Source organism: Hyperolius riggenbachi, chromosome 1 (genome assembly GCF_040937935.1).
Source record: "Hyperolius riggenbachi isolate aHypRig1 chromosome 1, aHypRig1.pri, whole genome shotgun sequence".
Lineage (NCBI taxonomy): Eukaryota > Metazoa > Chordata > Amphibia > Anura > Hyperoliidae > Hyperolius > Hyperolius riggenbachi.
Window position 1 is genome coordinate 218,350,929 of NC_090646.1, and position 288,358 is coordinate 218,639,286.

The following is a 288,358-nucleotide window of genomic DNA, read 5'->3' on the forward strand; positions in this document are numbered from 1 at the left end:
TTCCTGCAGGCTGCATATCATTGTCTGCCTTTTCCTACTGTCAGCCTGTGATTAATTACCATTCACTTGTGTGGGAATCTGCAGGTCTGCTCCCATTGGATGACCTCAGTATAAAGAACTGCTTCCTGCAATGCCTCATGGGCTACCATAGTCTCAGATTCTGTCTGTTACTCTGCTCGTGCCCCACCTCGTTCCTAGTCCGTGTGGACTGCGCTGACTCCTGTGAAGGGGTCAGCGAGTCCTCCTAGTTCTGCTCTTGTTCTAGAAGTTGTTACTCTGCTTGTCTTGTGTCATATATTGGTTCATCGCCAATATATACGCATACTTGCGCATTTTGTTATTTTCCTTGTATTCGTGTTACGTTGATACATCAGTGTCGCTGATATATACGTACACGAACTGTTTATTTCCTGTGTTCAGTTAGTCAGCCTTCCAGCACGTTTTGGTAGTTTGCGCGTATCGTGAGCACCCGTGCTGAGCTAGTATCCTGCTCCTGGTCCTGTTTGTGGATTGCGTTCATCTCTGCGAGGAGATAACGAATCCTTCTGAATCCTGTCCTGTTACCGTTTGTGGATTGCGTTCATCTCTGCGAAGAGATAGCGAATCCTTCTGAGTCCTGTTCCCTGTATTGCTCCAGTGCTAGTCAGTGTTCCTGCTTATGTCATATATCGGTTCATTGCCGATATATACATATGTTAGTCAGACGTTACAAATAGTTTCATTGATAGCTGTAATTGTAATACGCTAGGAAAACATACTTATTGTATATTTGTCTGTGTTACGTTCATCTATCTTGATCCTGCTATTTCCTGACTATCATGTCCTGTCTTTGTGAGGCACGCCATCGCTGCAAACGCATTGGCTGCCTCATTCCAGTCTGTCTTATTGTGGACGCTTGCTGTCACTAAGTAGTGGCTAGTTAAGCAAGCGTTCATTCTGTCTACCTGTCCTGATCTCCTCAGTCCTGGTTTATGCGCTCAGCGCTACTTTGCGCTGAGACGTTATTACGAAAGTGTTGTTTGTGGCTGTTCGGATCTGCACCGGCTCTGTGCACCACAATCTCCTATTGGAGTCAGTCCTCTCCTCCACTAAACTGGGGATATCCTGATTCCTTGTGCTGGTGTGTGTACCTCCTTCACGTCAGCTTATGTGTTGCATGCTGACTGTGGAGATTACACCTCCAAGCTTAACATTATGGTAGCCCCATTACCAATCCCCATTGTGGGGGGGGGGTTTCCAGCAAAAATGACACTGTTTGTTATGGTTCCTGTTCCTTTAAGAAATTTGAGAAACTTAATTCTGAAACAGAAAATGAGTTTTTTTCTGAATGTACCAGGTTTTTGGCCAATCCCGAGCTCCAGGCTACTCCCGTTTCAACGTGGGCCCCCCAGTTAATTTATGTTTTGTTTAAGGGAAATTTGTTCCAGTGGGCGTACGATGTCTTGGATCATACAAATTTGAAAGAAAGACCGCTGGAATTTCTAGCGTTTGTGATCCATAACTGGCTGCGCAAAACCGATTTGCCTAGCCCTTTTGATAAGCTTCTGGCAGCTTGTCAATCAGCTGCTCCTTCTACTGCTTACAAAGATAATCAGCAAGCAGATAATTGTTCTGAGAACTTTTCTTCTGCTTTGAATAAATCACCTAAGGCAGCAGGGTCTAAAGCCAAACGTAAACGCTCCAAAAGAAAAGCGTTACAATCAGCGGAGTCGTTGCCCTTAGCGACTGCGCATCAGATCTGTAATGAGACTCCGCCATTAGCCGATAATGAAATTCAGTCACCATTCAGGGGAGTCAAATGGACCTATGAAACTACTGATGAACTTTCATTGCTAGCCAGGGAAAATAAAAGTTCTTGTTTAAATAAATTATCTGAATATGATTATGAAGATATATTACAGAGTATTGAACAGATCAATTTATTCGTGCAGCAAGGGAAATTTGCATACACTACAGTTCAACACTTGCTACAGGTATTGGAGATCCTTAGGAATAAGAAATCGGCCAATCACCTGCTAAATAACCCAATGTATGTTTCTGCCACTAACACATTTGCAAACTATGATCAGCTTGAATGCTCAGCTGTTAAATATGCATGGAATCCTCCATTTGAGAAGGGAGAGATGGAAGCCCTGGTCTATGAATGGAAGAAAGATGCAAGTTCATTTTGTCAGTTTTACAGTGCAAAAAGTGAATTAGTATTGAATGCATGCATTAAGTCTGCCTATAACCTAATAAAAACTGGTGTGTGTGGGTATGACTTTGTGGCTCCATTGATCGATGTGTGGAAAATGATTTTGGACGATTTTTATGCGATTCAATCAGTTGATACCAGGGAAGACACACTGTCAATTGGAGACTGTCCCACTTCTCCAGTTACTGAGTCCCTGCCATGTCTTGTGAATGTTCCTGTAACTCCACCCTGTACCATGGATAACTCAGTGTTACTTCCCAGTAAAACAGAAGCCACTGATACTTTCTTAACTTTGCCCTGCACAAATTTCTCAGCAGAGAATCCAGAGGTCCTGTTGACTTCTGAGTCCAGCCTAGCCAGTACTCATGAGTCTTTGTTCAGTGAAACAGACACCAGAAAAATCTTGCCTGTCTCTGCAAACACTTCTGCAGAAATTACCTGTGTTAATAAAGTTCAACTCCTGTCTGATCCAGCAGATGCCAATAGATGCACTACATTCGTTTCTGAGTCCCAGCAATCCTGTCTAGAAACCTTAGAACCCCAGTATCTGAATTTCCCAATTTTACAATTGAATAGTGCTTCAGATGCACAAACTTTGTGTCTTGATCTTCCTGTCTCTACACCTCGCTCTAGTTTCGTGAATAGCTCAGAGCATCTGCTATGTGAACCTGAAATCGTAGAATTATTACCTTGTTTAGAAAATGTTCCAGTAAATTTGCCCTGTACCATGAATTGTGCAGTAGATCTTCCCAATGAAGCTCAGGTCACAGAATCATTATGCTGTCCAGCAGGTGCTCCCATGGTTTTGCCCTGCGATAATGGCCTGTTCAGTGATCCTGTCCAGTGAAGCTGTGATCGCACAGTCTTATGCTTCACCCAGTACTTTGGATACTTCAGATCCTCTAGTAGAGGAGTCTGAGGCACTGCTTACTTCAGTGGGTGTTGCAGTAGTATTCACTTGTTTAGCAGCTGTTTTGGAATTACAGTCTGCTCTAATAAAACTTGATGAATCTCTGCCCAGTGAAGCAGAAGCTATTGAAACATTGTCTTTGTCAGCAAGCGTTTTTGATACCTTGCCCTGTACACAGTCTGATTTAGCTAAAGATGTTGAGTCCCTCTCTGATCTCACAGTAGTCAGGGAACTTCAGCCCTGTCCTCTGAATGTTTCAGAAGTATTGCCCTGTAAAATGGATAATTCTGACTCGCTGGAAAAAATAATAGAAATCTCAGAATTTCAGTCCGGGTTAATGAGTGTTTCTGAAACCCAGCCCTGTATCCTGGAAAATTCTGGTTTTCTGGCCGGTGTGGCAGTAGTTCCAGAGTCCCCTTCCTGTCCAGTGAGTTTCTCAGTTTTGCCTAGTTCAGTGGGGATTGCTGCAATGCTGACTTGTTTTGCAGCCCTTCATGAGCTCCAATCCAGTGTATTTGATGAGTCTCTGTCTAGTCCAGAAGAAGCTATGGGAACCCTGTCTAGTTCAGTGCATACATCAGAAGATTTGCCCTGTCTTGTAAATGCCCCTGAACATGATTTGTTAATAACCTTGCTGGAATCAGCGACATCTAAGTCTGATCCTGCAGTTTTTAGTGAGAATCCAGTAACTGTGAAGTCTAGTCATGATGAAATTTTTTTGCCCAGTTCTGGTTTCGTTCCTGTCTTGACTGACTTTGAGGTTCGCAGTTCCTTGACGTGCCTAGAGGTTTCTCTTGTGCCGGTGTGCCCAGATGTGCTTCGTATGCCAGAGTGCCCAAGTGTGTCTGTGTTAGCGTGCTCACGTGCTTCCCTAGTGGAGACATGTTCTGATGTTGCCGGTTGGCCTGCATGCCCGGAGATGGTTCTGGTCCCTAAAAGCCCTGATCTTGATCCAGTAGTTTGGTCAGACCACCACACTGTCCACTTCTCCTTTACAGCACCGGCTACAAAACACCAAGTGAAAGAACTAATAAAATATCGTTCCTTGAAAGGTTTGACACCCCAACACCTTCAGAACAGCCTCAATCTAGGTGGACTGACAGATCACAACTTAGGCCTTGAATCCATGGTCCTTAAATATAACCACGATGTCTCAGCCGCTTTTGACGCCATAGCTCCCTTAAAGATTAAACGTTCCGCACCATTACATCACGCTCGCTGGTTTGACAACTCTATAAAGGAACTAAAGAAACAGGGACGCAGACTGGAACGAAGGTGGCGCAAACATCAGTCTCCTGATGACAAACTTTCCCTAATTGCTCACCTGAAAAAATATCAAACGATGATTAACAAAAAGAAGTCCTTATTCCTGTCTCACGAAATTGCAAATGCAGCCAACAGACCTGCCCAACTCTTCCGCACGGTTGACAGTCTCTGCAATCCATCTTGCAGGAAATCCAGCATCAGACCTTCACAGGAACTGTGCGAGAAATTTGCCCACTTCTTCTCAGACAAAGTCTCCTCCATACGATCTGCCATTCAATTCACAGCCCCAGAAACTCATGCAGAGCCATATAACAGGTGCAAAAATAGCCTACCACCATGGTCTGATTTTAAGGTAATCACTGAAGAAGACATCTTGGATATCCTCTCAAACCTTCGCCAGACTACCTGCGATCTGGACCCTGGCCCCACTAAGTTCATGTTGAAATGCCCTGAACTATTTACACCGGCATTCCACAAAATAGTCAACGGCTCCTTACAAGAAGGGTGGTTTCCCTCTACTCTGAAAGAAGCAATCGTCAGGCCTCTACTCAAGAAACCATCCTTAGACCCAGATGCTCTAAACAGCTACAGACCTGTCTCAAACCTCCCCTTTCTGGGAAAAGTTATTGAAAAGGCTGTCTACCTCCAACTTGAAGCCAGGCTCTCCAGAAACAACATCCTTGACCCTCTTCAATCTGGTTTCAGGAAATATCACAGCTGTGAAACAGCCCTCACCCAGATTTGCAATGATCTGCTCATTGCAAGAGACAAGGGTCAATGTTCCATCCTGATTTTGCTCGACCTCTCAGCGGCTTTTGACACAGTCGATCATGAAATCTTACTCAACAGGCTACAAGAGTACTGTGGCATAGATGGCATTGTTCTCCGGTGGTTCAACTCCTTCCTGGCTGGCAGAACACAAAGGGTAGCCTTAGGGCCCTTCCTCTCCAACCCTGTACCACTAAAATACGGTGTACCTCAGGGCGCAATATTATCCCCTTTACTGTTCACCATATACATGCTGCCACTTGGAGAAATCATACAAAAACATGGCCTGACATATCATTGCTATGCTGATGACACCCAGCTATATTTGTCATTCAAACCTGATGTCACAGACCCTACTCCACAAATAAACGCATGCTTAGCTGAACTTCAGGAGTGGATGAATAATAATTGGCTAAAACTTAATGCTGACAAAACTGAGGTTCTTGTTATCGAGGGCCAGGGCTCAACAGCAAAGCAGCTCCAGTCTCAACCAACACCGCTAAGGATAGGGAGCTCAGACCTGAACAACTCAGACTGTGTGCGCAGCCTGGGAGTACTGATTGATGGGAAATTAAGCTTCAGGAATCAAATCTCAGCTGTTGTGAAACATTCCTTCTTTCACCTAAGGAATATTGCAAGGATTAAACACCTAATTCCTTCAGAGGATCTTCCAACCCTAGTTCATGCCTTCGTCACATCAAGGTTAGACTACTGCAACGTCCTCTACACAGGCCTGCATAAGAAAGACTTACGCCGCCTGCAATTAGTACAGAATGCCGCCGCAAGGCTGTTAACGAGCCAACCCCGCCATTGCCACATAACACCAACCCTGAGCTCACTCCACTGGCTACCGATAAAATGGAGAATTCTGTTTAAGATTGGCTTACTGACATTCAAATCCTTGCACAATCTGGGCCCTGGATACCTGAAGGACTTGTTGCAACTACATCACACCCCCCACAATCTTAGATCAAAAGGACGTAACACCTTGGTCACACCCAGAGTCCACCTCAAAACCTTTGGAGACAGAGCCTTTTGTCATGCTGCCCCTACACTTTGGAACTCCCTGCCACACCCAATCAGGACAGCCCCATCCCTGGAAGCATTTAAGTCTAAACTGAAAACCTACCTTTTCAGTCTGGCATTCATGAACATCTGACTATCTCCTCTGTAACACAACCCAGCCTGAAACCCTGTATTAATCTGAGACACAGCTATGCGCTTTGAGTCCTATGGGAGAAAAGCGCTTTACAAATGTTATTGTATTGTATTGTATTATTGTATTGTATCTTGATGTTTGTCCTTGTGACCCTGACTCTGGAGTTGCCCTGGGTTCCATAGGGGTTCTTGATAGTTCTCCATGTGAGCCTAAGGGGCGTTCTGACCTGTGGGGATCTCTTTGGAGCTTCCAAGTGTTCTGGGAGATCTCTGAGGAAACTTGTCCTGGTACCTTGGACTGGTTCAACAGTGGGTTTTGTGTTGGTAAGGACAGTTCCGGTGGGCATTGCAAAGGCTTTGGCGTTTTTGGACGGTCCCTGGAAGGCGGTGGGTATCGCTCAGAGAGTTTCTTGGGGTTTTTTTCTGGAAGTTGTGGTTCTGATGGGTATCACACTGAGGCTTGTAGTGCTGACGGGCATGGTTCGGTATGTTCTGGTTCCAATTGGTCTAGTTTTGGTGAGACTGATTCGGGAATTTGGTTTTGTCGGGCTGATCCGACCTTCATGAATTTGCAGTCAGATCAGTTTGCTGGATTTCCCACTTCTGATTTTTTGGTTCGGGTGGTTCAGGAGAAATATGTCAGTTTTTATAGGCGTCCAGAGGCCGCGTTTAAGGGGGGGGGGGTACTGTTATGATCGCTTCTGCAGCGTTTGCTGCTGGCTGCAGTGGTATGGCAAACCAAGCAGTTCTAATGTCATTACATGCATTTGCTTGCATAGTTTGGTTTGCACTTAAGCTAGTTGCTGATTCCATCTGCAGTCGCTCTGAAGTTAATGACAGTTTAATATGCTTTTGTGTAAACAAACATTGTCTGCTGCAATGGAGGGGCAATACCTTTCCTGCAGGCTGCATATCATTGTCTGCCTTTTCCTGCTGTCAGCCTGTGATTAATTACCATTCACTTGTGTGGGAATCTGCAGGTCTGCTCCCATTGGATGACCTCAGTATAAAGAACTGCTTCCTGCAATGCCTCATGGGCTACCATAGTCTCAGATTCTGTCTGTTACTCTGCTCGTGCCCCACCTCGTTCCTAGTCCGTGTGGACTGCGCTGACTCCTGCGAAGGGGTCAGCGAGTCCTCCTAGTTCTGCTCTTGTTCTAGAAGTTGTTACTCTGCTTGTCTTGTGTCATATATTGGTTCATCGCCAATATATACGCATACTTGCGCATTTTGTTATTTTCCTTGTATTCGTGTTACATTGATACATCAGTGTCGCTGATATATACGTACACGAACTGTTTATTTCCTGTGTTCAGTTAGTCAGCCTTCCAGCACGTTTTGGTAGTTTGCGCGTATCGTGAGCACCCGTGCTGAGCTAGTATCCTGCTCCTGGTCCTGTTTGTGGATTGCGTTCATCTCTGCGAGGAGATAACGAATCCTTCTGAATCCTGTCCTGTTACCGTTTGTGGATTGCGTTCATCTCTGCGAAGAGATAGCGAATCCTTCTGAGTCCTGTTCCCTGTATTGCTCCAGTGCTAGTCAGTGTTCCTGCTTATGTCATATATCGGTTCATTGCTGATATATACATATGTTAGTCAGACGTTACAAACAGTTTCATTGATAGCTGTAATTGTAATACGCTAGGAAAACATACTTATTGTATATTTGTCTGTGTTACGTTCATCTATCTTGATCCTGCTATTTCCTGACTATCTTGTCCTGTCTTTGTGAGGCACGCCATCGCTGCAAACGCATTGGCTGCCTCATTCCAGTCTGTCTTATTGTGGACGCTTGCTGTCACTAAGTAGTGGCTAGTTAAGCAAGCGTTCATTCTGTCTACCTGTCCTGATCTCCTCAGTCCTGGTTTATGCGCTCAGCGCTACTTTGCGCTGAGACGTTATTACGAAAATGTTGTTTGTGGCTGTTCGGATCTGCACCGGCTCTGTGCACTACAATCTCCTATTGGAGTCAGTCCTCTCCTCCACTAAACTGGGGATATCCTGATTCCTTGTGCTGGTGTGTGTACCTCCTTCACGTCAGCTTATGTGTTGCATGCTGACTGTGGAGATTACACTTCCAAGCTTAACACTATTAAAGTTATTGTACGCTATTTCACAGTCAGTGTACTGATAGTACCTTACCAGCCCCTCTGGTGAGGTCCCGTCAAACTATTAAGTTACGGTTGCACCAAGCACTACACACTCAGATCCTTGTGCTGCTTTACTGGTATTATTGGTGATTCTGCAGATCACACATAATCAGGTATAGCGTCTGCATTATTGGTGATTCTGCAGATCACCAAATAATCAGACATCTGACCTGCGACACCCAACCGTTACACCATCACTGACTGTGGGTACTTGGCACTGGACTTCAGGCATTTTGGCATTTCCCTCTCCCCAGTCTTCCTCCAGACTCTGGCACCTTGATTTCCAAATGACATGCAAAAGTTGCTTTCATCCGAAAAAAGTACTTTTGAACACTGAGCAACAGTCCAGTGCTGCTTCTCTGTAGCGCAGGTCAGGCGCTTCTGCTGCTGTTTCAAAAGTGGCTTGACTTGGGGAATGCGGCACCTGTAGCCCATTTCCTGCACACGCCTGTACACGGTGGCTCTGGATGTTTCTACTCCAGACTTAGTCCACTGCTTCCGCAGGTCCCCCAAGGTCTGGAATCGGTCCTTCTCCACAATCTTCCTCAGGGTATGCTCACCTCTTCTCGTTGTGCAGCATTTTCTGCCACACTTTTTCCTTCCCACAGACTTCCCACTGAGGTGCCTGGATACAGCACCCTGGGAACAGCCTATTCGTTCAGAAATTTCTTTCTGTGTCTTACTCTCTTGCTTGAGGGTGTCAATGATGGCCTTCAGGACAGCAGTCAGGTCGGCAGTCTTACCCATGATTGCGGTTTTGAGTAATGAACCAGGCTGGGAGTTTTTAAAAGCCTCAGGAATCTTTTGCAGGTGTTTAGAGTTAATTAGTTGACTCAGATGATTAGGTTAATACCTCGTTTAGAGAACCTTTTCATGATATGCTAATTTTTTGAGATAGGAATTTGGGGATTTTATGAGCTATATGCCAAAATCATCAATATTAAAACAATAAAAGGCTTGAACTACTTCAGTTGTGTGTAATGAATCTAAAATATATGAAAGTCTAATGTTTATCAGTACATTACAGAAAATAATGAACTTTATCACAATATGCTAATTTTTGAGAAGATCCTGTATACTCCAGTTAGTCCAGTATTCTGATTTATTGTGTATGATCTTTGCTTGTCTTTTGACCCTGATTCTGTCTCAAACCTTTGTACCTTAGCCATCTGATCACTAGTGTATGACCTCAGCTTGTTTAACGACTCCGCTTTTTGTCTCAACCTATTGTACAGTAGCCATCTGATATTCTGTGTATGACCTCAGCCTGTTAAACGACTTAGCCTTTGTCTCATTCTATTGTACTCTGATCTCACGTGTATGACCCTAGCTTACGTTTTCACTACGATTTATCTGAGCCTCATTATATACGCCTCATACCTAGCGTGATATTATCACGGGCCAGAACACTATACTTATGGAGGAGTTGCAATGTCAGGTTATGCTCCTCATAGGGGCTGTAAACCAACTCACTCAGACAGTAGCTGCTCAGCAGGAACAACTGAATCAGTTGGCTAATGCACCACCACGTGCTGAGGCTTCTGCAGCTCACAACGAGCAACCTGCTCCTCCTCCTTATATACCTATGGAGCCCAAAATGCCTCTTCCCGAGAAATTTTCAGGCTCTCAGTCAACCTTTAGCAATTTCATGAACAGTTGCTTGACGTACTTTGAGGTTCGACCCAGATCCTCAGGGTCAGAGTCCCAAAGAGTCTCTTTGATTAAATCCCTGTTGCAGGGTGATCCGCAGACTTGGGCGTATGGCCTACATCCTGGAGATGAAGCATTATCTTCTGTGGATAACTTTTTTAAGGCTATGGCCGTTATATACTCTGATCCTGATATAACCGCTACGGCAGTTCGTAAATTAAGATATTTACATCAGGGTTGTTGTACTGCTGAGGAGTACCCTGCCGAGTTTAGACAGTGGTCAGTGTCTACTAATTGGGGTCAGGCAGCATTATTGGACCATTTTTTATTCGGTCTCTCTGACACCATAAATTAAATTTTGGTTAGTCATCCTGACCATAAAACCCTTGAAGACGCCATAACATTGGCAATACGAGTTGACAGACGGGTCAGACAGTGACAACAGGGCAAAGTTCAGTCGACTCCAGGTATGACTCTCCCTGCTGGCAGTCATGTTTCTCCGTCAGGAGAGGAGCCAATGCAGATAGGCTTCTCCAAACTGTCTCCTTCGGAGAAACTTAGGAGACGCAATGAAGGCTTGTGTCTCTATTGTGGGGTTAAGGGGCACATAGCTAAAGATTGTCCTGCAAAGAGAAAGCCGGTAAACTCCAGTGCCTAAGTGAGGCTGGGGAACCTCACTCAGGCGATCGGATTCTTCCCCTTAAAGTTAAAAAAATACTGTTACCAGTTACTTTACATTACGATGATAAGATGTTTAATTGTCAGGCATTTATTGATTCAGGAGCTGCGGGTAACTTCCTTGATTCTTCCTTTGCCGCAGAACTTAGTATACCCGCCTTATCTACGCAGGACAAAATCTATGTTACCGCAATTGATGACTCACCATTGCAAGCGAATGTACCTATTTCTATCACGCCTGAAGTTTCTCTGCAGGTGGAAGTGCTGCATCTCGAAAAATTGCAGCTCTAACTACTGAGAATGCCTTCTAGCCCTTTAGTACTGGGTCTTCCTTGGCTTTAGCTACACAATCCACACATCGACTGGTGTACTGGGCAACTGACTAAGTGGTCTCCAATTTGTAAAGAGAACTGTCTTAAACTACTTCCTGTGCTAGCCACTGAATTAAAGCTTGAAAACCTACCCCCCTGTTATGAGGAATATTCAGATGTTTTCTCTCCTCAGGCTGCTGATAAACTTCCTCCCCACAGACCTTATGATTGCCCCATAGACCTGGTACCTGGTATGATGCCTCCACGAGAACACTTGTATAATCGTTCGGGTCCAGAGACTCTGGCCATGAAAGAATATGTCAAAGAAAATTTGAACAAGGGATTTATCCGTCCTTCTTCCCCTGCTGAAGCTGGGTTCTTTTTTGTACATAAGAAGGATGGAGGATTGCGTCCCTGTATAGATTACAGGGGTCTAAACAAGATTACGGTAAAAAAATAAATATCCATTACCGCTTATTGATGATTTGTTTGCTCAAGTAACAGGGGCTCAAGTCTTCTTCAAACTAGACTTGAGGGGGGCTTACAATTTGATTAGGATACGCCAGAGTGATGAATGGAAGACAGCCTTTAATACAAAGGATGGGCATTACGAATATCTAGGCATGCTCTTTGGACTTTGTAACGCTCCGTCTGTCTTCCAGGACTTTGTGAATTATATTTTTAGAGATTTCCTAGGACGGTTTGTGGTCATTTATTTAGATGACATCTTGATCTACTCTGTCTCCCTTACGGAACATCGAGAACATGTCAAAGCTGTATTGCAGAAACTGAGGGAAAACTCTCTTTACGCCAAGTTGGAGAAATGTGTTTTCGAAACTAATCAGATTTCATTTCTAGGGTACATAATTTCAGATTCTGTTCTTGCCATGGATCCTGTTAAACTCTCTGCTGTGTTTAATTGGCCCCAACCCACAGGGTTTAAAGCTCTCCAGCGATTCCTTGGATTCGCTAATTTTTATCGAAAATGTATCAAGAATTTCTCCACTCTAGTCGCGCCTTTGACTGATTTGACAAAAACAAAACTCAGACCCAGTTCACTGGCCTTCTCAGGCTTGCCAAGCCTTTGAGGCCTTAAAAAAGGCTTTTTGTTCCGCCCCTGTCCTAACTCATCCTGATGTTTTCCGACCTTTTGTCGTCGAAGTGGATGCTTTCGAAATTGGCGTAGGAGCAGTCCTTTCACAGTATGCAGGGTGCCCCGAGCATCTTCACCTTTGTGATTTTTTTTCCCGGAAGTTTTCCTCTGCAGAACTTAATTACGACATTGGCAATAAAGAACTTTTGACAATTAAAATGGCATTTGAGGAATGGAGACACTGACTGGAAGGTTCTATACATCCTGTTACGGTTTTTACTGACCACAAAAACCTAGAGTACATTGAGAGTGCTAAACAAGCTCGCTGGGCCTTGTTCTTTTCCGGATTCTATTTCACAATCACTTATAAACCAGGGTCTAAAAACATTAAGGCTGGTGCTCTGTCTCGATGCTTTGAACCAGAATCCAGTCAACCAGTGTCGCCAGAATTTATTGTACCTAAACACTGTGTAGTTGCTGCCCTGACAGAGACGCAATTATTACCTGATCTCTCAACTCATTGTCATGCCTTCATGGAAGAGTGGCAAGAAGAAAGCCATTTTTTACAGAAAAGCATAAGAAGTCCCGTTTGCAGTTTGCCACAAGCCATGTGGGGGACACAGCAAACATGTGGAAGAAGGTGTTCTGGTCAGATGAGATCAAAATGGAACTTTTTGGACAAAATGCAAAACGCTATGTGTTGCGGAAAACTAACACAGCACATCACTCTGAACACACCATCCCCACTGTCAAATATGGTGGTGGCAGCATCATGCTCTGGGGGTGCTTCTCTTCAGCAGGGACAGGGAAGCTGGTCAGAGTTGATAGGAAAATGGATGGAGCCAAATACAGGGCAATCTTGGAAGAAAACCTCTTGGAGAATGCAAAAGACTTGAGACTGTGTTAGAATGGCCCAGCCAAAGTCCAGATCTAAATCCAATCGAGAATCTGTGGCAAGATCTGAAAACTGCTGTTCTCAAACGTTGTCCATCTAATCTGACTGAGCTGGAGCTGTTTTGCAAAGAAGAATGGGCAAGGATTTCAGTCTCTAGATGTGCAAAGCTGGTAGAGACATACCCTAAAAGACTGGCAGCTGTAATTGCAGCAAAAGGTGGTTCTACAAAGTATTGACTCAGGTGGCTGAATAATTATGCACACCCCACTTTGCAGTTATTTTCTTTTAAATGTTTGGAATCATGTATGATTTTCATTCCACTTCTCACGTGTACACCACTTTGTATTGGTCTCTTTCATGTAGAATTCCAATAAAATTGATTCATGTTTGTGGCAGTAATATGACAAAATGTGGAAAACTTCAAGGGGGTCGAATACTTGTGCAAACCACTGTAAATACCCTTGGCTTTGCTTGCTGGCTAAACTTGTACCGAAATTGAAATCCCACTAGCCTCTGGCAGCCTATCTGTCCCTCGTCGCAGCTCCAGTGTCCAGGGATCTCCTACGTTGCAGATGCCAACCTTGCCAGGTCAGCATCTTCTGCGCCTGCACATGGCTGGACGCGATTGCGTTCACATGGCCTGGAGCATTCTGCACAGATTCAGAAGTACTGCGCCTGTACAGAACACTCCAGGCCATGTTAGCACAAACGCGAGCAGAGCGGCATCGTGCTCACGCAGGCACAGAAGATGCCGACCTGGTGAGGTCGGAATCTGGGACAAAGGAGATCCCGGGACACCGGAGCAGCAATGAGGGACAGATTTATTTTTTTTCAACTAGCACCTGTCCTTTATGCTGGGCATACATGGTGCGTTTATGCGCTGGAATCAGGCCACTGGCTCGATGCCGGCGCGTCCCTGCTCGTCCGCGCGGGCGCGTGGATAGATTCCCGCTCGTCCCCGCGGGCGCTTCTTATCTGCCGCTTGTTTTTTTTATTGTCTGCCCGCGGGGATCAAGCGCAGAATCGATCCGCCGTGGTGATTGGACACTTCGGATATTATCAATCAAGCCATCAGCGGCTCGATTGATAAGGAAGAAGCTGCCGTGTATGCCCAGCATTAAAGAAAACCTTAAAATGCCCATAGTGTAAACCAGCCCTTACTAACCGTATAGAAGGGCTATCTCTGCTCACATGTAGGAGTAGTGCAATCTCCCAGCACCAAGCAGCAGAGCAGAACAAGCTCGCAGACTTCTCTGATCCTCAGTGGTGACGTGGAGCGCGCTCCTGAGCTGATGGAGTGAAAGTACAGCGCACGTAGCGGGTACGCGCCTCGGATATAGCTGGGCTGTCTGACGTGGCAGAGCTCGCTCCCCTCCGCCTGCTGCCCGTGCTGCCGGCTGCGCTGCAAGTTCCCTACAAGTAGAATTGTGGAACGCTGGGACGTCACTGCTGGCCCGACAGGTAACGCTCTCACCGGCACAATCAGCCATGTGACAAACCCAGTGATTGGGGGGTAGCGGGAAGATGACTGCAAAGATGCTATAGGTGACACCTGGGAGAGCAGACGTGTCCTGTGTGCAGCAGGGTGACAGCAGGGTGACAGGCAGGCAGTGCTGGAGGATGCAGCGACAATATATTCAGCTGATACCGTTACTAAGTGTAGCATATCTAAACAGCCTTCATTATATGTATGGGCATTTCTGTCATTGTGAGCAGTGATGTGTCACATACAACTTGGGATGCTGGATGGATGTGTGTCATCCAAGATGTCAACTTAGTTCTTTAAAAATGGCATAGTTGTTGTTTTTCCTGTAATGCATCTATGGACAGTTTTGCACTTGTATGAAACTATATAGAAGTTATCAATGTTTGCTATTAGTTTTTAACTTTTTGAAGACTTTTTATGTTGTTTAGTTAGAGTTGTTTAGTTTTACTTAATTCACTTATTTAATTAATAATAAAGAATTGGGGGCCAAGAGGCAGTAGTTGTCAATTGCCAAATAAAGAAAAAGACAGACTAAGCTTCTCTTTATAGGTTGCTATGAGATACTTTGTGCTTAACTGTACACACTGCTTTACATATCTAGAATCCCCAATGTGGAATGACCAAAAGGCTTGGCTGATTTCACTAAATAAATGCAAAAAAACCCAAAATGAAACGGTTAAAGAGACACTGAAGCGGAAAAAAAATTATGATATAATGATTTGTATGTGTAGTATAGCTAAGAAATAAAACATTAGGAGCAGAGACATAAGTCTAATATTGTTTCCAGTACAGGAAGAATTAAGAAACTCCAGTTGTTATCTATGCAAAAGAGCCATTGAGCTCCACCACTTTCAAAGTTGCAGAGAGCTGTGTCTTCTGAAACTTGTTATATAAAGTGTCAGTCGCTTTTTCTCTACAGAGGACAGGTCAATAGTTCACTGGCCTGCTCTGTAAAATCATTGAGAATGCTGAGCAGTGTGTAAACTGCAAATATTAGAGAATGATGCAATGTTGTAAAAAACACTATATAACTGAAAATAAAAATATGAGAATATTTTGTTTGCTACTAATGTTCTAGCAATTATCCGTACTACACAACAAATTCATGATATCATAATTTTTTTTCCGTTTCAGTGTCTCTTTAAAGCTCCTGTTCAGGCCAATGTTTTATTCTTGTCTGCTTCTGCTCCAAAAATCCTTCCAATAGTAGATGTGAATGTTTAGAAAAGCCCCAAATACCAGTAATCTGATGTAACTACCCCACCTGTGCGGGCTGGAAAGGAGGGACATGAGGGGAAGTGTGGCCAAACTGCCACTTGGCATCCCTTCTAATGAGAATGTGGGAGGAGTCGGTGGCTGACACTCTTTCACCCTCAAGTAGGGGTATGATGGAGTGAGGGCATGTCCAGCGGAAGGTGAGGTGTGGTTTTGATGGCGTGGATCTACTAAGGCCATAATTGGCCTCTGTATGCCTAGCTTTAACATATGAACCACAGAGGATGGTGCACTTTGTTAATTATTCCTAGTTTAATTTTTGAAGTGATAAACGCAATATCAGTAGTATGTAGCTGCATTTCTGAGGTGGTTAGGGTGCAGTGACAACATTGTATTTGTTTTTGTTGCCATTTGTTATTTGTTTTTTTTATAACCCATGTTTTAACACATTTTAAATGAAAATATGGCAAGTACCACGTGAGGAAATTAAACATGGTGGCAGGAACGTTAAAGGGAACCTGAAGCGAGAGAAGTATATGGAGGCTGCCATATTTGTTTACTTTTAAACAATACCAGTTGCCTGGCAGCCCAGCTCTCTTTGGCTGCACTAGTGTCTAAATCATACCAGAAATAAGCATGCAGCTAATCCTGTCAGATCTGACAAAGATGTCAGAAACACCTGATCTGCCGCATGCTTGTTCAGGGTCTATGGCTAAAAGTAGGAGAGGCAGAGGATCAGCAGGACTGCCAGGCAACTGGTATTGCCTAACCTCCCTGTCGGTATACTCGAGTCAGGCTCAGGGTGAAAAAAAAGAAGCCAGGAGCGCTAAAATCCCTAGCCTGACTCAGGATAGCCATCGGAAGGCTTGTGCAGAGCCTTAAGTGCAGTGGGCGTTTTAACTCACCATCCTCCGGGATCCAGACGCTTGCAGACATTCCCCTTCCTGTCCTCGGAGGCTTTGGGTCCCTCTGGTGAGACTGTTGTCTGTCTGATAACAGACAGCAATCGCACTATAGGGTTACAGCGCCACACAGAGGTTGGAGGGAGATTTGCACTGGATCCCAGAGAGGTGAGTAAATGCTGGGCTGCCTCTCTGTGGTGGGATTTTATCCTGGTTTTAGGGTCTAAATGTATGTGAAAAAATGGCACCTCTTTAAACCCGAAAATCCGGAAATAATCAAACCACCAGGGAGGTTAAAAGGAAATCAAAATGGCAGCCTCCATATACCTCTTGCTTCAGGTTCCCTTTAACCCTAGAGGCAGGTGTGAGGACATAACCATACCTTCTGATTAGCGGTCCCTTATAATGAAAATGGTGGCCAAATAGAGGGTCTCCTCACATTCTAACACCCACCACTGGAAATCTGCCCATTTCCCCCAATGACTGCATGAGCCCTTAAACACTTTTTTCTCCAACAAAGCATATTGCGATGACAAGCCTTCCAGATTAAGCAATAATTTATTCCCAATTTTAAGATCAGTATTGGCAGTTTCAAGATCCACTTTTGTAGGTCTGTCACCAGAGAACAAGATGAAATTGAACCCTTTATAAATATGGAAACATATGTGTTGTGATAAATCTATGTAAAAGTGGAAATACAAAAGGTTGAAGATGCTTTAACAATCATGATTCTTGATAAGCAGCCCCTAAATCTTCCTCAATGCAAAAAAAAAAATGTTTTGTGTTGACTTCCACTTTCATTTTATCACAGATTTTCTGTGTTGTTAGTTTGAGGCAGGGGTTCCCTAATTCTACCAGGGATAGCATCATCTCATTATCCAGAGTTTATTTCTATTTGCAGCATATGTAGTTTTGCTTATTGTAAAGATTCCTACAGGTAGTCTATCACAAAACAAATTTGTTTGAGGACAGCAACAGATAGAAGTTGTCATTCTCTGTCACTCAGGCTTAGACAGTGAAGCTGAATGTTTTCCTTAGCGGTGTAAAGTATTGTATAGCTTGGAGAAGTGCCGATACTGTCTGCAGCATTTCATGCTAGTGTGTTGCATGCTTTATGATGGTCAAATATCATTGGCCACTAGGGATTACTTTTCACCTTTGTATGGGGGAGTGGCCAGAATTCCTAGACTAAAGCAGTTTATGTGACTTTAGTAAAGCCAAATGCTGGTGCATTCTCCATAACTAAAGTTAATGGTGCCTTTTAGACATATGAGAGATCAGGAAGTGACTCAGCCGTCAGTCTAAGCCAGGGGTGTCAAACTCAAATACAAAGTGGGCCGAAATTGTACACTGGGACCTAGTCGCAGGACATCCTCAATGTCTATTGGCCACCTTCTTCCCTTATAAAATTCTCTGGTGTCTAGTGGTCTTCCCTCCCCTATACAGTTCCTTGGTGTCTAGAGATCCCACTCTCCCCTATACAGTTCCCTAGTGTTTATTGCTTTTCCCCTACCTCCCCATATGGCATTCCTGGTGTTCTAGGGCTTCACCTCCAATAAAGCTTCCATGGTGGTCTAGAGTGGGCCAAGCATAATGCACTTGAGGGCCAAATTTAATGGTTCTGAGGGCCATATTTGGCCCGCGGGACGGAGTTTGACGTGTATGGTTTAAACTGTCACTGAGTTTAAAGAGAGGGTGTCCTTTAGATTCATGTTAATTTTGGCTTCACATTAATGTCCAGCTCTGCCAAGTCCCATTATCTGGGATGATAGGTGATAATAGAAAAGGCTGTATCTCCAGAGGTAGTGGATTCATTACTGCCTTGCTGCATCTTCAGGACTACATTGTTCATTCCTTTGAACAATTGGTTAGATAATATGATTAACATGTCCATTAAACCAAGTACTTCAACATTGAACAATCTTTTCATTGATTCTTTCTCTATGGAAAATTGGCTGGATCAAAAACGTTACTTGATTCCTTTTTTGTTTGACCACACATTTAATGCCATGGCAGAGCTGTTAAGTTGTAAACACGGGATGTTAGCAATATGTCTGCTATGAAAGCAGGAAGTAGACAAACTGCAGATTTATTGCAGGATTTGTATCAGCTGTAACAAAGAAATATTTTCCTTTAAAAGTTATTATGCTGTTGTATATCTTTTAGAGCAGAGAGGAAGTTCTGAGTTCAGGTCCGCTTTAACAAAACAAGCACATGACATATAGACATGTTAAACAGAAACTTTTTTGTTTAAAAATTAGCAATCTCTTCGGTTCAGATCTCCAGATTGCAAGAATTAATGCCAGGTTATTTCAAAATACATGCCTGCTTTTGAGCTTAGAAACGCGCAGCCCTTCCAGCATGACTCAGTTTGTCAACTTGGGGAAGTCCATGTTGCTGCCATTTACTCAGTTAGTGCAGTTGGGGAAAATAAGTGACGAGTCATGCTTTTTACTCCTTACTCATGCGGGAGCAAGGCATAGCTCGGTTGTGTGTACAGAAAGACAAAGTACAGATTCCAAGTTAGAAAACAAGTGTTCTTACAGTTGGTTTTGGAAATTCACAGCAAAATCATTCTCCCCATTCCTATTCCTCATATCTATCTTTACAAGATGCAAGATTCCTGCATTTTGCTGACTTTCTGTTAAAAAAGTTGGGTCTTTAAATTCTACTTTCTGTAAACTACAAGTCCTGGCTTAGTGACTGGGACTAGTCCTTGGTTTCTGTATAAAACTGATGGTTGATGAGGTGAGCAGTGAACCTTTCAGCTAAAGAAACAAATGTTAAAACTATTCCCAGATTCCCTCCTCACTGCCTTTGTCACATCCCTCAGTTACATTTTCTTCCGTAATGCGGGTAAATATAGTCTTTCCATTCATATGGTCTCTCTTGATTGACCCACCCCTCAGATAGTATGGGATGTTTGGTCTGACAAGATCAAGATGGAACTCCAGGGAAAAAGCAGAACAAGAGCACCATTAGTGTAGTATTTTCACAAATAAGGGAAATTATCGCACAAAAAATACTACTTACAATTACAAACACTGGTTGCTACAGAGGGAAAGATGTCTTCTGGACTAGGGTCGCACTGCAAATGAAAAATGTCCACTGGAACCACTGATTATTGGCTGCAGGGATGACCTCTACGAGGGTAGTTAGACTGGGTGGGAGGAGAGGCTCCAATGTGAGTGTCAGAACTCAGAAGACGATGATGGTGTTAGTAAGGAACAATCTTACCACAATGAGGAGATTAAAGAGTAAATTTACTGGACTCCAATAGAAACAATGCTTTTCTCAGGATTCACCTGCTTCTTCAGGTTAACAGGTTAATAACACAGTGTCTTATCTTCCTGCAGCATGAGTGAGGAGCACCTACAGGAACATAAGACACTGTCTGTGGGCCATATGCAATTCACTTTTTCACCCGACTTTACACCTAGGAGATAATTTTTCATCTTCAATTTAAAGTACCGTATTTCGCGGCGTATAAGACGCTCCGGCATATAAGACGCACCTAGGTTTAGAGGGCGAAAATCAGGGAAAAAAATAATCGAAACCTGGTCTGGAGCGTCTATATGTCAGGAGCATCTTGTACATGTCCTCCCCCAAATGGTGTCCTCCTATGTTCCTCATGTGTCCTCCTGTATGCCCCATGTCTCCCCCTGTATGCCCCATGTCTCCTCCCTGTGTCCTCTGGTGTGACCCCCTTGTCCTTCCATGTCCTGGACTCCCCCCTGTGTCCCCATGTTAGACCCCTGTGTCCTCCTGTCAGCCCCCTGTGTCCTCCTGTCAGCCCCCTGTGTCCTCCTGTCAGCCCCCTGTGTCCTCCTGTCAGCCCCCTGTGTCCTCCTGTCTGCCCCCTGTGTCCTCCTGTCTGCCCCCTGTGTCTTCCTGTCTGCCCCCTGTGTCTTCCTGTCTGCCTCCTGTCCGTTTGCCAGCCCCCTGTGTCCGTTTGCCAGCCCCCTGTGTCCGTTTGCCAGCCCCCTGTGTCCGTTTGCCAGCCCCCTGTGTCCGCTTGCCAGCCCCCTGTGTCCGCTTGGCAGCCCCCTGTGTCCGTTTGGCAGCCCCCTGTGTCCGTTTGGCAGCCCCCTGTGTCCGTTTGGCAGCCCCCTGTGTCCGTTTGGCAGCCCCCTGTGTCCGTTTGGCAGCCCCCTGTGTCCGTTTGGCAGCCCCCTGTGTCCGCTTGCCAGCCCCCTGTGTCCGCTTGCCAGCCCCCTGTGTCCGCTTGGCAGCCCCCTGTGTCCGCTTGGCAGCCCCCTGTGTCCATTTGGCAGCCCCCTGTGTCCCTTTGGCAGCCCCCTGTGTCTGCTTGCCAGCCCCCTTTGTCCGTGCGCTAGCCCCCGTGTCCCCGCTGTGCCTGGCTCGTGTCCCTGCCTGCGCGTCTCCTCCCTCCCCCTTGTGTCTCTGAGCCCCCCCGTGCAAACAGCGGCAGCAGCAGCTTACCTCCTCCATCTTGCCCGCGGCGAATGAAGACATCCGGCTTCTCCGTGCGGCTTCCTCTAGTGTCGGGCTTCTAATGACGCGTCATTGATGACGCGTCATTAGAAGCCCGGCACTAGAGGAAGCCGCACGGAGAAGCCGGATCTCTTCAATCGGCGCGGGCAAGATGGAGGAGGTAAGCTGTTGCCACTGCTCGCACGGGGGGGGGGGGGGGGGGGATGGGCACAGAGACACAAGGGGGAGGGAGGAGCCGCATCAGGGGGAAGCCAGGCACAGCGGGGACAAAGGCAGGGAATCGCCGATGGCGGCGGGTCGGCGGTTCGTATCGGCGGGCGTTCGTAAGTCAGGGATTCCCTGCCTTTGCCGTATAAGACGCAGGGACTTTTTCTCCCCACTTTTTGGGGAGAAAAAGTGCATCTTATACGGCGCCAAATACGGTAACTTTCCAGTACTTTTCAACTAAAAAAGTACCAAAAAGTGGGTGAAAATTATTTTGAGTATTTTCTTACTTTCTGGTGGCTTAAAAGGCATTTTATTGACAAGTTTAAAATGATCACCTAGGAGAAAACTCAGGTGAAAAAGTGAATTGCATATAGGCCTGTGTTATTAACCTGAAGAAGTAGGTGAATCCTGAGAAACGAGTTGTTTCGATTGGTGTCCAATACATTCACTCTTTAACCTCCACATTGAGGTAAGATTGTTTCTTACTAGCACCAACATTGTCTTCCGACACTCACATTGGGGTGCCTCCTCCCACGCAGTATATACCCTTCAGATAAATCTGCAGAGGGCTGAAAGCTAGCTATAGTGCACTGGCAAACTTATTTGATTCATGATAAAGTCATTTTGTCCAGCACTTTGCGTCTCTGCAGTATTTACATTCACTTATCAACCTTATTGCTGTTGGTATTTACCATGTTCAGTTTGAGGTCTAGTTGGGATTTAAAGTGAACCTGATGTGAGAGTGATCTAGAGGCTGCCATATTTATTTCCTTTTTTAAAGAGAAACTCAGACCAAGAATTGAACTTTATCCCAATCAGTAGCTGATACCCCCTTTTACATGAGAAATCTATTCCTTTTCACAAACAGACCATCAGGGGGCGCTGTATGGCTGATATTGTGGTGAAACCCCTCCCACAAGAAACAAGAAAAGTACGTACTCTTGGCAGTTTCCTATCTGTGAACCTTGCTGCATTGTGGGAAATAGCTGTTTACAGCTGTTTCCAGCTGCCAAAAAAACATGCAGCAGCTACATCACCTGCCCACAGTAAAAATGTTACCATGCAATAAATGTCAGAATGTAAATCAGGGATTTAAAAGATTTTACAATGGGCAAACACTGACTAAATAATTTATACATAATTATTGTAAAAATGAAGCACTTTTTTATTACATTATTTTCACTGGAGTTCCTCTTTAAGTAATACCAGTTGCCTGGCTGTCTCTGACTCTAATACTTTCAGTCATAGACCCTGAACAAGCATGCAGCAGATCAGATGTTTCTGACATTATTGTCAGGACTGACAAGATTAGCTGCTTGCTTGTTTCTGTAGTGATCCAGACACTAATGCAGCCAAATAGATCAACAGGGCTGCCAGGAAACTGGTATTGTTTAAAAGGAAATAAATATGGCAGCCTCCATATCACTCTCACCTCGGGTTCACTAAGCAAACAGCAAATCTCCTGCACTCAGAGATGAAAGGTCAAGATCCTGTCAGCAGAGAAAAGCTGAGTGCAGCACAGCTTCTTATCAGCTCACTGGAAAGTAAAAGTAAGCCTATTAAAGCGGACCTGAAATCAGAACTTCCTCTCTGCTCTAAAAGATACGCAACAGTGTTATAACCTTGAAAGAAAAACATTTCTTTGTTACAGCTGATACAAATCCTGCAATAAATCTGCAGTGTGTCTACTTCCTGCTTTCATGGTTAACATCCTGTGTTTACAAATTAGCTGCAATCGCAGAGGCAGCCAACTGACACAGCTGAGAGATCAAATTACACTTGTGATTAGTCACATATGAGGGAGGAATTAGACAGGCTAAACTCTCTAAATACATACAGGGTACATTTCTGTTATGTTTTCCTTTTGTCCTATGCAAGAGTTCAGGTCCACTTTAAGGCCTCTTGCACACTGCAAGTGATTCCGATTCAGATTCCGCTTTTTAATCAGTTTTTACATCTGATTCAGATTACGATTTGCAGTGTGCAGGGAGCAAACTGCAAATCTGAATCTGAATCGGATGTAAAAACTGATTAAAAAGCGGAATCGGAATCGGAATCAGTTGCAGTGTGCAAGAGGCCTAAGGTCTGCTCACACAAAGAAGCTGTACACATTGCATGGGCACGTCACCTGTGGCACCCACAATTGTATTTTGATCCTCCCTAATCCAAAACAGATCGTGTAAAATGTCCGTTTCGCACTGAAAAGGATAAGTGTACTTACACAAATAGGTACAGCTGTTCCCCTAGAATGCATAAAAAACTACAATGGATCTCTTTCTAGGATATTCAGTTACAGTGATATTTGTGGCCTAGTGCCTCTTTACTGCACTACTAATGTCAGTGTTTTCTTCCTAGTGAAGCTAGGTGATAGATTTATTTATTTATTGTATTTATAAAGCGCCAGCATATTACGCAGCGCTGAACAGATGAGGCAGGGCTTCTGGGTACAGAGCTTTTCCAAATCAGGAAAGAGATTCTAACTTTACAGCCATAAACTGCAATTGGCACTCTCCCTGCCATTGCAAGCTTTTTCACTTACCTGCAATGTGAATTGGAGGGGCACTGAGCTGCATCGTGGAGATCTCTGTACCAGGACTTCTTAAGTAGGAAGTTCAGTGTAGTTTTTCTGATGCACTTTGAGAGGCAAGCAGATATCTTTTCTTATGTGCATAGCTACAGTTGTATGGCAAGAGGGAATCTGCAGTAACAGGAACATGGCGACGGCCATCTTTATTCCCATTTAAAAGTGGAACTTGTCTGATATATTCCCTTTACCTCTGATATTTTCTGAATTACTGACTCTTAGCAAGTATGCAAATCATGTGTTCTGACTCCAGTCTGATTCCATTGGCTGCATGGTGGTTCCGAAAGAAAACCAAAAAATCAACATGGGATGGGATCCACACATCTTGCATTAGATGGAGACCTCCATACCTCTCTTACACTTAGTTTCCTCTAAATACATTCAGCTTCTCAGGTGTGTGGCCACATTCCTTTGCTTTTTTTTTTTTTGTAACTCTGGTTTTTATTAAAGAATTATATTAATACATGAAGACCGTATGAGTTAAGTGCAAAATATGAAAAAGGTCATGACAAATAAGAACATGAATGGGTAAACAAGATCTTCTGCCAGTCTTCATGTGGCTTATACAGTAATCTACCTTGCTGTAACAGTGTTGTTTAATAGGGTAACATCTAATAGAGGGTAGAGAGAGCTATATAGTGGGGGGGAAGGCTAAGGGAAGGGGAGGAGAGGGGGGGGTAGGGAGTAGAGGTAGGGGAAGGTAACTATACCTACTACATAAAGTCAATCAGAAATCTTATAACCTATGACATTATGTGAATCACGATTGCCCAGTATCCCACATCGCAGAATCTAGATTTCCATTTCAGGGGTTAGAGCAGGATGGAGAAAGTCAGAAGGGCCTAAAAAAAAAAAAAAAAGAAAAAAAAAAAAAAAAAAGAAAAAGACCGTGTGGAGGCTAGGGAGGTATGTGGCCTGAAGGGTTGAAGGTCCAAGGGTCCCATATTTTGTGAAATCGATCTTCAGAGTCTCTCAGGGAGGCTGTCATTTGTTCCATTGTTTTGTACCAGGTAACTTTAGATTTTACCTCCAAGATTGTGGGTGGGGCTATCTGTTTCCATGCAGCTGCTATGGAGAGTCTGACAGCAGTCAGTATATGGTTAATTAAGCGCATTGAGTGTGTGGGAACAGCAGGCAGGGTTTTGCCTAATAACATATTGAGGGGGTCGAGTGGGACCGGGACCCCAGTAACCGATTTAATCAGTGACTGCGTGTCTTTCCATAGTTTGTTAATTAGGGGGCAGAACCAGAAGATGTGCGCAAGGGTACCCTTTTCTCCACAGCCCCTCCAGCATAGATCCGAAGCTCCATTGTATATTCTGGAAAGTCTGTCTGGGGTTAAATACCAATGATAGAGGATCTTATAAATGTTTTCTTTTATTTGTACACACATAGAGCTGTGTTTAGCATTTTCCCATATGTCAATCCAATCTTCTAGGGAGATAGCGGTGGAAAGACTGGACTCCCATTTGGTCATGTAAGGATGGGAAGGGGTGAGGGAGTTTGATTTGGTTTGTAAGAGGGAATAAATTTGGGTGATCAATCCTTTTTGGTATCCTCTACGTTCACATATACGTTCAAATTGTGTATAGGGAGGGATATTGGGGGTCCCACTAATGATTTTATGTATGAAGTGTTGGACCTGGTAGTATTCCAGGAATAATTGGGGGGTGAAAGGAATTTTTCCTTCCAATGTAGGTCTGTCCCAAATTTTGCCTGTCCGTGGATCCAACCAGTCTTTAAGATTGAAGTAGCCCAGGTTGAACCAGCGGGTCATGAAATCTTTGGAGGTTCCAGGTTGAAAAGACGAGTTCCCAAGTATTGGTAATAGTGGTGAGAGGGTGGATTGAAGGTGAGCAGTAGGTGCTGCGGTCCTCCATATGCGGATGGTAAAGGAGATAGTGGGTAAAATATTAGTCAGAGAGGGTTTTGGTTGGGGTGGTGCCCAAATAAGGGAAGCCAAAGAGATTGGGAGGATATTTGTGGCTTCTATTAGGCCCCACTTAGTGTAGACTCTAGGAGTAGTCCACTCGGTCAGCTGTCTGAGGTGGGCAGCTTGATAATATAATTTGAGATGGGGAACTCCAAGGCCTCCCAATTCTCGTGGAGAGAGGAGAATCGTCTTATGTACCCTTGGGCGTTTATGGTTCCATATAAATTTGGAAAATTCAGATTGCAACCTAGACAGCTGAGCCGAGGGGACCTGTATTGGAAGGGTTTCGAATAGATATAGGAGACGTGGGAGAATATTCATTTTTAGAGAATATATTCTCCCTATCCAGGATATTTTATAGGCGGTCCATTTATGGAGGTCTTGATGGATAGTTTGTATCAGTGAAGGGTAGTTTTGTTTATATAAGGAGTATGTAGGTGTGAGGTAGCTCCCTAGATATTTTAGGGCGTGAGTTTTCCATCTATAAGGGTAGTGGGCTTTTAGGGAGGCCATGAGGATTGGGGGTATTTTGATGGGCAGTGCTTCTGTTTTGTCTTGATTCAGTTTAAAGCCTGAGAGGGATTCGTATTCTTGTATAGTAGAGTGTAGTGCCGGTAGAGAGATGAGGGGTTGTGTGAGTGTAAGTAGGACGTCGTCAGCAAATAGAGATATCTTATGTTCATGCCTTCCTTGACGGACACCGTGTATATTCGGGTTTAGTCTAATTGCTGATGCTAAGGGTTCAATGCTGATGGCAAATAATAAGGGGGAGAGGGGGCACCCTTGTCGGGTGCCATTTCGTATCAGTAGGGGTCGTGTGGGTGCAAGGGGGAGTTTAATTAAAGTGGATGGGGTTGAATATAAGAATTTAAGCAGGGAAAGGAAGGGTCCCTTGAAACCTTGATGCTCTAGTACCCGGAATAAATAAGGCCAAGAAAGTCTATCGAAGGCCTTCTCTGCATCCAAACTTAGGAGCAGAGAAGGCCTGCCACTTTGACTCATAAGCGAAATAAGGTTTATGGCCTTCCTGGTGTTGTCTCCGGCTTGTCGTCCTAGAATAAAGCCTACTTGGTCATTATTGATCAATGTGGTTAAGATGGGGTTTAGGCGGTTGGCCATAGCCTTTGTTATGATTTTCAGGTCTGAATTGAGGAGGGAGATAGGTCGGTAGCTTTGGGGTAATTGGGGATCCTTCCCTTCCTTAGGAATCACTGTTAATAAGGAGGCTAACATGGTAGGGGGCGGTTGTTCGCCCTGGAGTATCTTATTTGCTATTTTGACTAGTTGTGGGACTAGTACGGACTTGAAAGTTTTATAATAGGAATAGGGAAGGCCAGCAGGACCAGGGCTCTTGGAGGAGGGGAGAGATTTTAGTATTTCTATGATTTCGTTTTCCGAAATGGGGGCATTAAGCTGTGCAATTTGGGTCTCTGAGAGGGTTGGAAGATTTAGTTGGGAGAGGAATGTGTCTAGTCTTTGGGAAAAGAGGGGATTATTGGATAGGTCTGGTAAGTTATATAACTGAGAGTAATAGTCTACAAAAATGTGGGCGATTTTTTGTGGGTCATAGTGGGTTGTGCCCTCAACGTCTTTCATGGAATAAACCATTTGTTGGGATGATTTGGGGTTTAACTTTCGAGCTAATATAGTGTGTGGTTTGTTCCCCCTCTCAAAGAAAAGTTGCCTGGACCATTTTAAGCTTTTTTCAAGTTGGAGAATTTGTAGTGCCCGAATTTCTTGTTTTAAATTCTGCATTGTGATGTAGTGTTCCTGTGTGGGGGCCATTTTGTAAGATGATTGTGCCTTAGTCAGGGCAGAGTGAAGGGTAAGGAGTTTTTGGGAGGAAAGTCTTTTCCGCCTGGAGCCCTCAGCAATAAATAGTCCCCGTATGAATGCCTTATGGGATTCCCATAGAATTCCAGAGGACGATACCGTACCAGTATTTGTGTTAAAAAATGAGCGCAATTCCTCACTTAGTCCCTCAGCAAAAGATTTGTCTCTTAGGGATTCATTGAGTCTCCAATGTAGAGGTTTGTGGGGTCTGTGTAGCCAGTTCAATTGCAAGGTAACGCTTTGGTGGTCTGACCAGGCCATTGGTAGTATTTCTGATTTGTCTAGTAGGGGCAATAGTGATGAGTTGGCAAAAAAGTAGTCGAGCCGAGAGTGGGAAGCGTGGGGTGGTGAGAAAAAGGTATATTCAATGGATTTAGGATTGGCAATTCTCCATAAGTCTAATAGAGTGTGTTTTCTCATGAGTGCTCTGAACCTGCGGGAATTGCGTTCATGTGTATTTCTGGAGGTGGTATTTTTAGAGTAACTTCTGTCGTTAACAGCAGAGAAAGCTAGATTGAAGTCCCCCCCTAGAATGAGGGTACCGCTCTTTATTTTTTGAAGCTTATCTAGGAAAGAGGATAAATAGGCAGTTTGGTTCTGGTTAGGGACATATATATTAGCCAGGGTAATGGGTTTGCCAGCTAAGGAACCAATGAGCAGGAGATAGTGGCCATTTGGGTCAGATATTGATTTGGTGATCTGAAGGGGGAGGTTTGACCTGCAGATAATAGCTACTCCTGCCCGTTTAGTTGAGGTAGAGGCCAAATATACCTTAGAGTAGAGTTTGTTTCCTAGTCTGATAGAATCTTGTTGCCGAAGATGGGTTTCCTGAAGCATAGCAATGTCTATGTCCAGTCTCTTTAGGTCTTTTAGCAGAGAGCGTCTTTTCTGAGGTATATTTAGGCCCTTCACATTCAAAGTTATTAATTTAACCATGATCAATGATATTATGTGGTTTGCTGAGAGCATGTGCGATAGGGTTTGGCCAATCTGATTCACAAAGGGTAAGATTCACAAGAAGAGAAAAGAACCATAACAAAACAAACATCCATATCAACAAATGAGATATAACAGGATAAACAGTATGAACAAGCATTGGTTGATAGGTAGGTAAGTATCTGACGCCACTGTAAAGTAAGTGGCCACATGTAGTGACAACAAAAAAAAGTTGTCTAATTGAGGAAGCCTTAAAGGTCGCCAGGCTCCGTAGGAGCCAGGTCAGCTCGCGGGCAAACCTCCTGAGGTGCATGTGGAAGTCCCGGAAGGGTCAGCCCAGGGACCGGAGTCCCAGCATCTAAAGGAGTAAGGACCAAGAACAGGTGTGTAGTTGTGAAATAGATAATATCAAGTTCCATCTATGTTGGGGCTTCATAGGTAAGTATGGGGAGCATAGGGAATGGTTTGTTTAGTATATGCTGGGGAATGGTTTGTTTAGTATAGAGTTCAGCTGGGCAGTGTTTCCATATCATCTTGAGGTTGTGGGAAAGTGAGGTTTCGTACAGGAACACGAGTCCAGTCCGAGATATGTCGTGCTTTTCTGGGTGGTGAGGAGGTGGTAGGAGATCTAGGATTTTGAGTTAGGTGTAGGGACGGGAGTTTGAGCCCCATTTGCTTGAGGAAAAGGGGGGCGTCATCTATGTCAGTGAGAGTGAAGGTCATTCCCTGTCGGTTGACGATGAGACGAAAGGGGAAGCCCCATTTATAGGGGATGGCAGCATCTCGAAGTAGTTGTGTAACTGGTTTCAAGGCCCTGCGTTTTGCCAGGGTGATGAGAGATAGATCATTATAAATATGAATCTCGTCCCCTTTAAAAGAGAGAGAGGGTACCTTGCGCAGTGCTTGCAACAGGGCCTCTTTAGCTTCGTAATAATGCATCCGGACTATGATGTCTTTAGGCCTTTGATTGTGAGGCTGGCGTTCTCCTAGAGATCTGTGGGCTCTGTCCATGCGCCATAGTTCGTCTGAAAAGTCTGTTACTATCGTTTTAAATAACTCCAACAAGTGTGATTTGATCTGATCTGGTTTAACTGACATAGAGACCCCTTTCACCCTTAGATTCTGTCTCCTTTCCCTATTTTCAAAGTCTTCCTGTGATATACGAATGGCTTTCAAATCTGACTGTATGATAGTTTGTTCATCTTCTATGGCAGCCTGTTTTTGGGAGAAAGTGATTGCTTTATCCTCTAGGGCGCTGGTGCGCTCTCCTAGACTTGTGATGTCGGCCTTAATGTCTTTTATGGCAGCGAGAAAAAGATTTTGTAAAGAGTCATGCATAGCTTTGCAGTGCTTGTCCAAAGTGGACTCTAGAAATGCAGCAGTGATCGGAGCGGAGTCCGAGATTATACAGGCCTGCGTGGAGTTGATGTCAGCATGCTCCGTCTGGTCGGCGCCATCTTGGGTGCCCGCCGGGCGGACGAAACGATCCATCGCGCCCGGTGACTGTAGCGGTTTGGAGTGCCCTTTTGCAGCCATGGAGTGGAGGGGGCTGCCGGGTGCCTGTTCTGGTCTGAGCCGTGCGGATCTGGAGCGTAGGGGAGCGGAGAACGGCTCTTCTGTAGCAGCGGTGGGCTGGAGCTCAGGGCTTAGGCAGCCATTCCAGAGACCTCGCGCATGCGCCTCCACATTCCTTTGCTTTGCATACAGAGATTAGGAAATCAGAAACAAGACTGGCTCTTTTACATGTTACTTCTTATTCTGGCAGAATCTTCCATGTACATGCCAGTGAGCATTATCAAATGCCATTTCTAAGTACACCAACATATATAGACTGTGTTGGCATAATATCAGGCTTATGTTAGTAGAGATGGCCCAAACCTCCAATTAACTTCCGCAAAAGTTCAGTTTGCGCGAACGTCCGCGAACTGCAATAGACTTCAATGGGGAGGCGAACTTTGAAAACTATAAACACTTATGCTGGCCACAAAAGTGATGGAAAAGATGTTTCAAGGGGTCTAATGCTGAATACACACGGTTCGTTCCCGCATCGAATGCACCGCTCGATTCCCGAAAAATCGATTATTCCCGAACATTTTCGAGCGCATTTCGATGATTTTTAGGTCAATTGCCATGTAAAGTATGGCAAATCGACCTAACGATCCATCGAACCGCGAATCGGACATGTCGGAAATAAACAAATCAACGGGAATCGAGCGGCACATCGACGGGAATCGAGCGCGGGAACGAACCGTGTGTATCCAGCATTACATGTGAGTTTTTGCATGGATGAGTGAAATAGACGCCAAAAGTCCCAGGGAAAAATCTGGATTTGATGCAAAGCAGCGTTTTAAGGGCAGAAATCACATTGCATTCTAAATTGCAGGCCTAAAGTGCTTTAAAACATCTTCCATGTGTATACATCAATCAGGGAGTGTAATTAGTGTACTGCTTCACACTGACACACAAAACTCACTGTGTAACACACCGCAAACAGCTGTTTGTGTAGTGACGGCCGTGCTGGACTAGTGCACACCATGGCGAGAGTGCAGGCCGTGGCGGTTTTCAAGCCCATATGGTCGCCGGGCTGTGGTAGCTCAATGATAGAACAACAGTGACTGTCCAGCTGATCAAATTTGGTCTGTCCACAATGAAGCAACGACCTTATTATCTTGGGTGTGCCCCCCCTCCCCGAGACACTCATAGCCGTTGGTCATTGTTTCATTGTGATACGCAAGCCCCTTCACTGCGGCAAGGTAATGATCACGAAGGGGAATTGGCACATGTACATGCCTTTTGTTTTGTTGTTGCAGCTGCAGCCAGAAAAATTAGGCAGGCATATGTACACGCACCAGAAAAATTATTATAGCGGCCGCTGCTGGCAGTCCTGGACCCTGTTGGTGGTGGTGGAGAAGGCAGTCAACTGGCTTGCGGGCAGAGATGCTGTGTGGGAAACGACTTAGTCATGGGGCAGGCAGTCACACGGCATGCAGGCAGAGATGCTGTGTGTGGGGACTGACTTAGTCTTCGGGCAGGCCTGAGCGTACTTTGCAGACCACGCCTCCATGGTCAGATGGACCCTTGACCCAGCGCTGTGTGCCAGAGATGTCACCACTTGCCTTTCAACATCACGGTACAGTTTAGGTATCGCCTTTTTTGAGAAAAAATTGCGGCCTGGTATCTTCCACTGTGGTGTGTGGCTTTGCTTTTGTGTGCTGCTTTTCTCAGGTGGTCATCCCATTGCCGTTTGTGCTTTGTAATGATGTGCCTTCGTATGGTAGTTGTCTCTATGCAGGTCTTGGTCTTTCCATGGCTCAATTTTCGGTGGCAGAGAGTACAGATGGCATTGCTTTCATCTGAGGCAGACACGCAAAAAAATTTCCACACCGCTGAGCCCTGGGGTGATGGCACTTTGGTGGTGGCGGCCGACTGAGTGTTAAGTGGGGTGCCAGAATCAGAGCAGGAGGAGGAAGATATGTCACGCTTCCATACGGAAGCTGAGAAAGATGAGGTTTTCTGTGTTAAATAGTCAAGTACTTCCTAACAATATTGGGGGTTGATGGCACGTGCCTTCTTCTGAACACTGTACTTTGGTCGAGGGCCACACAAAATCACGACAGCGCGACCTCGAACAGACCTGCCAGGTAGCCTACCTCTGCCTTTTGGTTTGTCCATATTGGGGGGGATGAAGTGAAAGCTATGTACTGACTTGACTAATACAATGTGCAGTCACGCAGGTGCAGTTAATAGGTGTGCACGGAGTGGCATATCACACTGTGTGCACTCACGTAGGTGGGTGGGTGCACTGTAAACAACAGGTAGGTATATGCAGTGATGGGTATTACAATGTGCACCTGTCACACACAGTACAGGTACCGGATAGGCACAGTGACACTGCGTGCGCTCACGTAGGTAGGTGGGTGCACTGTGAACAACAGGTAGGTATATGCAGTGATGGGTATTACAATGTGCACCTGTCACACACAGACATGTACCGAACAGGCACAGTGACACTGTGTGCGCTCAAGTAGGTAGGTGGGTGCACTGAAGTGAACAACAGGTAGGTATATGCAGTGATTGGTATTACAATGTGCACCTGTCACACACAGACAGGTAGTCATTGAATGTGCTGGGCCTGGCAGTGGCACACACAGTAGGAATTACCAACGCTGTCTATGCAACACAAATGTCTGTGGGACACACACACACACACACAGAAAAAATAGATCACAAGAACAAGGTTAGCTCTCAAAAGAGCTGTTGAGGGGGTGCTTTTTTAGCAATAAGAATCAGCAAGGAGCAAGTTAACAAGCCTACAAGAGCCTAACTAAGCTTTCCCTATGAGAGTCTGCAGCAGCTCTCCCTTCTCTAATTACTGCAGGCACACGAGTGAGTCCAATGCCTGACGCTGCCTGCCTTTTAGAAGGGGGGGAGTGGCTCCAGGAGGGAGTGTAGCCTGATTGGCTACAATGTGCCTGCTGACTGTGATGTAGAGGGTCAAAGTTGACCCTAATGATGCACTATGGGGGCGAACCGAACTTCTGCAAAAGTTACCGGTTGTCCGCTAACATGAACCACCGAAGTTCGCCGGGAACCGTTCGCCGGCGAACCGTTCGGGCCATCTCTAGTTATAAGCCCACAGTGTTCAGACAATGTTTTTTTTCCCTTTTTTTTTACTTCCAGACTAGGTTAGTAGTAGTCCTCTTTCTTTTATTTTTCTTTTCTTCCTTACCCTGGTTTGATTTTTGTATATACTGTATATATTATTTTCATTTTTTGAGACCCATGCCAGGGTGTTGCTGGTCTTTACCGGCTGAGTCTGTGGGACTTGCATGTTAGATATGTTAATCACTAAAATGAGCTCAGGTGTGCTTTTATGTAAGGCTTTTCTGTATTGCTTAATCTTAGCTTTAAAATATTAAAAAATAGTTCTGGGAAGTTTGTCCATTCCTTGTCATTTTTCTACAATATGTGATCCAGTATTGTAATTCATACATACCAACTGGATTATTCTTTTCTTATTGAGATTGCATGTTTCACTTGCAGCGTTCATATGTATGTTTCTCTTTTTTCAATATGCTTTATTCTTCCTTAATAAAAATATATTGAAACAGATTTTTTTCAAAAAATTGAAATACATTTTAAAAAGCTGTGTCTTCCCCATTCCCTGAGCAGTGTCAGCCTTTTTGGTGTACAACATTGAGGTACAATATTTGTAAAGGAGACAGAAAAGCCCCCTCCACCTCTAAATCCATAAATTACCCATGTCCACTGTGTTAAGGACCTTCAGATTTCTGCCCCTCCCAGGTTATAAGTAAATTGAGTAATTTGTTAAGCCCCCACCTACATTAGTTATCTAATAAAGAGTTAAATGTCAAACTTCACCTGAAATAAAAAGCCAGTCAAAGCAACCATAAAGCGGGGAGATAAAAAAAGAGTTAGATACTCACCTATGAAGACCTGCAGAGAGAATACATCTTCGGACCGCCTCTGGTAGCCTTTGGAAGTACTCATGCTCCTGGGTACTTCCAGGGATGAGTGGATTCATACTCTTCATGCATGAGTCCAGGCTTGCGTATGCACAGTATGGACACGCCCATCTTCAGAAGCACTCAGGGACACAAGCACTTTCGAAGCCCTCCGAAGACTCCCGGAGGCATGAAAAGGGTGACAGCCGTGGAACAGAGGGGCATAATAAGAACTGGGAAGGTTCTATGAGACCCAGAGCCTTCCCTCTCCATAGTTCAGTATCTAATGTTTTTTTTTACTGGCTTCATGGTTGCTTTAAGCATTTGATTAGAAATATTGAATTAAACTCTTTTCTTCTTTTTTAATCTGTCTACTTTTTGCATCTGTATGCCTCTTTAACCTTCTAACCTATTATATTCTATTTAGTATTTGAATATGCTGCCAGGAATGCCTGTTTGTCCATACAGTGGGTATAGGAAAGAATCACCCCCTTCATATTACCATTGTGTTAATGCAGAATAGTAAAAATGTAGGAAATGAAAAACAAAACAAAACAAAAATAAATCACTGACTTGGATAAAGGATCAACCACTTGAAAAATGCATGTAACTCAACCATTGGCTTCAACCTATGATTATTTGTGAACATCTTCATAAGTTTAGTATAAAAACAGCAATTACAACTATTTTTGGAGCAGTCCAGTTTTTGGTAGTACAATTGAAATAAAATCAAACTGAGAGAGAACAATCAACTAGTAATAGGAAGGCACTTTCAGAATAGCTCAGGGATAGCATTGTGAATAGGCACAATTCAGAAGATGGATATGAAAGAAAATTCAAAGGCATTACCAAATCCTAGGAGCGCTGTAAACAGGGCTGAGTCGGTACAAAAATATCCGACTATTTAGTTTATGAAACCACCAAGTACAGGTACCCTAAATTTCTCCGACTCTCCGACTCCACAGCCCTGACTGCAAAGCCTATCTACAATTAAGGAGTGGAAATTACTGTATTTGGATTTACCAGGAACTTTCTGGATCAGGCCTCAAAACTGGATGTCAGAGAGAGGAGGAAACAGGGAGACGGGATGCCAGAGAGAGGAGGTCAGATAGGCTACTATGAGGCTTATGTCAACTTTTAACCAGTTACAGGAATTTATGGTGAAGACTGGTTATAGTGTGCATGTGACAACAATATCACAATGTTACAAGAAAAAAAACTATTCCTCAAGAAAGGCCGTATTAAAGACCGATATCACAAAAAATTTAACATACATATAAAATGTACATTTTGTGAGAAAACGCGGAAAAGCCGCCGCGTGTGCCCAGAACAAGGCGGCTGATTCTGAGATTTTAGACTCACGTATTGTACAGAACTCAGTACAGTATTTGGTTCACTGGAAGGGTTATGGCATTGAGAAAAGAACATGGGTACCTGATTGCCGCATGCATGCGGATGAATTAAAGAGGGAGTTCCACGCCCTACATCCTGAGAAACCGGGTAGGAGCTGTCCGGAGTCCACTCCTCAGGAGGCGGGGGGTACTGTGAGAAAACGCGGAAAAGCGTGTGCCCAGAACAAGGCGGCTGATTCCGCATCCAACGCGGCGGTTTGCGCGCGTAGGCCTACATCTGCCAGTATGGCTGAATGCGGAGAAACCGCCGCATGACCTGATAGCGGTGCGGCTGGTTCCGCGTCCAGCGCGGCGGGTGGTACGCAAGACATGTCTGGTGTGGCTGAGACTGATAGTCCACACAGGTTCAGAAGGACGCGCGCGCGCATTGAGAGGCAGAACTTTTATGACAGCCAGAAGGGAGTCAGCTGACCAAGCCGGTCAGCTGACGATTCAACCAGTTCCCATTGGTCCAGCACTTAGGGGAGGCGCTGTAAAGCGCTGGACTATATATACTGGGTGCTGATCATTCGCTGGTTGTCTGCCGTTGCGATCACTACGTGGAAGCACTCAGACCTTATTGTCAGAATCTGTGTTATTATTCTGTTATACTTCAGACTAGTTGCAGGGTGTTGATGATCAAGGACCTCACACCCAAGATTAGGGACTTGTGTTACCATTCTGTTGTACTTCAGACTAGTTCCAGGGTGTTGATGATCAAGGACCTCACACCCAAGATTTGGGAGTTGTGTTACCATTCTGTTATACTTCAGACTAGTTCCAGGGTGTTGATGATCACGGAGCTCACACCCAAGACTAGGCATTGTTTATTATCTGTTATGACTTTCTGCTTTCCTGACCACTATTCTGTTCACTGATTCGGTACTTCGCTATATCTGATACTCTGTTGCCAAACCCTGCTTGCCTTAGGATTACCGAATCAGCCTCCTGTCTTTGTACTTTGTATGTCCGTGTGTTGCCGACCTGGCTTGTCCGACCTTGAGAGCTATCTCCTCAGTTAAGAGATAGTTCACAGATCAGTCAGTGACATCCTCCTTTTGGTGTCACTCATGCTCTGGTCCTTTCCTCTCCCAGTCTGACTCCTCCCTGCGGGAGATTCTCAGGCTGCTGAAAGGTACTCATACTCTAGCAGTATTCCTTACTGCCTTTGTACCTGTCCTGATATTGTTCTCAAAGTATTACTGTTGCACCAAACACTCATAACTCTCAGGTGTCCAGAGGTTAGTAATATATCTGATTGTCGGTGATACTGCAGATCATCAATAATCAGGTATATATCTGTATTTTTGGTGATACTGCAGATCACCAATAATCAGATCCTCTCTGTGTTACACCGATCGTTACACATTTCTCCCAGGGTGATATAAGAATTCCCTATGAGGAGATGGACTAGTCAAACATCTGTCAGATCTGTCAGCTTTTTACTACCTTCTGTAAATGACAGAAACAAAACATTCAAAACATATCATTGCACATTGTAAATGTATAAGCAGGCTGGATCCGAGCCAATTCACTGTTTATTTTTAGTTTTCTCCCAGTAGATAATTTTTATTCTTCTGTTTAAAATAATTTTTGCATTCTACAATTAAAAAAAGTACCAAAATGTAGGTGAAAAAGCACTGTCAAGTGTCAACATTATTCTGAATATTTTCTCTCTTGCTGGTGGCTTAAAAGGCATTTTATTGATAATGGAAAAATATCACCTAGGAGACAAAGAAATTTGGATCAAGCCTATTGTGTCTTTTTTCATGGCCTGGATTCATATACAGTATTGAATTCTCATGCAGCCACCACTGGCCACACATTATTATTGTTAATATTATTGATTTATCAAACGTCAACATATTCCATGGTGCTTACACATACATGTAACTGTTTTTCACTAAATATGCTAAGATAATAATAATAATCCTATATAATAATCCCCGTGTCATTGCGTCGCCCCTGCATGTGTGTGTGCATATGTTTGCGCTGCTGCGCATGTGCTGCATGGACAGCCTTATAACAGGAGCAGGACGGGCCAGGGGGCCGGCCAGGCATGTGCACCTGCGGCAGACGTGGGTGTGTGCAACGGGCATGCGCGCTCACTATGCACCGGTGGCAGCAGTCACAGGGGAGGGAGGGGAGTTACGACACAGAACTAAAGCCGTTTTTAAACGGGCTTAGGTCTACTAGTAATAATAATACATGACATATTCTTTCACTTGAATGCCTTCTGGCATCCCATTTGCTCATGATGAACAAGCAGTTTGGCAGAGTATTTGTCAGATAATGATACAATAAAATGTTGGCTTCTTCCCCCAAATAAATGGCTGTGGACTTTGAAATTCACCAGCTGTTTTTTGCTTACTTTAAAAAAAAATTCTTATAAACATATATTATGCATCAGTTTGAATTTGTGCAATAATACTGTACAGAATGGAATATTTGTACTGGATTACATGATATAGCATGTACTGTATTCTACAACATGCTGTTATCATTTATTACGTCACACAAAGCACTATAAGTCAGATGCAGTTCAGGTTATAAAGCTACTGTTAAGTTGTAAAGCTACTATCGGATTTGCTTTTAAACCCAGCTCTGCCTTTTATTAATGGCACTTCAGCTTGCTTCTTCACAGTCAGGCTGTCCCCTCTTCACTGTCCCCACGCCATAGGTGTCATTGTATTTTTGCTGAATTGAACAAATTAAAGATGGCCATAATAATTTTATTTTTTGGTTTAACCATTAAAATGATTGATTGTACAGTGTAGGGAAATTGAACGGAACTTTTTACTTCATCAATGAATTTCAACTTGGTGACAAATTCTATTAGATCAATCTTTGCTTTGTACAGAGCGCAAAGTCGTTTGGATTTTACTCCAGTAGAGGAGAGAAGTTACTGTACTGTATTCGTTTTTAAAAGTTTTTTTTATTGTTTCTTTTTATGCAAACATATGCATAAAACTCAAAAAACAAAAACCTGTTGGTTAAAAGTGGAGAGAAAATGAACACAGGGTAAATTGCATATTCATAATGCAGAAAAACAACAAGAGCATTATAACTTACGGTAGATAGCATTAATAACAAACGCTCATACCTCACTAAACATTATCTTTACGATTGGTACTATCTAGCAAAAGGAGGAGAGGAGCCGGCACCATCCAATATATTTACGGTATGCTCTTTTATTGTTAAAATGTATACACAGCATTCAAGTAGCGACGTTTCAAAGCGGTGAGCTTCTTTCTCAAGCTGAGTGTCATGCACAGGCTCAGCTTGAGAAACGTCGCTACTTGAATGCTTACATTTTAACAATAAAAGAGCATAAATATATTGGATAGGTTTTCTCCTAAGTGATATTTTCAAATCTTATCAATAAAATGCCTTTTAAGCCACCAGCATGTAAGACAATTTTCAAAATAATTTTGATAGTGCAACAGTTCACGTCGTTATGGTATTCCAGAGTAACTGATCTCTACAGCAGTCATTCCCTGCAGCATACATGTAAAAAGGGTGCCACGGTAATTAAGGAACTGGGGAAAGCCATTAGTAGGACAGCAATTTTTTTTACTAACATCTAACCTAACCCTCTTCTCATACTAGTCCTCACTCTATCACTAAGCAATCCCCCCACCCACCCGACCGCTCTCTGCCACTAAGCACTCCGACAATACTTGGGCCGCCTACAATAACTATTTAATGGGCAACGCTAGCTCCCAAATTACCTGCTTCACTGCCTGCAGGATTGGTTCTCGATCCTGAAGTGGGAACCTAATGGTGCATGTATATACACCTTCAGTGTTATCAAATGGCAGATTTGGATCTGCACCAAGTTATAATCGTTAGCTGTAAAATGTTTATCCTGAAAAATAAGAAAATAACTTTTATGTTACGTATATAATTCCTGTATACATGCAGACTGAAAAATCATTATTATTATGAATGCCTCCCCCTATCAGGGCAGCAGTATTTCAAGATAAACCCTTTCTATGTGGACAGACATAAAATATCAAAGTTCATCATTGAATGCGAGTAATTTGCCAAGAATTTACAAAAACATAAAAACTAGCTTTCAGCCTTGACTCCTTTGATGTACCCTTTTCCCTTAAGGGGTGCGTAATATGTTGGCACTTTATAAATACAATAAATAAATAAGGGGAAAAAACACCTAAAAATAAATGGCCTTTTGTAGAGATAAAAAAAGATAAGACATGAAACGTGGAGTATAACGTTAGATTGTTCAGCAACGTACCCGGCTATAGACATACTGTACAGTAGAGCCACAAAGAGTAGGACAAGCAACATCTATAAATTAAGGCCAAACTATATATATATATATATATATATATATATATATATATATATATATATATATATATATATATATATATATATACAGTGGAGGAAATAATTATTTGACCCCTCACTGATTTTGTAAGTTTGTCCAATGACAAAGAAATGAAAAGTCTCAGAACAGTATCATTTCAATGGTAGGTTTATTTTAACAGTGGCAGATAGCACATCAAAAGGATAATCGAAAAAATAACCTTAAATAAAAGATAGCAACTGATTTGCATTTCATTGAGTGAAATAAGTTTTTGAACCCTCTAACAATAAAAGACTTAATACTTAGTGGAAAAACCCTTCTTTTGCAAGCACAGAGGTCAAACGTTTCTTGTAATTGATGACCAAGTTTGCACACATTTTAGGAGGAATGTTGGTCCACTCCTCTTTGCAGATCATCTCTAAATCCCTAAGGTTTCCAGGCTGTCTCTGTGCAACTCTGAGCTTGAGCTCCCTCCATAGGTTTTCTATTGGATTAAGGTCCGGAGACTGACTAGGCCACTCCATGACCTTAATGTGCTTCTTCTTGAGCCACTCCTTTGTTGCCTTTGCTGTATGTTTTGGGTCATTGTCGTGCTGGAACACCCATCCACGACCCATTTTCAGTTTCCTGGCAGAAGGAAGGAGGTTGTGTTTCCAATGGTTTTCTTGGTGACTGTGGTCCCTGCTAATTTGAGGTCATTCACTAACTCCTCCTGTGTAGTTCTAGGATGCTTTTTCACCTTTCTGAGAACCATTGACACCCCACGAGGTGAGATTTTGCGTGGAGCCCCAGAGCGAGGTCGATTGATGGTCATTTTGTGCTCCTTCCATTTTCGAACAATCGCACCAACAGTTGTCACCTTCTCTCCCAGCTTCTTGCTAATGGTTTTGTAGCCCATTCCAGCCTTGTGCAGGTCTACAATTTTGTCTCTGACATCCTTGGACAGCTCTTTGGTCTTTCCCATGTTGGAGAGTTTGGAGTCTGCTTGATTGATTGATTCTGTGGACAGGTGTCTTTTATACAGGTGACTAGTTAAGACAGGTGTCCTTAATGAGGGTGACTAATTGAGTAGAAGTGTCTAACCACTCTGTGGGAGCCAGAACTCTTAATGGTTGGTAGGGGTTCAAAAACTTATTTCACTCAATGAAATGCAAATCAGTTGCTATCTTTTATTTAAGGTTATTTTTTCGATTTTCCTTTTCATGTGCTATCTGCCACTGTTAAAATAAACCTACCATTGAAAAATGATACTGTTCTGAGACTTTTCATTTCTTTGTCATTGGACAAACTTACAAAATCAGTGAGGGGTCAAATAATTATTTCCTCCACTGCATATATATATATATACATATATATATATATATATATATATATATATATATATATATATATATATATATATATATATATATATATATATATATAAAGTATAACAATTGTTGTGTGCAGAAAGGGAGCCAAGAACCAGGTATATACAGCAGAACAGATTGGCCCAAAAGAACGCAACCAAAACAATAATTGTAATAAAAAATATGCCTTTATTGGCATAACATGATACAAAGTTATTGGTTTATACAATGTCTCTGGTTTTAAGTGTTTTACACTTTGTATCCTGTTATACCAATAAAGGCTTATTTTTTTTATTCCAATTATTGGTTGTGGTGCGGTCTTTTGGGTCAATCTTTTCTCTTGCTGTATATACTGTACAGTAGAGTACCGGTTATCCAGGACTGAGGACTCAACTAACCAGCAGTTTCAACCAACCAGCACAAATGGCCGGAACAAATGCACAAATGAAGGCCAACTTCTATAAGGCCGCTTGTGGGCTCTGCTGTGCTTAAAGCAGACCTGAACTCAGAGCTTCCGCTCTGTTGTAAAAGATACACAACAGCATAATAACCTTTACAATGGACCTGAACTCTTGCACAAGACAGAAGGAAAACATAGAGGCATGTACCCTGTATGCATTTAGAAAGTTAAGCCTGTTTAATTCTCCCTCATTTGTATCTAATCACAAGTTGTAATTTGATCACTCCCCTGTGTCACATGACTGCCACGGCAGAGATGGCAGATAAGCTCACTTGAAAGCACAGGATATGAACAATATTTCTGCTTCCATGAATCAGGAAGTAGAAACAGTGCAGATTTATTTTAGTATTTGTATCAGCTGTAACAAAGAAATGTTTTTTTTGGTTAAAGGTTATTATGCTGTTGCGTATCTTTTAGGGCAGAGAGGAAGTTCTGAGTTCAGATCCGCATTAAAGAAAGACATTTCTTTGTTACAGCTGATACAAATCCAGCAATAAATCTGCAGTGTGTCTACTTCCTGCTTTCATGAAAGCAGACACATTGTTAACAACCTGTGTTTACAAATTGGCTGCTCTGCCACAGCAGAGGAGATTCCTGAGCTGACATCTAGGAGATCAAATTACGTTGTGATTAGTCACAGATGAGGGGGGAATTTGACAGGTTATACTCTCTAAATACATACAAAGTGCATTTATATACGTTTTCCTTCTGTCCAGAACAAGAATTTTAGGTCCACTTTAAAGACGGAGTTCCAAGGCTCCCCCAATTTAATATACTTTCAATTACTGTATTCTAACATTTAATACAGAGTTCATGGTATGTACTGTATATAGAGTGGTGTATACTACTGTATTAGCTAGGCTTATTTTTAACTTTGAGTCTCAAGAATCCAGAAAGCACTCTTATCTGGCATCAACCAATGCCTATTTCTTCATCAAACAAATGACAGCGCTCATAGGCTGCAACTGAATTGTAGACCAACAGAGGCATGCAGAGCCCCACAGGGCTAAATACATGCCTTGAATGCAAATCAGATGTAAATCATGTACTAGTCCTAATCTATAATTTGGATGCAAATTGAAGCACATGGATGCAGCTAGCCATAGGTATACTTACATGAGTTTTGTACAGCAGGAGACATTGGCAGCACTTCCAAACAGAGGCTGCATGCAAATTGACTACCTGCAACTAATACCTGTCAGTGGCCAATAGCTGAGACTCTACTGTACTGTATAAAGAAACCATTACAATTAAAAAAAATGTGTGCTGTGAACTTTTTAAACAGAAACAGTGTTTTGAACTAGAGGTTTGACGATTACCTAAATTATTATACAGTAGAATGTCATAGTAGTAAACTCTGGTATAGTAAACCTCTGGACATAGTAAATTCAGTCCTCAGTTCCCAGCATATGCATCTGTATAAATATATAATGTATAACCAATTCTGACATAATAAACTTTTGATATAGCAAACTACTTTTCCTGGTCCCTTGGCATTTACTATAAAGGGAGTCTACTGTACTTTAATTTTGTCAAAATGTGGCCGTCTATGATTACAAATCAGACTGGGCACTGTAAAGGTTGCATTCAGTTTAATATTGACAGATTCCAGAAGCTAAATGTATTACAGAATAAGATTAATAGATTGAATGGACTTTTTACCATAAGAGCTAAATAATGTCAAATATATGCTGCTGCATGTTAGACATCAGTAATTACATATGCTGCGCTACATTGAGTCACATCAGACTGATGCCTCGTAACATTTAGTGAAGGACTGGCAAAGGTAACCGAGATACTTGTGATTCATCAGTACAAGGCCAGCTCCTCCCTCTATGTCACAGTCTGCATCATCCTCCTGTTTGAGGTTAGCGTGATAATAATGCTGACTCTGGCTTGGAAAACAAGCAGAACTGTTCCAGTGCCGTAGAATGTCCAAAGCTCATACTGCTGCCACGTCTCTCTACAGCAAACACTTCCCTCCCCTTCCTTCATGCTGGAATGACAACACAGCTCCATGCAGTCTGCTCAGCCATTGCTTCTGCCTTATGAGGGGATTTAAAAGGAAATCACTTCACTCTTTTCTAAACTGAACTCTTAAACGTATGTGTTCCCAATCTACATTTTTAATGGGATGATTATTATTTAAACTAAGTAGTAATAAAATACTGACTTTGTTTTAAAAATGGCAAGTGCTTTCAGATTGTTACTATCAGCCTGATTCACTAAGGGCCACCAAGGGGTGGACATCATGGCAGAACAAACTGCAAGTCATGCAAACTAGGCTTTTTATTTATAAAATGTTGTCTAATATCTGGTAACAAAGATATATCAGATCATAGAGAGGGTATGGAAGTTTAGAAGTTGCCAGTTGTTTTATAAAGCGTCGTACACACAGAGAATAAAAAATCATTCAAAATGGCTGATGAATGACTTCTCTTAAAGCGGATCCGAGATGAAAAACTAACTATAACAAGTAACTTGTCTATATATCTTATCTAAAGTTTAGATAGTTTAGATAGTTTATACAGAAAATCTAGCTGCAAACAGCTTTAATAGAATATGATTATTTCTTCTTGTGATACAATGAAAGCAGCCATGTTGTTTGTAAACATTACACAGAGGCAGGCTTATCTGCATCTTGAGCAAAAAAAAAACAAATCCCCCCTCCTCCTCCCTCCTCTCCTCTGCCTCTGAAATCTCTGGCTAGTAATACCTCCCGCTCCTCCTGCCCAGACTGAGCTCCCATGAGCCCTTGCTACTGTCTGAAAGTGCCTTGGCTCTCTGAAAACCTGTGGGTGTGGCTTTAGTTTATAGGGAATTAGAGTATGAAAACAAAAACAAAAAAGTATTTGGCTTGAGGAATGCCCTATAAACAATAGGAAAGGAACACAATTATGCAATGAGTAAAAGTTCATCTCGGATCACCTCATGGGTAGCGAGATGTTACATGACGGGTGCTAAGCGACATTCGCGTAATCGTGCACCTGAACCGCTCAGTGCTATAAAAAAATCGATGGTCGTCAGGAAAATCAGGTGGGTACGGGCCTTTACAGATGTCATTTGAAAATCTTTAGCTCAAGGGAACGAAAAAGGAACAATTGACAGTGGTGATCGGACATTTTGAATGATAGACATGACAATCACTTTAGCAGATAATCGTTCATCCTTGGCAGTGTGTACAGAGCTATGAATGTTCAAATGATCTGCCTGTGAAGCCTAAGTTTCCCAACATCCTTCATTGTTTAACTATCCTATCGGTTGGCAGTCGTTTCGCATTCTTCTTGCAGTCTTTTGCTGTTGTTCACATCATATTGCTTAACATCTTTTGTATGTAATTGTGGAACAGTCGCTCATCAGTTAATTCCAGCTATGTGTGTGTATGTAGCGTAAAGGCCCACTACAGCAACAAAAGTAAGCAGTTAAAATCTGACAGAGCCCACAGGTTTTGTTCTATACCAACTCCTCATGGGGGGATTATCAGGGTTTTCTTTGTTTTCAAAAGCATTTCCTCAACGGCAGTTACTAAGTCTAACTGCCAAAAGAGTTTTCAAATTAGTAGGGAGGCTGACTGGTATTTTACTACTTTGGCAGTTAGACTTAGTAAGTGGCATTCGGGAAATGCTTTTGAAAACAAAGAAAACCCTGAGAATCCCCCATGAGGAGATGGACTAGTCCAAAATCTTTCGGTACTGCTTACCTTTTTGCTATAGTGGTCCTTTAAGCCGTGTATACATGCTACATGAAACTTGACCAAGGAGACTGATAATGACTGCCTCTGCTGAGAATCGAGCATGTGTACAGCAGCCCATGATGCCCAGGATGCCCCTTGATGCCTGGGGCAGCAATCAGCCAGGCTGATCTACAGTATTCTGGATAGTATTGTTGTACATATTATATTGTTATTGTATTTGTGCACATTTTACATGGTGTGCTGCTGAAGTTTGTATTGTATTTTTCTTCACATACATGGAAACTTTGTGTATTTATTGGATGTATGATCTAACTCTACAGTGTCAAAGAAGATTTATAGCGCTATATAAATGAGTTATAATAACTTATATCTTAGTATTCCTCTAGCAAACACTTCTACAGTCAATAAAGGAAACGTAAATGTTTGCTGAAAAAATAATTTAATATATTATCAGCGCAACAAAGCCAATTTAAATTCCTACTCCAGGAAATATTATTTTGCTTTGGAATAGTGTGGTAAGGGGGGTTAAAAACTTTTAATTGTTCCTGTATGTCCACACCTGTAAAAATTTACCTTACTTCCTGTCTAGGCAGGAAGCTGTGAAATCTGTGAAAAAGAGTGACAGAAACAATAACATAATTTTTTTTTGTAGTATGTGGAAGAGTTACGGTAAGCCTTGTGCACATGCTAGATGAAACTTGGCCGAGGCAACTGATAATGACTGACCTGCTGAGAATCTAGCATGTGTACAGCGATCAGCATGGTGGACCAACTCGGCCGAGCGAAGGCCAAGAGCATTGTTTTCTTTACTTACCCCACCCACTGCATGACCACTGACTGTACCTCACATGCCGCTCTGTAGGGGGGAATAGCAACAGAACTGTACAGCCTCTTCCCTGCAGTGTCACCTAAGGGATCAATTTCCAATCCCTGCCAGGCAACTTGCCTTGCACATGTTTTTGAGGGTTTAGAGTCCTTGACACGTTTTTATTACTGTGTCTTGTCTTCTGTACCTGGGGCCACCAGTTTCCATATTGAAACTACAAACTGTAACGATTGTGGAACTTCCTCCGTGACCAGCGCACAACGCGTGCGCTGATACGGCGGAAATCCTCCACAAGCGTATAATTGCAGGAACCCAGCAAAAGGTGCTAAGCACCCGTAGAGGGAAATTCCTGTCAGCAGATGGCGCTGAGGTGTGCAGAGGAACCAATCCTCTGTACCTCCACAAATGCCAGACAGGAATTGTACGAAGCGCAGAACGCAATCGCAGGAGAAGCGATTGCGAATGAGAACGAGCAAAGGGACAGGTTGTATGTGTGTGCGCCAATCTAGTCGCCACCCCGCGACAGCGCACACACAACAGCAGATACGAAACAGAAACGCAACCGCAAGAAAGGCGATTGCCAAAAGTGACACAAGGCAGATCAGAACAGAATACGAGGATAGCAAAGGCACAGCAAATCATACAATGAGGAGATACGGAAAATAACAAACGCTAACTGAACGCGAACACCGCACTCATTTGCAACAGTGCACGCATTCATGCGCGGTCTCCACGTGATAAGCACAATAGAGACAAGCACGCCTAACTAACCATCGACAGACAAACATGTAACAGAGGACGCGAACGCTTGCTTAACGGTTACCTCACTGAGCCTCCAGCAAGTGTTCATAGCAGACAAGACAGACACACGAAAACAGGGACAAGCGAAAGATAGGCACTAGCGAAAGTGGCTAGCGCGATCCAGGAAGACAGAACAGAAGGATCCACAGCACTAGCGCAGGATGCCAGTGCGATCCAGGTAGACAGAACAGAAGGATCCAGAGCACTAGCGCGAAGCGAGTGCGATCCAGGCAGACAGAACAGAGTCACAGACCAGAAGGATCCACAGCACTAGCGCAAGGCGAGTGAGATCCAGGAAGGCAGAACAGAAGGATCCACAGCACTAGTGAAAGGGCCTAGCGCGATCCAAGGAGACAGAACAGAAGGATCCACAGCGCTAGCGCAAGATGCTAGTGCGACCCAAGTGAGACAGATCAGAAGAGATAGCTGGTAGCAACCGCTGCACCAGCTATACTCCAAGAACAGAGATCAGAACGATTTCCTGTCGACCACCGCTGGGACAGGACAATCGCAACAGAAGAAACAAAACAGATAAGCAATCCTAACTGCACTAGAGAAACCTGCCTAGCGCAGTTTCAGGAATTACTCTAAGCTGATCTTCAAACAAAGAGTAAGGCCCAGTGTACACCGAGCGGTTTTTGGAGCGATCCGCCGGCCTCATCCACCTCTAAAAACGCTTGTCTAATGTATTGCAATGGGATGGTGCACACCGGCGGTTTGCGGTTTTTGCCAAGCCGCAAACGCGCCTCCTGCTGCGCGTTTGCGGTATTCAGAAGCGTTTCGTCCTCAATGTAAAATATAGGAAAAACGCAAACCGCTCTGAAAAATGCTAGTTCAGAGCGGTTTGCCAGGCATTTTTGTTACAGTAGCTGTTCAGTAACAGCTTTTACTGTAACAATATGTGTAATCTGCTACACAAAAACGCACCCAAAACCGCTAGGTATGTTTAGAAAACCTCTCTAAACATACCTAGAATCGCTCTGAAATCAGCTCCCAAAACCGCTAGCGTATTGTGGATCTGCTAGCGGTTTTGGTGTGCACTGGGCCTAAGACTGACACTCCTCCAGGAGTGTTTCACAGGACGGAATCCTTATGACCAGCCAAGCATTGTGGGAAACACATAGTACTTATAGCACACGCCTCCAATGAATGTGGCCAGGCAATTTGCATGACAACGCATGCAAATTCCTCAGCAAGCACAAGCTGCAAAACTGACAGAAGCTCTCCTTTCCAGAGTCCTGCAGCATGCAAAACTAAACAATGGTCAAAAAGCTGCCTGCCTGCACAGGCAGCTGAGCAGATCATTACACAAACCTCCATGGAGGTCCATGGATCAGGAAGAGAGGGGAAAACTGCAGTGGGGACATTCACAACAGTAAAAATCCTCAGGTAATTCTAACCCCTTTTCCACCCTATCCAAAATATATAGTAAAAATATTCAAAATCATCTATGATTTTATAAAAACACAAGGAAATGTAAAATGTTCCTGCTTGCAACCATAACACAAGTACACTTCTAGTGAACGGTACATCCCAACTGCTGTATAACACAGTCTGAGTGGTTCATCCACATACACACCTAGCTACCACTTTCTATTCAGGTGTTCAATCAGCACAGCATAGGTAATATTTATTTTTCTTTTAAGTTTTGATTTTCTTTAAAACCTAAGCTTTGTTGGGTCACTTATGTTCTTAGGTGATCTCCAGATGTGAAAAAAACTTAGTAAATCAGGTCATATATTACATATGTATTTTTTTTTACACTATGTTCTGGTGGAATGATATTATTGTTACTTACTCATGAACAACTTAAATAACTGCACAGACATTTGATATGCAGCGCAGGGATACCATTTGAGTATTTTGTATCTTTTGAAACATGACATTGCAGTTAAGTAAATTGACATTGGGATAACAGGAGCCATTGGGATAACAGGAGCTGTGCTCTAACAGGGATACTTGTTCTGTTTACTTATAGACTGGCATGTAAACACCTTTGAGGCAGGGAACACACTTGTCTTTCAGTTTTCTGCATGCGTTTTCCTGCATACTTTTTCTGCACACCAAGTGTGTTTCTATGCAGGAAAACGCACGCGTTTTTTCACAGCAGCTAATGTAATTGATATAGAAAACTAATGTAATTGATATAGAGTCATCATGCAGAATGTCAGGTTTTTTTCTGCGAGCAAACAACAGTCAGGGCTGGAACCCACAAGAGCGGTTTTGTGAGCATTTCTGGAGCGATTCAAAACGCTATCGTTTTGCCAAAATGCTCAGCTAATGTTAATGGATGGGGCAACTTCCACTGGAGCGTTTGCGATTCCTCAAATCGCACACGCAGGACATGCAGCATTTTGGGAGCGTTAGCGCTTCAATGTAAAGTATATAAACTCTGGCTTAATCGCTCATTAAAACCTGCATGGAGCGATTTTGCTAGCGTTTTAACCTTACCACACACTGTAACAAAATTAAAATTAATTGAAAGGACCAATCAGACTTTAAAATGCTAATCGCTAATCGCTACACAATCACTGGCAAATTGTTACACTTTGTAAAATCACTTCCTAAAACGCTCATGAAACCACTGCCAAACTGCTCATACAAAATGCTAGTGCTTGCGATTAGCAATAGCGTTTTGCAGTGGGTTCCAGGCCTCCAGTGTGTTCCCTGCCTCAACCAAACTCTCTTTGCTTTGCTCCCAGATTGCCATACCATGTTATATATTGTGTGTGCTGTACTGCATATGGCAAATGTCTGCATAGCAAAAACTAGATTACAGATTCCATTTGTTCACTGAAACTAAGGTAAAACTTTAGTCAGTTGTTTTGACATTGCATGTCAGACAGTTTATGGAAAAGCATTGTTTTGTCAGTGAAAGCTTTCAAGCTTTGCATTGCAATGGAATAAGTATAGATCTAAGGTCTTAATGTTTTATATGCACCCTATACTCTCTTTCTTTTTGCTCATGCATGTAAAATGTAATGGATATTTTACCCATTGCTGTAAATAATGTAGCATGGTAGTCTTCGGCAATAAGTTGATAAATGAAATGCAGATTTATTGGTGCATTCTTATATATAATACTTCATATGGGAATTACAGAGAGATTGCGTAAATGACCAGCTGATGAGATGTAATCCTAGTCTGTATATTTTGTTCACCAAATAAATAATTCTGACTATTGCTTACAGGTTTCCTTGCCGACAGGATGCTAAACGACATAGGACCGTTTAAAAAAATAAACGTTCCCTTTGATCGCTGCGACTAGCCATTGCAGTGATCTCAGTGGGTCACATGATCAGAGGCCACATAGGTCTCTGCCCAGGCTGTGGGTTGCAGTGTAGCCCTGGATAAATCTACATGTATGCATGCAGCTGAAAATTAGATCAGTACATTATCATGCTTGCAACTGTGTGATGGAGAAGGGGTCAGTGACAGGTCGAATTCTCAGCTGCTAAATTGTATAAAGCTGGATCAGCCAGTTTGCCATTAGATATGGCCCAAACTGTGCGCCAGCGGACAGTTATCATGGAATTTCTGCTGTTTGCGTTCTTGGCGAACTGTGAACATTTGGCGTGTTTGACCTGCCCCCTATACATCATCATGGAGCCAAACTTTGACCCCTTACCTCACAGTCAGCAGACACATGGCAGCCAATCAGCTAGCACCCCCTCCTGGACCCCCCATCCCCTATTAAAAATCAGTTGCTATGGCCATATTGGATTAGTTCTCTGCTGGCTGCTGACTGTTAGTGAGAGCAGGGTCAGACTTGTGGCAGATAGGTAGGGAATGCATTAGCTAGGCCTGTGTTCTTGTTCCTCACTGGCTACTTGCTGAAAGCACCCCAAATAGCCCTTTTGAGGGCTAGTACATCATTCTCCTGTTTTTTTATTTTGTGTGTGACACTCCACAGCCCACTGACACCCATAGCTGTGCACACTACTGCTATTGTGGCCACATTAAGTTGCAGGCACAGAACCAATCCAGTGCTTTTTTTCACTGTATTGCAATAGTACTATTGCATTTCTCTGTGTGTGACACTCCACAGCCCACTGACATTCAGAGCTGTACACACTACTGCTATTGTTGCTACATTAAGTTGCAGGCACAGTACCACTCTAGTGCATTATTTGTAGGAATGTACTGTGATTTCTGCCCTTTAGGGATTAAAACCTGCCACTGCATCAACTGTGTAATTTTTGGTGGGACATTTGGCATGGATCCTCCTCCAGCATGCCACAGTCTAGGTGTTGAAACAACTTTTCCATCACTTTTGTGGCCAGAAACAGTCCCTGTAGGTTTTAAAATTCGCCTGCCCATTGAATACTATGGCGGTTCGCCGGGTTCGCATGTTCACGAACATTTGCGGAAGTTCACAATCGCTGTTTGTGAACCCAAAATTTGATGTTCACAAGATCTCTATTTGCCTTGCCATTTTCAGTTTTCAGAGGTCTAAGTGTGACCACTTTTGTTTGTCCTTAAATTCAAATGAGATGTTGGGTCCCCTCCCATATGAGGAGGACTTCTTCGCAGTGGGAGGGACGAGTACTTAACAAGTTGCATGCAAGCTATTACAGGAAACCAACATCCTCCAGTGGTAGACAGGTTATGTGTATGCTAGGTGTGTATTTTATCCCACAAGTGGGGCTTGCACTCTCTTGCAGGTAGGCACTTATCTGTTTTTATGTAGCGCTGTTCATTTCTTTGCCATGTACTAATTTAATTCATTTTTGGTGAGCTGCTCCCACTTAGCAGCCTTGCTTTTGGTGCATATGCAGAGCTTCTGTTTGGGTTCAAGGTGCGTTTGCAGTTTCTGGGGGGGCTCAGTGCACCTCTGATTGTAGGCCATTCGAAAGCGGCCTGGTGATGCGCTGATCCACCTTTTGCACAATTTTCAATTTTACTTGGTAGCGCACCCAGGCTATGCATATGCATAGGTTAGGATTTAGTTAGTGTTAGGTCCCCTCCCATATGAGGATGACTTCTTCGCAGTGGGAGGGACGAGTACTTAACAAGTTGCATGCAAGCTGTTACAGGAAACCAACATCCTCCAGTGGTAGACAGGTTATGTGTATGCTAGGTGTGTATTTTATCCCACAAGTGGGGCTTGCACTCTTTTGCAGGTAGGCACTTATCTGTTTTTAAGTAGCGCTGTTCATTTCTTTGCCATGTACTTAAATTCAATGCCGGAGGGTTTAAAGCCTCTACAGTGCACACTGCAGCTGTACCAATGGACAACTGCAGATTGTGTCCTTTCACATTACTAATTTCATGAAAAACTAAGAAAATGTTAAATTGAGAAAATAAGTTTTCCTAAGGGCCAGTGCACACCAAAAACCGCTAGCGTCTCCACAAACGCTAGTGTTTTGTGAAGCGTTTTGTCATAGCGATTCTAGGTGTGTGCCTAGCGTTTTTTGGAGCATTTTGGTGTAGCATAATTTATTTTTTGTTACTGTAGAGCTGTAAATGAACAGCTTCTGTAACAAAAATGCTTGGAAAATCGCTCTGATCTAGTGCTTTTCAGAGCGATTTTCCACTTTCCTATACATTGAGGCAGAATTGCCTCAGAAAACCGCAAAAATGCTACAGGACCCGAGTTTGCATATGGGGAAAAACAAATCGCTCTGGTGTGCCCCATCCCATTGAAATACATTAGCCAAGCGTTTTTAAAAATGCTCATAACCGCTCTTGGTGTGCACCAGCCCTAAGTCAAGAGGAGTCCTGGGCAAGCTGTACATTTCTAATGATAGCAAAACTATGCTCAATGGATAAGGTCAAGTCTTTAGTCATGGTGGACTTGAACTCATCAGGCCTGTCTATCAGCCACTACTATTTTGAAGCCTGGGGCTGGTGTCACACTGTATATTGGCGTTAGTGCTGCGGTGCTGCGCGCCTGCCGCTCTGCACCGCAACGCATCACCAAAAACGGGCCTTCAGGGAATACCGCGTTAGTACACGGTATTCCCTGTCTGGCATTTGGCCAAGCAGGAAGTGACGCACGCTTGTGGTCACTTCCTGCTTCGTGTATGCGGAAGTGCATGGAAGCGTGTTGTAAAAATACTCTTCCATGCATGCGTGCCGTGACGTCCCAACACCAACGTGGTTCACCCCCTTGGCAGTATGATTCTTTCCGGATTTTAGGGTTTAAAAGTGGTGACATTTTTTTGCATGCTTTTAGACCCCAAAACCGGGGAAAAATTTTGCTGCTAGGGAAATCTGCAGCAGCCCAGCACTTACTCAACTCCTGGGGATCCAGTGCTGCAGTTTTCCCTCTGTCCTCTGGATGGTGCTGTAACGCTTTCGTGAGATTGCCGTCTGTAGTCATGACGACAGATGCCAATCTCATCAGGCGGATGCATTGCCTCCGTGGAGAGAAAGAAGAATGGGATCCTCCGGTAGGTGAGTGAAAACGCCCCGCTGCACGCATTGTTCTGCATATACCTCCTGCGGTTACCACGAGTCACGTTCGGGGTTACTGCTCCTGGCTTTTTTTTCCACCCCGAGCTGGACTTGTGATTACCGTTATGGAGTTTAAAGAACCTTGCGTCGCCATAGAGTAACATGACTTCCAGGCTGCCGCAGATGCCACACAGTAACGTAGGTATGCGCTACCATTACATTGCGTACCTCCGGCGCAGCGTACCACAACATGGGAAGTATGAACTTCCCCATAGACTTTCATTAGGCTGTGGTAGCAGTACGACAATTTGATGCACCGCATCGCCCCAGTGTGAAAGGGCCCTAAAGGTGCGTATGCATGCTAGTCTAAACTGAACAGAGCTGGCCCAAACTAGCCAGCCAACTGGGAACATAGCATGTACAGAGTGCTAGATTATCTTGGCTGAGCACACTGTTCCCTTCCTTACCCTGCCTGCCATAAGAAAGTCTGTTGTGTGTTGTGCCGTTGTCCCTCCTCCCACCTCCATAGCAACAAAACATTCTGCACAAGTCTCCGTGGAGATGGTGCCCTGGCAAGGATTCGAGGGATCATCACCTGAACTGTTACTTGAGGGATCAGATCCTGATCCTTGTGGGCAATAGTAATAGTATGTATGTACGCTATCTCGCACGGACATTTTCTTACCTCCTGCCGCCTCCTACTCCCTTTTCCCTTTATTTTTCTCAGCATTAATGCCTTCTTCTGTGAATTTGGTCCTTACACTATGTTGTTGGCGCAGATGCTGGCCCACCCCCACCACTAGAGATTCAACTCCCCCCCCCCCCCAACCCGCCTCCCCCCCCCCCGCAATGAGATCACTCATGTCTACCCTGCATCCCACCCCATCCCCCCGTGGGTCATCTCAAAAATGGATTGAAAATGGTTAAATTCTATTGCTGCAGTCACCATTTGTATAGATCACTAAGCCTATGAAAATAAAATGTATTAGTACCTCCTCTTCTTCCTCGTGTATTTACAAAGGATTAACTGCAATTGTTGGCATAAGAGCTTTTTTATATTAAGATCCATACTCACCACCCGGCGGGGCCAGCGATGTCCCATTGACAACAGTTGTTCGGCAACGCCTCTTTCTGCTGGCGGGTATGCACAACGTCACGCGACGTTACACGTAAGGTGCAAATGAGACTTCAAGTGATCATGTTACTTTGCGTGGATGTCATCAGGGATCTTAAAGATCCGATCCGCCATGACGGTCATTTTCGCCCCACAACGCTATGCTCAAAAAAATTGCCGGTAGTCGGCAAAATCAGGATGCGGGTACATAACTTAAACAGACTTTGAAGCGAGTCTAAATTTACTTTTTTAACAGGCAGTCATGTTAATCAGTATAATCCTTGCTAAAATGCCGCTATCCTGCGGCAAAACGAGGGGTCTTTAAGGCAGCAAACCAGCTTTTGCGCTTTTCTTTTCTGAAATTCATCAACAGTCTATGTGAATTTCTACCGTCAGAGTTGTATCATCTGCAAATAAGAGGCTGTTAATATGTGCAACTTAAATTTTAACATCTGATTCTTGTAAACCAATGTTCTGCATTATGGGTTAAGCATATATATAAAGTTATGCCTAGTACACACCATGCAATTTCCTGCTAGATAGATGGATCGAATAGATGCAGTAATTTCCGACAGATCCATTCTGATTTCCGATCGTTTTTCTGGGCAGTTTCCCGATCACTTCTTTTACAAAATCAATCAGAAATCGATTGGACTTTTTTGGGATAATATCAGTTCATATTGATCTGTTGGGAAATTGCATGGTGTGTACCAGGCATAAGACATAAGTCCTTAAATGCTAGGAACACATGATGTAATTTTCTGACAGATTTACTGCCAGATTGATTTTTCGATCGATTTTCGGTTCACTTTTATGAAAAATCGTTTGCAAATCAGATCGGACATGTTGGAAATAATCAATCTGACAGTAAATTTGTCAGAAAATTGCATTGTGTGTATCTAGCATTACAGTCAGGTGTTCCATATTTAGTACTGTTGCCTCTTGGTCTGCATAGAGGTTCCTCAGGAAGCAAAAGTAGTGACCCAATATTAGTCAATAGAGCAAAAGTAGTCATTCTTCTGGAACTCCCTTGCTTTCTATGTTATCCAGTTAACATTGGCAGTTTGTTCTCTGGTGCCACTATACCTTCTAACAGGTGGTAGTTCAATCCATGGATGGTTTTGTTTTTATCTCCAGTCTTCCTGAAGAGATCTCTCTTTACTTTTCTATTGTTTTCTGCCCCTTCCGTTCCTTGCTTATTTAATTTTACCTGACTGTCACCCTGCAGGGATCTGGACATGATCCCTTGGGTGATAGTTTTGAGCTGAGGCTGAACAGCAGACAACCACTGTGCCATCATAATGTTCTTTCTCTTTGGAATATTGTTTTTGCCACTTTCTGGAGAATGTCTCAAATTTCTGTCCACAGTTCTTCAGGCATTTTGTCTGCTGGATCGAATCCCTTGATTCCCTTCTTTGGGGTGTCCATATGGGATACCCCTAAGACGATATCTAGTTAGTCTGGCAGCTTTTCCAGATTTCTTTCATTTGACCATACATGTTACAATGAGAATCACATCATCTGAGCCTTAGTTCCCTTCAGGTCTTGTTTTTGCTAATTGCATAGAGTTCTTCCATCTTTGCCTGCAAACCATATTGTAAAACTAGTTGTGTTACCGGCCACCAGGCAATTTCATATATAAAAATTTCTGTTATACTTTTCAAAGAGTTTGTGTTTGTTATTACCAGTGATTTGTAGTAATACTGCAATTTTGGTTTAGTTGCCTATTTCGGTCTTCTGCATAGGGCAGTCATTTCGACAGTTGTTGTAATTCCTGATTATGAATAAGTTCTGTAGGAAGGAATTTGTAGACAAGCACACAATTTACTGTTGACTTTGCATTCTAATTTGCAGATAATCTGAACTTCTGCAGCTGCTAATGAAAGCTTCATCAACATGAGTCAGCAAGGCTATGTGGCATCTCCTCCATATTCCCAGCCCCAGCCTGGATTGGGGGGCTATCCTCCTGGCTATGGACCACCTATGATGTCACCAATGTCACCCACCTATGGACACAGTCCCAGTCCCAATATGGCTTCTCCGCCACCTCAGATGGGTGAGTGTTGTAGCTTATAACCTCTGGCTTTGGGTTAACCTAGGAACACTTATACATATTGTTGGCATCAACTCTAGCCCAAATGTGTACAGTAAAGTACTGTATGGATATTAGTTTATAGAAATGGTTAAAAAGATGCTGAGAGTTCTGGATTGCATGTAAATTTCATACAAATGTATTGCATGTATGGCACTTGGAAATTATCAGTTAATTATTAGTCCAATTCCAAGCGGTATACAATCCGCACGGAATGTACATGTAAGCCAGAATTCTTTGTATTCAATTCACCATATCTATTAAGATAGCCACACATCATTCATTTTTTTTCAATTTCTTTTCAATTCAAGAATTACAATAAAATTTGATCAATGCATCACACACATGTTAAATTTTTCCCCAATTATAAAAAGTATATGAATTAAGGAATTGAAAATGTAAATTACACCATTCAATTTTTATAAAAATTTATCTGGAAAGTGATCTACCACTCCTGATCTTATTTTATAGAAAACAAATATGGAAATTCAGATTTTCATATGAGTAACAAAGCTTTCAGACCCCTTTTACACTTGCATTGTAATTGTGTGTTACTTTATCCTGTTTCACTGCAGTATAAGGCAACAGCAATGCAAGTGTATGGGGCCTTGCACACTTCCCGCATCGTGCTGCACCAGAAGCTTCTAAAACTTCCGGTGGTGGAAGTCACTGCAGTCAATGGGCATGCAGGAATTTAATTGACGGGAGCACGGTGCGTCGCGGCGAGCATGCGCGGGCTGACAGAAATTCACTGAGCAGGGGGTGGCGCTATGTATATGACGCTGTTGCCTCACTCTGCTGCAGGGTTATACGTTTGTCCTTTTTTGCCTTGTGGTGGGATGTGGCCTGCCGCGAAACAAAAAATAAGTGTAAAACTGGCCTCAATGTTTATGTACAATCATTTTTATTGAATTGCCGTAAAATTGGATCATTTTATTGTTTTGTTTGTGGCCACCTTTAGATTACAAGTTCCTTTGCACCGGAGATGTATATGAATTGTTGTGTATACTTACTTACTTACTTTGCAATATAACTATATAAACAGGGTTAAAATGAGCACAAAATGACACAAATATTGTGTTTTGTTATAGGTGGGCATAAATCTGCACCTTTTGGGGCTCCTGCTCCACTGAATTCACCTCCTGCTTCACAACATAATGTATATAATGGACCAAATTCACCTGCTAATCTTATGCAAAGGTATATTTTTGTAAAATGTATGATTGTTGACTTGTATTCTGTAGATCTTTATTTGACATGTTATTCCTCCAGGCCTCCAGGACCTCCCACTACCAGTAACACCTCACCTTCTTTCCCATCATTTGGCCAGTCCCCACCGCAGTTCAACAATGCACCACCCACAACAGTTCATCAGATGACCAACCAGCTGAACAACATGCAGATAGGTGGCTATGGTAAGTTTGTTATTACTGTACATGTGTTAACATTGTCATATGTGAGTTTGAAATGTAATCTTCATATCACTTCAAAGACAGCTCTATCCCTATAGTTGTCTTGATAGGAACACAGCTACGTGCTTTTGCAATTGATAGAACTCCCCTCCCCTCTAATATTTTGTGACCAGCTGTCTTAAAAGGAACCCGATGTGTGAGACCTATGGAAGCTGCCATGTGCATTTCCTTTTAAACAATACCTTGCAATTATGTTTCTTTATATTTCATGCAGCAGTACTTAAAAGTACTTAAAATAAACCCGAGGAGTGAAACATATGCAAGCTGCCATATTTATTTCCCTTTAAACAATACCAGGTGCTTGGCAGTCCTGCTGATCTTCCTGGTCAGTAGGGTCTAAATCCCAAACCTGAAACCAGCATACAGCTAATCTTTTCAGATTTGTCATAGACATCTGATCTGCATGCTTGTTCAGGATCTATGGCTTAAAGTATTAGAGTCAGAGGATCAGCATGACAGCCAGGCAACATGCATTATTTAAAAGGAAATAAACATGTCAGCCTCCATATGCCTCTTTCCTTGGGTTAATGCTATAGTTTACCATTTTGGAAGATCCACAGTTAGTAAAGGTGAATAGAGGACTATGGCATTCGTGAATAGAGTACTATGACAGCCATTCCAGAGAAATAACTGGTAGCTGCTGCCAGATGAATGAGCATTGCTTCCCCAGCTAGTGAACAGAACTAACCTGTCAGCATAAAGCAATTACCCAACACGCTGAAAAATTAACTCTTTGTGACCAGCACTGCAATTACAGCTCTGTAGAATTTTATAAGTTTCCAGTACAGTTCCTTATTCTCATTGGGGTCGATTCATAAAAGGCTGTATGGCGGAAAAAAAAAATCTGTCCAAGGAAATGTTAGACTTTTGTCTAAAGTTGCGGTAGAAGTTCAGTAGATTATCGAAGCCCATTGACAAAAACCTCTGCAGAGCAGTGTGGAGTGTGTCTGTGTTGTTACACGCTGTTCCGTGCAGTGGGGGCATCCCTTTAGATGTACATGTTTTATTATACTGCCTCTGCTTGCTCTGAATTTGCCTATTAGTCTTTCTTAACATTCTATTTAATTGCCACAGCTTAGAAGAACTTCAAGAGACGTGGCACATGCTGTGCTTACGTGATTTTCCCCACTAGTTCTCACACATTTTCAAACAGGAACCCAAGAGGTTAAACAGCCGAAGGTATTTAGGGGAAGCCTGTTTTGTTCCTATTGCTCTGCTACTTTTGTTTGAACCTGTTTAAAACCTTGTCCCGCCTGAGAAGCCTGAAGCTCCTATTAGATTCCATCGTTCGGACTTGCAGGAGAACAGGAGCTGTTTCTATTGGCTCCCTGCTCCTGTCAGTCACAATTCTCACTGCTTCTGCTTGTGAGTCATGGCTTCCAGCACAGGCTCCTCGCACAGACTCTGCACTCTCTTCACCACTTCAAAGCTGACTGTATTTTTTCGTGGCTTTACCGCAGGTTGTATGCTTATGAATTGACATTTACTGACATTTGTTGAGGTATTTACCGCACAAGTCGGTAATTTACCTCACTGCTCCGTAAATTCAGTTTTTCATGCGGTAACAGCATTTATGAATTGACATTTTCTTAAGTGCTCGGTAAAGTCGGCTGTTTTCTGCATTACCGAATGCAGTAATGTTTTATGAATCTAACCCATTGTGTAATATAGCATTTAAAGAGTGCGTGCATATGTTCCCTTGACTTTAGTAGCCTTCTTTATGGCATTCCTGTTGAACAGATTGCTCTTGCCCAACATTTGTTGTTCCGATATCACAATCGGGAACAAAAGTTTTGGGTTAGGAAAATCTAAAGTGTGTGCATGAATGCAAACAGGGTTTCGTAATTAGCAGTTATGAACATGGAGAGAACTTAGCTGGAAGCACAGAGCTTAGGCAGTACAGTAAACATCCTTATTTTCATCTCTTCTGACTGATGGAAGCTGAAGACATTCCAGGCAGTAGCATGGTTCTGCTCCCCTCTCAATACAGAAGAATAGGCCATGCAGTACTATGCTTAAAAGTCCTATCCTAATTGTTTTAAATTCAATGGGTGGCTGAGACCAACTATCCAGATGCAAATGAAACGCCTTTTAAGTGCCACTCAAGGGCCTATTCAAAGACAAATGAAATGCTATTTAAATGCAAATTAACTTCAAATAGAAATGTACACTTACCCTGAAATACCACTCAACATGGCACTCAGTGCAGACTGATATGACATTCTGCCTCAAGAAAAGGTACAAAAGTAAGAAAAACAGCTGTGTCTCAGTGATTACATTTAATTGTGACAGCACATTTAAAGTTGTGTGTCAATTCCTTCAAATGCCTGTTTATTAGCAAGGTCTTTTTTAAAGACTGTAGAATTGTTTTTAACAAAAAAGTGTGGATTTAGACTGGCATAATGTAAAATTTCCCAGCTCTTTATTAAATTATTAAGAAACGATCTTCTTGTAAAACTTATGCCAAATCTTTAATACTGTATATTGCAAGTATAACAAGTAGAATCCAGAGCTATGGTTTGTCCCAGTATCTGACCAACATCACCTGTCCAGTAAAAAAGAGAAAGACCACACAGGTGCCACTGGGACTCACATGGTTAGACTAAACAATATTTTGAGGAAAAAAGGGAATTCCTCTGACTAAGCGGAACCTGTCTGTGAAACGGCTGTCATGCCCCAAGCTGCAGCCCCACTGCTGTTCATTGTCTTCCTTGTGATGTGTTTATTTACTGATCCATGTGGGGATAATGGTTATATGGTTATTGTGTGTTCAGCTTTTTACTGCCATTGTGTTTGAACCTGATTCATCACGAGCACAGGTAATGGGACTTCAGTGCACACTACCGCTGCCTCTCTAGTGCCAGCAAACTTTTTCTACCTAATGGACAATTGTAACGATTGGTGTCAGCACGCAGAGAGAATCTGATTATCGGTGATCTGCAGTATCACCAAGAATGCAGATATATACTTGATTATTGATGATCTGCAGAATCACCGATAATACAGATATATTACTAACCTCTGGACACCTAAAGGTTTGTAAGTGTTTGGTGTAACAGTAGTACTTTGAGTAATGCACCTGCTGGGCAGGTGATATTAGGCAGTAAAGGAACACCGCTCGGAGAGCACAGGAACCTTCCAGCAGCCTAAAACTCTACAAGGGCTGGAGTCAGGCTGGAGACAGGAAGGGCCAGAGAGTGAGTTGCACCTGAAGGTGGATGTCACTCTCTGATCTGGAGACTATCTCTTAAGGGGAGAGATAGCTCTCGAGGTCGGACACGCCCGGTCGGTAACACACGGACAGATAAAGTACAAAGACAGAAGGCTGATTCGGTATCCAAGGCAAGCAGGGTCTGGCAACGGAGTAACAGATATGCGAGGTACCGAATCAGAGGACAGAAGAGTAGTCAGGAAAGCAATAAGTCATAACAGATATCAAACAATACAATAATACAATACAATAACATTTGTAAAGCGCTTTTCTCCCATAGGACTCAAAGCGCATCAATGCCTAGTCTGGGTGTGAGGTCCGTGGTCTCTCCACCCTGGAACTAGTCTGATGTATAACAAAATGATCGCACAAGTTCCCTAGTCTTGGGTGCGAGGTCCGTGGTCTCAGCACCCTGGAACTAGTCTGATGTATAACACAAATGAATACAGTTCCCTAGTCTGGGTGCGAGGTCCGTGGTCTCAGCACCCTGGATCTAGTCTGGAGTATAACACAAATGAATACAGTTCCCTAGTCTGGGTGCGAGGTCCGTGGTCTCAGCACCCTGGAACTATTCTGGAGTATAACACAAATGATAATACAGTTCCCTAATCTGGGTGTGAGGTCCTTGGTCTCTACACCCTGGAACTAGCTTAAGCATAAACAGAATAACAGTTCAAGTAATCTGGCTCAGTGTGAATTCCCAGGTCCACCTGGTTCAAACACACTGTTGGATCTGACTAAGGTCTGAGTGCTTCCACGTAGTGTTCGCAACGGCAGACAACTTGCAACTGGCCAGCAGTAACTATATATGGAGTAGTGCTCTCCAGCACCACCCCTAATTGATCAACCAATAGTATCCTGCTCTGGAGTCAGCTGATCGGCGTGATCAGCTGACTCTCTCTACCCAGTATAAGAATTCTGCATCTCAGCGCGCGCGCGCGCGTATTCCTATGCCTGTGTCCACTAACAGACTCAGCCACACCAGACACATGCTGCCGCGTGCAAACCGCTGCGTTGGACGCGGAACCAGCCTCCTTACTGTTGTTGCATGCGGCGGCTTTTCCGCGTTCTGCCCTGCTACCAGACACACGCTTCCGCGTGCAAACCACCGCATTGGACGCGGAATCAGCCGCCTCCTCAGTAGCACACGCGGCGGCTTTTCCACGTTCTCTCACAACAATATTTTGAGATTTGAAATATATTGTATTAAAAAAAGCAATATGATATAATAAATATGCTATGTTATTTTGCAAGATGATGGCCCAATTTTGGCATTTTTTATCTGATTTTACCCCTTCGTGACAAATTGGACATTAGCCCACATGTTATATCTTACTTGCATGAAATTGATCTGAGCATAGTGTTTTAATTTTTTTTAACCATTTTATATAGGTCCTCCTGTATCAAGTAACTCCCAGATGCCACCTAACCCAGGAATGCCTGGCAGCTTTTCATCTCAGCCTCATCCCATGGCACCTGGTCTCCACACATCTCCACCACCAGCTAATAATCTCAATGGTTTACCTCCAGAGCCTCGTTTACCTCATGGCAATATGCCAGATGGAATTAGTGGACTTCATCAGTTTCAGTCACAAGTTCCAGGCCAACCTCCGAGTCATGGATTTCCACCACAGAATTGTAAGAAATGTCATGTTTGATTTTTTTGTGCAGGATAATTGAACTCCTGGTTCAACCTCTCTAATTTTTTATAGTTAGTAAAGGTGATGAGGGGGACTTTGCCATGATGCCATTGCTTAGTCACATTACCCAGAGATCATTTTAGAATACAGCCAGAAGAATGGGAGTTGACTATCCAGCTAGTGATGTTTATTAGGTGGCACGTCTATCTGCCTGGTGGGTGGTGGCCTGGTAGGTATTTGCACTGTACTAACATTGCATGCATTGTGTACAAAACTTGAATTCTGCTATTTTCAAGATACTGCTGCAGTGAGAACTATTTCCAGGTGGCTTGCAGAGGTCTTACTACCATTCAGCAGCAGTGGGTTATGTTATGTTAAGAAAAGGTCAGAAAGGGCTCTTGCTGCAATGGTCTTCTGTGTTTTGGAAGATTGTGTGCAGTGCTGCTTACTCTGTATTGACATATTCAACGCCATAAACAGCAATATATAAAGCAGATGAGACCTGCTTTACTTTGCCGAGTTTTGCAGGGTTTAGCTGGCCATTAAAAAACCACATCACTTCTGTCAAGTTTTATTTGCTGTCCATGTCCTGGTAGTTTGAAATTACCCCTCACTTCCTGTGTATATAACAGTTGGTATTCCTACCGTTGGTATTCCTACCCACTCTATAAAAAGCAAAAAAACATTTTGGCGGGAATTCTACTATAGCAACATGTATAATTTTAACTACTGAAAACTATTTTATATATAAGATCATAGCAAGGCCTGATGAAAGGTTAGTGAATTAGGCTGTCACAGTTGTGTACTTGCACCAACCACAAGCACTTGATACTTTACAAAGATCACGTATGTCACTGCAGCTGCACAATTAATCATTTATTTCCTTTTCAGCAGCTTTCATATCTATCAAGAGTTGAGAACTCTGTACACCTAATAGCAAACGATTTTTATGAAACTTAAACCAGTTTGCAGGATTATTTATGATCTCTGACTTCTGCCCCTCCAGGTCCAATGTGTTGCTATTCCACCTCAAGGAGGGAAGAAAAGCATTTCCAGATGTTGGTTAGATTTTGCTTTACTGCTTTTTAATGTGGAACTCAGAAGGTTTTTGATCCACTGTTAGGCCTAGTGCACACCAGAGCGGTTTGGTTGCGTTTTTAGTAACGCTTCTGGCTGAGGAAACGCTTGGGTAATGTATTTCAATGGGCTGGTGCACACCAGAGCGTGTCGGTTTTTGCTGAAACGCAAACTCCCGGGCTGCAGCATTTTTTGGATTTCGGAGGCGTTCCTGCCTCCAATGTTAAGTATAGGAGAAACGCAAAACGCTTGATAAAACGCCAGATCAGAGCGATTTTCCAGGCGTTTTTGTTACAGTAGCTGTTCAGTATCAGCTTTACTGTAACAATATCTGTAATCTGCTACACAAAAACGCTACCAAAAATGCTTCACTTTAAGTAAAAAACGCTACACAAAACTGCAAAACGCTAGCAAAACGCTTCATAATAATAAGAAAAAATGCTTCAAAAACCGCTAGCGTTTTGTGGATCTGCTAGCGGTTTTTAGTGTTCACTAGGCCTTAGGGCCCTTTTCCTTGCGCTGGCTGAATCGCAAAACCGCAAACCGCTAGCGATTTTACAATCGCTACGGTTTGCTTTTTAACATAGGAATCGCGGTAGGTCATTTCCACTACCGCGATTTGCTTTTGTCGGGAACGCGAACGCGCGGCGGAGCGATAATTGCCGCGATTTTGCTATGCAGTGCATAGCATAGCAAAATCGCGGCCGCAAACGTCGGGGGGATCGCCGGTTTTGCGATTCAGCAATTGCTAGCGTTCAGCATGAACGCTAGCGATTGCAGGTGGAAAAGGGCCCTTAGGGTTTATTTTTGGCTGCACTTTCATTGAGGTACATCTGAAACCAGTGATTGGTTTTAAAATTCACACTGCATCACTTGTGTTGCAGAGTAATTCGGCATGGCAACTCGCTGCCAGTACGGTTCTATGGTCCTGTGCACATCTTTGTATTGTAATGGATGTTATTCTAACTCGCTGCATGCAGGCTTTGAATAGACGTGTGTGTTATAATGCATGTGGTATCCATTGCAGTTCACACACATTATAACACATGCGTTCTACAACACGCTCAATGTTATTCCACCCTAAGCCATATTTTCCTGCTTCGTATCTGTAGCATGCATTCTTCATATACTGAAAGCCATTAACAGTATTCCTAACCAATGTGGACTGAAACAAAAATACACAGAAAACTCCAGGGAGAGCAAACAGGAAGTTGAGCTCATATCAATGCCTTCAGGGTTATGGATCCATAAGTGAGGGAAACAGAAAGCATGAACATCCTGACAGAATATTTACTATTTTGTCCTATCCTATGAGCATCTAATTGTGATTATTTTTCACAAATCTCAACAAGAATTGTCACATTATAATAAAGTATTAAAATACTGCTAGAGCTTTGACATTAAAATAAATCAGAAGTCCTGGGAGGGATCGTGCATTGTAGCTAGGCAAGGGATGACTGAATACATTTTGGGCCCATGGCCTACTACCTCCAGCTTTCTATACAGAGATGTCACCTAGTGGCTGACAGATTAGCTCTCAGCTGGAAAGAAGCATTACCTATGCTGCCTTAATTTTCCACAGCTGAAAACGTTTGTGGATATTTTGCTTCATGTGTGATACAGAAAAAATATGCTTCATTTGTTAACATAAATGAGTCATGAGGAGATTGTTCTTATGGGCTTTCCAAGAACAGTATGTTGCATAGTTGCCAGAATTTCCAAGTCAAGCAAAACTGGGAAAAATGATAAATGACAATATCAATCTGTCTTCCTTATGTACATATTGGCTGTAACCTATTAACATTTCCTCATGAGTTTTCTCGGTACTTATCCGTTAGCCGGGCGCATCCTCTAGGTGGCGACAAAACTCCACCAGAGTTACATCTTTCTCTACTATCAATGTCGGCCTGGAGGGGGAATAGTAATTAGCGCCACCTGCCGGATGCGCCCGGCTAACGGATAAGTACCGTTTTCTCACATCAATATAAAACCTGGTCACTAAAGTCATAAAAGCAACACAAAACTTTAAACAGCTGTAATTTATCGTACAGTAAATACTTTTCACAGTTTTCAGGTGCTGAAAATGATATAAATAAAAGTCTTGGACATTCATGAAAAGGGTTATGAATAATGGAACCTGCACACAGGTCACTAGTTGCATGCTTATGTCAGGGTACTAAGCCAAGAGGTAGGAAAGTTATGGTCACATGAGTGACTAAGTTGGACAACCTATTCACCAGTCATAGCATTTAGTAACTATGATGACTTGGTGGCATTAGCGACTTCTTGCTGTAACTAGTTGATATTGCTGAGTACTCCATTAAAATGGTTTTAAATCTAGTGGAAGCTGCTTGTCTGGATGAATTACCTGTAATGGGACAGATGTGATAAGGAGCAGTTAAAAAAGTCTCTGGCAAAAATGGGCGCAATTATTTATCGATATATGTGAGCGCAAATTGTTATTTATCTATATATGTGGGCACAATTGTTATTTATCGTAATATAGAAAGCAGTTACGCTATTTAACGGGCAGCTACAATTAGATTGAAATTTATCGGATTATTGTTAGTGGGGATCAGGGGGTGTTAAGGTTAGGCAACACTAGGAGGGTCTTAGGGTTAGGCACCACCAGGGGGAACTTAGGGTTAGGCACCACCAGGGGGAACTTAGGGTTAGGCACCACCAGGGGGAACTTAGGGTTAGGCACCACCAAGGGGGTCTTAGGGTTATGCACCACCAGGGGAGTCTTAGGGTTAGGTACCACCAGGGGGGGTCTGAGGGTTAGGCACTACCAGGGGGGGTTTAGGGTTAGGCACCACCAGGGTGGTTTTAGGGTTAGCCTTAGGTACCACTTAGGAGGTCTTAGATTTAGGCACCACCAGGGGAGTCTTAAGGTTAGGCACAACCAGGGGGTTCTTAGTGTTAGGCACCACCAGGGTGGTTTTAAGGTTAGGCACCACAAAGGGAGTCTTAGGGTTAAAATCAATTAACCCTTCGCACACTCACATGCAAATGTTCAAACAAATGCATTCACAGATTTACTCATCCAGGCACAACTGTTATCCCTACAGCTAAATTAAAAGCCAGGGTTTTAGTTCACAGAAGAATGCATTCTTATGCTTAGTCACCTATACTGCGTAGAAGTACCCAGGTAAACATAGGTGTCCTAACTCTGGCCCTGTAACATGCATAGTGCAGACATGCAAACACATTCATTGCATCAAACCTATCAATGGATTAGGAGCACACATCCTAACTTCCTCTCCTGGGAAAGACAGTGCATCTTACCAATCGCACAAGGGAGCTAACGTTATGTGTCCATGTGCACCATGCGCACACACCAGCATAAGCTGTCTGCATGCTGACAAACATACAGGGGAGGGGGAGTGCACCGAATTGGACCCTAGCCACAGGGGTCAATGATAAGAATAAACATACATATATCCAGGCACATCGCCTCTAGTTAGGACATTAAATAAATTATTGGGGAAAGGGAGGTGCTGAAGGGGGTGTGGCTAGAAACAGCAAAAATCAATTAACCCTTCGCACACTCACATGCAAATGTTCAAACAAATGCATTCACAGATTTACTCATCCAGGCACAACTGTTATCCCTACAGCTAAATTAAAAGCCAGGGTTTTAGTTCACAGAAGAATGCATTCTTATGCTTAGTCACCTATACTGCGTAGAAGTACCCAGGTAAACATAGGTGTCCTAACTCTGGCCCTGTAACATGCATAGTGCAGACATGCAAACACATTCATTGCATCAAACCTATCAATGGATTAGGAGCACACATCCTAACTTCCTCTTGTGATGATTTGCTCAGCTGCCTGTGCAGACAGGCAGCCCTTTGACCATTGTGTAAGTTTGCATGCTGCAGGACTCTGGAAAGAAGAGTTTCTGTCAGTTTTGCAGCTTGTGCTTGCAGAGGAATTTGCATACGTTGTCATGCAAATTGCCTGGCCACATTCATTGGAGGCGTGTACTATAAGTACTATGTCTTTCCCACAATGCTTTGCTGGTCATTTCCCTTCCTTGCTCAGTTCCTGATGGACACTGCTGGAGTGTCAGCCATTGCTATCTAGTATAGTTAATTCCTGGGGGTTGCTTTAGGCTCCCCTTCTCCTTATTGTATTTGCTGTGCCTTTGCTACCCTCGTATTCTATTCTGTTCTGCCTTGTGTCACGTCTCGCGATCGCACCTCTCGCGATCGCGTTCCTATTTCGTATCTGCTGTTGTGTGTGCGCGGTCGCGGAGTGGCGACTGGATTGGCGCACACACATACAACCTATCCCTTTTGCTCAATCTCATTCACAATCGCCTCTCTTGCGATTGCGTTCTGCGCTTCGTACAATTCCTGTCTGGCACTTGTGGAGGTACAGAGGATTGGTTCCTCTGCACTCCCCAGCGCCATCTGCCGACAGGAATTTCCCTCTACAGGTGCGTAGCACCTTTGGCTGGGTTCCTGCAAATTATATGCTTGTGGAGGATCTCCGCCGTGTCAGCGCACGCGTTGTGCGCTGATCACGGGGAAAGTTCCACAATCGTTACAGAATGACCAGCCCAACCCAAAACCCCAGTGTAGACGGAATTTCCGATTTGTACGATTTTGTCGAATATGGCTCTTGTACCTTTAAGAGATTTAAAAAACTTGAACCTGAATCAGCAGACGAATTTTTGTCTGAGTGTACGAAACTGTTAGCGAACCCTGAATTCCAATGCACCCCAGTGTCTACCTGGGCCCCCCAAATGGTCTACATTCTGTTGGGGGGCGAAATGTCAATGTGGGGTTATGATGTGTTAGATCATACCACCCTGAGTCAAAGACCCCTGGAATTCTTGGCCTTTTTAATTCACAATTGGCTGAGACTACCTCAATTACCATACCCCCTTAATGAGTTGTTGTCAGCAGCTCAATCAGCTGTTCCATCTACTCTTTCATCCATAAAGCAGCCATCCAAAGCCTCTAAGTCTAAACGTAAAAGATCTAGGAAGGCTTCCCAGCGGAAAGATCCGTTGCCCATGGCAACCACAAATAAAGAGGTTATTTCTGTCAAGTCTGAAATGGGCAAAACCATGCAGTATGATAATGATGTTTATAATGCATCTGCTGATCAGTTTCCAGGTTTTCTGCCCCAATCCAAAGCTTATGTGGATCCTGCTATAGGTAGGATCGCACACTACATTAAAGCAGTTAAAAAATCTGTTCTTGTTCCTGAACTCCACCCCTATGGAGATTATTTGGATACTGGCCTGTTTGAACCCCCATTTGCTTCCTGGGATGTTGGGGCCTTGCTGGAGGAATTCGATTTTGATTGGAAAGCCTTTTGCGATTTTTACATCGCAAAAAGCGAAGATGTCTTGAATGCTTGTCTTGACTCTATGTACCTTCTGATTGATTCCGATGAATGTGACAAGGATGATGTGGATCTGGTGATCTATGTATGGCAAACGATTTTGGATGAGTTGCACACACACCAACCAATTGATTCCAATAAAGAGACATCGTTGTCGGATGATTGTTCCTGCCTTTCTGGGGTAAAGCATGTGAGTCTTGACTTTGTGCAATCTGAAATGAATGAGTGTGCCGCTGTGGTTGATTCCTGTGCGAATCCTGAAGGATTCGCTCCTGACAGTGTGCAGTTTGAATCTGTGCGATCTGATGCCTGTTTCTCGGATGTTCCTGCAGATTGTGATCGGCATGAGTCTGCCGGTTTCCTCAAGGATGTGTGGGATCCTTTGTCATTTAGAAACAGATCTTTGAGATCTTCCGTCTGTGACCTTGCTATGGGGAAAGTTTCTCGACTGTGCAGCGTCAAAAGTAAAATTAATATGCCTAATAAAGCTTGTCCTGTTGATGTCACTATTTCTTCTGCAGATGAGTCTCTGTCTCACCCTGTTCACACCTGTAAGGGCCCGTTGCCTGGGGACAGTTGCTCCAGCGTTTCGGTCCTAGATGCCTTGCAGTCTTCTCCGCAGATCGCGGAGGTTTGCGCTATAGAAGCGTCAGTTTCACAACCTAAAGTGAATTTTGATTCGCAGGTTTTGCGTTCTGATTCCTCGGATTCGACATTGTTAGCCGAATCTAAGAGTGAGACAGCGCTTCGGTTTTGCGAATCTGATGCTGAACCCTCTTTGCCTTATTCAGAGACGCTTTCTCTGAACCTGCCCTGTACCATGAATAACAATATGATGTCCAATCACACTGACATTTGTGAGTCCCTTTCTTGCTCTGAGGGAAGTTTTGACTCTCCACCCTGTACTCTGGATGAGTCAACATTGCCTTGTACAATATCTCCTGCCCTGCCCCTAGAGGCTCGTCTAGGTATTGCTGCTATTTTTACTTGTTTTTCTGCAGTTTTGGAGTTACAAGCTAGTTTGACTGCCACACAGAATTCTGGGTACAGTGAGAATGAAGTTAGGGAGTCAGTGTGTGTTCCAGTAAATATACCTGTACATTCCCCTCATGATGATGAGATCCAGTCTCAGGTTATGGTGGAACCATTCCTGGGACATCTGCCCTGTCCACAAAATAAAGTTCCAGTTTTGCCCTGTAACATGGATAGTTCAGAATCCTTTTTAGAAAACTTGAAAAATGATGCTCCTAAGGTCTTGTTGGATGTTCTGGAGGTCTCCGAGTTCCTCCCAAAGGGTGCAGAACTTGTAGGAGATGTCTCATGCCCCCTAAGTCCTTCTGAGGGGTTACCCTCTTCCGTAGGCATTGCTGCCTTGCTGGCTACCTTTTCAGCTCTGATGGAGCTTCACTCATATGTAGTCAAAGATGATATTATTGTCACAGAAATTTCTGAATTTGTATCCGAGTCTTCTTTTGAAAGTCCAGTGCCTGTGACCTCCACTCATGATGATTCTCTGTCCGGTACTGGTTTTGGTCTTGTCGTGCTGGACTCTGAGGTTGGCAGTTCCCCGACATGTCCTGAGGTTTCTCCTGTGCTGGTGTACCCCAGTGTGCTCTGTGACCCAGAAAGCCCAAGTGTGTCTCGGTTACCAGCGTACTCAGATGCTTCCTCGGTGGAGACATGCTCTGATATGGCCTGCCTGCTTGCATGCCCAGAAGTGGTCCCTGAAAGTCTTGATCTTGATGGGTGTCCTAGTAATTCTGAATCCGGAATTGTCATTGGTTCCATGGGGGTTCTTGGTAATTCTCCATGTGAGCCTGGTGATTGTTCTGCCATCTTGGGATCTCTGTGGAGCTTCAAAAGGTTCTGGGAGATTCCGGGAGAAATTTTGCTTGGTACACTGGATAGGATCAACGGTGGCTTTTGTGTTGTAAGGGACACTTCGAACAGGTATTGTGGCAGGTTTGGTATTTTCGGACGCTCCGTGGAAGGTGGTGGGTATTGTCTGGAGGGTGTCGATGGCTTCTTCTCTGGCGTTCACAGTCCTGATGGGTGTTATACTGAGACTGGTAGTACTGATGGGCATGTTTCGGTGGCTTCTGTTTCCGATGAGGTCGGTTTCGGGTGGACTGACTCTGGAATTGGACCTTGTCGGGCTGCCCCGACCTTCATGAGTCTTCAGTTTGAGTCTGTTGCTAATAGCAGTTTTGAGGGTCGTCTGGAATTCGACCCTGGAGGGGGGGGTACTGTGATGATTTGCTCAGCTGCCTGTGCAGACAGGCAGCCCTTTGACCATTGTGTAAGTTTGCATGCTGCAGGACTCTGGAAAGAAGAGTTTCTGTCAGTTTTGCAGCTTGTGCTTGCAGAGGAATTTGCATACGTTGTCATGCAAATTGCCTGGCCACATTCATTGGAGGCGTGTACTATAAGTACTATGTCTTTCCCACAATGCTTTGCTGGTCATTTCCCTTCCTTGCTCAGTTCCTGATGGACACTGCTGGAGTGTCAGCCATTGCTATCTAGTATAGTTAATTCCTGGGGGTTGCTTTAGGCTCCCCTTCTAGCCCAGTCAGGTTGTATTATCTGTATTGCCTGTTCTGTCTTGTCTTGCCTGTTTGCCATTGTCCTGTCCCTATGGTGGTTGACAGGAAATGGTTCTGATCTATGTTCTTGGAGTATAGCTGGTGCAGCGGTTGCTACCAGCTATCTCTTCTGTTCTGTTTCCTGGGATCGCGCTAGCTACTTTGTGCTAGCGCTGGGGATCCTTCTGTTCTGTTTCCTGGGATCGCGCTAGCTACTTTGTGCGAGCGCTGGGGATCCTTCTGTTCTGTCTTGTCGGTCGCGATTGCGCTGTCACCAACGGCGGTTGATAGCGAATCGTTCTGTCTTGCTGAGATCGCACTAGCCGCTAGCGTTAGCGGCTGTGGATCTTTCTGATCTATGTTCCTGCTTGGATCACACTTGCTCTGGCGGAAGAGCGGTGGATCCTTCCTGCCTAGTTCTTGTTTTTCGTGTGTCTGTCTTGTCCGCTGCGCTTGCTACAGGCTCGGTGAGGTAACCGTTAAGCAAGCGCTCGCGTCCCCTGTTTCATGTTTGTCTGTTTATGGTTAGTTAGGCGTGCTTGTCTCTATTGTGCTTATCACGTGGAGATCGCGCATAACCGCGTGCACTGTTGCGAATGAGTGCGGTGTTCGCGGTTAGCTAGCGGTTGTTATTTTCCGTATCTCCTTATTGTATTTGCTGTGCCTTTGCTACCCTCGTATTCTATTCTGTTCTGCCTTGTGTCACGTCTCGCGATCGCACCTCTCGCGATCGCGTTCCTATTTCGTATCTGCTGTTGTGTGTGCGCGGTCGCGGAGTGGCGACTGGATTGGCGCACACACATACAACCTATCCCTTTTGCTCAATCTCATTCACAATTGCCTCTCTTGCGATTGCGTTCTGCGCTTCGTACAATTCCTGTCTGGCACTTGTGGAGGTACAGAGGATTGGTTCCTCTGCACTTCCCAGCGCCATCTGCCGACAGGAATTTCCCTCTACAGGTGCGTAGCACCTTTGGCTGGGTTCCTGCAAATTATATGCTTGTGGAGGATCTCCGCCGTGTCAGCGCACGCGTTGTGCGCTGATCACGGGGAAAGTTCCACAATCGTTACACCTCTCCTGGGAAAGACAGTGCATCTTACCAATCGCACAAGGGAGCTAACGTTATGTGTCCATGTGCACCATGCGCACACACCAGCATAAGCTGTCTGCATGCTGACAAACATACAGGGGAGGGGGAGTGCACCGAATTGGACCCTAGCCACAGGGGTCAATGATAAGAATAAACATACATATATCCAGGCACATCGCCTCTAGTTAGGACATTAAATAAATTATTGGGGAAAGGGAGGTGCTGAAGGGGGTGTGGCTAGAAACAGCAAAAATCAATTAACCCTTCGCACACTCACATGCAAATGTTCAAACAAATGCATTCACAGATTTACTCATCCAGGCACAACTGTTATCCCTACAGCTAAATTAAAAGCCAGGGTTTTAGTTCACAGAAGAATGCATTCTTATGCTTAGTCACCTATACTGCGTAGAAGTACCCAGGTAAACATAGGTGTCCTAACTCTGGCCCTGTAACATGCATAGTGCAGACATGCAAACACATTCATTGCATCAAACCTATCAATGGATTAGGAGCACACATCCTAACTTCCTCTCCTGGGAAAGACAGTGCATCTTACCAATCGCACAAGGGAGCTAACGTTATGTGTCCATGTGCACCATGCGCACACACCAGCATAAGCTGTCTGCATGCTGACAAACATACAGGGGAGGGGGAGTGCACCGAATTGGACCCTAGCCACAGGGGTCAATGATAAGAATAAACATACATATATCCAGGCACATCGCCTCTAGTTAGGACATTAAGGGTTAGGCACCACCAGGGGGACATAGGGTTAGGCACCACCAGGGGGGGTCTTAGGGTTAGGCACAACCAGGGGGGACTTGGGTTAGGCACCACCAGGGTGGTTTAAGGGTTAGGCACCACCAAGGGGGTCTTAGGGTTAGGCACCACCAGGGGGTCTTAGGGTTAGGCACCACCAGGAGGGTCTTAGGGTTAGGCACCACCAGGAGGGTCTTAGGGTTAGGCACCACCGGGAGGGGTCTTAGGGTTAGGCACCACCAGGGGGGTCTTAGGGTTAGGCACCACCAGGGGGGTCTTAGGGTTAGGAACCACCAGGGGAGGGTTCTGTGTGAGAGTAGGGAGAGGTTAGGTTATACTTAGGTTCAACATTATCGGTAAATGTACCGATAATGTAATACCGCAATTAAATCATTATTTACAGTTTTTGTTATTGTTTTTATTATTTAATGTTGAGCTTAAAGAGACCCTGTAACAAAATTTTCAGCCTTATTTCTTCTATCCTATAAGTTCCTATGTTCTAATGTGGTCTGTCTTACTGCAGCCATTTCTAGTGGCACAGTGGCTGTATTATCTCTGTTATACACTCAGGCACTCAGGCTGGAATGTGCTGTTCTGCTTGTGATAGGATAGAAGCTATACACACCCTCTCCATGCCCCCTGCAGGATCTGTGTGAGTCGCAGACTGAGCTGTTCTCAGCCTATCACACTCTGGTTAGCAGCCATGTCTTTTGTTTGTAAACACTGCTTAAAACTGGCAATTACAAGCCAGGATTGCAGCAGGAAGTGTCAGAAACAGCCCCGGGAGGCCCAGGAGAACATAAGGAATAGAATGGTATGCTTTTTATTGTAAGAATTTTAGAGTATAGATTCTTTTTCAATTGTTAATTACTGATATTTCTAGTAATACAACAGTATTACTAGCAATATCAGTAATTAACAATTTAAGCGCAACATTAAATACGTTGCACCTAAATTAGCTTGCGACTCTTTCAAATGTATGCGATGTGATAACCAGGAAACTAGTAGCTTCAGAAACAAATGTCAAATTCTGTACTCCTATAATGATAGCTTTATTCCCTCTGAAGATGAATTTGGAAATGCTTCAGCATCACAGATGTTTTCTATAATTTTAACAGAATATATACCGGTGAAACTCGAAAAATTAGAACATTGTGCAAAAGTCCATTTATTTTAGTAATTCAGCTTAAAAGGTGAAACTAATATATAAAATTGGAACCCTTTGCAGGTGTTTTGCATTAATTAGCTGATTAGAGTCTGACTCTTTGAGCCTAGAATATTGAACATTTTCACAATATCCTAATGGTCTAAGATTTTCAATGTGGAGTTCTCATAAACTGTAATCCATAATAATCAAAATTATAACAAATACAGGCTTGAAATATCTCGCTTTGCATGTAATGAGTCTATTTCATATATCAGTTTCACCTTTTAAGATGAATTACCATGGACTTTTGCATGATATTCCAATTTTTTTATGTTTCACCTGTATAGACTTGTTGTGTAATAAGCATATACAGTACTGTATCACAGTTCCTAAAAATATACGTTATCTTGATTGCAAAGCAAGTTTCTAAAGTTCAGTTTGAGCCATACGTCTTTGCTTTATAATCTATACAGCAAAACATTTAATTTTTTTCAGTATTTAAATCTAATCTTTAGGCTGTAAGCAGTTGGCAGTGGCTTGGACTGCACCTGCAGCTCCCTTATACTCACCTGCTTTGTTTGTGGCAGTCTGCCATGCATTCCTGCTAGTGATACAGTCTATGTATTGGAGGGGTGTTAGCTACGCGCTGCGTTGAAAAATAGCCATGACATTGTATGGGCGGAGCGTAACCGTAACCCCAAAGCAGCAAATATAGCCAACTATGACCATTAAGTAATAAATGCAGCAACAGTTACCCCAGACACCAGAAAATAAACGCAATGTGGGCAACATTTCAGCAGAAAATAACGCAATGTTGGTAACATTTCAGCAGAAAATCACGCAATGTGGGCAACATTTCAGCAGAAAATAATGCAGTGTGCAACATTTTAGCAGAAAATAAGCACTGGGCAACATTTCAGAAGAAAATAAACGCAATGGACAGCATTTCAGCAGAATATAAACGCAATGTGGGCAGCATTTCAGCAGAAAATAACACAATGTGGGCAGCATTTCAGCAGAAAATAACACAATGTGGGCAACATTTCAGCAGAAAATAACACAATGTGGGCAACATTTCAGCAGAAAATAACACAATGTGGGCAACATTTCAGCAGAAAATAACACAATGTGGGCAACATTTCAGCAGAAAATAACACAATGTGGGCAACATTTCAGCAGAAAATAACACAATGTGGGCAACATTTCAGCAGAAAATAACGTAACGTGGGCAACATTTTAGCAGAAAAAAAGGCAGTGGGCAACATTTCTGCAGAAAATAACGCAGTGGGCAACATTTTAGCAGAAAATAACGCAGTGGGCAACATTTTAGAAGAAAATAACGCAGTGGGCAACATTTCAGCAGAAAATAACGCAGTGGGCAACATTTAAGCAGAAAATAACGGCATGTGGGCAACATTTCACCTGCAAAAAAAGGAATTTACTCACCTGACAGAAGTCCCCTCTCCCGGCCTCTGGCGCGCAGCTCCCCGGACGATCTTCCTCCTGCAGTCTCCCACGCTGAATTGAATAGCAGGGGTACGGGAAGATGGCGCCCGAAGCCCTGTACTGGAGAAACAAATAGTTTCCAGTACAGGGCTTTCGGACGCCATCTTCCCGTAGCCCTGCTCTGCCTGCCAGAAGACTATGCAGGCTGGAGCGGGGCTGCAGGCTATGTACTGGCCAGTTCATGCAATCGTACAGTGGCCAGAGTCCCGAGGCCGGGACGTCCAGCGGCTTAGAGCAGGACGTTTCCCGGGACCTCATGCAGTCTGGGACAGGGGACCCCGAATCCGGGACCTGTCCCGGGTAAAACGGGACGTATGGTCAGAGTACTTATAGCCAATGGTTACCACATGATAATGCTGAATAGTTCAACATTACATTGCCCTCAAATTATTGCCTGGACAACATTGCTTTTCTTTAAGCAGACAGGATGACATTTTCTCTTCAATGTAGTTGGGGCTGTCATTTCTGGATCCAGATTTGCGTCGTCTTGCTGATAATTGAAGTTTAGTCCACACACTTATGCCTGGGACCCACTTGCAATTGCAAAACGCTAGTGTTTTTGAGAGCAATTTTGCTAATCGATTTCAGGGAATGCCATTTTGGGCCCTATGTTCCCTGATTGAAATTGCTCTGGCGTGCACTTCGATTGCGACTTTGGCAAATGGCATTCGCACCTGTGGGATCACGGCCATAGGCTTTCAGTAGGGATGTGCTTTTGGAATTGAAGGCAATTTCTAGAAAGCATAAGCTGCTACTGACAGCGCTCTAGTGGGCCCCAGGCCTTTTTGGTGGGGGTTTCATTACTTGCAGTGAGCCATCCACCTGGCCATTTTTTAATCTATTTATTGATTATAATTTGTGAGTGTTTTTTGCAGATTTATTTTGCAGACTGTTTCATTTAATAAAAAGACCGCGATGGTCTAACAATGGACTTTTGGATTCTTCACCATTAATAAAACACTAAAGAACTCAATTGTACTTTCTGTGTTTTACCTGTTTGGGTTTTTGTCATCCACCCAAAGAGCATATAATAAGCTGAACACACACACACAATAGTTGTTGCCCAAAGGGATTGGAACTAGATCCTTTGGGTGACAGTTCACGAGCCGAGTCCTGTACAGATGCCTACTCTGCTATAGCAGAGCGATGTTTACTGTTTCTATGGGGAGGAGGGAAGATGATTTGGTGCACAATGATGAGACTTTCAGTGGGAGGGGTAAGGAGGAGAACAAAGTGCTTGGTGGTCGCTGCTGTTTAAAGATTCCGCATGGTGGACCTTTAAATCCGCTTGGGGCACAACTGTGCATACACTGGATTTGGTTTCCGCATTCTAGATAACGGTTAAGTATAGCATATGTACAGAGCCGAAACAAGGTCCTCCAGCACCCACAGTGCTCCCTTCCAACCCGCCCACCCCAGCCGTCACACACTGATTGCTATTAGACTAAAAGGTGCCTCAGGGCTCCCAACACCTTAATCTCTAGTTATCTGTCTTGCAGTCACTGCCAAGTATCCCCTTTTCTTATTTCTCTCTTTTTCAAACACAATAGGGGAATGATAGCTAAATGAGATTTGTGCCCCCTCCTACACTGCACCCTGGGGCTGGAGCCTCTCTTGCCTCTGCCTCAGCCTGGCCCTGCATGTGTACACACTTTTGGGGGAACTAATTACTTTAACTCAATGTTTTTGGGATGTGGGAGAAATGCCCAGATTACTGCAAGCAGTCTTACATAAAAAAAGTTTACTTTGTTTTTTACATTTCAGTAAACAACTATGGTGCTCAGTTACCTGGACCTCCAATGCCTTATCCTGGTGCATTTCCTGGAAACCAGCAGCAAATGTCTGGTCCTCCTCAGAAGAAGCTTGACCCAGATTCCATACCAAGTCCAGTAAGTTGTTTCTGATCATGATGTTAGACTGTCTTTGGTTCAGAGTTAAAGTGTAACCGTCAGGCATAAAAACAAAAATCAATTCTTTATTTTTATCTGGTAAACAAGTAATAAGGATGCTAACCAGGCAATCCAAAAGTTAAAAATCGCTCTTATTTTTTTTCTCCATACAACATCATTCCCCAGTTGGCTCTTATTTGGTACATCTTCCGCACAAAGGAAGTTTCAGGGCATGCTGGGTTTTCTTTTTCTCTTCTTTACCTTTCCCTCATACATAACTAATGCAGCCTGATTGGCTGAAGCCTCTGTACCGCATGTGCAGACCATTCACGCCGGCTGGCGTGATGACGCGAAGCAGCCGGCGTGATGATGCATTGCGTCACTAACTAGGAAGAGCCGGCCCAACACCCGGCCCTGGTGTCGCTGGTTGACGCCGGTAACCGGGGCCGGCGGAGGCTGCAGGAGAGGAGCCAGGAGGACGCCGCAGAACCTCGCCACCAACGGTGAGCTGGAAGAAGCCCCAGGTAAGTGTAGTCTTTTAAATTTGGGCACTCCTCGGAGTCCATTTAAAGGACCCACTATTGCAAAAAAAAATTTAATTTAAAATACATCTAGACACATACAAATAAGAAGTACATTTCTTCCAGAGTAAAATGAACTATAAATTACTTTTCTCCTATGTTGCTGCCACTTACAGTAGGTTTTGGGCTAGTCCATCTCTCCATAGGGGATTCTCAGCATGGCTGTAAGGATCCGCTCAGCTGGCTGCACAGGCAGACAGCTGTTTGTCCATTCCTTGTGTCTGAGGGATGCAGGTCTCTGGATAAGAGACCTGGCTTTGTCTTGCAAGTTCCAGACCTGCTCTGCTGCTGAGGGATTTGCATACATTGGTTATGCAAATCATCTAGCTGCTGGCAGTATAAAGGTTGGGATCACCCACAATCCTTTGCTGGTCATTCCTTCAGGGTTTGTTGAAACACTCCTAGAGTGTCAGCCATGCTATTTCTTGTTAAAGTGATCTTAGAGTAATTCTTGGAACTGTACTAGGCAGTTTCCTAGTACAGTTATATTGCCTATCTGTTTTGTCTGTCTGTTGCGATTGTCCAGTCCCAGCGGTGGTCGACAAGAAATCGTTCTGTTTGTCTGGGTGCTAACCGGGGCAGCGGTTGCTACCGGTAGCCCCTTCTGTATACTGGTAGGTGATCAGAGGCGCCAGCAGAATAAAATTGATATAAAATTGTTAAAAATTGCCGAGAGGGAAAGTGGTGGACTTCCCCTCAATAATTAGACACCAAGGTCTGTCATCAAATCAAACGAATATATTTATTCAATAGTACCCCAAAATCTGCAATGCGTTTCGTGGGAACAGACCCACTTCTTCAGGCAATAAAACGGGGACAACAAACACTGTGAACAAAGGACAGAGGGTATTGCTATAAGATTGCCGCAAATAACAAACATACAAAAAAAAAATAAAAGTCACAAAATGATGATATAGCAATAATCATATATCAAAAATCAGGATAATGGTTATGTAACAAAAGTAGGGACTAAATCCATAGGTGGCACATGAGCTGAGTGGAGTATCCAGACATATACATAGGGGTATCAACATATGTACAGACAATAAAAGTTGATGAAATTATAATAACAACAATAAGTATAAAAGATAGGGACAATAACTATATATACTAAGTTCATACATTGGCTAGATTAAAAGCCATAACAATGTAAAACAGGATGATAATTTATCAATGAAAGAACAAAAAGAAAATAAAAAAATACAATTAAAAAAAATTGGCAATTAAATTTGTACAGATGATAAAAAAGGATGAAAAAAATAGGGATAATATTTATCTGTTAAATACTTGAGGCAAAAAAAAAAAAATTATATATATATATATATATATATACATATACATACATATACACATACACATATACACATACATATATAGATACATACATACACACATCGCTGTAGGAGTGTCCCAATATAGGGTGGAAACATGTGAAGGTCATGATTGACCCTATTTTTCCCGTCCTTATAACGTGAAGGGACGGGAAAAAAAGGGTACTAGGTATGTGCTTAGTGTCAAAGAACCCGTGGTTTTGCTAGTAAGAGATGACCATGGTGTATAAGGTTTTGCATTAGAGATACCACCATTAACCAGCCTGGCGGTATGGACGAGCTCAGCTCGTCCATCACCGCCGGAGGCTGCCGCTCAGGCCCTGCTGGGCCGATTTTCTTCAAATAAAGAGCAGCACACGCAGCCAGCACTTTGCCAGCCGCGTGTGCTGCCCGAACGCCGCCGCGAGCAGCGGCAAAAGAGGGTACCCCCAGCCGCCTGAGCCCAGCGTAGCCGGAACAAAAAGTTCCGGCCAGCGCTAAGGGCTGGATCGGAGGCGGCTGACGTCAGGACGTCGGCTGACGTCCATGACGTCACTCCGCTCGTCGCTATGGCGACGATCTAAGCAAAACAAGGAAGGCCGCTCATTGCGGCCTTCCTTGTTTATTCTGGGCGCCGGAGGCGATTGGAAGAACGCCTCCGGAGCGCCCTCTAGTGGGCTTTCATGCAGCCAACTTTCAGTTGGCTGCATGAAATAGTTTTTTTTTTTTATTAAAAAAACCCCCTCCCGCAGCCTCCCTGGCGATCTTATCAGAACGCCAGGGTGGTTAAAGACAAGGCTATAGGAGTGGAGGATACAGAAAAGTATGAACATATGGGGAAAGATAAAAATAATAATAATAACACCACCTGGGACAGCGGTTACATGGTGCTAGAGTCATATTAATTAGTGACATGTTTAGGTGAACATATTGGGGCAAACCATGTAACCGCTGTCCCAGGTGGTGTTATTATTATTATTTTTATCTTTCCCCATATGTTCATAATTTTCTGTATCCTCCACTCCTATAGCCTTGTCTTTAATGGTGGTATCCCTAATGCAAAACCTTATACACCATGGCCATCTCTTAGGCCCCGTTCACACTGTACGCGTTTCCAGCCGCGTTTTGGAAACGCGTGCAGGTGGCCGACACGCACGACATCAGACATTGCATAGAGTGCAATGTCTGATGTTCACACTGCATGCGTTCCGGACCGGTGCGGTCCGGGAACGCATGCTGCACGCATTTTTTGTAAAAACGCATGGCTGTCCCATTCACTTTTCAGTGATGGGATCAGCCACGCAACGCATACGAACGCGGATGGCGTGCGTTCGTACGCGTTGCGGTCCGCATGCGTTGCGGTCTGCGTTCTGCAGTCTGAACGGGGCCTTACTAGCTAAACCACGGGTTCTTTTACACTAAGCACATACCTAGTACCCTTTTTTTCCCGTCCCTTCACGTTATAAGGACGGGAAAAATAGGGTCAATCATGACCTTCACATGTTTCCACCCTATATTGGGACACTCCTACAGCGATGTGTGTATGTATGTGTATATGTATGTGTATATGTATATATATATATATATATATATATATTTATATATGTGTATGTGTGTATGTGTATATGTATGTATATGTATATATATATAATTTTTTTTTTTTTGGCTCAAGTATTTAACACATAAATATTATCCCTATTTTTTTATCCTTTTTATCATCTGTACAAATTTAATTGCCAATTTTTTTTTATTGTATTTTTTTATTTTCTTTTTGTTCTTTCATTGATATATTATCATCCTGTTTTACATTGTTATGGCTTTTGATCTAGCAAACGTATGAACTTAGTATATATAGTTATTGTCCCTATCTTTTATACTTATTGTTGTTATTATAATTTCATCAACTTTTATTGTCTGTACATATGTTGATAACCCTATGTATACGTCTGGATACTCCACTCAGCTCATGTGCCACCTATGGATTTAGTCCCTACTTTTGTTACATAACCATTATCCTGATTTTTGATATATGATTATTGCTATATCATCGTTTTGTGACTTTTATTTTTTTTTTTGTATGTTTGTTATTTGCGGCAATCTTATAGCAATACCCTCTGTCCTTTGTTCACAGTGTTTGTTGTCCCCGTTTTATTGCCTGAAGAAGTGGGTCTGTTCCCACGAAACGCATTGCAGATTTTGGGGTACTATTGAATAAATGTATTTGTTTGATTTGATGATAGACCTTGGTGTCTAATTATTGAGGGGAAGTCCACCACTTTCCCTCTCGGCAATTTTTAACAATTTTATATCAATTTTTTTCTGCTGGCGCCTCTGATCACCTACCAGTATACTTGAGTCCACCCCAGGTGGAGGGGTGATCCTACCCCATTTTTTCTGATCTACAGAGAGCGATTTCTTAATCCTGAGTGAGGACAGGTCTAATCTCCTCACCTGCCTATACAGTGGTTGCCTGAGCGGTAACCCATGTTTGTGAGTATAACCATCTCACTTATTCATTTCCCTTCGTATCTCTGACACACTACACCATATTGGGCTCTCGATTTCTCTCTTTTCTACGGTAGCCCCTTCTGATCTGTATTGCTTGGATCACACTAGCCTCTAGCGGTAGTGGCAGTGTATCCTTCTGATCTGTCTTGCTTGCATCGCACTAGTCTTGCGCTAGCGCTGTGGAGCCTTCTGTTCTGTTTTCTTGGAGTATAGCTGGAGCAGCGGTTGCTACCAGCTATCTCATCTTGGATCGCACTAGCCCCTAGCGGTAGTGGCTGTGGATCTTTCCTAGCTTATTTCTGTTTTCCGTTTGTCTGTCTTGTCTGATACGAACTCTTGCTGTAGGCTCGGTGAGGCAACCGTTAAGCAAGCGCTCGCGTTCTCTGTTTCGTGTTTGTCTGTCGGTGGTTAGTTAGGCATGCTTGTCTCTGTTGTGCTTAACACGGGGAGACCGCGCTGAAAACGCGTTCGCTGTTGCGAATGAGTGCGGTGTTCGCGTTTAGTTAGCGTTTGTTATTTTCGTTACTTCTCATTGTCGTTTGCTGTGCCTTTGCTCCTCTCGTGTTCTGTTCTGATCGGTCTTGTGTCACTTCTGGCGATCGCCCTTCTCGCGATCGCGTTCCTACTTTTGTTTCTGCTGATGTGTGTTCACCGTCGCAGGGTCGCGACTAGATTGGTGAACACACATTCATCCTGGACCTGTGCTCTTTCTCTTTAAGGGCTGTTCAGCCCCGCATTGTCTTGATCTGTACAATCCCCATCTGGCATCTGTGGCCGTTCAGCGGTTGTGCTCGTCTGCACTCCACAGCGCCATCTGCCGGTGGGAATTGCCCTCTACTGGTGCTTCCACCAAAGCTGGTTTCCCCCCTTCATACGCTTGTAGAGGATTTCCGCCGTGTCAGCGCACGCCTTGTGCGCTGAACACGGAGATATCCCACAATCGTTACAGAATGACCAGCCAAACCGTAATTCCCAGTGTAGAGGGAATTTCCGATTTGTACACTTTTGTCGAGTATGGGTCCTATGTCTTTTGAGAGCTTTAAAAAGCTAAATTCTGAGACCAAGACGGAATTCCTCTCTGAATGTGTGAGATTTTGCCTGAATCCCACCTTTCAGATTACTGATCCGTCCACGTCAGCTCTCCAGTTCGCCTATGTGCTCTTGCAAGGAGACCTGTTCTCCTGGGCTTATAATGTATTAAGAGTCAATTCTTGGAATGATAATCTGTATCAATTTCTTACATTGATCTTCTCTCACTGGTTTAAGCTGCCTTGTTTACCACCTGCTCTGTTTGAGTCTGTAGCTGTTAATCAGTCAGCTGCTCTACCCACTCCATGCAAAACCATTCAGTTTGAAAATGAATGCAGTAATTATTCCCCTGTGTCTAGACAGCAGCCTCCTAAAGCAGCAAGGACTAAAAGCAGAAAAAAGAGGAAGACTTCTCAGCTGAAAAATCAGTTGCCCATAGCAACTACAAATAAAAATCTGTAAAGTCTGAAGTTTGGAATACACTTGGATGTGATGAATCCGGTGAAATTTCTCAGTCTCAGGTTTCATTACCCCAAGAAAGGGCATTTGTGGATCCTTTGATAGGTAGAATTATTTTCTATATTAAAGGAGTAAGAAAGTCTATGAATATTCCTGACCCCAACCCTTATGAGGACTATTTAGATATAGGGTTGTTTGAGCCTCCATTTGCACCATGGGATATTGGGGCGTTGGTTGTGGAATTCGAGATTGATTGGAAGGCATTCTGCGATTTTTACATCGCAGAAAGTGAAAAGACTCTAAATGCTTGTCTTGATTCTGTGTACACTTTGATTGACTCTGATGAGTGTGACGAGTGTTTTGTGGGTCCGGTGATGTGTGTCTGGCAGACGATCTTGGATGAGTTGCACACACACCAGTCAATTGATTCCAATAGAGAGACATTGTTATCGAATGATTATTCCTGCCTTCCTGGGGTAAAGCATGTGAGTTTGGACACCTTACGACCTGAAATGAATGGGTGTACCTTTGTGGTTGATTCCTGTGCGAATCCTGAAAGATTCTCTCCTGACTGTGTGCAGTTTGAATCTATGCAATCTAATGCCTGTTTCTCAGATGTTCCTGCAAAGTGTGATCAACATGAATGTGTCTTTCCTCTCAAAGGTAGACGGGATCCTTTGTCATCAAAAAACAGATCTTTAAGGGGAAAAGTCCTAAATTATGCAGCATCAAAAGTAAAATGAATATGTCTAATAAAGTTTCTCCTGTTGTTGTCGCCACTTCTTTTGCAAATGAATCTTTGTCTCATTCTGTTCACACCTGTGAAGGCCTGTTGCCTGATGACAGTTGCTCCAGTGTTTCTGTCCTAAATACCTTGCAGTCTGCTCCGCAGATCGTGGAGGTTTGCGCTATGGAAGCGTCAGTTTCACAACCTAAAGCGATCTTGGATTCACAAATTTTGCGTTCTGTCTCCTCGGATTCAACATCGTTAGCCGAGTCTAAGAGTGAGACAGCACTTTAGTTTTGCGAATCTAACTCTGAAGCATCTTTGCTGGGTCCAGAGAAGGTTTTTCTGAGCCTGCCCTGTACCATGAATAACAATATGATGTCCAATCGCACTGACATTTGAGAGTCCCTTTCTTGCTTTGAAGAAAGTACTGACTCTCCACCCTGTACTCTGCACAATCAATTTTGCCTTGTACAATATCTCCTGCAGTGTCCCTAGAGGCTCGTCTAGGTATTGCTGCTATTCTCACCTGTTTTTCTGCAGTTTTGGAGTTGCAAGCTAGTTTGACTGCTACGCAGAATTCTGGGTGCAGTGAGATTGAAGTTAGGGAGTCAGTGTGTGTTCCAGTAAATATTCCTGTACATCCCGCTCATGATGATGAAATTCAGTCTCAGCTTATGGTGGAACCATTCCTGGGACATCTGCCCTGTCTGCAGGAGGTAGTTAATGTTCAGCCCTGTAACATGGATAGTTCAGAATCCTTCATAGAAAACTTGGAAAATGACATTTCTGAGGTCTTAGTTGATGTTTTGGAGGTTTCCAAGTCCCTCCTAAAGGGTGCAGAACTTCTAGGATATACCTCCTGCCCCCCAGATCCGTCTGAGGTTTTGCCCACTTCGGTAGGCATTGCTCTTGTGCTGACTACCTTTGCAGCTCTTGTGGAGCTTCACTCATGTGTAGTCAATGATGATATTACAGTCACAGAAAATTCTGAATTTAAGTCTGAGTCTTCTTTTGAAAGACCAGTACCTGTGACCTCCACTCATGATGATTTTCTGCCCGGTACTGGTTTTGGTCTTGTCGTGTCGGACTCTGAGGTTGGCAGTTCCCCGACATGTCCTGAGGTTTCTCCTGTGCTGGTGTACCCCAATGTGCTCTGTGACCCAGAAAGCCCAAGTGTGCCTTGGTTACCAGCATGCTCAGATGCTTCCTCGGTGGAGACATGCTCTGATATGGCCTGTCTGCTTGCATGCCCAGAAGTGGTCCCTGAAAGTCCTGATCTTGATGGGTGTCCTTGTAATTCTGAATCCGGAATAGTGATTGGTTCCATAGGAGGGCTTGATAGTTCTCCATGTGAGCCTGGTGATTGTTCTGCCCTCTTGGGATCTCTGTCGAGCTTCAAAAGGTTCTGGGAGATTCAGGGAGAAATTTTGCTTAATACCCTGGATAAGATCAACAGTGGCTTTTGTGTTGTAAGGGACACTTCGAACAGGTATTGTGGCAGGTTTGGTGTTTTCGGACGTTCCCTGGAAGGTGGTGGGTATTGTCTGGAGGGTGTCGATGGCTTCTTCTCTGGCGTTAACAGTCCTGATGGGTGTTATACTGAGACTGGTAGTACTGATGGGCATGTTTCGGTGGCTTTTGCTTCCGATGAGGTCGGTTTCGGCTGGACTGACTCTGGAATTGGGCCTTGTCGGGCTGTCCTGACCTTCATGAGTCTTCAGTTGGAGTTTTTTGGAAATACCAGTTTTGAGGGACGTCTGGAATTCGTCCCTAGAGGAGGGGGTACTGTAAGGATCTGCTCAGCTGGCTGCACAGGCAGACAGCTGTTTGACCATTCCTTGTGTCTGGGGAATGCAGGTCTCTGGATAAGAGACCTGGCTTTGTCTTGCAAGTTCCAGACCTGCTCTGCTGCTGAGGGATTTGCATACATTGGTTATGCAAATCATCTAGCTGCTGGCAGTATAAAGGTTGGGATCACCCACAATCCTTTGCTGGTCATTCCTTCAGGGTTTGTTGAAACACTCCTAGAGTGTCAGCCATGCTATTTCTTGTTAAAGTGATCTTAGAGTAATTCTTGGAACTGTACTAGGCAGTTTCCTAGTACAGTTATATTGCCTATCTGTTTTGTCTGTCTGTTGCGATTGTCCTGTCCCAGCGGTGGTCAACAGGAAATCGTTCTGTTTGTCTGGGTGCTAACCGGGGCAGCGGTTGCTACCGGTAGCCCCTTCTGATCTGTCTTGCTTGGATCACACTAGCCTCTAGCAGTAGTGGCAGTGTATCCTTCTGATCTGTCTTGCTTGGATCGCACTAGTCTTGCGCTAGCGCTGTGGATCCTTCTGTTCTGTTTTCCTGGATCGCACTAGCCTCTAGCGGTAGTGCTGTGGATCCTTCTGATCTGTCTTGCCTGGATCGCACTAGCCTTGCGCTAGTGCTGTGGATCCTTCTGTTCTGTCTTGCTTGGATCGCACTAGCCTTGCGCTAGTGCTGTGGATCCTTCTGTTCTGTTTTCTTGGAGTATAGCTGGAGCAGCGGTTGCTACCAGCTATCTCATCTTGGAGCGCACTAGCCCCTAGCGGTAGCGGCTGTGGATCTTTCCTAGCTTATTTCTGTTTTCTGTTTGTCTGTCTTGTCTGATACGAACGCTTGCTGTAGGCTCGGTGAGGTAACCGTTAAGCAAGCGCTCGCGTTCTCTGTTTCGTGTTTGTCTGTCGGTGGTTAGTTAGGCGTGCTTATCTCTGTTGTGCTTAACACGGGGAGACCGCGCTGAAAACGCGTTCGCTGTTGCGAATGAGTGCGGTATTCGCGTTTAGTTAGCGTTTGTTATTTTCGTTCTCATTGTCATTTGCTGTGCCTTTGCTCCTCTCGTGTTCTGTTCTGATCTGTCTTGTGTCACTTCTGGCGATCGCCCTTCTCGCGATCGCGTTCCTACTTTTGTTTCTGCTGATGTGTGTTCACCGTCGCAGAGTCGCGACTAGATTGGTGAACACACATTCATCCTGGACCTGTGCTCTTTCTCTTTAACCTCCTTGGCGGTAAATCCGAACGTAGTTCGGGGTAAGCCGCCGGAGGGTGCCGCTCAGGCCCTGCTGGGCCGATTTGTTTAATTTTTTTTTTGCTGGATGCAGCTAGCACTTTGCTAGCTGCGCCAGCACCCCGATCGCCGCTGCCGCGCGCCCGATCGCCGCTATCCGGTGCGTCGCACGCCCCCCCCCCCCAGACCCCGTGCGCTGCCTGGCCAATCAGTGCCAGGCAGCGCCGAGGGGTGGCCCGGGACTCCCAATGACGTCCCGACGTCAGTGACGTCGGTGACGTCATCCCGCTCGTCGCCATGGCGACGGGGGAAGCCCTCCAGGAAATCCCGTTCTTTGAACGGGATTTCCTGATCGGAGATCGCCGAAGGCGATCAAAGAGGGCGGGGGGATGCCGCTGAGCAGCGGCTATCATGTAGCGAGCCCTGGGCTCGCTACATGATATAGATTTTTTTTTTTTTTTAAAAACTGCTGCGCTCCCTCCTGGCGGATTTTTTTATACCGCCAGGAGGGTTAAGGGCTGTTCAGCCCCGCATTGTCTTTATCTGTACAATCCCCATCTGGCATCTGTGGCCGTGCAGCAGTTGTGCTAGTCTGCACTCCACAGCGCCATCTGCTGGTGGGAATTGCCCTCTACTGGTGCTTGCACCAAAGCTGGGTTCCCCCCTTCATACGCTTGTGGAGGATTTCCGCCGTGTCAGCGTACGCCTTGTGCGCTGAACACGGAGATATCCCACAATTGTTACAATGGCCTTAATTCTTTATAAAGATACTCACTGAAAAGGATTAATACAAAGATGATGGCCACCCTCCCTGCTCACTGCACACTTAATAAAGCGCTGCCTGCGATCGCTCTGAATCGTGGAAGTGTCCAGTAATTTGACCGCGCTAATCTCTGTAAAATCACTCACGCAAAACGCTAGCATTTTTTTAGATGTGAACGGGGCCTTAGCGCCACTTCTTGTCATTCGATCATCGTGTTTTGACCCCTGCAAGGGGACACAAACCTGCCGGATGTAGCCGATCCTGGATGCATCCAGGATGAGATGAGAGGACGGGATCTACTGTGGCATTTATGCAAATAACAGAAAACACTCTCATGGAAACAACCACTTCCGTGCACTTAAATAGAAGCAGTGGTTGAACCCTTTAAGTGTCACTTTGGTCGCCCCCCGGGCTTTGGTGGCCCCCCGGAGACAAAGCGGTTACTGCCCCCAAGGGTCTGCATGAACCAGCCCTTATTTCGAAGAACTTGTTTACTTCCTTCACACACATATAGTGATTTCACCATCATTGTGGTGTAGACCTGTAAAGTTGTCATGTCCATGGAGAGGATTAGTAATGCGTATGTTATATCCTTATTTAGACTTTCCGTATTGCTTTAGTTTTGGATTTTTTTGTTCCACAGATTTGTTAATCAGTTTATATTTCATTATTTTAGCAAAAATGTTTTAGCAGGGCATGTGCTGTTATTATTTATACATCAGTGTCCTCAAAGACTACCAGTGCTTGTCCTTCACATTGCAGTATGGTGGAGCAATCTGGGTAATATTTCCACATCTATATACTATTGGGACACTACTAGATTGTTGCCTTTCCTAGCCAGGTTGTAAGCCTTTGGGCAGGGTCTTCCTCCTTTTGTGTCCTACCTGATCGTGCACCTCCATTACTGTGCACCCATGCTATGCATTTGAGTGAACCTAACTTGCCTAATCTCCATGCTCCCCTCCAGTGACTGACTAAGCATTACCTTGTACTCATACTGTGCTGCGTGATCTGGTTTTCTTGTATTCCTGTATTGTCATATTGCTGTTTGTCACCCCTAAATATTGTCTGTAACCTAAATTAATGTCCAGCGCTGCGTAATATGTTGGCGCTCTATAAATATAATAAATAATAATAACTTTGTTGTACATCACTTATACTAAGTAGAGTGAGGACAAAATATTCAACATGAATTAAACAGGTTGATTAGGAATGCCCACACAATATATACAGTACAGGAGTTTGTTGTCCAGGTTCTAGAAATAAATATGTAATTCATAATTTTCATAATTTACAGTTATAAAGTACAGTTGTGAAAAGGGCCACTCTCAGCTCCCCAGACTCTCAGTACCTGATTATCCCTCATTGAAACCCACAGGCACTGGTAGCTGAGTGATCGAAACAGCCAGGCCTTGCTACCACTCCATCCTGTCTGCTACTTTATAGTAGAAAATAGACAACCTTTCCATTGAAATAAAGAGGCTACCTGCTTCTTACAAAACAATAACACCCAGTGGCCGAGCAAGCTGTGGTTGTTGATGTAAAAAAATTCTAAAGGCGCTGATACATTGGTAAATGTTTTACAAAAGATTTGATGACATAAACATTGAATTTAATGAAAATATATTGAAGCTATGACATTTTCGATCCATATTTTGATTAGTACACAGATTAAACATATATCTAACATGCCCATTCTTTTGTGCAATTGATCTGTGGCCTCTGGTGAGAGTGTGAGGGCGTGTCTTGTTGCAGAAGTGCATGGCCAATGTTTCTCAAATGTAGCTAGTGACTGGAGGCACCTAATAAAAGTATAAAAAAAATAAAAACTGCTTAGTGCACCTGAGATGGGGCCACAGGAATGAAATATACATACCTGGGGTTTCCTCCAGCCCCCTCCGGCCTGATCACGCCCATGCCATCCTCTTCTGACTGCCCGTTCGCCCGCCACTGGCCTCAGAAAATCCATCAGTCGGAGCCAGTCAGAGTCAGGCGCGCTCCCCTGTCTAGCTCCTGGCGCCGGGAGCATTCTGTGCCTGCGCAGTAGTACTGTGCAGGCACAGAGCGCGACCGACTACATGAAGGTGGCGGGACTGTGCGTGCAGGCGGGTTACGCATACTCATTTATCCCCAGACTGGAGGACTTTCTGGGGCCAATTGCAGGCAAACGGGAAGACAGAAGAGGACTGCATGGGAGCAATCAGGCCGAGGAGTAATGGAGGAAGCCCCAGGTATGTATATTTTATTCCTGTGGCCCCATCTCAGGGCCACTTTAAAGCTGGTAAAGCCACTGTACGGAATGCGTGGCAGGGGAGCTTGCTACTGCATCACTGCACAGCAAAAATCTGTGTTCATATGACCCTGTGTCAGGGTGCAGCGACTACGGATGCGGGACTGCATCGCCCATTGACTCGCATTACTGCATGGTCCGTGCAGTAGGCACTGCTCATGCTGTAATGGGCTGCAGACTTTGCAATGGCATTGCAGCGAAATTTACACTTCTCCCACGTCGCATCACGTCAGTGTGAAATCTCCATAAACTTTCATTGACTTGCCGGCCTCTTGCAGTAAAATTGCTTACTCACCAGCGTGCAAGGAGCCTGAAAGGAATGTAACTAAGAGCTCATGCTAAAAATTGTGCATTGATTTAGGTGCTACTATTGTGTGGTTATTCTGCCTGGACAAAAGGGAGTCCGCTTGGCTGCAAAACAGTTATTAGCTCTACCATGGTCAATTAAAGCATTGAATCTGAAGTCTTTATGTGGTGTGCTGGCTGTACTTGAACTTTTGTATGGATGTATTGTAAATAGACATCCCCAATGTCTGATTGCTGCCACGCATATTGATTAAGAAACTTCTTTTGGGGGGGGGGGGGAGTAATTTTTCAACATGACAGTCTTATTCTTCACTTTCTGTTTCATGCTAAGCTGTAGAAGCACTGCAGTTAAATCTGTATTGATAAAGCTGTAGTAACCAATATATTTTTTACCAGATACAAGTGATTGAAAATGATAAAGTCAGCAGAGCCGGACAAGTCTACACAACCAATGTCAGAGGACAGGTTCCACCACTTGTCACTACAGATTGCACGATACAAGATCAAGGTAATCAGGTGTAGAGTGCTTTCTTTCACAGGAAGATCAGATGTCTTTACAGCTCTCACACAGGTATCCCTAACACCGAATTGCAGACATATCTTTTGGCTGCTCTGTACTTGCTGTCTCGATTAGACTGTGAACTGTAAAGCAAGTGGTCCCATTGCCCAAGAAAAGTACACATTATTCGTATGCAGTTTCAATTGTTCAAATTTTAATGATCGTTGCGCTTTGCGCTCTCTCTCTCTCTCTCTCTCTCTATATATATATATATATATATATATATATACATATATATATACCTTAGGATAGTGTTACATTAGCATGTCAGACATATTTGATATTTTTTGTGCCTTTTGGCAGACATGATTAACCCAGTAAAGTTGCCTTGCACACTGCACCTTTTCATATGTGGTTATTAATAGTTTGCATTTTTCATGGAAAAAAAATAATTACAAAATGCAAGAAGCTTTTCAGGCGATTTCAGCATCGCTGGATATCACTAGCAGTTTTGAAAAGCGTTTGGTCAATGTTAAGTATATGTGGCGGTTCTTATTTAAGCGTTTTGTGTTTTTCAGCGATTAGCTGAAACGCAAACTCGTAACCTGCACCATTTCTGAGGATTTTTGAACGATTAGCGCTTCAATGTTAAAGATAGGAGCGCTTCAAAATCACCCCAGAAGCGCTGGGCTGTTCACAATAATCAGCATTTTTCCTGCGCTTTTGCTCAGTAAATATTGCAGATTACCCATAAAACACTGCAGTTTACCCATAAAACACCTCTGTTTCCTGTGTAGTGGCCATTTCCAGTATGGGAGAGTGACACACGTGCAGTAAAATCGCTAAACGCAAAATGCTGGAAAACACAGAAAAATGCTATCCCATACAAGTAAAAAACGCTCAAAATACTATTGAGAAAAACGCCTGAAAAACGCTGAGCGTTTGCGTTTAGCGATTTGTAGTGTGAACAAAGCCTTAGGCACAATGCATTCACCAGAGAAGTTAATGTTTACCAGTAAATGCAAGTTTGGCAGGATATTCTTCTTTCAGTGGTCTGCTGGGTCACTAGATGTTACCAGCCAGTTGGAGGGGCAACATCGTGATTGCTGTGCCAATCACAAGCATTCAGTTCAGTGAATCACCCTCCCCTTGTCTATTCCTTTTAATAGAGATGGGGCCTTATCTAAGTAATTTTTTCTCCTGAGTTTTCTCCCAGGAGATAATTTCTCATGCACATAGTAATTGAAGTACTAAAAAGCATGTAAACAAATGTGAGGCCCAGTGCACACTGGGCGGATCCGCCGGCCGCATCCGCTTGAAAATCCGCGTGGCTAATGTATCTCTATGGGCTGGTGCACACCGGCAGTTTGAGGTTTTTAGCAAGCCGCAAACGTGCCTCTTGCTGCATGTTTGCGGTTTGCTTAAAACCTCAAACCGCCGGTGTGCACCAGCCCATAGAAATACATTAGCCACGCGGATGCTGATGCGGCCGGCGGATCACATACAAAATCCGCTCGGTGTGCACCCGGCAAATATCGGCTCTCTGCTCCCAAAACCACTAGCGTTTTGACGATCTGCTAGCGGTTTTAGTGTGCACTGGGCCTGATAGTTGAGTATGTGCTTGTATGGTGGGAGCTTTAAAGGGAAAATAAAATTCTACTTACCCTGGGCTTCCTCCAGGACCTGGCTGTCGATCTTTCCCTCGACGCAGCTCCACTCCTAGCCAGTGGCCTGGAGTCCCCTCCATTGGAGATGCCAACATGCCGCTTCGTGATTGTGCTCACGTGGTCTGGAGCGTTCTGTGCCTGGGCAGAACACTCCAAGCCACGTGAGCGTGGAAGGGACCACAGACACTGGAGGGACATATCAGCTGCTGGGGCTGGAGGAAGCCCCGTGTAAGTAGAACTTTTTTCCTCGGATCTTCCCTTTATAGGCATTTTATTAGTAAGGTTTGAAAATATCTCTTTGGAGAAAATTTAGGACAAGAGCTAATAGGGTAGGGAGCGTACAGCAATTTTACTGTTACTAGTGCAAGGGAAGCACCAGCCCTTAACCCATTAGCACCACAAGCATTATCATAGCAGCACAGCATAACCACGGAAACGGACATGGTGCTAATAGGTTGACAGCTGATGCTCTCCCTGCTCTAGTAACAGCAAAATTGCAGTGTGCATGGCAACTTTACTGGAGTTTAGTGCATCAGGCTGCACAGAGTCTTAACCTTCCTGGCTGTAACCGGTAGCCGCGCAGGAGGTTTTCTCAGGCCCTGCTGGGCCAATTTGCTTAATTTTTTTTTTTTTTTGCTGCACGCAGCTAGCACTTTGCTAGCTGCGTCAGCACACCGATCGCTGCCACCCCGCGCTCGATCGCCGCTATCCGTCGCGCTGTGCGCCCCCCCAGACCCCGTGCGCTGCCTGGCCAGTCAGTGCCAGGCAGCGCTGAGGGGTGGATCGGGACTCCCAATGACGTCGCTGACGTCATCCCGCCCCCCCGCCCCGTCGCCATGGTGACGGGGGAAGCCCTCTAGGAAATCCCGTTCTTTGAACGGGATTTCCTGATCGGAGATCGCCGAAGGCGATCGAAGCGGGCGGGGGGATGCCGCTGAGCAGCGGCTATCATGTAGCGAGCACTGGGCTCGCTACATGATTTAAAAAAAAATAAATAAAAAAAAAAATAAAAAAAATGCTGCGCTGCCTCCTGGCGGAATTCATTAGACCACCAGGAGGGTTAAACCTTCCTCTTGTGACTGTAAGTCAAACATCTTCATGAGGACATGTAGTCTTTACTGCAATGTTAGGATTGTAGTCTGGAATTTGTTGTTCTTCAATTCTGTTTGTCACATGTGTACTCAGCAGCCGCAGCCAGAGGTCAATGAAAATTAGCTGAACTGAAGTTCTGAGCACATTTGTTATTCTGTCCGGCTCTTTACTTCAGCACATATGTTTATACTTCTTTATCGTGCTGATTGATGCTGATTGCTATTAGAATTTACATTGTTCAGATCTGGTTTTAGTTGGGCTTTTAAGCAGAAGTCAAGTAAAATATTGAAAGCAGCCCAGCACATAGTAGGGTTATTGTAGTAGCAAGCTGTAAGGCCTAACGCTGTAGGATAAATTTGGCTGGAAAATACAGAATTATTAAGGTACTTTTGAGCTGATTAATATCAGAGAATGTAAGTGATCTGGCTTGCTAACCAGGACATATGCAAAATAGTGTACTTACCGTACATATGCAGGCCCCCAGCAAAATTTACCAAGCTGGGAACCATTTAGCCTTACCCCCCCAACACACACACACACTTTCCACATGTGCCTGTGTGGGCTTGTATGAAAAAACATGCTGCCTTGTGTGTGCTCCCAAACTCCTCTTCTCCTGCCCGACACTCCCCATATTTTACAGAGTAGATGCCACAGAGCTCATACCTCATTCTGGCAGTGGGACAGGTCCTCCTCACGCCTCTGTGTAGCCACACCAGGCAGCCTATCGGCTTGCAGCTCCCTACCGCCAGAATGAGGTACAGTATTAAGCTCTGATGTGGTTGCCCCGCGTTGCCAGTTGGGGAGGAAAGTTTGGGAGCACACACGGAACACACCACTGCTCTGCACTTTACGACTAGCCCCCCTTAGCTTCTGGGCCACCCTGCAATGGTGGGGGTCGTGGGGGGCTATTGTTATGCCCCTTCTGCTAAGTGGATGTGATGCTGGGTACACACGGTACAATTTTCTGTGCGATTTTCACACCCGATCGTTTTTTCCGCACTCGATTCTGTGCTCGATTCTCTTATCTTCACTCATTTTTCTTATCTTTTTCCATTCACTTCTATGAGAAATCGAGCTCAGAATCGATCGGGAGTAATATTGGACATGAGGGATTTTATCAATCGGATCTATCTATCGCACGGAAAATCGTACCGTGTGTACCCAGCATAAGAGTTTGCTACCTCATTTTTGTTACTGTATCATATTGCAAGTGTTGAAGGAAAAGTAGAGAACAAGCAGTTGTGCAGTCAAAGCCAAATGCTTCCATCCACGGTGAGAACCCCAGGCTGTCCAGGATTTATGTAAAAGGAAATCCCACCTTTATTGTAAAGTTACCATCAATATAGATATGTTATTAAAATGATTTTTCTATTTTAATCAATTTAGTCAGTGAGCTTAAATTACTTTTCGTTTGCAGCCTTGGCAATGGCAGTCTGTATACTCTGTTTGGAGTACTGATGCCATAAATTCATATTCTCAAGGTGAATGTGCCTTGCCCAAATTTTAAGGTTAGATAGGTTTTTGTGCCTTGTCCTGTATAAAGCATGCCATACACACTATCAATTTTTCTTGGCAAATTTGATCACTTTGATCACAATCTGCCAGAATTCTATAGCGCAATAAACCCCATCAGTCGCAAATCAGATCAATTTGCATCAAACATTGGTTGAAATTAAGATCAGACTGGATGGATCATTTTGGTCTACTAGACATGACGGGGAATCGGTGGTAGACCGACAACCCATAGTGTTGCACTGTATCGAAAAGTACAAGGCTGCAGTTATATCAATAGATTTCATGGTGAAATGATTGAAAATCTGTGTGCAGTGTAAAATGGGATTGATGCCTCTCTGAATAGATTCAGATCAGAGAGGGATTGGTCTGTTTGCCACATTGGGTGGCAGTCTAAAGATATATTGGGCTTGATTCACTAACGCATGCTAAGTGTTAGCACGCCAGTGAAAAGCCCCTTAGCACGTGCAAAGTGCCTATGCACCCGCTAATATGCATGTGCAAAGTTTAGCGCTGCGCGCGAAACGTTGCATCGGTACGCGCGAAACTGAAAGTAGCCTGATAAGCATCCTTTGCACGCGGACGGTGGGACGTTTCGCGCGCACCAAATAGCGCGCAATCAGTAACAGCTTTGCCCGTGCAAACTACTTAGCATCCTAGTTTGCACGTACAAAGCTTTTAGGCGTGCTAACTGTGTTAGCATGCTTTAGTGAATCAAGCCCATTGGCACCTTAATCCTGATAGTTTTCACATTCCATTTGCAATTAATATGGCCAGCTTGAATCAGTCTATAGACATCAGTGAACTTAAGATTGTGCAGGTATCATCTGACTACTCTCTGCTTTCCAGTGACTCTTTGTCTGTTTTATTCATTAAAACCTGATGTCACTTGGCCTTTACTATCTTCAGGAAACCAAGAGCCAAAAAGTTATTTCCAGATTGGACACAGACAGAGAACATTTATATTGTGCTTCTTCTCCTGGCGGACTCAAAGCGCCAGAGCTGCATCCACTAGGATGCACTCTATAGACAGTAGCATTGTTAGGGAGCCTTGTCCAAAGTCTCCTACTGAATAGGTGCAGGTTTACTGAACAGGAAGAGCCGAGATTCAAATCCTTCAGAGCCCTTTAACCATTTCACTATCCAGCCAAATGTTCTGTCTAGTCAATAGGGCCCCGTAAATCTACTTCAGAGGGATCAGCGGACCCTGATGTATGTCTAGTGCTCTACTGATAACTGAGGAGACACTCAAGTGTATATAGATACCATGTTGTTTGCAAACTGAGATAAAAAAATTAGAGCAACTATGAATGAGAATTCAGGTGTGTTATTAACAGAAAAAACATTTTATATATATTCCAGGCAACGCCAGCCCACGTTACATTAGGTGCTCAACATATTGCTTCCCTATCTCCTCCGATATGGCTAAACAGGCTCAGATTCCTCTTGCTGCTGTCATCAAGCCTCTAGCTGTGATTCCACCAAATGAGGTAAGGGAATAATCTGCCAACTAAGCTTCAGATATTGATTAAAGCTGTAGCCATATGACCTCATCATTCAGTAATGTGAAATGTTATCTCATTTGTAGGAGTACTAGAAAATCACTTCTTGCTGCTTGATATAAACCACTGTGCTCAGATTCGGTGCAAGGCATAGCTGCAGAGAATTAGACAAACATGCAGTGATTTATGCTTGACCTTAGTACCGTAGTTACGCTTATGATGATGATGAGTGAGTGGTGAGCTGCATGTAACTGTTTCCTGATCAACTACAGATACATAATCAGATGCAGGTCAGAGCGGATCGCTTCAAAAGTATGCCTAATTGGTTTCACAGCCTGTTTCAAAATCATTCGTATTCCTGCAAATTCTTTTTTCCCCAAGTTATGTTTTAAGAAAATATTATGTGTTCAATATTGGATAGAAAAAATACGTTCTTTCTCTTCTGCTTTCTACTCTGGTCTCAATTTCCTCTTCACCTTTCTTTCTTTTTCCTCCACTCTTCTCCTTCTTTCTTGTTCTTCTGGAAAAGGGGGGGGGGGTGCGTACCCCTCCATTATTTTCCTTTTCTATGTTCTCTTTTTCTCCTTTCTCTTTTTCCCTCCTTACATTTCTTTTCACCTTCAGTTTAAATGGTGTGCTATACCATGCAAGTACCTACCTCTGCTAGATTATAATGTTATGTTTTCATGGTTGCTAAACTGCGTACTGTGTGAACGACCACGTATGCGCAGCCTCCAATCTTTCGGAAGGGGATAGCAGCACAGTGCAAGAGAAAACCGTGGGACCTGATAGACTGTTGGGGCAGGAAGAAGCCCCAGTCAAGTGAATCTCAAGTTTTTTTCCTCACCTTGGGTTTGGCTATGATTATCCTTATGTGTTAAAGGTTGGAAATGCATAGCATACCTAAATAATGTCATTTTTTTGCCCAGGTTAATCTACTCAGATACTACGTATTGGTTAGGAGAAGGAATGGGGCAAGGTGTGTGAAACAATGAGTCGTTTAACAGCGCTAATTTATAAAATTATCAACATTTATTTTATTAATCTGCAAACAAGTATATATTCACTAAAAACAAAACCCCATATGGAACGGCCGACCACCACACTGGAACCGACTCATGCAACCACCATGCATACCTAACACTTCTCACCTAATGTGATCCAGGGCCCATATAGATGATATCTAGGGAAAAGTTCTTCTACAGAGACCAGAGATGGCCAGAGTTTACTCCACGCTATATAGATAACTGTCCATCAACAGGGTGGTAGACTAATGACATCAAATCCCATAATGGCTTCAATCAAGATGGAGAACAGCATATAGCAAGGCATATGTTCAGGAGATGCACTAAAACTGACAGGCTCTAAAAAGCACGAAGAAATTTGCCATCAGAGTAGACAATGCTTGAGTTCATGCAGTCAAAAGCCAGCAAAGCATGTAATGCAGCAGTAAGCAAAAGCAAGCAGAGTTCATGCAGCAGTTCACCTAACTTAGCTGTATGCAATTATAAAGCCTGAATGCAGTCATATGACAAACCACATACTGTACCGCTCCTTGTGATTCTGTGTGTAGCCAGTCCGACGTTACAATGTAATGCTGTGCTGGACAGGGTCCGAATCGGTTGTGGGGACACACGTGGAGTTTATGTAGGTGGCCAGCAGAGCGGTCCCAGTCCCCAAAGCATGAGTCTCTCAGAGAGAACCGGCCATGACAAGCGCATGGGTCTTTGTGCTGGATGGATGCCGAGCGCACCGGAGGGAGCCTCAGCGTGTCCCAGGTGGAGGCACAGATGGCTAGCAGGGGGGGGCGGCGGAACCGCAGCAGACGGGGTCAGGTGTCAGGCACGCCGGGAGGACCCGACATGTTTCGCCGGCAACTTCTGGCTTTTTCGAGAGGGCGTTCCTGAACTGTGTACTGTGCGTATGATTTGTTTCCATTTTCACTGTAGGTATGCATACCTGATATCTGTTGTTATTCTTCCTTTTAATAAAATTAGATTTAACAAAAAAAGAAAACAAAAATAAATCACAGTTACTTAACCGGGAGCGTTCTCCGCATGTGCAATTCTGAAGACTTAATGCGCAGAAAGCTCCTGACCACATGAGTGTAATTGTGGAGTCACGTAGCCAGGACCGCGCATGCGCAGCCTCCAATCTTTCGGAAGGGGATAGCAGCACAGTGCAACAGAAAACCGAGGGACCTGATAGACTGCTGGGGCAGGAAGAAGCCCCAGTTAAGTGAATCTCAAGTTTTTTTCCTTACCTTGGATTTGGCTATGATTATTCTTATGTATTAAAAGTTGGAAATGCATAGCTAAATAATGTCATTTTTGCCCAGGTTAATCTACTCAGATAACCAATAAAAGGTGTTATAAAACCCCTCATTGTCCTGTTCCTGCCATTGGCTACCATATTATATCTAATGCTGTTGGCATCTTACAACTTGGCCACACCCACCAAAATGTAATGCCCTGCAGCTTGGACATACGTTACCAGTTTGGTAATCATCTGACTTACTTCATCAGGGGCTACGGTGGAGGGCAGCCCATGTTTTTATACTATGCATACTCCCATTAATATGAATTATTCAGAATTTATACTCAAATTAAAAACCTAAAAAAAAAATAGTGTATGGTAATAAATACAAGCTATTAAATATACTGTTTTGTACCCATGTTTTAAAGGGAAGGTTCAGGGACTATCTAAAAAAAGTAAAAATCCATTTCCACTTACCTGGGGCTTCCTCCAGCCCGTGGCAGGCAGGAGGTGCCCTCGGCGCCGCTCCGCAGGCTCCCGGTGGTCTCCGGTGGCCGACCCGACCTGGCCAGGCCGGCGGCCAGGTCGGGCCTCTTCTGCGCTCCATGGTGCGTTCCACGCCGGCGCGCTGACGTCATCGGACGTCCTCCGGGCTGTACTGCGCAGGCTCAGTAGTTCTGAGCCTGCGCAGTACAACCCGGAGGACGTCCGATGACGTCAGCGCGCCGGCGTGGAACGCACCATGGAGCGCAGAAGAGGCCCGACCTGGCCGCCGGCCTGGCCAGGTCGGGTCGGCCACCGGAGACCACCGGGAGCCTGCGGAGCGGCGCCGAGGGCACCTCCTGCCTGCCACGGGCTGGAGGAAGCCCCAGGTAAGTGGAAATGGATTTTTATTTTTTTTAGATAGTCCCTGAACCTTCCCTTTAAAATAACATACAGTATAACAACAGTCAAAAAATGGGTATCTTGGGGACATCTAGTGGACAACAATGATAATGCATACATCTAACAAAATCAAAGGAAAAAAAAATAATATATATATATATATATATATATATATATATATATTTGTTGGACTGGAGAAGTTCATTGTATCAAGTCAGCATGTTTCCTTTTGAAGTCTTTATTAAGATGACGTTACTAAAAGGATTGACTCTTGGGTGCATGTGAAAAAATTAGAAAAATGTAATATCCCACATTAAACATATACAAACATCTAACAACCAGTAATTGCACTCATCATTGATGTGATATATATCAAGCAATATTTGGTCTGATTGGACACCAGCCCGCCACCTTAAGACTTTACATATAATTGCATTCATTAAGATTACATTATCTGTTATCCAGGTTCTCAAAAGCATCTATAAATTCTGATTAAGCCATTCCCTTTCTCTACACCTCCGTCACACAGTGGCTGTCCTTGCATAGCTGATTGTGGTGGTTTGGGATTATTATGCATACAGTGCTTGGGAAGTGGAGGAGACAATGTAAAATTGTAAAATGTGCCCTATAGCTCTGTAACCACTGCTTGTATGCCTGAATAAGACATAAGTTACAATCTCTAAAGGGTGAGGTCAGCATTGTATAATTTAAAAAATATAAGGATATTATAATATTTTTTTGAGGTTGTAATGATCTTCTAATAACATTTTCTGTGACAAAGTATGTGAAAATCCTTGGTATGTGATGAGGATATGAGCTGAAAGCAATGGCTGGTAATCCAGATTGTGCCAGTGCAGGTACACCTGAGGGTTACATCCCAAAACATGTAGTGTGCACTTTACCCAGTCTAACCCATTAGCGTTCATTCCCTAGTTTCAACATTAGCTTTGAGTGCTCTCAAGTACTTTTTCTTAATTAATAAATAATGTGGTCAGGATTTGACCTGCATTACTGTTTACTGAAACCTCAAAGAGCCTCAAGGGTGTATTTATGGTGGGAAATGTGTTTGTTAATCATAAAAGCAAAGCTCACCATTTGTAAAATGGGCCTGATGATATACAGTACATGCCAGTATGAAGGTGCTATATTTCTACATAGTGTCTCCAGCAGTTTTGGTGTATTTCTTCCAGTTTTCTAAAGTGGAAAGCTGTAAGTCCAGATTTTATCCCTCCTCTAAGTGCTGTCAGATTTAAAACTGAAAGAGAAACAGAATTCTCTGGCAGCTCTCCGGTCAGTGAGAGGATAACATACTTGGCTAGGCTTTAACTTTGCATATTAAAATATGTAAATATGCGAACCTTGATTCTGTTGTGTCAGTCAGCAGCTGTATGCAGATGACTGACAGCTGGACTGAGGGAAAATATCTAACCTATCTGAAATTGCCATTCTTCACAGTCACATCCAGGATGCACTGCAGAGATATACTGTATATGTGTGCTTTCATATTGACATTTCATGTCACTTGGGTAAAATATGTGACTTTTTTTACCTTTTGGTTCAAGATACATCATTTTCAAGGCAATCGTCTATTTTCAGTGTTCATATTGACAATCAGAATAGTTTCCCTGTAATGCCTTGCACTCCTGTCACAGGGAACTCCATGCAAAGCTTCTGCTTAGAGCTCAGATATCACCAGCTAGCTTTAGTCCATAGCCTTGGATGTGTTTATATTTCCGGGGGTGTCTAGCGGTCCTGGAGAATGTAATTGGTGCAGTCACTGTTTCTATAAGATGTCAGTTGAGGCAATGGTATAGTGCCTTGTGCTCTGAACTGTACATGTCTGTTTATCTGATTTCTCCTATTAAGCACAGCAGTGGCACGTGACATGATTCATCTTCTCTTGTGACTGTTTTAGCAACAGAACATAAACTTTGAGCACTTACAGGATCACCCAACGGCTCAGAGAAAGTTTGCTGGACAGATAACGACTTATGATTCCATTATAAGACCATTCTGTATTAAGGAGTGCATCACACGCTTAAAATAATGACATATGAAAAAGTTGCCATTTATTCCAAAATATGCTAAGTATGTATGAGTATAGCTCTCTTACAAGGAGTGTGTTTATCACTAAGCAAAAAGGCTTAGTTACGAAAATATGAGGATTTTTCCACGTATGCATGTAGGAATTTTAGTCAATGTTTTTTAAAGTTTGTTTTATTAAGAAATAACAGCTGAAATATACATTCACAGTGAAGGGGCAAGCCCAAAGGGCTTATAGTGTACCAGTAGTGGTGCTCGGTAACCTCTTTTTGATATCTGGGTTGTTCCAGATCCGGATAGTAAAAAATCTGGATACATCCAGATATCTGGATACGAAACGAAATGGCTGTAAATTAACATCAGGAGGTTCCAGACAGCGGTCGTGCAGCCCACATTGTGTCCAATGCACTACTGGGACATCACAGTTTTCAGCCCAAACATCTGAAAAAAATTAAACAGGTTTTTTTTTTCAACAAAATACAGCTATTGTAGTGTAAAGTGTAAAGTGACAGTGGCAGACTGGCAGCAGAAGATTTGTTCTGTGTGGACCCTGGCGGTGGGTAGAGATCTCTGTTGTAGAGCTGGTGCTGGCCTGCTCATCCACCATCAGCTCCATCACAGACTCGGCGTCTTTCTCCTCCAATGTGCGCCGACGACCCCGCTGGAAAATGGCCACTACACACTGCTGCACCTCTGCACAGTGACTCCCCCTAACAGCTGGGTATCCAGTGCGTCCACGGCCAGTGGCTAGCGGCGGAATGGACACCGACGGTGGCGGCAATGCTGCTCCCTCTCCTCTTGCCCTTGCTTTTCATGCTGCCCCTCCCCCGGCTGCCAGTGCCAGCAGACATAGTACAACTTTATATGTGTCCAAATGAAGTGGGGTGCTTGTACTTTATTCAAATCAGTAGTACTAGTAGATAGTAGCAGTAGTAGAACTTCAACTAATGGAGTGACAGCAGAGTAGCACACACTGATACACTAACTGTCTGTCTATCTGTCACACTGTAACAGCACTGCAATTAAAGTAAGCTAACTCAATGCAAATTAACTATATATAACTGGTAGTAGTAGACTAGTTGTAGTAGTACTAGTAGAACTTCAACTGACGAAGTGACAGGAGCACACACTAACTGTCTATCTGTCACACACAGACTGACTCTAACAGCAACACTGCAGTAACTATCTGTAGTAAATAAAGCTAACACAGTAGTAGTACTCTCTCTAACAAATAACAACACAATATAAGACTAGTAGTAGTACAGTAATCTAATCCCTAATAACCTACAAGCTATACTGTAGCTAAGGCTGGCAACAGGCCTAGCCTGTGCACACAGCAGGCCCTAACCTTGCCTAGCAGCTACAGCACTAAGTCTGACTGTCACACTGACTAAAATCAAAATACAAGCTAGCTAACTAAAAAACAATAAAATACTGGTGTAGTACATGTGTTTAGGAGCAAAAACGCTAGGTTTAACACAGTCATACAGTACTTGCTTAGCCAACAGCACTGGAGATGCCTCTCGGTGAGCGGTCACAAGCAAGGACGAGATTATCATTATGGCGCCCGCCTTATATACTGGAGGGGCTGGCCAGGGTTCCCCTCTGTGATTGGTTGCTAGGTGTAATGGATTGCGGAGATGCCGCCGCGCGGTCTGGCAGCAGGGCGGCTGTCTCCGCGTTCAGACCGGCGGTTTCCGCACAGCAGCATGCGTCTGGTTTGCCTTGGCCTTCTAGTGCACACAGATGGAGAGCTACGCGCACGCGCGCTAGAAGGCAAGCCCTTTATGCCAGTAGGAGAGCGATCAGCTGATTTGGTCGATCAGCTGATCCCAGCGCGGTTACTGATTGGCTGAGTGGCGCAGGGCGGCGCGGAGGATCGCTGCAGTATATATAGATCTTGCTGGTCAGTCTCTGGTTGTCTGCCGTTGCGAATACTTACGTGTGAGCACTCAGAACCTCAGTCAGATCCCACAGTGTGTTAGAACCAGGTGGACCTGGGAATTCACACTTAGCCAGATTACTGCTGTGTTATACTTTAGACCAGTTCCGGGGTGTTGAGATCAAGGACCTCACACCCAAGCTTAGGATCACTGTGCCATTGCTGTGTTATACTTTAGACCAGTTCCAGGGTGTTGTGACCAAGGACCTCACACCGAAGCTTAGGATTACTGTGTCATTGTTGAGTTATTCTCTAGACTAGTTCCTGGGTGTCGAGACCAAGGACCTCACACCTCAGACTAGGACTGTGCTTTATATCTGTTATGACTACTTGCTCTGTCGACCTCTCTCTTGCTTTCTGACTCGGTACCTCTGCATATCTGCCTACCTGTTGCCAAACCCTGCCTGTACCCGGTTACCGAATCAGCCTTCTGTCTCTGTACCTTATCTGCTCGTGTGTTGCCGACCTGGCCTGCCCGACCCTCCAGGCTGTCACTCATCCCTGCCAGTGGCCTCTACTCCTCTGGAGTCCCCTGGCTGCAATACAGTCTATTATCTGATCACCAAGTATCACTGGTTGCCAGGTTCTCTCTCTATACCCTCTCTCAAGGAGATAGTCCCTGCACAGCCGAGGGCCACCTGCCCCTCAGGTGGTTCCTGGCCGAGCTGCCTGTGTCTCCCGCCTCACGGGAGATAGCCTACAGTTGCACCAAACACTTACACTTCATAAGGTGTCCAGAGGTTAGTCATACTTGTATTATTGGTGATTCTGCAGATCATCCATAATCAAATATACATCTGTATTATTGATGATTCTGCAGATCATCAATATTCAGATTCTCTCTGTGTGCTGACACCAATCGTTACACTAGAGCTTCGGCTGGGAGCTCTCTGATTGGCCCAATGGCTCAATGGTGGTTACGCTATCCGGATCCGGGTACCCGAACTAGGTATCTGGACTGATTTCCAGATACCTAATAGGTATTTGAGTTAGCTCGGATAGTGCATTCCAGATTTATCCAGGTATCTGGAATCCGTATCCGGGTTCGGATACCAGAAAAAAGTTTGGATATCTGGATAGTTCGGGTATCTGGAATCTGGATGAGCATCACTGTGTACCAGAGACGGCAGGAAAAAAGAATTGATACTTACCCGGGAGTACCTCCAGCCCCATAAGCATGTGGGTGTCCCTCGCCATCCTCCCACAGTCTGCCGTGCAGCTGCAATCAGCCCCGGTAACAGGCTCAGTCGCATCACTCAGGGTCTTCTGTGCTTGCTGTTACAGAATGAAAGAACATCAATTGCAGAATAAATCTCCAGTAGAACAATGCACTGCACCATCATCCCCTTCCCACCTCCATAGACATACAATACATCACTTTGCTGTTACCCGGTGACACATCTGTACAGCATTGGGCCACTCGCAGGATTGAGTGCAACACAAATTTGGCTCAAAATGTGCACGTGTATGCACCTTTATGCTTCAGTTTGACTCAAGTCTGACTGCAGAAAAAGTGTCATTTAAAGCTCTGTATTATTAACCCTTACAGTGAGAAAAAAAGAACACAGTCAAGTTCAATTTAGGCTTGGTACTGTAAATACATGTATTTATCTCATCATGGGCCTGATGCACAAAATTTTGGTAATACTGCTATGCAGAGACAGCGCATGGCAATATTACCCTCACTTCCGGAAGCAAGTACAGAAAATTACACTATTAGCGTGATTTGCGGTACTTGAGTAGGATGACCATTGCAGTGGTAACTTGAGTTACTAACGAGTGGCATGGCCATTGCTACGGTTGTGTGTGTTACTATTAGTAACACTCGTTACCTTAGCAACGGCCATGATACTCGAGGACCGCAGGTCGCGCTAATGTACTTGCTGCCAGAGTAAGGGTAATATTGTTGTGCGCTGTCTATGCACAGCAGTATTACCACGATTTTGTGCATCAGGCCTCATGTCACATATCACTTCTGGTAGCGTTTCAGAAAGGCTATGTTATGTGTGTGTGGCTAAAACAAGGCTTTAAGACGTGACACATAACATTTATATTGTGCTTTTCTCCTGGCGGAGTCAAAAGGCTTCAGGGCTGCAACCGTTCATGGTGTGCTCCATGGGAAACCAGGATCATTAGGGAGCATTGCCCAGAGACTCCTTACTATTTTATATACTGGCTTGAGCCAGAATTCAAACTCTGGTCAAAGGCCTTAAAGGATACCCAAAGTGACATGATGAGATAGACATGTGTATGTACAGTGCCTAGCACACAAATAGCTATGCTGTGTTCCTTTTTTTCTTTCTCTGCCTGAAAGAGTTAAATATCAGGTATGTAAGTGGCTGACTCAGTCCTGACTCAGACAGGAAGTGACTACAGTGTGACCCTCACTGATAAGAAATTCCAACTATAAAACACTTTCCTAGTAGAAAATGGCTTCTGAGAGCAAGAAAGAGATAAAAAGGGGAATTTCTTATCAGTGAGGGTCACACTGTAGTCACTTCCTGTCTGAGTCAGAACTGAGTCAACCACTTACATACCTGATATTTAACTCTTTCAAGCAGATTTCTTTTTTTTTTTTTTTTTTTTTGATGAATTCTTGGATGTAAGAAGTTATATCAGTAGCAGGCAGTAGACTTCTGTTAATTAGTAGACATAGGGCCTGTACACACTGGCTGCATTGCGCTGCGATTCTGAAATCTCATGCGATTTTTAATTTCAAAGCCTTCCTGAAAATAAAGCAAATCGCGAGGCACTATATTTTATTTTCATGAAGGCTTTACAATTAAAAATCGCAGTGCAACACAGCCAGTGTGTACAGGCCCTAATACATTGTGTGTTAGCAGGTGCTCTGCAGTCTACAGCACATGTGCTAGCTATTTATTGCTTGTATAGCACTTGCACAGAACATGACTCACAGTTCTCTGCTGACCCCCAAATGACTGTTCTCCTGTGTCATGTTTTGCTTCAACATCTTACTCTTTAGGTACATGAACGCTGTGTTCACAATTAGTAATACCGCAGTCCTTGCTGACGTATTGCGAGCAATGTTGATACCTTGTACTGGTTATTATCCCCAGATATCATATTTGTGCACACAGGGTCCTTATTTTTCTCTACCTGCTTTGTTAATCATGTTCTCTTTCAGTATTAGCTCAAACATTCCTCTGACTGTCCAACCTGGTATGAAGAGCTATTACAACACAATGCTGATTTCTGTTGAAAGCAGCTGCAAGAGGATCAAGTGTTCCTTTTCTTTGCTGCATCCTCAACACATGAGAAACATTGTTACAATCTGTTTACCTGAGAGTAGAAGAACAGGGAAGCCAGGTTGCGGTTTAATTTTTACAGAGAGCCAGTTCAATGGCATTATATTAGCTTAGTGTATTTATATAGCAGTGATGCACATTCATTTCAGCCTCAAATGTTTTGTTCATTTATCGCTGTGTTTTCATATAAACTTGTGGAAACATAGCCATAATATAATTTATCTCTGTATTTACTCAAATTTTTCCTGTTTGGTGCTAGCTTGTTCTTTAAAATGTACCTGAGATGGGCGTTGTGGGTTATTTATACTTACTTAGGGCTTCCTCCAGCACCATTAAGTTCGTAGGGTCCCTTGCCGTCCTCTCCGGCTGCTCTGTTCTCTAGGAACCCCCCCCCCCCGGTAATCCGGCCAGTTACGCCAGCCATGCACTTACCACCACTGCGCAACATGGGTTACGCGTGCCGCCGAATAGCTTGGCCGGTCGGTTTACCGGGGGAATTTGCTAGAGAACTGAGTGGCCAGCCTCTGGGTTCATAGTAGGAACCATGCAGGCAAGTTTTTTGGGGCAGGTGAGGTGGGTTACCCCCTCCCCCCCTGGAGCATGGTGCAGGAGGAGGGAGCAGCCCCACACTGCAGCACAGAAGTACTAGAAGAAAATTATGCAGAGGCGCAGTGGGGCAAGAACAGAGCCCACCATCCAATAGGCCAATTACCAGACTCCTCTTGGGTGTCCTGGCTTCCATAGCTGCCTGACGTCACTCATCATGTGATTACCGTAACAGTGGTTTACGTGATGACACTGTTGTCCTTAATTATTGCAGTCCAGGTGCCCAAGGAGGAAGTCTGATGTCTGGATGGTGAGTTCTCTGGGAGGCTCTATGTCTACAAAAAGGGCTGATTCTCTCTGGGGACTCTCTGGCTACAAAAGAGGGGGCCTCTCTGGCTGCAAACAGGGGCTCTCTGGCTACAAGAATACAAACGGGGGGCTCTCTGGCTACAAAAGAGGGAGGCTCTCTGGCTACAAGGATACAAACGGGGGCTCTCTGGTTTCAAACAGGGGGCTCTCTTATTACAAGCGGGGGGATCTCTGGCTACAAGTGGGTGGTGGTTCTCTGGCTACGAATGGGCGGGGCTCTCTGGCTACAAATGGGGGGAGGCTGTCTGGCTACAAATGAAGGGGCTCTCTGGCTACAAATAGTGGGGCTCTCTGGCTATAAACGGGGGAGGGGGGTCTGGGGTTGGGCTTTCTGGCTACAACTGGGAGTGGGGGCTCTCTTGCTACCTATACAGGGGGGGGGATCTTATACTGAGGGTGGCTTCATCTTGCTACCTAATCCTGGGAACTTTTGTGGCTACCTATACTGGGAGGGGGCTGCATCCGACTACCTAACATTGGGGGCTCCTGTGGCTACCTATGCTGGAGCTCTGCATCTGGCTTATTAATACTGGGGGCTCCTCTGGCTACTTATACATGGAAGGGGGTCACCTAGTAGTGGGGGCACCTCTGGCTACCACATTGATATGCAATAGGGTGGCGCAATTCGTACACCCTTTCCTTGGGAATTCTATGAACTAAATCTTTCCCAGGAATCATCAGCCATATGCTGACCTGCTTCACTGATCATCATCAGCAATAGGGCCCTGTATGACATTTGGGTCGGGGGAATGTATATCATCCCTGGGTTTGCATACTAGTAGGTTCATTAGTTTTTCTCAGATTGGCCTTTTATTGTGGCAGAGACAGTATATAGTGAACCAGTCTGAGGCACAGTTAGTGGTGGGAATTGTTCGCTGTACTTTGTGCATCTCTAAAATAAAATGTGTGCAGTGTAAAAAAGTGACATAATGCTAATAATCAAGATCAAACATCCAGTGCAAAAGATTCTGGTTACTTTTACAACTGGAACCTGATTGGGTATTTTGGTACCTGCACTAGTTTTTGCTCTATATTTAATTCCTTTCATCATGATAAGTCAGTCTGATTGCTCCTTAGTTGTTCTAACAAAATATCTGAGAAAATAAATGTAGTATTACTAACAGGAATCCTAAAGGAATCCACTTGACACCATTGTGTACGTGTTTGATGGCAAATCCGAAAATATATAAAAATGCCAAGCAGGTACTACAGTCATTTGTCTATCACTGTTAGGTCAGATAACTGAACAAATAAATACACGGTTTGCTTAGCAACTATCTGCAGCAGCAGCAGGTCCAGAGAGAAGCGAGGCATGTTGTGTTTTAATTAGAACTAGTGATGTGGGATCTAGTCTCTTTACAGAGAGGTCACCCCCTGTGTTATCTTACTGCAGCCATGGGCTGATGAGTTGGGTTGGAGATAAAAGCCTTGTTGTAGAAGACAAAGATGTACATGAGTGTGTGGCAGCTTATCCTACCAACATGCTCTTACACTACGCTATCCAAGAGACAAGATATTCCTCTCACTGTGTTTGACTGTGATTTTATCCCATACATCTGACTACAACTGATGTGTCCATTACAATGTAATGCTAAATCTACAAGTTAGTGATATACTACTACAACTATGTGAAGAATATATCTTCATGTGGACCTGAACTCTTGCACAGGACAGAAGGAAAACTGAGAGAAATTCACCCTGTATGTATTGAGAGAGTTTAGCCTGTCTAATTCTCCCTCATCTGTGATTAATCGCAATTGTAATTTGATCTCTCAGCTGTGTCAACTGGCTGCATTGGCAGGGCAGATCATTTGTAAACACACGATATTAACTCTATGTCTGCTTCCATGAAAGCAGGAAGTAGACACACTGCAGATTTATTGCAGGATTTGTATCAGCTGTAACAAGGAAAGGTTTTTCTTTAAAGGTTATTATGATGTTGCTTATTTTTTAGAGCAGAGAGGAAGTTCTGAGTTTAGGTCCGATTTAACAACTCAAATAGTATTTGCCATGTACAATATAAGATTTCATTATGGAATATTTTAACTCTTTAAAGTGAACATGTAACTTACCCAAAAATAAAAGGTTGATACCTCATTAGGCGTACGAGAGGAATCGGCGCAGGATACAGCCTCTATGGCTTATCCTGCTCCTGCACAAATTCCCATCAATATTAAATACTATTCCCCCTCCAGGCCGCCATGGATGGTGGGGAATGAAATAATTGAGCTTCCAGCAATTGCTGGAGGCCGAATTATTGTGTTTTAAAAGCAACTTCAGCTCCGTCTTCTGACGGCGCTGAAGTTACTCACTGCTGCGCCCAAGTCTCCTGCGCTGGAATGGCAGTGTTCGCTCTATAGAGGGAAGCCTCTGGATAGTCCAGAGACTTGTCATTCCATCTTGGAGCCCACGGTTCCTGCGCAGGGTCCCACTGATAATACACAACAAGAGCTTGTGGGATATGTTCTTGTGACTGCGCTTCACTCAGTGTATGCTTTAGAACATCTCTGCCCAGAAGCCATGGCTGGGAGAATCCTGGGCATGCACAGTCACAATTGTTCCCAACTGCACTTGCCCGGAGTGCTCCTGGCAATGGCTGCTGTGCACAGACATCTGTGAGCATGCATGAAAATAGGGGACAGAGAATGTACTGTGGCTGCAACTGAGCTCAGTTGCAGAATTTAACTTGGGAGACAGTAGCAAGACTGTGGGTACCTCATGTTTAGTTTTTTTCAGCTCAGGTGTGCTTTAAACCATTTTTAAGATATGACCATGTTAACTCCAGTATGTACAGTGCACGCTGTTACACTGTGCTTGTACTGTTAGTAAACAAGACGTAGTCTGTGGTGATTTCTGCTTGAATGTGTTTGGAAGCTACCCTTTCTACTTCTACAAGGTTAGACTGTGTTCCCACTTAAAAGTAAAACTAACATTTATTGTCCATTTTACTGCATTGCAGTGAACTGCTCTTACAGTATATTATATATATAGGAGCCGTTCCCACTTGTCAGCCTGCAGCAGATTCCTTGCAGTAAGGGGGCTGTACTTCTGTGCAATCTGCGATAAGCCCGAATAGGGGGAAGCATACCCCATATAGTCTATGGCCCCAGGCTGCAGCCAGATCACAGTGGACCAATGAAGCGAACACTACACTGTCCGCTCCAAAACTCTTTGGCGTATCACTATCAAACTGATAACATCTGCAAACACGTTGCATTTATGTCACCCGTAAAGTGCGAACTCAAGGAATCCAGCGCAGGAGATTTGGGTCCAGCTGGCGCCACCATAGACCGTAATAGGAATTACGGCTATAGCAGCGCACTGTGAGTAACTTCAGCGCTGTCAGAACACGGAGCTGAAGTTACTTTTAAAACACTGTAATTCGTCCGCCAGCAATAGCTGGAAGCCGAATTACATTGTTCCCCACAATCCACGTTGACCTGGAGGGGGAATAATAATTAACGCCACCGGGACTTGTGCCGCAGCAGGATACGCCGTATATCGGCTGTATCCTGCGCCCAAGTCTCCAGGCGGCGATTTCTCTTGTACGCCATAAGGTGTTCATATACTGGTTGATAGGGCCAGCAGATGGATCGCTCTCTGAGCATTATCTAATCAGAGAGGGATCTATCTGCTCGATTGTCTTCACACACTACACACAGATTTTCAATTGGTTTTAGCATGAAAATCTGTGTGTTCCTGCCGAGTATGTGCAGATGTTCTGATGTGACTGTAAACCATACAGCATGACGACAGACTTAAAGTGTACCAGCAACAAAAAAAAAGATGTATACATACCTGGGGCTTCCTCCAGCGATCGCTCTCACGCATCTCCCTCCTTTTCCCTCCTTCAGTTCTGTCAGCTTGTTTGACAGGGTTATCAACAGTGGATTGATAAGGAATCGATTGGAGAAGCACATATGTTAGTCAGAAAAACTGGTATGCCTAGTTATATGGGGATGAAACTAGTCACAGCTGCTAAGATACTAAGCAGACGCTTCTAAAGTTATTCAATAGAGTAGCTAACAATATTGCACACTATGCTGTAAGCAACTAGTTCATCTAGTATGCTTTAGTAAGTTTATAACAAGCGCAATGGATAACGTTCGTAGCAACTGCATGACATGTTCGTCACAGCTCCTAACCCTTTTACTTGACATTTATTGTGATGATCTACAAATAATGTATTACTTCTGTTTCACATTTATTTATTGGTGCATTTCATTATCAGTGTAAAATGCTGTAAATGTATGTAAGTTAAATAAAAGTTGTCTCACTTGCCAATTTCTTATAAACTAACTAACACACTTGGCTGATGAATGATGTTGTAAAATTCCCTACTTTATCTTTGCTAGCAGAGAGCCTTATGTGTACGTGCTTGTTATGCACAGCTCCCTATTATTTGAACTTGCCTATGTTGACAGGACTGCTTAACAGTTCAGCATTTAATCTTGGATTTCTGTAAGCTACTGACTTTCTTGGTTGGATAGCGGCATCTAGGGATAGCTTTCGGTATGGCAGTGTTTATGGTTTTGCAAACAATAAATACTGACTATAAAATGTTATCAGTGCTTTGGAACTTTTAATGATAACCTAGACTAGTTTGAAAATACAAACTCAAGAGTGATTTTTACAAAGCATTTGTTTCAGATTCCGAACTCTCTGATTCACAAAGCTCTCCACAATCTTTCTCCCCGAACATCTTCTCACTAGTCTGCAAATACCATTTAAACGGCAACCTCCACTCTGCACGTAACTTTCTTCTGTCCTCTAGAATCACCTTTTCACATTCACATTTTCAAGATTTCTCATGTGCCTCTTTCTGTCTCTCCCTTCCAAAACACATCTGTCACTCCCCAACCCTTAAAATCTTTAAAGGTGCCCATAGATCTAATGATGTATGAGCAGATCGCCAAGAATCTGATCAGAGAGAGATCTGTTGACTGCCTATACATCGCATGATTTCTGATTGATTACAGCATGCCCACACTACGTGGCACGCTACTACGTTGTTGTCCCCCCAAATGTTATATGTGCCCCCCGTGCTCGTGCATTATATCATACCAAGAGTACAGCTGCTCTTCCACATTTGAGCTCCATATGCTGCCGGCACATAGCACGTGGCGTGTGTGCCACGTCACACACGCCCCAGTGCTATACATCGGCAACATATGGGCATGAATGTGGGAAAGCAGCTGTACACTTGGCGGCAACGGACAGGTGAGATATTTTTGTGCATGGGGAATCGGGGGGCGGGGGGGGGGGGGTGGTCTGCGGGGCGGGCGGGGACACATATAATATTTTGGGGGGCAATTGACAGGGTTCTATCGTATTTGCTGGTTGCAATATTGCACGCCGTTACAGCTCCGCACCTGATCGTCCACGCCGGTCCTAGATTTTTCTGTGTGCTCAGTTGATTCATTCAACTATTTCAGCCTGAAGTCGGTTGAATCATTGTTCACGCCTGCTTTTTGTAGCACCGATTTTTATCCAATTCGGTAGCAATTATTGAGTCGGATGGTAGAACGTATGAAGTGCACCTTTAAAACACAGCTTTTCACACTAGTATACAATCTTATCTAGGCTATTCCACTTAAGCCTCTAGCCAAGCTGGGCTTCATGTTGAATACAATCTGAAAATGCACCACTTCTGGATACAGAAATGTATTGTCCCAACTATTGTGTCCTAGATTGTAAGCTTGCAAGGTCAGGGTTCACTTTCTTTTGTGTACTGTACGCTGCTGTACATTTTGTTAATAACGTTATACTTGTCACTGTAACAGTTATATTGTCTACCAAATTATGTACCAATGCAAAATTAATAACAGTAATAACATATGAATAGCAGTTATTTAATACAAGGTTGTCTGCTGTTTACAAATACCTCATGTACAATGTATTGAAATGAGTATTAGCAAATTACATAATTGCCATAATGAGGTTAAATTAGCATTGCCAAGACAGAAACAATAATTAAATGATTTAGAGAAGAACTTACTGAATATAAGTAAATGAATATAATTGCTCATTTTTACAATATTCATTTATAAGTTTCGGTGTTTTATCAATTTTTTCCCATTGTAAACTATTCCCTTATTTACCATCTTACATTTATCAGTAATTGCAACATCTTTACTACGGGCGAGGTGAATCACTGTGGGATGTTTTAACTCCCTCAATGTGTAGAGAGTTGTAATATTAGTATCTGCCAGGCTGCTCTTGGGCAGAAGGCTGCATGATATCACTGTGAGGGTGGGGTTACATACCAATGTACAGCTATATATATATATATATATATATATATATATATATATATATATATATATATATATATATATATATATAGATATGAGAAACGTTTCTGATGCTGAAATTGGGATAAATAATGTAAAAATGGGTATCCTGAATAATTGTTTTTGTTCTCCTATGAGTCATTACAGGTGCACTTTAATCTATGCAGCCGTCTTGTTTCTGTTGTTAATAATCTTAGTAATTTTTTTTTATGTAGTTTGAGGGCTGCTATAGCCCCACCACCTGTGCTTAGTACACGTAGTACTTAGTACACTTAGTGTTACTTTGTGAAATATTAATCCATGGAAGTCTGTTTCGTAGTCAAATATCAAATTAAATTAGCTATCCGAACTCCAACATATTTTAGCTAACTGCTGCCTCTTAATAAAAACAGGAACTAATACACATGAACTCTCTAATCCTTTCTGCTCAAAAACAATGATTATTGATTTTATTGGTATTACTGGTAGTTAAATAGCAAGGCTTTGGATTGAAACAAGGAGACTGTATAGATGCAGGTACTTCTTAAACACTTCCGTGAAAAAAATCATGGATTTTACAGTAGTAACATCTATGGCAGTAACTGCATAACCTCACCAACCTCAACAATGTATCCCTTATCTGGCGAGTCCTACTCTACCTGGCAATATGCCTGTATACAATGTACCACGCTCAGAGGGGACTATTCATTCCAAATTGGGCATACCAGAAGGCTGGGGTGTAGCGCAGGCTATTTTGTCTTTACCTCCTGGGCATGCCTATTTCAAAGGAAAGCAGTGCAGTGTGGAAGATTGTTTTCTCAATCACTTGCAATATCATGTTTTTTGTCTTGATCTCTGTCCTATTTGTCAGTCAAAGTTTTGGCATCAGCATGCATGCCCCATGTAAGTGATACCCATACAAGGAAAATGTACTGTCATCATTAAGTGGGATTTTGCCTCTAGAAGTCATAGGAGGACAAGTTACAATATCTCTCTTTTTCATGTACCCAATCATTTGTAGGCATTCTTTATTAGGAAAAAGTCTACAACAGAATGTGTTTTCATAAATATATTTGGAGAAATATTCAAGTAAGGTGACCAAAGACATAAGAGCATTATCCATCAGCCTCAGTTCAGGGGATTTAAATCATATTGGGCAGCATTTGCAAGATCTGTGAACATGCACCACTAGCAAGATAAGTGTGGTTCAAGATCCAAAATCAAACTAATGCTTGTAAACCACAGTGCATGAGAAATAGAATATTACTGATACCTACAGTATGTGTTAGCAATCAATCACTACATATTTTTACTGAATTTTTGGGATGAAAGGAAGCACATGCTTATTCCAGTTAACTCATAAACATGCTTGCACCCTGCAGTTCCAGAAACTGCTGTAATAACATAGGGCCTAATATTAAAGCAGGCCCTACATGGGTCTGTGGCAATCCTACAACAGTTAAGTTCTGTCATGAGGTATTCTGCCAGACAGGTAATCGTGTCATGAGGTGATTTTATATATCCCTCTCTGTGAGGAGAGGTTTCTCCTGATTGACTGGCATTTGGTGCAGGGTTAAAAAAAATGCAGATGTGGTGTCAGCTAGGTTTGAAGGTCTGTGATTGGTCGGCAGACAGGTAGGTTTATTTCTGCCAGGTGTTGCTAGGGTTAAGGAGGACTGCCTTGACCAATCAGGACTTAGTTCACACTATATAAAGAGGGTCCGTCCAGCATTAGCTGCCTGTCACCTCTGTGGCTATAAGGTGAGCTCCCCACCCTCCACTCCCTTCTCTTCAAGACGTCGTGGTCAATCTTTATTTGGTAAGATCATGCTGGGAGGCTTGAACAGGTGTAATTGGGGTCTTAATGTTTACCTGATTAAATCTATCTGGACAGTGGTAGTTGGATATGCAGCTGAGTTACATGTATTTATATATTTATGACATTTCATGGTTAATAAAGTTGGTTTATATGGACCTCAATTATTTATTTATTGAAGTTTGAGTTAAGCCAAATAAAGATGGCCACAGCCTTTACATGCCAGCCTGGAGTGTCTTTGTCCTTTTATTTTTGTAATAAAGTTAAAAATTGATAAAATGTAATTTGCAGTGTTGCCTACAGTCCCAAGGGATGGTGAGATTCAATGAGCTGATGCAGAATTATGCAAACCGTGTATGCAAATTAATGCATCCTGAAAATAGTCCAATCCAATTCCACCTTGGCAGGAGTTGATTGATCCATTCTCAAGCTGCAAAAATTTGCATTCAGAATTTGCATAATCCTGCATCAACTTGGAATGATTTGCATCTCATTGATCACCCCTACTGTTGTATAGGCTAAAGAAACCTAAGAAATGCATATTCTCTTATATAAATGTATATATATCGGCTCTGAAGAATGTAATAACATGGCAATTGTTTACTATCTAGACCCCTCTTTATCTTGTAAACCATGGGGAAAATGGACCAATCCGGTGTAACCGGTGCAAAGCTTATATGTGCCCCTACATGCTTTTCATGGAAGGAGGAAGACGATACCAGTGTGGATTCTGCAACTGTGTCAATGAAGGTAACTTAATTATAACATTTTTGTCATTACTCAGTAATTTGCATGGACATAAAAGTGTGGATATGTAGTTCAGACAGACCTGAATACAATACAAGAAGCAGCACTTATTCTACACTCTATAGCGCCTGGTCTCAACACCCTCAACTCCCTCTTTACAAATGTTGGGGGGAGGGAGTTCCTGTGAAGAGAAGTGATTTACTCACCTTATCAATTACAGTCCCTCTACTCACTGCTCCAGCCCTGACATCCAAAGCTGCCATCTTGTTGGGCATTGTGATAACCACTTCTTTTCCAAAATGACTGCCATCTCTCTCCACTCATCCCTCACACAGCAAGGCAAGTAGCTTTGATTTATAAAACTGCAACCCCTTCACTTCTCCCAGGGTTGTTGTGAGGCATGTGAAAGCCATATTTGTAAAATACAATGGCCTCTTCTCTATATAACGTACTGAAAAAAGAGTGGCTTCAAACCTCTGAAAAAGATTGGTAAAGGGAAGTAGTGCACTTGGCGGGGTAAGTATAAATATCCCTCTTCACAGACTTATTAATCTTTTTTTCTGTTTTTGTAATTTAGCACATTAAACACTTAAATTATCTCATAGTGAACAGATAGGCTTGCTTTGATTTATTTTCAGACACCGTTACTTATTTGAATTTATAGAGACACATTACAATATTTTTTTATAACTTTTATTGGCAGGAAAAAAGTCAACAAGACATAGAGACGTCATGATGTAAATTGACACACTAGCCGCTTGCTCAAACGAGGAACAATAAGTCGCTAGTTATTGTCACATGTAATAGTGTCTGGTCAATTTCTATTTCAACTAGTACATTTTGGAATAAGAAGCACATTAAAGTGACACTGAAGCGGAAAAAAAACGTATTGCGATAATGAATTGTATATGTACTGTAGTACGCAGGGCTGTGGAGTCGGAGTCGTGGAGTCGGGCAATTTTGGGTGCCTGGAGTCGGAGTCGGGAAAAAATGCACCGACTCTGACTCCGACTCCTAATGAATTTGTAACTGTAATTAAAATAGAAAATATGATAAAATGTTCTATTTCTCAGATAATAGTCATTAAAAATAATGTATATATAAAGTATATATACAGTAATAGCTGTGCTTAGTCCACAAAAATGAAATAAACCAATCAAAATTAGTTACTTGTGCTGCTTCAATAAAGCAGTCCCCGTATTTTTAAGGTCAGATATACATATCTGATTGTGACTGTATATATGATGTGTACACAGGAATCTCTTATATATACTAAATAACATCTATGCTGTAAGAATAAAGCCTGATGTGTAGCTGTGTCACTAATAGAGATGGTCAACGAGATGGAAATAATTCTGCATTGATGCTGATTTATGCAAATGTATGCACTCCCTTTGCTGATGAAATCAAATAATTTGATATGTTGTTAATATGTTGGTTTGGTGACTACAAATTAAAGGGTAACTGAGACGGATGAAAAGTAAAGTTTTATACATACCTGGGGCTTCCTCCAGCCCCCTTCAGGCTAATCAGTCCCTCGCTGTCCTCCACCATCTTCTGCTATGAGTCCTGGTAATTCAGCCAGTCAGCGCTGTCCGGCCGCATGCCACTCCCACAGCCAGGAACATTCTGCACCTGCGCAATAGTGCTGCACAGGTGTAGTATGCTCCTGGCGGCGGAGTGTGTGCATGCGCACTACGCCCGACTGGCTCAAGTACCTGGACTCATAGCAGAAGATCCAGGTGGTGGAGGAGGACAACGAGGGACTGATTATCCTGAAGGCGGCTGGAGGAAGCCCCAGGTATGTATAAAACTTTAATTTCATCTGTCTCAGGTTTACATTGTTACACAGTAGTACTATACTCTACATATGCACTCCCCACAGAGCTGCAGGGAATCCACTGAGAATGCTGTGCACATTGAACACAGAGGTGTTGTCTGGTTACAATCTCCTCATTCCCCTGCAGAGTACCTGCACATCATTCTTACATGTACCCACACTTACATTGCCTAGGGCCTGATAGATGTTCTTTGTTCCGGTTTGTACCTTTTACAAGTACTCTTACCAAGGACTAGTTTTAGTCTAAAGGGAATAAATATAGTAGTCTACATATCCTTCTCACTTCAGTTGTCTTGTAAAATTCCTAAGTGTTGGCAGTTAAGAGACGAATTTCATGTTACATACTTTTAATCAACAAAATTGTAATATGCAAATTAGAAGAGTCGGAGTCGAGGAGTCGGAGTCGGTGGATTTTTGGACCGACTCCACAGCCCTGGTAGTACGGATAATTAACAGAACATTAGTATCAAAGAAAACAGTCTCATATTTTTATTTTCCGTTATATAGCTTTTTTTTTATAACATTCTCTATAATTTGCAGTTTACAAACTATACTCTGCATTTTAAACCATGAAACAAACCAAAGCTAATCACCCTTTGAACTTCTCTGCGGTAAAATCTTATCTGAAGTTGTCTTTCATTGTTTCTTTGATGTATAAGTGCTTCAGAAAATAAGCACTGCTCTCTGACTAAATTAGTTGGAGAGCTCAGACAAGCTCTTTTGCATAGATAACAAGTTAAGTTTCTTAACTATTCCTGTACTGGGAACAAAAAACAGTGGGATGCGAAAGTTTGGGCAACCTTGTTATACGGCATGATTTTCCTGTATAAATCGTTGGTTGTTACGATAAAAATGTCAGTTAAATATATCATATAGGAGACACACTCAGTGATATTTGAGAAGTGAAATGAAGTTTATTGGATTTGCAGAAAGTGTGCAATAATTAATTAAACCAAATTAGGCAGGTGCATACATTTGGGCACCACAAAAAAGAAATGAAATCAATATTTGGTATGTACTCCTTTTGCAGAAATTACAGCCTCTAAACGCTTCCTGTAGGTTCCAATGAGAGTCTGGACTCTGGTTGAAGGTATTTTGGCCCATTCCTCTTCACAAAACATCTCTAGTTCATTAAGGTTTGATGGCTTCCGAGTATGGACAGCTCTCTTTAACTCACACCACAGATTTTCAATTATATTCAGGTCTGGGGACTGAGATGGCCATTCCAGAATGTGTACTTGTTCCTCTGCATGAATACCTTAGTGGATTTTGAGCAGTGTTTAGGGTCGTTGTCTTTTTGAAAGATCCAGCCCCGGCGCAGCTTCAGCTTTGTCACTGATTCCTGGACATTGGTCTTCAGAATTTGCTGATACTAAGTGGAATCCATGCGTCCCTCAACTTTGAGAAGATTCCCAGTCCCTGCACTGGCCCCACAGCATGATGGAACCACCACCATATTTTACTGTAGGTAGTAGGGGGTTTTCTTGGAATGCTGTGTTGTTTTACTTCCATGCATAACGCCTCTTGTTATGCCCAAATAACTAAATTTTAGTTTCATCAGTCCACGGCACCTTATTCCAAAATGAACCTGGCTTGTCCAAATGTGCTTTAGTATACCTCAAGCGGCTCTGTTTGTGCTGTGGGCGGAGAAAAGGCTTCCTCTGCATCACCCTCGCATACAGCATCTCCTTGTGTAAAGTGCGCCGAATGGTTGAACGATGCACAGTGACTCCATCTGCAGCAAGATGATTTTGTAGGTCTTTAGTGCTGGTCTGTGGGTGGACTCTAACTGTTCTCACCATTCGTCGCTTCTGTTTATCCAAGATTTTTCTTGGTCTGCCACTTCAAGCCTTAACTTGAACTGAGCCTGTAGTCTTCCATTTCCTCAATATGTTCCTAACTGTGGAAACAGAAAGCTGAAATCTCTGAGACAGCTTTCTGTATCCTCCCCCTGAACCATGATGGTGAACAATCTTTGTCTTCAAGTCATTTGAAAGTTGTTTTGAGACCCCCATTTTGCTACTCTTCAGAGAAAATTAAAAGAGGAGGGAAACTTACAATTGGCCCCCTTAAAAACTCTTTCTCATAATTGGATTTACCTGTGTATGTAGGTCAGGGGTCACTGAGCTTACCGAGCCAATTGAGTTCCAATAATTAGTTTTAAAGGTTTTGGAATCAATAAAATGACAACAGTGTCCAAATTTATGCACTTTCCTAATTTTATTTAAACAATTATTGCACACTTTCTGTAAATCCAAGAAACTTAATTTCACTTCTCAAATATCACTGTGTGTGTCCCCTATCCTTTATATCACATGCGCAGTAACAAAATAACAGAGACACAGGGACGCTGTATAACTGCTGGACACAGCGACACAGGCTCATTATTATAAAGTTTATAATAATGAGCCTGTGTCGCTGTGTCCAGCAGTTATACAGCGTCCCTGTGTCTCTGTTATTTTGTTACTGTGCATGTGCGCAGTAACGGACAGCTGGAGGGACCAGGGAGAGAGGTGGGTAGGCGGGCAGTCACGTGCACGCAGCGGGCACACGTGGCAGGCGCACGCGCATGCGCAGTGACTGGCGGCGGCGGTAAAAAAAGGACCTAGAGCCCATTTTTAAACGGGCTTGGGTCTCCTATATGATATATTTAACTGACATTTTTTATCGTAAAAACCAATGATTCATACAGGAAAATCATGACGATTAACAAGGTTGCCCAAACTTTCGCATCCCACTGTATAAGACTCATATCTGTGCTACTAATGTTCTGTTTCTTAGCTGTACTACACATACAAATCAGTATATAATAAGTTTACCATCCTACCTCACAAAATAAACGTTTTGAGATAGTCGACCATAAACCAAACACAACCTAGAAAAATTGCAGACGGTGCTGTGACTGAGACCCTAAAAACAATATGGCCTAGAGCCCCAATAACTCTGTGTAGTATACAAGTCATATCCAAAATGTATCCCCTCCCAGAAAAAAAAAGTGAAGGCAGTATAACCTCCCTAGCCGTATTGACGGATATACACGTCAATACAAAACATATTGTGAACAGTATTGACGTGCATACATGTCAATACTCTCCTGCACTGTATACTAGACCCTTGCCTGACACATTTTGGCAAGCTTCAGGAAAAAAAAGGTTATAAAAATTAGTTGGATCACTTTTAGCACAGAAATTCTGGGGAAATCGAGGAGGTTAAGAGACCAGTATACCATATAGCCCAATCCTAATCCCTAAGTCCCACCATTACAATATTTTTAATTGTAACACAAGTGTTTATGCACTGTGAGTTAGCTTTTTATTTTATTTTAGAGGTGATTTAAGAGATGTGGAGCATAGATTCCTTCCTTATGGAGCTTTGCAGAACGTTTTCAGTCACTTTCAGGAGGAGCATAAAATCTTATGAAAAGTGTTACGTGATGTGCTTAGACATGTGAAAGTGCTTTTAAAAGGTATCAGGAATGTATAACAGCCAATGAAAATAAATGTAGCACAATTTTTAACTAAATTTGCTGTAAAATAGCAATCCTAAACTAAAACTAAATATAGCTGTTAAATCACCTGACTTTGTGAATGAACCAATAAGTAATCTATACTTTGTAAAAGTGTAGTGCATCGTCTGCAGCACATTGGTTGTTTTACTGACTTCCATGACTTTCGTGAAACAGTATTTTTCCTTTCAAATCAGATCAGGATTATCCACAAAAAACCTAGGCAGGTGCCTGAGGCCTAGTGGGTGTCAGGGAGCCCAATTGGCACTTTTGTGACCCCTCCCCCATCTCAGATTTTCAAAGAGACCATAAGGGGAAGAAAAAGCTACTACCTTTGCTTAGGGCCCCATTTCATCTTACTCCATCTCTGTTCCATCACACGGGTAAGTTGATTGGTGTCTCATGTACACGTGTATAACTATAGTAGGTGTATCGGGTTGTGAACCCGTTTCTTGCCTAACAGTTGTGGGGAAAGACCTATGCAACATTTAGGGTTTGAGGAAAAAAATCTTACTGTTAGTGCTTGAATGCGACTGCAGTTGCACTACTACTTTCAGCTATTCTCAGTAAGGCTTGTGAGCATAAACAGTTGAGGTTTGTGCTTGTCTGCATTATGTACACTGCATAATAAAATACATTAATCTGTAATTGTGGTTGGTTCTTGACAGGGTTGGTGGATCACCATGAGGGACCTTGGTGTTCCCACACCACACATCCTTTATTGGTGTAGCCTGCAGGATCATTGCTATTTAGTTTGTAAACAAAAGCTGCGTAAAAGGGAACCTGAGCAATAAAAAAAATCCAGAAATCTGTACTTAACTGGGGTTTCCTCCAGCCCTCCCCCCCCCCCATAGCCCGCGAGGTCATCCAGCATCAGGTAAGTACAGATTTCGTTTTTTACTGCTTGTAGTCCCTTTAACCGCACCCAGCCCATGCAGTTAAAGTATACACCCTGTTTGGAGACTCTTATGCTAGGTACACACAATGCAATTTTCTGACAGATTTACTGTTAGATCGATTATTTCCAACGTGTTGGATCTGATTTCCGACCGAAAAGTGAATGAAAAATCTATCGAAAAATCTAATAGAAATCGGATTGGACATGTTGGAAATAATCGGTATGACAGTCAATCTGTCAGAAAATTGCATGGTGTGTACCTAGCATTATTTCAGCCAGGACGTAGATTTTAACATCCCAGCTCCATGCAATCAATCACAGTGATGGCACAGGAAAAGTAAAATAAAAAGTCTCTGGTGTTTGAAGAACCAGAGCAAGAAGGAGGTCCTCAATCAGTTAAAGGGAATCTGAAGAGAAAGGGATAGGGAGGCTGCCATATTGATTTATTTTTAAACAATACCAGTTGCCTGGCTGTCCTTTCTGTGATTAGGAGTGTCTGAGTCACACTTCTGAAACAAACAAGCAGCTAAGGGCCCTTTTACACTTAATGCGTTGGTATGCATCACTATTCGTGTTTTTTCCATAGATGTGCATAGTGAAAGAGCTTTCAGTTAAAGCGCATATAGTGGGAACTGTGCCATAGGAAAACATGGGCAATACTTTGAAAATCAGTTTTCTTTCAGTTTTAACTGAAATTGATGAAGTGTAAAAAGGGGCCTAATCCAGTCAGACTTAAAGTCAGAGCACCTGATCTGCTTGCTTGTTCAGGGTCTATGGCTAGAAGTATTAACGGCAGAGGAGCTGCTGGATGGCCAGGCAATTAGAATTGTTTAAAATGCAAAAAATATGTCATCCTCCATATTCTTCTCACTTCAGGTTTCCTTTAAAGGACAACTTAAGTGAGGGGGTTATGGAGGCTGTCATATTTATTTCCTTTTAAGTAATACCAGAATTGAACAAGCCCTGAAAATATATCTGGGCAGTATGAAGACTCAGCCTGCTGCTTCTCCTTTTACTGTTCATTCCTTTTTTTTCAGTGAAGCTAGATTGATTTTCCTATAGACTGATTGAATAGGAGACTATGGTTTGGGGTACCTTTCTTTCCATATCAGTGTGAACCCCTGGCTTTGAATTAAACTCAGATGAGTAAAACTATCTATAAGTTACTAGTCTCTGCATACCTTTCGATGTTTGCATTGTATTAGTAAGGGACCTTTTCCACTACCCTGCGTTTTGGATCTGATTCTGATTGCTGAAGGATCACAAACTGCAGGGTAGGTAAAACGAATGGAGACGACAAGGGCCATTCCCGTTAGTGTGTTCCGATTTGCGTCACAATTTTGGCCCGAGCATAATCCTTGACCTGCCGTGTTTTGGATGCAATTGAGCTCTGCTATACTGAGTAAAGCAGCTCAATCGCAGTCGCATTAGTGGAAATTGGTTTGAAACACAAATATATTTTATTTAACATTCTTAGTTTCCTGCTTTGGTGGTTATTGTATGCATAGAATGATGCAGAACACTGTACCTACACCATACCTTTGAGATTCCTTGGGTGGTAATTTTAGGATTATGAATAGCTTGAATGCATTATGTTATTATAATACTGAACTTAATTATTGCCTTTAGCAACTATATTTCACCCTTACAATAGCAGTATAAGTAAACATGCTTTGCAGGAACTGTGTAACCCCTGGGCTATTCCATTCATGCTTGCAAAACATCCAGTGCTGCTTTCTTCATTGGATTTGCTACAGAAATGTCTTATGAAGCACACATTTGAAATCAGGCTTTGCAGTACACGGTTTGAGTGCTCAGTCATTTCTGACACAGATTTAAAGGGATACTGTAGGGGGGGTCGGGGGAAAATGAGCTGAACTTACCCGGGGCTTCTAATTGTCCCCCGCAGACATCCTGTGTTGGCGCAGCCACTCACCGATGCTCCAGTTCACTCCTGGAATTTCTGACTTTAAAGTCAGAAAACCACTGCGCCTGCGTTGCCGTGTCCTCGCTCCTGCCGATGTCACCAGGAGTGTATAGCAGAAGCCCAGTATGGTCTGTGCCTGCGCAGTACGCTCCTGGTGACATCAGCAGGATCGAGGACACGGCAACGCAAGCGCAGTGGTTTTCTGACTTTAAAGTCAGAAATTCCAGAAGTGAACCGGATACGGGGCCGGAGCATCGGTGAGTGGCTGCGCGGGCACAGGATGTCTGTGGGGGACCGTTAGAAGCCCCGGGTAAGTTCAACTCATTTTCCCCCGACCCCCCTACAGTATCCCTTTAAATGATGCACACATTTACAATACATATCAATACATATCACCTTGCTACATGGGAGTCCAGTGATTTGGGGGGAAACATACATACTTTAGATTTTCAGCCAATCTACAATCATCAATTTAGCTGAGGAAAAGCTGAAGTGTCTACAAAGTTTGATGTTCAAGATCTTTAAAGTAGACGTGAACTCTTGCACAGGACAGAAGGACAACTTAGGAAAATGCACCCTGGATGTATTTAGAGTTTAGCCTGTCTAATTCCCCCTCATCAGTGTCTAATCACAAGTTTTAATTTGATCTCTCCCCGTGTCACCTGACTGCCATGGCAGGTAATGCAGATACGCTATTTGAAAGCACAGGACATGAACAATATGTCTGCTTCCATGAAAGCAGGAAGTAGGAACACTGGGGATTGATTTTAGGATTTGTATGAGCTGCAAAAAAGAAAGGTTGTTATGGTGTTGCGTATCTTATAGCGCAGAGAGGAAATTCTGAGTTCAGGTCCACTTTAAATAACAGTGGGGGAGGGGTATGGGCTCTCCACATGCTGGATTCTCGGCTGCGATATCCCCAAGCGGTCGTCTTGGACGAGTTCCATCCAGTGTATGTATGAGGTTTAAATGTGAAAATGAAGGTGCCTGGAAAGATAAATTATTTATAGACCAGTTTCAGGATTTCTTTTAATTTTATTTTTAAATATTGTTAAAGCAGTTAGAAACTTTCATTTTTTTTATATTAAAGGGAAAATATTTAAAATAAACACATGATGTAGCTGCAAATGAATATTACATACTAACCTCACCGTCAGTTTCTCTCAGAAGCTCACCACTTTCTTCTTACAGTGATCCCTTCCAGTTCTGACAATATTTTGTCAGAGATTGAGAAGTAGACTACACAGGATGTACAGTATATATACACATATATACACATATATAACACTTTACGTCACAATGGACCATATTGTCTGTCGTACTGTACAACATATAAAGGTGTTGACACATGTCTTAGATCTTAATAGGGATCATGTATTACAAGACAATATTTTTATTAGCACTTCACAATACAGTTTCATATGTGATGAGTTCTTACTCATTATTTAATTTATAGTTTCTGACGTGAACACATTGCCCATAACATTTTATAGGCATGTGTACATCTCTGCATTATAGTGGACAATGTTATTCAAATGCACTTTCTACAGTGTGTTTTTGGACAACGTGAACTAACAAGCATGGTACCATAGCAATGTTTATGCTATGAAAAGTAACAAGCACAAAATGTGAACTTATATTTATAGGGGCAAACAGCACACCTATCTACACTTCACTTTCATTGCAGCAGTTCCAAATCTTGTTAATAGTGGGGAAACCCTTTCAGTTCACAACTCTCCAGATCCTGCAGCCAAACCGGGCCCATCTGCATCTGTGGGGTGTATGCCACCCTGACCTCTCTGGCAACATTGCTGGGCTTATCCTTCTGATCTCCAACCTCCTGGCATCCATCCAATCAATAAGAAGACACCATCAAAGCGTGATAGTACTAGTTGCTTTTATGAAAAGTATAAGAAAAAAAAAAACCTTCAAAGAACTACTCAAACACTCTCCTGTTCTGGGCAGCTGCTATATGGCAGCTCAGAGCTTTCAGGAAGCTGGCTCATGTACTGGCAACTTGTGAAATATCCACAAGGGGTAGCAGATGTAAACCGCACTTGCAGCCATCCCGCCCGGGTCAGCATGCTCAATTGAAAAGCTCAGCGTGTACTCAACGTTGCCGAATGATACCGATATTTTACTGCAGCTAAACCTTACCCTATTCTGACACAGAACCCTCCCTCTACCAATGCCTAACCCTAGCCACCCCCCCCCCCCCCCGCTTATGCCTAACCCTAAGCATCCCCAACCCTAACCTTAAAAACCCGTTCCTGATGCCTAACTTTACAACCCCTCTCCTGATGTCTAACCGCAACCTGCCCTGATGCCTAACTTTAACCCCCCTCATCGATGCCTAACCTTAACTATATTTTGAAGCAAATACTATTATGTAAGGGAAAAAAATAAACCATGCTATGTTGCGGGAACTATTTTATAACTTAAAAATATAAAGTACGTTTTATAGGGAATACTATTTTGTAACAGAAAATAACCTCGTCTCCAAATTTCTGGTTTGGTACCTTGTTGCCGCTATTTTGCATTAAAGCCTATAGTCTATTTGCTTCCCTATCCCAAATTTTCCGGTTCAGCAGTGAGTGCTGATAATTTGTGTTTGGATAATCTGCTTCTAACCTACTCCTTTCTTTCTCTCTTGTTGTAACTTATGTATGTGTGCAGCTTAACCACTTGAGGACCGTGGGCTTTACCCCCCTTAAGGACCAGGCACTTTTTTTCCATTCAGACCACTGCAGCTTTCACGGTTTATTGCTCGCTCATGCAACCTACCACCTAAATGAATTTTGGCTCCTTTTCTTGTCACTAATAAAGCTTTCTTTTGGTGCTATTTGATTGCTGCTGCGATTTTTACTTTTTATTAAATTCATCAAAAAAGACATGAATTTTGTCAAAAAAATGATTTTTTTAACTTTCTGTGCTGACATTTTTCAAATAAAGTAAAATTTCTGTATACATGCAGCGCGAAAAATGTGGACAAACATGTTTTTGATTAAAAAAAAACCCATTCAGCCTATATTTATTGGTTTGGGTAAAAGTTATAGCGTTTACAAACTATGGTGCAAAAAGTGAATTTTCCCATTTTCAAGCATCTCTGCCTTTTCTGACCACCTGACATGTTTCATGAGGGGCTAGAATTCCAGGATAGTATAAATACCCCCCAAATGACCCCATTTTGGAAAGAAGACATCCCAAAGTATTCACTGAGAGGCATAGTGAGTTCATAGAAGATATTATTTTTTGTCACAAGTAAGCGGAAAATGACACTTTGTGACCAAAAAAAAAAAAAAAAATGCATTTCTTCTAACTTGCGACAAAAAAAAATGAAATCTGCCACGGACTCACTATGCTCCTCTCTGAATACCTTGAAGTGTCTACTTTCCAAAATGGGGTCATTTGTGGGGTGTATTTACTGTCCTGACATTTTGGGGGGTGCAAAATTGTAAGCACCCCTGTAAAGCCTAAAGGTGCTCATTGGACTTTGGGCCCCTTAGCGCAGTTAGGCTGCAAATAAGTGCCACACATGTGGTATTGCCATACTCAGGAGAAGTAGTATAATGTGTTTTGGGGTGTATTTTTACACATACCCATGCTGGGTGGGAGAAATAACTCTGTAAATGACAATTGTTTGATTTTTTTTTTACACACAATTGTCCATTTACAGAGAGATTTCTCCCACTCAGCATGGGTATGTGTAAAAATACACCCCAAAACACATTATACTACTTCTCCTGAGTACGGCGATCCCACATGTGTGGCACTTTTTTGCACCCAAGTGCACTAAGGGGCCCAAAGTCCAATGAGTACCTTTAGGATTTCACAGGTCATTTTGCGACATTTGGTTTCAAGACTACTCCTCACAGTTTTTGGCCCCTAAAATGCCAGGGCAGTATAGGAACCCCACTAATGACCCCATTTTAGAAAGAAGACACCCCAAGGTATTCCGTTAGGAGTATGGCGAGTTCATAGAAGATTTTATTTTTTGTCGCAAGTTAGCGGAAATTGATTTTAATAGTTTTTTTTTCACAAAGTGTCATTTTCCGCTAATTTGTGACAAAAAATAAAATCTTCTATGAACTCACCATACTCCTAGCGGAATACCTTTGGGTGTCTTCTTTCTAGAATGGGGTCATTTGTGGGGTTCCTATACTGCCCTGGCATTTTATAATAATAATAATCTGAACATTTGTATAGCGCTTTTCTCCTGTCGGACTCAAAGCACTCAAGAGCTGCAGCCACAGGGACACGCTCAAGAGGCCACCCTGCAGTGTTAGGGAGTCTTGCCTTGAACTCCTTACTGAATAGGTACTGACCTAGCCAGGATTCAAACCCTGGTCTCCCATGTCAAAGGCAGAGCCCTTAACCAGTACACTATCCAGCCAGGGGCCCTAAACCGTGAGGAGTAGTCTTGAAACCAAATGTCGCAAAATGACCTGTGAAATCCTAAAGGTACTCATTGGACTTTGGGCCCCTTAGTGCACTTGGGGTGTAAAAAAGTGCCAAACATGTGGTACCGCCGTACTCAAGAGAAGTAGTATAATGTGTTTTGGGGTGTATTTTTACACATACCCATGCTAGGTGGGAGAAATATCTCTATAAATGACAATTGTTTGATTTTTTTTACACACAATTGTCCATTTACAGAGAGATTTCTCCCACTCAGCATGGGTATGTGTAAAAATACACCCCAAAACACATTATACTACTTCTCCTGAGTACGGCAATACCACATGTGTGGCACTTTTTTGCACCCTAACTGCGCTAAGGGGCCCAAAGTCCAATGAGTACCTTTAGGATTTCACAGGTCATTTTTGTTTCAAGACTACTCCTCATGGTTTAGGGCCCCTAAAATGCCAGGGCAGTATAGGAACCCCACTAATGACCCCATTTTAGAAAGAAGACACCCCAAGGTATTCCGTTAGGAGTATGGTGAGTTCATAGAAGATTTTATTTTTTTGTCACAAGTAAGCGGAAATTGATTTTAATTGTTTTTTTTCACAAAGTGTCATTTTCCGCTAACTTGTGACAAAAAATAAAATCTTCTATGAACTCACTATACTCCTTACGGAATACCTTTGGGTTTCTTCTTTCTAGAATGGGGTCATTTGTGGGGTTCCTATACTGCCCTGGCATTTTAGGGGCCCTAAACCGTGAGAAGTAGTCTTGAAACCAAATGTCGCAAAATGACCTGTGAAATCCTAAAGGTACTCATTGGACTTTGGGCCCCTTAGCGTACTTAGGGTGTAAAAAGGTGCCACACATGTGGTACCGCCGTACTCAGGAGAAGTAGTATAATGTGTTTTGGGGTGTATTTTTACACATACCCATGCTGGGTGGGAGAAATATCTCTGTAAATGACAATTGTTTGATTTTTTTTTACACACAATTGTCCATTTACAGAGAGATTTCTCCCACCCAGCATGGGTATGTGTAAAAATACACCCCAAAACACATTATACTACTTTTCCTGAGTACGGCGGTACCACATGTGTGACACTTTTTTGCCGCCTAGGTGCGCTAAGGGGCCCAACGTCCTATTCACAGGTCATTTTGAGGCATTTGTTTTCTAGACTACTACTCACGGTTTAGGGCCCCTAAAATGCCAGGGCAGTATAGGAACCCCACAAGTGACCCCATTTTAGAAAGAAGACACCCCAAGGTATTCCGTTAGGTGTATGGCGAGTTCATAGAAGATTTTATTTTTTGTCACAAGTTAGTGAAAAATGACACTTTGTGAAAAAAAAACAATAAAAATCAATTTCCGCTAACTTTTGACAAAAAATAAAATCTTCTATGAACTCGTCATACACCAAACATAATACCTTGGGGTGTCTTTTTTTCTAAAATGGGGTCACTTGTGGGGTTCCTATACCGCCCTGGCATTTTACGGGCCCAAAACCGTGAGTAGTCTGGTAACCAAATGTCTCAAAATCACTGTTCAGGGGTATAAGCATCTGCAAATTTTGATGACAGGTGGTCTATAAGGGGGCGAATTTTGTGGAACCGGTCATAAGCAGGGGGGCCTTTTAGATGACAGGTTGTATTGGGCCTGATCTGATGGATAGGAGTGCTAGGGGGGTGACAGGAGGTGATTGATGGGTGTCTCAGGGGGTGGTTAGAGGGGGGAATAGATGCAAGCAATGCACTGGCGAGGTGATCAGGGCTGGGGTCTGAGGGCGTTCTGAGGGTGTGGGCGGGTGATTGAGTGCCCTAGGGGCAGATAGGGGAAAATAGATGCAATCAATGCACTGGGGAGGTGATCGGAAGGGGGTCTGAGGGTTTGGCCGAGTGATCAGGAGCCCACACGGGGCAAATTAGGGCCTGATCTGATGGGTAGGTGTGCTAGGGGGTGACAGGAGGTGATTGATGGGTGTCTCAAGGTGTGATTAGAGGGGGGAATAGATGCAAGCAATGCACTGGCGAGGTGATCAGGGCTGGGGTCTGAGGGCGTTCTGAGGGTGTGGGCGGGTGATTGAGTGCCCTAGGGGCAGATAGGGGTCTAATCTGATAGGTAGCAGTGACAGGGGGTGATTGATGGGTAATTAGTGGGTTTTTAGGGTAGAGAACAGATGTAAACACTGCACTTGGGAGTTGATCGGACGTCGGATCTGCGGGCAATCTATTGGTGTGGGTGGGTGAACAGATTGCCCGCAAGGGGCAGGTTAGGGGCTGATTGATGGGTGGCAGTGACAGGGTGTGTTTGATGGGTGGCAGTGACAGGGTGTGATTGATGGGTGATTGACAGGTGATTGACAGGTGATCAGTGGGTTATTACAGGGAAGAACAGATGTAAATATTGCACTGGCGAATTGATAAGGGGGGTCTGAGGGCAATCTGAGCATGTAGGCGGGTGATTGGGTGCCCGCAAGGGGCAGATTAGGGTCTGATCTGATGGGTAACAGTAACAGGTGGTGATAGGGGGTGATTGATGGGTGATTGATGGGTAATTAGTGGGTGTTTAGGGTAGAGAACAGATGTAAACACTGCACTTGGGAGTTGATCGGACGTCGGATCTGCGGGCAATCTATTGGTGTGGGTGGGTGAACAGATTGCCCGCAAGGGGCAGGTTAGGGGCTGATTGATGGGTGGCAGTGACAGGGTGTGTTTGATGGGTGGCAGTGACAGGGTGTGATTGATGGGTGATTGACAGGTGATTGACAGGTGATCAGTGGGTTATTACAGGGAAGAACAGATGTAAATATTGCACTGGCGAATTGATAAGGGGGGTCTGAGGGCAATCTGAGCATGTAGGCGGGTGATTGGGTGCCCGCAAGGGGCAGATTAGGGTCTGATCTGATGGGTAACAGTAACAGGTGGTGATAGGGGGTGATTGATGGGTGATTGATGGGTAATTAGTGGGTGTTTAGGGTAGAGAACAGATGTAAACACTGCACTTGGGAGGTGATCTGACATCGGATCTGCGGGCGATCTATTGGTGTGGGTGGGTGATCAGATTGCCCGCAAGGGGCAGGTTAGGGGCTGATTGATGGGTGGCAGTGACAGGGGGTGATTGATGGGTGATTGATGGGTGATTGACAGGTGATTGATAGGTGATTGACAGGTGATCAGGGGGATAGATGCATACAGTACACAGGGGGTGGGGGGTGTCTGGGGAGAATCTGAGGGGTGGGGGGGGTGATCAGGAGGGAGCAGGGGGCAGTTTAGGGAATAAAAAAAATAGCGTTGACAGATAGTGACAGGGAGTGATTGATGGGTGATTAGGGGGGTGGGGGTGTCTGAGGGGTGCTGTGGGCAATCAGGGGGCAGGGGGGGGGGGAAATCAGCGTGCTTGGGTGCAGACTAGGGTGGCTGCAGCCTGCCCTGGTGGTCCCTCGGACACTGGGACCACCAGGGCAGGAGGCAGCCTGTATAATACACTTTGTATACATTACAAAGTGTATTATACACTTTGTATGCGGCGATCCGGGTGCTAGTAACCCGCCGGCGCTTCCGAACGGCCGGCGGGTTACAGCGCGAGGTGGGCGGAGCCAGTCCCCGGCGGCCGATCGCGTCACGAATGACGCGATCGCGCCGCCCATGCCCCTACAAGGACCGCCGCCTCTGTGCATGCGGCGGTCCTTGCGGGGTCCACTTCCCGGCCGCCTCTGTGCGTTGGGCGGTCAGGAAGTGGTTAAAGAACAAGCGACACCCATGCTAACCTAGAAATAAAAAACACATATATAAGTAGATAAATACTACTTCTATTTACATAACAGATGTATTGTGCTATCCACGTACTGATTCCTGTGAATTTTATAAAGGAAAAGCAGAAAATCCTATTCTAGGCAGTGGCCATCTTGCCAAGCTAATGCTGACATCATATCCTCCCTGACTCTTGTTACCCGCCCTTCTCTTTCTCATTGTGTATTCATTAGCTGCCCTCCTCCCAGAGTCTTCAGACACTCCCACTAAGGTGTATTCTAGGAACTGCACTGTCATTTGTTTATTTACTCCTCCAATCGCTGAGTCACCTCAGCCTTGCTCGTAAACACAAGTGATCAGAGGGTGTTTCTGATAAGCAGCTAGGCAGGGAAATAAAGGGAAGATGAGGAATATATTATAGATAAAAAGAACCCCCAGCATGCAACTGAATGGCAATGACTATTAAAGGGCCAGTGCTCCTAAAGTGATATACATACTCCTAACATGATATACACAAAATAAAGACACTGGTACATAATACATTATACAGTATACTGTAGGGTAATTTGCATTTTATTAGTGTAATGCTATAAATCCTACATTAATTCACCCTAAGTCATCAGTTCCACATGCTTTTACAATAACCTCCTTAAGAACTAAAAAAATATAAAAATATATTTTTTAAATATCGTAAAACAACTGAACATATAAGATTTGGGCTCCCTTCAAAGCCCTCTCTGCAAAGTATTTCTCACCACATTCTTCTAGATAGCACGTTTTATGTCACCAGGAGAAGGGTTGCTGGAAATGTGAAATAAAAGAGTTGTTTTAATAAGCTCCATGTGCCTATGGATTTCATGGCTTCAACATCTATTAATCTTCCAGTGACAAGCTCTTTTTCACTGAAGATACCATGCCATATTTGTCCAAGAGTCATTCTATGTGACTCATAAGCAAGTGTTTCTGTGATTTTGGACGAGTACCAAGTTTTCTTTTTGTCGGAACTAGTCCTGCTAGACATTAGAATTAACTTGGATATCCTCGTTTGATTTGCTGTGGCGCAGACCTTTTCCTAAAAGAGAAGTCTTTTCAACTTTGAAACCTGAGCCCTGATCACTGTTGCCCAGAGGTTTCTCTCTGCCTTGGCAAAGACAAGGCTTTTTAAATTAAGAAAAAGTAAATAGGCCACCTCTGCTTATTTGTACAAGAGACCAGAGGTCTTTCTTGGCAGGAAGGAGACCTAAACAAATATAATTTATAATGGCTGCAAACGCTCTACACTGCCCATTTTGATTCATTTGTCAGTCACCGTGTTTAACATATACATTATGTACCAGGACCTCATTGATGTGGTTTGAGTGCAAATCCTGCTGTAGTCAGCAGTTTCACTGCCTAATTATAAATATTAGTGTTTCTTCTAGTCTTCTCCATTTGTATTCCTGTTCCATGCAGGAGCAGAAGGAAATAGTTTTAAAACAGATTACCGTCAAATTTTCTAAACTAAAAGTTGTAAAGCCATTAATGTGGGCTTATCTTTCTCAGCTCCATAAAAAGCCAATTAGCGAATGATATTGATCACTAATTTAAATATAATTTCTATTTTTCTACCTACTTTTTTGATTGACTATCATAACTGCAGGGGAAACATTCTTTAAACTGTTTTTCATTTTTGTGTATTGTAGTTCAATTGCAGAAGTCAACTATTGTTCATTTTCTTTTCTTTTTTTTTCTTTGTTGGGGGGGAGGCAAGGCTTCTTGGCGCACGCCATGAGCCGCGTAGCGCCTGAGTTTGGCGAGGTTAGAGCATCAATGCAATAGTCCGCGGCCCAAGCACAGGTAATTCAGGGATCTGTCAATTGCTGGACCCCAAATTACTTCTCCCTCCGTGTTGCTGTGACTCAGAAGGGTAATAGTAATTAACGCCGCCGCGGCAAAAACGAATGTAGGTATAGGGGGATGGTGTACTTAAAAAAATCAGTTGTATGTGTTGGCCCATAAGTTCTGTTTAAAGAAAAAAAAACAGGATACAAAAACAAAGCAAACAGAGGGGTCGTGTGTCAAATATACCCCATGCTTAATTGTGAGAGAGATAAAACGCTGCTAAGCTGTTGCAATGGGCAACATGTACTGGGGCTAGAATTTTCTGATGCTCAGTGGCGTCAGAGAGGCGTTGGCTGTTTGCTCATAAGGCTTCAATTTCCACCAGAATCCATTTTTTAAAAATTTGCACTAAATGGTACTTTAAGTAGCTAAATGTAGCAAAATACACCAGCGAACAGACCATTGCTGCTGGAGATGCAAGACTGAAACCAGGACACGTTCCACATTTTTTGAAAATGCCCCCAAATTAAACAGTATTGGAAGAAATTAAGAAATACAGTATATCACACAACTGACAGAGAGGTCCCCACCCTCCAAACTACCCTGCATTCTTCCTGTTACATCATAATTCTTGGAGCACTAAGAAATATAAAAAAAAATCACTAACAAAACATTTACGGCAGTGAATGCAGCATAAATCCTAATATCCAGACAGTGGAAAGCTAAGAATCCTCTGACCCTCCCTGAATGGCTTCAGTAAGTAGCAGCTACACAAAAAATGGAGGAACGTATCCATGCTATTCATGGGAATGGGAAATCTCACGAGCTTCTCTGGCAGGAATTCACCACAGCAGAGGAACACAAGACTATTTTGGGTAGAGACTAAGCCCCGGTGTCATTTTTGGGGTGATCACTCTACTTCACATCCTTCTTTCTCCCACTCCCTAGCCAGAGGTAAGAGGTGAGGAGAGGCACACCTTGCCGTATCAGGTCGGGTGCATAACCAGGGATGCTGAGTGGTATCCCAGAAGATTCAAATTGTTGAAAGGATTGGTTAGCACAGAGCTTCTCAATAGAGCCTTTATTCTTCAATCGTGTGTCAAACACCACATTGCCAATTGTTTCGGGGCCGCACAGGGTCCCCTTCTTCAGAACAGTGCAGATGGATACTGAATGAAGAGGATACTGAGTGACAGGAGAGGACTGCAAACTTAACAGTAAGGTTACTGTGATCTATACGAGTTATGCATAACCTGATGGCGGTTATTACACAGGGCAGTTGCACTGTACACCCCGTTGTACTTGGATTGTTATGGTCATTGATTTATTGATAGAACTATATTGTGTTTACATGCAATGTGACTAGGGAGGTGTTCTTTCATGGGTGGTACTGTGATCACTATGAGTGTATATGTTGTGTTCACAGTGTATCATATGGTTGTCTGCACTGTTCTGAAGAAAGGGACCCTGTGCAGCCCCGAAACAATTGTCAATGTGGTGTTTAACACATGATTGAAGAATAAAGGCTTGTTTGCACTGTTCTGAAGAAGGGGACCCTGTGTGGCCCCGAAACAATTGTCAATGTGGTGTTTGACACATGATTAAAGAATAAAGGCTCTATTGAGAAGCTGGTGTGCTAACCAATCCTTTCAACCACTCTCTAGCCAGGGAAATATTTCTCACTGTGAAGCAGCAAGATATCTCATCAGCATTCAAAGCCAGTTGTAGAGTCAGACTCCTACCCTCACCCCTGCCCTTGTACCTTCTATCTCCTACATGAACCCTGGCCAATCACTGATAACTCCTGACACAAACACAGGAGAACTTGTCATTTGTCTAGATAAGTTTCCTGATTAAGGTAGCTAAACATCAAATTGAATCTGATAAGAGAGAGATCTGTCAGCTGCCCATACAACGCAGGCCGATTCCCGATCAATTTCAGCATGAAATCGACACGGGAATCGGCCTTGTAACGCCACCATGGTCCGCCTCGCCGCCCCAACGCTGTCCCTTAATAATAAATGTCCCCCCGGTGCCCAGTGCAAGGTACACACCTCTCCTCAGCACAACCTACACCAATATGCCATGGCTTCTATGCAGATTGCACTTTTCGTAAAAACTTACTGTATACATAAGAACACAGCTTATTGTTTACTTACCTAGTCCTATCATGTGCTTTGTATGATATAGAAAGTCCTGTGGCCTGTTACTGTTACTTCTGCCTGATTGGACTGAGCTGTTGTCTCTCCTCTTATGTATGTTATGAAAACTTTAAATAAAGAATCTTTAAAAAAACAAAGCGGATTCCAAAACAGGTTCCCACTACTCCAAAACGTTTTATACAAAATTACATTCTGCCTTGTATTTAAAGGGCTTCTGAATGCAGATCAAACACAAATAATAAAAGTCTGTATACAAAGCTCTAAGGGGAGCGGTATTGTAAAACGGAGGAAACTAGGTCTTAGTTTTGTTGTATCTGCAGCACAACTTTAAGTAAACTGCTAATACTATCTAGGAAACAAAAAACAGGCAAAATGCAGGGACTCCTCTCAGTCTGCCTTAAGTCTTTTTTTACTTTGAACATACCGGTAATCAAGTCCAAACAGGTAGAACAAATCAGTGATTCTGGGCAAGGCTTTTGTCAGCCATGCATAATTATACTTCATACAGCCATTGCTTGCAGTAGAGTTTTGTTGTGGCAGATTAAGATTATGACTTGTTTTATTTCTATGATGTTAGGTGTGCATATTAAGTTATGTGGAGGTCAACCAGTATATTCCAAGCCAGTGTTTTTTTTTTCTAGGAAATATCATTATGCAGGTAGACTGTGCATATAGTATCTAGAGTATTCATATAACCAATATTTAACAATCTCAAAGGTCATAAGAATGAATATCTCATTACAGCAGACCTAAAACATCTGGGAAATGTTATTTTCAGCTGGCCAGGCTGCCGGGTACCGTGGCCATTAGCTGGTGCATAGTGGCAGGCAGGGAAAGGAGAACCTTCCCCCCCCCCCCCCCGCCTGCCCATATGCAGAGTGATGCTAGCGGAAGCGATAGTACAACTCACCTGCCAGTGCTGTCGGGAACTTCTGCAAGTCTTCTCCCCATCACGCAGTTCTGTGTCACCTCTCTGCTGCCCCTAGTGGCGCCTCTCATTACTGCGCCACTCAGTAGTTAGAGAGGAGATATGGAACTGCGTGATGGGGAGAAGACTTGCAGGAGTTCCCGACAGCACTGACAGGTGAGTTGTATTATCGCTTCCGCTCGCATCACTCTGCTTATCTGATGGGGAGACTGCTTAAAATGGGGGGACATCTGGCTATCTATACTAGGGGCATATTACCTAATACTGGGGGGTACAACTGGCAATTTATGCTTGGGGGCTAACCAGTTCTGGGGGGCACATCTGGCTATCTTTACTGGGGAGGATACATAATCCTTGGGGGCACATCTGGCTATATATACTGGTGGGCTATATAAACCTTGGGGGCACATCTGGCTTTACAGGTGGGGAGGTTATCTATTCCTGTGGAACACATCTGGCTATCTTTACTGGGGGGGGGGGGCATTTGGGAGGGCTACCTAACCCTGGGGAAACATCCTGCTATCTATACTGGGGGATGCTACCTAACCCTTTAGGCACATCTGGCTATATATACTGGTGGGCTATATAAACCTTGGGGGCACATCTGGCTTTACAGGTGAGGAGGTTATCTATTCCTCTGGAACACATCTGGCTATCTTTACTGGGGGGGGGGGCATTTGGGAGGGCTTCCTAACCCTGGGGAAACATCCTGCTATCTATACTGGAGGATGCTACCTAACACTGGGGGCACATCAGGCTATCTATACTGGGGGGTGATCACTTACGCCTGTGCAGGTGGTGGAAGTGGGGGGGGGGGTGTCAGGAGGGCCCCCAAGTTCCCTTTCCCCCGGGGCTCCATTGGAGCTAGAACTGGCCCTGCACAAAACAATGTATTGTTGCCATTTTTGCAAGAAAGTATAATTTGGAATCATTGCAGTTTTAGAACATTTCAGATACCTGCAGACTATAATCAAGAGGGAATTTTTAATGGAAACACTGCAAAATGGCAGAATATCTGTTAGAAATTTTGTAAAGATAGAATTTTCCTTGAATATTTTTTAAACATAAAGGATAATGCTACTTTTATTTGTCTTTGGATAATTTGTTTTCCTGTTCTTGTTTTGTTAGTTCCTCCATTTTACTTCCAACATTTGGACCATATTGGCAGAAGAGTGGACTACTATGAAAGACCAGAGCTATCTCTGGGATCTTATGAATATGTGGCTACACTGGATTACTGCAGAGTAAGTACATCTTAAGCAGCCCATACACTCAGCCGATTTTCTGGCCGACCGATCGATCGCGATCGATCGATCGATCGATCGATCGCAAATCGGTTGGTCAATCGACCGATCGACGGCCGATTTCGATCGATTTCGATGGATTTCCATCGAACTAGCAGGGTGGAAAATTTAGGTCGATCTGATGAGATTGCTTATCAGTTTGCATTGGCCTTAATGGAAATCTGATGGCAAAAAAATGCCATCAGATCGAATTTCAACAGATTTCAAACTGAAATCTATTGGAATTCTATCCTGGTAAAAAATGTTCTAAAAACGCATCAGATAGATCATCAGATGCATTTCTTATCTGTCTGCTGCCAATCTGACGAGTGTATGGGCACCTTTAGGCTTAATCTCTTTCCAGCCTTTGTTTTATCTCTGTGAAAAACATTTCTAAAGCTTTGTGTAATTTGAAATAACATTTGGCCCAATAAATCATAACAGTGGGTACCTACATTTTTTATATCAATTTGTTGCTTGGAAACTGTCTCCATAATAACAAAGTATGTCTATCACCATCAGATTTTTGTGGCTGGGATACTCTCAAGTAACGGTAGATAAGTTATAGAAAACGAGTTTATAATGAAAGTCCATCTTGACGCTTTTGTTTTTTAGGGAAATTCTGATATTTTTAATTTATAGTTTGTTTGTGTTGCTTTTTTAGGCAATACAAAAACACTCAGAACTTTATCAAAACAGCAAGATGTCATAGTGATTAGAATATAAACTTCGGGCATAAAGCCACATACAGACACTCAATAAAAGTCTTTTAAATGCACAATTATCAAACAACTAAAAGAAGTAAAGTTGGACAACTTTTATCAAGACAACAAGGCGTTATCACTGATAAGAGGCGACCAATGACTGATAAGACGCAGCTCAAGTCAATGCAACAGTTGGATTGACGTGAGCTGCATCTTATCAGTCGTTGGTTGCCTCTTATCAGTGATAACGCCTTGTTATCTTGATGACAAGAGTTGTTCAACTTTACTTGACAAAAGTTGTCCAGCTTCTTCAAGTTGTTTGAAAATCGTGCATTTGAAAGACTTTTGTTGAGCATGTGTAAGCAATGGAGGAGTATTACATTCCTGTGTTATCTGTTTGAAACAATGACTGGAAAGCAACAGGTTCCCTGAAGATTTCCTGATTCTAATCCAGATGCTATACCTATTATATAAAAGCTAAACTTCCCCTATAAAACTGATATGACATATATCAGGGCTACACTAGCTGTTTTATAATGTTAAAAATCAACCTTTAATTTTCAGTTTATAGCCAGCTATGATTGTCTACAAGTTACAGATTATTGTAAGCATGCCTAAGTGAAACTAAAATCTCATATAATATTAATTCGTTTTCCTACGTGCCTTTTGCCCAGATTAATATGAAAAATGTAATGCATGAAAATCACAATTCCCAACCTGGTCCCAGCAGCCTGTACAGGAAACAGCCGTCTTGCATAATAATATAATATCCAGTTTAAACAGTTAGCACCACAATGCCATTTTGTTGAATGAACAGCTTTCTATTACTTTAGCTTGCACACAGGAAGGCATACATGGCATTTCGCCGCCCGGTCACTTTGGTGCTGGGTGAGTTGAATGATGGCTCACCCGGCTACCACTGAAATTCCGTGCGGGGTTAATTACTATTCCTCTTCCGAGTCGTAGAAACTTGGAGGGAGAAGTAATTTGGGGTTCGGCTATCGTCTGCACCTGAATTACACTGCTGTGTGACCATAGACACAGGGGCATTGCTAGCCCTAAAGATCCGTGCCACGTGCCACGTGCCACGGATCTATTCTGGGGTGCCCCGGATGTCCCCCAGACAGAGTCAGAGCTGTGGAGCCTCTATGGGGGCATTCTGGGAGCTGTTGTGCCTTAATGGCAGGCATGTAGGGAGCTGTGATGCATCAATGGGGTATACGGGGTTCTGTGGTGCCTCTGTGGGGGCATGTTGGGTGCTTTGGTGCCATGCTGGGTGCTGTGCTGCCTTTATGGGAGCATGTAGGGAGCTGTGGCCATTCTTTTGGGACATGCTGGGAGTTGTGGTGCCTCAATGGGAGGTCCGTGGGAGCATGGGAGGGGGTCCACTAGAAGGTCAGGGAATGCTGTGGGGGGAAATGCCCAAAAACCTGGCAGCAGGCCACCAGAAAGAAGCCAGGTAACTCTGCATAGTTATGTTTAAGTGGCACTGCCTATTTATGTGATATGTTGCATTTATTTATTGTATTAATGAAGAGGGGGCTTCATCCAACATTTTCCAACAATAGGGAACAGATTCCAGGAGCAACTCACTTATATAGTAAAACTTCAAACTTTTAATTCACGTCTTCATAAAAAATGTCAGATAGTAAAAGACAAGCAATACATATCAGATCCCACAGATGGTTGAGCAGCATAAAGTGCAGAGTTGTAAAAGGGGTGCGGAGGCTGGTTTGGTCGACGATCGTTTCGCCCCCCGATTAGGGCTTTTCCATGTATATGTGCACTGGTGTGCACTCTCTGTTCTCTCTGTTGATGTTCATCCAACATTTTGCTGGGCAGGCCTACTTAGACCGCTGTTAAAGAGGAGCTGTTAGGTATAGGGTCTCAGAGACAAAAAACATATATTAGTAGATAAATACTGGCTGTACTTACACAACATATGCATTTCACTGTCCACGTTTTGATTTCAGTCCATTTTTATATAGTATATACAGAGATTTATGTTCCTGACAGTTCCTGGCAGGTTCCATCTTTGACTGTCTGTGTCTGAAGCTAGTCATGATGTAATATCCTCCCTTACCCTGCTTCCACTCTTCCCCCGATTTAGTATGCATTAGCCCTCCCAACTCCCAGCCCTCAGACACTCCCACCAAGCTCTGTTGTCTTTACCCCCCCCCCCCAACCCCACCAAATAAGTGTGGATGTCTGCCTGACCCCCGCAGAAACAGGCGCAGTCTATAACGTACCCCCCCTACAAACATGTGCGGATGTCTGCCCTACCACCCGCAGAAACAGGCGCAGATGTCAATAATACACCCCCCCCTCCAAACATGTGCGGATGTCTGCCCGACCCCAAAAAGCTAGCACAGAGAGAGAGAGAGCGGGCGCAGAGTACATGTCCACTCTTCCAGCGCCGCCACCTCAGTTTGCCCTGTCGCCATGCATCTCTCCCTCTCTTGCTCTCACACATGTGACTCGTTGGTAACTTTCCGAAGCAAACTTTCATGGTTGTTTCAGGTGATATCGTACTGTGTGTGTACAGGTGTTTCATCCTCACCTTCTGCCACTTCAGCAATGAAAGAAGGCATTTTTCTGTAGCCACTTTCAGACATCTTTTAGGTCATTTACAGGTCAGAGTCCTAGCTATGGTAAGAGTAGCTCCTAAGGTTTATAAGAGACTTTGGAAGGTTAACTACAGCCCATTTGTTCCGGATGCTTGATGCTGCGGTCTCGCTTTTCAGAGCCAGGTGTGGAAAGACAAACTGCTGACAGTGGTGCCCCTCACACTGCTTGTTATCACAGCAGCACTCATTTTACTAATCAAGCTGGATTTTTAAAGCATGTTATGAATGCTTCATAAACTCAGTTGTCCTTTAAGAAGACTAGATTTAAATGATACAAAGTCCTCAAATTATAGTGAACTGGCAGAACTTTGCATAGTAGAATGAAACAAAAGCTAAATGTAAGCCAGAAAATTGACCAGTTTACTGGTTAATTTTCAGTTGAGTTGCGGTCAGATGACTGAAAAATATTCCACTTCTTTCCCTTCAAAACCTGTAGGATTAGTTTTGTAGTATGTTTTGGGTCATTGTGCATTTCTATTTCATGTACTACCCCTTTACTTTTATTGCATTTGTCTGACTCTGAGTAGGCAGAATGCTATACCATTCCTTAACACTGGTCCCATCAGGTGATGTGGTATGCATCAGATCATACGCTGTTCCTTTTCCATACTCTTCCTTTCATTTATCTTACGGCCCGTACCCATGACGCTATTTTTTCTGCAACCGGTGACCTTTTCTGCAAAGAACGATTTGTTTTTGCGATATTATGTAACATTGTTAAACTAAAGTCAGATAAACAATGTTTAGTGATATGGAGCGATCGTGACAGATCCCATTGCCGAGTATCGTTTCGATCCCCATAGACTCCCACTCTAAATACCGCGATCATTTGAAATCTCATTCGCGCCTGTCGATTGTTCGCATGGTACACGATTGTGGAAGATGAATTGAGAATCTGCTCATTCTTTTTCCTTTACCAAGGAAGGAATTCTGCAATCATAAAACAGAGTTATCTTCCTTGCTTGTGCAGGCTATGGTGCTGCTGAATTTAGAGTGTGTTGTTCTTTTCTAAAGGGATATCAGCAGTAAATATCAAACAAAGTTTAACCACTTCCCCACCGAGGGGATTTACCCCTGAAACACCAGAGCAATTTTCACCTTTCAGTGCTCCTTCCATTCATTTGTCTATAACTTTATTATTACTTATCGCAATGAAATGAACTATATCTTGTTTTTTTCGCGACCAATTAGGCTTTCTTTAGGTGGGACATTATGCCAAGAATTTTATTCTAAATGTGTTTTAATGGGAAAATAGGAAAAAATTTGGGGAATTAAATAATTATTTTTCAGTTTTCGGCCATTATAGTTTTTAAATAATGCATGCTACTTTAATTAAAACCCATGAAATGTATTTGCCCATTTGTCCCGGTTATAAAACCGTTTAAATTATGTCCCTATCACAATGTTTGGCGCCAATATTTTATTTGGAAATAAAGGTGCATTTTTTTTCAGTTTTGCATCCATCCCTAATTACAAGCCCATAGTTTATAAAGTAACAGTGTTATACCCTCTTGACATAAATATTTAAAAAGTTCAGTCCCTAAGGTAACTATTTATGTTTTTTTTTTATTGTATTTTTTTTTTTTTAATTACAAAAAAAAATTGGGGCGTGTGGGAGGTAATGGGTTATATTTATTGTGTAAAACTAATGTATTTGTATATGTAAAATGCTTTAGGGTGTAGTCTTTGTTCATGCGAAGGACGGAAGGACGCTTACAGGAAGCACTATGAGGCTGGGAAAATCACAATGATCGCGCTGTTTCTCATAGAAGCAGCAGATCATTGCGGGAGCTTAGATCAACGATCGGGAATGGATTTTCCCGTTCATTATCTCCAGGCGGTCGGGCAGCGGCGTGCACGAGCGGCAGGGAGGGAGCGCGCGCACGAATGGCGGGAGCGCGGACAGCGGCGGTAGCGTGGGAGGTACGGATTTCTCCGTCTCTTGGTTTTATAAGGATGAAAAAAGGGACGGAAAAATACGTACCACGGGGGTTAAAGTGGTTAAAATCAGTGGCAGGCACAATGGTTCACCCATCGCATCTTAATGGCAATCTGCAGCAGTGCCCTGGATTATTATATCTTTATTTTCCTGCAGTTTCTTGTAGTTTCAAATAGTTGTTCAAGAAGTTAACACCCCCCCCCCCCCCCTATGTTCAGCATGTGTGACTTCTCTTATCTGTTTGAATCACAGTGTTCCCCCTCTTTACCTCTACCTGATCTTGTTTGATCTCAGCTACTGTGCAATAAAGGCTAGTTATAGCAGTCCTTATCTGCCAGCAATTTCTGCAGGCCCTGCTGACCTGTGGAAGTAGAAGAATACAGCCTGTAACTCTTAAATGTAAAAAGATGGGGTAAAATAAAAGTTCGTTTTTATTAATGGGCCACACTGTTAGTGTGCATTTGTAATGTGTCAACTCATTGAGCTGCTATGGGAGTTAAAAATGCTGCTTGGTTCCCAGACTTATGAAAGTCTACTTTACTTACATTGATAGCTGTTTGAGCCTTATATTAATAGTTTACAGCAACTGCTTTCAAATGCAAATTCCATACTAGAAACCTAAAATAGACCATTTACTGTACCTTACTTATTGTCTGTGTTATAATCAGAGAACTGTCAGTGGATGTACCTCAGAGAGGGAAAGAGCACAGGGGATGCAAGTCTATAAGTGTAGTAAGTACAACAAACCAGGAGTATTCAGATGTATTCTACTCACCAGATGCGGTTGTTGTTGGCAACAGTTATTTATACGTATATTAATGCTCCTATTTTTTGTGCTGAACACAACCTTACTTATAATAAATTAGAATAGGTGTATTTGATAAATGACTGTTGTATTAATAAAACCAATTTTCCACATAGTACAAAATCAACCTATTTCCCAAGCTATTGCACCAATCCCTTCTAGTGAAGTTATCCCCGGCAGACATTTCCCATGTGAATCTAATGGATTGCTGGAACTGTCCCTAAGCTGTTAAGTCCAAGATACGACTTTAAATTAGCTTGCTCTATCACGCTGTTGACATCCTGTAATGTCCATACTGCAGTATGTCAGGTTCCTGTATTTTTTAGCATCCTTTACTCACGCTGCCCGGGACTTGTCCATTAGTGCAAAACTGCCGGTTTCCACAGTTATTTATACGTATGGGGAATTGCCCGGTCACTCACTCAAGTATTTGTTATGGTGGTGCTGGTGGTTGCTCTCCTGTTGTGTTGGAACACTGCAATACTAATAAGACTAGACACTTCATATAATATTGTCAGGTGTAGAAGGCTAAGATAAATAATACACTAAAAAAGATTGTAAGTATCTCGTGGAATGAGCAGCCAATGCATCTAATTTTCAAGTGTTTCTGGGACAGTTAACGCATTTCGCAGAGCTTATGTCAGCATTATCAGGTACAGTGTCAGGTGGCTGACCTTGAATAGCATGAGCTGTTCATGTTATATAGTTCCTCTGTTAGCAATATCATAGTAACAGCAAATTTTTACACCTTTTTTTTTTTTTTGTTTTGTTTTACAGAAAAATAAACCACCCAATCCCCCTGCCTTCATTTTCATGATAGATGTTTCCTATAACAACATCAAAAATGGTGTTGTCAGACTAATATGTGAGGAGCTCAAGACTCTGCTAGACAACCTTCCAAGGTAAATTAATTATTGTATTTCTTGCATCTTGATCAAACTCCTATATCTTTGTTTATCTGCATTTCAGCCCCCTCTAATATTTACATATTTCTGCATGAGAATGGGTAGTTTGCTTAAGAAGTTTTCATTTTTAATTTGTTACGCACTTTTAGGGGCTCCCACTAACTGACAAAAGATAGCTTGACAAAAGAAAAAAAAAACTGTGGGTAATTAATCTCACATATTGCATGTCTTCTTTTAGATTTATTTACATAAAGCAGACCTCTGTTCAATAGAGTAAACAGAGGGTTTAATGCTACTATTGTTACTAGTGTAGGTATGAAAAGGTGTAATTATTGTGTCAAGTACCTTTAATAAACAAATGTGAAATCTGATTGATTGTGTGACTATTGCGTGTTGATTATTTCTTCAAACTGGGCATACATGCTTGACTCACCCTTATTAACTAATGTTTTTTATGCTGGGAATACACTGCTTGATTCTGAGCCATTTAGTTGGCTCGATAGATAATTCCCGACATGTTCGATCTCCCGCCAGATTGTTTCGCCGCTGGATTCCTCATTGAGCACAATGGAAAAAGATAAGAAAAACTAGCGGAAGATAAGAGAATTGCCTGCGGAATCAAGCGGGGAATCGATCGAGCGGGAGAATCGAGCGGCAAAATCGAGCTGTATATGCCCAACATTAGAGTTGGAGAACATTACATCGTTACATAGTTATTTTTGTTGAAAAAAAGACATACGTCCATCGAGTTCAACCAGTACAAAGTACAACTCCAGCCCGTCCCCCACATACCCCTGTTGATCCAGAGGAAGGCGAAAAAAACCCCACAAGGCATGGTCAAATTAACCCCAAAAGGGAAAAATTCCTTCCTGACTCCAGATGGCAATCAGATAAAATCCCTGGATCAACATCATTAGGCATAACCTAGTAATTGTAGCCATGGATGTCTTTCAACGCAAGGAAAGCATCTAAGCCCCCTTTAAATGCAGGTATAGAGTTTGCCATAACGACTTCCTGTTGCAATCCATTCCACATCTTAATCACTCTTACTGTAAAGAACCCTTTCCTAAATAAATGGCTAAAACGTTTTTCCTCCATGCGCAGATCATGTCCTCTAGTCCTTTGAGAAGGCCTAGGGACAAAAAGCTCATCTGCCAAGCTATTATATTGCCCTCTGATGTATTTATACATGTTAATTAGATCCCCTCTAAGGCATCTTTTCTCTAGACTAAATAAACTCAGTTTATCTAACCTTTCTTGGTAAGCGAGACCTTCCATCCCACGTATCAATTTTGTAGCTCGTCTCTGCACCTGCTCTAAAACTGCAATATCTTTTTTGTAATGTAGTGCCCAGAACTGAATTCCATATTCCAGATGTGGCCTTACTAGAGAGTTAAACAGGGGCAATATTATGCTAGCATCTCAAGTTTTTGTTTCCCTTTTAATGCATCCCAAAATTTTGTTCGCTTTAGCTGCAGCGGCTTGGCATTGAGTACGATTATTTAATTTGTTATCGATGAGTACTCCTAAGTCCTTCTCCAAGTTTGATGTCCCCAACTGTATCCCATTTTTTTTGTATGGTGCTAGACCATTGGTACGACCAAAATGCATGACTTTACATTTGTCAACATTGAACTTCATCTGCCATGTATGTGCCCATATAGCCATCCTATCCAGATCCTGTTGCAATATGACACTATCTTCCTGAGAGTTGATGATTCTGCACAATTTTGTATCATCTGCAAAAATAGCAACATTGCTCACTACTGCATCTACTAGGTCATTAATAAATAAATTGAAGAGCACTGGACCCAGTACAGACCCCTGTGGGACCCCACTGCTAACAGTCTCCCATTTTGAGTACGATCCATTGACCACAACTCTTTGTTTTCTGTCCATTAGCCAGTTCCCTATCCATGCACACAAACTCTTCCCCAGTCCTTGCATCCTCAACTTTTGCACCAGACTTATGTGGGGAACAGTGTCGAAGGCCTTTGCAAAGTCCAAGTATATCACATCTACAGCATTCCCAATATCCATATTAGCATTCACTACCTCATAAAAGCTGAGCATGTTAGTCAAACAGGACCTGTCTTTAGTAAACCCATGTTGATGCTGAGAAATAAGATTATTTTTCTACTATGAAGTCATGTATAGTATCTCTTAGTAACCCCTCAAATAGTTTGCATACAACTGATGTTAAGCTTACAGGTCTATAATTTCCTGGATCAGATTTTTTGCCCTTCTTAAATAATGGGAAAACGTGGGCTGTACGCCAATCCACTGGGACTCTGCCAGTTGCAAGAGAGTCACAAAAGATAAGATAAAGGGGCTTAGCTATAACTGAACTTAATTCCCTTAGGACCCGAGGATGCATGCCATCCGGGCCAGGTGCCTTGTCTATTTTTAATTTATTTAGTCTTGCCTTTACTTCTTCCTGCGTTAAGTATTTAATATTACAGTTAGAAGATTGAGACTCTTCTGCCTCTGTAATTTGCAACAGTGCGGTTTCCCTTGTGAAGGCAGAAGCAAAGAAAGCATTTAATAACTCTGCCTTACCTTGGTCATCCACCATTGAGTTCCCACCCTCATCCTTTAGGAGTCCTATACAGTCAACCTTTCTTTTTTTAGAGTTTATGTACTTGTAAAACTTTTTTGGGTTAGATTTCATATCCCTAGCGAAAAAGCTACATTAGCCACCAAACCTTGCCTGAATTTGTCAAAGATAAAGGTGGCCAAAATTTGCAGCCCTTACACAGATTATATCTGTCCCTAGGGAGGTCTACAAGTACACAGAATTCACTCTCATGATCTACAGGCAGTTTTCACTGCTGTTGACATCAAAGTGCACAAGTCTGCCTTTAGTACATTTACAAATGAAAATCCGTAGAGGAGTTTTTTTTTCTTTTATGAAAATCAAAGACTGCACTTCACCAGACTTCCTCCTGCAGTCATCCTTTGCGCCATCCTTTCACCGCCTTCCAGCCAACAGCCGTGACCTCATCAAAGCTGGCTGATTGTGGCTAGTCACAGGCTACTGCTCACCCTGATCACATTTCCGGGAGCCTTCTGCGCATGCACAGTGGTGAATTTCCCATACTGCGCATGTGCTGAATGCTGCCGTGCATGGGGATGCACTGAGAAGGCGCATGGCTGGCCAGCTATGATGGAGTCTCTGCTGCTGGCTAGAGGGTTGCGAAAGGATGGCACAGGCACAGGATGACTGTAGGGGGCTTCAAGAAGCCTCAGGAAAGCTAAACTGCTTTTTTTTTTTAACTTATTTTTTTTTTTAACTTAAGATTTCCATTAAGCCAACTGTAAAGCATGGTGATAGAAATGTTGTGATTTGGGGCTATATCACAGCCATCTCATTGTTATGCATTATTAATTTAAAGTATTGGTAATGTACTACTTGCATACAAATGATAAACTGTGTAGGAACTAGTGCTTTAAATTCTACAGGAAGAATGGACATTTAATAGTTGCAACTTACTAGCTTACTGTAAAGTCAATCTTGTAAATATTTTATAGCAAAATCCTGCTAATAAGCTGAGTATTTATTGGTTTCATATGGACATTTATAGATTAGTGTGCTTGGCTATTTTTAAAAAGGCAATCTCTTTACGCAGGCAACGAGGTGTATTTATTATCTTTTAAACTTTACATGGACATTTATTACTTTTCTTGAGATGAATGTATGTATCTAGGGAAATGTTTGATGCAATAACAAAGATATAGGCTTCAATTCATCAAGCATTACCGCATTCGGTAATGCTGAAAACAGCTGAGTTAACGGAGCACTTAAGAAAATGTTAATTCATCAAAGCTGTTACCGAATGAGAAGCTGAAATGACAGAGCAATGAGATAAATTACCGACTTGTGCTCAACACATGTCAGCAAATGTCAGTAAATGTTAATTCATCAAGGTTACCACATTCGCTAGCACATTCGGTGTTTATCTCCAGCTCTCCCCTGTCGTTACAGGCTTCGAAAGCCTTCTGTGTGAATGTTTTCATGATTAACAGGAGCAGGCAGCCAATAGAAACAGCCCTGTTCTCCTGCAAGTGCTGCTGATAGGTGCTGATAGGTCACAGGCTTCTCCACACAAGCTTCCAGACCTCCCAGGCAGTGAGCAGAGAGAACGGGACAAAAGATATCCCCAGATGTCCTTCGGTGGTTTAACCCTTTGAGTCCCTGTTTGAATATACAAAGATGCTGGTGGTGAAATCACCAAGCATGGCATTTGTAATGTCTCCAGGAAGTTTATCTACGTTGTAGCAAATAAGTAAAATGTTAAGAAACACTGATGGACAGATTCAGAGCAGCAGAGGCAGTATAAGTAACAGTAAATATAACACACGTTTACATGTAAAGGGATGTCTGGATGCCTTCTATTGTTATCAGCTTGTAACAACACAGAGACATTCCAAGCTGCTCTGCACCACTCTGCTGTTATCTAACAGCCTTTGATGAACTGAAGCCGTAGTACTTCGGTAACTTAACGAACCTCTACCACACATGGGAAAATATTGATGAATTAGCACAGTGAAGTGTAAAATACCGAATGCGGTATTTTAAGGACTGGGATTTTGTTATCGAACACCCTTTGATGAATTGAAGCCATAGCCATGTAACATAGGACTTTTCTCGGTCTCTGCATATTCTCACCATTTATTGTAGGCGCAATGTACGGTACTTGCAGTCTGCATAGCTTAAAGACAACTCTACCACCACCTTCTGTACAATTGCTAACAATGCATGAAATAGCAGTCAGATTACGGCTACAAGTATTTGAACTGAAGGGTGATTATGGAATACATGCCAGATCCTGTAAAAGCAACACAGGAATGATTTATAGTCTTGTTGCTAGAGTTAAAGAAATTCATTTTTTTCTCCTGGATTGCAACACCAGATTGTTCTGCACAGTGCAATTATAGAATGTCACGACTGAAGAGACGTTTCTTTAAATAACGATGGATGAAAAGAACTGATGCTAATAGCTGAATATTTTGCAATGTGGATAAATAATACAAGCCTTGAATCAGTAAATGCAATGATTTGATTTGCACAGGAAAAAAAGTCTCTGTTCTGGAAGGATGCTAAGCAGTCATGACCTCACTTTAGAAAACCCCTTGACATCTCCCATAGGAGAAATGCAATTACTGCCCTACTTAGTTGGAGTGAAAGAACAACATGCGATAATGGCTCTTTGGTATGAACACTGAATCATGTTTTGGGCATGCTTCAAGTTTTTACTGGAAAACCACCAGAGCATCACGTCTATACATGAGCCTTCAGAATCCTGTAACATGACGGAAATGCTTCAGTTTCAGTTACCTCTCTGTTATCTTCAAATCATCATGTTGATGATGGGGAATTGTGGTTTGTCCATGAACTTATTTATTGTAGCCAGGGACAGCACACATAGCAATCAGATACAAATAAACGTTCATTGCAGAAATCGTGGGAAGAGAGCGCGCATTTTCAGGTTTGGCAGTTTCTTTACAGGAGTCGTGAATGTCAGAAAGAGATAAGTATAACTAGTGCATATATCAGGTATAAAAAGGATTCACTGCTAGAGATTTTTTTTGAAAGTTTATTTTGTGTACTACTAATAAGTCACCCCTTGATGATTCAACAGTCATACAATCGTATGTGAAATTAAAAACAGAAAACATAAATATTGCTCTAATGAGGTACCTGGTACCCCTAACTATATATGACAATACTCAGAAGTGCTCCTGCCCAAATCACGCTATACCACATAAGCACACACGCACACACACCCATTCACACTAGTGCATACGTGCCTTCCTTAGTTGTTGTGAATAACAGCTGTGTGACCAAAATGTTCAAAAAATTAACTGCGTTGTTTAATGGGCAGAAAATCGGAATATTCAGCAGTGAAGGAAGTAAAGAGTCGGCAATACAGTAAGCAGCTGTGATATAGAGGGATATGGCAGGATGCACACACTTCAAGACACTCTGGTACAGCTAGCGTGCTCTGATTGAGGCAGTCCAATACTGAGCAAAGAAGAGAGAGAGGAGAATCGGAACTGCAAAATGCTGTTTTTAATCTAGGGTGTAGCATAACACAATACTTGTGCCCAGCACCCACCACTACTGCACCGCTTTCCTAAGCACTGGTATGTCACATTTTGTTTACCATGTATTGGATTGTGTTATGCTACACCCTGGATTAAAAAGAGCAATTTGCAGTGCCAATTCTCCTCTCTCTCTTCTTTGCACAGAACACCAGAATATGTAGTAAAGCTTTCACTTTCAGAAGCAGTAAACTTCCCCTGGTACACAGAGCTCTCCTCTTATATTTGTATGGCAGGCAGGGACTCTCTCTGCCTTCCAGCTGCTTACCATGTACTGAATATACAGTAGTCCTGGCTGTTATAGCAACCTCCCATTCCAGTGCATTAGGGCCGTACAACTCCCTAGCATGGCCTGACCATACTCAACATATTATACCCTCAAACACAGAGCTTTCTCAAGAGCACACACCGCACACCAAACAGGACAACATCCACTATTGCACCACTGGATGTAACTGCTGCAGAAAAGTTGCTACACATCACAATACCTTTGTATACCAAGTGTCTGTAGTGGTTCACAAACAGTCAAAACCTATGTGGCCTGGGCAAATGATAAAATAAATTATCTTCATAAACAAGATCAAGGTGCCAGTCCAGTTTTACATAAGCAGCTCTCTGTTATGTTTTCTCCATAAAACAAGGGGAAGTTGGAATATAAAATGTTTTAGTTTTCTTTTGTCTTTATGGTATGATGATAGTGCTTTGTACATTAGGCTTTTGAATTTGCCTTTTATCTCAAGGAAAAATCTGCACAAGCATTGCAAAACAGCTGCTTTCATTTAACCTTTGTTTAGTCACTTGTTGATTTTTCTAACAATAGAGTTCTGTTTTATACTAAACATGGTTTTCAAGATAAGTCACAAGAAAATGGCCCTTCATCTTCCCAAGCTCTTTCTATAAAAGAAAAAGCAGGAGTGGCTGTTACATTGTCATATCAACTACAGTGACCATGTACATAATTTGTATCTGATTTTGATATCGTGACAGAATACAGTAATCACACAAAATTCTTTAAAGGGCCACTATCGCAAAAAAAAAGTAAAATACTTTAAAACACATAATAAAAAGGACATTTCTCCCAGAGAAAAATGTGCTATAAATTACATCTCCTCATGGGGGATTCTCATGGTTTTCTTTATTTTTAAAAGCACTTAGTGAACGCCAGTTGCTCTGTCCAACTGCCAGAATAGTGTGCGCAGAGGTGAGATACACAAGTGACATGAATGTCGTATGTGTGTATGTTTAGTGTTCACTCTTATATGTCTTTGCTTCTGGTTACTGGAGTTCAGTACCTGGGTATTATATGAGTTCAATCCTAGATGTCCTGGATGCTATTTGGGTTCAGTGAAGAATGTTGATGCATTCCTGAATACTGCTACAGCCAGTTTGAGCGGGTAGTCGTGGGATAATGGTGCATGAGATACGCAGGCGTACTAAGTAAGCCATTGTTTTCCCATTCAGTGAGCACGAGGTATCCACACTCGGCTGTGTTGTATTGCGCAAAAGCGGATATCATAGATTTGTACTGTGAACACGCGCCTACGACAGCGACCGAATATGCGCTTGCGTGTTTTATGGTTTAGGGAGTATAATTGGGTTAGGCAAATGCCTGGACTCCGGGACTTTGCTGAGACCAACAGACGTGATGGATTGTGTCGCCAGGTGTTTTTCCCTACGGAGGATTGACGGAATCCCCTCTTCCATGGGTGATATTGTTACAACACTTGGTAAAGAAATGTTGATACATGCTTACTAATAACAACTAACACTTAAACTATGATTCTGCAAGCCTAGATAGTTATTATAACAAGATTGTATCTCAATAAATATTATTATTGAACCTTTCCTCATGTTTTGCTGCAATTCATTTTAAACACTACGGTGGTGATCGAAGTTAGAGGGTTTAAAAACCCTTCCCGTGAGGCAAAACAACAGGTAAGGGGCAAGCTTGCATCTTTGTATAGATACTTTCCAGTTTCCAGGGAGTGCTTTTGTAAAAAAAAAAATGAAATACTGAGAATCCCCCATGAAGAGATGTAAGTTACAGCAACATAGGAGAAAAGTAATTTATAGCTCATTTTACTCAGGAAGAAACATACTTATTTGTATGTGTATTTTAAATTTTACAGTTTTTTTTTGCAATAGTAGTCCTTTAATTATGTTTTTCATAATTTGATTTCATACCTTTGAATGATATAATATATACCTGACATTATTGGATTGTTAACCTGGAAGCTTTTGTTTGTTGTGTTTGCAGGGAGGAGAATGCAGAGCAGTCTGCTATCCGTGTGGGGTTTGTCACATACAACAAGGTCCTGCACTTCTACAATGTAAACAGTAACCTGGCCCAGCCTCAGATGATGGTGGTAACGGACACGGCTGAGGTCTTCCTGCCTCTCTTGGATGGATTCCTTGTCAATTTCAGTGAATCCAGATCAGTCATTAACAAGTAATGTGCTTTTCTATTCTAAACTAGACAGTAAATACATGTATTACACATTTAAATTACCATTACATATGTGATGTCCTTTAAACAGTTCATTACAATATAGTACGGCCAATCTTCCTGCAAATCAAGAACGTATGTATTCCTCAGGTAGATTATGTACATTGTAAATTTGGACTAGAATTGAATAAGAATAATTTGTATTACATTTAGTTACAGACTACCCAGCAAGAAGTGTGCCTTCTTAAAACAGAAGTAATTTGCGATAATTCAGCTTGGAGTGAGCATATGATGTCTCCCACAATGCATTACTGCTGAATATGCAAATTATCCCTTGTTGTCCCTGTAAACTAGCCACACCTCCAGAATTACTGGAATGCAATGATGTGTCAGTTTGTTAATTGTACAGAGCCAGAATAATCCAACATGCATACAGACTGTTTTGGATTGGTTGATCCTCATTAGTGCATGGCATGAATTAATGTGGCTCTATGGAGTAGGACTTGGAACACCCAGAGTTACAGATTTCCCAGCAAGCTCATGGTGTTAGAGTGTGTAAGAAGCTACAAAGGACCGAAAAGCCCTCTTACTAAAATGTTAAGCACAATAAAAGTTTGCCTTCTTAAAACAGAAGGACTTTGCGATTCAGAATAATCACAAATGGCTTTTGTTTTAAGAAGGCAAACTTTTGTTTTGCTATGTATTTTACATGTATTTTTATACTTTTTTTAAGCATTTTTTTGCCCTTCAGTAGTTATCAGCTAGAAATGTTCTAATGTTCTCCCCGCTGAGCAAAACAGATAACTGTGTGCATTACAAACATCAGTATATACTGTAGCTGTAAAATGGTCAAGAAAGCCAAAGTCACGGGACACATGGTGCATTCCATTATCTCTGTTACAGCACCTCATTGTCCTTGCAGCTTCATTTGGGCTGCCTCTCGGTGTTCTTATTGGGAGAGGGCATTACCCAGCCTTATTACCCAACCATGCCTCCTGAAGGAGATTCTGAGAGGTGGCCACGGGGGATTTTAAAATTGGCAAAGCTATAAAGAAAAATTATCTTCCCCCACTACTGGCCCAAGGAGAGAGGCAGCGTCCAGAAGGACCTTGGCAGTGTGTTGGACCTTGGTAGTAATGTGAATACTAAAGCTCAGAAGTGATTTAGAATTAAAAATATAAACTCTTTTGCACAGGGAGATGGTGTTGCCCCCCCCCCCCCTCGGGAATGGGCTTTAAATATAATATTAGACATGCAGCGGTTTGCTTAACAGAAAATGTCCATTATCCACATTGAACTGCATTATCTACTTATTGAACCAGGGTAGGTTAAAGCTTTCACTCACCCAAGTGTGTGGTGCTGGAGCACAAATTCTGTGTTTATATATGCAGTACAGTTTAGTCAGCAATTAGCTTATTTTGTGCATACAGCACTGCTTCTCTCATGGACCCTGAGTCACTAACCTACAATATGATTGGCAAGAGCAGGTACTGTTTCTATCACTAATAGCGTAGTGCGTGTCACCTAATTAGCATAACCCGCGTTTACCTAAGTAACGCAAGCATTGCTAGGGTGATGTGCATTGTAGTCGTAATAATCCCCCACCCCTCCCTCAGCACTTCACCATAATCCCACTCCAGCTTCGCCAGAAACACCTAATGAAAAAGTCTAGATCTGATATCCCCAGTGCTGTGAAACAACCATTAACATGGACTAAAACGTTTTATGTTTTTTTGTATTGTTAACGTTTGCACTCAACGGCCTCTTTGTATCTTACAGCCTGCTTGGACAGATTCCAGACATGTTTGCAGACACAAATGAGAGCGAGACGGTCTTTGCTCCTGTAATCCAGGCTGGCATGGAGGCCTTAAAGGTTAGGATGCTTTTGGCATATATACACACTAGTTTTGTTTTGGAACTTTGTGAGATTATTTGCTTCCATAGCCTACCCTTATTTTTTGTTGACTAAACATCTGTTGTTCCCATTTAATGAACCTGCATCAACACAAGCAGACCTGTTTCAACACAGAAATGAGATTAAAAATAGGCCCTTCTATGGCAAAACATGCGGGCAAGACTAGAAGATACCAAAGGCTTCATAAAATAGAACCCTGGCATGAGTCATCTCACTGTTGGTATTTGCAGAATGCAAGTGGTTCTCATTCTTTTTCCAGTTGTTACACACCACAATGACATTCCATCACTTTGTGACACACCACAGTGACGTAACACGATCTGTTTCATATAAAAACCCTAATAGCATAATAGTACTCTACAGCGTTAATTTAACTGCTTCTGGTCCTTGCTAATTGAAATCTATACCCTGTTTGGGACCCATTATTCCTGCCAGAGCATAGATTTCAATTATCGCGTCACAAGCGCCTGCCGCTACCACTTCTCTCCCGCCGCTGTAGCCCACTTTCTCTGCTGTCATTATGAGCCATTAAGGAACCAATTTCATTGGCTTCTGACTCTGTGATCACTGTGATGGGCTGTGATTGGCTTACAGTGATCACAGGGTCAGAAGCCAATGAAATCGTCTCCTGCCTAGCTCACGGAGCTCTGCTGTTATACTGACAGCAGAGCGAGTGGGCTTCAGCAATGGGAAAGCAGCGCAAATGGTGAGAGAGACGGGTCCATGTGGCATGACGTTGGTGATCCCTGTTTTCTGACCAAAAAGTCTCTGGTCCTTAAAGGGCCAGAGACTACTGGTCCGAAAGCCTGTTAAGAAACCATCCAGTTTGCCCTGAGGTTGGTAAATGTCTAGTGAGTGACAGACTGTTCATTAAGTGACAGATGTTCAGTGACAGAAATGTCCAGTGAGTGACAACCTGAGTGAGTCACAGATGTCCAGTGACAGATGCCTCAGTGCATGCAGAAACTTCTGATGACAGACTTTCCGTGAGTGACTCCTTCGGTGAGTCACAGATCCCACTGACACTTGACAAAGGGCTCCATGCCTGAAATGTTGTTTTCAGTTTTGTGAAGCCTACCTTTATAAAGGATGCTATACCGTTTGACATTTATGGACTGAAAGTCCAGTTGAACGGTCTTATTGAATGCATTTCGTCGATAGGGGTAGTGTATCCAATTGCTTGGCTGACTCCCAGCAGGAATCGCATGGTTGTATTCATACAGACTGCTCTGATGACAGAACTGTCAGTAAATGACAGACCCCTTAGTGAGATACACATCTTCAGTATATATACACACATATATATATATATATATATATATATATATATATATATATATATATATATATATATATATATATATACAATGAGATACGCACACCATGCAATTTTGGTGCAACCAAAATTGCATGGTGTGCGTATCTCATTGTGTATATATATGGTTCATTGTTATTTATGATGCAGCACCCAGAATCATTTTAATTGATTACTATTGCACTCATAACTTTTACATTTGAGGTGTGCATCCTCACTTGTCTATTTCCTGAAACACATCTTCAGTGACATAACCCTGTCTCAGTGATCATCCATTGCCTCCGCACCCCACCTTGATGAGTCCACTCCTGCAGCTACCTCTCTTCTGTACCACTACTTTTCATCCACTGTTCAGTCAATAGGGTGAATTAGCTACTTGGTGATGGAAGAGGTTGCAGGAGAGAAAAGAAAAGACAGATATGACTAGATGGGGAGCACAGCATGCATGTCCAGCAGTGGAGCAGTGTGGGAGAGGAGAGGGAAAATACTTGGAGGGTGCCAGATGCCAAGAAACCACCACCAGCGCTGCCACAACAGAATAATGTGTAATGACTCCTGCAGCTACCTCCCTTCTGTACCACTACTTTTCATCCACTGTTCAGTCAGTAAGGTCAGGGATGCAGCTAAGGTTTTTGTGGCCCCAAGTGGACTGTAGGAAGTGGCCTCATCCTGCGCCGTGGCGAAAAATGGGCGTGGCTATCCCGCATAGGTGGGCGTGGCCATGACATGTGGGGGAAGCTGGAGGGCGGATTGGGGCGGGGCTGTTTGCAGGGAAAATGGATGTGGGGGTGATTGAGGCGCGCGCAGCGTGCCGCGCCGAGAGATGGATTTGGCCATGACATTGTATGGGCGGAGCTTAACAGTAGCACAGCAAATATAGCCAACTATGATCATTAAATAATAAATGCAGCAACACTTACCCCAGACACCAGAAAATAAAAACGCAATTTGTGCAACATTTCAGCAGAAAACAAACGCAATTTGTGCAACATTTCAACAGAAAACAAACAGAATTTGGGCCACATTTCAGCAGAAATGAAACGCAATTTGGGCCACATTTCAGCAGAAATGAAACGCAATTTGGGCCACATTTCAGCAGAAATCAAACGCAATTTGGGCACATTTTCAGCAGAAATCAAACGCAATTATGGCACATTTTCAGCAGAAATCAAACGCAATTAGGGCCACATTTCAGCAGAAATCAAACGCAATTTGGGCACATTTTCAGCAGAAATCAAACGAAATTAGGGCACATTTTCAGCAGAAATCAAACACATTTTGGGCACATTTTCAGCAGAAATCAAACGCAATGGGCCACATTTTCAGCAGAAATCAAACGCAATTTGGGCCACATTTCAGCAGAAATCAAACGCAATTTGGGCACATTTTCAGCAGAAATCAAACGCAATTATGGCACATTTTCAGCAGAAATCAAACGCAATTAGGGCCACATTTCAGCAGAAATCAAACGCAATTAGGGCACATTTTCAGCAGAAATCAAATGCAATTAGGGCACAGTTCAGCAGAAATCAAACGCAATTAGGGCACAGTTCAGCAGAAATCAAACGCAATTAGGGCCACATTTTCAGCAGATATCAAACGCAATTAGGGCCACATTTTCAGCAGAAATCGAACACAATTAGGGCACAGTTCAGCAGAAATCAAACACAATTAGGGCACAGTTCCGCAGAAATCAAACACTATTAGGGCACAGTTCAGCAGAAATCAAACACTATTAGGGCACAGTTCAGCAGAAATCAAACACTATTAGGGCACAGTTCAGCAGAAATCAAACACTATAAGGGCACAGTTCAGCAGAAATCAAACACTATTAGGGCACAGTTCAGCAGAAATCAAACACTATTAGGGCACAGTTCAGCAGAAATCAAACACTATTAGGGCACATTTTCAGAGCTGCAAAAAGAAAAGAATTTACTCACCTGGCACTGGCAGAAGTCTTCTCTCCCCGTCTCCTCTCCTGGCCGGCTCCTCAGGCGCGCAGTTCCCACGGAGCTCCCTCCCTCCTCCAATCTCCCGCGCTGATTGAATCAGGGCTACGGGAAGATGGCCACCCGAAGCCCTGTACTGGAGACATAGTCTCCAGAGCAGGGCATTCGGCGGCGGCCATCTTCCCGTAGCCCTGCCCTACTCTGCTCTGCCAGCCCCGCGGGTCTGCGGGAAAACAGTGACGTCACGCGGACGTCACTGAGCCGCCGAGGCCCCTACGATCTTGAGGCCCCAAGAGACCGCTTGGTTCGCTTTATGCCTCGCGGCGCCCCTGAGTAAGGTGAATCTTTGATTAGCTACTTGGTGATGAAGGAGATTGCAGGAGAGAGAGAGGAAAAGACAGATATGATAAGATGGATAGCAGAGCATGCATGTCCAGCAGTGGAGCAGTGTGGGAGACAGAGCAGGGACAAGGTCCTCCAGCACCCAAGGCTGAGACACCAAAGTGCGCCCCTCCATCCCTGCCACCCCAGCCATCACACACTGATTGCTATTAGACTAAGAGGTGCCTCAGGGCCCCCAACCCTCCCAACACCTTAATATCTAGTTATCTGGCTTGCAGTCACTGCTATGTATCCCCTTTTCTTATTTCTTACTGCTTCAAACACAATTAGGAATGACAAGTGAATTAATTGTGCGCCCCCTCCTACACTGCGCCCTGAGGCTGGAGCCTCTCCAGCCTATGCCTCGGCCCGGCCCTGGTGGGAGAGGAGAGATAAAATACTTGGAGGGTGCCGGATGCCAAGAGACCACCAGCGCTGCGACAACACAATAATGTGAAATTACACTGTGGAAAACATTGCCCTAGGTAATAGTTATTCCTTAACTTGGCCTGTACACAGGCACCAAGCATTATTTTGTAATGCAGTAACAATGACAGGACAGTTTCCTAGATTCCTGTTGTGTGGAATTTGCATATTTAATAATTGCAGCCTATTACCACAAGTGGTAAATGTGGATGCAGCAGGCTTACCTGTGAATATGGGAGCAATGTGCTGAATTTCACCCGTGTTTCTCATGAAAGTGCTGTCTTGCATTTGTCATTAATGTTTTTAACTAAAAAGCATTGGCCATATCATTTAGGAATGTAGCATATTTACATTCTTTCATGTCACACATTGTATTCCATTATACAGCCCACAAAGCTAAGACAGTTGTTTATAAACTGTGAAAGCTGAGGGTATTCTCCTAATGGAGCTCTTCAGTCAACGTAGAAGTCATTCTTATCAGGCTATGTCGGCTTGGTATTTTGTTGTTTGCAAGCATTTGAACTACAGCTCCTCCAGCTCTCAGCCACTATACTAAAGATATATATCAAGCAGGCACTTAGGTTTATAGTAGCTGAAATCTATTGTGATCATCACCTTTCCTGTCAGGGAGTTCATGAAAAAGCAAAATATGATCACAAGCAGCTTCATAGCTCGTTTATTACTGAATTCTGCCAGTGGTTGTCCTTTAACAAATGTCCTGCAGAGAGCTCAGCCTTACAGAAGAGTACTTCAGATTAAACTTAGTGGACTGTGTTTAACTAAGACTGAAAATTAGTTGTGTTTATAGTATTCACAAAAATGAATACAGGGGTCCTCTGGAAAGTGACAGCCATTTTCATTTAATCAATTAAGGAAACATTTTATTTATTTATTTTTATACACTAGCCCTTATTCAATTCACTTTTCCTCCTGAGTTTTCTCCTAGGTGATATTTCACACCTTATCAATAAAATGCCTTTTACGCCAAGAGCAAGCAAGAAAATGCTCAGAATAATTTTGACAGTACTTTTTTACATACTTTTTGGGACTTTTTTTTTAAATTGGAAGTGCTGAAAAAGTATTTTAAACAGAAGATTAAAAATTATCTCCTAGGAGAAATTGTAGGAGAAAAGGTAAGTTAAATAAAGGCCAGAATATCTTCTGATTATTTCTTCATATAATCACTTCCTTTATTTAAGCATTTATTATATCTTTTTACAAGGTTTTTTTAATCGCTTTTTTATAGTAGCATTACACTTCTCACCTATGCGTTAGAGGGATTGAGGAAAGGGGGGGTGTCATGTTAATGCTGCTGTAAAAGCAGATACTGGCGTTCTGCAGTCAAGTGACAAGCGATGCAGGGAATGAAGAGGTTAACCTGCTAAATGTACTGAAAGAATACCTTGCATGGTAGATAAACACAAATGGCTCTTCATTTCTGGATGACCCTTGTATTTCTGCAATGGGATGAAAACTAGAGGATCATACATACACACAATAACTGGGCTCAGAACTCAATACCTCAGGCAATAGTTTGGGGGCGAGTTCTGTGCAGTTGCATTGATAACCTACAGGTTAGCAACACATTCTGTTGCAATGGAGGGAGGAGAAGGTGTGATGGTGCAGCACACAATGGAGTGGCACAGGGTGTGTAGAAGAACAATAGTCTCAGCATGCCCATAGCTGAGACGATGGCAGGCTGCTGTAGACACACTAAGCACTAGATTCTTAGCAGAGGCGACCCCAATAGGCATCGTTGGCTGAGATCTATCTTGCGTGTGGAAAAGCATAGACCTAATCATTTTCATATAGCTGTAGTGAAATGTGCAGACCATTATCTGAACAGCAGGGTGGCTGTGCAGTATGAATCCCATTTTCGCGTGTTGATGTTCTTATGATGTGTGTTTGGGTTTCCTCCAGGCCGTTTGGCTCGAACCCACTTCCTACACACACGCTGGAAGATTTACTGGTGACTGACCGCACTGACCATACTGTATGTGACTATAGCGATCATATGACTATGCTTTTGTAGTATGTAAAGTGTGGCGTACTGTATCAACACTACTATATAAATTCTGGAAATAAATGATCCATAACGTGATAAATTACATTATAATCTCCATGTAACTGTGGCTTTATTGTGATAACTATCTAAGGGTTACTGGAAATCCATAGAGGTTTAACAACAATTTAATTCTCCCAGGTTCCACATCAGTGAAAACTTGTTAAAGTGGGCCTGGACTCTTGCACAGGACATAAGGAAAACATAGAGATATGCATCCTGTATGTATTCAGAAAGTTTAGGATGTAATTCCCCTCATTCGTGTCTAATCTCAAGTTGTAATTTGATCCTCTCCTGTGTCACATGACTGCCTATGGTAGATAAGCAGATAAGCCCATTTGAAAGCACAGGCTGTAAATAATATGTCTGCTTCCAAGAATCAGGAAGTAGAAACTGTGCAGATTTATTTTAGGATTTGTATTGGCTGTGACGAAGAAATGTTTTTTTGTTTACAGATTATTATGCTGTTGTGTATCTTTTAGAGCAGAGAGGAGGTCTGAGTTCAGGTCCGCTTTAACAGACTGGCATTTAGAGCTAATTACAGCTGCACCTATACAACTAGTAGGCGATATCATAACTCCACATTTTTGTTAATTTTGTAGACATTAAGGTATATATGCTTAATGTAGGTATTCCAATAGACATGGTAACACTTTACTATCATGGTCACGCTCAGCCCTCCCTATCACTTACCTCATACATGCTTTGTTTCCGGTGGCAGGCAGCAGAATGTGCAGGGAAGCTATTCATCTTTCATTCATCACTTCCTACTGCAGAAGCCCCTGGGAAACTGAAGAACAGAGATGATAGAAGGCTGGTTAACACAGATAAAGAAAAGGTATCTTTTTTTATTATAACTTTCTGTGAGAACTTTGTAACATAATTGACTGTACTGTCTTCATTGTTGGTTTATTTGATCATTTATTATGCACAGGGGCCCACTGTTGGCTTTGTAGCCACTGGCCAATATCCATTCAGAACCTCATCTCAGACTGTCCCATGGGACTTGCACACCTGTATGTACAGTTTTGCCATGCTTACTGAAGTATTTCCTACTGGCATGTGGCACAACTATTTTCAGAGCTTTATTTGTTTCATCTTAAACAGAGTTGTCCATGAAATCACTAATGGAGATTTTTTTTTTCAGACTCTCTTTCTGCCTCAAGCCAACATTTATGAAAATCTGGCTAAGGAATGTGTTTCCAACGGGTGCTGTGTGGACCTTTTCTTGTTCCCCAACCAGTTTGCTGATGTGGCATCCATGGGCTTGGTGTCAATGCTCACAGGAGGGACTCTTTACAAATATAGCAATTTCCAGGTAAATCATTGCTTTTTTTTAAATGCAATGCATTTTATTGGTTATGAGTTTGACAGACTTGTATGAGGTGAAACAAGTCATTTTTAAAATTCTGCATGACAAGAAAGTTGAGATTGGTGCTTGGATCCATATTGGGGAAAATGTTATTTACTTTTAGAGATTTGACTCCAGAGAGCTGAACTAGAACTTCCACATGACTAATCAAATCTCTGAATGTTAATAACTGTTACCTGTCAGCATGATTGTCAGGTAATTATTTATTAATCCTGCACAAAAATCCGGTTCTGCCTACAGTAATTCTGCTTCCCACAGAGCTAAAAGGCACCTAAAGTTGAATTTTCAGATCATCCCTACTCTTTTTCTTTGGCTGGTAAGAGTGCCAAACTGCCAAATAGCAAAAGGGGTTAGCATAGAGTTTCATACTCAAGCTACATACCCATATTGCACTTTTTGAAATTATTTTTCCTTTAGCTGGTGAGTTTTTGCGTGATGAGCGATCGTTTCCACGATTTTGTGACATGGGTGCATGTGTGCGATTAAGTGAACGGGGTTACGCGATGCACAGCATTTACAACGGTCACAAGATCCTCATTGACTCCCGTGCAAGGTGCTGCGATCTTTTGAACTCTCGTTCATTTCTGTCCTGTGGCGTCGCAAGTTCCCACAAGTAGGAAGATGGATCGGGGAATCCTCATTAGTCAGGTCGCGTCGCTAAGCGTTCCTCGTTCCATCTACCAGTGAGTACAGGCCTTAAGAGCCGTCTGGTACAATGATTTGGTTGCTGATAACAAATAGCTCAGTTTATCTTACAGATATCACTATCAAGGCCTACTGTATGTCTGACCTTAAGCCTAATGTACAATACTTCTAACAAGATCCGTGCCCCTACAGAGTACCTAACACTTGCATAAGCCACATGTAACACAAATCCTTCACCCAGCTCCTAACAGTAACCAAAATCTTACTTGAAACCTCACATTAATGTAACAATTACCAAATTCTTGATTAGCATCAGGAGTGCAGTAACCGTCAATCGTACACATGCCAAATTAAACTTGGCCAAGACCGCTTCTGTCATGAAATCCAGTGTGTGTACGGCAGCCCCCGACGTCACCTGACTGCTCAGCCAGTGGTCCGTCATGGCGGAAAACTTTGGCCGAGCAACGAATGATAGCATTGTTCTCCTCACATACCCTGGTCGCCCCGCAATGTCACTTCCACGCCACTCCGCCCCCTTGCATAGAACAGAACATATTGCATGCTTGAAAGTCAGCACAGCCTCGGCACTGCAATGTCATTCGAGGGATCGGGTCTTAATACCTGTTGGGCTACATTGATTGAGCGTGTGTACGGGCCTTTAGTACATTCCAATTACTATTTTTTTCGGACTTTAAGACGCCCCTGACTATAAGACACACCTAGGTTTAGAGGACAAAAAACGGGAAGAAATATATATACTAAACCTGGTGCATCCATGGTGAAGGGGCATCTTGTGGATTATGCCCCCTTTGTACCTCATGCCCCCTTGTACCTCTTGTGTCTCCCTGTGTCTTCTGTCCCCCTCGTGTCCTGTGTGTCCCCCATGTGTCTGCCTATGTCCTTCTTGTGTCCTCCTCTATGCCCCTCTGTGCCCTCCTCAATGCCCCTCTGTGCCCTCCTCAATGCCTCTTTGTGTCCTCCTGTGTTCCTCATGTGTCCGCCTCTCTCCTCGTGTTCTCCTCTATGCCCCTTTGCGTCTCCCTGTCTCCTCCGTTTGTCCCCGTGTCCTACCTCTGGCTGGGGCACAATACAGGGAGTCCCTGACATTGTAGCAGGTTGGAGGTTTGTATTGGCAGGTGTTCACAAGTCAGGAAACCCCAGCATTTGCACTATAAGATGCAATGAGTTTTTTTCCCCCCACTTTTGGGGGAGAAAAAGTGAGTCTTATAGTCCAAAAAAAACCAGTACATCTCACATGTCACAACCCGTAACACAAACCCTGCAGAAGAATGTAACACTTGTCCAAAGCCTTGTATACACAGTAATAGATATTTGGGGTGACCATTTTGGGAACAAGCACTGTATCAACTGTGCTGTTTTATCGAGAAAGGAGGAGGATTGATGGTCAACCAATGAGTGAGCGGTATCCTGCAGTACACGGTACAAAGAAAGACAATGTACTTGATTGTCTCTAATGGTACCCATACATGGTACAACTTTTTCATTTTTTCTTCGATTAAATAATTTTGTTTGATTATTCCGTTAGATGGAATATAAAGATTTTTCCAACATGTCCAATCAGAAGGGATAATTGATCATTTTTCTTGATCGAAAAAAAAAGATTATTTTTTGCTTTCATTCCATTTGATCGTTTTGGTCGAATAAATGGAAAAATCGATAGTTTTTCTTGTACCGTATATGGGCACCATAAGTGAGAGCTGAAGAATTTTGTGAGGTAGTCGTACTCAGACTGTACGTTAGGTATAACCCGTGAAAAACAGGTATATTTATATAACATAATTACTGGAAAAAGAAACAGGTTTAATATTTTCAATAATGAAAGAAGAAAGACACATCTGCTTTAATGGGAAACAGCAAATGAATGAACATGGTTACGTCGCTTTCCCTCTTTCCCGTATATGTTGCATAAAGCATTGGAAAATAAAAAAAAGAAACTCTGTTTTGGGTGGTGGGAAAGGTCAGATCTGTGCTGGCTGCTGTGTAATGTGCTGTACTGTGTGCAATAAGTTTTGCTTTGCTGCCACCTGCTGGTGATAATGTTTATATGTTTTGCTGGCTGATTGTATTATAGGTACATACTGATGGACAGCAATTTATTGATGATCTCAAGAGTGATATTGAAAAACGAATAGGATTTGATGCAATCATGAGAGTCCGTACAAGTACAGGTATCTGTGTTGTTTTATCCAGTCGCATTAAATTTAAATTATATCTGATTAAGTGTTTTGGAAAGCTTACAGTTGGAGCACATAAAAACACATTAAGATATTTACAGTATACTTTTTATTTATCCCTTCAACAATTGTTGGAGGACCACCACCAAGATTTTATTGTTGCAGGAAGGAGAATGCTTTTTTCGCCGCAATGGCAGCATAGGGGGCGATATACAGGCTGGGAACGCGAACAATCACTCGCGTTCCCATGCCTGTCGGCCGCTGACGGCCATACCGGAAGTGTTCGCCGGCGGGTCCTGGGCCATCGGAGCGGGGCTGCGAGGGCACCGATCATCTGCAGGGGGCTGAGGGAAGCCCTAGGTGAGTTAATCTAATTTTTTTTTTTTTTACTTTAGGTTACCTTTAAAGACAGGAAATTTCTCCAGAGGGACATAGGCACCAGTAACACATTGACAGGGAGTCTGACCCTTCCACAGTAGTGTTAGACTGCAAGTATCTGATTAGCAGATCCAAGTTATGTTGTCCTTAGTGTTAAAAATATGTAACATAATTTAAAGAGGAACTCCAGTGAAAATAATGTAATAAAAAAGTGCTTCATTTTTACAATTATTATGTATAAATGATTTAGTCAGTGTTTGCTCATTGTAAAATCTTTCCTCTCCCAGATTCACATTCTGACATTTATCACATGGTGACATTGTTACTGTGGGCAGGTTCTGTAGCTGTTTCTAGCTGTTCTGGCTGTTACAGACAGCTGTAAACACCCATTTCCTGTCTGTGAACATTGTTACATTGTGGCAGTTTGCCCAGAGTACCGCGGTATTCAGAGCTTCTTGTGGGAGGGGTTTCAGCTTAAACTCAGTCACACAGCGCCCCCTGATGGTCTGTTTGTGAAAAGCATTCTATTTCTCATGTAAAAGGGGGTATCAGCTACTGATTGGGATAAAGTTCAATTTTTGGTCGGAGTTTCTCTTTAAAGAGGAACTCCAGTGAAAATAAAATAATGAAAAAAGTGCTTAATTTTTACAATAATTATTTATAAATGATTTAGTGTTTGCCCATTGTAAAATCTTTCCTCTCCCTGATTTGCATTCTGACATCTATAACATGGCGACATTTTTACTGCTGGCAAGTGATGTCTGTGGAAAGAGATGATGCAGTTTTGGCAGCTGGAAACAGCTGTTATTTCCCACAATGCAACAAGGCTCACAGACAGGAAACTGTCAGGACCATGGTCCTGACATCATACTGTGGGAGGGGTTTCAGCACAATATTAGCCATACAGAGCCCCCTGATGAGCCATTTGAGAAAAGTTTAAGATTTCACATTTGAAAGGGGATATCAGCTACTGATTGCTTGGGATGGAGTTCAAACCTTGGTCACGGTTTCTCCTTAAGGGTTCTGTAGCCTGATGATGCGCGTAGGAGCAAGCATTATTCGTCTAGTTAGACGAATAATTAGACCGGATCGGCGGCGGGAAACGGAGAATCGTAGGAGGACAGGCGGGACATGACAGCTGCAGGGGGCCGATGGAAGACCCAGATAAGTGTTAGTTTTTTGTTTTTATTAGCCTCCACAGAACCCCTTTAAGCATTGCTGCATGAAATGTAAAGAACCCTCATTGCAGCATATCCAAAGTCCCATATCCAAAGCTTGAAGCAGAGCAGAGGAGGATCATGGTAATGTACTGTGACCCATATTTCCAAAACATCTGTAATCCTTTTTTTTCTACGTTTTTGTGATTATTTATGTCTGCTATACTGTATGGACAGAAAGGGGCAACACTGTTTCCTGTTTCAGATTGTTGTAGTTTCCTATGCCAACTGCCTGGTCATTGCACAGTAAGCTTCCATGAGCATACTTTTCCATATTGAAATTACATTTATAGGAATGCATTCCTATTTAGAAATCTTATGTATAGCGATAATTATTAATATATGGACAAGATGAACATTTGTATTGACTATTTCAATGGCATGATCGTGTTTGTTCTTCTTTTCTTGCAGGATTTAGAGCCACGGATTTCTTTGGTGCCCTTTACATGAACAATACAACAGATGTAGAAATGGCTGCTGTTGACAGTGATAAGGCAGTGACAGTGGAGTTTAAGCATGATGACAAGTTAAGTGAGGATACAGGAGCGCTGATTCAGGTATTTCCATCCTGAACATTTTAGTGATGAATTATTACATGTACTGTATATACTCGAGTATAAACCTAATTTTGGGGCCAAAAAGAGTGACCCAAAAGGTGCAGGAAGAGGATGGGAAACTGCAACCCCTTAATGTTATTCTGCTATTCTAATAATCTATAGAAGTGAATATTATCAGCATAGGACCAATAAAGAGCTAATACTGTGGTTGAGGGTAGGCCCCTCGGCGCCCCTCTATCCCAAGGGCCCTGATGCGGTCACTACCTTTGCACCCCCTGTTGCTACGCCCCCCTGACCACATACTGTATGAGGCCATGTTAAGGGTACAGGGTATTAGCCTTCATGGTTATCCCGATTTTCAGCCACATTTAGAGCCCTTTTCCATTTTTTCACTTTTCCGATTCTGCATTTTTTGATTATTTTTTTTTCGGTTCCAGTTTTATTTTGTTGTGTTTGTTATGTATTCAATTTTATTGAATTGTGATTTTTTTCCATGAATATCAATGAAGTTCATATACATGACATTATGCAATTAACTTCAAATTAGCATGGACATTTTGGCATACCGTATTCAATTTTTCTGCATTGCACACAGGATGCAAGAAAAAAAACAGCACTTTCAGATCGCTCCAAATCGCAAAAAAACACTCTGTATTAATGTCTTTCAATACATTAAGCGTGTGAGGAATGCAGAATAGCAATCCCGCACGACGCACACCAATTCTGTTAATTTTGAAAACATTACATAATACTAAGCCTGTGGTAATTTCAGCTCACTATGGCTCTACTAAAGCTGTACAGAGATTTAGTATCACCCAGTATTATATAGAGAGATGCTGCATTCTACACATTTTATTCAGTTACAGACCATGACAAAACTGCATATTTGTTATCATTCCATATTTTAATGTTGTTGTTTATACTGTATATGGAGTAACATGTTGAACAGAATTGATGGATCTCCACGAATCACTCATATGCTCTTACTGTATAATACTAAGCATGAAACGATTGGTAGTCTGATTCCTGTGGGAGCATACATTTGAAATAGGCGCCGGTAGACTTGGACGCAGGATACAGCCAGTATATGGCTGGTCCTGCTTCTGCACAAGTCGGGGCCGTATTAATTGCTATTCCCTTCAGGCCGCCATGGATAGTGGGGGAATGATATAATTCGGCTTCCAGCGATTGCTGGAGGCCGAATTATTGTGTTTTTTAAGCAACTTCGGCTCCGTCTTCTGACGGTGCCGACGTTACTCACTGAGCGCCGCTATAGACTGATTCTCATTACAGTCTATGGCGGTACTGGCTGCACCCAAATCTAGCAGCGCTGAAAAGCACTGCTCCACCTGTGGGATACTAAAAGATCAACAAACACCATACAATCTTGGTTGTACAGATTTACCAAATCTATGTTGTTAAGGGCCAACAGATTGAAAATACCTTGAATGATTGATTGGTTAAGCTCTTATACTGCATAAACGTGGTAAGATTGAATAACCAAGATTGTATGGTGTGTGTTGAGTCCTGGCAAACTCTGATTTGAGTGTCAGTAGTGGTGTTATTACAGTAACATTTACCTATTTTGGTCATTATTATTGTTTTATAAAGCACCAACATATTTTGTGGCGCTCTACAGAGTAGGCTAGTAGCCTTTTCTAAGCGCTAGTGATTTGGAAAAGCTCTTGCTAATGGAATGCTATGTGGTATCACACCCATAACATTACATTAGCTAGAGCTTTTCAAATCACAAGCGCTTAGAAATGGCTTAGTAAGGTATTGTCAGTGGGTTCCAGGCCTAAGTGACAAACAAGGGTACATACAAATGCAGACAATGGTATACACGGAATACAGATATTAGTACATACTACAGAATTGGAAAGTACCATAGTAAAATTTACAGTGACAAATATAACATGATTAACAAAGTATCCAGCAACTTTGATGACAAGGAGAGAGCCCTGCCCTTGCGAGCTTACAATGTATAGGAATAGGGAGGAAACAAGAAGTGGGAATTACATTTTACAAGGTAGGCCATTGCAGTTCAGAAGCAATAGAAGGGTGTCTGTTATAAGTGTTCAGTGAACCCCAATAGCAGGATTATAACTGTACTGATTATTGGGAAAAATTCACTGATCTGAATCACTTGAACCTTCTGTTGCTTTCTGTGAAATGAAGAGGTAAGCATTAGTATTTTATTGCATTGCCCTCAGCACCTGCATTGCTAGATGTGTCATAGTAGAGGATAAGCTGTATATCTGTATTTTGTGCATTTGTCATGTTGCCTGCAGCTCATGTATTTACCTGTGTCCCTCTAGTGTGCTCTGCTGTACACAACCGTTGGTGGCCAAAGACGTCTGCTTGTACATAACATCAGCCTTACCTGCAGCTCCCAGCTTGCAGATCTCTACAAGAGCTGTGAGACAGATGCCCTCATAAACTTCTTCGCTAAATCAGGTACATTTTTGACCTTATAAGGTAAAGGTTTACCCATGTTAAATCAGCTACATTACCGGTAAATCATGAAATAAAGGAAAAGGGGGGGGGGGGTTAATTAGCTGCTGTATGGTACAGGTAAGGCTCTATTCCAGCACTCAGGCCCACTTCTATTTTCTAACATGTTTTAGAGCAAGCCCTATTGTTTTGTTGTTAGTGCAGAATGCTGTTACCCAGGCCTTCCCAAAGTAGCTGTTACAGGATACATTTCTGTACATAACAATCTAGAAATTATATTTCTAGCAAGAAATATAAATATACAGTATATGAAAAAGATGGAAAAAATCAAAAGTCTCACCCATTGATTAAACTATGCTAGGTATAATTTTGCCTTCCTAAACAGAGGGTATTTGAAAGCTAGCAAGCATTCCATCTGTCTGACTGTTGTCTGTCTTTGTTACTCAGTATTGTGGACATCAGATGCTCAGTGCTGTGGTCGCACTGAGCAACCATTGTGTCTTGTTTATTGTGACTGTTATCGGAAGCTGGCAAACATTCCATTTGTCTGTCTGTTGTCTGTCTTTGTTACTCAGTGTTGTGGACATCAGATGCTCAGTGCTGCGGTCTCTCTAAGCAACCATTGTGTTTTATTTATTTGTGGTGGTTATCGGAAGCTCAGAGCTGCGGTCGCTCTGAGCAATCTTGCCTCCTTGTTCATAGCTTCTAGTCTGATCTGTGTAACTTCCTCCACAAAAGCATTCCACTCTACTACCTAATATCACTCAGCTGCATAGTCTTGTTTGCTCTCTTGGTACTCTGGCTTTCTCTGCCTCAGCAGCTATATCTTGCACGTTAAGACCTGAGGGTAACCAAAGTCAGGAGACATATTCAGTGTCCTGTTCAAGCGGGGGCTTGTCTATTGGGGAAGACGTGGGCCGAGCTCAGAGCTGCGGCACTAGATCGGGGTATAGTGTCTGAAAGAAAGCAGGAGATCTGCCAGGCATTACATTAAGTTTTTAGTTGTAATTTTGAATAGAGTTGTATTTTTGGACCAATAAAGTTGTTTATTTTGCATCTCTCAGACTTCTTGGAAGAAGTAAGTCCACCATTGTAAGCAAGTCCATCCTTTTTAAAATGCTTTAAAGAGACTCCGTAACAAAAATTGCATCCTGCTTTTTATCATCCTACAAGTTCCAAAAGCTATTCTAATGTGTTCTGGCTTACTGCAGCACGTTCTACTATCACCATCTCTGTAATAAATCAACTTATCTCTCTCTTGTCAGACTTGTCAGGCTGTGTCTGGAAGGCTGCCAAGTTCTTCAGTGTTGTGGTTCTGTGATGCATCTCCCTCCTCCAGGCCCCTCTCTGCACACTGCCTGTGTATTATTTAGATTAGTGCAGCTTCTCTCTGCTCTATTATCTTTTACAAGCTGGATAAATCGTCCTCTGAGCTGGCTGGGCTTTCACATACTGAAGAATTACATACAGGCACAGCTGTCTGCACTCTGCAGGAGGAAACAGCCTGACACTTCAGTGGAAGATAGCTGCAGAGGGAAAGAAGCACACAAATGATCTCTTGAGATTAAAAAGGAAGGGTGTATACAGCCTGCTTGTGTATGGATGTATTTTCTCTGTGTGGACATGCTGTACATCAACCTACTTCCTGTTTTGGTGGCCATTTTGTTTGTTTATAAACAAACTTTTTAAAACTGTTTTTAACCACTTTTAATGCGGCGGGGAGCGGCGAAATTGTGACAGAGGGTAATAGGAGATGTCCCCTAACGCACTGGTATGTTTACTTTTGTGCGATTTTAACAATACAGATTCTCTTTAAAATAGTTTACTTCACTTTCGTGCCTCTGAACAACTGTATACATGAGCAAGAAGGTACCTGGTCCAAAATGCATTGAGATTTTGATTAGTGAGTGAAAATGCAAATCATACCTTTATATCCCTGAGAACACTCATGCAAAACCAGTGGTTAATAGCTCACATATAGCCTATTTTACAGAGCCATATAATCCAACTTGTAATTTGCTCAATAAATAACACCACTCCAAGCAAGCCCATTGTCATTCTATCCCCACTGGATATATAACCTGGCTGTGACAGATAGTAGCATTCATGTGTGGATCACAGTTGTCATGTGCTCCACGTACTGTATATGTTGTATGTAAATAATGCAGATAGTACAGTGCAGGTAGTTTTTTTTTCTACTGTATAATACAAGGCGCAGTCATACTTTGTTCTCTGGTTGAACTCGATGGACGTATGTCTTTTTTCAACCAAAATAACTGTAACTATGTAACTTAACAGGTTAAATAATATGTTTGGTGTGCATTTCGATTCAAACCTTCCACTGCCCTTTCTGATTCTAGCTTACAAAGCAATCCTGCACCACCCTCTGAAGACAGTGCGTGATGTGTTGATTAATCAGACTGCACACATGTTGGCGTGCTATAGGAAGAATTGTGCAAGTCCTTCAGCTGTTAGTCAAGTAAGTACAAATCATTGAAAATACTTTACTGCTTTACGGAGCTGCAACCTATCTCAGCACCAGTTCTGGTTTAGTTTGGAAGTCACTGCAGTAGTATGTGCTGGTATATATATATATATATATATATATATATATATGTATATATGTATATATATATATATATATATATATGTATATATATATATATATATATATATATATATATATATATATATATATATACACCACAAAACAAGGAGTAAAACATACTATGTTCTCTCCGTGTCTGCGTCGGTTTCCTCCCACATCCCAAAAACATACAGATAAGTTAATTAGCTTTCCCCTAAAATTGGCCCTAGACTGCAATAGACATATGACTATGGTAGGGATTAGATCGTGAGCCCTTCTGAGGAACAGTTAGTGAGAGAACTAGAGATACTCTGTAAAGTTCTGTGGAAGATATCGGCGCTAAATACAGTGAACAAAATATAAACACAACACTTTCAATTTTGCTCCCATTTTGCATGAGCTGAACTCAAAGATCTGAAACATTTTCTACATACACAAAATACACTTTACTCTCAAATATTGTTCACAAATCTGTCTAAGGGTGGCTACTAATGGTCCAATTTCTAGCAAAAAATCGTTCGAGCGATCAGAAATTCGGATTCGTTGTAAATAATCTCAGTTGATGGGCACGATCAATTACATATGATTATAAAATCAGTCGTCCGATTAGATTTTCGGCGAACCAAAATTTGAATTTTCTTGTTGGTTGTGATAGATATGTAGCACAGATTGGTTCGTTGATGGTGTAGTGAATGATTTCACTTCCAATCAGAATTTCTGACCGCTCTAACGATTTTTCGCTAGAAATTGGATCATTAGTGGCCACTTTAAATCTGTGTTAGTGAGCACTTCTCCTTGGCTGAGATAATCTATCCCACCTCACGGGGTGGCATATCAAAATGCTCATTAGACAGCATGAATATTGCACAGGTGTGCCTTAGACTGGCATGAGCACTGGGATGTTTTCAGCTTCCAGGAATTGTGTACAGATCCTTGCAATATGGGGCCGTGCATTATCATGCAACATGAGGTGATGGTCGTGGATAAATGGCACAACAATGGGCCTCGGGATCTCATTATGGTATCCCTGTGCATTCTAAATGCCATCACAAAATTGCACCTGTGTTCATTGTCCATAACATACCCCTGGCTTTACCATAACTCCACCGCCACCATGGACCACTCGATCCAAATCATTGACATCAGCAAACCGCTCACCCACACGATGCCACACACGCTGTCTGCCATCTGCCCTGAACAGGGAAAACCATGACTCATCCGTGAACAGAATGCCTCCCCAATGTGCCAGACGCCATCGAATGAGAGCATCTGCACACTCAAGTCTGTTACGATGACAAACTGCAGTCAGGTCCAGACCCTGATGAGGACGACAAGCATGCAGATGGTTTCTGGTTATGCAAACCGATTGTTGCTGCAGCGGTCTGGGTGGCTGGTCTCAGACGATCATGGAGGTGAACATGCTGGATGTGGAGGTCCTGGGCTGGTGTGGTTACATGTGGTTTGCAGCTGTGAAGTCGGTGGATGTACTGCCAAATTCTCTGAAATGCCTTTGGAGACGGCTTATGGTGGAGAAATGAACATTCATTTCACGGGCAACACCTCTGGTAGACATTCCTGCAGTCAGAATGTCAATTGCACATTCCCTCAAACGTTGTGACATCTGTGGCATTGTGCTGTGTGGTCAAACTGCACATTTCAGAGTGGCCTTTTATTGTGGCCAGTCTAAGGTACACCTGTGCAATATTCATGCTGTCTAATCAGCACTTTGGCATGTAACATCCGTGAGGTGGGATGGATTATCTCGGCAAAGGAGGAGTGCTCACTAACACAGACTTAGGGCCAGTGCACACCAAAAACCTCTAGCAGATCCGCAAAACGCTAGAGGTTTTAGAAGCAGATTTTTAGAGCGATTCTAGGCATGTTTAATTGGATTTTCTAAACATGCCTAGCATTTTTTGGAGCGTTTTTGTGTAGCAGATTTCATATATTGTTACAGTAAGGGCTCATTCACACTTTGTGCGCTTCTGTCCGCTTTTTTTCAGCACATCATGTTACAGATACATGTTGCTGAAAAAAAAGCAGATAGGAGTGCACTGGTGTGAATGAGCCCTTAAGCTGTTACTGAACAGCTACTGTAACAAAAACGCCTGGAAAACCGCTCTGATCTAGCGTTTTTCAGAGCGGATTGAGATTTTCCTATACTTTACATTGAGGCAGGAACGCATCTGCAAACCGCAAAAATGCTGCAGGAGCCACATTTGCTAAAAACCTCAAACAGCTTGTGTGCACCATCGCATTGAGATACATTAGCCAAGCGTTTTCACAGGCACCAGCAGTTTTGAAATCGCTACCAAAAACGCTTGGTTTGCACCAGCCCTTAGACAGATTTGTGAACAATATTTGAGAGTAATAGGTCTTTTGTGTGTTTAGAAAATGTTTCAGATATTTGAGTTCAGCTCATGCAAAATGGGAGCAAAACAAAAAGTGTTGCGTGTATATTTTTGCTCAGTGTAAATTAAAAATAATAGAATTATCAGTATGAAGGGTGAAAGATTCACAAAGTATATTCATATCTCTACATCACGTAATAACTAAGTTAAAGGATGTAAGAGGGCTTTGAATGAAACTCATTGGGAATTAGAAGCTGTTTTTTTTGTATCAGTATTCTCAAGTAATTGATTCACTAAAGTGGCTGTTCAGGACTTTTAAAAAATACTACCAGTGTTTTCTCCAAAGAGTAAAATGTATAATCTCTTTTCTTAGCTTATCCTTCCGGACTCCATGAAAGTTCTTCCAGTCTACATGAACTGCTTGTTAAAGAATGAGATTCTGGTGGGCAGTCCGGAGATTGCCACTGATGAGCGGGCGTTTCAGAGACAACTACTCATGTCCATGGATGTTGCCAGCTCCCAGCTCTTCTTCTACCCGCTGCTTATCCCTCTGGTAAGTGATTAGTGCAATGCTTGTATGTATTTTCCGTATCACTGGTACCTATTCAGTGAATAGTCCTTGGGCAAGACTCCCTACTATGCCAGTGTGGCCTACTGAGCACACAGCTCTCCAGCGCTTTGAGTGCTGCAGGAGAAAAGCGCTAAGCAAATGTTAGCATTATTATTAAAATAGTGCATCTCATTTTTTTTCCACAGAAGCCTCACATCTAAACTCTTATTTTATAATTGATCAGCGAAAAGTTAAAGGGATCTGAACAGCATAATAAAATAATAATTGCAATTGATGTGGTTACATCTGTAACCACATCAATGGGGACCTACATCTCCCATCATGCATCCCCAGCTTGCATGAGAACATAGGAAGAACCAGCAGGAACCTGCGGTTGTGTAGCAGGGGGGATAGAAGATGGAGGCATCTATATGGGCATAGGAGCCACAAAGCAGCCCCCTTAGGTAACTATTACCTTAGGGTTCATTTGGCAATTTTATTATAATGCTACTTAGATTCCTTTAAGCTAGCCTGAGTGCTGGCTTAAAACTTAACTTGTTATTTTAATACAGTAAAGTCCTTGTTAACCAGAACTCAGACATCCTGCAGGGGGAGGGGAATACCTGTCTAGGTTTACAGAGCGGTACACAGCGGAAACAACTTACAAATCCTCCAGGCACCGGTCTCCTTTACTCCTGCAGCTGCATCCTTCCGGCGTGTCACCTGACTGACATCTGCTCACGTAACGCATTGGGGCCATGCAGATGGGTCACAGCACGATATAAATGGTAGTTCTATGGGGCTATCACACTAAGGGGCTCGTACCGGCACAGTAACGCACTGTCTACAGTGTATAAACAGTACGACGTGCATGTTTACATGGGAAATGAGGCAAACTTAAATGTTACTGAATGCCTCACTGTATGGTGGCTCCATCAAGGTGCAATGCGACCTTTTGGCAACTTTGTCCTGCGATTGATGATTGAAGAATCACCGCACCAAAATGAGCTAAGTACTGTGTGTAAGGAGCTTCAAACCTCATTGGTCCACATAAGCTGGTTATCATGCATTACCACAAGATATTCTTTCACTTTCAGTTGTTTCCAATAAACAATGCTCCATTAGCTACTTACAGATGGCAATAGTATGACATCATAACATACAGACAGTCTCTCTATTGGTGGGAAGAACAGAAACGAAGCACTAAAACTTTGAGGGGTTTAGCAGCTTCCCTTTCAGGCAAGGCCAGCAGCAGGATCCTGGTAACCCCAATCAGGCAGAAGACTGGAGGCAGTAGTACTGCTAGTATCTGTCTCTCTGCCTAGTGCAACGATTCTCCCCCTTACAGCCACCATCTATAGACCATTGTTTCTTGGCAACCAGTGAAACGATTTCTGCGATGATGTTCAGCAACTTATTTGGATCACTGAAGTGTAATGTGACTGCTGACCTTGTAACTACAGGTAATAATCTGCGGTGAGATGCTGCCCACAAGTACAGTGTGGTGGTTACCTTTAAGAAGCACTTTGGAGAAGTTTTGACTTTCAGCTCTTCTTCTTGTTTATTTGTGATTTCCTGAACTATTGACCGCAGTTCTGAAGCTATTATCTTGGGTCTTTTTTATCTCCTATTCATTTAGCATACTTTATTTGTTTTTTCATTACTTTCAAAAGTACTGTTATCTTAACAACATTTTACTGTATATTAAATAAAGTTGCTTTTAAGGAAGATACACAGAAGTGCAACCACATTATGAAATGAAAATTAGGTTTATATCGGCTAGATAATATGCAATGCAGTAAGTTGTTTATGAGTTATATTAAAAAGAAAGTTCTACTGATTTTGTGTCTTTTTCATTGTGCTCATTTTATAGATGCATTCTGTAAACCTGGTTTACTAAACTTCTCCAAGACTAGAGAACCTTGGAGAGCGGTAGTGAACATGTAACTAACTCATGTTATTCAGCAGTCCTGCTTGTCTGCTGTCAGGGTAAAAGCTTCGAAAGTTAGCCATACATCTAGCGATGATGGGCAGATTCGAACAAGAGACAAATCTCTCTGTATACGAATCTGATTAGAGAGAGATCTGTCGGCTGCCCATACACCACAGGCCGATTCCCAATCTATTTCATGCTGAAATTGATCAGGAATCGGCCTTGTGATGCCGCATCCGACTGCCTCACCAACCCGACGCTGTCCACCCTAATGTTTAATGCCCCCCGGTGCCCAGTGCATGCTATACATTACCTGTCCACAGCCTCAGTTTGCTCGGGGCTTCCTCCGAATGTCCATACACGCACGCCCCACGTCGTTGCCTAGTAAGGGTGCCTGTTTGAGGTCAGATGTCACACATGTACCCACGTTACTAGGCAACCACATGCCACGCATGTTTGGGGAGCGGAGGGAGCCTGGAGCAAGCGGAGGCCGCGGACAGGTAACGTATAGCATACACTGGGCACTGGGAGGAAACGACATTCTACATTAGGGGGGACAGCGCCGGGGTTTCATTGCGTTTGTTGCTCATCCCAATGTCGCTCACCATTACCGCCGCGCACCTGATGGAGCATGTCGTCTCTACATTTTGCAGCATGTCCAATCGATTAATGTGACCAATTTCAGCCCGAAATAGGTCGCATTGTCAGTCGGGCATCCACTTGGCGGCACCAATTTCCATCCGATTCCGATTATAATAATGGAATCAGATGGTCGAAGAGCCACCAAGTCACCTGATGTATGGCCACCTTAACCCTCTACAGGAAGGCATCACACCACAGTGTGGTTTGCTGAAAGATTAGTGTGATAGCAGCTCTACAGTCACGCTCACACCTGCAGTGAAGCATATCATACATTTAGATTGCCCTGGGTGAATTGCTAGAAGTTCTTACTACAGGTGAAATTATGTAACTGGAGTTACAATATAAAAAATAGTGGGCAGAATACCTTTTTTCATTGACCAAATGTGCTTGAAACTGCACTACTTATTTCCCACTTCCTCTGGAATCAACTGCTGAGTGAGTCAATCAAGCTTGATCATGTGTCACTACTCACTAAAGTAGAAAGAATGATAGCTGCCTGACTTTATTAGAATTGTTGCCATATAGCAGTGGTCACATCAGGAGGCAGTTCTACGTAGTTCAGAGAAAGTGAATAATGAGCAATTGTAAGGACTTAGGCCTCTTGCACACTGCAAGTGATTCCGATTCAGAGTCCGCTTTTTAATCAGTTTTTACATCCGATTCAGATTCCGATTTGCAGTGTGCAGGGAGCAAACTGCAAATCGGAATCTGAATCGGATGTAAAAACTGATTAAAAAGCGGAATCTGAATCTGAATCTCTTGCAGTGTGCAAGAGGCCTTAAAGAGGATCTGTAAGAAAAAAGTGCCACCATGGGGTACTTACCTCAGGAGGGGACAGCCTCTGGATCTTAATAAGGCTTCCCCCGTCCCTCTGTTCCAGCGATATCAGCCGTCTGAGATCCGCCAGAACTACAGGATCATAACAATCCTGTGTGAGCATTGTGCAGGCGCAGTAGTGGTATTCCCATTCCACCTGAGCCTAATCAGATCGGCTCTACTGCGTGGTGCCTGCACAGTAGAGCGGATCTGATCGGGCTTGGCTGCTGGCATCGCTGGAACGGAGGGACAGAGAAGGACGGGGGAAGACCCATTAGTATGCAGAGGCTTCCCCCTCCCAAGGTAAGTAGCCCATATGGGCAATATTTTTTTCTTACAGATCCTTACAGATAGGTTCACACTGGGGGCTCTGCAATACATTGCATTATAAATTGCATATATTGCAACTAAAAACAACATTTGCAGTGGCATGCGATGTGCTGCAGGCAAAGAAGCAACTGACCAATAGACCGATGTACACCTTCATTGGCTAACATTGTGCGCATCAACGTGTACATCGTAGCAACAAACTGCATGTTCTGCATTGTAACAGTTGAATTAGTGGAGCCCTAAACAGTATCAGATACTATGCAAAACAACATGTCAGAGTGAAGTGGCCTAATTCTGCTTCAGGAAACAACAAGGTAGAGAGGGCTTAAGCCTGAATGGATAGGTGCATGGCTGCAGGCAAATACAGCTTTAGTCCTGGAACCCACTAGAAAGCGCAATTGCTAGCGATTTGTGATAGCGTTTTGCAAGGGATTTTGGGAGTGATTTCCCTTCTCCTATACAATTCATTAGAATGTAAACGCTCCCAAAATGCTGCATGTCCTGCAATTGCGATTTCCTTAATCGCAATTGCTCTAGTGGAATCTGTCCCATCCATTTACATTGGCAGAGCATTTAGGGAGTACTCCCTATACGCTTAAAAAAACGGTCTAGTGGGTTCCAGGCCTCACAGAGGCTTTTGAACTTGACAATTTTCATTCAAAGGTAGACAAGACAAATAACATTTATATTGCGCTTTTCTCCTGGCGGACTTACAGCGCTTGAGCTGCAGCCACTAGGCACGCTCAGCAGCCAGTAGCTATGTTAGGGAGTCTAGCCCAAGGACTCCTTACTGAATAGGTGCTGGCTTACTGAACAGGAAAAGCTGAAATAATCTACATTTAACAGCATGATTGCTTGTTCGATTTGGGGTTTTGTTGAGCTTTTAGTTCTGTTATTTTCCTAATTTGGAGAACCTTCGTAAACCAGGTCTAAATTGTAATGAGAGTTTAAATAACCATGTGGTGTTGTGAATTTACTTTAAGCACACGATGGATATCAAGACTGATGGCATTCCTTCAGCTGTCCGCTGTTCCGAGGAGCGTTTGTCAGACTCGGGGATATTCCTACTGGCTAATGGCATCAGCATGTTCTTGTGGCTGGGTGTCAGTTCACCACCAGAATTCATCCAAGGGATATTTAATGTGCCTTCCTATGCACACATTGCTCCAGAAGCTGTAAGTAATCCATAATAGTTTATTGTGACATTGCAGTGTTAGGGCTTGTTCATACAGTGAGCGCTTCGAGATTTTTTTTAAGTGCTAGCGTTTTTAAAAAGCACTTGAACAATGAATTTCAATGTGAGTGTTCTTACGTGAGCATTGAGCTTTCTTTCCAATCGCAAACGTGGGTCCTGCACCATTTTCTGAACCTTTGTGCTTCATTGCAAGGTATAGGAAAATTGCTAAGCGCTTTAGAAAGCACTTGTACAGTATAAGCAATTTTGTGAGCTTTTCATTAGAAAATACATTAAAGATATTCAGTTTCAGGTCAAATAGTTCACTTTCTGATTACCTGCAGAAAGAAAAGCTCAAATTGCCCAAAAAAGCGCTTATAAAAATCGCGAATCGCTCAATAAACGCTGGGAAAATCACTTTAAAAAGCGCACACAAACGCGTTCAGCACTTGCGATTTATAATGTGAACAAATCATTACAGTCCTCTCTTTCAGTGTAGTAGGGAGATAAAGATGACATACCTTAATATACCGGTATATATTTCTTCTGCAAAGCAAGATAAGTTACACATGGAACTTTCATCCAGTTATGCAAGTACTGCAGGATAATACTTTAGCTTGGTATAGAGAATACCTTTTACCATAACACTCTGCAGTTTCTGAAAATGTCAGCTATTTTACAATATTAGGTATTACTGTATGCAAAAGAAAATTAGACATGAATAGCCAGATTAACAGCAGGTTTGCCAGCAAAAATTGCATTCGCCCACACCGTGGTACCAGGTAAATACAAGCGACTATGAAGATGTCCAAACTTATAGTAAATTGACACACACTGTAGTAATTGGTCTCAGGGCCGGATTTGTGGCAAGTCAACCAAGGCCACTGCCTAGGGCGCCTGAGAAGAAAGGGCGACAAGCACTTACAGAATTAATAGGTGTCAGCCGCAGTACACGAATCCTGTTGGTCCGCAACTGCCCTGCTTTGTTTTGCGCACATTGCAGGCAGCTACGAACTCAGCAGGAGTGGAGCTCATGAGCAGCAGCAGAAGAGGCACTAACCCATTTGCCAGGCTCCTGGGCCGATACTTAATTCTCCCCGCTCTGTTAGCTCAGCTATGTTGCGCCTCTCTTTCCAGCGATTACTGTCATGTGACTCGCCGGTAACGTGCCGGTGAGTCACATGTGAGAGACGCTGGCTGGACTGGAGAGAGAGTCGCAACTTTGCTGAGCTGAAAGAGCGGGGAGGATGAAGTATCAGTGAGTGCAGGAGCCTCAGCCTAGCAGAGAGGTGAAGAGAGTGCCTCTGCTGCTAAGACAACAAGCAGACAGCACAGGGACACAGAGGAGAAAGCCCGGGCACTAAATACAGTTAGGCAGGGAGGCACATGTCAAGCACGGACTTTCTGCAACACAGAGTCAAGATGAACTTCCTGCAACAGCTTCTGTGAAAATCAGGTAATCCTGCTATGGAGGTACTGACAGTGATTGTATTTAATTCTTCCAGGCTATTGCACGCTGTAAACTGCGGAGTGTGATCTATTTGAAAGCTTTTTTTGAACTCTGCATTTATATTTGGGATTAGAGTTGTTGTTTGCTAAATGAGCTTGAGTAAACAAAAGAACTGTGAAGACTGCAGCCTCAGCGGCAGATTTCTTTCATCACAGAGTGACAGTTATCACATAGTCGTTAGGACAATTGTCTGTTAGAACACAGAGTGATTGTAATTTACATTCAAATAGTCTTTCCACCTAGGGGACAACAATTTTGCAGGCTGCAAGTTTGAATACCTTTCAGATTGTTTAGGACCTGTTTAAGGGATAGTGACACTGTTCCCATTTCAAGCTTGGGGACCAGCCCAGAGTCTCCTGGCTGCTTCTGCTGCGCTGTGTTTCTAATATTGAACATATGCTGGAAGGGGAGGAAGGAGAATGGCATCTGGCTACCTATACTAAAGGTATAGGGGTGGAGACCAATGGGGGGGTGGGGGGCAGTGGAGTGGCAGGAGTTTTGGTTAAGATGCTGTTGCTCAGGGGCGGCTGGTGGCAGTGGGCCTAGGGCGGTAAAGAGTACAAATCCGGCCCTGATTGGTCTTGATACAAGTATGGGTGTCTGCTGCCAGTGATATGGATTGTTCTCTTTGTTTAATGATTGTTTTCTTCTAAATAACAAAAAAAGACATTGCTTAGACTATGTGGAAATTATAAGTGGCCCCCAACACCTCAGATCGAGTTTGAAATGTATCTTTTTACTCTAGAGTAGAGATCCCTCCCCCCCCCATAGGTAGTATAATTGCTCCCAGGTAGCCTGGAGGGTATAGCAGCCAGGAAGTGGGGCAGCGGGCACAGCGGTGGGTCGGACCCCCGTCTCTCACCTGGGTCCCCCCATTCGCTCTCCCTGTCCAGCTGATTGCGCAGCGTTTGGTCAGGCAGTGGGCGGGGGAGCAATTACTTACCTCTTCCTTACATGTTCCAGCATGCGTACCACTGCTCGCCATTTCCTGCAATGTCGCTCAAGTGGGCAGCATTGCAGGAAGTGACGAGCAGTGGTACCCCCTCCAGCTCTGCAGCCCCCACCCCCAATTTTACGCCTGAGGAACCTGCCTCACCCCGCCCCATGGGCGGCCCTGGACTGGTTCCCCAACCCTGTCCTCAAGGCCCACCAACAGTATGTTTTGCAGGAAACCACACACAATCACAGGTGGAGTCAGAGCTGATTAAAGTGAATGGGTACCGTTTTAAAAATAAAAAAGTCAGATACTCACCTAAGGAGAGGGAAGGCTCGATCCTAATGAGCCTTCCCTCTCCTCTCCGGGTGCCCGGTGGATCCTCTGTTCAAATCCGCCACCGCGGGGACTTCGGAAATCTTCGGAAGCACTTGGGCTCCCGAAGACGGGCTCCTCCATACCACGCACGCGCGAGTGCATCATAGAGGGCGCTCGCGCATGTGTACTATGGAGTGGCCCGTCTTCGGGAGCCCGAGTGCTCCCGAAGACTTCCGAAACATACCTTCGGCGGCAGAAGTGGCAGTATTTGACCGAACTGGTCGAATACTGCTACGGGGGATCCTGCGCGGGACCGGGCACCGGGAGAGGAGATGGAAGGCTCATTAGGACCGAGCCCGAGTGCTCCCGAAGACTTCCGAAACATCCCTTCGGCGGCAGAAGTGGCAGTATTTGACCGAACTGGTCGAATACTGCTACGGGGGATCCTGCGCGGGACCGGGCACCGGGAGAGGAGATGGAAGGCTCATTAGGACCGAGCCCTTCCCTCTCCTTAGGTGAGTATCTGACTTTTTTATTTTTAAAACGGTACACATTAGCTTTAACTACCTCTGTGGATTTATACAAAGCATGCAACGTTGGTGGGCCTTGAGGGCAGGGTTGGGGAACACTGCTAGGGTCTATTTATTAGAAGGTGAAAGTTTCATTTGCACAAAAGCCAGCCTCTACTTCTTATTCACTGATACCCTAGTTCATAGTCATTATTTACAAGGGCAATCACACCATCCAAAAAGTATTGCTGACTATCTGGATCTTTCTAATGGTGACCATACATGGTACAATTTTTTCATACAATCTTACCATTTCTATGTAGTATAAGGGTAAATTAAGTGAATATACTGAAAGGATAATTTAGGCAGTTCCCTTATATTACATAGAAATGGTAAGATTGTATGAAAAAATTGTACCATGTATGGCCACCATTACCGTGTTAAATAAATCCTTAATAACTGTATGTATAGACATCTACAGTATATGCTGTGCTCTGATTTCAGTAATTTCTCTTCTTTTATTTCAGACATCCCTTCCACAACTAGACAGTCTCTATTCCAAGAAATTAAGGAAAATCATGGAATTCATTCAGAGCAAAAGCTCATTCTCAATGAAGGTAGGAGAGCCTAATAAATAATCATGTACTAGTTTACCCGCACAAATCACAATATGCAACACAATGTTAGTGGGGTGATTACGGAATCTGTGAAGTGAAACAGCACAGAAAGTGGAGTACATTTGAAATCGGCGCCGGTAGACTTGGGCGCAGGATACAGCGGTATATGGCTGATCCTGCTTCTGCACAAGTCCGGGCCGATTTAATTACTTTCCCCCTCCAGACCACCATGGATAGTGGGGGAATGAAATAATTCGGCTTCCAGCGATTGCTGGAGGCCGAATTATTATGTTTTTAAGCAACCTCAGCTCTGTCTTCTGACAGAGCCGACGTTACTCACTGAGTGCTGCAATAGGAATGATTCCTATTGTAGTCTATGGAGGCGCCGGCTGCGCCCAAATCTAGCAGCACCGAAAAGCACTGCTCCGCAGAAAGTGTCCATGGGAAGGTTTTTATGTTTTCATCACCTCACTGCTGATGGTCATTGTCTTGGCAAGAGGAATCTGGAAGAACACTCAGCAAACAGGCTAAATATTCTGTAAACTAAGGTTGGGGATGGAGAATAGGGATGGCCAATGCAAATAATAGGGATAGACTATGCAAATAATTTTGAGTTAATGCAGCATGATGCAATTTTTGTAAGCAAATTTATTGCAGCTTGAACGTAAACCAAATCATACTGGAGTAAAATGTGACTGGGACATTTTCAAGCTGCACACATTAACATATCAAATTTGCATAATCCTGCATCAACTGAAAATTATTTGCATCTCATTGAATATCCGTAATGGGGAAGCGCAGGCAGGGGCGTATCTGGGTAATACAGAGCCTATGGCAAACACTGAAATTGCGCCCCCACTCTGATCAGAGCCCCCTTCCCCTCTAAAAACAGCATCCTTTCTGGTGTACATGTGCTATGGTTGCCTGTGTTTTTGGGCTTGGGATATTGCTGAAATTACTTTTTTGGAAATATCTGTTCTTATTTTCTCTCTGTCCTCTTTTTTAACACTAAGCCAAAAGCAACCTACATACATAAATTAAGTAGCCATGTTCCCCAGATGACAGAATTCATCTGATCTGAGGTCTAAGTGACAGGGAGGCATGGGGGCAGGCATGGCAGTGCAGCTTAGGGACAGGCATTGCGTTCATTGTGCTGTGGCGCCCATGGCAGGAGCCATGCCTGCACCCCTCTAGATACGCCTCTGAGCGCAGGCAATTCAAATGATAATAACAAGAAATACTAAAAAAAAAGGGATTTCTATTATGTGCAGCTAATTACCGAAGTGAGAAGATGAGCTCTGAGGGTCAGTTGATGCTCAAACTGTAAAGCCCAGCAGAAGATGTCAGCGTTAAAGAAATACTAAATAATAATAATTTGTTCAAAATGGGCAGAGAATACAAGTGCTCTCACACAGATGGTTGCACACCAAAAACCTCTAGCAGATCTGCTAACGCTAGAGGATTTTGAAGCAGATTTCAGAGCGATTCTAGGCATGTTTAGAGACGTATTATAAACATGCCTAGCGTTTTTTGGAGCGTTTTTGTGTATCAGATTACAAATATTGTTACAGTAAAGCTGTTACTGAACAGTTTCTGTAACAAAAATGCCTGGAAAACCACTCTGATCTAGCGTTTTTCAGAGCGGTTATCCACTTTCCTATACTTTAACATTGAGGCAGAAACGCCTCAGAAATCTAAAAAATTCTGCAGCCCCCGAGTTTGCGTTTGTGGAAAAAACTAACTGCTCTGGTGTGCACCATCCCATTCACTTTCATTAGCCATGTGGTTTTCCCCCTGCAAGCATTTTAAAAACGCTCCAGAACCGCTCTGGTGTGCACCAGCCCGTCGACAGCTGCCAGAGGTTTCAATCTCTACAAATGGTGCAAGGCAAACGTCAGTTATTCCTCAGGGCAAAAGCTCACAGGTGGGCACCACTAAACAAACTATGAAAATGGTATCGGATGCTGATCGTAGAATAGCCTAACAATGTTTATTAAACACTGTTAAAACTGAACACTCACATTCTGGGTCCCTACACACAGGACCCAGAATGTGCCCAGACCCAGAATATACATAGGATTGTGTTGTACACAATGCGCATACAAAATGCTTTTTTTGCAGAAAAGAGATTTGCCCACTCTCCAACCTGACCAATTTCACCTTTCTTGTGTCGCCAGGGGTAATGACACTGGAAGGGTGAGACCAGTCGGCTTGGAGAGTGGGCAAATCTCTTATCTGCAACAAAGCACTTTGCATGTGCATTGTGTGCAGCAACATGATTTTATGCAAAAGGGTCCTGTGTGCAGGAACTTACAATGCGAGTGTTCACTGCCTGAACCTTTTAAGGCCTCATTTACACCTAAAATACAAGCATTTTGCATTTTTGTGCGGTTTTTTTTTTTTGCTCTCCACTGCGCGCTGCATTTCTGGTAAAAGTGCTTTTCCAGAGCGGTTTTGTAATTCACTCCCTGACGCAAATCAGGAAATGAACTCTTTGACCCGCAAAAGAATAAATACAATTCTAAAAAACTGTAAACGCAATCTCCGCATAAAGCAGTTTTGTGAGCATTTAGCGCTCTTCCTATTATTATTATTATTTATTGAATTTATAAAGCGCCAACATATTACGCAGCGCTGAACATTAATTTAGGTTACAGACAATATTTAGGGGTGACATACAGCAATATGACAATACAGGAATACAAGAAAACCAGATCACACACCATAGTTTGAGTACCAGGTAATGCTTAGTCAGCCACTGGATGGAGCATGGAGATTAGGCAAGTTAGGTTCACTCAGATGCATAGCATGGGTTCACAGTAATGGAGGTGCAAGATCAGGTAGGACACAAAAGGAGGAGGACCCTGCTCAAAGGCTTACAATCTAGAAGGAGAGGTAAGGACACGAATGGTAGGGGACCAGAGTTCAGCTGTAGGTTTAGAGCACTTGTGAGGGGTAGTAGGCCAGAGTGAAAAGGTGAGTTTTGAGGGCTTTCTTAAGGATGTTGAAGGAGGGGACTGCCCTAATGGGTGAAGGTAGGGAGTTCCATAGTGTTGGAGCAGCTCTTGAGAAGTCCTGGAGGCGTGCATGGGACTGGGTGATTCGGGGGGCGGTTAGGCGAAGTTCATTGGAAGAGCGGAGTGAGCGGCTAGGTGTGTACCTCTGAGTAAGATCGGAAATGTAGGTTGGACAGGTTTTGTGGACAGATTTGTAGGTCAGACACAGTATCTTGAATCTGATTCTGGACTGGATAGGAAGCCAGTGGAGGTATTCTAGGAGGGTATCTGCCGTGGTGGAGCGATGGGAGCAGTGGATAATTCTGGCTGCCGCATTCATGATGGACTGCAGTGGGGCTGTTCGGGTCATAGGGAGACCAGACAGCAGGGCATTGCAGTAGCCAAGGCGGGAAATTATGAGGGCATGGATGAGGAGTTTGGTGGTGGCAGAGGTCAGGAAAGGGCGAATCTTACAGATGTTACGAAGGTGGAAGTTGCAGGGCTTTGTAAGGTTTTGGATGTGGAAAGTGAAGGAGAGTGCGGAGTCCAGGGTGACACCCAGACAGCGAGCTTGAGAGGTAGGGTGAATGGTAGTCAGTGGCGTAGCTAAGGAGCTGTGGGCCCCGGTGCAAGTTTTACATGGGGCCCCCCCAAGCACTCTATACATAACAATTGATATGGCGCACCAAAACCTGCTAAGCACAACCACAGTGTCAGAGTTGCAAGAAGGGGATGGGGAACAGTTTGTTAAGGATTATTACTATTCAAAGCATCTATAGACGTGATTATTACCAGCACAGGACCAACAGAGAGCTAATACTGTGATAGAGGGAGGACCCTTCGGGGCCCCTCTGGCCCAAGGGCCCCGATGCGGTCGCTACCTCTGCACCCCCTATTGCTACGCCCCTGATGGTAGTGTGGTTAACAGTGACATGCACATCTGGGAGGTTCGTGCATGGCCATGGTGGGAGGATCATAAATTCCGTTTTGTCTAGATTTAGTTTCAGGAACCTAGCGGACATCCAGGAGGAGATGGCTGATAGGCAGGAGGAGACCTTGTCCATAGTAGTGGTGGATATGTCAGGGGTGTGGAGGTACACCTGGGTGTCATCTGCATACAGAGGATAGTTAAAACCCATGGAGGAGATAACCTTGCCAATGGAGGATGTGTATAGGGTGAACAGTAGGGGGCCAAGGACCGAACCTTGGGGGACTCCCACCGAGAGGTGGTTGGGGGTGGACGAGGACTCATTGAAGGCGGTCGTGAAGGAGTGGTTGGAGAGGTAGGATGAAAGCCAGAACAGGGCGAGATCGTGAATGCCCAAGGACTGGAGGGACTGGAAGAGTAGGGGATGATCTACTGTGTCAAAAGCTGCTGACAGGTCAAGGAGGAGGAGAATGGAGTATTTACCTTCAGCTTTAGCTAAGGCAAGGTCGTTGACCACTTTGGTGAGAGCAGTTTCGGTTGAGTGGGCAGGCCGAAATCCAGATTGGAGTGGGTCTAGCAGTGAGTTGGCATTGAGGTACTGGGTCAGGCGTTTGTGAACCAGACGCTCAAGGAGTTTTGAGGCAAAGGGGAGGAGGGAGATAGGACGGTAGTTGGAGGGTAGCGAGGGGTCGAGGGAGGGTTTCTTGAGCAGGGGTAGTACAGTGGCCTGCTTGAAGTCTGAGGGGAAGGTGCCTGTGGATAGGGAGAGGTTGAACAGGGTAGTGAGGACTGGGGCCAATTCCGTGAAGTGAGGCTGGAGTAAATCAGAAGGGATGGGGTCAAGGGGGGGGGGGGGGGAGTAGTGGTATGGGAAGTCTGCAGTAGGTGGTTGACTTACTAGGTGGTAGTAGGAGTGAAGGATGTGAGGGGAGGATAGGGTGGAGGAGGAGCTGGTTGGGAGGGGGTGGGAGGTGAAGATTGGAGATTGGATATTTCCTGGAGGATGGAGACAATTTTGTTGGTGAAGTGGGTGGGTTTAAGCAGGGAGTTGAAAGTGGCAAAAAGACACCGGGGGTTGGAAGCTTGTGCTCCGATGAGCTTGGTAAAGTATTCCTGCTTCGCATGGGCAGTGTGGAACTGCAGCAGGTTGGTCTTGTACTGTAGGAAATCCTGGTTAAGTCTAGTTTTTCTCAATTTCCGTTCAGTGGCACGTGTTTTCCTCTGGAGGTTGCGAGTATGGGTAGTGCGCCAGGGCTGGGGGTTAGGGGGTCGGTTGCGGCGAAATATTGGTGGAGCAGCTTTCTCTAGGGCTGATGAGAGAGTTTGGCGATACTGAGCTGCAGCAAGATTAGGACAAGTTAGGGTGGGAAGAGTGGAGGAGAGGGCATGGAGGGGTTCAGCAAGGACACTAGGGTTGAGCTTGCGTAGGTCTCGCTGCCATCGACCGGGTGGGTGGGTAATTTGGAGGTGCCTTCCGTGAGGAGGTTGAAGGTGATGGTCTGAGGGTGGAAAGGGTGCTATGTCAAGGTCTGCAATGGTGGTGGATTTAGTGAATATAAGGTCGAGAGTGTGACCTGCAGTGTGAGTTGGGGTGTTGGCGTGTTGTACTAGTCCAAGTGAGTTGGCAATGGTGAGTAGCCGGGTCACAGCGGAGCTCTGGGCTTCATCGATGGGAATATTGAAATCCCCAAGGATGATGGTGGGAAGGTCAGAGGAGAGTATGTGAGGGAGCCAGGAGGCAAGGTCATTGAGAAGTTGTGGGGTGGAGCCAGGAGGGCGGTATAAGACCGCAACAATGGCAGGGAGGGGGTTGTAGAGGCGGATGGTGTGGGCCTCAAATTATGTGAACTGTAGAGAGGTAGGTGGGGTGAGGACACGGAAGGTGCAGGATGGGCAGAGGAGCAGACCCACCCCTCCCCCGATCCTGTTGTCTGGTCTGGGGGTGTGACTGAGGTGAAGCCCCCGTAGGAGAGGGCAGCCTCTGCGGCAGAGTCAGAGGGGGTGAGCCATGTCTCAGTGAGTGCGAGGATGGTGAGGGATTTGGAGAGGAAGAGGTCGTGGACTGCTGTAAGTTTGTTGCGGACTGATCTGGCATTCCAGAGACCGCAGGGTAGGGGGAGTATGTGTTTGTGGGTGGGATACCTTCCATTATAGCAAAAAAAAAACCAAAAATGGTACAGGCAAGGCTTTGCTGAACGCACAGTGCACAAACCATGCTGATATGAACTTTTTCACAGAGATTCATTGCACAAGCGTTTTGTGGGTGATTTTAAAAATCGCCTGCGCCTGAAAAAAGGCCGAAAACGGCCGTAGTGTGAACAAGCCCTTATTGTGTTTAGCAAGCAATGTTGGCTAAGGGCCGTTCACACTTACAATCGCAGAACGCCAGCAATTGCGGGAGTGATTTTCCCGCGATTAGCGCGGAAAAATCACTGGACACTGCGGCGGTTTTGGAGCGATCATGATTATCGTGCTTTGCATGCTAATCACAATCGCTAATCGCGGAACGCTTGTCGCCGGCAAACCGCTGCATGCAGCGCGGTTGCGGTTATCGCTAACCGCAACCGCGGTAGTGAGAACACTGCCACTCGCTACATTGTGTAGCGGTTTTTGCTAAACCGCTAGCGGTTTGCCGTGAGCGGGAATCGTGCGATTCCCGCTCAGGTTAGAACGGGCCCTTATTCTACAATCAAAATCTGATTTTCATCATTAGTTTGGTGGGGGTCACCTGTGAGTTTGTGTCCTTGTGCAGCAGGTGGCTATGGGTTGCAAAGTTTAATGTGAAGTGATGAGGAATAACTGAAATAATAACTTGCTAGTTGTCTTTACTTCAAGCTGAGTACTTTTTCCACAGTTAAAATAAAATTAATTGTACGCTTAAAGGATACCTTTATCCTTATTCTTATTATTTAGAATTTATATAGCGCCAGCATCTTCTGCAGCGCTTTATAGAATATATGTTATATTGTCTCTAAGTGTCCCTAAAGGGGCCCATACACCTAACGATTTCCCCGCTGATATACAGCAGATTCGATCACTGTGATCAAATCTGCTGTGAAATCGTTGCGCAAACGCTGACAGAGCGATCGATTTCCATCCAAAATCAATCGTTCCTGTCGATTCCCATTGTTCCGTCCGTGCGGAAGATTTTGCTCGATCGCCGACGACCGACGCAATACATTACCTGATCCGCCGGCGCGAGTCCCCGCTCTCTCCACGGTCACTTCTCCACGCTGGGCTCCGAGTCCAGCAGGCTTCACTTCTTCCTGTCCCGGCAGGAAGTTTAAACAGTAGAGTGCCCTCTAGTGTTTAAACTTCCCCCGGACAGGAAGTTCAGTGAAGCCAGCCGGACTCGGAGCCCAGCGTGGAGAAGGAGCAGCGGGGACTCGCACCGGCCGGATCATGTAATGTATCCAAAGGGGGTTGTGGGGGGGGGAGCGACGGCAGCGGCAGCTCCACAGATGGTGAATCGATTTCATAGTGAAATCGATTCACAATCTGTTTGCAGTAAAGGCAGCCATACGATCCCTCTCTGATCAGATTCGATCAGAGAGGGATCTATCTGTTGGTCGATCTGATGGCAAATCAACCAGTGTATGGCCACCTTAACAGGAGCTCACAATCTCATGTCTATTGTTGTCTAGGGCCAATTTTTAAGGGGAAAGCCAATTAACTTATCTATATGTTTTTGGGAGGGAAACCGGAGTGCCCAGAGAAAACCCACGCAGACATGGTGAGAACATACAAACTCTGTGCATATATTTCCCTTGCTGGCATTCTAACTAGGGACCCAGTGCTGCAAAGCAAGAGTGCTACCGACTACACCACCATGCTGCTTTTAGCTGGAATGATCAGGGGAAAAAAAAGTTACATATTCACCTAAGAATAGGGACGCTCTGGGTCCTTTAGAGTCTTCCCCCCCATTCCACCGTCAGGCCCCTTTTCAGCAGCTGACTTTAATGCTGAAGAAGCCTTTGCCCGTTTGGAAGGCTATGGAAGTATTCGGGTCTCCAAGCACTTCTGAAGACAAGCGGCTCCGTACTGCGCACGCACCAGCGTGGACTTGCACAGTATGGAGCCGCTCATCTTAAGAAGTAGTAGGAGATCCGAATACTTCTATAGGCTTCAGAGAAAACCCAAAGATGCAGCCCGGGTCAAATTTGAACCGGGGTGCAGTAATAAAACGAGTGAATGCATAGAGGACTGGGAAGGCTAAGGGATCCAGAGCCTTCCCTCTTCTTGGGTATGTAACTTTTTCCCCCTCGGTGGCTACAGTTTTTAAATCAGTTTTGGAAATTCCTAGCTGGTTACAAACTAAAATGATTTTTTTTTCAACTATTCTGGACTATCACTTTGACGTTCATGTACAGTATGTATACTAGAATTCAGTACATCTGTGTAGTTTAATAACAGCTTCTACTGCTCCCAGCAGTACTCAAGCATTTCAGCCCTTGGCGTCTGTTTTACTCCATTGCTTTTTACACAGTGTAGTTTCAATGCAAGTTTCTCAGTAAACCCTCCATTTTATTAGCACAGATTCCAATCAACATGCAGTGAGAGGCCTCATTTTCACATGAGCAATATACATAACTTGGGTCTCATTAAATGTGCTTTATATATATATATATATATATATATATATATATATATATATATATATATATATATATATATATATATATATATAGTGCATGGATACTTAAATATCTGTTTTTCTTTGACACGTTTCAGATGGTGTTGGTGAAGCAGAAGGACAAGACAGAGATGGCTTTCAGACAGCTGCTGGTAGAAGATAAAGGCCTACTTGGGGGAGCTTCATACATGGATTTTCTCTGCTGTGTTCACAAAGAGATCCGTCAGCTTCTAACATAATTGATCCAAGATGCCTTCCATAAAATGTTTATATCCTTGTCAGCAGACACTCGTGCCCACCTGGCCTCAGCTGGTGTTGGTGTACTGCACAAGACGTCCTGTGACCAAACGTCACTATTACACTTTTTATTTCATAAGTCCTCGCTTTTACAAGTGAGAATTGCCTAGCATTAGCACCAAAGACAAATCAGACCTCTGCTTGGAAACTATTTCATGTTTGACTGTTGCCTTAAAGGGAAACACTTGTGTGTGCGTGTGTGGGGCAAAAATGTTGTTGTTTGTACGTATTTATGTCTGAATACCTTTGCTCCTATCGTATTCTGATGGCATTGTTATAAAATACACCTGACAGTCTTGCAGATAAACTTGTCTAGACTTTTCAGATCTCAAGCTGATTTTCAGGCAAACAGCTAAAATAAAATGGTTCAAGTTCAGTTGACATACAGATCTTTTGACAAATAAGGTATTTTATGTCTTCATACCCAGATAGCTCTAGACTGTCCATCAAGACAGCACTATCAGCAAGCGGATCTTACTTCTCTTTATTCCACCTCACCAAGTACAAGTTAGTCAGGACTCAGGACATGCTGATTGGACTGTAAAGAGCAGTAGCACACTGCTTATCATCACTGTTTCCTTTGCTGCCACTCCCACTTCTTAATTTAAGGCTTTGCATAGATATTGTACTACTGTTGGCCAAAACAATGATGTATTATTTCTGGCAACGCTTCTGTGTCAGCTAGTGACTGTTCATACACGTTAAGCCCTCTATAAGTGGCATGAACTGTATTATCTAGAGGGGGAGAAGCAGGAGGTTCACCCAGTGCCTCAGAACATTGCAATTGATTGAAAAATTCAGCTGCAGCCAATTGCTTGACATGAAATGACAGGTGAAGCATGAACAATGTCTGTATGCCTTTAATCAGAAGAGTGAGCACAGGATGTAAAAATACATTTAAAGCCCATCTAATCCCCAAACTGAAGACAATTCTCTGAGCAATGATCTTCATTAGTGTATATTGTAGGTTAGTTAATAAGTACTAAGTTTGGATCTGAACATTTCACATATTGGTTGTGTAGCTGTGCTTGCCTGCAGCTTCCATAAAGAGAAGATCAAACAGCACACCAATAACCACTAGTTTTGAGTAGGTTCCTGTAAGCAGATCAGTGTCTTGTAATTGCTTAGCTCCTGCTACCTCTATGTAACCTTACATGAAGGATGCAGGTTTATTGTATAATGCAGTCATGCTAAGAAGTAGCCTTTCTTCTCCTTAGCTGCATCCAGAGGGTGGAAGAAAGTAGCAGTGGAACTGGGAAAGCATATTTGGCTAATGAATAAAGTGCCCTGTTCACCACTTTACTTATATAGGCCATTATTATTCAATTCCCTTTTAGGTGATATTTTCATACCTTATCAATAAAATGTCTTTCAAGCAACCAGCAAGCACTAAAATACTCAGAATAATTTTGACAGTACTTTTTATGTACTTTTTTAACTGCAGAGTGCTAACAAGTTATTTTAAACAGAAGAGGAAAAATGATCTCCTAGGAGAAAACGTGGAAGAAAAAGAGAAATGAATAAGGGCAAACAACGATTTATATTAACATTTCAAGCTAATTACTTTTAGAACTAACCTTTAAGGGCTTGTTCACATTAGGGCCAATTCCCTTTTCTTTTCTTTTTTTTTTTCTTTTTTTTTTAGTGCTGGTGATTTTAAAAATGGCCTTAAAGGGACTCAGAGGTCTGAAAATAATCGAAATTGGTACTTACCTGGGGCTTTCTGCAGTCCTGGCTCCTCTCCCAGTCTCTTCGCACAAATTACTCCCGGTGACACTGGGCCTGAGTGTCGGGCCTTCTCTTCCTGGAAGATGGCGTTAGTCGTCATTACGGCGGCCAGTGTGACTGTACTACGCATGCACGGTTTAATCACGCATGCGCAGTACAGTCACGCTGGCCGCCGTGATGACGACTAACGCCATCTTCCAGGAAGAGAGGGCCCGCGTCAGGCCCGGTGTCGCCCGGGAGCCATTTGTGCGGAGAGACTGAGAGAGGAGCCAGGACGCCACCGTGGGATCTCCCGACTCACGGTGGGCTGCAGAAAGCCCCAGGTAAGTACCAAATTCGTTTTCAGAGCTCGGAGTCCCTTTAAAAGCATTAGTGTAATGTTCGCTTATGTGAGTGTTCTCACATAAGCAATGGGCTTTCTATCCAATCACAAACGCGGCTCCTGCACCATTTAGAAATGGAAATAGAAAGGATAGGAAAATCGCTAAGCACTTAAAAAAGTGCTTTGAAAAGCTATTTCCCGGGTGATTTTAATGAATTAATACATTGTATTTATTCATTTCCGGGGCAAAGAGTTCACTTCCTGACTAATATCAGGATGTGAAAAAAAAAAACGCTACAGAAAAGCTGTTTTCTAAGTGAAAATCACTCAAAAAAGCGCTTTCAAAATCGCTCAATAAATCACTCAGTGCTTGCGATAGCGCTGGTGATTTATAATGTGAACAAAGCCTTTTTCAGTTTTTCACTTCAGTAGGGCTTTAAACCATATCTATCAGCATAAGTTGTTTCTACAGGCCCAGGTCACATGATTATGCCTCCTCTCTACCCATGTGCCCTACAAATGCATACTGAGGTAATTTCAGTAGAATTTGCATGCAAAGCTGCACAAGCTCTCTCTGTGACTCAGCAATGCTGTACTGGCTCATGCAACCTGGTGCATCCTGCTCAGCAACTTCCCTTAACTGCTGCTAGCCAGGCTTAGGCCCCGTTCACACTGCACGCGTTTCCAGCCGCGTTTTGGAAACGTGTGCAGGTGGCCGACACGCACGACATCAGACATTGCATAGAGTGCAATGTCTAATGTTCACACTGCATGCGTTCCGGACCTGTGCGGTCCGGGAACGCATGCTGCACGCATTTTTTGTAAAAACGCGTGGCTGTCCCATTCACTTTTCAGTGATGGGATCAGCCACGCAACGCACACAAACTCGGAGGGCGTGCGGTCGCATGCGTTGCGTTCCGCATGCGTGGCCATCCGCGTTTGTAATGTGAACGGGGCCTTATTGAGTGAAGTCTATATGCCTGTGCACACCAGTCCAGCCAGCAGCATTTTAGTGCACTGGACATGTGGCTTCTTTTAGTTATATGGGGTGCTTTCAATAACAATGGAACGAGCAGCATATTGGAGGTGTGAAAAAAAGTGTTTTTGCATTATATTTTTTGTGGCGTTTGCCTGAAATCTGCTTTGAAAACCAGGAACCTTCCAGTGGCCTTACCATAGTCACCATACGCAAGGGTTCACATTTTTGCTATCAGGTGGTAACAAAAGCCTCACTTTTGTACAGATTACTTGTAGATTGAAATACAGTTATAAGACTGAAATAAATACTGGCTATCTGCAAGTTTCCAGAAAACTGGTTTTCTGTAAAAGAGTAAATAAACAATCAAATGGTCATCAAACAAAGATTATTCTGTATTAGTTACCAACTTCATAATGAAACAAATGCTAATAAAGTTTGCATTGTCCTGTATATCACAATTGGCCATTGCAATGTGCACTAGTATGGCTGTCTAGTCATGGAGAGCCAGCTGATAGGACTGGTTTGTCTGGTCTTGATTGGCTGGTGCAGGACTGCATGTAATATTCATCTTCCGTGGCTCCTGGACTGCTATGAGAGCACTGATACTCTGCAGTGGCTCCGTACAGCGTATGTACTGCCTAGTTTAGCTAAAGGTCTATCTTCACAAATGCTACATTCAGTTAAGACTGAATGGCATGCTAATGATTCCATTTTTGTATGCAGCTTGAAAATGGACCAATCAAATGCAACAGTCAGTATATTTCATTTATCAAATTCAGAGCTGAATAAAATGACATACAAACTCATAAGCAGCTTAAAGCGGACCTGAACTCAGCACTTCCGCTCTAAAGGTAAGCAACAGCATGATAGCCTTTAAAGAAAAAAAAAACTTCTTTGTTACAGCTGATACTAATCTGGAACTAAATCTGCAGTGTGTCTACTTCCTGCTTTCATGGAAGCAGACATAGGGTTAACATCCTGTGTTTACAAATTAGCTGTTCTGCCATGGTAGCCAGCTGACACAGCTGGGGGAATCACATTACAACTTGTGCTCAGTCACAGATGAGGGGGAATTAGACAGGCTAAACTCTCTTAATACATACAGTGATGTGAAAAACGATTTGCCCTCTTCCTGATTTCTTATTCTTTTGCATGTTTTTCACACTTAAATGTTTCTGCTCATCAAAAACCGTTAACTATTAGTCAATGATAACATAATTGAACACAAAATGCAGTTTTAAATGATGGTTTTTATTATTTAGTGAGGAAAAAAAACTCCAAATCTACATGGCCCTGTGTGAAAAAGTGATTGCCCCCCTTGTTAAAAAATAACTTAACTGTAGTTTATCACACCTGAGTTCAATTTCTGTAGTCACCCCCAGGCCTGATTACTGCCATACCTGTTTCAATCAAGAAATCACTTAACCACTTCCCGACCGCCTAACGCACAGAGGCGGCCGGGAAGCGGACCCCGCAAGGACCAGCTCATGCCCAAAGGCGGCGGTCCTTGTAGGGGCATGGGCGGAGCGATCGCGTCATCAGTGACGCGATCCTCCGCCGGCGCCTGTCTCCGCTCACCCGCCGCAACATCCCGCCGGCCGCACGGAAGCGCCGGCGGGATGTTAACCCGACGATCGCCGCATACAAAGTGTATAATACACTTTGTAATGTTTACAAAGTGTATTATACAGGCTGCCTCCTGCCCTGGTGGTCCCAGTGTCCGAGGGACCACCAGGGCAGGCTGCAGCCACCCTATGTCGCACCCAAGCACACTGATTTCTCCCCCCCCCCTGCCCCAGATCGCCCACAGCACCCCTCAGACCCCCCCCTGCCCACCCCCCAGACCCCTGTTTGCACCCAATCACCCCCCTAATCACCCATCAATCACTCCCTGTCACTATCTGTCAACGCTATTTTTTTTATCCCCCCCCTGCCCCCCACCCCTCAGATTCTCCCCAGACCCCCCCCCCCTTTGTGTACTGTATGCATCTATCCCCCCTGATCACCTGTCAATCACCCATCAATCACCCCCTGTCACTGCCACCCATCAATCAGCCCCTAACCTGCCCCTTGCGGGCAATCTGATCACCCACCCACACCAATAGATCGCCCGCAGATCCGACATCAGATCACCACCCAAGTGCAGTGTTTACATCTATTTTCTCCTCTAAACACCCACTAATTACCCATCAATCACCTGTCACTGTTAACCATCAGATCAGACCCTAATCTGCCCCTTGCGAGCACCCAATCACCCGCCTACACGCTCAGATTGCCCTCAGACCCCCCCCCCCCTTATCAATTCGCCAGGGCATTATTTACATGTCCTTCCCTGTAATAACCCACTGATCACCTGTCAATCACCCATCAATCACCCCCTGTCACTGCCACCCATCAATCAGCCCCTAACCTGCCCCTTGCGGGCAATCTGATCACCCACCCACACCAATAGATCGCCCGCAGATCCGACATCAGATCACCTCCCAATCTGTTCTCTCCTCCAAACACCCACTAATTACCCATCAATCACCCCCTGTCACTGCTACCCATCAGATTAGACCCCTATCTGCCCCTAGGGCACTCAATCACCCGCCCATACCCTCAGAACGCCCTCAGACCCCAGCCCTGATCACCTCGCCAGTGCATTGCTTGCATCTATTCCCCCCTCTAATCACACCTTGCGACACCCATCAATCACCTCCTGTCACACCCTAGCACACCTACCCATCAGATCAGGCCCTAATTTGCCCCGTGTGGGCTCCTGATCACTCGGCCAAACCCTCAAACCCCCTTCCGATCACCTCCCCAGTGCATTGCTTGCATCTATTCCCCCCTCTAACCACCCCCTGAGACACCCATCAATCACCTCCTGTCACCCCCTAGCACTCCTATCCATCAGATCAGGCCCAATACAACCTGTCATCTAAAAGGCCCACCCTGCTTATGACCGGTTCCACAAAATTCGCCCCCTCATAGACCACCTGTCATCAAAATTTTCAGATGCTTTTACCCCTGAACAGTCATTTTGAGACATTTGGTTTCCAGACTACTCACGGTTTTGGGCCCGTAAAATGCCAGGGCGGTATAGGAACCCCACAAGTGACCCCATTTTAGAAAAAAAGACACCCCAAGGTATTCTGTTAGGTGTATGACGAGTTCATAGAAGATTTTATTTTTTGTCAAAAGTTAGCGGAAATTGATTTTTATTGTCATTTTTCACTAACTTGTGACAAAAAATAAAATCTTTTATGAACTCACCATACTCCTAACGGAATACCTTGGGGTGTCTTCTTTCTAAAATGGGGTGACTTGTGGGGTTCCTATACTGTCCTGGCATTTTAGGGGCCCTAAACCGTGATGAGTAGTCTACAAAACAAATGCCTCAAAATGACCTGTGAATAGGACGTTGGGCCCCTTAGCGCACCTAGGCTGAAAAAAAGTGTCACACATGTGGTATCGCCGTACTCAGGAGAAGTAGTATAATGTGTTTTGGGGTGTATTTTTACACATACCCATGCTGGGTGGGAGAAATCTCTCTGTAAATGGACAATTGTGTGTAAAAAAAATCAAAAGATTGTCATTTACAGAGATATTTCTCCCACCCAGCATGGGTATGTGTAAAAATACACCACAAAACACATTATACTACTTCTCCTGAGTACTGCGGTACCACATGTGTGGCACTTTTTTACACCCTAAGTGCGCTAAGGGGCCCAAAGTCCAATGAGTACCTTTAGGATTTCACAGGTCATTTTGCGACATTGTTGGTTTCAAGACTACTCCTCACGGTTTAGGGCCCCTAAAATGCCAGGGCAGTATAGGAACCCCACAAATGACCCCATTCTAGAAAGAAGACACCCAAAGGTATTCCGTTAGGAGTATGGTGAGTTCATAGAAGATTTTATTTTTTGTCACAAGTTAGCGGAAAATGACACTTTGTGAAAAAAAGCCAATTAAAATAAATTTCCACTAACTTGTGACAAAAATAAAATCTTCTATGAACTCACCATACTCCTAACGGAATACCTAGGGGTGTCTTCTTTCTAAAATGGGGTCATTAGTGGGGTTCCTATACTGCCCTGGCATTTTAGGGGCCCTAAACCGTGAGGAGTAGTCTTGAAACAAAAATGACCTGTGAAATCCTAAAGGTACTCATTGGACTTTGGGCCCCTTAGCGCAGTTAGGGTGCAAAAAGTGCCACACATGTGGTATCGCCGTACTCAGGAGAAGTAGTAAAATGTGTTTTGGGGTGTATTTTTACACATACCCATGCTGGGTGGGAGAAATATCTCTGTAAATGGACAATTGTGTGTAAAAAAAATCAAAAGATTGTCATTTACAGAGATATTTCTCCCACCCAGCATGGGTATGTGTAAAAATACACCCCAAAACACATTGTACTACTTCTCCTGAGTACGGCGATACCACATGAGTGGCACTTTTTTGCACCCTAACTGTGCTAAGGGGCCCAAAGTCCAATGAGTACCTTTAGGATTTCACAGGTCATTTTGCGGCATTTGATTTCCAGACTACTCCTCATGGTTTAGGGCCCCTAAAATGCCAGGGCAGTATAGGAACCCCACAAATGCCCTAATTTTAGAAAGAAGACACCCCAAGGTATTCTGTTAGGACTATGGTGAGTTCATAGAAGATTTTATTTTTTGTCACAAGTTAGCGGAAAGTGACACTTTGTGAAAAAAAAAACAATACAAATCAATTTCCACTAACTTGTGACAAAAAATAAAATCTTCTATGAACTCACCATACTCCTAACGGAATACCTTGGGGTGTCTTATTTCTAAAATGGGGTCATTTGCAGGGTTCCTATACTGCCCTGGCATTTTAGGGGCCCTAAATCGTGAGGAGTAGTCTGGAAATCAAATTCCGCAAGATGACCTGTGAAATCCTAAAGGTACTCATTGGACTTTGGGCCCCTTAGCACAGTTAGGGTGCAAAAAAGTGCCACACATGTGGTATCGCCGTACTCAGGAGAAGTAGTACAATGTGTTTTGGGGTGTATTTTTACACATACCCATGCTGGGTGGGAGAAATCTCTCTGTAAACGGACAATTGTGTGTAAAAAAAAAAAATCAAAAAATTGTCATTTACAGAGATATTTCTCCCACCCAGCATGGGTATGTGTAAAAATACACCTCAAAACACATTGTAATACTTCTCCTGAGTACGGCAATACCACATGTGTGGCACTTTTTTGCAGCCTAACTACGCTAAGGGGTCCAAAGTCCAATGAGCACCTTTAGGCTTTACAGGGGTGCTTACAATTAGGCACCCCCCAAAATGCCAGGACAGTAAACACACCCCACAAATGACCCCATTTTGGAAAGTAGACACTTCAAGCTATTCAGAGAGGGGCATGGTGAGTCCGTAGCAGATTTCATTTTTTTTTGTCGCAAGTTAGAAGAAATGGAAACCTTTTTTTTTTTGTCACAAAGTGTCATTTTCCGCTTACTTGTGACAAAAAATAATATCTTCTATGAACTCACTATGCCTCTCAGTGAATACTTTGGGATGTCTTCTTTCCAAAATGGGGTCATTTGGGGGGTATTTATACTATCCTGGAATTCTAGCCCCTCATGAAACATGACAGGGGGTCAGAAAAGTCATAGATGCTTGAAAATGGGAAAATTCACTTTTTGCCCCATAGTTTGTAAACGCTATATACTCCAGCGAACCACAGTGAGAGCCATTATCCACAAATCACTGTACATTTCTCTGGCTTCCTTCTGTCCTGTGAAAGAGTTCAGGTCCACTTTAATTCCACTGGACATGTGAGGACCTTACTGGCACATGCACAGTATGGATGCAATCCACATTATCTAAACCTGCCATTTATACTTTCCTGTGTTAGGCAACTTTCCTAGGTTAGGCAATTCATACTAATTGAGGTAGACTGGGGACAACCCAGAGCTGTATTATGAGGCATCACCTCAAAGACAGAAGCAAAACGTGCATTTAAAAACTCAGCTCAGAATTCCAAATTGTAAGCAACTTGAAAGTGGGCCAGTTCAATACACTTACTGTTGATTTTGACCCAATTTAAAGTGTATACAATGTACATGCAAGCCAGGATTATTTGCATCTCATGGACCATCTCATGTAAAAGAACATATGACATGGGTCTTGTAACAAGCTCTCCTTTTATAAAGCTCAGTTGTCTAGGAGTAGGATTTCTTCCTCATCCATTCAAAACTGGACACATAAGCTACATGGACTGTCCTGATGCATAGTGGATACTGAAGCATTGTGCTCATGAATGCAGAGAAAATGACAATATGGCAGTGTGTAAAGAGGTGCCTCAGAGTGGGAACCAGGTAATCAACCCCCCCCTCCCCCCCCCCCCCCCAGCACATTCTACACAGAAGGGCTGAGAAGAACACTATATTTATGGTACTAGAATGGGGAAAAATAATGATGGCAATATAAGTGAAGGGGAAATGTAAAAATAATGATAGCAATATAAGTGAAGGGGAAATGTCATAGGCCTCAATTCACTAAGCTTATCTCCTGTCTTTAAAGGGACACTTAAGTCAAACAAAAAAAAATGAGTTTTACTCACCTAGGGCTTCCAATAGCCCCCTGCAGCTGTCCGGTGCCCTCGCCGCCTCCCTCCGATCCTCCTGGCCACGCCGGAAGCCACTTCCTGTTTCGGTGACAGGAGCTGACAGGCTGGGGACACGAGTGATTCTTCGCGTTCCTGGCCACATTAGCACCCTCTATGCTGCTATATGGTATATGATATATGCTATAGCAGCATAGATGGCGCTATTGTGGCTGGGAACGCGAAGAATCACTTGCGTCCCCAGCCTGTCAGCTCCTGTCACCGAAACAGGAAGTGGCTGCCGGCGGGGCCAGGAGGATCGGAGGGAGACGGCGAGGGCACCGGACAGCTGCAGGGGGCTATTGGAAGCCCTAGGTGAGTAAAACTCATTTTTTTTGTTTGACTTAAGTGTCCCTTTAATAACTCTTCTAGAGTTGTTACCATGGTGATAAGGCATGTAGTATTCAGGAAACATTTTACCTCAGGCAAACCTAAAGTTAACACTTCTGTCTTTAACTTAACTCTTTTAATCCTTAAAATAACTCCAGAGTTAAAGACAGGCTGTTCATTAACTGCGTGTGAAAATAACTACAGAGGAGGTAACTTAACTACAGAGGAGGTAACTTAACTACAGAGGAGGTAACGTAAGGAATGAAGAGATAAGATAACTCTCTTACTGTGTGGAGGTAAGTTTTCTCTTGCCTTATTATCTCCAGCATGATCTTAGAGAATTGAGGCCAAAGAGAGCAATTTGCAGATGAAGATACAAACGAAGGCTTTACATGATTGTCTAAAGGGCACGTGGACCTCTAAAGGTAGCCATACACTAAACAATTTATGGTAGATCAAGTAAATGATCCAGATCTTTTGGATATTGTTTACCTATTCTAACACACTGCACTAGTTAGATATTAGACAAGATTTCAGCAGAAAGTAGAATATCGATCTCATGTCTACAGCTGCTAGCTTTGTATCGTCTGATGTAGTACAGTACAGTACACTACTACAGTACTACTGGGACCAATCCAGCAAAAAATGTGCAAAATCAATCAAAATCTAATCAATATTTTAATTGTAATATTGATCACAAACGCCAATAATTTAATATCGGACCCAATCTTTATAGGGAATCCAACATCTAATCTATGAGAAAAATAATGAGTAATATATGGGTACCTTAAAGTGACTCTGTAACAAAAATTACAACGGTTTTTCTACCATTCTACAAGTTCCTAAACCTATTCTAATCTGTTCTGGCTCACTGCAGCACTTTGTACTATAACCATCTCTGTAATAAATCAATGTATCTTTCCCCTGTCAGACTTGTCCTGTGTCTGGAAGGCTGCCAAGTTCTTCCGTGCTGGTCTGTTCCTCTATGCACACTCCAGTGTGTGTTTTATTTACATAAGCCAGCAGCTTCTCTGCTATCTTATCAGTGATAGAAGAGAGCTGGATAAAAATCCTCCTCTGTTAAGCAGCGTACACACGCCGGACTTTAGGCAACGACGAGTCCGTCGTTGCCTCCCGCTGGGTGGGCGTGCCAGCGATAGTCCGGCGTGTGTACGCTCTGTCGTCAGACTGATACGGCTGTTTCTGAGCGATCCGCCCGGCGGATCGCTCAGAAACAGCCGTATCAGTCTGACGACAGAGCGTACACACGCCGGACTGTCGCTGGCACGCCCACCCAGCGGGAGGCAACGACGGACCCGTCGTTGCCTAAAGTCCGGCGTGTGTACGGACCTTTAGGCTGTGAAAGTAGCTGGCTGACACATACTGAGGAATTACAAACACAGGCAGAGCTGTCTGCAGGAAGCCTGTAATGTTCAGTGCATGAGAGAAGAAGGGGACAGAAGGTAAACACACAAATGATCTTTTGAGATTCAAAAGGAAAGCTGTATACAGCCTGCTTGTGTATGTATGTATTTTCTATGTGTGGACATATTGTACATCAATCTACTTCCTGTTTTGGTGGCCATTTTGTTTGTTTATAAACAAACTATTTAAAACTGTTTTTGACTAATTTTGATGCGGCGGGGAGCGGCGAAATTGTGACAGAGGGTAATAGGAGATGTCCCCTAACACACTGGTATGTTTACTTTTGTGCGATTTTAACAATACAGATTCTCTTTAAAGGACAACTGAAGTGAGAGGGATATGGAAGTTGCCATGTTTATTTCCTTTTAAGCAATAACAGTTGCATGGCAGCCCTGCTGATCCTCTGCCTCTAATACTTTTAGCCATACACAAGCACAGAGGGAGAGATGGCAGCGCTTTCAAACAGAAGCTTTACCTGAGCTTTTACCTTAGTGATTTAACTGCATGGATGCGCAGAGCTCCAGTATATGGACTACATTACACACCTAGCATTCAAAACAGGCAAAGGGGGGTGGTAGCTTCATACACAAGCATATACAGATCAGGTGTTATTGTCAGATCTGACAAGATTCGCAGTATGCTTGTTTCTGGTGAGTTTCAGAAACTGCTGCAGCCAATTAGGTCAGCAGGACTGCCAGGCAACGGTTATTGTTTAAAAGGAAATACATATGACAGCCTCCATATTCTTTTCACATCAGTTGTAGTTGAACTAGAAGATGTAAATTGTGATGGTAGATTTAGATCAGGAGTCATCTGGCATAGGTATTCAGATGTGTACACTGACAAAATGATTTTTCACACTGTTTGTTCAGTCAGATATATAGGTTTCCATTCTTTACTCTTAGTTGCATCGGTTCTAAGTTAAAGATTTCATAAAACACCAAAAGGGCTTGTACAGAATGCCTGGAAGTAGTATTCGGTGTTATTAAGCAATGACAATGTTTGTGACATCAGTAATGGAGTTATCTCCTTTATAGAGAGCGGTGTACATGAGAATGATGTACAGCGGCCAGGGAGAGATCAATATAGGTGATTACAATGGGGTTTAGTCTCAGGAACTGAAAGCTAAGCATTTACTGTGGATACAGATGGTGTATACATCCCACTGAAAACGCAGGCAAATACAGTACTCTTTCCATAGAACACAGCCAGTTTAGCTATAAAAATTATTTAGTATTATAAAGCTATGTGAATCATCCAATGCATACACTGGATGCCCGGAGAATATAAGGTACTGTACTTGTGTTTGTTTTAAAGATTTATAAATTCAATGTTTCTGTATCTTTTTGAGTAGCGTTCAATACTTTGCCTTGAGGAGGCTAAATGGTCGCCATTGGAATGGGAATGCTCTTATTAGCACCGTTAGTTTTCAGTCCAATCATCCCTTGTCACTCACAGCTGTGTTAGTTATGGTTCTAGATGTGACTTGTGCTGACCTCAAATCTCTCAGATCAATATAACCACCAGCACTACATAATCCACAAATATTACTATTGTGGGATAACGACACTGAGCTATTTGCAGTGGGGAAACAGATTTAAGAGGGAAAAAACTAAATCTTATCTTTGTAAATATAATTGATGACAAGGCTGCTACTAGTGTTCATTTTATCTCTTTTTGACTTTTGAGGGCCCATTTCCACTTGTGCGGTGCAAATTCGTTGCGGAAAACGCGAAAATGAATTTCACGTTTTTTGTAAGTATGCGAATTTCACCATGTCAGTGTGTGTGCTTTTACATTGATTTTAGGTGAAAACGTATGTGAATTCGCATGGAAAATTCGCAGAGCAAAAACGCAAATTACCTATTAATACATTGTATGGGAATCACACACCTCATTGCGTGTGTGTGCGAATTCTGATGGCTCTGCTGTGCAGATTTTTCCTGCACAGAAAAACGCTCTGTTTTCCTGACAAGTGGCCCCACCTAATTAAGTTGTATTGGTTGTGTGATCTGCGTGCAGAAAACGCATGCAGATTTGCGATAGTGAAAAGGGCCGTGAATGTTCATCAAAATATAGTAACAATCTAATAGTGAGCCAGGCTTTGGAGTGCAGAGTACAGGTGGTCAGCTGCTTACAAACAAGTTCCATTGAGGGAGATTACCGATTTTTCGGACCAGAAGATACACTTTTTCTCCCTCAAAAATGGTGAAAGGGGGAGAGCATTAGTGCTTCTTATGATCCAAATAATACAATTCGGAGCGGCACCAGGTGCCCCTCCAGAAGTACAGTACATACTGCAGCTACCAGACCCGCAGCCGCCTGCTGATTCGTTTGTTGATGATATTGTGGACGTGTAGTGTAAGTGCAGGTGTCCAGCATTGTTGGTTTCTTCAGTGGTCCTGTGCTACATTAACCCATTAGCAGCTGCAAATGAAAGTTTTAATTTGAAGCTGCTGGTGCAACTTAAACCTTTGGCGGCAGGAAGAAGTTATAGTTACCTGTTCTGGGTGGCTTCTTCTTTCTACACCGGCGGCTCTGAACTTCCCACAAGTCTTCTGGATCCTGATCACATTAGGACATGTGATTGGGATCCAGGAGACAGTGTCACTGTTACAGCGCCACTCGGTGGTGGAAGATGAGTGATGGAAAACACTTCTATCATCCCTCTTTCACCACCGGGTGGCGCTGTAACACTGACATGGTCTCCTGGATACCAATTACACATCCTATCTGCCACCGCAGTGGAGGACAGTAGAACCTGACCCAGCCATCTGGACAGTTAATGATGAAAGCTCCCTGCTGCCCACTCTGCGTACCCTGCAGAGTCTGCAAGGCTGGGGAAGACATTGAGAGGGATGGGGGGTGGGGGGGTTGGCAGACAAATTTAAATTTCAAACTATGCACATTGCCTAGCTGTCCTGCTGATCCTCTGTCTGTAATACTTTTAGCTATAGACCCTGAACAAGAATGCAGATCAGATGTTTGTCAAAGATCGGACAAGATTAGCTACATGCTTGTTCCAGGTATGTGAATAAGACACTACTGCAGCCAAAAAGATCAGCAGGATTGTCAGGCTACTGGTATTGTTTAAAATGAAAATGGGAGACTCCATATACTTCCCGCTGCAGGTTCCCTTTAAAGGAAACATCAGGAAAAAAAGGTAAAATCAGCTTTACGCAGCTGGGGCTTTCTCCAGCACCTTGCAGCAGACTGTCCCACGTGGATTGCTCCATTCTCCGCCATCCTGGGCTCCTTGCACACTGTTCAAGCTGACCTCGAGGTCGTCCTTACCGTGGCTACGTGAAACGCCGCTGTCAATCATGGCCACGTGGTCCACGGCGTACTGCGCAGGTGCAGTAAGCCGCGGGCAATGTGGCCATGATTGACAGCGGTGCTTCACACAGCCCCAGTAAGGGCAACCTCGAGGTCAGCCTGAACAGCGTACGGGGAGCCCGGGATGGCGGCGGAGAGTGGAGCAATCAGTATGGGACAGTCGGCTGCAAGGGGCTGGAGAAAGCCCCAGGTGAGTAAAGCTGATTTTACCTTTTTTGCCTGATGTTTCCTTTAACCTTCTGCTGACCGCGTCACGCCGATGGGCGTGGCTGCGGCGGCAGCCCCAGGACCGCCTAACGCCAATCGGCGTAAAGTCCTGGGGCTCTGTTTTGCAGGAGATCGCGCGCAGGCTGCGCGCGCATCTCCTGCTTGGAGGGCGGAGCTCCGCCCCCTCTTCAGTCGCCGAGCGGCGCTTGCCGCTCGGGAGACTGTTAGACGGTGATCATGCTATCTATTTACTCTGTGCAGCGCTGTGATCAGCAGCAGCGCTGCACTGGGGACAGCCGTGTAACACGGCTGTCCTCCTGGGGGACAAGAGAGTGATCGGCTCTCATAGGCAGAAGCCTATGACAGCCGATCGCCATAATTGGCTGGCTGTGGGGAGGAAGGGAGGGATAATTAAAGAAACAGTTTTTTTTGTTTTTTTACAAAAACAACAACAATATATTTATTTAAAAAAAAATAAACATGGGGGGCAGCGATCAGACCCCACCAACAGAGAGCTCTGTTGGTGGGGAGAAAAGGGGGGGGGGATCACTTGTGTGCTGTGTTGTGCAGATCTGCAGCTTAGTCTTAAAGCTGCAGTGGCACATATTACTAAAAATGGCCTGGTCACTAGGGGGGTTTAGCACTGCAGTCCTCAAGTGGTTAAAGCCCAACTCCGGGGATAGTTCTAAACCCAGACACCAAAGTGCTGCCAAACTACTGCAATTCCAGGACGATGTAGCCAGCATTAGCTTCATGTCTTACAGATGGAAAGGTAAGCGATTTATTATTTTATGTGGTTACTTGCTGCAATATTATCCATAAATGCCACCATTAATATAAGTTTTGTCACATAATTACCAGTGCACTATAGATATGCTGCTGAATCGCCTGGGACAGAAATGCTTCCAACATTCTGTGCCAGCTTCTATTACTAGCTATTAACCCAGTAGTGAAGACTATTTTTAGCAAATGAAAACCTCGCTTTCTCTCTAGAAAACTTGTGACGGAACCTGGGTGATTTTTGCTGGATAGTACTTACTCTATTAACTTTAATCAAACAAGCTAATGAAAATTACAACACTGAAGAAGTTTTGTAAAAAAAAAAATTTAATGAGTGAAATTTCTAATTTACAGTATTAATTGTTAAACCTTACATCTTATTCTATTCAATTTTCTTATTAGCAACCAGATAAAAAAAAAAGCTAAAGCTTTATATCAGCGAGGTGCAAATCCACCTCTATGTGGTCCTCCACGTCCTCGGAAACCTCCCCTATCACCACGGAAACTGCCTCTGTTTCTTTCTCTACCTCGTTCTCCTCTTCCTGCAGAAGGTCCACCTCGGTTGCCACCTCTTGATGAGCCAAAACCGGATGCACCAAAGCCACGATCTGACTTAAGTGGGGGTGTTTTGGGCCGAAGCCTCTCTATCTCTTCAGAGCAGCCAGTGAGTGATGAGTTAGGGGTGTTGAAATAAGAGGAGTAGGTCTCAACATTAAAGTTGCTGTTGGTAAGAGTAGGTCCCACTGTGAGCCAGCCTGAGAAAGAGAGAAGATTAGGAGTCTCTCAGTGGACAAATACTAAGGGAACAAAACTAGACGACAAAATAAGTATAGGTGTATAATTATTTACATTGATTCTGAACAAGCAAGTGCAGCTTAACACTGGGATTAGCTGATCTTAAGCAATCCATATCAGAAAGAGGAGTCTGCAATGCTAAGCTGGAAAGGCTGTATAGTACGGTTTAGTGGTTTACTTTAATAGGAAATACAACATCCACCTGGCAAAATGTTTGTGCTACGAGGACGCCACTTCATATCCACTACTTTGTGCATAGCAAATGCACTGGAACTAGGTGGCTATTAGCAGTTTGAGTTCCACAGATTTCTTCTAAGGCGCATTCAAACCAGTAAAGGGCCCGTTTCCATTAGTGCGGTGCAATTTCTTTGTGGAAAACGGATAAACGAATTTTCATGCATTTCGGTGTATTTTGGTAGGTACCATTTCGCGCCGTATAAGACGCTCCGGAATATAAGACGCACCCAGGTTTAGAGGGCAAAAACCAGAGGAAAAAAAAAAAAATTATATATATATATATATATATATATATATATACACACACACACACACACACACACACACACACACACACACACACACACACTAAACCTGGTGCGTCCATATTCGAGGAGAGTCTTGTACATGTTACCCCTTTAATGTTGTCCTCCTGTTTCCCATCGTCTCCACATGTGTCCTCTGTGTCCCTTATACATGCCCCATGTGTCACCCATGCCTGCCCTATGTGTCCCCCATGCATGCCCTATGTGTCCTCTGTGTCCCCCATACCTGCCCCATGTGTCACCCATGCATGCCCCATGTGTTCTCTGTGTCACCCATGCATACCCCATGTGTCATCTGTGTGTCCCTCATACATGCTCCATGTGCCCTGTGTCACCCATGCCTGCCCTATATGCTTGCCCTATGTGTTCTCTGTGTCCCCCATACCTGTCCCATGTGTCCTCTGTGGCAACCATGCATGTCCCATGTGTCCTCTGTGTGTCCCTCATGCCTGCCCCATGTGCCTGTGTCCCCCATGTGTCCTCTGTGTCACCCATGCCTGCCGTGTCCTCTGTGTCCCTCATGCCTGCCCCATGTGCCTGTGTCCCCCCGCATGTGTGTAAATTGTGGCTGCACCCGACGTATACCTCTGCCCTCTCCCCCATGCCCGTTATGTGTCCAGCTGAGTGTGTAATATGTTCCCTCCCGCTGTGTGCCTGATCTCTGCGTGCCCCCGCGAGTGTATAATATGCCCGCTCCCCCGCCTGCCTTATCTCCCTCCCCCATGTCTTCGCTGCCCCCCCCCCCGGGTGTTAATCTGCAGCGGGCTTACCTCTCTGCCTTCCCCGCGAGGATTGGAGACCTCCTTCACAGCCGCGCATCTCGCTCTAGTGATCGGCATGTGGTGATTGCGTCATCACATGCCGATCACTAGAGCGAGATGCACGGCTGTGAAGGAGGTCTCCAATCCTCGCGGGCATGGCGGAGAGGTAAGCCCGCTGCAGATTAACACCCGGGGGGGGGGGGGGGGGAGGGGTCAGCCAAGACATGGGGGAGGGAGATAAGGCAGGCGGGGGAGCGGGCATATTATACACTCGCGGGGGCACGCAGAGATCAGGCACACAGCGGAAGGGGGCATATTACACACGCCGGGCACATTACAGGCATGGGGAGCGGGCAGAGGCATACGTCGGGTGCAGCCACACAGGCAGGGAATTCCCGGCGTGGCGGCGGGTCGCGGTCCGTATCGGCGGGCGTTTCTAAGTCGGGAATTCCCTGCCTTTGCCGTATAAGACGCAGGGACTTTTCCCCCCTATTTTTTGGGGAGAAAAAGTGCGTCTTATACGGCGAAAAATACGGTATGTGGTTTTAACTATATCAGTGCCTGTGTGCTTTTACATTGATTTTACACGAAAACGTATGCGAATTCGCATGAAAGGTTGCACACCAAAAACGCATGCAAATTTCCTATTAATTACATTACATGCGAATCGCACACTAGCCTTGTGGTGTGCGAATTCTGATGGCTCTGCTGTGCAGATTTTTCCTGGAAAGCCCATTGACTATTATTGAATATGCAAATCTGCATGCAGATTCGCTCTAGTGGAAAAGGGTCCTTATAGTAAGTTCTCAGGATTGGCATTAATAGGGGTTGATTCACTATAACAAACAGTGTACCTTATCAGAGTTAACACACCTTATCAGAGTTAGAACACCTTACCAGAGTAGCATAGCGACCGCTACGAACTTGTGCCTGCTAATTAGCAATGACGAGAGCTGCACTCATCCTGCCCTGAACCCCTGCGGGACCATTCACTTATAAGAACATTATCCCCGCACTTTGATTGGCCCCATAGGCTGTCTGTCAAGTTTCCTGTCAAGTGATAGGCAGCCTATTAGCCAGCTGCTGTTTGGCTTGTAACCGTTTAGGTTACAGATGGGTTGCCAAATAAAACATTGAACTACTCTTTTAAAGCATACTCAACCCGAAGTTTGGCTACAAAATGAGATACAGTATTTACCTAAAGGGAGAGAAGCCTCAGGATCCTATTGAGGCCTCTTCTCAGTGCTCTGATGTCCCCCCTCACTGGGCGCGGCTGTCGGGAGATTGGCACACCTCCTCTTCTACCAGCGCCGTCGCGCAGTAGCTGTGCAAGTACGCCTGTGCATGCACAGTAAACCGGAGCACTCGTGTATTCAGTTTCTGTGCTACTGCGCATACGCGGCTACACTCGTAACAGGAGAGGAGCACTGGCGGTGTGGAAGGGGGCTGCACTGATTAAGGGAGGACAGCAGACCACTGAGGGAAGCCTTAATAGAATCCTGAGGCTTCCCTCCCTTAAGGTAAATATTTTTTTTTGAGCCCAAGCTTTGGTTCAGGTTCCCTTTAAGGTCAAAAGGAATAACACACACAAACCAAGATTTACAAATCTTCATATATAACCCCATCCAGAGAATGGCTTCCTTGTGCATGTCGTTGTGGGATTTTTCTCCCACGTACTTTCCTTTCATCTTCTAATGTACAAGTCATCAGCTATGGCAAACACAGCCACGGGTCAATCAATCACAAAAGCCAGGTTTTCATCAGTGGGCGAAACACTGAAGGTCATAAAAACAGCATGAATTCAATTAACTCATTGTTTACACGGACTTAACTCTGAAATCTTACCAGGTCTAATAGTGCTGTCTCTTCCAAAGAGATGGAGACGCCTTCTTCCCAGACAGAAGTGTTCAATAATGTGAAATATTTCTACAGGCTTTTCAATAGTTCCTATTTCAGGTTCATCTGTGATGATGAGATCTATGTCAACGTTGGCGTGGATGAAATCTCCGTCAGTGCTGCGGTGAACTGTTCCTTTAATGCCCATTAGGCAATGTTCCTACAAAAAAAATTGTCCGTTATATTAAGGATGATGCAACAGCACTAAAGGGAATCTAGTTTTATACATTTGAAGTAGAACTCTAGCAAAAAAAAAAAAAAGGATTTATTTAGTTGTGTACTGTGTGGGAAGAGATGAGATGGTATAAATGTGCACATATTATAGGTCCAGCCTTGCTACAATAGATTTATTATGCTTAGGTCTATTTTACCAGCCTTCAGCAGTTTAGCCTCCCTTGTACTGTAAACAGGTAAGGTCTATACTTGTACCAATGCATGCATATAATGTATCTAAAAGTTACCCAGTTTCTTACATATGTGCATGAAATGCTGTTCATATATTGTTATCTACAGTGTTTCCCCTAAAATAAGACCTCCCGCAATAATAAGCCCTAGTTTATATTTCAAGCTTGCTTGAAATATAAGCCCTCCCCTGAAAATAAGTCCTAGCTGTGGGAGAAAAATACGTGCTAGGGCTTATTTTCTGGGGTGAGGGGGTGCTTCACTTATATTTCAGGAGGGGTAGACACTATGTGTATGGGGAGGTGTGCATTTGTGTATAATTGCTCTGGTATCCTAGCTGGTCGGCACTATGAGCCATCTCTGCACAGGAACTTGACCGTGCTCCCCTCTGTTATAATCAATGTGCGCCGGGGATGCATCAGTGTGTGCGCACACATTGATCATGACAGAAGAGAGTGGTTACGTTTCTGAGCGTCTACCCCTCCTGAAATATAACCCCCTCGCCCCCCAAAAATAAGCCCTAGCACATATTTTTACTCCCAAAAGAATATAAGACAGTGTCTTATATTTGGGGAAACACAGGTATGTTTCTCTTTAGATATGTTTAACGGATATTGCTGAGTGACCTCCAAACCTCCCAAGGAGGTGAAACTGTTGATTCATGAAACAGAGTACAAGATAGGGACTGTACATTTGTTCTTAACCTGAATATGTTGGAACACTGTGCCCTCTCTGTCCCCTGTGCCTTTCCGTGTCCCCCAATGTGCCACCTCTGTTCCCCTGTGCCTCCAATGTCCCCCCATCTCTGTCACCACTGTTCCCATGTGCCTTCGGCTTCCCCCTCTGCCCCCCAACCGTATCACCTCTGTCCCCCCTCTGCCCCCTTTGTGAGGCCTTCTGTAATAGTTATGACAGTAATGTGCTAATTTCACTTACGCAGTGCGGCCTCGCTCGTTCACGAACAGGTGCGCAGGCGCAAACTTCCAGAGGGCCCCAGGGGTGGATCACAGGTTTGCTTTAAATCGTATAAAAGGTGTATACAGAACTTGGAACTCGAATTACAGTTTAGTGTTCTGCAGCAAAATTTCATTTTACCAAGTTCAAAAATTATTTTTACTTTGGATTTTTTTAAATAAAATTTTCTTAAAATAATAATTTTTAACATTTTTTTTGACTTGTTCCCACAGAATCAAATTTAGCTTTTTTGAGCCGTTTGTATTGGTGGGTCGTAAGATGGGGACTCCCTGTAGACGTTTGTGATTCCTCAAGACTGTCTCTGTGTGCAGGTGTTAATTTAAAGAGACTCTGTAACAAAATGTTCAGCCTTATTTCTTCTATCCTATAAGTTCCTATACCTGTTCTAATGTGCTTGGGATTACTGCAGCCTTTCCTAGTTGCACAGTGGCTGTGTTATCTCTGTTATATAATCTAATCTTCTTTCCTCTGACGGCTTTGTTGGGCTCAGGCAGGAATGTGCTGCCTGCTGTTATAGGCAGAAACTATACACACCCTCTCCACGCTCTGTGTGAGTCACAGACTGAACTTCTCTCAGCCTATCACAAGCTGGTTAGTTTGTTTGTAAACACTGCCTAAAACTGGCAATTACAAGCCAGGATTGCAGCAGAGAGTGGCAGAAACAGCTCAGAGGGGCCCAGGAGAACATAATGAATAGAATGGTATGCATTTTATTGTAAGAATTTTAGAGTACAGATTCTCTTTAAATTTGATCTGCTATATCTTTATTATGTATTTTATCTTCATTTACCAATAATAAGGTTAACATACCTATTGTTTTTATGCCTACAGGAGTATATATTTTGCTGTCTTTCAAAAGCAGGTTTTGATTTATTTTTTAACTTTACCATTTGGATCCATACATTGTACAGTATTAACACTGTTAAACTCCCTTTCTGGTATAGATCAGTTTCTAAGCTCTCATGATAAATCCACAATCTTCCATATCAGTATGTTAATTCTACAGACACATACAAGCTTTCTACCTTTGTCCGCTGGAAGATTGCCTTGGGGTCCAGAGTCTTGGTCTTACTAGGATTATCTTTATTGGTCTTTATCCAACAAATGTCTTCTGCTCGCCTGAATCCCCACTTGCGCAAACACTGGAAATGATAGCAATGAAAGTATTAGAGAAATGAAATGATAGCCGTCTAATAGAGAGGACTATGGATACTATTGGCAGCCTCCTGAGCTTAGGCACAATGTATAATAAACACAATCCAGCCAGGCTTCATCTGGCCTTACAGCTACTGCAGCAGACAAAATCCATACAAATGAGAATGCAAGCCTCGCTGGAAACCATTATTACATCCAGATTTTTCATGTTAAAAATATGGAATTCACAATACATGCTGTAGATGTATTCTGAAAGCCTTGAAAACTGCAGGACATTCCGCATGTGGTTGTCCTGGTTACGCCAGAGTACTTTTTTCACACCACCACATTTACATTTATACGGCCATGGCATTCCCAACACACCACTATAAGAGAACCCAGTAAGGGTAATGAGCAGTAGCCATTCTCATTAAAGTGACCCTGAAGCGAAAATTATATAATGAACTGTATGTGTAGTACAGATAATTCATAGAAAATTAGTAGCAAAAAAAGAGTGTACAATTTTTATTTTCGGTTATATAGTTGTTGTTTTTTTTTTTTTTATAACATTGCAGCATTCTGTCACATTTGCAATTACAAACTACACTTTAACTACACTGTATTTTAAACTATGAAACAGAGCAGAGCTAATGACTCTGAACTTCCCTGCAGTAAAATCTTATCTGAAGCTGTCTCACACTGTTTCTTTGGTGTATAAGTGCTTCAAAAAATAGGACCGTCTCCGATCCAAGTTGGGTCACAGAGCTCAGAGAAGCTCTTTTGCATAGCATTTTTAACTCTTCCTGTACTGGAAATAATAGGAGACTCTTTCCTTTGCTTCTTATGTTCTATTTCTTAGCTGTACTACACATACAATTTACATCATAAGATAATTTTCACTTCAAATTCCCTTTAAACACTTGGTCATTTTGTTGTCACTCATACATAAGGAGGCATTGGCTGCAAAATCTGTTTGTTGTTGAAAGGTATGAGGTGTTTTTTTTTGTTGCTTTTTTGCTGTCTTTTGTTGTTGTTGATAGTCCTTTTGCATTTATATGTTGTCTGGAATAGTAGCAGATCTCAGATTTGCATAAAACGTGATAACTACAACTGACTTTTCACCAGCCTTTTCACCAGCGACGTATAAAGTGCTGCATAAATAATATTAAAATATGCCATGGCTTCTGAAGTTATAAACATTTTCCCACATTACCATATATTCTTATTTTTATACATGCAGTCCAAAACACTAGAAGCAAGTAATGTTTCACTCCAGGACATTTATCACAATATAGTTTATTTCCTTTTAAACAATGCAAATTGCCTGGGTGTCCTGGTGTTCCCCTGCCGTTAACACTTTCAGCCATAGCCCCCATACAAGCATGCAGATCAGATGTTTGACTTTATTTGCTGCATGCTTGGTTCAGGTGTGTGACACCAGAAAGATCAGCAGGGCGCAGGCAAGTGGTATTGATGAAAAGGAGATAAATATGGCAGCCTCCAAATACGTCTCACTTTAGGTGTCCTTTATACCTGAAGTGGCAGCATGTGACATGATGAGATAAACACAGATACATGTAGTACCAGCCACAGATACAAAGCAAGTGACAGGGAGCCTATTGGGCCAATCAAAGTGCGGGGATCGGATCACATCCTTCAAATCCACAGGGTGGGCTTATAGGAGCGGCCAGTACTTTACAGGGAGCGCACACAAATTAGCAGCGCATGCTACTCAGGACTCCGGCTCGTAGCGTGCGCTGGGGATTTTTTAAGGCGCGCTGCTCCCAGCAGCGTAGCTCAGTGAATCAAGCCCATTGTTCTGTGAGCTGGGAGAAGTTTTTCAGCTCCTCATGGTTAGAAAATGATTGCACTCTATAAATCAAAAATAAGAGGCCTAGATTTTGCTGATTGTCACTACGGACAGTATAAATGAACATTAAATAGCGACATGACATTTTCCCTGTGCTATGTGCAACTACTAAGCTTGGATGTGCTTGCCGTAAATGAGTCTGCTTATATTTACAAGACAAACACAAAAAGTATCTCATTCTTATTCTGAAATCCCTGAGCAATCTCTGGTAACAAGAGGCATGAGTTGGTGTTTCACGCTATATAGTCCATAATCAAGCAAAACAAATGTTATTTATCAAGTGCTGTGCATGCAAAGTGATTATGCTTTCACACAAAATCCCTGTGACAATCCGCGCAATGCAAAGTTTAATAACGTGCTGTTGCTTTCCCCCTGAAATGAGGCGGCTGTAAATTCCGAGCAGCATGTGAAATCAGTTACTTGGAAACACGGCTGTGTGACACCATATAGGCAGACAGCGTTCGACAGCACCTGCCTCTGTGCGCACCATCTCCTCACTAGACAACAAAAACAAAGGCAGCACACACCACTGCGTTCCTCTGCTAACATGAATGGCTCAAACTCTTCAAGATTATTTTATCCACCAGCACTCAGCAAGTCTACACAACAGGCTTCGTTTGTTAAGTGTGAACGGTAAAGCAGTGAGCAGTCTTCAGCTGTAGCTCCATAATGGGGATTATCTTGCTAATGCTTACCATTCTGCCATAATCCAGGCCTTCTCCAGAGCCACACCACAGGAAAATAAAGGCCCTCTGGCCGGCAACGTTTTCTATATCCAGCTTTATTATCTGAAAGAGAAATACAGTTTTCAGCAGGTGATTTGCGGATAGGTTAATTCACAGCTGTGATGGGGTGAAAACAGTTTGGTGTCTCCACGCTGGACCAAAGCCCCAAAGCTGGGGGGGGGGGGGGGGAACAAGTATTGCATCACGTGGGTGGATATGCACCAGATGTGTATACATGAACGTATGAGTAATGGAAAAATATTTGAAGAGTAAATTATGAGCAAATGTTACCAGAGCGTCTTTTTAATCTTGTGTAAATGATCACTTATAAGGGCTGCGCTGTAGAATTATGCTAGGAAGGTAAAGGTCAGGACAAAATGGAAAATGTGAAGAAAAGGGAGGAACACCTGGACAAAACAGTCGTGTCTCCTGAAACACTGCACAGCAAAAATATTCATATATGGGAGGATTAGGACACCTCATAAGGCTTTTTTTACCCACATTTGCTGAATCTGCAAGGGCTTAAAGAGGAACTGTAACCAAGGATTGAACTTCATCCCAATCAGTAGCTGATGCCCCCTTTCCCATGAGAAATCTTTGCCTTTTGTAGAATAGATCATCAGAGGGGTCTGTGTGGCTGATATTTTGGTGAAACCCCTCCCACAGTGTGACATCATGCCCATGGTCATGACAGTTTCTTTTCTGTGAACCTTGTTGCATTATGGGAAATAACGTCTGATTCCAGCTACCAGGCAAGCAGTATCTCTCTCTTTGTATATGTATATCTATACAAAAACAACCCTTTAGCCTATCGCATTGTCATTGGGTCTGGTTATAGATAATGGCAGTTGGTGTGGTCTAGTTTTTTTCTGGTCTGCCAATCACAAAGATGATTATGTGCAGGCTCATTGTGGATCAAACAATATGAATAAATTACATGGCGAATGCCAATTATTTATTGATCTCTCTTCTATTTTATAACTTCTCACTTTCCATCGAATGTATGGATTTACTTCCCTCCTACTACGATTCTTCAGTAAAAAGTTCTCTTTAAAGCCAATTACTCAAGTAATGGCAGCTATGATAAATCTTTCAGAACCAGTTCAGGGACAGTTTTTTTGAAATAATCATTCAACAAAACATTGTCTGTTAAATTATGATTTAAACATTTGCAAAGAAAAAAAAAACCATACTTTTTGAAGAAAACATTTCATCTCCTCCAAAGAGACCTACAGTTGCCATCTGAAACAGTCAGCCTGAACCACACTCATTTAAGTCACACGTGTTGACAAAGTTTGTCCGCAGCACCAGTAAATCATTTGAGTGTGCTAGGGTCAATACAATAGATATCCCAACCAAGAAAAAGAAACTCCGTAACCAGCACTACTCATAAGTTTGAATATATACACTTTATTATACAACTATTATACAACTAGCAGACCCAAGCCCGTTTTAAAAACAGGCTCTAGGGTCTGTGTTTTTCGCCCCTGCCCGCCGCATGTACTGCGCGCGCGCGCCGCCACACACGCCGCCCACTCACATGACCGCCTGGCTCCGTCCCTGTCCTCCTGTCTGTGTGAAGCTGGGTCCGTGCTGCGCACTCTCAAACAAGAGATCAGAGGGTTAGGAGGACACAGCAAGAAAAGTGCCGCAAGTTGCTGGAGTGTGTCTAAAAATTGTAAGTTGCTCATGTGTGAACAGAAGAAAAGATGTAAACTGCATTTGTATGTTATAATAATGTTATGTGTTGCTATGCATTGTAAAATTGTAGCAACATCAACTGTAGTTAAACTATGTTCTCTAAGGTACAATAAAAAGACAGCTAATTAAGACATGGTTGGTTGAGAGAGAATTCAATTAAGTCTATTGATGAAATGAATTCTTTCAGTATTGCGGACAAATGGCAAGGGTCAAGGTCAATCTGCTCTCTAAAGCAGGTTGCTGAGGAGATTAACCTTTGGTCAAAGCAGAAATCTCAAAGAAAGATGCACAATGTGTTCACATATTGTGGCTGCCATGTCCGTGACTTCTGCAACAAAACAGCGACTGTCTAAGAGAGAAAACCATGCACCATAGCAGCAGAATAAGCCACATTTTTTTTTTTTTTTATCACTTTCACCCTTTACATTCCTCTAAGTTTTATTGAAATGGTAGATGGGTGTCATATTGTACCTAGCAATAGGAACAAGAGTATATGTCTGTATGACTATTGTCAACATATGCATTCTCTCTAAAGGCTCTTACTGGCTGGCAAGAATAGGCTTGGAAAACTATGCTGTATTTTGACTCCAGTGGAGTTTACTTTACAAGTCATCTGATAAAATCCTCCTTTAGCCTTGGCCGGAACCTCTTCTTCAGATAGCTCAAAACCAAATATTTTCAGTGCAAACCGTTAGGTCTCTTTTGTCTCATTTGTTGAGCAGTTCAGCCTCTTGGCTGCTGGCCACAAGTTCCATTCGGCTGCATATTCATGCAGCCGAAAGCAACTTTTGGTAAGACAAGACAGAACATTTATACTGCGCTTTTCTCCTGGCGGACTCAAAGCGCCAAAGCTGTTGGAAGCTCTACAGGCAGTAGCAGTCTTGCCCAAGGTCTCTCTATTGAATAGGTGCTGGCTGATTCAACAGGAAGAGCAGAGATTTGGACCCTGGTCTCCTGTGTCAGAGGTAGAGCCCTTAACCAGTACAGTAAAAAAGCTGACAGGCAGTAAGTTCAGCATCTTCAGCTGCCTGTGTAAAATACACCTTATTGTCTCGGTGTGAGTGTGTGTGTGTGTGTGAGACGGCAACTGCCCCAACCTACCGTAAGTATTTTGCTCTTTTTAACCTACCCATAAGCACCAATCTCATAATCCCTCTGGTGCAAGATTCCAATCACCCCTATGGTGGCAAACACAACGCAAAACACACACATCGCTCTCTCTAAATAAGTCCCATATCATCTTGAGGTTTGCTAAACTTCTGGATTTAGCTTTCCAGCTACACCCCTGGATAACCATAAAATATCTCCATTCACCCTTTGCCACAGCTCAATCCGCCTATAGTTCATCCTTCCCACAACATGGCAAACCACCTGTTTAGTACACAGTCACTCTGTATGAGCTTGGTTTATACACAACTTTTGCATTCACTGTATATTAAAGCATACAATTTCAAGATAGCCACCCATCTATATTGTGATGCCCAGTAGATGTGTAGACAAGCTCTTTGTCTACAGAACCTGCCCATGATGAGTTTTGTGTGCATAACACAAACTCTAACCCTAAGCTCCAGGGGAAGCTGAATATGGTAAAGTGTGTGCCTAGCCAGTGGCCAACCAAACCAAAGTTTGTAATGATGGCAACTGGGTAAGTAACTTTTCAACCATAAAATGTTATAGTATAATTAGAGCCTTACTTTAAAGAACAATCTACACCATTCAGCACACACAAGCTACATTTTGTTATTTTTCTAAATTCTCTGAATTAAAATCATTCTGTGAATTTCTTACATCTTCCCACGTCCACCACTTCTCATTGGCAGCAATTCCGGTTTCTCTGAAATATTCCTCTAGTGGGGGCTCAAGAAGGATGACGTCAAATTCATTCTTCAGCTCTCTTAGGTCAAATGTCTCAAGGTCAGCTTGCAAGTACCTAGATGAAGCAACAAACAAAGGGTCTAGGTGAAGGTTTACAAAGCGAGGTTGAACTAAATATGGCATAATACTTAAGAGGGTCAACAATGTGATTAGTGCCACTTGTACCGTCAAGAGGGTAAACAATGTGATTAGTGCCACTTGTACTGTCTACTCTGTGTGGCTCATATATTGTAAAATATGACTGATTATTTTTGTAATATAACAGCTCTGGAAACCCTTTGGAGACACAGTGTGTTGTGAAGATCTAAATTATCAGGTATCCCACTTAAACCTATTAAAATTACTCATACTTTACAGCTCTAACACTTTTACATTTTGACAAATCAAAGTGTAACACACATCCTACAAGGATTCCCTTCATCAATAAGCTGCTTTCAAGCTATCCGGACATTGCAGGAAAACAAAAACTAAAAACCGAAGAACTTCAATCTGACCTATCATTGTTGAAAATCCTTAGCTAGCTGTGAACTGAAATACAAAATTTATTTTCTTAAATATGAAATTACAAAAGGAAATTGTACAGCACAGACAGATTTATGGCAAATTTTAAATGAAAAATGGAATTTCCCTTCAAAAAAAAAAAAAAAAAAGAAGAATGTCCCATAAAGTACAGTATATACTCGCATATAAGCCGACCCGCATATAAGCCGACCCCCAACTTTTACCTGGAAAAACAGGGAAAAATGATTGACCCCCATATAAGCCGGGGGTAGGAAATGCTGGATTGGTGCAGGTCGCGTGATCCCCCCCCAGTGTGTCCCAGTATAGCTAGTATAGTGCCCAGTATGGGTAGGTAGTGCCCCAGTATAGCTAGTATAGTGCCCCAGTATTGCTAGTATAGTGCCCCAGTAGAGCTAGTAAAGTGCCCAGTATAGCCAGTATAGTGCCTAGTATAGCGCCCAGTATAGCTAATATAGTACCCAGTATAGCTAGTAAAGTGCCCAGTATAGCTAGTATAGTGCCCAGTATAGCTAGTATAGTGCCCAGTATAGCTAGTATAGTGCCCAGTATAGCTAGTATAGTGCCCAGTATAGCGCCCAGTATAGCCAGTATAGTGCCCAGTATAGCACGCCCTCCCCCCACGGCCGCCGCTGCTATTACCTGTTCAGCCAGCGGCCTCTTCCTCTAATCCAGGTAACCCTCTCCATCATGCGTATAAGTGTATCACAGCAGCGCGCCCGGCGCTGCAGCTGTGACGAGGCAGGAGGCTTGAAAGAGCGTGGCTTACTGTAGCGGCAATGTGCATCGCCGTTACCAGGGGAACCACTCTTTTCTGCTCCGTCACAGCAGCAGCGCCTGGCGCGCTGCTGTGATACACTTATACGCATGATGGAGAGGGGAAACCGGATTAGAGGAAGCGGTCGCTGGCTGAACAAGTAAAAGCAGCGGCGCTGGTGGAGGGAGCGGGCGGGGGGGTTGCCGCGGACCACCCACCACCCAAGACTCGCATACAAGCCGTCCCCCCAACTTTTGGCCCCCCTTTTGGGGGTAAAAAAATTCGGCTTGTATGCGAGTATATACGGGTAAACCGGTATGGTGATGAAGGAATGCTTACCCGGTTCACAGTTTTGAAAACTAACTGGTTACAAGCCAAGAAAGGAGGTCCACTCACATAGTATTTTGTTAACATCATGTAATAGGCAATTTAGTAATATAAGTAGTTATGGTGTCCTTTGAGCTCTCATTCAATACTTCGCTTCCATGATGGTTCTAATCATGGGTTTTTATTGGTTGTATTAGTCTACCAGCTCTGTGAACTGGGATATAAATAAGGGCTGAGATACACTGCAGAGCGCTTTTTGATTTTAAAGTGCTGTATTTGTACTTCTAAAAACACACTCCTATTGACTTGCATTAAAATCATGGCAAAATTGGCACTATCAAGATTTTTTGAAAAATCACTATGGTGGCAATTTTGCTGAAATTTTAATGTAAGTCAAGTCAAAACTCAAATGCAGCACATAAAAATAAAATAAAACCGCTCTGCAGTGTGTCTCAGCCCTAAAGGCTCCCCTAACACTTCAGCACTGCAAGAATAGAGACACAGGGCTCATCCCAATTTCTGCTATACCTGAAGCAGTGTTGAAACAGCAGCTTTGATTACAATCATACTTCATAAATGGTGTTTCAATGTGTTCTAGGTCACGACTCTTTGCTGTCCTATCACTAATCATTATGTAGTTTATAAAAATGTTTACTTCTGCTTCTTTGCTGCAGGTCCATGCACCAGTGAGAGCACCAGTATAGTACTAGAGTGCCATCATTGGTTTATGGACAGCAGCTGCAAGCCAGGTACTGCAGGGCTTTTATCTAGTCTGCACGTCTTATATGGAGGCTCTTCATTTTGGGATGTGGAATTTGACAAATAAACTTGTGAGATTGTTTTACCTGCCAAGAATAACGCATGTCATCAGAAGATCTGGAATGCCAGATAAACTTGGCCAATCACATTGTTCATTAAACTGCTGGCCAGAAGCAGCTGCTGTCTTCCGCCATGGTTCCATAACAGCACGTGTTGTGAGGCTGTAGCTCTCAGCCCTGAACTGTCACCCAAGGGATCAAGTCCTGATCCCTGCAGGCAGGAATAACTGTGTAGGTACGCACCTTTATAGGCAACGTTTATTAAACCCTGCAAGTTCTGGCAAGTTCAGGTTGAAGAGCCCAATGGTCTGAAGTCCAAACTCACCTTATACAGAAGCATATTGTGGTGCAAAAAAAATAAACAATATATACAGTTTTTAAAACAAATATATATCATGCAAATGTATTGAATATTGTGATAAATGAGTTGTAAATTCTTACTATGCAACTACACAGTTCCCAACTTACAATTACTTTGAGCTGCCACTAGGGAGCAGCAAGTGACTGATATACCGGTACCTACATACCAATAATGAAGAATTAAATTCATGAGGATAAGGTACACACGGGGCAATTTTTAAAGAGGACCTGAAGTCAGAAATATGGAAGGTGTCACTGATGACTCCTTTTTTTAAAAAAATGCAACTTACAGTGGGTTGCAAAAGTATTCGGCCCCCTTGAAGTTTTCCACATTTTGTCACATTACTGCCACAAACATGCATCAATTGTATTGGAATTCCACGTGAAAGACTAATACAAAGTGGTGTACATGTGAGAAGTGGATCGAAAATCATACATGATTCCAAACATTTTTTTTACAAATAATTAACTGCAAAGTGGGGTGTGCGTAATTATTCGGCCCCCTGAGTCAATACTTTGTAGAACCTCCTTTTGCTGCAATTACAGCTGCCAGTCTTATAGATTATGTCTCTACCAGCTTTGCACATCTAGAGACTGAAATCCTTGCCCATTCTTCTTTGCAAAACAGCTCCAGCTCAGTCAGATTAGATGGACAGCGTTTGTGAACAGCAGTTTTCAGATCTTGCCACAGATTCTCGATTGGATTGTTGCCCTGGCTTTATGTTTAGGGCCGTTGTCCTGCTGGAAGGTGAACCTCCGCCCCAGTCTCAAGTCTTTTGCAGTCTCCAAGAGGTTTTCTTCCCTGTATTTGGCTCCATCCATCTTCCCATCAACTCTGACCAGCTTCCCTGTCCCTGCTGAAGAGATGCACCCCCCGAGCATGATGCTGCCACCAGCATATTTGACAGTGGGGATGGTGTGTTCAGAGTGATGTGGAGTGTTAGTTTTCCGCCACACATAGCGTTTTGTATTTTGGCCAAAAAGTTCCATATTGGTCTCATCTGACCAGAGCACCTCCTTTCACATGGTTGCTGTGTCCCCCACATGGCTTGTGGCAAACTGCAAACGGGACTTCTTATGCTTTCTGTTAACAATGCCTTTCTTCTTGCCACTCTTCCATAAAGGCCAACTTTGTACAGTGCATGACTAATAGTTGTCCTATGGACAGAGTCTCCTACCTGAGCTGTAGATCACTGCAGCTCGTCCAGAGTCACCATGGGCCTCTTGACTGCATTTCTGATCAGCGCTCTCCTTGTTCGGCCTGTGAGTTTAGGTGGATAACCTTGTCTTGGTAGGTGTACAGTTGTGCCATACGCCTTCCATTTCTGAATGATCCCTTGAACAGTGCTCCGTGGGATGTTCGAGATTTGGAAATCTTTGTGTAGCCTAAGCCTGCTTTAAATTTATCAATAACTTGATCCCTGACCTGTCTTGTGTGTTCTTTGGACTTCACAATGTTGTTGCTCCCAATATTCTCTTAGACAACCTCTGAGGCCCTCACAGAGCAGCTGTATTTGTATGGACATTAGATTACACACAGGTGCACTCTATTTAGTCATTAGCACTCATCAGGCAATGTCTATAGGCAACTGACAGCACTCAGATCAAAGGGGGCTGAATATTTATGCACACACCACTTTGCAGTTATTTATCTGTAAAAAAATGTTTGGAATCATGTATGATTTTCGTTCCACTTCTCATGTGTACACCACTTTGTGTTGGTCTTTCACGTGGAATTCCAATAAAATTAATTCATGTTTGTGGCAGTAATATGACAAAATGTGGAAAACTTCAAGGGGGCCAAATACTTTTGCAACCCACTGTACTTGTGTTCCGGGCTGATCCTCTGCCTCTGGTGTATGTTCATCACTAGAGGTGGTCAATGAGATGTTAATAATACTGCATGGTATGCAGCTTGGGATGGGGTAATCAAAATAGGCAGACTGACCCAACAACTCCAGCCTGCACATAATTTGCATTAAAATTTTATACGCAAGTTGGTATTATTAGTATTTAACGGACCATCTCTATTCATTACTACCATAGACCAAGTATGCAGACTGGGTAGTCTGTTATCGGGTGGGCAAGACGAGGCTGAAAGCAAAAGATTAAGCAGCCTGGCAAGTGGCATAAAAATACAATATGGCAGGTCTTTCTGTAAAAGCAAAAGTAAATTTGCCTGATTGGTTTGCAATTGATAACAACCAGTCAGCCAGGGTTGACACTACGGCTTAGATTACAATAGATATATTCCATAACACCCCAATGCATTTTAGAGCTATTGTTACCTACAAACACCAGCCAACATGGAGTACCTACTCAAGCCCCCCCCCCCCCCCCCCATCCCTAGGCATGGGCATGAATGTTTGGCTGACTTGAGCATTTATGTTTGTGATGACAGTTGGCCGAGATGCACGCCTGAGTAATAAGGCATGCTTAGGTATGCATGTGACCACCTACATATTTAGTACCGTCTTTAAAAAGCGGATCTGATCATTTGTCGATCGTTCTTCATATTTACAAAAAAAAAAAAAGTACAAACAAGTCTAGACCATACAGCATTAAGTTGCCCATACATTTATAAATTGTTAATTGATGTGGCAAAAAGATAGATCACTCAGAAAGGGATCTATTCCTTCCAGACACTGGTCATAGATATTCAACAGATGTCAGCATGAAATCTATTGAAAAATCTATCGAACTACAGCTTTGCACTCATCGACTCAGACCAATGCTATGGGACATAGATCTATTACTGATCCTGTCCCAACCCTGTTCAATTGAGCTGTTCCATCCAGTCAGACTGATAATTTTAATAAATCTGACATGCTGGAGCATACATTTCTGGCAGATTTGTTTATAGTGTTCAAATCTATCAGGAATCCAGGCTCAATAAAAACCTGAAGAACGGAGGCCCTATTGATAATTTTGTTTAACCGGTTCAGCCTCACAGCTATTTTCACCTTAAGGACTGAAGCAATTTTCCCCTGTCAGCGCTGCTCTCATTCATTCGCTAATAGCTTTATCACTACTCATCACACATAAATTATTTAGATCTTGTTTTTTTCACCACAAATTTGGCTTTTGGAGGGTGACATTTGTTGTTAGTAACTACTAAAATGTCTATGTATTTTAAAGAGAAAAACGAGGGAAAAAATGAAAAAATGCACTATTTCTCCAATTCCAGCCTCTATAGTTTTAAAATGAACAACGCTACTGAACATTTTACCCACACATTTTATCTGCCTATCTGTCGTGGTTATCACAAGATTTAAATTATGTCCCTAGTACATAGTATGGTGACAATATATTATTTGGAAATAAAGGTGCATTTTTTCTATGTTGTGTTTTTTGTTTTCTCATTGCACACTACCAATGATTACAAGCCTTTATTTGAAAAAAAAAACAGTAATACATCCTCATGACATACATATTTAAAAAGCGGAGTCCCTAAGGTAACTATTTAAGTATTCACTTTTCAATTCTGTCACTTTTGGTGTTTTTTACAAGTGTATTAGTTTGGTGCAGAGTATGTGAAAATAACAATTGCATTGCTTTTCATTTCATTTGCTGCTAAAACAAAACCACATCACATATGCCTAATCTCTCAAAGACCTCAAATACTATTCTCTTGCTTGTCCCGGTGAAAATGATACCCTATACACATAATCAGATAGCTTCTTGGCCACGCAATACTCTGTTAACCATGAGCAGCACTAATGCATTTTTCAAGGCCATTTTTTGCAACAAAAGTAATACAGTCATTCTTTGTTCGCAAAGCCCCTGGAGTGTCAAAACATTTGAAACAGGTCACAAATGTCACCATTCTGAAAACTAGAGACCCAGGCCTACTGAGATATACATATTTTGAAACAATTGGACTTCTGCGGTTTTGCTAAAATTGAATCATAACTTGGAAAATGGTATTTTTTTACATCTTTTTTCACTTTGGCACAAAAAAACAAACACTTAACATAGTTCTTGTCTCTCAAAGACCCCAAATACTATTCTCTTGCTTGTCCCGGTGAAAATGATACCCTATACACATAATCAGATAGCTTCTTGGCCACGCAATACTCTGTTAACCATGAGCAGCACTAATGCATTTTTCAAGGCCATTTTTTGCAACAAAAGTAATACAGTCATTCTTTGTTCGCAAAGCCCCTGGAGTGTCAAAACATTTGAAACAGGTCACAAATGTCACCATTCTGAAAACTAGAGACCCAGGCCTACTGAGATATACATATTTTGAAACAATTGGACTTCTGCGGTTTTGCTAAAATTGAATCATAACTTGGAAAATGGTATTTTTTTACATCTTTTTTCACTTTGGCACAAAAAAAACAAACACTTAACATAGTTCTTGTCTCTCAAAGACCCCAAATACTATTCTCTTGCTTGTCCCGGTGAAAATGATACCCTATACACATAATCAGATAGCTTCTTGGCCACGCAATACTCTGTTAACCATGAGCAGCACTAATGCATTTTTCAAGGCCATTTTTTGCAACAAAAGTAATACAGTCATTCTTTGTTCGCAAAGCCCCTGGAGTGTCAGAACATTTGAAACAGGTCACAAATGTCACCATTCTGAAAACTAGAGACCCAGGCCTACTGAGATACACATATTTTGAAACAATTGGACTTCTGTGGTTTTGCTAAAATTGAATCATAACTTGGAAAATGATATTTTTTACATATTTTTTTCACTTTGGCACTAGAATAAAATCTGATGACTTAGGCCTCAGTCCTAAAACACACCAACATTTTTTCTACAGCTCATCACGGTTAAAATGATACAACATATGCCTTACTTAGTAACAAATGGTTGGGTGCAGCAATCAGTTATACCCAATGTGCACTATTTTTTTTGCACTAATTGTTGCAGAGCTATTGTTTGTTTGCATATTCCCAGGAGAGATTGGAATCAAACAAAGACCGCACATGACACCATCATAGAAGGCTAACAACCAGGGCTATTCATCAGTAGGTATTTTGTGAGCTACCTTCTCAAAGGAACACTGCAAAAGGAATTCTCACATTGTCCTGGTTATAACAAATCCAAAATGTGGCTAATTTGAATATATCACTTCTCTTCACAGTGATAACAAATACATTGGAACTTACCATTGGATGTCTTGCAGAATTAGAGAAAAGCCAGAGGCCATAAGTCAGGGGTCAAGCAGATCCAAGAGTCAGAAGATGGGAGCAGCAGGGTCCAAAGTTCAATTTTGAACTTTGTTTGTGTTTTCTTTTTCCTCAAAAAATTCAGTTTCCTCCAACACCCCAAAAACATAGGGGTATGCCAAATGTGAGCTCCTTTGAGGGTCTGTAAGTTACATGAATATATAGGAAAGGGGAAAATGCCAGTCATATATGTCCAGGTAAAGAAAAAAAAAACACAAAAAAAAAGAAAAAAAAACACAAAAAAAAGGAAAAAAAAGAAATTAGTAATCTGCAAGTGTGTGGTATGCCCTAAAGCACTTGATAACACACAGTGCAGGGGCTGACGGGCAATCTGGGCAAAAATACCGTGACTCACACCGTCTCTTGTGTTTCACACACACTCTGCATCTTCTCAGGGGGGCTTTTTTCACTTCATTGGGGGGAATTAGTTCAGGGAAATGTCTCTCCCTCAGTCTAATTGAGTTCTCCAAATGGATAGGATCCTGTTGTGCAATTTGGCCAGGGGAATACATTAGGGACTTGTGGACTTGAATCTGGAAGTCAAGAAAGGTCATCTGTTGGCTTGTTGGTGTTGTGGCTGTTTTTAGATAGACCACAAATGCATTGTGCATGGTCATCTGCAACAAGAAGAATGTTATTTTTTTGTACCATGCTTTCCTTCTTCTTCTTAATAAATAAGGCGCCAAGACTTGGTCTGATAAGTCCACTGCTCCCATATTTTTATTGTAGGCGACTATGGCCTCTGGCTTTGTACGCTGTTCCGTTCTGGATGTGGCAAGAACTGTGGCCTCAGTGTGGATGGTAGATAGCATCATCACCTCCCGCTTGTCGTGGAACTTTATTGCCAGGAGCTCTTCAGATCTGAGTGCGTAAGACTCTCCTCTGCATAGTTTTTTATTTACTACCTGTGGGGGGAGGCCTTTACGGTTTGCTCTCACCGTCCCACATGCGCCAGTCTGGACTGAGAAGAGGAACTTAAACAGTGGCACACTTGTATAAAAGTTGTCCAAGTAGACGTGGTAGCCTTGGTGGAGAAGTGGATTTAATAGGTCCACCACTATTTTGCCACTGGTGCTAATGTACTCAGGGCACCCAGCTGGCTGCAGAATGGAGTCTTTGCCTTCATAGATTTTAAAAGTGAAGGTATAGCCAGTGCCACTCTCGCATGCCCTATAAATTTTCACCCCACATCTTGCCCTCTTGCTTGGTATGTACTGTTTCATGGAAAGTCTCCCATGAAACGGTACCAGGGATTCGTCCACAGCAATTTCCCGGTGTGGGGTATATACATCCATGAACACTGCACTTAGGTGGGTCAACAGGGGTCTCAACTTAAACAGTCTGTCATGGGAAGGGTTGGTATGTTCCACATCTTGAGAGTTGTCATTCAGGTGGAAAAACTTTGACAACAGCTCAAAACGCTGCCTGGGCATTATTGCTGGATAGAGGGGTGCATTGTGATAAAGGTCCCTGGACCAGTACATTTTTATCTGGGGCTTTGGGTTGATGCTCATGCTGAGCGTGAGGCCTACATAGGCCTTCATTTCGGGCACGTTGGTGGGGTGCCATTTTCTGGTGATATAGTTAGTGGGGTGGTCAGCTAAAAATTGTAGAGCAAATAAATTAGTTTGCTCTACTAAATGCTCCCACATTGCCTCTGTCATGAAAAGCTGGAAAATGTCAATTGGTGCCTGATTGACAATGGGCACTGACACACCAGCGGTGGCTGTGAAGGGTGGGATGTTGGGCGCAGCATAATTAGGGGGTTCCCAGGTGCCATTTAACATATGAAGCGGTACCTCCTGCCTGCGAGGTACCTGTGGCTGCCTACCCTGTCTGCGCCTAGCTCCCCCTGGCGCACTGCTGCTAGCAGCAGCGGGGTTGCCCACGGAGCCCTCTGCTGGGTTGCCCACGGAGCCCTCTGCTGGGTTGCCCACGGAGCCCTCTGCTGGGTTGCCCACGGAGCCCGATGCTGGGTTGCCCACGGAGCCCCCTGCTGTGGACAGTCCTGATGGTCCCTCATCAGCGGACTCAGGACTTGGGTCCCTCCTCAAGCGGCGTGATGGCGGCCCTTCGGACTCTGAAGATTCAGATCCTGAACCAGAGCCGGACGGAGGGAGCCAATCACTACCTGACTCATCCTCGCTGCTGCTCTGCTGGAGGATGGCGGCTGCCTCCTCCACAGAATAGAGCCTCCTCGCCATTTAAAAAGGGATAGATAAAGATGAGAAATATAAAAAGATAGAAAGATTTTTTTTTTAAAGTGACAGTTTTTTTTTTTTTGTTTTTTTTTCTTTTGGGGGGGGGGGGGGGGGGGTGTAGAGGGGGGGTGGAGACAGTAGAGAGGGGCGGAGGAGAGTAGAGTATAGGTAGTAACAGATAGGAAGAAAAAGATCACAATAGATCAGTGATCAATAGATCAGTAGGTAATAAATGGCCAAGGAGAGGGAGAATCAGGGATTCTGGGCAGTATGGGGTTAAAAATTCAGGGATGGAGGGCAAATTTTATTAAAAGGAATTCCTACCAGCTTATCTGTCAGTCTGTCTCTCAGCTCCTGTCACCACAGAACAGTGATTGATCTGTGTGACAGGAGCTGAGAGACAGAGAGAGGGAAACCTGTTATTTACAAACATTATTAAGAATTCACATTGTTACTGGATGTAACTATGTGAATTCTTTACTTCCTTTGCTCTGATTGGCTCAGAGGAGCGCTGGCTCCTCTTCACCAAACAGCACGGCTTGTAAGCCGTCGGGGACGAGCGCGCACCGCGCGCACCACGCGGCCATGCGCGCGCACACGCGGAAGTGCGCCTGGACGCGGACTCTCGTCCAGATAGGCTTTAGCTGCCGCTGCCTGGACGAGCTTGCTCGTCCATTTAGGCTGAACCGGTTAATCAAACCACTGATTAAAACTCACTCAAAAAATGCCATTCATTTATCAAATCTGTTTGAAGTGAACTCAAGATCTCTTCAGAGGTTTCCACATCCTCCTGACCTCCACTGTTTCACCACGTGGACCCCTGGAACATACTCAACAAGAGCATGTTACATGGCTGCACTCCTCTTCATGCACGGGCGTGGTCATACTGCACCTGTGTGAGCGCAGTAATCTGGAGCCGCTTGTTCACAAGCAGCTCCATACTTCTGCGCAGGCGCAGCACGGCCAAACTCATGCATGGTGAACTACTAGATGGTCCTGGGCATCGGCGGTGGTCTCGAAGAGGATGCGGGAAGCTACCCTCTTCAAAGGTAAGCATCTAATTTTTTGTCCTTAGGTTTGCTTTGGGTTTGCTTTAAATTTGATCAAGAACATGAGGATCAGAGAAGTATACTGTAGATTGATTACAAGGTCAACCAAATATCTAGTATTCTGTGGTAGCCTTTAATGCATGAGCATGGAATACTTGTTCCTACTTAACTCCTGCTGTAAATAAGACAAAAAATTATTCATTACTTTTCTTTAACACACAGATACTCAGTAAGGCACCAGCTTTACACTGCACTGAAATTATGCTTAAGTCCTTTAGCATTGCTTCAGCTCACATATGCATTAATTTCCTCCGTGTAAATAGCCACAGAAATATTCAGATATTAACTGCAAACAAAAGGAGGTGCAATCAAGCAGACAACAAGAGTACAGCTATTGTCACGGCAGTACAGGCACTTACATTGGAGGAGTATTGGATTTACTTATTAAGTCATCTTTCAGTCTGATCAGCTCTCTCAATTTTGGATATTCCTCAAATCGGTCTGCTAATCCTAAACAGAAAATCGAAGAGGTGTTAACAGGTTCCTCTAAACAATGCTAAGAAATACACAAGCAGGCAATCATGGGTTACACAGATGGCAGATGATATAAACCAATCCCACATGTGTCTGGCTGCTTTTAGACAGGAAATTATTAAAGGGCTAATCCCTTAAAGAGATTCTGTACTCTAAAATTCTTACAATAAAAAGCAGACCATTCTATTTATTATGTTCTCCTGGGCCCCTCTGTGCTGTTTCTGCCACTCCCTGCTGCAATCCTGGCTTGTAATTGCCAGTTTTAGGCAGTGTTTACAAACAAAAGACATGGCTGCTAACCAGCATGTGATAGATTGAGAGAAGCTCAGTCTGTGACTCATACAGAGCCTGGAGGGGGCGTGGAGAGGGTGTGTATAGCTTCTTCCTATCACAAGCAGAGCAGCACATTCCAGCCTGAGCCAACAAAGCTGATCAAGGAAAGAAGATTAGATTATATAACAGAGATAATACAGCCACTGTGCAACTAGGAAAGGCTGCAGTAAGACAGACCACATTAGAACAGGTATAGGAACTTATAGGATAGAAGAAATAAGGGTGTCTCTTTAACACTGTGCTTATAAATATACATGATGTACATTTCATGTCTGCATTCGGGGGGCAGTTCATGGAATAGTGGTGAAAGAGCATTACATAATATACATTAATATTATACATTATATTAATACACTACACATTCACAGGAACTCCCATGGAATTAATGTAAATCCCCCTAATGACTGCCATATAAACAATGCATTTTGCAGGATCTTCACATTCACCTCACTCAGGATGAGTACCATAACATCTATAGTAATCCTATAGCATTGCAAATGTGAAGGCTGCAGTGGTAAACCAATTACCAACTTTATAGGTAACGGAACATACCAACATCTCGGATAAAGTTCTGAGGCCGCTGTCCTGTGTCAACAAAATGCTGGCAGTAATCATTATGTGGGTTCAAGCTTTGCGTTCCCTGGAAAGAAAGAAAGAAAAAATGAAGGTATAAGTAGAGGAATGAGATGACAAGAAAAAGCTTCACATAGAGGAATCCATTCTCAGATTAACGAGCTCCATAGTCGAGCTATATTATGTGGAAAGAAAAACGCTTAAACCGGTGGTTCTCAACATGCCATAGCGCCCTGGCCACGCCTAGCCACGCCTTCCCTCCCTGCAGAGTTGTAAGCGGAGTCAGTGAGTTAACTTACCTTCCTGCAATGTAGCTCATTTTCAACACCCCATGTGGCTCCCGCAGTGTCTCTCATCACATGAGCTGCGATAAGATACCACTGGAGCCATAGAGGCAACTGTAGCACGGAGATTGAATATTATGAATAGGCCGCTATTTGAAGCTGTATTCATAATGGCACCTGCTTCCACTTCAGACTACCCAATACTTGGGGGTCACCTATGGCTACCTAATACTGAAGGGGGGGGGGAGGGGTGTCACCTCTTGCTACCTTACACTGTGGGGAGGGGGGCACATCTGGCCACCTAACACTCTGGCAACCCGATTACGTGTGTGTGTGTGTGTGTGTGTGTGTGTGTGTGTGTGTGTGTGCGTGCGTGCGTGCGTGCGTGCGTGCGTGTGTGTACCTCTGTCTAACCGCTCTCCTTCCACACTTCCTCCCCTAACCAATAGTGTAGAGCAGTGGAGCTTTATGTGCTCCAGAGTCAGGTCAGCATACCTCTGCCTTCTAAGGGGACTAAGCATTTAAGTCATCTTTCGTAAAGGGTGCCTTGAAAAAATTTTCATCAAGGAAAAAGTATGAGAACTACTGACTTCATCAGTTTCCAAGACAGTAACTTTACTGCTTAAACATGCATTTGCAGCCAATGAGTCAGAGAATAACAAATTTCCGGACAACACATGTTTAGCAAACTGAAGCCAAAGTGGGTAGTGTACTATCTTTGTAGAAAATACAATATTTTAAGCTCCTGTTTAGTTCAAGCACATTCCATGACCTAAACTCAATATTTTCTGCCTAACCCATTAGCACGTGACATGTAGATATGCTTGAATATATATTTACGGTACATGGCTGGCAGAGAGCATTCGAGAGTCCCAAGCTCTGAAACTGACTTGTACAAGACAGGAGTGACCCGAAAGTTATATCATAGCCAAGATGGCAGCCGCGATTTTTAAATTGAACAAAAACTATTTGGTGCACAATGGCGGTTCAGGCATCAAATGAAAGAGGAGAGCACAAGCTACAGAAAGGTATGCATCTTTAAGTACTTTGCAGTACTGGTCGGAGTCTTCTCATGACACTCTCCACCGCAGTTCACAACTCTCTACTTAAGTGTCTAAAGAAGTTATGGATCTTCCACTTTCTCACACATTGATATCACTGTAGGCAGATGCATATATGAAAACCGGACAAAGGGGAGCCACAAGGGGTCCTGCAAGGTGTTTAAGAGGAACAGGGCCACTGTAGGATGGCCAGGAAAGATGCAGATATACAGCCATTCTGACAGAAAGAAAAAAAAAATGGAACAAACATTCAGATAATGAAGTAATAACATCTAAGTCTATAGATGTGTTCGGATGCAGGATACTGCAAAACTTCAGTTTTACTAAAGCTATAGGCCTGATTCACTGAGACAAACAGGCACCCATAAGGTGGGCTTTTTTCCCTAATATATCTACAATAACTTTGATCTATTTAAAGAGAATCTGTATTGTTAAAAAATCGCACAAAAGTAAACATACCAGTGCGTTAGGGGACATCTCCTATTACCCTCTGTCACAATTTCGCCGCTCCTCGCCGCATTAAAAGTGGTTAAAAACAGTTTTAAAAAGTTTGTTTATAAACAAACAAAATGGCCACCAAAACAGGAAGTAGGTTGATGTACAGTATGTCCACACATAGAAAATACATTCATACACAAGCAGGCTGTATACACCCTTCCTTTTGAATCTCAAGAGATCATTTGTGTGTTTCTTTCCCCCTGCAGCTATCTTCCACTGAAGTGTCAGGCTGTTTCTTCCTGCAGAGTGCAGACAGCTCTGCCCGTATGTAATTCATCAGTATGTGAAAGCCCAGCCAGCTCAGAGGAGGGTTTATCCAGCTTGTAAAAGATAAGAGAGAAGAGAGAAGCTGCCCTAATCTAAATAATACACAGGCAGTGTGCAGAGAGGGGCCTGGAGGGGGAGATGCATCACAGAACCACAACACTGAAGAACTTGGCAGCCTTCCAGACACAGGCTGACAAGTCTGACAAGAGAGAGATAAGTTGATTTATTACAGAGATGGTGATAGTAAAACGTGCTGCAGTAAGCCAGAACACCTTAGAATAGCTTTTGGAACTTGTAGGATGATAAAAAACAGGATGCAATTTTTGTTACGGAGTCTCTTTAAGAAAAAAAATGAAGTCTTAAAAGCTGTGAGTGCATGGATGCCTCTGCTCACACAATTGCTAATTCTCTACATTGCCAGCCACACTTACTATGGCCTGATATGGCTCGCATTATGTTTTTAAAGCCTTGCCACCTGATCTTTAATATAGAATCCAAGCCCGGTTCTCAGCTTTATTTACATTATCTGATCCTCTCCAGTTCTGTAAAACTGAAATAAAATCAGGCTCCATATCCCTGCATCTGGTAATAATAATGTTTTTAAGTGTTTGGCAAAACCAGGTATTACAAAATGAATTGCCAGTAAGAATTCAAAAGGACTCTGGGAAAATGATCTTATTTGGCTCTGTCCCTGATTACATGTCCAAAGTAAAATAATGGTTTCAGACAAGTCAGTAGGCTAATTGACTTTTCCATTTGTGAAACGTGAAACCATTCGATGGAATATATTAGTAACCTTTCCACATTAGCATGAACCTTTGATTTTGTGCCGTCAGCTCCACTGCCCCTTCATCATTCTGTGTGACAGCCATTTCCCCACAAGCTATGCTGTTTGTTGCAAGCTTACATTTTTGTGTAACCTCTACCCTGCTATTCCAATATGCAATAGGCATATGGAGAAATCAGTTCACACAGTGCCCATTTTAACATCCGCATCCAATCAATCAAAGCATGGCTAACCAATGGAATTCCTCTGCATTACCAACCACAACAGAACAGCAGTTAACCTCCTTAGTGGTATGCCTGACACTGTCGGGCATACCGCTATCTGTCCTCCTGAGTGCCCCCCTCTGAATAAATGTGCTGTAATATCTGCAAAACCTTCTGCTAGCACTAGGCTAGCTAGTAAATGAGTCCTGCACCCTCCGCTCCCCCCCTTTATACATTACCCCCGCCCCCCCCCCTGGATCCAACGTTGTGCAGCCTCCCGGAGCGGGCTCTCTATGGGGAGGATCGGGTTTGCGCATGACGTCATGTGCGATCCACCCCATAGTAAAGACCGGAGCTGTCCGGGGAGGCTGCGCCGATCGCTGGATCCAGGCTGGGTAATGTATAAACGGGGGAGCGCTGGGGATTGGAGGGTGCAGGACTCATTTACTAGGTAGCCTAGTGCTAGCAGAAGGTTTTGCAGGTATTACAGCACATTTATTCAGCGGGGGGCACAAAGTTGCATCACCTCCTGAGCGGCGTAACGCTCAGGAGGTTAAAGAGCGACTTACTGAAAGATAGTCGCAGGGGAAAAATATATATCAAGACTTTGCATATTGAGAAGTTAAAAAATAGTACTTTGATTAATAAATGATTAATACACTCCATGTAATTTGTTCACATTGTTTGATCCTCTGTGAGCCTGCAGGTCTACATCCTTAGTGCTGGCAGGCAAACAGCACAACAATGCCATCATCTATCCTCCATGAGCCTGCAGATCAGCATCTTTAGTACTGGCAGGCATGACAAAAAAAAACAAAAAACTGAACAGCACAAAATGTTGTTATCTATAAAAAATGAGAACAGTGAGGTACTGTTTTCTTGCCAACAGCACGTTATCTCCCACAATGCTTTGAGGTTCACAGATAGGAAACTCATTACTGTGGCCAAAACATCTGTGGGAAGGTTTCAACTCATTATCAGCCTCATAGATGTATCCCTGATGAACTATTAAAAGAAAAGGTACATTTTTTTTGTCGGGAAAAAAGGGTATACGCTAAATGGTATAAACTTCAATCCTGCGTTAAAGTTGTTCTTTAAAAAAAAAAAAAAAGTGTACCTGAGGTGACATGTGACATGATGAGATAGACATGTATGTACAGCACAAGCATACAAACAGGGCTCAGGAGTCGGTACAAAAATCCACCAACTCCGACTCCTCAGTTTGGGATTCCACCGACTCCGACTCCTCTAATTTGCATATTACAATCTTGTTGATTGAAAGTATGTAACATGAAATTCGTCTCTTAACTGCCAACGCTTAGGAATTTTAAGAGACAACTGAAGTGAGAAGGATATAGAGACTGCCATATTTATTCCCTTTAGTCATAGACTAAAACTAGTCCTTGGTAAGAGTACTTGTAAAAGGTACAGACCGGAACAGAGAACATCTATCAGGCCCTAGGCAATGTAAGTGTGGGTGCATGTAAGAGTGATGTGCAGGTTCTCTGCAGGTGAATAAGGGGATTCTTCCTCTATTACACATTCTTCATGCACAATCTGAACCAGGTTTATGGGTGACAGACAACACCTCTGTGTTCAATGTGCACAACATTCTCAGTTGATTCCCTGCAGCTCTGTGGGGAGTGCATATGTAGAGTATAGTACTACTGTGTAACAAAGTAAATCTGAGACAGATAAAATTAAAGTTTTATACATAACTGGGGCTTCCTCCAGCCCCCTTCAGGCTAATCAGTCCCTCACTGTCCTCCTCCGCCACCTGGATCTTCTGCTATGACTATGAGTCCAGGGCCCATATGCAATTCACTTTTTCTCCATAGTTTTCTCCTAGGTGATATTTTTAAACTTGTCAATAAAATGCCTTTTAAGCCACCACAAAGCAAGAAAATACTCAAAATAAATTTGATAGTACTTATTCACCTACTTTATGGTACTTTTTTAGTTGAAAAGTGCTGGAAAGTTATTTAAAATTGAAGATGAAAAATTATCTCCTAGGAGAAAACTCAGGTGAAAAAGAGAATTGCATATGGCCCCAGGTGCTTGAGCCAGTCTGGCGTAGTGCGCATGCACACACTATTGTGCAGGTGCAGAACGCTCCTGGCTGTGGAAGCGGCCGGACTGCGCTGACTGGCTGAATTACCAGGACTCATAGCAGAAGATCCAGGTGGCGGAGGAGGACAGCGAGGGACTGATTAGCCTGAAGGGGGCTGGAATAAGCCCCAGGTATTATAAAACTTTTCTTTTCATCCTTCTCAGGTACCATTTAATTCGTAGTCACCAAACCAAATGTTAAAGAGAATCTGTATTGTTAAAAATCGCACAAAAGTAAACATACCAGTGCGTTAGGGGACATCTCCTATTACCCTCTGTAACAATTTTGCCGCTCCTCGCCGCATTAAAAGTGGTTAAAAACAGTTTTAAAACGTGTGTTTATAAACAAACAAAATGGCCACCAAAACAGGAAGTAGGTTGATGTACAGGAGAGGAGCCCACACTTTTTCGGCTTGTGAGCTACTTTTAAAAATTAGCAAGTCAAAGTGATCTACCTATGTACAATTTTAGGAGCACACTTGTATATACAGAATGGAAAATATAGTGGGGTCGGGATCTACCATGAAGGCCTTCGCGATCTACCGGTATATCGCGATCTACCTAATGGGCACCCCTGATGTACAGTATGTCCACACATAGAAAATACATTCATACACAAACAGGCTGTATACACCCTTCCTTTTGAATCTCAAGAGATCATTTGTGTGTTTCTTTCCCCCTGCAATTCTCATGCACTGAAGTTTCAGGCTGCTCTTTTCTTCCTGCAAACAGCTTTGCCCTTAGTATGTGAAAGCCCAGCCAGCTCAGAGGACGATTTATCCAGCTTGTAAAAGATAATAGAGAAGAGAGAAGCTGCCCTAATCTAAATAATACACAGGCAATGTGCATAGAGGGGCCTGGAAGGGGGAGTTCATAGCAGAACCACAACACTGAAGAACTTGGCAGCCTTCCAGACACAGGCCGACAAGTCTGACAGGGGAAAGATACATTGATTTATTACAGAGACTGTGATAGTAGAAAGTGCTGCAGTAAGCCAGAACACATTACAATAGCTTTTGGAACTTGTAGGATGATAAAAAAAACAGGATGCAATTTTTGTTACGGAGTCTCTTTAACATATCAAATTATTTGATTTCATGAGCAAAGACATTTGCATAAATCAGAATCAACGCAGAATTATTTCCATCTCATCTCTATTAGTGACACGGCTACACATCAGGCTTTATACTTACAGCATAGATGTTATTTAGTATATATAAGAGATTCCTGTGTACACATCATATATACAGTCACAATCAGATATGTATATCTGACTTCAAAAATACAGGGACTGCTTTATTGAAGCAGCACAAGTAACTAATTTGGATTGGTTTATTTCATTTTTGTGGACTAAGCACAGCTATTACTGTATGTATAAATTATTTATGATGACTATTATCTGAGAAATAGAACATTTTATCATATTTTCTATTTTAATTACAGTTTAAATTCATTAGGAGTCGGAGTCGGTGCATTTTTTCCCGACTCCGATTCCAGGCACCCAAAATTGCCCCGACTCCGACTCCACAGCCCTGCATACAAATAACTAGACTGTGCTCTTTTTTTCTACTTTATCTGCCTGAAAGAGATAAAGATTCAATTATGTAAGTAACAGTTTCCCTCCAACAGGGACACAGTGGGATTACAGCGTACCCCTCACTGAGAGGGAATTAGTCCTTGTTCACATTATAAATTGCCAGCGCTTTCGATTTATGGGGTGATTTTGAAAGCGCTTTTTCGGCTTAGAAAAGCACTTTTCTAAGCGCTTTTGCAGAGCGCATGATATTTCACTTTGTGACGTCAGTCAGGAAGTGAACTCTCTCACCCGGAAATTAACCACTTTACCCCCGCCCGTACGGATTTCTCCGTCCCTTTTTCCATCCTTTAACCCCCAGGGACGGAGAAATCAGTACTTTCCGCGTTCCCTACGCTGTCCGCGCTCCCGCTCGTAAACACGCCGCCCGCCGCTAGTAAACACGCCGCCGCCCGCTCGCCCGGAGATCAATGAATTCCCGTTCGTTGATCTAAGCCCCGCAATGATCCGCTGCTCTCCGATGGGCAGCGCGATCATTGTGAAAAATAAACACTCACAGCCTCCTTATACTTCCTGCGAGCGTCCGGAACTACACCCTAAGCATTTTTCACATAGAAATAAATGAGGGTTACACAAAAAATTAACTCATTACCTCCCACACTCCCCCTTTTTTTTTTGTAATTAAAAAAAAATTCAAAAATTTACAATTAAAAAAAATACATAAATAGTTACCTTAGGGACTGAACTTTTTAAAGATTTATGTCAAGAGGGTATAACACTGTTACTTTATAAACTATGGGCTTGTAATTAGGGATGGACGCAAAACTGAAAAAAGGCACCTTTATTTCCAAATAAAATATTGGCGCCAAACATTGTGATAGGGACATAATTTAAACGGTTTTATAACCGGGACAAAAGTGCAAATAAATTTCATGGGTTTTAATTACAGTAGCATGCATTATTTAAAAACTATAATGGCCGAAAACTGAAAAATAATTATTTTTTTCCCCACATTTTTCCTATTTTCCCATTAAAACACATTTAGAATAAAATAATTCTTGGCATAATGTCCCACCTAAAGAAAGCCTAATTGGTGGCGGAAAAAACAAGATATAGTTCATTTCATTGCGATAAGTAATGATAAAGTTATAGACGAATGAATGGAAGGAGCGCTGAAAGGTGTAAATTGCTCTGGTGCTCAGGGGGTAAAACCCCTCAGTGGTGAAGTGGTTAATAAATACAATGTATTATTCATCAAAGTGCTCTGGAAAATCGCCATACAAATTGCTTTTTCAAGCACTTTGCGATTTCCCTATACCTTTCATTGAACCAAAACGCTCAGAAAATGGTACATGTAGCGCGTTTGCGATTTTAATAAAATCAAAATGCTCACATGTGAACACTGTCATAGGAAATCATTACACAAGGGCTTTTAGTGCGATTTGCAAAATCGCGAGCGCTTCAAAAAAAACCATAGCAGCCATCAAACCTTCGCTGGTTTGTGCCCATATACAATTACCGTAACTTTTTCTCCTGAGTCACCAGTATCTCCTAGGAGATAATTTTTATCCTTTCTTTAGAACACCTTTTAAGCATTTTACAAATATCAAAGTAACTAAGAGTTGGTGAAAATGTACTAAGTATTTTCTTGTGTGCTGGTGGTTTAAAGGCATTTTGAGGTGTGAAAATATCACCTAGGAGAAAACTCAGGAGAAAAGGTGAATTGCATATGGGCCTGTGAGTGCAGCGGATAGATAAAAAGGTCAATGGTTCATATATTTTAGCTCTGTGACATAGAAAGACTGAGTATCTAAAAAAGGTCATATTTAGGAGTAGGACGAGAGATACATACAATTATTTAGCTTAACAGTTTAGTTTCCACTCAGGCTCAATTTAAAGCAGAACTGCAGGCAAGCAAAGAAAGCACTCTAGCTTACAACAAAGCCACATTGAAAGTCTCACTAATAACAAATTACGCCAAACATGTACATGTTGTCCACAAATTAGTTTAGAATATTCTTATTACGTTGATTGTGAAGTACTAAACGACCTGCATACTGGAGTTATTTGTTAGGAGTTAATGTATACTATATACAAACACTAGTTCGAACTCGGCTCTGGCGTGCATTCAGGCCAGTCTTGGGTCAAGAAGACATCATCTGTACATGTGTCCCCACAAGCTCCTTTAAAGATCTGACAGTGTTGCCCCCAGTTACCACTTTGGTGGGCCTCCCTTTCCAACACAGCCTTCCATAAGGAGAACAAGAGTGCAGTGGATGCTGGATGGAGAAGAGATTGGCACTGACTGAAGAAAGAAGCCCAGCGATTTAGGTACAGAAGAAAGTTAGCTATGCACCTCTCAAGCACTTTAGATTGTAAGCCTCTGGCAGGGTCCTCCACTCCCTAGTGTAATCTACAGGATCATGTGCTCCTGTCCTATGACAGCCTGTACTTGTATTACTGGGCCTACCTAACCAGCCCATATCGCATGATCATGTATTTTGTACAATTTGTATGTATAACTGTTCTATGTGTATAACCCTATGTATGTCATCCTTGTATCATTGTATATATTTATTATCCAGCGCTGCGTAATATGTTGGCGCTTTATAAATACAATAAATAATAATAAAGCACACTCTGCTGCCAATAGACTCTGCAATTAAGCCAGCATGGGGGTATCTTTGGTTCAGCCAGGGAGGATGGGGGAGGGGTCAGAAGGTGTTCTAGAGTTTAAATTTAAATAAATAAGGCTCGGTTCACAAACAGCCTGTTCGAAGTGGATAGACCAGTGTCTGCTCCAATGGCGTTTTGTGTCCGGTTGGGAGTCTGGAGAAGGTGCGTTTCCACCACAGCGGGAAACGCATCAGCTGTCTGGAAAAATCATGCAGGTCAGATTTTTGCGTTGCGGATCCTGTAACAAATCCATTACTAACTGACAAGTGTACATGGATGTTATTAATACATAGAATCTGTTCAACTGTCTGTTCTAGCATTCTGCTGCAAAAAGTACCAGTTTTGAGTTGCTGCTGATCTCGGGACATCAATGTACAAGAAGAAGCATGATAACGGTTAGAGATATCAAAATGCTGACATGACGGACAAAGCTAGGTATACTCATTTCCTTCTATACAGCTGTGTTTGCATACTCCAGTATAGCCACCAAACTGATAATTCAGGGACCGCCTCAGTGCCCAGCATCTACAAATTCATGCGTTTTAAAAATACACCGCTTACATCATTGTTAACACTATTACTTTGGTTTATGTTTTGCTGTCAAGTTTATTTTACTTTAGTAAAAATGAAACAGGTAAATGAAATGAAACAGGTATTTTGCTATTACCTATAAAGCACCAGTGGGGAAATACAATGCTGTTAAGCTGGGTGTTCACTGTTTGTGGATGCTTAAGAACTCTGCACATTTTACCACAGACAGCACTTGATCATCACAGTGAATAATGATGTTGGTACTCAATACCAATATTTATTTCTGGCCAGTGTACAGTAAAAGGTCAGTGAGTAATGACACCTGTGATAGAAAGCTGAAGCGGGAGATAGTTTCTGCCTTTTGGGTTCAGTCATCAATAAAAAAAGCAAGCCAAGAAATACGGAGGCTAAATCATGTCAGGACTGTAATGAGCGCTTAAAGTGAACCTGAAGTGGAAATAAACTGATGAGATAAAATACTATAGCTATATAAAATAGGACTTACTTGAAGTCTTAAATTCTTATTTAGTTTTAGAAGATAAAAACTTGAGTTTGCAAATTTAACTGTCACAATATTTCTGTTACTTAAAGTGAACCTCAGGACTAAAAATCTACTCAGCAGAACTGAAAAGGCTTGGTGTTTTTTTTAACAGTTTCACAGCATCAGAACTTTGTTTTTCTTACCAAACCATAATTTTTAGCTGCATTTTTAGCTAAGCTCCACCCATCAAAGAAAACTGCCCGGGCTTTTTTCCCCTGATGCTGTGCAAAGCATAATGGGATTTCCTATGTTGTTATTCACGTTGCCTAGCAAATGGGAGGGGTGATCAGCACACAGGACAGTTGGAACTGTGTCTCATGCTCCCTGTCACCTCCTTTCAACCAAAAAGATGTCTGCATTCATGAAATCAAACATTTGCCTGTTCTTTTAAAACAGGGTGGGTAAGAGATTATATTACCTATCTATTTTAGTTAACATAACTAAAGTAACTTACTGACAGTATGTTTGTTTAGGCTGAAGTTCTTCTTCAACACCAACTACTTAGTGTACATTGTGCAATTAGCGAGGTCCATGTTACACTACATGCGCAGCATGTGTTACTCAGTGCTCATGCTACATAGCTGGCATAAGTAGTAGTAAGATTGCTCCCGACGCACCAATTTTTAATAAATATGGCCCTGAAATATTGGATTCACCAAGAGGCAATCGTGAGACCTGTGGTCTGTTGCTGCTGTACAGCCATGGAAATTACAGCTTTAACCAGGGATATACAATGATTAAACTGGCTGCCACACTTAATTTACCTAGATGATTGCTGCCATTGCTGTCAGTTTCAGCTTGCTGCCCCAAAACACATTCTACAAAATGACTGTTTATAATTTATATTGATTAAAATTATCCTTTGAATACCTTGATACAACAACTTGTCGTGGCTGGATAGTTCAGTAAGCCAGCACCTATTCAGTAAGGAGTCATTAGGCAAGACTTTCAAACACTGGCAGGGTGGTCTATTGAGCGAGCCCTTAGTGGCTGCAGCTCTCAAACGCAAGAAGAGCGCTATACAAATGTTAGGAATATTATCGTGGCCATTATCACCAATCATCTGAGCAGGCCAGCCGGTCTCTGTTGCTTGTCATTTGATTGTGGGCGCATGTGCAGAGGTTTGTGTGTGGTGTGGTGGCTATCCCATACCATTTTTAAATTAGGCTGTTAATTTTATTTATATAGCTGTAATTTCTTTTACATAACTTGAATCTCTAAATGTGCACAATTGATTCACTGTTTTGTCCCTTCCCAATCAAACATGTTGTATCCACAGCAAGCATTTTTTCATTTTTAGGTTAAAATATAACTGATTCTAGTACATTTTTACCGTGGGTGCTTGCATGAAACTACAATCAGACAAAAGCCTATACTAACGTTTCAGAAAAACCACTATGTTTCTGCATAACCCAGATAACTTCTGCAATCTTGCACAGCACACAATAAATAGTCATTCCGCATATTGCTGGCAAAGAAATTCACTGCTCTGTGTTCTGTGTTTGTTTAGCCAGATCAAAGAGTCTAATTAGTTAACTTATCAGCAGCTCTGATTAGACTGCAGGAGCACTGCTCTGGTGGCTCTGCCTGTAAAGTAAACACTGAGGTTTAACCTTTTCGGTGCTCCATACAAAGTGAAACACAGTTAAAACATCAGGGTTTTTTTTTAGGATTTCTATAAATTGTAATAAAGAATTGTATTCCCATAAACCTTACAATGCTGTGGCGAATCTTTTAGAGCAGAGAAGAAGTTCTGAGTTTAGTTTCACTTTAAAAGAAAAAAAAAAATCTATTCCATGTTTGCTGTATCACTTATGATACCCCCACTGGATATGTTTAGGATTCCTAGGAGATACCTCAGCCCCTAATAAGCTGGATCTAAAGATTCAATGTTGTCAGTAAAAAATGAATTGGAAATCAATCTCTAATCAGGACACATGCATCAGTGACAACACTCAGAGAAGTGACTTCCTCTTATGTCACATGATAAGACAGCAAAGGAAGTGACATCACTCCAAGAAGAATACAAACAACCATAAGGCTCCCTGCACACTGCAAGCAATTCCGATTTTTTATCGTGTTTTTTTTTTACATCCGATTTTTTTATTGTTACTGCATGCTGCATTTTTTCCTCCGTTTTTCTGTTGATTGTATTCAGGGAAAATCGGAATTGCAAATTGGAATCGGAATCGCAAAATGGACTTGCAGTGTGCAGGGAATCTAAGGGAGATTTTAACCTTTCCCCACTTCATATAGAAACAAAAAGAAATTCAACTTTAATAGTCAAAACCAAACACTGGAACAGGTCAAGTAGTAGTGGCTTTCTTACCTTCAAGAAAGTACTGGAGTCTTTGTAAATTTCTTCTTTATAAGGCAAATTTTCTTCCTCCTTTTGTGGTTCAATTGCATCCTGGAATTTAGATAAAAAGGACATAGGTGTGTTAATAAATTTTCAGTTTTGTCAGATACCACACTCAATATGTACTAGGAACAATTATTTAAAACCATTAACACACACAAAGAAAATACAAGCAGAATCACAAGGCAGTTCCAAAGTTAAACAAATATTGACTAAAATATAGAGCTTTAAATTGTCCCAAAAATATTCCATATGCATGCACTGAGCAGGGAGACTTGTAGGACAATTGGAATCAATCTGCAGAAATTCACACTGTGTAGTATTATATGCTTGAAGTAGTGCCGTCACCAGTGCTGGGGAGCTGGCTTTAGCAGGGCCTCCACCAGGACACCCAATAAGAGGTGCAATCAGCCTCATGCCATTACTATGTTACCAAAGTAAGTCAAAAGTCTCTTTGGGGTCGTATGGACAATCTTCTCAATATAAAAGTACCGGTATATACTTAGGCCAACATGCAATTAAGGTTTCACCTTGTCACCAGCAAGCAAGAAAAGTCTCTAAATTTTAATACTGCTTTATCACCTACTTTGTGATCCTATTTCAATTGAAATGTGCTGAAAAGTTATTTTAATGAGAAAACAAAAAGTTATTACCCGGGAGAAAACTCGGAAAAAAAAAGTTACATTGAATAAGGGCCCTTGTGTAAAGTGCTGCAGTTTTTTTTCTTATTGTATAACTGCTTTTCAATGACATGAATTTACTCACTGCTTCCATACAGTTGATCATTTTAAAAAGTCATTAAAGGGGATGGATAGTGATTTTTCTTCTATTAATACAAGTATAGAATTTAGTTAGGAAGATAGTATACAATAATGGTTTTTAGCTTGTTCTACTGTTTAAAGTAAACCTAAACCGAATCAAATAAAAACATTTTCATTTACATGGGGCTTCTACCAGCCCCCTGCAGCCGCCCTGTGCCCGCACCATCACTCAATGATCCTCCAGTTGACACCCCCCCCCCCCCAAAGCAACCCAGTTTCGTTTTAGAGTGACTGGCAATTCGATGGCCAGTGTGCCCGAATGGTCCTGGCTGCCACATCCTCGTTCACTCTCCATTCCCCAGGAGCGTACTGCGCATGCACAGCATGAGATTTCCTAGTACTGCACAGGAAGCTCCTGGGGACAAGAACGTGAACGTGGGTGCGCCACTGACACTGGCCAGTGGCTCTGAAACTAATTGAGCCGCAGCCGCAACTGAGCATTATACCCCATTCCAGAAGCAAGAAGTGGGATGCTGAAATAACGCAATGACTCCAGAAGACACCAGAGACCTAGACAGGAGCCCCAGCAAGACATGCATAGAGGAAACTGACACAAACTTGGATGAGTATCCTGGCACAGCCAGTGTGAACCCCTGTTTGGTTCAGGAGCTTTTCCACTTCTGCTCCAAGTTTCCTCCACCTGACTTGATAACTCAGTACAATGGAGTATGTATGGCAAAACAGGATGGTCAAAATCAAAAATCCTTACTAAATCCACAAACAGGAAACCTCTGTGGGGAAGAAACAAAAAAACAAAAAACAAAACAAACAAAACAAAAAAACTTGTCCAAGATCCAAATGACAAGGAAAAGCTTTCTATTCACATTTATACATGCACACATACGCAGCACATGAAGCACATCACTTTCAGATGCAAGTCAAGATCAGTTGTCAAAGTCCTCAGTGACATCCTTGACAAGTCCAGGCACTCCAGCCACATAGAATAGAACAGTAACACATGCTTCTCTGCAAGGAAATAGTCAGAAACTGTATAGAGTATGAAAAGGCCAGTCCCATAGCTCATGTTTCTATTCTCAAATAACTCTAAAATCCAAGAAAGTGAAAAAAATGGGGGACTCTTTTATATCTATAAGATATTATGTCACTGTAGCAATACCTGGTTCTGTGCCATCAATTAAACTGTGTATAGGAGCTACAGATGTACAGAAGGATTCTTTGAAACTCTGTACACACACAAGAAAAAAAAAAAAAAAAAAAAAAGGGATCCACATGGTCTCTTGAACTACTGACAAAACAAAAACAGGAGCCCATCATTGTTCATTCTGTTTGCAATAAAAAAATAAAAAAATAAACTGTGCTTTACAATTGATTGAACATAATACTACTACTAATAATAATAATAATAATTAGAAACACAAATAAAAATGGCACGAAAACCATTAAAATATAATGGGACATTTGAAACAAACTGACGAAATAAAGAATTGTATTTATAGTCTTAGGCCTCATTCACATTAGTGCGTTTCTGTCTGCTTCTGTCCGCTTTTCAGCAACATGTATCAATCTGCAACATTGATGTGCTGATAAAAAGCAGGCAGAAGTAGACAGTGTGAATGAGCCCCCATTCACATCACACAGATTTGGAAGTGCGTATGATGTGCGACACGCAAGAACGGCACAAGGGCATAGACAGCCCTTCTGCCGTTCACATCATATGCACTGCGCAGCAGTACGATGTGCTATGATGCGCTTGCATACTGCTGCATGCATTCTGCCCGTAAGCGTTCCGATCACACGCCCATCTGCACTTGTTAGATGTAAATGAGGCCTTATGCCGTGCATACACGGCTCGTTTATTGCACCGGATCGAGCCAGCGGCTCGATGCCGGCGCCTCCCCGCTCGTCCGTGCGGATCGATTGCCGCTTGTCCCCGCCGGCGCTTCCTTATCACCGCTCGATTCCCTGCCATTGTCCGCCGGCGGGAATCGCGCGGGCGCGGGTCGAGCGGCATGATCGGGCCAGCTGAATATTATCAGCTGGCCGGATCAGCTGGTCGATACACGGTACAGAAACGTACAGTGTATCCCCAGCATTAGGCCTCAAACAGGATTACCCTGGAGTCCCATATTCTTGCTTAGGAACTAGACCTTAAAAGCATAGGTTTGCCTTTACTGTCTCAGGTGAATGACAACAGTTTTGTTTTTCAATGTTTTTCCTCTCCCACTCAAATCTTGAACTTTTATCTGTTGTCTGAACCCAGAATAGTTAAGAGGCCAACATTGGCACTCCAGCTGTGGTGGAACTACAAGTCCCATGAGGTATTGCAATACTCTGACAGCTCTAAGCATAACTTAGGGAGGGAGAGGCATAATGGGATTTGTAGTTTTGTCACAGCTAGAGTGTCAAGGTTAGCCATCACTGATATACACTTTTAGATTTCTGGTAAATTGTGTAAGCAATCAATACGTTCCATAGGATAGTTTACCTACTCTACAACTTTGCACATTTAGCTATTAGTTTTAAGCAGCAATCTTTTATTATTACTTTTTATTCATATAGCGCCAACATCTTCTGTAGCGATGTACATAGTACAAAAACAGACAGTAGTTGGGAGCGTAGATATATGAGTAGTTCATTACATTGTACCACCAGCAAACCAAGTCCACATAATTACAGGGTGGTGCACAAAAGACCGTCCGGCTGCTTGTCATGTCGCGTATACAGCAGGGCTGTGGACTCTGAACAATTTTTTGGGTCCTGGAGTTGGAGTTATAATGAAAATGCACCAACTCCTAATAAATTAAAACTAGAATTTAAAAAAAAATATGATAAAATGTTCTATTTCTAAGATGATACTCATCATACATTATATATACAGTAATAGCAGTGCTTAGTCTACAAAAAATAAATCAATCAAAAAATAGTTACTTATGCTGTTGCACTAAAGCAGTCACCAATTTTCATTTTTAAATCCGATATACAGTAGCAAGAAATAGTACCATATATACGCGCATATAAGCCGCCCCGCGTATCAGCCTAGGTACACACTTTTCCCTCAGAAACCAGGAAACAGTGCTTGACTCATGTATAAGCCCCCTCCCTCAGTATAGCCCCCTCCACAGTAGCCAGATGTGCCCCAAGGATGATACAACTGTGTCTCTAGACTCCACTAGATGGTGTCATAGATATGAGACACAGCGATTGCCACACAGGAAGAATCTCTGATCACTGCACTGCTGACACTTGTTTGCACGCTCCAAAAGCCAGGGAACACAGGTAGTATTGAGCAGAGCACTCTACACACCATGCTGCAGGGGATGGGGGCATGAACACAGCAGAGAGCCAGCTGGCAAGAGCAGGATCACTAGTGCACAATCCTAACGTTCCTCTGCCAGGAACAAAACCTGCTCCACCAAACGTACTGCTCCGCCGACTTGCATATAAGCCGAGGTGGTAACATTTCAGCACATTTTTTGTGCTGAAAATTTTGGCTTATATGCGCTTATATACAATATGTGAATCCTTTGGAATTATGTGGATTTCTGCACAAATTGGTCATAAAATGTGATCTGATCACATTTATGAACAATTTGTGCAGAAATTCACATAATTCCAAAGGGTTCATGTACTGTTTCTTGCTACTGTACCTATCTGACTGTGACCATATACTGTATTTGATGTGTACACAGCAATCTTCTATATATAATAACATCTCTGCTGTAAGAGCAAAGCCTGAGAAGTTGTTGTGTCACTAGTAGGGATGGTCTGCAAATAATTCTGTGGTGATTACATTTATACAGCTTGAAAATGGATCAATTTGCACCTTTGCAGGAGTTGGGTGGTCCATTTTTTTTTTTTTTTTGTAAATCATGTTTTATTGGTTTAAGGGTTGATATACAATGAACAGGAAAAAAATGGGAGGAGCAGTGCACCTGATCCCAGCAATAGATTTCCAAAGATAGACAAACAAAATGCAAAGAGACAGAACAAGACCAAATAAGGAAATTCAAAAAACAGGGTTCAACTGAAATAGGGTAAGGTGGTCCCAAAGACCAATAGAACAATTTTTCATTTTTAGAAAATATATTGAAACAGCAAGAAACAAGAAAAGGAAAGAGAGTAGAAGCAGATCACTGCCAGAAGAGGCTTCAGTATATTCACCAAAATTGGTACTGTGTAACACAGAACCAAAAATGAAGATATAAGGGTATATGTGAATGGGATCAAAAGGGCAGGGAATCAATGAAAGCTTCTAAAAGGCAGATCTATATTCCCCCACTAGAGTGACAAGGCCTCACAGCCAGTGGAACCACAACACAAGAGTGAACTAAGGGTGTGAGAAGGGGCCAAAGTTGTTTCTCTATAGTCAATCCACAACGACCATTGTATCATAAAATTTCTTGTGTTTGTCCTGAGCAGTCAGAACCAATTCCTCCACCCTCATTATAGTCATTGATAGTATCGATCAGGACCTAATTCGTCAATTTTTAAGCTGCATATATGCATATATTTTCATAGAAAATTTGCATAATCCTGCATCAACTCAGAATTATTTGCATCTCATTGACCCCCCCTAGTCACTATTATGACATCCAGATGAGCCATAGTGCAAACTGACATTCATATATCATTTTAATACGTATTTTAGTATATTATAAAAAAAGTCATACTTTTTTATAGGAGTTGTAGTTTGTTTATAGAGGAACTCCAGTGAAAATAATGTAATAAAAAATGCTTCATTGTTACAATAATTATGTATACATGATTCAGTCAGTGTTTGCCCATTGTAAAATCTTTTAAATCCCTGATTTACATTCTGACATTACATGGTGACATTTTTACTGTTGGCAGGTGATGTAGCTGCTGCATGCTTTTTTGGCAGTTGGAAACAGCTGTAAACAGCTATTTCCCACAATGCAACAAGGTTCACAGACAGGAAACTGCCAGGAGTACCATGGTCCTCAGAGTTTTTTGTGGGAGGGGTTTCACCACAATATCAGCCATAAAGCGCCCCCTGATGGTCTGTTTGTGAAAAGGAATAGATTTCTCATGTAAAAGGGGGCATTTCACTGTTAAATGTAACTATTGTCATCTCCAGTAGCATTGTAAATGACTTTTAAACTCCCTTCGCTCATCAAATTAAATATGTTATTAAATTGGTGTTTGTGACTACAAATTAAGTTATACAGTAGTACTAGTAGTACTGAACTCTATAGATACACTCCCTGCATAGCTGTTGTGAATCCACTGAAAACACTGAATGTAGAGGTGTTGTCTATCACCCGTAAACCTGGTTTAGATCTTGCATGAAGAATGTGTAATAGAGGAAGAATCCCCTCATTCCCCTGCAGAGTACCTGCACATCCCTCTTACATGTACCCACAGTTAGATTGTCTAGGGCTCGATAGATGTTCTTTGTTCCTGTCTGCACCCTCTAAATGTACTCCTACCAAGGGCTAGCATTGGCAGTGATGAAATGCACCCTCTAAATCAGGGGTGCCCACACTTTTTCGGCTCGCGAGCTACTTTAAAATTCGCCGAGGCCAGGAGATCTACCGGTGTTTCAAATGCACCTCCCCCCCCCCCCCCCGGAAATGTAGTTAGGTATAGGTCCCTTCAGTATAGGCTAGCCGGGTATAGGTCCCTTCAGTATAGTTTAGCCGGGTATAGGTCCCTTCAGTATAGTTTAGCCGGATATAGGTCCCTTCAGTATAGGTTGGCCGGGTATAGGTCCCTTCAGTATAGTTTAGCTGGGTATAGGTCCCTTCAGTATAGTTTAGCCGGGTATAGGTCCCTTCAGTATAGTTTAGCCGGGTATAGGTCCCTTCAGTATAGTTTAGCCGGGTATAGGTCCCTTCAGTATAGTTTAGCCGGGTATAGGTCCCTTCAGTATAGGTTAGCAGGGTATAGGTCCCTTCAGTATAGGTTAGCAGGGTATAGGTCCCTTCAGTATAGGTTAGCCGGGTACAGGTCCCTTCAGTATAGGTTAGCCGGGTATAGGTCCCTTCAGTATAGGTTAGCCGGGTATAGGTCCCTTCAGTATAGGTTAGCCGGGTATAGGTCCCTTCAGTATAGGTTACCTGGATATAGGGCCGGTGGCGTCCAGGTCTTCAGGCCTGGCTCCGGTGGGCAGCGTGAGTGGAGTCGGAACTCGGAAGTTTTCCGCCTCTCCACCCGATTGGCTGCGCGCCTCTCCTCTCCTGGATGGCTGCGCGCCTCTCCTCTCCTGAATGGCTGCGCGCCTCTCCTCTCCTGAATGGCTGCGCGCCTCTCCTCTCCTGAATGGCTGCGCGCCTCTCCTCTCCTGAATGGCTGCGCGCCTCTCCTCTCCTGAATGGCTGCGCGCCTCTCCTCTCCTGAATGGCTGCGCGCCTCTCCTCTCCTGAATGGCTGCGCGCCTCTCCTCTCCTGAATGGCTGCGCGCCTCTCCTCTCCTGAATGGCTGCGCGCCTCTCCTCTCCTGAATGGCTGCGCGCCTCTCCTCTCCTGAATGGCTGCGCGCCTCTCCTCTCCTGAATGGCTGCGCGCCTCTCCTCTCCTGAATGGCTGCGCGCCTCTCCTCTCCTGAATGGCTGCGCGCCTCTCCTCCCCTGATTGCCTGTGCGCCTCTCCTCCCCTGATTGCCTGTGCGCCTCTCCTCCCCTGATTGCCTGTGCGCCTCTCCTCCCCTGATTGCCTGTGCGCCTCTCCTCCCCTGATTGGCCAGGCTCTCTCCTCCCCTCCCCTGATTGGCCAGGCTCTCTCCTCCCCTCCCCTGATTGGCCAGGCTCTCTCCTCCAGCGGCCAGCAGCAGAAACTGCGATATACAGCTGCTGGCTGCTAAATTCAATGGGACGCGGCCAAGAGGCCGCGATCTACCGGTAGATCGCGATCGACCTATTGGGCACCCCTGCTCTAAATGTACTTCTGCACCCTCTAAAATGTACTCTTACCAAGGGCTGGCATTGTCAGTGACGAAATGCCTTTTATTTTACAAAACTTTCAATCAACAAGATTGTTATATATAAATTAGAGGAGTCGGAAGTATCAAACTGAGAAGTTGGAGTCTGAACTTTTGTGTACCGTCTCTACAGCCCTGGTATACAGGTAACTCTGGCCAGTCCCCGTGCCCCTCTTACTCTATCCCTGCTGTGTGTCCAGCTTTACAGAAGCCTTGGTCGCCTGCCTTTTCTGCCAAATGAAAGCATTAAGATACAGGGCAAATGCAGATGATACATGCTTCAAGTTAAGCTGGAGAGAATACACACAGCAGGGATAGAGTAAGAGGCGCATGACAACTGGCCAGCGACTGCCTGCATAGTCTCACGCTCGTGGCAGGCAGTCTTTTGTGCGCCACTCTGTACAAAAAAATATGTTGAGGCGATTTTAGTATAAGCAACCTTTTTTAACTTGCTTAGATTACTGGATGGCATATCAGTAACATGCAGAGCTATACAGTACATGCAATAACTGCTTTGCACTGAATCACTTACAGGAAGCATACATCTTTTTTCAATGAACAATACATTTGTCTACATCTCAATTTTTCCCATGCTCCTGTACTCAGTCTTTGCAGAAGAGAAGTGTTGTTGATAATCAGCACAGTGATGGTAAAAAGTGGAAAGGAAAAAAAATGTACAACCAAGGTGTGGAGAGGGAACAGTTTAGAAGCAGTGGGATCATTTTAGAAAAACAATTTCAAGCAGGGTTTAGCACACACTATAAATTATTGATGGTAAGTGTAGGCAAAGGTAATCGCTTTTGCAGCATTTATTCATGTTTACACGCCAGTGTAAAAAAATAGGAAAACATTTAATGTATACCACAATACTGATAAGGACAACATTTAAACACACTTTAAAACACAATGATGGTAGACTGACTATGAAGAAACAAAAGTAGAGATAATCAAAGAGCCCATAATAGTGTAGTAGGTTAATATCAGATGATTTATATTGTATAACAAAAATATGGGTATTTACAAAAGTGGGTTACCACCAAGGCAACCACTGTAACAGCAGGTGGGGAGATTAGATTCGACCCCACTCAGGTTAAAAGTCGCTCTCTATAGACAGGAAAGAACATGGTAACACCCCTCAACCAAGGGTGAACAAGAATGTATGATTAATATTTGAACAGTGCAGTAAGAATAATTTGTGTTACGGTCTCCAAACCAGCCACAGTCAGTCTACGAATGATTAATCTTTGGTTGGAGACGGAAACAAAAAACAAAATGATATTCTTGTTGCACTGAATATGTGAACGATGATGTTAATTCTAAGATAAAGAACACAGCTCTTTTGAAAAGCTTTCTTTATAACAAATTAATGAAATGAGGAAGCAAAGAAAGAAAGACATTTCATTGCGGATGAAACTTGGTATCTAGGAGACAAGTGACACAAGATCTGGTACAAGTAAAATACAGCTATGAATAATGACCTGGAACATCAGTCACCTTTTCCTGTCCATTCGTGATTTATTGTAAGCAACATTAAAAATGTAATACACTGGAGGTGGCAGTATATAACAAGACCAGAATGGAAGAAACACTCATGACAGTTACCTTGCTCTCCTCAACTACTTCTTTATCAGCTTCTCCTTCCTCTGGAGGCTTCCTCTTCAGACCTGGAGCCGAGGTATCAAAGGCCGTACTTTAGAGAACAAAACAAAAAAAATCAACACTCAATTACTGTTGCCTGAAATGATTGTTAGGGCTTATGTTGGATGAATGGGAACAATTGTGGCGCACACACACTGTCCGTGCTAGATTAGAATAGTGGCTGATGGAGAAGGATGCAACATCATCAGCAGATCACTGATGATGTCAATGACCTTGTGGAGAACCTGAACTCAAGCTAGACTTTCACCTGAGAAACTCACAAATGTAGCCTGTATACAAAGCTTTAATCTGCATGTATGTGTTAGCAGTACTGCTATTTACAGTAACGGGAGCCTGTAGTGACAGACCACAGAGGCTGCCATCTTCATTCTCTAATACACAATACTACTACTGTAGTGCCTGACTTCTCTGCTTATACGCTGCCTCTAATGGTTTAAAGCACACCTCAGGTGAGATTAATATAAAGGCTGCCATATTTATTTCCTTAGCCAATTACCTGGCTGGTCCTCTGCCTCTAATAATTATAGCTATAGACCCTAAACATGAATGCAGATCAGATGTTTGACTGAAGGTTGACTTGATTTGCTGCATACTTGTTTCAGGTGTGTGATTCAGACACTACTGATGCCTAAAAGGCCATCAGGGCTGCCATGCAAGTGGTATTGTTTAAAAGGAGATAAGCCTCCAAAATTCCTCTCACTTCAGGTCCCCTTTAAATTGCACCTCTGGCAAAATGGGGGGGGGGGGAAACCTAAGAGACATGCTCATGAAAAAAAGTTATACTGCCCAGGCACATTGTGTAAGTAGTAACACTCATCAGAGCCCCGTCTGGATTCCAGCACACAGCTCTGCTCCCTTGCAGAAATGGGCCTCTTTCTATACAATACAATAATACAATACAATAACATTTCTATAGCGCTTTTCTCCCATAGGACTCAAAGCGCTTAGGCTCTCTCAGATTCAGTAATTAGTAGGATGAAGTATTCACACAACAAAAGTTATATTTCTGCAAATGCCAGACTGAACAGGTGGGTTTTCAGTCTGGATTTAAACACGTCCAGGGATGGGGCTGTCCTGATCTGTTGAGGTAAAGAGTTCCAAAACGTAGGGGCAGCATGACAGAAGGCTCTGGGACCAAAAGTTTCTAAGTGGACTCTGGGTATGACTAGATTATTAGAACCTGTGGATCTGAGAATGCGGGGATTGCTACGCAGCTGTAACATATCTTTCATGTATCCAGGGCCTAGATTATTCAGGGATTTAAATGTCAGTAGGCCGATCTTGAATAGGACCCTCCATTCTATGTCTATTTTGCCAGAAGTGAGCTCAGTCAGTGGTCCAGAATGAGCATGCAGTTCAGATAACTTGACTTTGTCCTGACTTCACCGCCTGCATGCTTTTTGCAGGTCTGTGATTAAAAGTCAGCTACAGCCTTAAAGAGAAGCTTAAAGGGACCCTGACCTCTAAAAATAAACAAAATTGGTACTTACCTGGGGATTTCTGCAGCCCACCGTAGGTCGGGAGGTCCCCCGGCGTGGTCCTGGCTCTTCTCGCGGTCCCTCCGCCGCATACCAGCTCGCCGACATCCGGGCCGGGTGTCAGGCTCCCACTTCCTGAACCAGGACGCTCTTCATCATCACGTCGGCCGCTGGGCGTCATGACGGCGGCCGGTGTGACAGTACTGCGCATGCGCGGTTAAATCGTGCATGTGCAGTACTGTCACACCGGCCGCCGTGAAGACGAATTCATATCCGCATTCGTTTATGTGTTTTCTGCAACAGAATCGCACCGCACTAACAGAAACGTAGCCTGAGACAACTTGCAGGACCTTTTACAAACAGAGTTGGACAGCAGTGAATGGGAGAAGTGGAGGGCATTAGGACTGCCAATACATGCCTGTAACCTCCATTTCTATAGGTGAGTTTGACTTGTCTATCAGGTCCCACGCCAAGGAGCGCTCTGTGCTTGCACATTTTCCAAAAACACGAACTGCGCAAACTCAAGGTTAGCCTCATGTATCCTTTAAGAATGTATTGCTGTACTACACGAAAATGTATTTTATAATTCAAAGATCTCCTGAGGTGACAAGATGAGATAGACATACGTATGTACAGTATGTAGTAGTATAATATACTTTGCATGCACACCATATTGGAAACTAAAGTTCCTCCTAGCTTAATAAATGTTAGCACTTGTCTTGGATGCAGGGCATGCAATTTTCAGTCTAGCAGAGGCGGTGTATGCCTGTGCGATTAACCATTCAATTGCAGCATGTGTTTAGGGACGCGCAGCCTTTCCCCCCACCTTTCCTTAAATACGTATGTACAGTGCCAATCATGCAGATACCTAGGCCATGTTCCTTTTTTAACATTCAAGTAAGCAAGTGACACTTTTTCTTTAGCAGGAACCAAGTGAAAATAGAGTGTATTGCAGCCATAAAACTCTTTCCTGGAAGAGGACAGCTTCTGAGTGCAGGGGATAGATAATACAAAGGTACCTGGAGTTTGCAAACATGTAGCCACTCTGCCTCCTAATCAAAAAAACAAAAACAAAACTAAACTGTTAAGCAACCTGACAATTAAACGTAAATTGTAATCCATTACAAAAGTTTTTCGTTTTGTTTTTTTTTTCACTTCAGCTATAATATTTTTAAAACATGCTCAACGTGTAACAAGTGTAACTTTTGTTAATGGCAGCACCAATACCACACGCATTTAGAAAGCATTAAGCTCAAAATAAATAAATAAATCATAATAATTTGATAAACTATATTGCTCAGTGTGGGTTTAGTATTTATTACATTTGCCAGAATTATACAGTACTGCTATATTCTACATATACATTCCCTGCAGATCTGTTGTGAACCCACTTAAGATTTTGTGCACATTGAACACTGAGGTGTTTATTACCGCAAACATTGCATCCCAGCAGACTAAGTCTGGTACACACTTTCAATTTTGATTGGCCAAACACTGACCAATTTTACCACCTCCATGCAATATTAGAGCTTACCTACTAAATCTGTTCGTATTTAAAACTAGTTAGCCCTCATAAAACATGGAGGTGGTAAAACTGGCCAGTGATTGGCCAATCAAATCAGAATGTGTGTACGCACCTCAAGCTAAACTGCCCATCGCTGTCAGATGTACTCAAGAGTTTGATGCCCAAGCCATCCTAGGTTCTATACTAGGGTCCAAAAGATGTTTTAGGATTCCCATCTGCACACTCCACATAGGTTGCTATCCAGACTGTAGTTTACCATAATATTTCCTCACTACCTGAATACTAGACAATCACAAAAGCAAGCTTCCTGGAGTTTTCCTCTGTCCTCCATCTCTCGTAGAGACTGACCTGCCCTCTTTTTCACCCAAACTTTAACGCCCCCTCATATATGTTGGCAGTGCCAGTTTTGGATGACCAGTATGCTAATGGATGAGTTTCCAAGGCGGTAGAGGTCTGGTTTCTTCCGCAGACACCACCTTCAGAAAGAATGCAAATCACTGAGTTTTGGCGGTGATTAAATCCTTGTATGAGGCAGCCTTCCCATTAACATGAAAAATGAATTAGTATAAATAGAGAAGTCAGAGCTGGGGGAACCATAAACTGAGGAATCCACCAACACTGCACAATTGATTTACCAAGCTCAAACAGTTACGGTACACACCATGCAATTTCCTGTAAGATAAATGTGTTGAATCAATTACTTCTGACAGGTCCGATCTGATTTGCGATCATTTTTCTGATCGCTTTTGTATAGAAATGATAGGAAAATCGATCCGAAAAATCAGAAATCAGATCAGACCTGTCAGAATTAATCGATTCAATCTGACGGGAAATTGCATGGTGTGTAACAGACATTAGAGCTTCTTGCTGTACCAGGAAAAGGGCTTTGTTTAGAGATGGTCAATGACACGCTAATTATTCTGGCTTGAATGCAAACTGTATGCAGCTCTGAACTGGGCTGCTCAATATTGTCAGAAATGTATTTGATTGACCCAACTCATAAATGCACACAATTAGAATTACATGCAAATCAGAATGATTAGCATCTCAATGACTGCGTCTAGGAATATGGGGTGTAGCTGTTTACAATCAGCACACATTGCATGCATACTTACCGGCACAGTTCCCTGGTTTCTGCAATTTCTCTTTGTTCATCCTTGCTGTTGAGGACTGCTCCGATATTGTCAGCACTTTCTGCTCCCAACTGTGAAGAATAAAAGAAGACAGTACTCAGAATAAGAGGTTTTCATTATTATGGTGCACATTTAGGGTACATACCTAACACTGTAGTACAAAATAGGGGAAAATAGGCACCCTGGGTTGTATAAAAGCATCTAAAAACAGTTTAAAATGAAAAAGATAATGAGGTGTCTTACCTCAATGACGAAATCTTTGTAACAGACAAAAGATTTTTATTTAACCCAGGGCGCCTCTTTTCCCCTATTTTGTGCTTAATACACCCCCCAACATAATCTGTTAGAGGGGTGGTGACAGTATACCCATGGTTGTCACCACGGTGGACACTTGTCTTCGGTTTTCCAAGAGAGCGTCCACCTCTGGTTCCCCCCCGGGACTGCCCCGAGTGGAGTCGGGTTTATGGTCTCCACCTGCTTCCTGTGGTTGGTTGCCCCTTGCAACCCTCCTTTGTGAGTAGCATTCTTATTTTCACCAATTTTTTTCCATCCTTATATTGACGTATTGCACTACTGGGCTCCCGCCTTTTTGTCTCTTGTGCCTTTTTTACAGGGTGCCAACACCGCTACCACAATACTAACACTGTAGTGGATGTCCAATCCGCACTTTGTTCCATTCCGCACAGATGGAACACAATGTGCAGCCCAGCTTCTACAACCTGATTATACAACCATGTGAACTCTGCATTCTTGATACTGTGCTCTATTCTGCACAGTTATAGCTTACCAGAACTAAGTAAAGGCACATTGGTAATGGTGTAGCCTAAACCAGGGCTTTTCAACCGGTGGTACGCGTACCAATGGTGGTACCTCTCCAGCACCCAGGGCTGCCCCCACCACCACTATCTGAGCCCCACTCTCCTCCCACACAATACTACCAGATTGCAGATCTGGGGCATAGCAAATGGCCGGCATGCTACTCGCGCCTGGTGTACTACGAATGCGGAAGTGATGTCATTGATCACTCCCGCATCCGTAGTACATCAGGCGCGAGTAGTGTGCGAGCCGTCCCTGTCTCTGCTATGTCTCTGACCTGAGGTCTGGTAGTATTGTGAGGAAGAAAATAGGGCTCAGGTAGTGGCGGCGGGGGAGGAACCAAGAGTAAAAGCACAGCAGTGACAAGGAGGATCAGGTGGTCCCAGCCGATTTGAGGTCAGTAATGATGGCAGAGGCATCCATTACAACTTGATCCACCTGCGCACCCTGACCCAGCCTGTACCCTCACCCACCTTGTGCACCCTGACCCAGCCTGCACCTGGTCACTAACCCAGCCAGCAAACTGCACCCTGACCCAGCCAGCACTCTGCACCCTGACCCAGCCAGCACTCTGCACCCTGACCCAGCCAGCACTCTGCACCCTGACCCAGCCAGCACTCCGCAGCCAGAATCCTGCAACCTAACTCAGCCAGCATCCTGCAACCTAACTCAGCCAGCACCCTGCAACCTAACTCAGCCAACACCCTGCAACCTAACTCAGCCAACACCCTGCAACCTAACTCAGCCAGCACCCTGCAACCTAACTCAGCCATTACTCTGACCTAGCCAGCAACCTTCACCCTGGCCCAGCCAGCTTCCTGTACCCTGACTCAGCCAGCACCTTGACCTCCCCAGTGCCCTGCAGTCTGACCCAGCTAGCACCCGGAACCCTGATACAGGCAGCATCCGTGCACCCCCCCCCCCCCCCCCCCCTGGTCAGGGTTTTGCAGTCATTTTAGATCCCTCCTGTAGCATGAGGCAGCTAAAATGGCAGCAAAAACCTCATCTAACCATGCGGCGCATCAATATCTGCAAAAAAATTGCCATGTGAAAAAAGTGGAAGGTTATTTTATGGTTGGTTGTTGTTTTATGTGTTATTTCTGCCTAATTGTGGTCGATCCTTGACAGATGGCTCCTCCCACAGCCTGTCATGACCACATCCATTTTTTGCCGGTTTTGCTGAGTCACTGGTGGTACATTAAAAATGCCATGTGATAAAAGTGGTACAATCCGTAAAATGGCTGAAAAGCCCTGGCCTAAACCACAGACCCATCACTGTACAAGCAGCTGATGAGTGGTAAGAGTTGACTAGACGAGCGCAGAGCTAGAAGGGAAGGAACACTATTCACCTCTCAGTTCCCTCCTAGGAGAGGTAATAAAGGTTATGGTCCCTCCCTAAAACTGCCTGTAGATTTGGGCTTGGCCAGGACTGCCAGGGTCTGAAGTGTACTGGCACTCTAGGCCTGCTTGAAGTAAAGTAACATGACCAGTTTGGTTGCGAGAAATGCCTTAACTACAAACTGAATTCCTTTTAATTATTCCTTTACACTCTGCGGCTCTAAGCTAAAGGCGAAATTAACGTTAACTAAGTAACTACATACAAACTTTACATATGCATTATTACCTGTTACCAAAGTGTGTAGTCTATTCATAGTGAATGGGAGATAGGACTGCCAAAAACCACAGAGAGGCAGAGGGACCCATGTTCCAATAGGACATCTATAATTCTTAACAGAAGTCTCTGCAGAAGGTATTACCTGAAACTGGATACTGTGTGTATTTTTGGAAGTACTAAGAGCCTCTAACCATTTCAAACCTATACTGCAGCAGGTCATTGGGAGCACACATTTAAAAAAATAGCTACCTTGAGATATCGACTGGAAAGCACAGAAGAACAGAGATAATTAGCGATACTCCACCTATGGACAGGGATGGCTCAGGACTCTGTAGAGCATTCCCTGTCCTCTTTCAGTCCCCTTGTTCCAACGCTGTCAGCCCCATTATAGCTAATCGCCCTACTGGTTGAGTACACCTCCGTGAGCCTTGGAAGCACCCATGTCCCTGAATGCTTCCAAAGACAGGCAGCTCCATACTGTACATGTGCAAGCTCACACTCATGTGCATCCAAAGCCTTCCGAGAGCTCACAGAGATGGCAAATTTGACTTGTAGTAAAAGCGTTAGAATGACATGACAGAGAGAGGACAGGCAAGGCTCTATAGGATCCAGGTCATATTTCTACTACCTACTGCAACTGGGAAAAACAACATTTTAGTGCACTTTACTCTGGAAGAAATGTACCGTATGTGTTATATGTATGTGATTACAACATGTACAAGCTAGATTCTCAGTACAGAACGGTCAGAAAAATAATGTCGATGAGAAGTATCTAGCATGTGTATGAGGGTTAAAAAGGACTCCTAAAGGAGGACGCCAAGCACCTAATACTCTTTAAAAAGAAATAAATATGGAAGCCTCCATATCTCTGTTATTACATTATTGAGCATTCCTTTTAAGATAATATCAAGATTCCTTAGTGTTGATGATTGATTAAACATGATTCTTTCAGTCTGAATGATCTTAAAAATATGACAGATCACACAAAAATTGAACAGTTATGTGACCCTGTGGGACACCGGTACACATCAGCTGAGATGGCCTCAAATATTCCATCTTTCCTGTATACAGGGGTTTAGCTTAAAAAGCAAAGGTGTTTCCAGATCACCTTCTTCTTCTCTTATTGCACTGTTGAGAAAGGGAGCAAGTCATTTGCAATGCCTCACACTGCTTTTGCAAGCATCCTTTAGGCCTCTTTCACACCAAGACGTTGCGTTTTAGGGGACGTTAAGGTCGCATAACGTGCCCCTAACGCAACTCATGGTGGTGTTGAAGTTGGATGTCAGATTGAGCCACGTTATGCAGCTGTTGGTGCGCTGTTTTCGTTCTATCTATACTGATAGAACAGCCGCTACAGGCTAGTGATAGGAAGTCCGGATCTTTTCAAGGATTCGGATGATTCGAATCGGATCATTGAAAATATCTGGATCTTTGAACCGAATCATTTGAATCATTTTACTAGGGAAGCAGACTGGGGGTGAAATGACTAGCAAGACATACTTTCTCTGCACTGTACATTCTGTATGTTCTTGTTTCTTCCAGACAGACATCCACTGTGAACCGAATCTTTCATTGTGATGATCCGGATGATTCAACTCACAAAAAAGATCCGGATCAAATGAACGATTCATTCATGATCCGGACAACACTATGAGTCCAGGTTACCTCACCACAGTGCAGTGAATATTAATTAGCCATGTGGCTAGTCACTGAGCACGTGCAAGCAGTCTAACGCAGCTAAAGCCCAGTATAACGCACAGCATGCTGCACTTTCATTCAACGTGTAGCGTTACAATGTAACGCAACGTGGGCACTGTGAACAGCACATTGATTTTTCATTTCTGTGAGTTGGGCTACGTTACAGGCTTCTGTAACGTGGGACTTTAACATCTCACTGTGAAAGCAGCCTTAATGCTTACAGTCGGGCGGGGAAAAGCTGCCTATTACTCTTATGGCTTGCCATCCGAATCACACTGCAGAGCGATCCTGCATGGCATGCAGTAGTTTTCAGCAGGACACACACGAATCCCTATAACCATGTATGGCATGGTTATGCAATTCGGATGTGTTCTACAAGTCTCACTACAAGTGCCGGCGGCTAAGTGGATGTAAACAGGCCCTAAAGGTCAATCCTGCTTTTCGAGACTAGGAGTTGCAGCCATTTCCGATGCTGCAGATTTATGTCGAATTCAGCACTAGTGGGTACACCTTTACAAGTACTAGAGTAAGTAAAATTCCTCAGTTTTTCTATGCTGACAAGTCACTATAATCATTAGGAAAATAAATAATCCTATATGATAAAACCCCTATGTCCCTGCGTGTGCCTCCTGTCTCTGTGTAGCTTTGTCCATGCTTTTTGCTACTGCGCATGTGCCCAGCACGGACCCAGCCTCACAAGGATAGGAGGACAGGAGCCGAGCGGGCGGGCGGCCAGGTGTGCGGTTGGCGGGCACATGCGCGCCCAGAAACACTGACCTAGAGCCCATTTTTAAACGGGCTTAAGTCTACTAGTACAACATAATGAGCGATAGTCTAGTTGAGGGGACCAGCAGGAAACGTTATATAGACCAACAGCTGCTCCCTGTTCATGGCAATTTGGTCATGTCCACTAATTTGCAAGAAATAGGGGGCCCAGAAGAAAACACTAAGGCCCGGTTCACAATAGACGGGAAAAAAAAAAAAAGGTCCGTAACGGAACGTACACGAACGGAGGTGAACAGATTGCATGTTAATCAAAAGGATACTTCACATTGCTCCGTTCTGCTGAACAGACCGCAAGTTTGAGTCTGCAGTAATTTTTACAGACCGGTGCATCGCATTGACCACACACTAACAGAATGGAGGGTCATGGATGGAAAACTGATGCTTTCCATGGATCAGTTATTACACAGATCGGTTTTTCATCCATGCCAGTGTGAAAGGGGCCTAACAATGCACATCCATGGCGTTTTGCCTCTGGGCTTCAAGCACTGCTGTTGCCTCCACTCGTGGAACTTTACACCTACTAAGTTAGTGATGTAGATAGGGTTTCCTCCTGGGTCTCCTATTTCTTACAAATTAGTGGCTGCAACCAAATTGCCATGAACAGGAAGGTTAGCACTAGTCCCCACACTATTGGCCAATCACAACGCTTTGTGCTGTAATAGAGATCTATGATAGGAAAGCCATTCCCTATAAGATTTCTTGCTGGGTCCCCCAAAGTAGACTAGCGCCAGAAGATCCCCTCAGCTAGACTAGCACCCCATAATGCAATTACTATGAGGCAGTGACTAGTAGGAATAAATAAACTGTCCAGATCAGTATGCATGAATAATCAGATGTCTCTTTAGGGTTATTATATATTTATTTTTCCACAAAAAAGTCCTGTGCTGTAAAGCCCTCCTGTACTTCCTCCCCCCTCTTCTCATGCTCTCAGGCGTCAGCGCAGCAGAGCACAGGCGTGGAGCAGACGTCCGTATATTTATAGCAGGCAGATACACATCAGAACATTACCTGCTGGGCCAACAACTTCCTGCGCAGCTTCTGTCGGGCTCGGATCTCCTGCAAGCGGCTATTCATCATCTACACCATTCGTTTCTGGCTAGCCAGCTACATGCGTCCCTCACTGATGACGTCAAACTACAACAAAAGACCGAGAAGCTACAGGAGCCATGTTTAGTAAGGGGACGCTTTCCCCATAATGTTTGGCTTTTTTTTATAGATTTTTTTTGGTGTAGATCTGCTCGTCGTTACGTCGCATTTGCTTACTAAACTATCAAAGTAAATGCATTTTAGGAAACAGTTGGAAGGTTTGCCCTTACTATGCATGGTCGAGCTATATGACTAGTGTCATCACTCATCAGGAGCGCAAGAGAGGCAGAAGGAAAACTGACAACTTGTATTGTGAAAGAGAACAGAAGAAACTCTTTTCATTCTAGGCAGAAGAGCACCATTTTAAAAAGTTCTTGTGTTCTTGACTTATACTCAAGTGTCGTTAAAATGTGTTGTGTTTGGGTCTAATCAAGCCTACAATCTACCTATAGATTTATTTTCACTCCATTTTTAAGATGTAGGCATGGTGTCACCCTGCTATGAACATGGATTTTTGCAAGCAGGTAACAAGGCTTCCCCCTCCCCCTTTGTCATTATACTACTGCACTGTTTTCTTTCCCCATGCCCTGCTGTTCTGAGCTGTGCTCTGCTTTGTCCCACCAACCAGCCATTCAAGCAAGTCACCATGTGTACTGATACTGACTCGTGTACCCAGACTAGGGGAGGAAGGGGGGACACACAGGGGCGTAGCAAAAGGGGTTGCAGAGGTTGCGGCCGCATCGGGGCCAGAGGGGCCCCGAAGGGCCCTTCCTCAACTACAGTATTAGCTCTGTATTGGTCCTGTGCTCATAATAACCACTTCTATAGATACTTTAAATAGTGGTAATTATTAACAAACTCCTCCCCATTCCCTTCTTGCACCTCTGACACTGTAGTTGCCATTGGCAGGTTTTGGTGCGCCGTATCAATTGTTATGTATAGAGTGCTTGGGGGGCCCCATTGTAAAACTTGCATCGGGGCCCACAGTGCTTTAGCTACGCCACTGGGGACACACAAGTCAGCTGTGCTTAGAAAGAGAGAAGAAACAGGTAGTATTTTATGGGCATCCAGTTTCTGTCTCTGAATGTCAGTGAAACAGAAGTTTGAGTTTTGGTTCACCATGAGCTTTGTGGGCAATCTGTAACTCTGAATGTCAGTAGTCACCCTACTAATAGCCTGTCAGTAGTATCTATCTGTATCTACCTGTCCAGCTAATACAGACACTAAGGCTATCATTCATAAAGCATTTCCGCATGCGGAAATGCTTAAAACAGCTGACTTTACCGACCACTTAGCAAAGTCAGCATTCATAAAGGCTCTTTCCGCATGAAAAAAATGACACTACCGAGCAGAGTGATAAATCACTGCCTTGTGCGGTGATTATCGGAACAAATGTAGCAAAATGTTAATTCATAAAGAACACCCCAAGCGGTGTGAGGTCGGGAAGTTCCGCTCCCTCTGATGTGGCGATACCAATGTAAGTGAATGATAAAGTTCAAGTGCGGAGGTGGCACACCTTACCCAAGATGTGGGTGCTATGGCCTGTGGATACTGAGCCCCAGCATCCAGACTTCAACAATACGGTAAAAGAGTCCAGGTCAGCACACCTTTTTCAAGAAAAGAATTTTCTCAATTTATTGCTCCATAAGCACGTGAAAACTTGACAATTGTTTCGGGGCCACAGCGGGTCCCCTTTTTCAGAAAGTGCAAACGTTTTGTTTGCACTTTCTGAAGAAGGGGACCCGCCGTGGCCCCGAAACAATTGTCAAGTTTTCACGTGCTTATGGAGCAATAAATTGAGAAAATTCTTTTCTTGAAAAAGGTGTGCTGACCTGGACTCTTTTACCGTAATGTAAGTGAATGGAGACACACAAACCTCCCAGGCAGCTGCAGCAGAGCGGAACACGGAAAAATGTATCAACTCTGCAGCTTCCCTGTCTCCGCCTGCCTAGTTCGGGGAATCTCCGCACTGCTACCGCACATGGATACATTTCTATGAATGCCCACCCAGAAGTCTAAAATACTGGCAGCGGTGTTTTCCCGCATTGATTCCCCTTACCGACAGCTCCTTTATGAATGATAGCCATAGTAGCTGCTGTGTGCATTGATCATATATGATCATTCTGGGTGATAGTTTTAGAAATCATGTAAATAAGAGGCAAGTGGGAGGCTCTGAAAAATAGCGATCATTCTTGAGGGCGTTTAGTGATCTGGCATGGTGAATTGCTGCATAATGTTTGGGGAGGAGCACTTATACAGATGCTAGATTTTCGCCTGGGACAAACTAGATTTATCATCTCGGCTAAAGTAAATCTAGTGCAGCTTTGGCCATAGGTTTTGTTAGAGATCCATCATAGTGACATCTTATAAACTACCGTAATAGGCAGTTGTAATACTGCATTAATGCAGTGCTGCGCATGCATATTTCCTATTGAGCTCGCGGAAAGGAAAAGGTACTCGCATTGGGGGCGCACACAAATGCGGCAGATTCTTCTTAAAGTATCGGGGGATTAGGGCTATAGTTGAATATAGAAAAACATTCAGGATACCCTTTTTTACTGCAGTAATCTTGGTTTCAGCATCAGAAACACTACCTATATCTATATATTGCTGTATATTGATATGTAGCCCCGCCCTACCAGTAATGCTACAGTGTTCATGTGGCTTGATGTATGTAGTCAAGACGTCTTGCCCAGTGCGTCAATGCATACAAGAGCGCAAACCATCCAAGTTTATCATGGAGATGCCAGTCATGATATCCCTGTGGCAAGACACTTCCTGGAGCCAAGGCACAGTGTCTCATACTTGTGTTGGTTGGTGTTAGACACTGTACCCCCCTAAGGCTGGGTTCACAGTAGCCATTGCATTCCCTGTAACAGCAGGAATGCAATGCAACAGTTCGGAAAAGCAGCGCCATACGCAATACGAGTGAAGCATATGGTGAAGCATACAGTCAATGAAAAGTATGCAGCACTGTAACTGATAACACCCACATTTTGAGGTAATGCTCTGCATGCAGTGTGTTACGATGACACACATTGTTATACCGTAACGCGGTAAGCTGGGTTACAAAGTTGCCGTTATGCCACAACACACCACTGTGGATGTAGCCTAAGAGGTGATGGAGACGGAAAAACTGCTGCTATGGAAGGAAGTTCAGTGGATTACCATTTAAGATGTGGTCCAGCCAAGGGGCATGAATGAGAAAGTGCAACTGTGTTTAGTAGTCTAGTATGTTATAATACTAGACAGGAGCAATGAAATATTTTCTGCAGTTTTTGTACTTACAACATGTTTCACAATTTTGTACTCTACGTTGAAATGTATATAATTTAATGTGTGAGTGGGGTTCCATTATTTATTGTGACCTTCACAGGCTGGAGTTTTGGGTATACTTATAATGGAGTGTCCAATAAGAACGGTCAGTAAAAGGCTTTCTATTTATTTGGATAGCCGGTCTGGAGTGTCCTCTTAATGGCTGGATAGTGTACTGGTTCAGGGGTCTGCCTTTAACATGGGCGGCCAGGGTTTGAATCCTGGCTAGGGTCAGTACCTATTCAGTAAGAAGTCCTTGGACAAGACTTCCTAACACTGCAGGGGGGCCCCTTGAGCGTGTCCTAGTGGCTGCAGCTCTTGAGTGCTTTTAGTCCGACAGGAGAAAAGTGCTATACAAATGTTAGGATTATTTTTATTTATATTATGGACTTGAATGTGCTAATATAATGATGGTTCTACCTGAGGCAACGCTTGGTGTGTCCTTGCAGTAATTCTTATATTTGAGATGTGATGGAGTTGCCAATGGCAACTTGCCATTGTACACCTGACAAAGGCCCAAAATGGTCCATGTAATGTTTTGATATTCACAATATGCACTTAAAGGCAAAGGCAATGGTGTGCCGCTTCTTCTTTCACTTGCAGAGTTTGCAAGACATCAGGAGGGTGACCTGAGTGAAGCTAGGCAACGGCATTCCAGGTATTTATTACTTGTCACACTTTGCATCCATGGATCACACCCCTACTCAGGGCTGTAGAGTTGAGGAATCACCAATATTTGGGTACCTTGAGTCAGTCGATGGTTTCATAAACTGAGGATTTGAAGTTGGATGATTTTGTACCGACTCCACAGCCCTGCGCCTACTGTCCAGTGATGCTTAGCCTAGGCTGTTTAGCTATGTAGAGTTATCCTCCCAGAGCATTCTGGGAGACTAAAGGTTCATACACACCTACCAACTATCTGCCAAACTTGTAGTTTAAAGGGAAGGTCCAAGCAAAATAAAAAAATGAGTTTCACTTACCTGGGGCTTCTACCAGCCCCATGCAGCCATTCTGTGCCCTCTTAGTCACTCAATGCTGCTCCAGTCCCCTGCTAGCAGCTTGCCGACCTGGGGGGTCGGTGGGCCGCATTGCGTACATTTTTACGCATTCCCGCTAGTGCAGGAACATTAACACACATTTTTACGCGTTACTGGTTCAATGCGTAAAAATGTACGCATTAAACCAGTAACGCGTAAAAATGTATGTGTTAATGTTCCTGCACTAGCGGGAATGCGTAAAAATGTACGCAATGCGGCCCGCCGACCTCCCAGGTCGGCAAGCTGCTAGGGGGGGACTGGAGCAGCATTGAGTGACTAAGAGGGCACAGAATGGCTGCATGGGGCTGGTAGAAGCCCCAGGTAAGTGAAACTCCTTTTTTTATTTTGCTTGGACCTTCCCTTTAACCACTTCACCACTGAGGGGTTTTACCCCCTGACCACCAGAGCAATTTTCACCTTTCAGCGCTCCTTCCATTCATTCGTCTATAACTTTATTATTACTTATCCCAATGAAATGAACTATATCTTGTTTTTTTTGCCACCAATTAGGCTTTCTTTAGGTGGGACATTATGCCAAGAATTATTTTATTCTAAATGTGTTTTAATGGGGAAATAGGAAAAAATGTGGGAAAAAAATATTATTTTTCAGTTTTCGGCCATTATAGTTTTTAAATAAAGCATGCTACTGTAATTAAAACCCATGAAATGTATTAACCCATATGTCCCGGTTATAAAACCATTTAAATTATGTCCCTATCACAATGTTTGGCGCCAATATTTTATTTGGAAATAAAGGTGCATTTTTTTCAGTTTTGCATCCATCCCTAATTACAAGCCCGCAGTTTATAAAGTAACAGTGTTATACCCTCTTGACATAAATATTTAAAAAGTTCAGTCCCTAAGGTAACTATTTATGTTTTTTTTTTTTATTGTATTTTTTTTTTTTTTTTTAATTACAAAAAAAAAAAAAATTGAGGAGTGTGGGAGGTAATGAGTTAATTTATTGTGTAAATGTAATGTTTGTATGTGTAAAATGCTTTTAGGGTGTAGTTTACTATTTGGCCACAAGATGGCCACAGAGTGTTTGTTTACATGCGACCTGTAAGCGTCCGGAAGGACGCTTACAGGAAGCAGTAGGAGGCTGGGAGACGCACAATGATCTCGCTGTTTCTGAAAGAAGCAGCAGATCATTGCGGGGGCTAGATCAACGAACGGGAATGGATTTTCCCGTTCATTGATCTCCGGGCGAGCGGGCGGCGACGTGCACGAGCGGCGGGTGCGCGCGCACGAGCGGCGGTAGCGCGGACAGCGGCGGTAGCGCGGAAGGTACGGATTTCTCCGTCCCTGGTTTTTTAGGAGGGAAAAAAGGGGCGGAGAAATTCGTACCGCTGGGGGTAAAGTGGTTAAGCCCCATCCAACTTTTGTTGTGAAACAAGTTGAAACAACTAAAAAAAAGTATTTTGCTATTGTTCAAACAGCTGATAAGACTGATAAGAAATCAATCCAGAGATTGACTAGAGATGGACTAGCCCATCTCTTCATGGGGGGATTCTCAGCAAGGCTTTTATTCTTTATAAAGATATTTCCTACAAAGGATTTAAAGATACTCTGAAGTCTCCTAAAAACAAAGTTTTTACTTTAAAAACCTCTTTAACCTAATTGCCCCTCCTAAAACGCCGCATCCCCGCCGCTGACAAAGCCATAAATCACCCCAAATTACATGGGGGACTCTGCGAGGCTCCTTTAGCATAGAGGCAGAGCTTTCAGCTGCAGCTCTGCCTCTACATGCGTTTATCAGCGCGGATTGCCGCCTCTCCCCTCCCCTCTGTCTTCCTTCACTGAAAGGGGGGGGGGGAGAGGCGGAGATACGCGCCAATAGACGCGCATGGAGGCAGAGCTGCAGCTGAAAGCTCTGCCTCCTCCAGCAGCATAATCCACGACCAAGAAAGTCGTGGATTTTGCGGGGGTAATTAAGGGTGATTTATGGCTTTGTCAGCGGCAGGGATACGGCGTTTTAAGAGGGGCAATTAAGTTAAAGAGGTTTTTAAAGTAAAAACCTCGTTTTTAGGAGACTTCAGAGTCTCTTTAAACAATGATGCTAGCCAGCCTCCCTGCTCGCTACACAGTTTTCTTTTGGCAGTTGTACAGAGCAACTGCCATTCACTAAATGCTTTTGAAAATAAATAAATCCCTGAGAACCCCATCTGAAGAGATGGACTAGTCCAAAACCTGTTACTTCTGTCAGAATTCTACAACCTACTGTAAGTGACAGCAACATAGGAGAAAAGTAATTTATGTCTCATTTTACTCTGGAAAAAAACGTACTTCTTATTTGTATATGTTTGCACATATTTAAAATTTTTCGCCATACTGCCCCTTTAAAGAGGAACTGAAGTAAGAGGTATACGGAGGCTGACATATTTATTTCCTTTTAATCAATACCAGTTGCCTGTCAGCCCTGCTGGTCTATTTCTCTGCAGTAGTATCTGAATAACACCGGAAACAAGCATGCAGCTAGTCTTGTCAGATCTGACTTTAAAGAAAAGGTCCAAGCAAAATAAAAAAAATAATTTTACGTACCTGGGGCTTCTACCAGCCTCATGCAGCCATCCTGTGCCCTCGTAGTAACTCACTGCTGCTTCAGTCCCCCGCTGGCAGCTTTCCGACCTTGGAGGTCGGCGGGCCGCATTGCGTACTTTTTTTATGCATTCTCGCTAGTGCAGGGACATTAACACATACATTTTTACGCGTTAGTGGTTCAATGCGTAAAAATGTACGCATTGAACTACTAACGCGTAAAAATGTAGCGGGAATGCGTAAAAATGTACGCAATGCGGCCCGCCGACCTCCGAGGTCGGCAAGCTGCCAGCGGGGGACTGGAGCAGCAGTGAGTGACTACGAGGGCACAGGATGGCTGCACGGGACTGGTAGAAGCCCCAGGTAAGTGAAACTCATTTTTTTATTTTGCTTGGACCTTCCCTTTAAAGTCTGAAACACCTGATCTGCTGCATGCTTGTTCAGGGGCTATGGCTAATAGTATTAGAGGCAGAGGATCAGCAGGGCTGCCAGGCAATTGGTTTTGCTATAAAGGAAATAAACATGGCAGCCTCCTCTCTTCAGTTCCCCTTTAAGGTGTTGTTTCAATTGTTGTTTCTAGAGTCTTCAGAGTAAACAAACATCCCACAGAGATACACCTGACAGTAATAAAGATGTAATCACCTGTAAAAAATGACTGTAAATCAGGTCGAGGAAAGATTTATTTCATTATTTTCATATATTTCATTGAAAATAGTGCAATGTCAACATAGCAAACATTGGAGTTGGAAAACGTCTTATTTCAAATAATCTGTATAGCTGTGTGCTGTGTGGTGAGCCAGCCGAGCCAAATGAAGGCTACAAACCACCTGCTGGCCCATTATTGTTTATTTGGAGTATTGCGCTGTCTCTTTCAATCTTTGTTCTTCCACAATGAAGCTGAGAAGGAAAACGTGTTGGGATTTCTGTTGTTTATTGTTTTAAGACATTTTTTTTCCTTTTTAATTTCTGCTGTTATTTGAGAACAAGGCACTAATCAATAGTAATTTCACGTAATACAGAGATATGTTTGTGTATGCGAAATGGGCATCCTTTCCCCTGAGCTAATGTAAAGGGAAGTGAGTGTGCGGCAGCTACAGTGAGGTGACTATAGGGATACACACAAAAGAAAACACAGTCATGTATGCTCAGTAAAGGCAGCATTTTATTGATTGAAGATTATTACATGCATTTTCCACACCTGCCTGAACTGAGTGCTACAAAATGAATTCTTCTCCAGTTCTTAAAGGGAACCTAAAGCAAGAGGGATATATGTATTTCCTTTTAAGCAATGCATATTACCAGGGCTGTGGAGTCGGAGTTGGAGTAGGAGTCGTGGTTTCAGAAACTTCGGAGTCGGAGTCGCATGATTTTTGTACAAAATCCACAGCCCTGTTAAGTATTAGACTAAGGAGTTGGAGTCAAGGAGTCGGAGTCTGAGCAATTTTGGGTACTGGAGTTGGAGTCGTGGTTTCAGAAACTGAGGAGTCGGAGTTGGAAGATTTTTGTACCGACTCCACAGCCCTGCATATTACCTGGCTGTCCTGCTGATCTCCTGAATTTAATACTTTTAGCCATAGACATGAACAAGCATGCAGATCAGTTGCTCTGACTGGATTACCTGCATGGTTTAGGTGTGTGATTCAGACACTACTGAAGCCAAAGAGACCAGCAGTATAACAAGGCAACTGGTATTGCTTAAAAGGAAATACATATGGAAGGCTCACTTTAGGTTCCTTTTAAAGTGACCCTGTATTGAGAGAAATATGTAAGTTGCCATACTTTTCCCTTAAAGCGGACCTGAACTTCCTCTGTGCTCTTAGAGATACGCAACAGCATTATAACCTTTAAAGAAGACCTTTAGTAAATAGCTTGGCGGTTTTCTCTGTGGAGAGAGAGGAGGCAGGGCCAGGTGCCAGAAGTCGGATGATGCAGGGACTGTGGGACAAGGCTTCTCGGGTAAATTTAACTTTCTTTTACTTGCAGGCTGTAAAATTTTAGTTCTTACTCTGTTATATTCTGTTCTGTTATATTCTTACTGTTGTTATAGCTGATACAAATCCTACTATAAGTATGCACTGTTTATACTTCCTGCTTTCATGGAAGCAGACATATTGTTAACATCCTGTGCTTTCAAATGAACTTATCTGCCATGGCAGTCAGCTGATTCAGGGAGATCAAATTACAACTTGTGATTAGACACAGATGAGGGGAAATTATACAGGCTAAAGTCTCCAAATACATCAAGGGTGCATTTCTCTATGTTTTTCTTCTGTCCTGTGCAAGAGTACAGGTCCACCTTAAAATGACACCCGTTGCCTGACTGATTTGCTGATCTTTCTGGATTCAGTGGTGTCTAAAGGTCCGTACACACGCCGGACTGCAGACAACGACGGGTCTGTCGTCACCTCCCGCTGGGCAGGTTTTCAGCAGACAGTCTGGCGTGTGTACAGTCTGTCGGCGGACTGATATGGCTGTTTCTGAGCGATCCGCGGATCGCTCAGAAACAGCCGTATCAGTCTGCAGACAGACTGTACACACGCCGGACTGTCACTGGAACGCCCACCCAGCGGGAGGTGACGATGGACCCGTCGTTGCCTGCAGTCCGGCGTGTGTACGGACCTTAAGTTACACACCTAAAACAAGCATATGCAGTTCATGTTTTCAACATAAAGCAACTAACCTGCATACTGGGACAGTGGGTTCAAGTTTTGGAGGTAGAGAATCGGCAACAACTGATATTGTTCAAAAGAAAATGGATATGGCAGCTTCCATATTTCTTTAAATCCAGGGTCACATTAACTATCAATGGGGGCTATTCACTACTGGCCAATAAATTTGAAGTGCGCAATCAGTACAAGTAAATTTTGCCAAGATTTAGGCACACTACCTAATGCTGATTACAGTAACTTGTGTTATGTACATGTTGAGTAACGTGCGATATGGAAACAAGTTTGCATAACTCTTGGTACAATTTACATGCGTTACATTTGCACATAAGTTTTATCACCCATGAGGCCCCGTTCACACTTGCGGTTTTGCAAAAACCGCACCGGATGTCCGGACCGCACCGGAGCCGGATCGGACCTGAACCGTACGGTTCCTGTCCGGATCCGGTCCGGATCCGGTCCGGTTGCATACGGTTTCCGTGCGGTATGAACACGGTTCCGGTCCGGATCCGGATTCTTAAAGAGATAACAACCTGTATAAATACCTGGGGTTCTGGGAGGTCAGCAGAAGCTCTGGGGTCATTGTTGGAGACAGCTGGACGTGTGGAGACCATCCTTGGATACAGAGACAGCAGTTGGGACCATGGATCCAGTCATTTTTTACGCTTATTACCTGGGAATTCTCTCCTTCCTGTTGTTTACCTACTACTATGTGGGGAGAAGGCGTGCTCCTCGCAGGAGATGGTGGGTGCACCCTCTACTAGCCAGGAGGCAGAGGAAGGGAGAGTTCCAGGCCCTCTACCGGGACCTCAGACGACACCCACAGAAGTTCTACAGCTACACTCGGATGTCTATTCCCCTGTAAGTATATAGGCCTAAATACACCAACCCCCACCATTCCTAAACACCCCACCCTCACCCCCACAACACCTCATCCCTGTATACCTAGCTAAACACACCACCCTGACCCCCACACCCCTGTATACCTAGCTATACAGTACACCCCCACCCTCCACAACACTCCCAAACCTCTGTAAACACACCTCCCCCATCCTCCACCCAACACCTTGTCCCACAACATACTTTACAGCTTCTTCCTTTCCATCTCCTGACAGGTTTGATACCCTTTTGGAGATGGTGAAGGATGACCTTAGGAAGAAGGATACCACGTTCAGGAGAGCAGTCACACCACAAGAACAACTACTCATCACACTGAGGTATGTAAAAACAAATTTTTTTATTGCAAAAACAACCACTTTCCAACATGGAAACATTCTTCCAACATGGAAGACAAAAAAATAACATATCTATGGTATAGCCCGGTCAGTTTTAAGGAACACCAACCACCAACTTTGTGCTGGAAGAGTTGTAGGGCATAGCTGCCCAAGTGTCTTTCGGGGACACCAGGCCCTAATAAATTGAAGTGCTTCAAAAACCTAACCACTGGCACAGGACCCTCTGAGCCATGGATGAAGGACACAGGTCAGTGAAAAGGCTAGGCCTCTCACCGACCAGTGTAGGTGTCCTTCATCCATGGTTTCAAGGGTCTTGTGCAAGTGGTTAGGAACAAGAAAAAAGTGAGGAGCAAGAGGAACCGATGGCAGAGGTGCATGACTACAGGTGCAGTGCAACAGGCACAAGGTTGTGACCAAGGTAGTGTCTTTCGGGGACACCAGGCCCTAAAATTTAAGTGCTTTAAAAACCTAACCACTGGCACAGGACCCTCTGAGCCATGGGTGAAGGACACAGGTCAGTGAAAAGGCTAGGCCTCTCACCGACCAGTCAAGGTGTCCTTCATCCATGGTTCAAAGGGTCTTGTGCAAGTGGTTAGGAACAAGAACAAAGTGAGGAGCAAGAGGAACCGATGGCAGAGGTGCATGACTACAGGTGCAGTGCAACAGGCACAAGGTTGTGACCCAGGTAGTGTCTTTCGGGGACACCAGGCCCTAAAATTTAAGTGCTTTAAAAACCTAACCACTGGCACATGACCCTCTGAGCCATGGATGAAGGACACAGGTCAGTGAAAAGGCTAGGCCTCTCACCGACCAGTGTAGGTGTCCTTCATCCATGGTTTCAAGGGTCTTGTGCAAGTGGTTAGGAACAAGAAAAAAGTGAGGAGCAAGAGGAACCGATGGCAGAGGTGCATGACTACAGGTGCAGTGCAACAGGCACAAGGTTGTGACCAAGGTAGTGTCTTTCGGGGACACCAGGCCCTAAAATTGAAGTGCTTCAAAAACCTAACCACTGGCACATGACCCTCTGAGCCATGGATGAAGGACACAGGTCAGTGAAAAGGCTAGGCCTCTCACCGACCAGTCAAGGTGTCCTTCATCCATGGCTCCAAGGGTCTTGTGCAAGTGGTTAGGAACAAGAACAAAGTGAGGAGCAAGAGGAACCGATGGCAGAGGAGCAGGACTACAGGTGCAGTGCAACAGGCACAAGGTTGTGACCCAGGTAGTGTCTTTCGGGGACACCAGGCCCTAAAATTGAAGTGCTTTAAAAACCTAACCACTGGCACAGGACCCTCTGAGCCATGGATGGACACAGGTCAGTGAAAAGGCTAGGCCTCTCACCGACCAGTCAAGGTGTCCTTCATCCATGGTTCAAAGGGTCTTGTGCAAGTGGTTAGGAACAAGAACAAAGTGAGGAGCAAGAGGAACCGATGGCAGAGGAGCAGGACTACAGGTGCAGTGCAACAGGCACAAGGTTGTGACCCAGGTAGTGTCTTTCGGGGACACCAGGCCCTAAATTATTAGTGCTTCTAAAACCTAACCACTGGCACAGGACCCTCTGAGCCATGGATGAAGGACACAGGTCAGTGAAAAGGCTAGGCCTCTCACCGACCAGTGAAGGTGTCCTTCACCCATGGCTCCAAGGGTCTTGTGCAAGTGATTAGGAACAACAAAGTAAGGAACAAGAGGAATCAAAGGCACAGGTGCAGGACTACAGGTGCAGTGCAACAGGCACAAGGTTGTGACCCAGGTAGTGTCTTTCGGGGACACCAGGCCCTAAATTATTAGTGCTTCTAAAACCTAACCACTGGCACAGGACCCTCTGAGCCATGGATGAAGGACACAGGTCAGTGAAAAGGCTAGGCCTCTCACCGACCAGTGTAGGTGTCCTTCATCCATGGTTTCAAGGGTCTTGTGCAAGTGGTTAGGAACAAGAAAAAAGTGAGGAGCAAGAGGAACCGATGGCAGAGGTGCATGACTACAGGTGTAGTGCAACAGGCACAAGGTTGTGACCCAGGTAGTGTCTTTCGGGGACACCAGGCCCTAAAATTGAAGTGCTTCAAAAACCTAACCACTGGCACATGACCCTCTGAGCCATGGATGAAGGACACAGGTCAGTGAAAAGGCTAGGCCTCTCACCGACCAGTCAAGGTGTCCTTCATCCATGGCTCCAAGGGTCTTGTGCAAGTGGTTAGGAACAAGAACAAAGTGAGGAGCAAGAGGAACCGATGGCAGAGGAGCAGGACTACAGGTGCAGTGCAACAGGCACAAGGTTGTGACCCAGGTAGTGTCTTTCGGGGACACCAGGCCCTAAAATTGAAGTGCTTTAAAAACCTAACCACTGGCACAGGACCCTCTGAGCCATGGGTGAAGGACACAGGTCAGTGAAAAGGCTAGGCCTCTCACCGACCAGTCAAGGTGTCCTTCATCCATGGTTCAAAGGGTCTTGTGCAAGTGGTTAGGAACAAGAACAAAGTGAGGAGCAAGAGGAACCGATGGCAGAGGTGCATGACTACAGGTGCAGTGCAACAGGCACAAGGTTGTGACCCAGGTAGTGTCTTTCGGGGACACCAGGCCCTAAAATTGAAGTGCTTTAAAAACCTAACCACTGGCACATGACCCTCTGAGCCATGGATGAAGGACACAGGTCAGTGAAAAGGCTAGGCCTCTCACCGACCAGTGTAGGTGTCCTTCATCCATGGTTTCAAGGGTCTTGTGCAAGTGGTTAGGAACAAGAAAAAAGTGAGGAGCAAGAGGAACCGATGGCAGAGGTGCATGACTACAGGTGCAGTGCAACAGGCACAAGGTTGTGACCAAGGTAGTGTCTTTCGGGGACACCAGGCCCTAAAATTGAAGTGCTTCAAAAACCTAACCACTGGCACATGACCCTCTGAGCCATGGATGAAGGACACAGGTCAGTGAAAAGGCTAGGCCTCTCACCGACCAGTCAAGGTGTCCTTCATCCATGGCTCCAAGGGTCTTGTGCAAGTGGTTAGGAACAAGAACAAAGTGAGGAGCAAGAGGAACCGATGGCAGAGGAGCAGGACTACAGGTGCAGTGCAACAGGCACAAGGTTGTGACCCAGGTAGTGTCTTTCGGGGACACCAGGCCCTAAAATTGAAGTGCTTTAAAAACCTAACCACTGGCACAGGACCCTCTGAGCCATGGATGGACACAGGTCAGTGAAAAGGCTAGGCCTCTCACCGACCAGTCAAGGTGTCCTTCATCCATGGTTCAAAGGGTCTTGTGCAAGTGGTTAGGAACAAGAACAAAGTGAGGAGCAAGAGGAACCGATGGCAGAGGAGCAGGACTACAGGTGCAGTGCAACAGGCACAAGGTTGTGACCCAGGTAGTGTCTTTCGGGGACACCAGGCCCTAAATTATTAGTGCTTCTAAAACCTAACCACTGGCACAGGACCCTCTGAGCCATGGATGAAGGACACAGGTCAGTGAAAAGGCTAGGCCTCTCACCGACCAGTGAAGGTGTCCTTCACCCATGGCTCCAAGGGTCTTGTGCAAGTGATTAGGAACAACAAAGTAAGGAACAAGAGGAATCAAAGGCACAGGTGCAGGACTACAGGTGCAGTGCAACAGGCACAAGGTTGTGACCCAGGTAGTGTCTTTCGGGGACACCAGGCCCTAAATTATTAGTGCTTCTAAAACCTAACCACTGGCACAGGACCCTCTGAGCCATGGATGAAGGACACAGGTCAGTGAAAAGGCTAGGCCTCTCACCGACCAGTGAAGGTGTCCTTCACCCATGGCTCCAAGGGTCTTGTGCAAGTGATTAGGAACAACAAAGTAAGGAACAAGAGGAATCAAAGGCACAGGTGCAGGACTACAGGTGCAGTGCAACAGGCACAAGGTTGTGACCCAGGTAGTGTCTTTCGGGGACACCAGGCCCTAAATTATTAGTGCTTCTAAAACCTAACCACTGGCACAGGACCCTCTGAGCCATGGATGAAGGACACAGGTCAGTGAAAAGGCTAGGCCTCTCACCGACCAGTGAAGGTGTCCTTCACCCATGGCTCCAAGGGTCTTGTGCAAGTGATTAGGATCAACAAAGTAAGGAACAAGAGGAATCAAAGGCACAGGTGCAGGACTACAGGTGCAGTGCAACAGGCACAAGGTTGTGACCCAGGTAGTGTCTTTCGGGGACACCAGGCCCTAAAGTTCAAGTCCAGCAAAACCAAAAGTTCCCTGACATGGTCATCTGAACACCTCTGAACCTTGGTTGAAGGAGATGGGGCAGGGAAAAGGTTGGGCTAAAAAGCCCTGTGATGGTATCCTTCCTCCGAGGATCGGAGGTATTCAGAGGAGCATGTCCAGGAACAATTTGACTTTTTTTTTCAAATTGTATCGGCACCACTACTAGAAAAGGTGGGAGTTGCTGCCTTGAAATCTGGACTCTCTTGGGTGCTGGTCGTGGATGAGCTGGACCCTGACAGCGGTGGCCCATATTGACTGCCTCTGTAGCCGGTGTACATCTGTGATGATTGCCAGGTGGGCACCGCTGTTGGTTGTGGGGGTCTAAAAATTGGTGGTTGCAATAATGGCGTGTCCATGTGCTGTTTAATCACCTCCAGCAAATTGAAATGGCACGCCATCAGGTTTTGGGAAGGCACCTTTTCCAGATATGGTATTAGAGACATCACAGTGTGAAAACACGGGTGTGCCTGCAATTTCAGTAGTTCCTTGCTTTGTTGATGCATTTGCTGCATCATGTTCTGCAGCTGGCCCACCGACTGATGATGCTGCGCACGCAGTTGGTCGATTTCTCCTCTGTGCATCTTATGCATCATTTTAAGCTCGTCCCTGTAGTGCCCATGTACAGCGTCGAGCTCACATTGCAGTGAAGTGATGTGGGACTTGTACTGCTCCATGATATGGCCCCTGTCCTCATCTTGCAACTGCCGGGTTATGAGAGTTTGGTGGCTCTGAAGAATCCCGAGAAGTCCGGAGACAGCCCCGGACATCTCGGACTCTGTTTCTCTCCTTGTTGGGGGGAGGGTACCTCGACGCCTCACTGGTGTGGTGGTCCTCACTGGTGGTGTGGCAGCATCTTCCCGTCCTCTGGCCTGTGTCGGGGTTGCCCTGCGCGCTGGTTGTGCTGCAGTCTCTCGGTGCTCCTCACTTTGTTCTTGTTCCCCTGGAGCTTCCATAGCGGTCGATTGTGGAGGTTCAGCTTCTTCCACACTCGGTCCTGCAACCTCAACATCCAAGCTCTCTTCTGCCAAGTCATCATCAAAGGAGAGAGTTGGGATTAAGGACTCCCTCCTCCTACTCCTCTCCTCGGGGCAATAGGTTACATCGGCGACGTCATCATCCACCAAGCTCTCCTCACTGCTGAACCGTGCCTCCTGGGTCGGTTCCTCTTGCTCCAAATTGTCTTCAGTCCTGTAGATAAAAACAATATTTATTGGTGTGCCAAACAGCATGTGGCGTCAATTCACAGAGCTAGCAAACACTAGCAATCACTTTATCAACCGTTTCTACCCAACATTTGATAAAGCTTGTGAGAAAAGTTCGCTAGCCATGGGAATTGAGGCCATAGCAATACATGGCCGAAGTCATGGTAAATGAGCTCTCAGTTCCTGCCCACAGTAGTGGTACTTACAGTCTAGGTTCCAGGCTTGCATTGATGAAAGACAATTGCTTGGCAAATTGGTAGTCTTTTTGTCGCCTTCCCCCGCCACTGCCACTTCGTTCGGCAAGTTTTTTCTTCCGTAGCCATTTCACGTATGCATCCCGTATATTGCGCCACCTTGTCTTGAACCTTTCTCCTGTAACGACATGAAAAATTGATTTCGATTATTTCTCTTGTAGGTACATCGCAACTGGACAAACATATACATCGCTACATGTCACATTTCGTATTGGGAAGAGCACGGTGGCAGGCATCGTCGTGAGGACTTCGAGGATCCTTTGGACGCGACTGAGGGCCAGATACATGCCTGTGCCGGACACCACGAAATGGGAGGAGATCGCCCAGGGCTTCTGGACCGAGTGCAAGTTTCCTAATTGTGTTGGCGCACTGGATGGGAAACACATCCGGATTCAGAAACCCGTGGGGAGTGGCAGCCATTATTTCAACTATAAAAAATACTTCAGCATTGTTCTAATGGCAGTGGCAGATGCGGACTACAAGTTTGTGTACGTGGATGTGGGGTCGTACGGTAGTTCCAATGACTCTGGAATTTTCCAGCGTACGACCCTTTGCCGGCTGATGGAGGAAAGCAGACTGCGTCTCCCCCGTGACAGACCCTGGCCTGGGACAAGGGCACCGGCCTACCCCTATGTGTTTGTGGGGGACGAGGCCTTCGCCCTGTCCGACCATGTAATGCGTCCGTACCCAGACAGGGGACTTGATGCCAGCCAGCTACACTTCAATGCTCGGTTGAGCCGTGCAAGGAGAATGGTGGAGTGCACATTTGGGATCCTGGTGTCAAAGTGGAGGGTGTTCCACACGCCCATGCTGCTGAAACCGGGCAACGCAGTTGTCGTGGTGAAGGCAGCATGCATCCTCCACAACTTTGTGCGGCAGGAGGAAAGAGAGACTCCGGAACCCCCGAATGTGCTTCCACTAATGCCCCTGCGGAGGTATGCAACCAGGCCAAGGGTAGTGTCACTGCGGAACAGGGACCAACTGAGACTTTATTTTACCACACCACCAGGACGAGGGTGAATGTTTGGTTTTTAATATGTTTTGTTGAAATGTGTTTATTTTGGAGTTTCAAGTTTTTGAGTGATTTTAAATGTATTAATTTTTTACAATAAATTGATGTATAATAATTGGTCATTGTGTATGTTTTATGTGCACAGGTGGGGTACATCGCAGGTGGGTGGGATACATCACAGGTGGGTGGGATACATCACAGGTGGGATACATCACAGGTGGGGTACAGGTGGGTGGGATACATCACAGGTGGGGTACTGGTGGGTGGGATACATCACAGGTGGGATACATCACAGGTGGGGTACAGGTGGGTGGGATACATCACAGGTGGGTGGGATACAGCACAGGTGGGGTACAGGTGGGTGGGATACATCACAGGTGGGATACATCACAGGTGGGGTACAGGTGGGTGGGATACATCACAGGTGGGGTACTGGTGGGTGGGATACATCACAGGTGGGATACATCACAGGTGGGGTAGAGGTGGGTGGGATACATCACAGGTGGGGTACAGGTGGGTGGGATACATCACAGGTGGGGTACAGGTGGGTGGGATACATCACAGGTGGGGTACAGGTGGGTGGGATACATCACAGGTGGGGTACAGGTGGGTGGGATACATCACAGGTGGGGTACAGGTGGGTGGGATACATCACAGGTGGGTGGGATACATCACAGGTGGGATACATCACAGGTGGGGTACAGGTGGGTGGGATACATCACAGGTGGGGTACTGGTGGGTGGGATACATCACAGGTGGGATACATCACAGGTGGGGTACAGGTGGGTGTGATACATCACAGGTGGGTGGGATACAGCACAGGTGGGGTACAGGTGGGTGGGATACATCACAGGTGGGATACATCACAGGTGGGGTACAGGTGGGTGGGATACATCACAGGTGGGGTACTGGTGGGTGGGATACATCACAGGTGGGATACATCACAGGTGGGGTACAGGTGGGTGTGATACATCACAGGTGGGTGGGATACAGCACAGGTGGGGTACAGGTGGGTGGGATACATCACAGGTGGGATACATCACAGGTGGGGTAGAGGTGGGTGGGATACATCACAGGTGGGGTACAGGTGGGTGGGATACATCACAGGTGGGGTACAGGTGGGTGGGATACATCACAGGTAGGGTACAGGTGGGTGGGATACATCACAGGTGGGGTACAGGTGGGTGGGATACATCACAGGTGGGTGGGATACATCACAGGTGGGATACATCACAGGTGGGGTACAGGTGGGTGGGATACATCACAGGTGGGGTACTGGTGGGTGGGATACATCACAGGTGGGATACATCACAGGTGGGGTACAGGTGGGTGTGATACATCACAGGTGGGTGGGATACAGCACAGGTGGGGTACAGGTGGGTGGGATACATCACAGGTGGGATACATCACAGGTGGGGTACAGGTGGGTGGGATACATCACAGGTGGGGTACTGGTGGGTGGGATACATCACAGGTGGGATACATCACAGGTGGGGTACAGGTGGGTGTGATACATCACAGGTGGGTGGGATACAGCACAGGTGGGGTACAGGTGGGTGGGATACATCACAGGTGGGATACATCACAGGTGGGGTAGAGGTGGGTGGGATACATCACAGGTGGGTGGGATACAGCACAGGTGGGGTACAGGTGGGTGGGATACATCACAGGTGGGATACATCACAGGTGGGGTACAGGTGGGTGGGATACATCACAGGT

The 288,358-nt window shown here is 43.5% G+C and overlaps 2 protein-coding genes across 6 annotated transcripts; one reads left to right on the forward strand and one right to left on the reverse strand.

Annotated features, from left to right (window-relative positions):
* Positions 1-14,434: 14,434 nt before the first annotated feature.
* Positions 14,435-196,122, forward strand: SEC24D (SEC24 homolog D, COPII coat complex component). 4 transcript variants are annotated; one of them, XM_068280585.1, is made up of 23 exons: positions 14,435-14,533; positions 56,310-56,511; positions 57,639-57,747; positions 57,820-57,962; positions 62,623-62,868; positions 78,161-78,285; positions 91,689-91,800; positions 97,425-97,552; positions 117,571-117,709; positions 140,070-140,185; positions 147,077-147,201; positions 155,567-155,758; positions 157,535-157,628; positions 164,525-164,641; positions 164,951-165,121; positions 167,913-168,009; positions 170,022-170,167; positions 172,486-172,624; positions 174,982-175,100; positions 177,933-178,112; positions 182,814-183,005; positions 186,803-186,892; positions 195,548-196,122. In XM_068280585.1, exons 2-23 carry the CDS (start codon positions 56,352-56,354, stop codon positions 195,686-195,688), a joined length of 3,081 nt encoding a protein of 1,026 aa, XP_068136686.1. In that variant the 5' UTR covers positions 14,435-14,533; positions 56,310-56,351; the 3' UTR covers positions 195,689-196,122. The 4 variants fall into 4 exon arrangements, with proteins under 4 accessions (XP_068136686.1, XP_068136694.1, XP_068136713.1 ...); XM_068280593.1 differs by lacking the exon at positions 14,435-14,533 and adding an exon at positions 43,626-43,724; XM_068280612.1 differs by lacking the exon at positions 14,435-14,533 and adding an exon at positions 53,901-53,988.
* Positions 196,123-211,777: 15,655 nt separating this feature from the next.
* On the reverse strand, positions 211,778-269,227 carry METTL14 (methyltransferase 14, N6-adenosine-methyltransferase non-catalytic subunit). 2 transcript variants are annotated; one of them, XM_068280639.1, is made up of 11 exons: positions 269,097-269,227; positions 263,156-263,244; positions 258,981-259,068; positions 249,627-249,707; positions 236,786-236,873; positions 235,786-235,876; positions 224,062-224,203; positions 220,543-220,635; positions 217,869-217,985; positions 215,416-215,626; positions 211,778-212,227 (listed from the first exon to the last, which is right to left on the reverse strand). In XM_068280639.1, the coding sequence occupies exons 1-11, from the start codon at positions 269,163-269,165 to the stop codon at positions 211,908-211,910; spliced, it is 1,389 nt and encodes a 462-aa protein (XP_068136740.1). In that variant the 5' UTR covers positions 269,166-269,227; the 3' UTR covers positions 211,778-211,907. The 2 variants fall into 2 exon arrangements, with proteins under 2 accessions (XP_068136740.1, XP_068136749.1); XM_068280648.1 differs by lacking the exon at positions 220,543-220,635.
* Positions 269,228-288,358: the final 19,131 nt, after the last annotated feature.

What these genes read in the sequence shown, in the direction of transcription:
- SEC24D (XM_068280585.1), top strand. Translation starts at nt 56,352, where the DNA reads ATGAGTCAGCAAGGCTATGTGGCATCTCCTCCATATTCCCAGCCCCAG. An exon ending in CTGGCATGGAGGCCTTAAAG is followed by an intron (nt 157,629 to 164,524) that starts GTTAGGATGCTT and finishes TTCCGGTGGCAG; the next exon opens with GCAGCAGAATGTGCAGGGAA. An exon ending in ACAAATATAGCAATTTCCAG is followed by an intron (nt 165,122 to 167,912) that starts GTAAATCATTGC and finishes ATTGTATTATAG; the next exon opens with GTACATACTGATGGACAGCA.
- METTL14 (XM_068280639.1), bottom strand. Translation starts at nt 269,165, where the DNA reads ATGATGAATAGCCGCTTGCAGGAGATCCGAGCCCGACAGAAGCTGCGC. An exon ending in GAACTTTATCCGAGATGTTG is followed by an intron (nt 235,877 to 236,785) that starts GTATGTTCCGTT and finishes TTTTCTGTTTAG; the next exon opens with GATTAGCAGACCGATTTGAG. An exon ending in AAATCCAATACTCCTCCAAT is followed by an intron (nt 224,204 to 235,785) that starts GTAAGTGCCTGT and finishes TGCTTCATCTAG; the next exon opens with GTACTTGCAAGCTGACCTTG.